We start from the raw sequence: 288,358 nt of genomic DNA on the forward strand, positions 1-288,358 counted from the left end.
GAAGGGCAATATCAGAGGACCACAGCTATGAGATACATCGATGTTGCCAACATGGTCCATTGCAGCAAATGACACACAACTGAGACAGCATCAATCATAAGGCAAAAAAGTGTCTCATACATGAGGCAGTGGATGTGCTATTGTATTGGTAACAGGAATGTATGACCAGAGCCTTGACAGCAGTAAGTGTCGCATCAGCTATCTCTGCAAGGAGCATGTGTGACAAGAAGTCCATCTAAGCTGAAAATGGATAGCACGTGTGCCCCAAGTAAGACAAGCATTGCTCACAAAACATGCCCTGTGCAGTAAATCCCAGGTCATAAGTCCTACTACTGCCATGTTTTGAGTCTCTCCCCACACTTTACTAGGGAGCCCTGTAAGTGGACTATCTTTAGCCTGAGATTCCTCAGCTACACACACCCAGACCCCCATTCTGACTCATGTGTGCTATAGTCATAGTTCATCAGTCTGCATGGACTTTAAGTCAAATAATGCACTGCCTGGTAGTCGGTAAGATCTGTAATCAGCTGTCCATTGCTTCCCATGTGAAAGGTCTACTTGGCCCTTTAAACTTGATTCTCAATGCTACAACTTGTGAGAGACTGAAGCTGCACACACCTGTGAGCACTACCGTGCAGACCAGGCATTTGACTCTGCCCTGACCTTGCTGCTTCCTGGAACTGCTTAGAAGCTGCCATTTTCTGAATCTCTTTGTTGTGCATTGGCATAAAAATCACTTGTGTACCAGAACCCTTGGGAGATTGTGTAACAGTGCAGACCACAGCAGAAACTTTTTTTTTCCCACAGTGCTGTTCCTGCTTGTCCCAGTCAGAGTCTGCTCACTGTGTAGTTGCCTTGTTCATGTTTGTACCTGACAGAGCCTGCATCCTGTTAGCCAGACTGGTTCCAGTCTTTGCGTTAACCGTAGAGGTTCCCTGTGGCTACGTGTGTCTCATAGTTGCTTTTCATGCCCTCTGTTTCCTCCTGGGGTATTGTGTCTGGTAGGTCTAGAATGAATCCTCAAATGTACAGTATAGTTTACTCATTGTACTTATCGTATTCTGTTCTGGGACATGTATTCAAATGGCCTACTCCAGCCCCCATCCCTTGTCTGGTTTTGCATGTATTCATTAGTGCCAAACAGTGACAGTGTGCTATGGCTGTATGCATGGATTTGATACAGTGCCTACAGCACAACAAACAAGGGTTGCTAATGTGTATGTAAGGACAAAACATGTGTGTGCCCTGACGGTCCAGACACAGATTCACTTCTGCCGCCACCTTCTGATGGGGCTTGCATGGTGACTAGCTGTGAGATTAATCAGCACAGAGGCATTGATGTTCCCTGTTGCAGTGGGAATTTTAGAGCCCACCCTGTGTACAAATGTTGTGAAGAAACCTGCTTGTTTCATATTACTGATCTTAACATATTGGAGCACACCAAGGTTGCTCTGTCGTCAGCCTTCTGAAAGTCCTGCTGTGCCCTAGCTTGGCTATCACCATGTGTGTCATTAGTTTAGCTTTGGTTTAAGGGCAAATCTGCTTTGAAGGATACTCTGTTAAATGAGGGAATGGCTCCACAGACTCATGACTAGACCGGCGCATAACTATGACAACATGGATGCCAATACAGACACAGGGTACACATGACCACACACTTGAACTGGACTCCTTTGTGCAATGAACCACTGGAAATATGTGAACACATGCAGCATGGTCTGCTGGTCCTCCACAGCCACAGGAGAAACATAGGTCATTTACGTGACTCAAACTGTGGTGTACCAAAACATGTTTAGATTGGAGTTGGGACTCTGTGTCACAAACACTGTACCTACCTAGCATGTTCAAAGGCCTGACTCATGGGTAGTATACACACAAGTGACCATGAAGTGGTATCCAACATTCCATTACATGTGATGGCTTACATTTTTGACATTGCGATTATCAACCGTCCTCTATCTATCCCGTGTATAGATTGTCAAAGGAGACGTTTTGTCCCCAAAGTCATGGAAGTTCACACAGCATAAGACGTAACAGATATGATAAAGTCATATCATGACTGATGTACCTCAATGAATGGCATCTGATGGTTATCCACAATTACAACACATGTATACAAGCACATTATGCAAAACAAGTGACGTTCACACAGAGGCACAACAGCAAATGAAATAGCCAATTCACAGACATAAATGTACAGGCCATGAGTGAATTCTCTAAGTTACGTAGCCTTGCTATCCTCTATTGATACAACACCTGCTCAAACCAGGAAATACCAATTTTAATTCAGAAAGTTTGTGTTGCTGTTGCGTCAGTTAACCTGTTGGGTGCCTTGGGCGAGGTCACCTCGTCCGAGGCACAGGAACTGGGGGGAGCGCTAGCGCTCCCTCCCTGTGCTCCCTACCCACCACCCCAAGGCAGGGATGGAAGGGGAAGCCCTTCCCCTTCAACCCCCGAACCCTCCAACCCACCCTGTGACGCTTGCAATCCGGCTTTTGAAACGCCCACCAGACACCAGGGATTTTTTTTTTTGTTGAAACTGGCATAAGGGAGCGACCCCTTGGGCAAGGGTCGCTCCCAATGGGGGGCATTTTTTAGGAAGGCCTTTTCTGCCCCCAGGGGCCTATTATTAGGCCGATCTGCCCCCAGGGCGGGCAGAAACCTCTAGGCACCAGGGCTAAAAAAAAAATTCTTTTTGTTTTGTTATTTTTTTAGGCGGGCGAGCGACCCCTTAGGCAAGGGTCGCTCCCCTAGGGGACAAATTATATTTAGGCCATTTCTGCCCCCCTTGGGGGCAGATTGGCCTATTTTGATGAGGCCAATCTGCCCCCAATGGGGGCAGAAACCACTAGCCACCAGGGAGTTTTTTTTATTTTCTTGAATTTCACGCAAGGGGAGCGACCCTTTAGGCAAGGGTCACTCCCCTGGGGGGGGGGAATTATTTAGGCCATTTCTGTCCCCCTGGGGGGGTAGATCAGCCTATTTTGATTAGGCCGATCTGCCCCCAAGGGGGGCAGAAACCACTATGCACCGGGGATTTTTTTTTTTTTTTACAGATGGGGAGTGACCCCTTGGACAAGGGTCGCTCCCCTGGAGGGGAAAATTGTAGTTAGGCCATTTCTGCCCCCTTTGGGGGCAGATCGGCTGATTTTTGCTACGCCAGTCTGCCCCCAAGGGGTGCAAAAACCACTAGGCACCAGGGATTTTTTTTTTGGTGCCAAAGTCACGCAGGGGGAGCGACCCCGTAGGCAAGGGTCGCTCCCGGGAGGGGGCTGGGGGGCAAATTTATTTTAGGCCATTTTTATTTTTTTTGTTTGTTTGTATTTTTAGAGATGGGGAGCGACCCATTAGGCAAGGGTCGCTCCCCTCTGGGGGCAAATTGTATTTAGACCATTTCTGCCTCCCTTGGGGGCAGATTGGCCAATTTTAGGTTTTAGGTTTCCCCAGGTGCCAGCTGAGCTAGAGGCCAAAATCCACAGGTAGGCACTGTTTTCTATGAAAAAATGTGATGTGTCCACGTTGCGTTTTGGGGCGTTTCCTGTCGCGGACGCTAGGCCTACCCACTCTAGTGAGGTATCATTTTAACGGAAGACTTGGGGGAACGCTGGGTGGAAGGAAATTTGTGGCTCCTCTCTGATTCCAGAAGTTTCTGTCCCCAAAATGTGAGGAAAATGTGTTTTTTTAGCCAAATTTTGAGGTTTGCAAAGAATTCTGGGTAACAGAACCTGGTCAGAGCCCCACAAGTCACCCCATCTCGGATTCCCCTATGTCTCTAGTTTAAAAAAATGAACAGGTTTGGTAGGTTTCACCTAGGTGCCGACTGAGCTAGAGGCCAAAATCTACAGGTAGGCACTTTGCAAAAAACACCTCTGTTTTCTTTCAAAAAATGTGATGTGTCCACGTTGCGTTTTGGGGCGTTTCCTGTCACGGGCGCTCGGCCTACCCACACAAGTGAGGTATCATTTTTATCGGGAGACTTGGGGGAACGCTGGGTGGAAGGAAATTTGTGGTTCCTCTCTGATTCCAGAACTTTCTGTCACCAAAATGTGAGGAAAATGTGTTTTTTTAGCCAAATTTTGAGGTTTGCAAAGGATTCTGGGTAACAGAACCTGGTCAGAGCCCCACAAGTCACCCCATCTTGGATTTCCCTAGGTCTCTAGTTTTCAAAAATGCACAGGTTTGGCAGGCTTTCCTAGGTGCCGGCTGAGCTAGAGGCCAAAATCTACGGGTAGGCACTTAGCAAAAAACACCTCTGTTTTCTTTAAAAAAATGTGATGTGTCCACGTTGTGTTTTGGGGCGTTTTCTGTTGCGGGCGCTAGGCCTACCCACACAATTGAGGTATCATTTTTATCGGGAGACTTGGGGGAACATAGAATAGCAAACAAGTGTTATTGCCCCTTGTCTTTCTCTACATTTTTTCCTTCCAAATATAAGAGAGTGTGTAAAAAAGACATCTATTTGAGAAATGCCCTGTAATTCACATGCTAGTATGGTCACCCCGGAATTCAGAGATGTGCAAATAACCACTGCTCCTCAACACCTTATCTTGTGCCCATTTTGGAAATACAAAGGTTTTCTTGATAGCTACTTTACTCTCTTTATATTTCAGCAAATGAATTGCTGTATGCCCATTATAGAATGAAAACGCACTGCAGGGTGCAGCTCATTTATTGGCTCTGGGTACCTCGGGTTCTTGATCAACCTACAAGCCCTATATATCCCCGTAACCAGAGGAGTCAAGCAGATGTAACGGTATATTGCTTTCGAAAATCTGACACTGCAGGAAAAAGTTACAGAGTAAAACGTAGAGAACATTTGCTGTTTTTTTCACCTCAAATTCAATATTTTTCTTTTTCAGTTGTTATTTTCTGTAGGAAACCCTTATAGGGTCTACACAAATGACCCCTTGCTGAATTCAGAATTTTGTCTACTTTTCAGAAATGTTTAGGTTTCTGGGATCCAGCATTGGTTTCACGCCCATTTCTGTCACTGACTGGAAGGAGGCTGAAAGCACAAAAAATTGTAAAAATGGGGTATGTCCCAGTAAAATGCCAGATTTGTGTTGAAAAATTGGGTTTTCTGATTCACGTCTGCCTGTTCCCGAAAGCTGGAAACCTGGTGATTTTAGCACCACAAACCCTTTGTTGATGCCATTTTCAGGGAAAAAAACACAAGCCTTCTTCTGCAGCCACTTTTTCCATTTTTTTTTTAAAAAAATAGCTTTTCACTGTATTTTGGCAAATTTCTTGGCCTCCTTCAGGGTAACCCACAAAGTCTGGGTACCTCTAGAATCCCTAGGATGTTGGGAAAAAAGGACGCAAATTTGGCTTGGCTAGCTTATGTGGACAAAAAGTTATGAGGGCCTAAGCGTGAACTGCCCCAAATAGCCAAAAAAAGGCCTGGCATAGGAGGGGGAAAAGGCCTGGCAGCGAAGGGGTTAAGAGTGCTAATCTGGCACAACAACATGAGTATTATGGTCCGCAGTAATGTGGTCTGCCACATGTGCCCAAACTCTAGAACACACACAGCAGGCCATAATATTCCATCTTTTTGTAGTTATAGCCTTCATTTATGTTAAAAAAGAGAAAAATGACACAAACACAGTTATAGACAGATATTTTGACGCAAAAGCGTCAAAAAGACACATATGCATCAAAATATGATGCATATGCGTTAAAAAATTACGCTCACATCCATTATACATCGATTGGTCCCTAGGGTTAATTCCAACACTGCACCCCATGAAATCAGTTATCCATGAAAAAAATATTGATACATGAATGCAGGGGAATTTTTAAGCATATGCGTCAAAAAATATGAATACAAAGCCCATAAGCTTCATAAAATTCCATGCATTATAATAAAAATGCACCACTTTTGAGACAGAAAGTGATGTAATAGGATATCCTGTTTACAGAAATGGTACAGTGGGTGTACTTTCACTTTGCAGTCTGTGATTCTTCTAGACTGTGTGGCTGTGTAGAGAGTTGTGTCTGTCAATATTGTGCTTTTGTCTCCGGTGTGCCATTTCCATTCTCATCTTTTGTTTTTGTAAGTGTCTGTGTAAATCAGCGTAAGTATGTTTTTGTCATTTTTTGTGTTTAAATTTGTCTTAGTACTGTTGGGAGTTTGTTGTGGGTATTGTTAGTTGGGGTATTGTTGGGCTGTTTGTGGTTTCTTCAAGTTTCATTTCCATACCTCCTTTTCCTGTATTTCCCTATTTTCCCTTTCCTATCCCTATTATTTTTTAGATGTTGGGAAGGCCACGTCTGGGAGAAATGGGTGAGGAGGAGCTGGGGGCTTTTATTTGGCTGGTGTGCCACTTCCTCCCCCTGATGTTAGAGGCTGGTGGCAGGGTGATACCGGGGTATCACACCGAGTCTAGCAGGCTCAGGTGGTCAAAGGTGCTGTTCCACCTAAAGAGAGTGTTCAACAGCCAGCGCAACAACCACCAACTTAAACATCGCTGGGCTGACTTGGTTGCCAGAGAGCAAGACCTGCTGGACCATGTGGGTGTGGTGATTGGTGGCCCTGTTGGTGAGTACAAATTAGACTACTGTGTAAAGTAAAATGCTCTATAGTGACAGTAGCAGATTTTGTGACATGCTGCATGCAATGTTTGTGGACATGTGTAATGCAAGTTAAACAAACAGTGGCGCTGATTTATACAATTTTTGCTACGCATTACCGTCATTTGTTGACACAAAAGCTGCAGAAACTTACAAAAGACAACTTTATCTTGTAAATTAGTGCTGCTTTGATGTCAATAGATGAGGGTAATGTGGCAAAAAAAAAAGTATTATTCAGGGTCTGTGAGTGTACCAGGAATGAGATATATTTCACATGCTAACGCAAAGGAACCAATGTAGTCCCGAAATATTTTAATACATGTCTGAACAGTATTCATGGCCATACGTAAAAAGATCTTCCTAACCTCTGGTAATATCTTAGGCTGATATTTCGACTTGGTTTGTGCAGCATTTTAATTAATTATGGGTGCCAAAGTAATGCACACTTGATAATATCTAAATATTTTGTGCTACTTTCCATAGCTGTAGCGTAAACAAATTAAGTAAATGCTACACATAAAAAATAAAGAACATCTGGCCCTAAGTTCATTGTTTCTGTGTGTTTTTGTTGCCTTGGGCACAATTGCTGGTACAGAGGTGGTGCATTTGCCATCTGTGTCACTTTATAGCCAAACAATTTTCTAAAGTTAATGGGTCATCATGGGATCCTTGAACTTTGTGTAATGCATGGTCACAAATTATTTATTTGCATGATGTTGATCAAGGGACTCCCTGACTGCTTCCATAATATATTTAAAGTGACAAAATAGTTTGGTAGTTTATGTTTGGTACACCCCTGCTGATCTAGTGCAGCATATGTACAATTGTTAACTTCTCAGTATGAAGGCTATCATAGACATGGGTGTATGCTAAGATCATCAGGCCAGCATTCCTGTGAGTGCCGCCATTCCCAAGGTGCATGCAAATACAGACCTACGTCATCCAGATTTCCGAAGTAGGACATGTTGTGCTCCGTTCATCTGGCACTTGAGTAGAATGACATAGGTGTGCACGCAGCTCAAGCCTAGATGGTTGTTTGCATGTATGTGCTTGTTTTTGGAAAGGTATCAGTGAGATCAAATGATGTTGACGATTGTCCGCAATTAGGAACATAAATGTGGATGTGATTGTACAATGTTTGAGTCAATCCTAGTTGGCAGACCTCCTTACCTGTGGTGGACTGACTAAACCCATGGACAGCTGTCCAAAGCTTGCTGGATGTCCTTGATGTTTGAAAGTATGTGTTGCATGTCCTTCACCCCCTGATGCACAGGGTTAGGGTTCTGAAATATGCGTACCTAGGTGTGAGGATCCCAGTGTAGAAGACAGACATGTAATTCCAACATTCATTTGTTCCAACCTAGGATACCCCCTCATGATTAGCAACTGCATACCATCCAGGCAACTCCATTTACAAATCACAAGTCTTGTGGGCCTTGATCGTCATCCACAAGATAGTCATTAGTTGGCCTGTTACTTGTGCAGTACTTGCGGCATTTGTTATGTGACTAATAGCAGTACAAAGATGTACAGATCATTTAAGTAGATACACACCTTGTTGAGCGTTGCTGTGCTGTTAGATAGTAGATATGTAGGCTGCGTTGGCATGTCATTCCTCCGGGACATTCCATGATCTGTACTGTGATATGGACTGTGCTATTTTTGAGGAACTGTTAGAATATCATCCGCAGATGTATCACACAATGATGTCACTAATGTTTGGCTTTCTCTATTTTTATAGCTGCCAACATGAATGCCCATGAGATCAGGGAATTCCAGAGGTGGGCAATGCGTTACTGCCACATACTAGATGTGGAGTCTGGGTTCCGCAATATGGCACGGCGTTATCACCATGAGAGTGCGACAGTGGTCTAGAGGGCATTTGCCCAAGGGGGGGCCAGCCTTGCCCACAACAGCCACCACCACCAGCACTACAGCTCAGACCACAGTCGCCCACAGGATGACAGCCACTGTTGTAGGTCCGTCAACCTCATCGGCTCCAGGCCCACAGACAGCAGCTCCTGCACCTCCCTCTCCAAGCACAGCACTGGCATCAGCACCAGCAGTGCCATCAACTAGTGGAACACAGACAACCCCAGCTGCTGTGATAGACAATGCAGAATTTCAGTCCATGAGATGTGACATGAAACAGATGTTGTGCAGGATGGACAGCTGCAGCAGGAGGTGTCCTGTAATAGCAGGAGAGTGCGGGTATTAAAAAGATCCTGCAGAGGACCAATTTGTGACTTTTAGATCAGCAGACATGATTCCCTCTCCTCCCTCCTTTTTCCTGGTTCTTATGGGTTTAGGGGGCTTAGTGTTAGGTTAGAGTAGGCTGTTAGTTTAGTTAGTATAAGTGGGTTGGGGGTGGAGAGGGTTACATTATTACATGTGTTTTTTGTTTGTGTTGATGATGTTGGGGTTTATGTGTAAAAAATAATATATACATAAATATTAAAAAAACAAAATTCCCCCCAAAATATATATTTGTTTAGGATAAGATAGTGTTTAGGTTAGTATATGTTGTCCTACAGGTGTCCCATCATATAAGGAGGGTGGGGGGGTGGATGTTTAGAGTGTTTAGTTAAATCTGATAGGTAAGTTTAGATTAGGGTAGTTAGGGCCAGTTGTGGGTAATGTGTAGTTAGGATAGGTTAGGTTAGTTAAGGTGTTTTCCCTAGTTTTAGTATTCTTTGTTACTGTTAAATAAAGTTTTAGGTACTCCTTTACAGTATGTGTCATATGCTTGGGGTTCAGGGCCTTGGCATGGGGGAACAGTGTAAATTTAATATTTGCATGTGTGTTCCATCATGCATCTGAATCCCATTATTGACATGGTTATTTACAATTCCTAATGTGCAGTCCCATTGGCAGCTACACCAAAGCTACTTCTCTATGCATCTGCACTCCATTGCACCCGCCACTCAAGGTTACTATGGTTCCAAATGTGTTGTGACGTTTGGATGTGTTTTTAAATCTGTCATAGTTTGAGCCCTGATTTGGAATCTTGGGCACTGTAGTACGTCTGCCTGCAGCCTGATGTTCATATGAACCCTGATAAGTTGAGTGATGTTGTAATTGTATGTAGTATTGTACACAGAAATCACACCTATCATTTCTTACATTGTACTCCCAGGTTACATATTTGTCCATACACTCGTACACATCCATTCCTGCTGTATGGTATGTGTGTGATGAAAGTTTATAGTCAGATGTCACAAACATAAAGAGTGTCTAGAAGGGAATGTTGGCCACATTGATTTTCAGCTTATACATACCTTGAAGAGGACTTCTTCAGTTCAACACAGCATTATACTGTTTGTTTTCAATTTACTTCAGAAATAAGCCTCAGGAAGTGCAGATGATGATACAATCCAGACCCCAGTGCATTGTTATCAGCCCACAATCTTTCAACACAGTTGTATTGACATTCTATGGCCATTGACATGTGACATACATCACTAATCTCCTACACAGTTTATGTGTCACATTACACAGAGACAAAGTGGTTGTGTAAGTGCTATTTATTTTACAGTGCTGTAGTGCAATAATTACATAGTCCAGGATTGTGAGTCCATTAGTGTGACGCCTTCTATTGTGATGCAACAAAAGTGCAATGGGACTTGTCATTGGACATGCTGGGGTGAAGTGTCATACAGTGCAGAGGAACATGAATTGCCAATGAGTTAGTTAGAGGCAATTACAGTGCATAGTGTCAAGGTAAACAGTGTGCTGGAGAACAGTGCATGTGACCAACTGTAGCAAGACTGGCATGTTAACAAGCACAGGACCTAGGATATCAGTGCCCATGTGGCATGGACTGGTGGTACCGGGTACTCCTATGAGTGAAGTGATCTGTTCCACGTCTTCATCTTCTGATGTGTGTGTCATCTCTTCTGCCCTTGGTGGTGGTGGGTTTGAAGAGGCAACACACACTTCAGTGTTTGAAGACGTGGAGGTACCGTGGACGCCCGGGGGGCGGCAAGAAATGGCGTTAGACAGCGTTAAACTTTTTTACGCAAAACTGCGTCTGCGCAGTTTTGCGTCAAAAAGTTTAAATATGGCCCTGAAGGTATATATCTTCAGGTTCCATTTCCAATAAAAAGAGAAAACATCAACCGGCCATTCATGGCAGTTAAATGTAAATATTAAGGATGATCGTAAAAGAGGAGTGGCATTCGTAAAGAGGTTATTTGCGTAATTCTAAAACACCCGCCAAGTCTCATTTGAAATAAGAGTGTCATACCTACTCCTCGAGAGAAGGAACCCTCTCCGTCAGAGATGTTTGCAAACCCTCTTGATCTCTTCTAGAATGTTAACCCCTTCGCTTCCAGTCCTTTCCCCCCTCCTGTGCCGAGCCTTTTTTTGGCTATTTGGGGCAGTTCGCGCTTAGGCCCTCATAACTTTTTGTTCACATAAGCTACCCACGCCAAATTTGAGTCCTTTTTTTCCAACATCCTAGGGATTCTAGAGGTACCCAAACTTTGTGGGTTCCCCTGAAGGAGACCAAGAAATTAGCCAAAATACAGTGAAAATTTTGTTTTTTTTCAATAAAATTGGGAAAAAGGGCTGCAGAAGGCAGCTTGTGGTTTTTCCCTGAAAATGGCACCAACAAAGGGTTTGTGGTGGCAAGATCACCATCTTCCCAGCTTTCAGGAACAGGCAGACTTGAACTGGAAAATCCCATTTTTCAATACAATTTTGACATTTTACTGGGACATGCCCCATTTTTATTATTTTTTGTGCTTTCAGCCTCCTTCCAGTTAGTGACCAAAATGGGTGAGAAAACAATGTGGGATCCCAGAAAGCGAAATATTTCTGAAAAAGTAGACAAAATTCTGAATTCAGCAAGGGGTCATTTGTGTAGATCCTACTAGTGTTTCCTACAGAAAATAACAGCTGAAAGAAAAAAATATTGAAATTGAGGTGAAAAAAAACAGACATTTTTCTCCACGTTTTACTCTGTAACGTTTTCCTGCGATGTCAGATTTTTTAAAGCAATATACCGTTACGTCAGTTGGACTCTTCTGGTTGCAGGGATATATAGGGCTTGTAGGTTCATCAAGAACTCTAGGTACCCAGAGCCAATAAATGAGCTGCACCTTGCAATGGGTTTCTATTCTATACAGGGTATACAGCAATTCAGTTGCTGAAATATAAAAAGTGAAAAAATAGGTATCAAGAAAAACTTTGTATTTCCAAAATGGCCACAAGATAAGGTGTTGAGAAGCAGTGGTTATTTGCACATCTCTGAATTCTGGGGTGCCCATACTAGCATGTGAATTACAGGGCATTTCTCAAATAGACGTCTTTTTTACACATTGCCTTACATTTGGAAATAAATAATGTAGAGAAAGACAAGGGGAAATAACACTTGTTTTGCTATTCTGTGTTCCCCCAAGTCTCCCGATAAAAATGGTACCTCACTTGTGTGGGTAGGCCTAGCGCCCACGAAAGTAAATGGCTCAAAACACAACGTGTACACATCACATTTTTTCACAGAAAACAGAGGTGTTTTTTGCAAAGTGCCTACCTTTGGATTTTGGCCTCTAGCTCAGTCGGCACCTGCGGAAACCTAGCATACCAGCGCAAATTTTAAAACTAGACACCTAGGGGAATCCAAGATGGGGTGACTTGTGGGGATCTGACCAGGTTCTGTTACCCAGAATCCTTTGCAAACCTCAAAATTTGACCCAAAAAACACTTTTTCCTCTTATTTCGGTGACAGAAAGTTCTGGAATCAGAGAGGAGCCAAAAATGTCCTTCCACCCAGCGTTTCCACAAGTCTCCCGATAAAAATGGTACCTCACTTGTGTGGGTAGGCCTAGCGACCACGAAAGGATATGGCCCAAAACACAATGTGGACACATCACATTTTTTCAAAGAAAACAGATGTGTTTTTTACAAAGTGCCTACCTGTGGATCTTTGCCTCTAGCTCAGCTGGCACCTGGGGAAACCTAGCAAACCAGTGCATTTTTGAAAACTAGACACCTAGGGGAAGCCAAGATGGGGTGACTTGTGAGGATCTGACCAGGTTCTGTTACCCAGAATCCTTTGCAAACCTCAATATTTGACCAAAAAAACACTATTTCCTCTCATTTCGGAAACAGATTGTTCTGGAATCTGAGAGGAGCCACAAATTTCCTTCCACTCAGCGTTCCCCCAAGTCTCCCTATAAAAATGGTACCTCACTTGTGTGGGTAGGCCTAGCGCCCACGAAAGGAAATGGCCCAAAACACAACGTGGACACATCACATTTTGTTCACAGAAAACAGTGCCTACCTGTGGATTTTCGCCTCTAGCTCAGCCGGCACCTGGGGAAACCTAGCAAACCAGTGCATTTCTGAAAACTAGACACCTAGGGGAATCCACAATAGGGTGACTTGTGGGGCTCTGACCAGGTTCTGTTACCGAGAATCCTTTGCAAACCTCAAAATTTGGTCCCCAAAAAACTTTTTCCTCTCATTTCGGTGACAGAAAGTTCTGGAATCTGAGAGGAGCCACAAATGTCCTTCTACCCAGCGTTCCCCCAAGTCTCCCAATAAAAATGGTACCTCACTTGTGTGGGTAGGCCTAGCGCCCACGAAAGGAAATGGCCCAAATCACAACGTGGACACATCACATTTTTTCACAGAAAACAGTTGTTTTTTGCAAAGTGCCTACCTGTGGATTTTGGCCTCTAGATCAGCCGGCCCCAGGGGGGGCAGAAATGGCCTAATATAAATTTGCCCCCCCACACCCTCGGGGAGCGACCCTTGCCTACGGGATCGCTCCGCTTGTGTGATGGCGCAAAGTGGTTTCTGCCCTCGTTGGTGGCAGATTGACCTCAAATCGGCCGACTTGCCCCCAAGGTGGGCAGAAATGCTCTAAATACAATTTGCCCCCCAGGGGAGCGACCCTTGCCTAATGGGTCGCTCCTCATCTCTAAAAAAACAAACAAAGAAAAAAGAACACAAAAAAAAAATTGCCCTGGCGCCTAGAGGTTTCTGCCCCCCCAGGGGCAGATCGGCCTAATAACAATAGGCCGATCTGCCCCCAGGGGGGGCAGAAATGGCCTAAAATAAATTTGCCCCCCAACACCCCCAGGGAGCGACCCTTGCCTATGGGATTGCTCCCCTTGCGTGACGGCGCAAAAAAAAAGATCCCTGGTGCCTAGTGGTTCCTGCCCCCCTTGAAGGCAGATTGACCTAAAATCTGCCAATCTGCCCCGAAAGTGGGCAGAAATGGCCTAAATACAATTTGCCCCTCCAGGGGAGCGACCCTTGCCTAAGGGGTCGCTCCCCATCTGTAAAACAACAAAAAAAATCCCCAGTGCCTAGTGGTTTCTTCCCCCCTTTGGGGCAGATCAGCCTAATTAAAATAGGCTGATCTGCCCCCCAAGGGGGCAGAAATGGCCTAAAATAAATGTGCCCCCCAGGGGAACGACCCTTGCCTAAGGGGTCGCTCCCCTTGCGTGAAATTCACGAAAAAAAAAAAACTCCCTGGTGTCTAGTGGTTTCTGTCCCCCTTGGGGGCAGATTGGCCTCATAAAATTAGGTCAATCTGCCCCCAAGAGGGGCAGAAATAGCCTAATTATAATTTGCCCCCTATGGGAGCGACCCTTGCCTAAGGGGTCACTCCCCACCTCTAAATTCAAAAACAAAACAACAACAAAAAAATGATCCCTGGTGCCTAGAGGTTTCTGCCCCCGGGGGCAGAAAAGGCCTTAAAAAAAAATGCCCCCCCTGGGAGCGACCCTTGCCCAAGGGGTCGCTCCCTCATGCCAGTTTCATTTAGATAAATAAAATCCCTGGTGTCTAGTGGGCGTTTCAAAAGCCGGATTGCTTTGCAATCCGGCTTTTGAAACGCTGAGAGAGACTTCAAAGGGAAGGAAATTCCTTTCCAACCCTTTAAAGCCTCTCTTGCTTCCTCCACGTGATTGGAAGAGAAATACTTTGCATTTCTCTTCCGATCATCGCACTGGAAGCTGAGCTTCCAGCGCGAAGGAGGAGGCCCTGTGACAATCAGCGCGCGATCGCGCGCTGACATCACGGGGGGTGTAGGGGGTGGAAGGGGAAGGACTTCCCCTTCCATCCCTGCTTTGGGGGTTTGGGGGGCAACCCCACAGAGGGAGCGCCAGTGCTCCCTCTGGGCTCTGTGCCCAGGACGTAATGGTTTCGTCCTGGACAGACGAGCAATGTGCCTCAGGACGTAACCATTACGTCCTGGGCACAGAAGGGGTTAATGACTGGTGAGTAATATTGTACATGTGGGTAAGGGAACGTATGATATTAAATGTACTTTGAAACGCTATGCCCAAAATGGATTATTAAAATATATTTCAATCAAATTTTCTGCAATTATACATTACGTTGAGTAGTTGGCTTGTCCCCTTATTAACCTTTTTTCGTTTTTGATGACTCTCTATATCACACACGGATGATACATACCCATGAACTACTCGAACAGCATACTTCCGCGCTCGCCTAAATTGGATACAGTTGTTCCATACTACACATCTAGTTGGATATGTCTCTACTTCGTTTACAGTCTAGCCTTGAAAAAATCACTGTGTGACGAAACACGTGTTGGCTGAGTTTGAACATATTTATATTCCAACGGCCTATGATTGATCCAACTATATAAAGTATTTGTTGAACCAAATAAATTCTCTATTGGAACTCAAAGAAGATTACTTTACTTTTCACTGACGGACCTCTCACATCAGATTTTACATTTGTGTCTGTAACTATATGTGCTTTCGAGTGCTGTGGTCTTAGCTGTATTTCTGAATATTTGGTATACGTCCCATTGCATAGAATCCTGCCTTCACAGTGGCCAAATCTTCCACCTGGGGGAAAGCAATGTAGCTGCACATGTGTTTGACCAAGGCAGACAGAACCCTTGCCAGCACTAATGAGAACATTGGCTGTGACATTCCTGCTGCCAAGCCCACTCTCACTTGGAAAGAACCAGTTGTCATGAAATGGAGCACTGATAGGACTTGCACAAGAGGGGGGATCCCACTGGGATGACAGATAGCTGATATCGGATCAGGCCCAATTGGGCACACAGCTCTGTGATTGTGGCCTTGTCCAGTCTACAGGTGAGTATTATGTGCCTCTCATTCAGTGTAGCCAAGTCCAAAAGGGGTCTGTACATGGGGGCTTGTCTCTTCCTCCTATTCATCCGCAGTGGTAGGTATCTAAGGGACACAAGAGTGAGTAGGCTGTCACAATTTGTACATTGTAACCACAAGCTCACTGTACATAGAGCATTAATGTGATGGGATAGTGGGAATGGCAATGTACCTGCAGTCATCAGCAGTGACAAAGTTATTGATTATCTGAATGTTGTCCACCACCATTAAATGGTGACCGCATGTCCTGTATGCAGGGACAGGTGGAAGTGAGGTAACTCCGCTGACGTTGGACGCCATGGCTGAAGGAGGTCTCGTACTGCTGTGCAATTCCTCATTGGCTGATATGGGGCTCTATGGAGTACAGTGGCCAATGAGGATCAGCGTTGGCGGTGAAGATGCACCCCGCAGCGGATGTGACTGCCATTTTCTATCTAAATCCTCAATTGATTCCTGACTTTCCACAGGACAAAGCATACACTGCGTGTGCTGCTGTGACCTGTGTCTGGAACCTGCAATGGCCCGTGTGACCGGGGAAAGGGCCCCTGCCTTCATTTCGGAGGAGTTGGAGCGCTTGGTGGAAGAGGTCCTACCCCAGTTTGGACTGCTGTATAAGCCTCCAATCCAACAGGTGAGTACACTTTGGGCATGATGCATGTGCTAAGGTTGCATGGAGATGTGTGTGCAAGCATCATTTGAGGGGGAGGTATGTCTGTAGCCAGTGTACCTCGTGGGCGCCAGGTGATGTGTGTGCCAATGGAGATGGAAACGGGATTTGTGGGCCATATCTGTGACAGGCAGGATTGTATGTGTAATGGTATCCTTCTGTCTGTATTACCTCTGCAGGTCAGCGCCCATCAGAAGAAGGGATTGTGCATGCCATTGCCAAGGATGTGCGCAGCCTGGAGGTCAACAGCAGGCAGAGCACCCACTGTCAGAAAAGGTGGGAGGACATGAGACGCTGGGCATTGAAGACTGTGGAGGAGCAGCTGGGGATGGCCTCCCAACGAGGAAGCGGTGCCCGTTGGATCCTGACCCCCTGATGGCCTGCATACTGGCGGTGGCCTACCCAGAGCTCAATGGCTGCTTGAGGGCGTCACAGAAGCCACAAGGGGGTGAGTACAGTGGGCGTAACTACAGTCATTGGTAGGTGGCATGGGATCTGAGTGGTGGGTGAGTCATTGGGTGCCCCTTAATGCCAGGTCAGACATTGCAGCTTTACCCAGCTCAAGGGTTATTGGTGTAAAGCAAATTCAGGAAACATAGCTAGGTTGTATTCAATGTCAGAATGATTTAGTAGGTCCAAGGAGGGGTGCAGTTGGCAGTGTTTTGCCCATATCTTGCTGTGGCACCTAGCCAATTGATTGCCAGTGTGGTGCATAGTGCTCAATCCTGAACCCTGTGTGCGATGGTAATGTGTATGCCAACTGTGGTGTTGGTGTTGTAATTGACCCAGTGTTCCCTATCTCCCCCCCTTTTTTTCTTCTGTCATCCTGTCCATGTGTGCATTAGCTTCATCTGGCGGAGGAACAGGGGCACTGGCAACAGAGGGAGCTGCATCCCACAGGACCCAGGAGGCAGAGTCCACCGACACTGAGGGAACCAGTGGGACTGAGGGCGAGGGGAGGACCACTGCAGAGACAGGAGGTGACAACACTGACTCTGATTCCTCCTCCGATGGGAACTGCCTGGTGGTGGATGACACCTCTGGGACCACCCCAGCTCCAGGTACAGCTGCCACCACCATACCAGCACCTCCCTCCCAGTAGCCCCTCATCGAGTTGCCTGTGCCTGCTAACCCAGGAGGGTGGGCATCTCCGTGGCCCGAGACACCTCAGGCCCTACCCCAATGAGCCCTGCTGCCCTGAGTGAGGAGGCTATTGACTTCCTGAGAATCATCCCTGTAGGGCAGTCATCCATAGTGAATGCCATCCAGGGCCAGCACTGCAATGAATTCCTGAGCGGCATCCACAGTGGATTGGCGGTCCAACAAAGATCGTTCCAGGCTCTGGCCTTCTCTCTGATGGCAGCCACTGTCCCTGTTCCTTCTGACCCCACCTCCAGCTACCACTTCCCAGTCCCAGTCTCCTCTACTCCAACCCATCCCATGCACACATACAGGCAAGCATGCACACAAAACAGCACACAACAGTAGCACAGTCAAACACAGGGAGCACCCTTCAGGCCACAAGTACTCACACAAACAACAGACAGTTGCACACACACCAACTTCCACTGCCTCCACTGTCTCCCCATCCTCCTCCTCCCTCACAGTCACATCTGCACTCACACCTGCATGCACTGCTTGAACAGCCAGCACCACCATCACCATGCCATACAGCACACACCTCACTAGAAGACACCTCCACAACATCCATCCATGCGTCCCCCGTGTCCTCTCCTACCCTGTCTGCCCCCACCAAGGGACACAAACACAGGCACTCAGACTCCCAACAGCCATCCTCTGCACATCAGCACACTGCCCATGCACCTGCACCCAAGTCCAGCAGACTTACTCCTCCAACAACCATTCCTTCAACCTGCACTCCCATCCCTCATCCCGCCTCCCTGTCCATAAGAAGCTTTTCCTTGCCCAACTTGATCTCTTCCCTCCCCCTCCACTCCCTGTCCTGCCCGTAAGAGCAGGGTCCCAATGAACCAGCCCAACACCTCAGCCAAACAGTCCACGGGGAGAGGGTAGGCACCTCCTTGTCACGGAGGCAAGAAAGTGAAGGATCCCACTCCACCAGCCATTAAAGGGAAGGATCCCACACTACCAGCCAGGAAAGGGAAGGATCCTACTCCACCAGCCAGGAAAGTGAAGGATCCCACTCCACCAGCCAGGAAAGGGAAGGTTCCCACTCCACCAGCCAGGAAAGTGAAGGACCCCACTCCACCAGCCATTAAAGGGAAGGATCCTGCTCCACCAGCCAGAAAAGGGAAGGATCCCACTCCACCAGCCAGGATGGGTAAGGTTCCCACTCAACTACCAATGACAGTAATGGTTCCCACTCAACCACTAATTATAGAAGAGGTTACCACTCAACCACCAATGACAGTAATGGTTCCTATTCAACCACCAGTGAAAGGCAAGAAGCCCTCACCTCCAGCTGAGGCACAGCAGCCCTCACCTCCAGCAGAGGCTGCCCAGGAGACACCTCCACAGCAGAGACAGTGCAACACTCACCTCCAGCAGAAGCTGCCCAGTAGACCTCTCCCCCAGCAGAGACAATGCAGCCCTCACCTCCAGCAGAGGCTGCCCAGGAGACACCTCCCCCAGCAGAGACAATGCAGCCCTCACCTCTAGCACAGACTGCCCAGGAGGCACCTCCCACAGCAGTAACAATGCAGCCCTCACCTCCAGCAGAGGGCATGTAGGCCACGCTCCAGGGTCTGTTCGACAAAGAGACCCCTCCAGAAGCAGTGGGTGAGTTCCCCACTTCAGAGACTGTGACCTTGCACTCCCCAGCATTGGGAAATGGGCATGGAGCTCCCTCCAGAACCAGAGGGTGAGTTCCCCACTTCAGCTGAGGTGCCCCCCACCCCCTTCCCCCTGAGGTGCCTACCCACTTGCAACATGTTGCACCTGCACAGTTTGGTGCTCTAAATGTCGGAATCTAGTTGGGGCTTGGATGCTGCCCTGTGGTCATGTGGGCTGTTTGTACTTTGGACTGAGCATTGGCCCTTTCTGGACAATGGTTCATGTATAATATTTGTCACTTCACTACTAATGGTGGTTGATGCCATGCAAATACATTTCAATTCTGCCTTACTGTTGTCCTTGTATTATTATGACCTGTGTCCTGTGACATTGTTTTTCGTCTGCAGCTGGTTGTCTGTATGGTGTGTGTGTGAAATGTGTGTGTTGTGTGTGTGTGTGTGTCACTCTCCTTTTCCTCCCTCCCTCCCTTGTGTAAAGTAGGCGGCTGTACTCACTGTCATCATCTTCGTCAGCATTGGTGTTCCATGTGGAGCATGGCGCAGAAAAGCATCAGGAAGACCTGCAGTTACGGTTCCATGGCGGCATTGATCTTCTCTGTGTCTCTAATGTTGAGTCTTCGGTCTTCTGTGTTGTGTTTCTTCCAAGCTTTTGATGGCGTTGGTACCGCCCTGGAAATCGTGGCAGTGTGCTGTGTCATATTATGGTGGGTGGTACCTTGTCTTCCGCCTGGCTGTTGATGGCTACCGCCGTGGTCAGTGGTGTTTACGCCATAGCGGTTGGTGTGGTACATTGGCTGTCTATGGGAGTTGTCACCGCCATGGTCATAATTTGGCGGTTATTACCACCAGCCTGTTGGCGGTTTTACTTCCACTTTATCACTCACCGCCAATGTCATAATGACCACCTCAGTCCCTCCTCTGCAAGTGGCACTGAGACAATTGTTCTCTTGAGGCACATTTTCTCCATCCTTGACAACAGTACTTCTCATTTTTGAAGGACTTTTAATAATGGAGTAGCACAAATCTTGCCCATCAGATGAAGATCTAAAAAGGTAATCTGATAGCACTGGCTGATGATTGAGAGAACCCACTAATCTGATATCACTGGAGCAATGGATCCAGGATAAGCTGAAGTCTGGCCCTAACTTGAGGATAGTCATTTTTTACTTCCTCCCTGGGTCAGGATTTATTGGCAAACATGGCTCCCTGACCACAAGCTTTGGAATCTGGAGATACTGATCCTCAAATTGAGCAAAGGGATATGGTTTGTTCAAAAAACAGGAAATACCTTGCTTATCGACATCCTTTCATTCCTTTACATTGATTCTTTTTAATAATGTCATGCACAGCAAATTGTCCACAACAGATTAATTGTACTGAGAAAAAACCAACATCCTCTAGGGTTTTGGAAAAAAAACAAAGGACCTCACGAATATGTGCCAGTAGATCAGAAAAAACATTCCCCTGCACATATTAGCTCTTAGGTGAGTTGCCCCAATCCTCATCAACTTCACTCATCTGCTTTTTGGCTTGTGGTTTATGTAAAACATCCTGGACTGTATTATTAGTGAGATCCTGCAACAAATCCTCCTCCTCCAGTTTCTGTATATGCTTCCTTTTAGAAGCACCTTTTCCACTAGGAACAACTGCAGAATCATCTAATGGAGCTATACTTGTAAACCAAGCAGGAGCAAACCTGTCTCACAAACAACGAGGCTTTGAATGCTTAAAAATAGGATGCCACCTCTCCACAGCTGTGCATTAAATGAGACAGCTGTGGGGCATAAGTACTTAAACCCCAAACAGTACTCGATCAGCCTGCCCTCAGACCACTTGTTATGCTCTCCGCCCCAGCGAAGAACATGAACGTTAACACGGCTGCAGGTGGTGAGGAGACATATGTAGCTCTCAGTAACTGTACCAACAGACAATGGTGGTCATTACAACCCTGGCGGTCGGTGTTAAAGCGGCGGTAAAACCGTCAACAGGCCGGCGGAAGAAAAAATGGAATTACAACAGTGACGGAAACCGCCAACAAAGACAGACACTTTAACACTTCGACTGCCACGGCGGTACAAACAAACAGCTTGGCGGTCACCGCCAACAGACAGGAGGAGGACAATGTACCGCCCACAGTATCACAACCTAGCAATCCTCCACCTTTTCCGGGGCAGATTCACAGTGAACAAAAACACATGGCGGAAACAGGACTTCAAAGGGAAAACGCTCACCTCAACACACCCCACGAGGAATCCGGACGCCATGGAACCCGAACTCCACATCCTGCCAGCCCTTATCTTCTTGTTCCTCTACCAGGAGCACGAACGCCAGCGGCGAAGACCGCGGTGAGTACTGCACATACGACACAGGGGAGGGGGGAGGGAAAAAACAGGGACCCACACACGCAACATGCAACACCCCCACCCACACCCTCACCCACGAAGCACACACACTAATACAGCATGACACATAACAGTTACACCCCTCAACCCCCCGGGAAGAATGCAAGGACAAAAGGAAATGAGCGTAACCATTGTAATATATTAAAATCCAGTACGCAAAAAAAAAAAATATATATATATACACTATAAACAAAATATACACCAAGAATAGTAGTCCAGGTAGTGCTCCATTGAAGTCCGTGGAACACTGGGCCCACACGGTATGGGCGAGGCCCACACTCAATCCCCGAAATGACATAGAGAACACTGCAGGGGCATCATATAACAATAAAACAGGCACCTCAGGGGGAAGGGAAAGGGGGGCACCTCAGCCGGTTGAGTGCACAACGCCAAATTCACGAGGGGGCCAAATGCCCACTGTTCCATCCTGGTGAGTGCAAAGCCATAGTCTCTCAAGTCTCTACAGTGGGTGGTTTGCCCACTGTTCCATCCTGGGGAGTGCAAAGCCACAGTCTCTCAAGTCTCTACAGTGGGTGGTTTGCCCACTGTTCCATCCTGGGGAGTGCAAAGCCACAGTCTCTTAAGTCTCTACAGTGGGTGGTTTGCCCACTGTTCCATCTTGGGGAGTGCAAAGGTTCCAGTCTCTCAAGTCTCTACAGTGGGTGGTTTGCCCACTGCTCCATCCTGGGGAGTGCAAAGCCACAGTCTCTCAAGTCTCAACAGTGGGTGGTTTGCCCACTGTTCCATCCTGGGGAGTGCAAAGCCACAGTCTCTCAAGTGGATAACAGTCTCCACTGGTTCTGGAGGGGGCATTGTGCCCAGAGTGCTTCATCCTGCCAAGGACAGAGGTAGCGGATGTTTGTCTCCACTGGTTCTGGAGGGGGCTTTGTGCCCAGAGTGCTTCATCCTGCCAAGGACAGAGGTAGTGGATGTTTTTCTCAACTGGTTCTGGTGGGGGCTTTGTGCCCAGAGTGCTTCATCCTGCCAAGGGCAGAGGTAGTGGATGTGATACTCCACTGGTTCTGGAGGGGGCTTTGTGCCCAGAGTGCTTCATCCTGCTCGTGACGGACTCAGTAGCGTCAGTGCCCTTGGCAGTCATGGGCCAGCGGTGCTTGTTGCGGCAGTGTCATTGGCAGCGGTACTTGTTGCGGCGGTGCCCTTTTCAGCGGTGCCCTGTTCAGCGGTGCTTGTGGCGGCGATGCCCTGTTCAGAGATGCTTGTGGCGGCAGTGCCCTGTTCAGCGGTGCTTGTGGCGGCAGTGCCCTGTTCAGCTGTGCTTGTGGCAGCGGTGCCCTGTTCAGCGGTGCTTGTGGTGGAGGGGTCCTTGGCAGTGACTCAGCTGCTGGCAGTCCTGTCTGGCCCAGCGGGGCTGGTGCTGGCGGTCCTGTCTGGCCCAGCGGGGCTGGTGCTGGTGGTCCTGTCTGGCCCAGAAGGGCTGGTGCTGGCGGTCCTTCATGGCCCATTGGGGCTGGTGCTGGCGGTCCTGTCTGGCCCAGCGAGGCTGGTGCTGGCGGTCCTGTCTGGCCCAGCGGGGCTGGTGCTGGCGGTCCTTCATGGCCCAGCTGGGCTGGTGCTGGCATTCCTGTCTGGCCCAGCGGGGCTGGTGCTGGCGGTCCTTCATGGCCCAGCTGGGCTGGTGCTGGCATTCCTGTCAGGCCCAGCAGGGCTGGTGCTGGCCTCCTGGCCAGCAGGGCTGGTGCTGGCGGTGGCCTCCTGGCCAGCAGGGCAGGTGCTGGCGGTAGCCTCCTGGGCAGCTGGGCTGGTGCTGGCAGTGTCCTGTTCAGCTGTGCTTGGGGCAGCGGTGCCCTGTTCAGCGGTGCTTGTGGCGGAGGGGTCCTGTGCAGTGACTCAGCTGCTGTCAGTCCTGTCTGGCCCAGCGGGGCTGGTGCTGGCGGTCCTGTCTGGCCCAGCAGGGCTGGTGCTGGCGGTCCTGTCTGGTGCTGGCGGTCCTTCATGGCACAACGGGGCTGGTGCTGGCGGTCCTGTCTGGCCCAGCGAGGCTGGTGCTGGCGGTGTTGTCTGGCCCAGCAGGGCTGGTGCTGGCGGTGGCCTCCTGGGCAGCAGGGCAGATGCTGGCGGTAGCCTCCTGGGCAGCTGGGCTGATGCTGGCGGTGTCCTCCTGGGCAGCGGGGATGATGGCGGTGGCCTCCTGGGCAGCAGGGATGATGGCGGTGGCCTCCTGGGCAGCAGGGATGATGGTGGTGGCCTCCTGAGCAGCGGGGATGATGGCGGTGGCATCCTGGACAGCTGGGCTGGTGCTGGCCTCCTTGGCAGCGGGGATGATGGCGGAGGCCTCCTGGGCAGCGGGGATGATGGCGGTGGCCTCCTGGGCAGAGGGGCTGGTGCTGGCCTCCTGGGCAGCTGGGCTGGTGGCGGTGGCCTCCTGGGCAGCGGGGATGATGGCGGTCTTCTCCGCCGTGCTGCTCTCCCCAGACTTGCTGACTTTCTTGTGGCCCTCACCCACCTTGGAACTTGATGCTTGACAGGTGGGGGACTGTCCGTGCTGTGTCTCCGTGCCACACTGGCTGCCCTGGTGTCCGGTGCACTCCAGATTCCGGTGACTACAGGCACCACTGGTCCCGGAGATGTTGTAGCTGAGGTGCTAGTTGGGACCTGGAGAGTTAGGCCATAGGAGACAGACGGGGTGGGAGAAGTGAGGGAAAGAGATCAAGGTTGGACAGGAAAAAAATTTGGGAACACCGGGACGGGTAGCTGGAGGGGGTTTGGGAGTGGAGGAAGAGGTTGTGGTTGTAGGAGGTGTTCGTTTGGAGACTTTGGGTGAAGATGCATGCGCTGGAGGCTGTTGTGAGGTGGATGGCTGTTGGGTGGGTGTGTGCCGGTGTTTCTGTATCTTGGGAGGTGGCGTCACAGACACACTGGGAGAGGACACAGGGGATGTGTGAATGGCAGTGGGGGTGGTGACTGCACGTGAGCGGGTTGTGGTGGTGTGAGTGCTGGTGATGGAAGTAGCGGCTGTAGATGTATGCATGCAGGTGTGAGTGGAGACAAGACTGGGAGGGAGGAAGGAGATGAGGAGGAGGGGGACACAGTGGAGGCAGTGGATGTTGGTGTGTCTGCATGTGTCTGATTCTTGCGTGGGTGCCTGTGGGACGTGTGGTGCTTATGTTTGCATGAGCTTCCCTTGTGTGTTGACGTGTGTGCATAATAGTCTGAAGGTGTACATAGGATAGGCTGAGGTAGAGGGGATTGCACCTGTGAGACAAATAGACTGGACTCTGCCATGGACATTCCTCCGCCATCACCCCTCACCATTTCACTACCCCCTCCAATATTGAGCACTTAAATAAACACACTTAAAGCACAAAACAATCTGGAGTCTGTCTGTGATTTTGAAATAGTGTATTAGCAATTACAGTGACAAAATGCTCTTCCAATTGTAATGTCAACATACCTATGTCACACATATCTAGCCCATGAGGAATCTAAGCAGATGTCACACAGTGGGACCCACATCTATGAAATCGTAAGGGAAAGTGACAACTCAGTGACCATACTCTGGGTGAAAACGACAGACAGTAGAGAGGTAGCAGTGTTAAAGTACATTTAGTAGGCAGGTCTGTACTCTTACCTGTGACTCAGAGGAAATATTGCTGGATCACTGAGTCCCTGTTGTTCATGTCTTCTTCCTCTGCTTCCTCCTCTTCACTGTCCACAGGCTCCACAGCTGCCACAACACCGCCATCAGGACCATCCTCCAGCAGAAAAGGCATCTGTTGTCGCAAAGCCAAGTTGTGAAGCACACAGCAGGCCACGATGATCTGGCACACCTTCTTTGGTGAGTAGAATAGGGATCCACCTGTCATATGGAGGCACCGGAACCTGGCCTTCAGGAGGCCGAAGGTCCGCTCAATCACCCTCCTAGTTCGCCCATGGCCCTCATTGTAGCGTTCTTCTGCCCTTGTCCTGGGATTCCTCACTGGGGTCAGTAGCGTTGACAGGTTAGGGTAACCAGAGTCACCTGCAAATGGTGAGGGACATCTGTTAGACACACACTAACCTGGAGGGATATCCCCAGACCCACTGCTCACCTAATAGCCACACACGGTGCCTCTGGAGTTGACCCATGACATAAGGGATGCTGCTATTCCACAGGATGTAGGCTTCATGCACTGAGCCAGGGAACATGGCATTCACATGGGAGATGTACTGGTCTGCCAAACATACCATCTGTACATTCATGGAATGATAAGTCTTCCGGTTTCTCTACACCTGTTCACTCCTGTGGGGGGACCAAAGCCACATGTGTCCCATCAGTGGCACCTATGATGTTTGGGATGTGCCCCAGGGCATAGAAATCACCTTTCACTGTAGGAAAATCCTCCACCTGAGGAAAAACGATGTAGCTCTGCATGTGTTTCAGAAGGGCAGACAACACTCTGGACAATACGTTGGAAAACATAGGCTGGGACATCCCTGATGCAATGGCCACTGTTGTTTGAAAAGACCCACTTGCAAGGAAATGGAGCACTGACAGCATCTGCACTTGAGGGGGGGGATTCCTGTGGGATGGCGGATTGCTGACATCACGTCTGGTTCCAACTGGGTACACAGTTCCTGGATTGTGGCACGGTCAAGCCTGTATGTGATAATCACATGTCGCTCCTCCATTGTCGACAGGTCCACCAATGGTTGGTACACCGGAGGATGCCGCCATCTCCTCACATGTCCCAGCGGGCGGTGCCTATGAAGGACAACAGCGAGCACAGAGTCAAACAACTTAGAGGTACGTACACACAGCTTACACAGTACACGAATCATAATCCGAAAAGTGGCCTGTAAGTGTGTTCAGGCTAGGTCTAGGTATGTGTGACGCAGTTAAAAATTAAGCCATGTGGGCCCTTGAAATGGCGGCTGCCTGACCTCTAAAGTGGGACAATGGGATGGGAGGTAACTGCGCTGGCGTTGTACACCGTTGCGGTAGGCAGTCGAAGACCGCAGCGCAATGCTGCATTGGTTAACATTGGACCCTATGGGTCCCAGGAGCCAATGATGATGTACGCCGGCGGTGACGGTATGCACCGCCGTGGGCGTGACCGCCATTTTTTATCTGTTCAATCACTCGATACCTGATCTTCGACAGGAGAGGACATACACTGCAAGTGCTGCTGTGACCTCGGTCTGGAAGAGACAATGGCTCGAGTGTCTGGGGAAAGGGCCCCTGCCTTCACATCGGAGGAGTTGGAGAAATTCGTGGATGGGGTCCTCCCCCAGTACACGCTACTCTACGGTCCTCCAGACAAACAGGTAAGTACACAGGGAGCATGTTGTATGGGCTATGCCTGTGTGGAGAGGGCTGGATGTAAGAAGGAAGGGGGGAGAGTGCTGCTTGCATGAAAGACAGTGAATGCATGTGCCAGATGGCAAGGGTAGCGATGGGGGCCAATCAGTGTGACGGTGCACTTGGTAATAACTTCTCTTTTTCCCCTGTACATTTCATGTAGGTCAGCGCCCACCAGAAAAAAGATATTTGGCGTGCCATCGCCAAGGACGTCCGGACCCTGGGGGTCTATCACAGACGGAGCACCCACTGCCGGAAAAGATGGGAGGACATTCGCCGCTGGAGCAAGAAGACGGCGGAGGCTCAGCTGGGGATGGCCTCCCAACGTGGGAGGGGTGCCCGTCGCACCATGACCCCCCTGATGTTCAGGATCCTGGCGGTGGCCTACCCGGAGTTGGATGGGCGCTTGAGGGCATCACAGCAGACACAAGGGGGTGAGTACACTCTCATTCTGCTGACTTTGCGTGCAGTGGAGGTGTCTGGGTGGGGGATGTGGGCTGTGGGTTTCCCTAGGCCAGGGCGAGTTCCGTAGGCAAGGCCCCTCCGTAAGACAGGCCATGTGGCACCCCACCCCACCTCTGTAGAGTGCCATGTACACCTAGTCATGCCCCTGTGTCATCTATGTGTGCAGATGTCGTCCATAGCCTTGTAGGCCATTTCCCAGGAATTGAACAGTGGAGCCCAAGAGCGCGGCAGAGTGCACGGGGCTTCTGTGTCTGTTGTGTCCGCCAACGGTAGCGGTAATGCATGCACTCAACATGTCTTTCTTCTGTCGTCCCCCCCCTTTTTGTGTTTTCCCTGTTCTTGTGTGCATTAGCATCATCAGGCGGAGGAGCAGTGGCACCGGAGCACGAGGGAGCTGCATCCTGCATGGCCCTGGAGGGCGAGACTACGGACTCAGAGTTCACCAGTGGGACGGAGGGCGAGGGGGGCTCCACGGTGGGGACAGGAGCTGACACCAGTGAAACGGACTCGTCCTCTGATGAGAGCTCCCTTGTGGTGGCGGCAACATCTGTGCCCCCGCATCTACAGGTACAGCCGCCACCCCCCCTACCAGCACCGCCCTCCCAGCAGCCCCTCAGCCTTTGCGCCGTGCCCGCTCACCCAGGAGGGTGGGCATCACCTTCGCCCCAGGCAACTCAGGCCCTTCCCCATTCACCCCTGCAGCCCTCAGTGAGGAGGCCATTGACCTCCTCATGTCCCTCACTGTTGGGCAGTCTACCATTTTGAATGCCATCCAGGGTGTAGAGAGGCAGTTGCAACAAACAAATGCATTCCTTAAGGGCATTCATTCAGGTCAGGCGGCCCTTCAGCGAGCTTTTCAGACTCTGGCCTCAGCACTGATGGCAGACATTGTCCCTGTCTCTAGCTTCCCCCCTCCAACTTCCTCCACCCAGACCCAATCTCCTGTACCTTAGCCTATCCCAAGCACACCTACATACCAGCATGCACACACGTCAACACACAAGGAAAGCTCTGGCAAACATAAGCACCACACATCCTACAGGCACTCACGCAAGCATCACACACATGCAGACACACCAACATCCACTGCCTCCACTATGTCCCCCTCCACGTCGTCTCCCTCCTCCCTCCCAGTCTCGTCTACACTCACACCTGCATGCACTACCTCTACAGCCACTACGCCCCTCTCCAGCACACCCACCACCACACCCCGCTCACGTGCATTCAACACCCCCACTACCATTCACACATCCCCTGTGTCCCCTCCCAGTGTGTCTGTGATGCCCCCTCTCAAGGTACACAAACACAGGCACACAGCCACCCAACAGCCATCCACCTCACCACAGCCTCCAGCGCATGCACCTTCACCCAAAGTCACCAAACGTATACCTTCTACAACCACCACCTCTTCCTCCACTCCCAAACCCCCTCCAGCTACCCGTCTCAGTGTGTCCAAAAAACTTTTCCTGTCCACCCTTGACCTCTTTCCCACACCTCCCCCACCCCGTCCGTCTCCTAGGTCCCGAACTAGCACCTCAGCCACAACATCTCCAGGACCAGTGGTGTCTGTAGTCACCAGAATCTGGAGTGCACCGGCCACCAGGGCAGCCAGTGTGGCACGGAGCCACAGCGCAGACAGTCCCCCACCTGTGAAGCATCAGAAGTTGGCCAGTGCCCGGCAGGAGAGGGGGAAGACTACAGCCAACAAAGCTGCTCCCAGGGGTCCCGGTGGGAGTGTGGAGTCAGCTGTGACACCTTCCAAGGTAGGGAAGGGCCACAAGAAACCCAGCAAGTCTGGGAAGTGCAGCACGGCGGAGAAGACCGCCATCATCATCGATGCCCAGGAGGCCAGCACCAGCCCAGCTGCCTAGGAGGCCACTGCCAGCACCAGCCTAGCTGCCCAGGAGGCCACCGCCAGCACCAGCCCACCTGCCCAGAAGGCCACCGCCAGCACCAGCCCACCTGCCCACCTGCCCAGGAGGCCAGCACCAGCCCCGCTGGACCAGGAAGGACCGCCAGCAAAAGCCCCGCTGGGCCATGAAGGACCGCCAGCACAAGACCCGCTGGGCCATGAAGGACCGCCAGCACAAGCCCCGCTGGGCCATGAATGACCACCAACAAAAGCCCTGCTGGGCCATGAAGGACCGCCAGCAAAAGCCCTGCTGGGCCATGAAGGACCTCCAGCAAAAGCCCCGCTGGGCCATGAAGGACCGCTAGCACAAGCCCCGCTGGGCCTTGAAGGACTGTCAGCAGCTGAGACCCTGCAACGGAGACCGCCATCTCAAGCACCGCTGAACAGGGCACCGCCATCTCAAGCACCACTGAACAGGGCCCCACCGTCTCAAGCACCGCTGAACAGGGCACCGCAAACTCAAGCACCGCTGAACAGGGCATCGACGTCTCAAGCACCGCTGAACAGGGCACCGCCAACTCAAACACCGCTGGCCCATGAGCGGCAAGGGCACTGACGCAACTGAGTCCGTCACGGGGTGAATGATGCACTCTGCGCACCATGACCCCTCCAGAACCAGTGGAGACTGTCATCCACTACCTCTGTCCTTAGCAGGTTGAAGCACTCTGGGCACCATGCCCCCTCCAGAACCAGTGGAAAAATGCATCCACTACCTCTGTCCTTAGCAGGATGAAGCACTCTGGGCACCATGCCCCCTCCAGAACCAGTGGAGAAAAGCATCCACTACCTCTGTCCTTAGCAGGATGAAGCACTCTGGGCACCATGCCCCCTCCAGAACCAGTGGAAAAATGCATCCACTACCTCTGTCCTTAGCAGGATGAAGCACTCTGGGCACCATGCCCCCTCTAGAACCAGTGAAGAAAAGTATCCACTACCTCTGTCCTTAGCAGGATGAAGCACTCTGGGCACCATGCCCCCTCCAGAACCAGTGGAAAAATGCATCCACTACCTCTGTCCTTAGCAGGATGAAGCACTCTGGGCACCATGCCCCCTCCAGAACCAGTGGAGAAAAGCATCCACTACCTCTGTCTTTAGCAGGATGAAGCACTCTGGGCACAATGCCCCCTTCAGAACCTGTGGAGAAAAGCATCCACTACCTCTGTCCTTAGCAGGATGAAGCACTCTGGGCACCATGCCCCCTCCAGAACCAGTGGAGACTGTTATCCACTTGTGAGACTGTGGCTTTGCACTCCCCAGGATTGAACAGTGGGCAACCCACCCACTGTAGAGACTTGAGAGACTGTGGCTTTGCACTCCCCAGGATATGGCATTGTGGGCAACCCACCCACTGTATAGTCTTGAGAGACTGTGTCTTTGCACTCCCCAGGATGAAGCAGTGGGCAACCCACCCACTGTATAGACTTGAGAGACTGTGGCTTTGAACTCCCCAGGATGGAACAGTGGGCAAACCACCAACTTGTGAGACTTGAGAGACTGTGGCTTTGCACTCCCCAGGATTGAACAGTGGGCAAACCACCCACTTCTGAGACTTGAGAGACTGTGGCTTTGCACTCCCCAGGATGGAACAGTGGGCATGTGGCCCCCTCGTGGATTTGGTGTTGTGCACTCATCCGGCTGAGGTGCCCCCCCTTTCCCTCCACCTGAGGTGCCTGTTTAGTTGCTGTCTGATGCCCCTACAGTGTTCTCTCTGTCATGGTCAGGGATCTTGTGTGGGCCTCTCCCATACCGTGTGGTCCAAGTGTTCCACGGACTTTTTAGAGCACTACCTGGACTACTATGCTTGGTATATATTATGTACATGGTGTATATATATATTTCTGCCTACTTGCTTTTAATATATTACAATGGTTACACTCATTTTATATTGTCTTTGCATTCTTCCGGGGGGTTTGGTGGGTGTAACTTTGATGTATTGATATGCATTAGTGTGTGTGTTGTAGTGGGTGGGGGTGGGTGTGTTGCGTGTGTGTGTCACTGTTTCCCCCCCCTCCCCTGTGTCGTAGGTGCAGTACTCACCGTGGTCTTCGCCGCCGGCGTTTGTGCTCCTGGTAGAGGAGCAGGAAGACTATTGCAGGTAGAATTTGGAGTACCGGGTCCATGGCGTCCTCGTTCCTCATGGGGTGTGTAGAGGTAAGTGTTTTTCTTTCGGGATTCCTGTTTTTGCCGTGTTTTTATCTGCCGTGAATCCGCCCCGGAAAAAGTGGCGGATTGGCCTGTCATAATGGTGTGGGCGGTACATTGTCTCCCGCATGTCTGTTGGCGGTGACCGCCAAGCTGTTTGTTTGTAACGCCGTGGCGGTCTGAGTGTTAAAATGGCTGTCTTTGTTGGCGGTTTCCGCCACAGTCGTAATTGCAAAATTTTTACTGCCAGCCTCTTGGCGGTCTTACCGCCGCTTTAACACCGACCGCCAGGGTTGTAATGACCACCTTAATCTTTTCAAGAAGGACTCCTTGTGCGGCAAAATTCAATGCATAGCCTGCCAGAAACGACGCACAGCCTGCACGCAGTGAAAATTTCACCTCACGCCAAACCAGAACGACGTATTCCAACTTCGCTACGAGAATATCGACGCAGTGCCATTGTAGCGACCGCAAATTCGACACACGGCCCACTGGATCGATGCATAGCTGACCCAGAATGACACAGCCTGACTTCCAAAGAGGAATTGACGCAGCGCCTGCTGTACGGTAGAAAATTTGATGCAAAGGCCACCGGATCAATCAGCTCCTGTGAATTCGTCCTGCCAGTGCAGGAAATCCACGCACTGAGCCCAGGGCATCTGAAAACCCCGCAACCCGAAGAGGATCCACGACTGAGCGCCGGAAATCGATGCACAGCCATCCCTGCATGGAAACTAAATGACACATCGCTGTGTGAGGCCTGAGAAATCGACACACACCCCTTTGTTTCCACACATCTCCTCCTCTGCCGCCTTTAACGGAGACCAGGTACTTTGTGCTTGATAGAGACTTTGTTTACTTTTAAAAGACTTAAGACACTTTATATCAATTTTCAGTGATATCTCTACATTTACTTATTGCATCTTTGATCATTTTGACCTGCATTTAACCAGATAAATATTATATATTTTTCTAAACACTGAGCGGTGTATTTTTGTGGTGCTATATGGTGATATTGTATGATTTATTTCACAAATACTTTACACATTGCCTTCTAAGTTAAGCATGACTGCTCAGTGCCAAGCTACCTGAGGGTGAGCACAAGATAATTTGGATTGTGTGTGACTTACCCTGAGGGTCTTTGCTTGGACAGGGGGTAACCTGACTGCCAACCAAAGACCCCAATTTCTAACAGGCAACAAAAACCATATTCTAAACTAGTGGAATGCAAATCATGAATTCCCCCTAGGCAAGTGTAGTGTGTAGAGGGGTGCTGGGAGTTTAGGAAAATACCAGAGGTAAGTAAAGTACTCCACCCAGAGCCCAGGAAAGCAGGAGTAAGGTAAAGCAAGTTTCCTCAGGACACACTACAAGTCGTGATAAGAGATTTTGCAAGATCCAGTCAAGACTGCAATCAACAAATGATGGATTCCTGGACCTGAAGACCTCTGGAGAGAGGAGACCAAGTACAGAAGTCAAAGAAGAGTCAAGGAAGAACAGGATCTCCTGCCAACCTAGAAGAAGGTGCAAAAGTGAATTCCGTGGTAAGAAGAAGAGTACAGAAGAGCACCAAAGAAGATGGCTACGGGTTTCTGCTTTGTGCAAGTGATGTACCACGTCGAGTTGTTGGATGCAGGATGTTTGCATCACTGGATTCCGCCAACAAGCCTTGGTTCAAGCAAGTATGTGGTTTTCGTCACAATGGAGCTGCCTGGACCCAGGAGGGACCTCGGGGATCTCAACTCAGACTGAGGAGACTGAGTGGGCTCTCAGCACTTCAGAGAGCCCTCAGAAGACCAGGCAGCGCCCATGGGTGGCCCAGAACACTGGGACAAAGAAGATGCAAAGTACAGTCATTGAAGCACTACAAAGGAATGTCCCACACCACTGGAGAACAACTCAGCGAGTTGTGCGTCACAGGATAGAGTACTGGGGACCTGGGATACACTGTGCACAAAGGATTCTTAGAAGATGTACACAGAAGCCCAAGGAGCTGGAGAAGACATGTTGCACGGGGATACTGTTGCAGCACGGGGAGGTGAGCTCTTACCTCCACAAAATTTGGACAGCTGGACCTTATTACATGCTCATTGTCAGGAGAGGAGTCCCAGAGTACAGGTCGTTGTTGCAGAAGGGTGCCTGCAGAAGCAGGGAAGTGACTCTGCCACTCCACGGGAGATTCCTTTGGTTCTTCTGTTGCAGGATGAAGACAGGCAGTCCTCAGAGTGTACACACCTTGGAAACTGTAGCAAATGCTGGCTGAAGCTGAAGTTGCAGGTCACAAGTGTCATCCTGGATACTTTGTTGCAGTTACAGCAGTTCCTGGAGCAGTCTGCAGTTGATCCAATGGTCAAAAGCTGAAGCAGAGGATGCAGAGGATTCCTGGAGGAGTCTTGCAAGCTGAATCTGAGGAAACAAACAGAGGAGGGACCCTAAATAGCCCTGAGAGGGTGATTGGCTACCCAACGAGGTATGCACCTATCAGAAGAGTCTCTGACATCAGCTTCTGGCACTGGCCACTCAGAGGTCTCCAGAGGGTCCCCACACCTTGGAATCCAAGATGGCTAATGCCAGGGACACACTGGAGGAGCTCTGGGCACCACCCCTGGGGTGGTGATGGACATGGAAGTGGACACTCCCCTTTCCTTTGTCCAGTTTCATGCCAGAGCAGGGACTTGAGTTCCCTGAACCAGTGTAGACTGAATTATGCATAGTAGGGCACCAGCTGTGCCCTTCAAAGCATTTCCAGAGGCTCTGGGAGGCTTCCCCTCCCAGTCCTGTAACACCTATTTCCAAAGGGGGAGTGTTTAACACTGTCCTCCCAAAGGAAATGCATTGTTCTGCCTTTCTGGGATTGAACTGCTCAGTCCCCAGGAAGGCAGGAACCTGTCTGTCAGGTGGCAGCAGCTGGGGATCAGTGGAAACCTCAGGGAGCTGGTTTGGAAGTACGGGGTCCATGGTGGAGCCCCCAGGGTGCATGGATTGGCCCCCCAATACCAGATTTGGAATGGGGGACAATTCCATGATCTTAAACTCTTCACATGGCCACATTCAGAGTTACCATTGTGAAGCTACATATACGTATTTACGTATATGTATTTCACATGTGTAATGGTATCCCTGCACTCACGAAGTCCAGGGAACTGGCCCTGGACAACGTGGGGGCACCATTGTTAGTGCAAGGGTGCCCCCACTCACAGTACCTTTGCACCTAGCCTTCAATAAATGAAGGTTAGACATATAGGTTACTTAAGTGCAGTGAAAATGGCTGTGAAATAGTGTGAGCACTATACCACTCAGGCTGGACTGACAGTCCTGAAGAAAGGTTTCTCTGAGCTCCTTATGGGTGGCGAAAGATATGCTGCAGCCCATCAGGATCTCCTTGAACCCTAATGCCCTGGGTACCTAGGTACCATGTACTAGGAACTTATGAGGAGGGTCCAGTGTGCCAAAAAATGGTCAGCACATCGATCTTTCAGTCAGCTCTTTCAGCACTGCCTGATTGCCCTATTGGACAGTTTGACCCTAGTCGCTACTTCCTAACAAATCCAAATAAATAACAGAGAGAAAGCGAGATCCTAGTAAAGACCAGGACCAGGGTTGCATGGTGAGATGAGAATGGAGGGAGGTAGTGCGGAAGGGGTATGGATGAGATAACCAGAAGGAGCGTGAGAGCACTAGCACGATAAGGAGTGAGAGAGGGGATCTGAGATCACTAGAGAGAAACAGCTTTTGGGACAGAAAAGAGGAGAGTGAAATTTGGACCACAGAGAGAGAAGATGATGAAATGGAGTGCTTAACAATGACTTTAAAGGGAAAACACATAAAAGTAGTCCCTTGACTTCAGCACTGGAATTCTACACATGACTGCCAGAAAGAATGGGTAAAAGAACTATGCTCCAGGGGAAAGAGAAATGCAGAATAGGGAGGAAAAGCCATTGATAAGGGGCAGGGATCTGAGATTCACAGGAAAGAGTTTATTCTGTGGAGTTTTATAAGTAATGCAGGCTGCGAAAGACAGCTAGAGCTGTCTGTCGCAAGACTGCAAAAGTGAAACGACTAAGGCATTTGCTGCTAGAGGTTACCATTAGTTAAATTGTGCAATATAAACCTCTGTGCTATTACAACAGAGTAAACCATACAAGAAAGTATATAAAATAGAGTAGTCCAATAATCTATTAATTGAATGTTTCCACACTGTTGTATTCCTGAGGTCCTAGCCATCCTGCTGTCTGTCCTTCAAAGTCACCCTGATCCCATGGACCGCTGTCCATACATGATCTGCCTCTGGATATTTCTTTTCACTAATTTTCATGTTCTAAGCTCCAGATTCTCTCCTGTGCATCTGACTAGACCCATGTCTTCATGTATCTGTATCTATGTGAACCTGTAGTTTCAAACTGCCTTAAAACCTTTACACACTATGGACCTGATTTAGATTTTGGTAGTCTTACCACCAAGCCCCATCAGCAGCGACCCCTAAAACACTGTCAAGTCAATGGTGTTCCACGCACCGTATTTAGATGTTACAGCTCTGCAAGCGATGGACTGGTGATGGATTGCTGACAGGGGAGATGTCGGTGGAACCCAATGGATTTCATACAATGACAGGGGCTATGGAATAGAGGTAAGTGACACACACTAACTGTCCCTGAGCCATGTGTTCCCCCTGCATTACACACTACACAACACACCACACCACATTCACACCCTCATCCATTACAATTCTAACACAACACAACCTGTACATGCCAGAAACACACATTGGCATACATCAATGACAGAGCACCCCCAAATATCAACACTGCACCCACACACAACCTAACCACAACAATGAATACAACTATAAACCCATCTACACTAACAAGCTCACACACACGCACAACTACACACAGCACTACAACGTCTGCAGCACAACAGCACTCAACTGAATGTGTCATATGGCAACACAACATACACAACTACATCAATCACACATGCAAATGACACACATCTGGACCCAATCACACCACCCACTCCAGCTCCCTCCTCCTCCACCAGCCAATCCACACACACATATATACACACACACACACACACACACACTGATTCACAAACACAACAGAAAGCACCAACCTACCAGTACAGGTCACCTTGCAATGCACACGCATGGACACCATTGACACGTGTGAATGTGCCATCATTTTGGTGCCAGCATTCATTTGGCAATGAATACTGACACCACAATGACATGTGAATATGTGTGCTATATCGGTGTTGTGCCACTGTGTCCCATGCCATGTGTGACACAATAGTCTCCCTGACAAATGCATATCACAGTGAATTAAAAAAAAAAAAGTGTCTTGCATATGCTGCATTGTTACCGACCCCCAGTGCAGTGCCCATCCAATGGCCCCTGGCAAAGGGCTGTCCCTACCTTTGTGTCCTGCAGGGGGGGGGCTAATGTTTTCTCCCTGGGTTGGTGGCAGCAGTGACAGCAGGTGTTGTCCAGTTGTGTCCAGTCAGAACCAGAAGTGGAAGTGGTAAAAAATATGAGTTTTCACCCCCCCAGTCCGCCAATTCAGAAGAGGAGGTCAGACCCCCACTTTTTGCTTGATGGTAAGGCACATCTAAATCTGCATTGCGGAAAGGGTGGCTGGGGTCCTGCCAGCATTTACTTTTCCCTCTCCTGCTGTCTATGAGGGCAGAGTTTCTTGGCCAAGATAGCGGTTTGAATGCAGGCTTTTGGCTATGTGACTGCCAACCCCTAAACACGGCGGGCAGACCGTCACATCAGCGGACGGGTTTTCATTTGAAAACTCAATGGTGGGACCATACCGTCAAGATATAATTCAGGCCCGGTATCATTTTAAAATCGGTGACCTGATCCAATGTGAGCAGCCTCTTCTTTGCAGTGTGAGGGATGTTCGCAAAAAACTAACTCTGTACCCCCTCATGCTTATTAATGTGACAGGTATCAGATTGTGACTCCTTGTGGAAACAAAAATACTAAACTGATAGCCCTTTGCGTACGTTAACCATTCCATGCTTTGTTGCCACAAAAACAGTTACAGAGCAATAGTATATTTTCTTGCGTGTTTGATGGGGGAAGAATCATCCCTTGGCCAATCCTCTTACCTTGTGAGTCGCAAAGAATACCATAGCTAACATTGGAATTTGTAATGCACATTACAAATGCAATCCCGTTCCCTTCACTGAATTTCACATTTTTCATTGCCAAAGTCAGTCACAGTGAATTTGCGAAAGCAACGCATTTTTTTGACTCAGACCCATGATTTCTAGCAAGAGATGCAGCTGCCAGTTGATGCCCTTGGAAACCATCAGTGCTAGCAACAGCATTAGATTTAAATCCAGTCATTCGGGTAATTGAACTATATCGATGTTATCATCCTAACCTTCACTCGCCTCACCACCATGGCTGACAAACCATGATCCACACCGCAACATTTTCTGAATACTTCCGAGAACATTATGCACCCTAAACTACATTATTACCAATTATTTTACTTTAAAACATACAGTAAGTGAATCTTAAACCAGACCATTAAACATTAGTTTAAATTGAAATTTTAGGAGGCCATTCACATTTTATTATGACACTGAGGTCATAGGCTAAAAGATAATTGGGTATAGTGGGACATATTGGCCTTATCAACATTGACTATCGGCAGATGCTTTTTTGAAGCTGGTTTCTAGAAACACTGTATTCTCTTAGACAAACAACTGAAACAAGGAATATGTGTAACAAAAATAGCATGCGGAATATTATTTGCAGGATGCATTCGAGCGCATTTACTTTAAACAAGAACAACAAAGTAATTACTGTAGGAGCATTCTTCACTGCTATCAAGTGCACACTGAACTACGTCCTCATAGAGTACAGGATGTCCTCAATATCAGACAGGAGTCTCAGCTCTGTCTATCTTTCCTTTATGGCATGGTTGAACGCAGTACTACATGTGTTTGAAAAATGTTCTCTCCGGTCTGATTCCTTCAACAAACCTCAAATCAATTGCAATACAACACAATCACTATTTAACTTAACGCAATCAGTACACTTCCAGTTCATTAGAATATGGACTTGCACTCGTACCCGAACCAATATCAGCCCATCTGTGCGGCATGTTTTTTTTAAACAAACTATTTTCTCAGTATTCAAAGGGATCTTAGTGTAGCGGGCAGAACCTCTTGTTGCTTATTTAAACTTTATAGAGTACGAACTCGACCCGAAAGTATTGGAGTGCTTTACATGAGTATCAGTTACAGTGCAAAAGGGCAAATTCATCTTTTGTTAGGTGGGGGAGATTAAAGGACTGATTTAGATTTCGGTGGATGGGTTACTCCATCACAGTGTTGATGGATATCCCGAACTCTGAAATATAAATCCCATTATAATCCTATGAGATTGATATTTTAACAGATGGGATATCTGTCCCTGTTGTGAGGGTGTAACCCCTTCCCCAAACTCTAAAACAGGCCTTAAGTGATTTGCCCAGAATCATAGGGTGTTGAGCCACGGACAAAACCCAACCTAGTTCTCCAGCTCCAAAGGCTGCATCTGTCTGTTATAAACATTCTCTCTCCTAAAAGTGGAAGTTACCATCATTACTGATGACAATTCATGCAAAAGAATGTAAGACAGTACACCTTCTGAATGTTATCAGAGTATTACAAGTCATGAAGAAAGAGGATGCCTGAACACACACACACACACACACAAATACCCACACATACACACATGCAGAGTGAATATATATAGCTTGTGCCTTTTCCATGCACTGCTAATTACCCACAAAGTATGGCACCTATGACATCTTTGATTACATCATTGATGGTATCAATGTAATATTTGCAGTAAGATATTTGATGAAAAAACTGTGCATGGCGGGGACATGAGTTATAGTTACCTAAGTGTACGAGTTATAGTTAATTGTGATAACTTTAACTGGTGAATTTCAAAGGTTTTGCATGTTTAAAATGTGAGCCTAACTACAACGTCCCTGTAACCTTTGTTTTTTTTCAGTGAATTTCTTAGTTTTTTTTAACGTATAGTAATGTCATTACTATATGTTAATCCAACCCCCTATAACCACCCAACCTTACACCATGCACGAACTTCACCAATGTGAAGTGGAGTTTAAACAGTAATAAAGTTAAAATAACCACACAAAAGGATTCATCACCAAGTTAGAAAAATAGAATAAATCTTAATAAATACAAGACCAAAACAGCAAATTTTGAATCAGTCGAACCGGCAATATGCAAATTTAAAGGTTTCAGTGAAAATAGTGCCAAAAAGCACAAATTGTCAATTGTGGGTATCTGGTCACACTGGACCGGGACAAAGACACAAGTTCAGGCCGACCATGTTGGAGCACAGGCAAGGTACAGGGACCCTGTTAGGCCCTCTGAACAAAGTACATTAAATCCTGGTTTGCAGAGCTTAGCGAGGATTGAATTGAAAATACATCGCACAGCCGAAGCAATGCTTAATGAATGAACTGAATTTGGTTTGCTGGTTGACCGGGTGTGAGGCCTGGTCAAGCAGCAACCAACCCTAAATTAACCTGTGCTCAACCCTCTGGTAGCTTGACACAGAACAGTTAGGTTTAGATGTGATGTGTAAAGTATGTGTGCAAGCCCATTAAACAAAGTAACTTAAATCCTGGTTTGGCACAGTCGCGAAGATCCACTTTGAAGATGCATTGCACAGCTGAAGTGGTGCATTGGTTCTGAGATGCAGCGAGGCTGTGAGGCAAGGTACTGCATTGTTGTCAAGGATCCTCTCGATGAGGGTTTGTGTTGTGAAGTCCAGAGTAGGGCACACATCTCACAGTACGGAGTCTGTCATTGTCGCCCAGGCTGCAGTCAATAAGGAATGGGAGGGTCTGCACCGAGGCTGTATTGTGCAGCGGTGGTTCCAAAGAATCTGCAGAGGCAATGCCGGTCCTTGCATGCATTGGATGTGCTTGGGGTTGCACCTCACAGCAGAGGAGATGCATCTATTCTGCTGGATCTACAGAGGCTGGCAGAGTACCTCGGATCTTGGACCCACTTCCAGCAGTCCAGGACTGGGGTGGCACCACTTGGCAGCACAGACTCACAGATGGCAGAGTCCAGGTGCAGACGCAGCGTAATTGGAAGTCTGTTAAGTCCCTGAGACTTTAGATCAGAAGGCCAGAGAGCTTGCCCTAGGAGCCACTTTTTGGTCCTTAGTTCAACAAATGCACATCCAGTCCTTTCTAACTCAAGCTAGAGGACAGCAGGTCAGCATAACAGGGCAGCAGGTCAGTAGAGTGGCAGTCCTTTCAGCATCATAGCAGTCCTTTTTCCTGGCCCTGGCAGTGTATCCACAGGTCCAGAGGAATACTCAAGAGTTGGTGTCTGTAGTCCAGTATTTTTACACAGTTCTGCCTTTGAAGTGGGGAGAAACTTCTAGAGGCAGGCATTGAAAGCATATAGGTGTCTTGTCTTCCTGGCCCTTTCTCCAGACTAACTACAGAGGGTATGCAGCCCTTGTGTAGAGGCAGGATACAGCCTATTAAAGTGTAAGTGGGGCGGGGCCCACCTCCCCCTTACCATCCTACTAGTGATGGCCTATCCAGGAATATCAAGGCTCCCTATTGTTGTTTCTGTCTAGCAGGAATACACAAAGCCCAACTGTCAATTACTCCCAGTCAAGAGACCCAGAGGCAGGCTGCAGGCACCAAGTGGCTAAGGCAGGAAAATTACAACTTTCTAAATTGTAATTTTAAATCCGACTTCACCATATCTTAGGATTTTACAATTCCAAAGACACTTGGGCCCATATTTATACTTTTTTAGCGCCACATTTGCGCAGCTTTTTGACCCAAAAACAGCGCAAGCTTACAAAATACAATTGTATTTTGCAAGTTTGTGCCGCTTTTGCATCACAAAATGATGCAGATGCTTCGCAAAAAAAGTATAAATATGGGCCTTAATATGAGCTGGTTATCTACTCCCACTTGGAAATTACTGGTTATTAAACAAAGGTAACTCCAATGCGATCGTATGGGAGAGGTAGGCCTTGCCATAGTAAAAAACATATTAAAGAGTTTTTTTTAGGACCAGCTCATGTGAAACCTAAGAGTGCATGTCTTACTTTTAAAATACATTGCACCCTGCCTTCTGGGCTACCCAGGGCCTGCCCTAAGGGTGACATATGTATTATGAAGAACCCAATTTAATCATATTTTAAGATGAGAGCACAAGCACCTTAGTACTGGTTAGCAATGATAAAGTGTGCACATTCCTAAAGCTAGCAAAAGCGAAGTCAGCAAACAGGAGGGTTGAAGGCAAAAAGATAGAGGAAAAGCCACACTAAGGATGTCGTCTTAGAACCACCAATAAGAAAGCCAAGTTACAACAGCAGAAAAGATGCATGAGTGCGTTGTCTAAAAGGACCACAATCCTTATTGCTGCAGATTTCTGAGATGAAACAAGTGCAAACTGAAGAAAGGTTTAGCCCTTTGCCACAGCTTAAAAAACTGGAATATGTTACCGTTTTTTAGAGCAGGCAGTGATCTAGCTGGATGGATGAAGAACCCAAGAAGATTATTGAACCACATAACCTGGGAAATGTCTTAAATTATAATGAACTGTATCCTTGACTTATATATTTGTGTTAGAGTCACCAGATCCTCGGGGTCTGCGCACGTTCCCAACATGTCCACCACAAGACAGCTCCAGTACTCTGATTAGAATGTCACAGAGTCTAAGAGAGTCCAAGTGGGGAAAAGAGGATTAGGTAGTTAACAGCTGGGAAGGAGACCTGTGGGAAGCAAAAGGTTAAACAACGCAACATCAGAATAAAATCACATTGACTGTCACTAGATTCTGATTCTTAGTATTGTCTTACTGTTACCATGGATACTCTAAGGAGTGATTTTAACTAGGCCTCAAGAACTCTGGATACCTGGAATAAAATCAAGGATGATTAATGCAATGTTTCGTAAAAACATTTCATAACATGTCACGTAATATCTAGAAATACAAGAATCTTCTAGAATATAGTTTCAGAACAAACACTGCCTTATTTAACATGAGGACTAAAGGCTGTCTGAAAACCATCCCTGGAAAACAATTGGAATTATGCTAGGAACTTAATATGCACAAGAACGTCACACTTAGGATTTGTCATCTTCACAAAAGAAATGTGTGCACATTAAATAACATTACACTACAGAGTTTTTTGTATGGGCATGAAAAGATTGCACACACTGTTTCTGGGAATCAAGTTTTACATGAGGGAAATGAATCGTGCACTCTGCCGATTCCAATAGGAATATGTAAATGTCTTGAAATAATCGCGCAAGCCTTTGCCGATCTGAACACCAAGTCTAATATGTGGGAAATGAATCACACACACTGTCAATTCCAACAGGAATATGTAAATGCCATGAAATGATCATGCAAACCTTTGCCGGTCTGAACACCAAGTTTGTCATGCAGGAAATGAATCGCGCACACCGCCGATTCTAACCAGAATATGTAAATGTCATGAACTGATCGCACAAGCCTTTGCCGATCCGAACACCAAGGTTGTGTTGCAAGAAATGAATCGCTCACACAGCCGGTTCAACCCAGAATATGTAAATGCCATGAAATGATTGCGCAAGCCTTTGCCGATCCGAACACCAAGGTTGTCATGCAAGAAATGAACCGCGCGACCAGCCGATTCTAACCAGAATATGTAAATGCCATGAAATGATCGCGCAACCCTTTGCAGATCTGAACACCAAGGTTGTCATGCAAGAAATGAACCGCGGGACCAGCCGATTCTAAAAAGAACACGTAAATGTCATGAAATGATCGCGCAAGCCTTTGCCGATCCGAACACCAAGGTTGTCATGCAAGAAATGAATTGCGCACACAGCTGATTCTAACCAGAATATGTAAATGCCTTGAAATGATCGCGCAAGCCTTTGCCGATCTGAACACCAAGGTTGTCATGCAAGAAATGAATCGTGCGCACGGCCGATTCTAACAAAAGTATGGCAATGCCATGAAACGATCGCGCAAACCTTTGCCGATCTGAACACCAGGGTTGACATGCAAGAAATAAATCGCGCGCACAGCCGATTCTAACAAAGTATGCAAATGCCATGAAACGATTGCACAAACCTTTGCCGATCTGAACACCAAGATTAACATCAAAGCGATGCTTCGCGTACTCTTAAAGGTTTCAAGAATAGGCCCAAAAATTCAAGGATCACCATGATAATGCTGTGAAGGCCTGGAACTTCAAGGTAGGCCTCCAAACAGGATCTCAGGAAATTGCTGCTGCTCTGTACTGGGACCTCTGAATAGTGAGCACGTGGAGCTGGGATGGCTCCCTTATATAGAGTCTGGCCCAGCCCACAGACCACACCCAGTCATACTGCAGAGAAAACTTCTAGAAGGTCCTAGAAAGGGCCCACAGTCAATAAGTCTGCAGCAATACCTTGCAATTGAACAGTTATTGCAAACATCATTAATAGTGTTTTTCAAGGTTAAAGTCTGCAATGAAAAAGGTTAACAAACTGCATATAAACACAATGCATGAGTTATGCTCTTTCATAAAGGCTGAGTTTTTGCATTTTGGGAGCCCGTAGAGCGTGCACTGTCCTGATGTTGACAATTTGTAACAAAAAGACCTGTTGCAGCAGCTTCCCTCTGACATCTCCCCATATCGCAGCAAATTGTGATAAGTGAAGGTATCAGAGAGCAGCAAGGGCAACAATTCTAAGACCTTTATCGAAGATTGGATTAGGACACTACTGGGACCAGAGGGGGTGACACATATCTTCTCATATGAAAGATCCAACAGGCTATTGAGTCACCTGAAAGAAAAGGCTGACCCACTCAGAATCCTTGTAGCAAACCTGCTGCTCTTCAGAGTCCACGATGTTGTCCTGCAGAAGGCAATAGAAAAGAGTTCTATGCCCAACAGAAAATGATTTCCCTGGTTACACCGTGGTGATTCAACAGTAATGTAATGTCTTCAGGGTAATTAGGACCAAGCTTGACATTTTTATTTATGCCTAAACAATCAGAGTCATTTCAGAAACTAAGCAATACTCTTGCATGAGAAAGGGCCTCTTTTGACATGGTAGCCCCCCACTTTTTGCCTGGAAAGTGATGTGGTTTCCGACTAAAGTGCCATGGGCCCCTGCTAAATAGGTTCCCAGGGCCAGCTCTCTTTCTCCAAAACTTTACTACGTTTGGCACTTCAGCCACATTTTTAAGTCCCTAGTAAATGGTACCCCTGGTACATAGGGCATGGGCTGAGGAGCGACCCCCAGATCTGCAGCACCAATTGTGCCACTCTGAGAGGCCCCACACCAGCCTCATGCAGACTGCCATTGCAAGTGCATGACAAGGTGTATTGAAAAGTTGTAAACTCAACATGTCCCTCACCAAGAGTCCCATGTCCATTAACACTCCATGCAATATAGGTAAGTCCCCCCTATGTCAAACCCTCCAACCCTAAGGCAAGGTTCCCCATAATGCATGTGAAAACAAATGTGTGCATGAGAAAATATGCCGCTACTGTGTCCTCTCAAAACCTTAAGACATAGGCCCTCATTATAACCCTGGCGGTCGGTGTTAAAGCGGCGGTAAGACTGCCAACAGGCCTGCAGAAAAAAATGGAATCACAACCATGACGGAAACTGCCAACATAGACAGCCACTTTAACACTCCGACCACCACGGCGGTACAAACAAACAGCGCAGCGGTCACCGCCAATCACCCTATCACAACATGGCAATCCGCCACCTTTTCTGGGGCGGAACCAATGCGATCAAAAACACAGCAGACACAGGACTTGGAAGGGAAAACACTCACCTCACCACACTCCACGAGGAACCAGGACACCATGGAGCCAGAACTACAGATACTTCCTGCGATAGTCTTCCTGCTCCTCTATCAGGAGCACTAAAGACAATGGCAATGACCACGGTGAGTACTGCACCTACAACACAGGGGAGGGGGGGAGGGAAAAGAGAGTGACACACACATGCAACTCCCCCACCCTTACCCACACCACCATACACACAAATACATGCTGCAATATTACATATACGCCTCCCCCCCCACCCAGAAGAAAGCAAGGACAAAAGGAAATGATTTGAATGATTGTAATCAATAAAAATCCAGTACTCAAAAATCTAAATATAGTATATACAATTATGTATAACAAATACACAAATCCGGGTAGTGCACCAATTATTGTCCGTTGGCCACTGGGCCCAAAATGCATGGGCGAGGCCCACACATGACACCAGACTTCAAACGGAGAGAACACTGCAGGGGCATCAGATCGAAATGAAACAAGCACCTCAGGGGGAGCGGGGGCACCTCAGCCAGATGAATGCATGACACCACTGCTATACGAGGGGGCTCCATGCCCATTGATGTATCCTGGGGAGTGCAAAGCCATAGTCTCTCAAGTCTCTCAAGTGGATGCCTTTCTCCACTGGTTCTGGAGGGGGCTTTGTGCCCAGAGTGCTTCATCCTGCCAAGGACTGAAGTAGTGGATGCCTTTCTCTACTGGTTCTAGAGGGGGCTTTGTGCCCAGATTGTTTCATCCTGCCAAGGACAGAGGTAGTGGATGCCTTTCTCCACTGGTTCTGGAGGGGGCTTTGTGCCCAGAGTGCTTCATCCTGCCAAGGACAGAGGTTGTGAATGATTTACTCCACTGATTCTGGAGGGGGCTTTGTGCCCAGAGTGCTTCATCCTGCCAAGGACAGAGGTAGTGGATGCCTTTCTCCACTGGTTCTGGTTGGGGCTTTGTGCCCAGAGTGCTTTATCCTGCCAAGGACAGAGGTAGTGGATGCCATACTCCACTGGTTCTGGAGGGGGCAGTGTGTCCAGAGTTCTTCATCCTGCCAAGAACAGAGGTAGTTGATGCCTTTCTCCACAGAAAGTCGTGCATCATGGAAGCTGCCCAGTCTCCTGGAACTGACCACAAGCCTCTGATGACTGACCAATGGGGATGGCAGCCATGTCTGCAGTGGTGCCACTGGCTCAGGATGTCGCGGGGCCGCTGGCGGTGCTTGCAGCGGGGTCATTCGCGACTGTGCTGGCGGCGGCCTCTGTGGCATTGGTGCTGGCGGCAGCCTCTGTGGTGGCGTTGCTGGCGGCAGCCTCTGTGGCATTGGTGCTGGCGGTGGCCTCTGCGGCGGCGGTGCTGGCGTCGGCCTCTGTGGCATTGGTGCTGGTGGCGGCGTGTGTGACGGCAGTGCTTGCGGCGGCCTCTGTGGCGGCGGTGCTGGTGGCGTGCTCAGTGACTGCAGTGCTGGCAGCGGGCTCAGTGACTGCGATGCTGGTGGCGGGCTCCATGACTGTGGTGCTGGTGGTGGCCTCAATGACAGCAGTGCTGGTGGCGGTGCAGGTGGCGGTGCAGGTGGCGGTCTTCTCCGCCATACAGGTTGGTGTCGGTGTGGACTGAAGGTGTGACACCATGCCCTCTCCTGACCTGACCTTTATTTACTGGCCCTTCCCCACCTTGGACGGTGGCGTAACTGTCTTGCCACCATCCCCTTTCATTTTCCCTGAGCCCTTGGTGGCAGCTGTTTTATGCTTCTTCCTCTGGGATGTGGGCAACTTTTTGACTTTGCAGGTGGCGAAATGTCCTTGCCCTCGCTCCGTGGCCCACTGGCAGCCCTGTTGGTTGGCGCACTCCAATAGCCTGCAGTTGCTGGCACCACTGTGCCTGGTGATGTAATGGATGAGGTGCTGGGTTGGGACCTGCAAAGCCCTAGGTGAAGGATGGGGGGGAGGTGTAGGGAAGAGGTCAATATTAGCCAAGAAATGCTTGTGTGAGTGCCTGTGGAATATGTGGTGCTTATGTTTGCCTGAGCCACCCTTGTGTGTTGAGGTGTGTGCATGCTGGTCTGACGGTGTGCTTGGGATAGCCTGAGTTACAGGGGATTGGGTCTAGGTGGAGGAGGTTGGAGGGGGGAGGCTGGACACAGGGACAATGGCTGCCATCAGTGCTGAGGCCAGAGCCTGAAATGCTCTCTGTTGGGCTGACGCACCAGAATGAATGCCCTCCAGGTATCCATTTGTTTGTTGCAAATGCCTCTCGACACCCTGGATGGCATTCAGAATGGTTGATTGCCCAACAGTGAGGGATATCAGGAGGTCAATAGCCTCCTCATTGAGGGCAGCAGGGCTGACTGGGGCAGGGCCTGAAGTGCCTGGGGCGAAGGAGATGCCCACCCTCCTGGGTGAGCGGCCACGGGACACACGCTGAGGGGCTGCTGGGAGGGCGGTGCTGGTAGAGGGGGTGCGCGGCTGTACCTGTTGATGCAGGGGGCACAGAGGGGCCTGCCACCACAAGGGAGCTCCCATCAGAGGAGGAGTCGCTGTCTGTGCTGTCACCTCCTGTCCCCGTCGTGGAGCTCCCCTCACCCTCCGTCCCACTGGTGGCTTCTGACTCAGTTGTCTCGCCCTCCAGGGCCAAGTGGGATGCAGCTCCCTCCTGCTCTGGTGCCACTGCTCCTCCGCCTGAAAATGCTATTGCACACAAAAACAGGGAGACCACAAAAAGGGTGGGGGAAAGACAGAAGAAAGACATGTTCAGTGCATGCAATACCACTACCGTTGGCTGACACTACAGACACAGCAGCCCTCTGCACTACGCAAGCACTTAGAGTTCCTAGATTATTCACAGGGACATGGGGTACAAGGCCTATGCCCAATTGCTGCACACATGGAAGTCACAGGAGCCTGACTAGGTGTAGATGGCTCTTACCGCTGGTGGGGTTGGGGTGCCACATAGCCTGCCTCAAAAAGGGACCATGCCTACAAAGCGCGCCCTGGCCTAAGGTAACCCACTGCCCACCTCCCCACCCAGACACCTCGTAATGCGTGCAGAGTCAGATGGATGTGACTGTACTCACCCCCTTGTGGTTGCTGTGATGCCCTCAAGCGCCCATCCAACTCCGGATACTCCACCGCCAGGATCCGGTACATCAGGGGGGTCATGGTGCGACAGGCACCCCTCCCACGTTGTGAGGCCATCCCCAGCTGGAACTCTGCTGTCTTCTTGCTCCAGTGGCGAATGTCCTCCCATCTTTTCCGGCTGTGGGTGCTCTGTCAGTGGTGGACCCCCAGGGTCCGGACATCCTTGGAAATGGCACGCCAAAAATCCTTCCTATGGTGGGGCTGACCTACAGGAATAGTACAGGGGAAAAGGAAAATCTTTAACCGTCCGGACCGTCACATTCATTGGCCCACGTTCCCAGCCTTGCTCTGACCCACATACACTCACTGTCCGCTCATGAAGGGCTCAGTCCCCCCCTCTCTATCTTCCATCCACACCACTCCAAACAGGCATTGCCCTTAAAGCATGCTCACAGTGTACTCACCTGTTTGTCTGGAGGACCGTAGAGTGGCGTGTACTGGGGGAGGACCCCATCCACTAACTTCTCCAACTCCTCCGAAGTGAAGGCAGGGGCCCTTTCCCCAGACACATGAGCCATCGTTGCTTCCAGACTGAGGTCACAGCAGCACTTGCAGTGTAGGTCCTCTCCTGTCGAAGGTCAGGTATCAAGTGAGTGAACAGACAGAACATATCGGTCACGTCCGCGGTGGTGCGTACTGTCACCGCCGGCGTACATAGTCATTGGCTCCTGGGAACCATAGGGTCCAATGTTAACCAATGCAGGATTGTTCCACGGTCTTCGACTGCCTACTGTGAAGGTGTACAACGCCAGCGCAGTTACCTCATATCCCCTTGTCCCACCTTACAGGTCAGGCAGCCGCCATTTCATGGGGCCACATGGCATTAATAATAACTGCGTCACACCTATCTAGGCCTTGCATACACACAGTGACAGGCACATTGCGGATTAACAAATGTGTGCAAATTAAATTTTTGTAATACCTCAGTGTTGGTTGACTCTCTGCTCGCTGGCAGGTGAAGAGATGGCGGCATCCTCCGGTGTACAGACCGCTGGTGCACCTGTCGACAATGGGAGAGAGACACGTAATAGTCACCTACAGACTTGATCGTGCAACAATCCATGAACTGTGTGCCCAGTTGGAGCCAGACCTGATGTCAGCAATCCGCCATCCCACAGGGTTCCCCCCTCTAGCGCAGGTGCTGTCAGTACTTCATTTCCTGGCAAGTGGGTCTTTTCAAACTACATTGGCCATTGCATCAGGGATGTCCCAGCCTATGTTCTCAAACGTGTTGTCCAGAGTGTTGTCTGCCCTGCTGAAACACATGCGCAGCTACATCGTGTTCCCTCAGGTGGAGGATTTGCCTACAGTGAAAGGTGACTTCTATGCCCTGGGACATATCCCCAACATCATAGATGTCATTGATGGGACAAATGTGGCCTTGGTACCCCACCACAGGAGTGAACAGGTGTACAGACACCGGAAGAGCTACCATTCTATGAATGTGCAGATGGTGTGTTTGGCTGACAAGTACATCTCTCATGTGAATGCCAAGTTTCCTGGATCAGTGCATGACGCTTACATTCTGAGGAATAGCAGCATCCCTTATGTGATGGGGCAACTCCAGAGGCACAGTGTGTGGCTAATAGGTGAGAACAAGGACCCTATACCATGTGAATAGTTGTCTGGGTCTGGGGTTGTCCCTAAGGGTTAGTGTGTGTCTAACAATTGTCCCTCAACATTTGCAGGTGACTCTGGGTACCCCAACATGTCATGGCTACTGACCCCAGTGAGAAATCCACGGACAAGGACAGAGGAACGCTACAATGAGGCACATGGGTGAACTAGGAGAGTGATTGAAAGGACCTTCGGCCTCCTGAAGGCTAGGTTCCGTTGCCTCCATATGACAGGTGGTTCTCTCCACTACTCACCAAAGAAGGAGTGCCAGATCATCGTGGCCTGCTGTATGCTGCACAATCTGGCTTTGCAATGACAGGTGCCTTTTCTGCAGGAAGATGGTCCAGCTGGAGGTCTTATGGCAGCTGTGGAGCCTGTGGACAGTGAAGAAGAGGAGGCAGAAGAAGAGGATATCGACAACAGAAACAACGTTATCCAGAAATACTTCCAGTGAGACACAGGTAAGAAGATGTCACTGCCTCACACATCTCATACTATTGTTTGGGCTAGCATGAGTCTGTCAGTTTCACCCAGTGTATGGACCCTGACTTGTCACTTTACCTTTCCATTTCACAGATGTGGGTCCCACTGTGTGACCTCTGCTATCTTACCTCATGGACTAGAGTTTTGTTACATCGGTATGTTGACAATACAATTGACATTGCTATTTTCCATAGTTATTGCAAATACACATTTGTGAAAGGGCAGACTGACTCCAGATTGTTTTGTGATTCAAGGGTGTTTATTTCTGTGCAAATAAAGTGGAGGGGTTTCTAAAATGGTCAGGGGTGATGGTAGAGGAATGTCCATGGCAGAATCCAGTCAATTTGTTTTACAGGTGCATTGTCCAAAGGGGCATAGGAAGTGGAGCTAGATGGATGGACAGGGTGACAAAGTGGGGTAGAAGGATGACATTCAGGGGGGTCTCATTTCCTGGTGGGGGTCTTGGCATTGTTCTCTGTCCGTGTCCTAGATCTCAGGGACCATTTGTGGGGTGGTTCTCCATCTGCGGGGGGTGGGGTGCTGGTGTCATGGTCCTGTGGTGGTGCCTCCTGTCTACTAGCGCGGGACAGTTAATCATCCAGGCTAGTGTCAGGGGCCCCGTGTTGTGCCACAGTGTCCCTTCTGGTGTTCACAAGGTCCTTCAGCACCCCTACAATGGTGACCAGGGTGGTATTGATGGACTTAAGTTCCTCCCTGATCCCCAGATACTGTTCCTCCTGCAGCCGCTGGGTCTCCTGAAAGTTGGCCAGTACCGTTGCCATCGTCTCCTGGGAATGATGGTACGCTCCGATGATGTTGGAGAGGGCCTCATGGATAGTGGGTTCCCTGGGCCTGTCCACCCCCTGTCACACAGCAGTCTTCCCAGTTCCCCTGTTTTCAAGTGCCTCTGTCCCCTGAACCGTGTGGCCACTGTCCCCAGGTCCCTGATTTTCTTGGCGTGGTGGGTTTGCCTGGGTTCTCTGTAGTGGTGGACACACTGATGCTTGACGTGTCCTGGGGACAGAGGGATGGGCCGCTGGGTGGGTGCTGTGCTGTTGTTTCCTGAGGGGGGAGGCTCTGTGGTGGCATGTGCCAGTGTCAGGGGAACTGACTGTCCCAAGGTCCCAGATGAGCCGGGCTGGTCATCTTGATCCAGTTGGACAGAGCTGCTGTCATCACTGTGGGCCTCTTCTGTGGAGGGAGTTGACATGTCTGGAACCTCCTGTACGGTGACATTGGGTAGGGGTCCTGCAGGGGTGTAAAGGCATGATTATTGAATCTGTGTGTGCCATCGTGTGCAATGGGTGGGTGACCTTGTACTCCAGTGCTTGCATTCTTGTCTAGGACCTTGTGTGATAATTGGTTTAGGGTCTGTGTGGGTATCTGTAGTGGACATGCTTTGGTGATGGGTGTCCATGCTTTGGTGTTGCATGCAGGACTTGCTGTTGGGATGGGTGGGTTGTGATAGTGGGGGATATGTGAGGTGTTTGAGTGATGGGGGTGAGGGTGAGGGTGGGGTATGTGATGGCATGCAGCTAGGGTAATAGTTAAGATCTGACTTACCAGAGTCCATTCCTCCTGCCACTCCTGCGAGGTCCTCAGGATGCAGTATAGCCAAGACTTGACCCTCTCATGTTGTTAGTTGTGGGGGAGTTGTGGGGCAGGAGGTGGGGGTCTGCTGCCAGTCCTCTCTATGGCAATCTGGTGTTTTGAGACCACAGAATGCACCTTTCCCCATAGGTCGTTCCACTTCTTCCTGATGTCATCCTGTGTTCTTGGATGCTGTCCCACTGCGTTGACCCTGTCTACGCTTCTGCGCCATAGCTCCATCCTCCTAGCAATGGAGGTGTGCTGCACCTGTGATCCGAATAGCTGTGGCTCTACCCGGACGATTTCCTCCACCATGACCCTGAGCTCCTCCTCAGAGAACCTGGGCTGTCATTGAGGTGCCATGATGTGGTGTTGTGATGTGTGAGGGGATGTGTTTGTGTGTGTTGTCTGAGGTGCGTGGATGGTGTGTGTTTGATGGTGTTGTGTGCCTGTGGATGCTCGTGTTGTTTCTGGTGGTGTCTCTCTCTGGTCTTCTTTCTCAATTTTTGTCGTAAGGGTTTGTGGGTGATGTGGGTGTGTGTTTTATATTGTATTGGGTATGTGTGAGTGGTGTGTGTATGTGTATCAGGTGTGAGTATTTTGAATTGTCCAATGTGCTTGTGTTTTGTAAGTGGTTGTGTATTTTGAGAGCGGCGGTGTGTACCGCCAATGGTTTACCGCGGTTGAAAGACCGCCGCTTGGATTCGTGGGTCATGATAGTGTGGGCGTATTCCTGTTGGCGGTGGAGGTTTTGGTATCGCCAGTTTATCACTGACTTTTGGTGTGGCAGACTTGTGTGGGTGTCTGGATTTTGGCGGATTCCGGGCTGTGCATCGTAATAGCTGTAGCGGAATTCCACTGCCGCTTCGGTGTGTTGGAGGTCTTCTGCACGGCGTTAAGCGGGATTTACCACCAATGTTGTAATGAGGGCCATAGTATGTGTACAGGGAAGCCACAGCAACTACATGTGCTGGACACTGGTCCTTATGAGTTCCCCAGCTACATGATGGCCTCAATGAATGTTGGGTTGTTTCATATCAAACAGCTCAGAATAATAAACCTACACTGATGCCAGTGTTGGATTTATTATAAAATGTAGCCAGAGGGTACCTTAGAGGTGCCTCCTGTAAAACCTAACAGACTTGGGGGGTCATTCCGACCCCGGCGGTCAAGGACCGCCGGGGCCGGGGATGCGGGAGCACCGCCAACAGGCTGGCGGTGCCCCGCAGGGCATTCTGACCGCGGCGGTTCGGCCGCGGTCAGACCAGGAAAACCGGCGGTCTCCCGCCGGTTTTCCGCTGCCCTGGGAATCCCCCATGGCGGCGCAGCTTGCTGCGCCACCATGGGGGATTCCGACCCCCTCACCGCCATCCTGTTCCTGGCGGTTCCGACCGCCAGGAACAGGATGGCGGTGAGGGGTGTCGTGGGGCCCCTGGGGGCCCCTGCAGTGCCCATGCCAATGGCATGGGCACTGCAAGGGCCCCCGTAAGAGGGCCCCACTTTGAATTCCAGTGTCTGCTTTGCAGACACTGGAATTCGCGACAGGTGCCACTGCACCCGTCGCACATCCTCCACTCCACCGGCTCCATTCGGAGCCGGCTTCCTCGTGGGGAGGGGTTTCCCGCTGGGCTGGCGGGCGGCCTTCTGGCGGTCGCCCGCCAGCCCAGCGGGAAAGCCAGAATGGCCTCCGCGGTCTTTCAACCGCGGAGCGGCCATATGGCGGCTCCCTCCAGGCGGGCGGCTCCCGCCGCCCGCCGGGGTCAGAATGACCCCCTTGGTGTTGTTGCTGGTCTGGACCGGTCTTAGCCAGCTTACAACCACCAGACAGCAGTCTGGGCTCCTGGAGTGAGAGCCTCTCCTCTCAGGAGCCAGAACACAAAGCCTCTCCTGTGAGAAGTTGTTTCACCTTCCTAAGGCAGGCATCCTGAGCCAACAGTCAGCTTCAGAGGCTTTACTGCCTTTGAAATCTGAACCCCACCTCTGCTGCTAGCAGCAAATGGCCACCCAGTGTTTTTCTGCCACTTTGATTCGAAAAACTGGTAGGAAAATATAGCCAGAGTGAGAGGCATGTCCCCCTTCAGCCTCCAAGACACTTCAGGCATGGCAGGTGAGGTGGCCACTCTATATCATTTTCCTCCATTTTGGATGGCGAGAAAATAGCAAATCAGGGTTAGGGAAGTGACCCCTTCCCACAGGAAGTGGTCACATAGTAGGGATAGCTACCCTAAGGTAGGTGGCCAATTGGCCACTACAAGGTACAACCCCTAATGCCCACAAAATGCAATATTTAGTGGGCATCCCTAGACCTACAGATCAGATTCAATGGACACAGGAAGTCCAGGAACAAAGAAGACCCGAGGCACAAGAACAAAAGTCCTGCTGCAACAAGAAAAAGGCACCAAACAATGCCTGCTGCTCATAGTACTCGACAATCACTGCTGAGGTGTCACCTGAAAACGGACTCTAACAATGGGATGGGTTTGGGTTGAGGAGACTTGGACTGGGAAGTGGTAGTTGGAGGGGGGACGATAGGAACAGGAAATATGGCTGCCATCAGAGAGGAGGCCAGAGCCTGAATCGATATCTGTTGGGTCGCCATTCCACATGGATGTCCTCCAGGAATACATTGCATTGCTTCATCTGGGATGCCAGCCTTTGGATGGCATTCACAATGGTTGACTGCCCTACAGAAATGGGTCTGAGGAGGAGACCACCCCGTGTACAGACCCATTGTGGTCTTGGCTACACTGGAGGACAGGCACATTATACTCACCTATAGACTGGACAGGTCCACAATCACAGAGCTGTGTGCCCAATTGGAGCCTGACCTGATATTAGCCATCCATCACCCCACTGGGATCCCCCTCTTGTCCAAGTGATATAAGTGCTTCATTTTCTGGCAACTGGTTCTTTCCAAGTGACAGTAGGATTGGCAGCAGGAATGTCACATCCAATGTTCTCAATTGTGCTGGCAAGGGTTTTGTCTGCCTTGGTGAAACAAGGTGTCCAAGGAGCCACAGGAAGGGGAGCAAAGGAAATTCAAAGTGGACAAGGTGACAGGGTGGGACACAAGGGCGACAATCAGGAGAGTTTCATTTCCTGGTGGTGGTCTGGGTCTTGGCAAGTGTCTCTGTCTTCTGTCTGGGTTGCAGGGAATGTTTACGTGGTGGTTCACCTTCTGCTGGGGAAGGGGTGCTGGTGGCCTGTGGGTCCTGTGGCGGGGCCTCCTGCTGACTAGCTGCAGTGGAAGTGGTGGGCTGGTCAATAGACTGGCTAGTGGTGTGGGTCCTCTGGTGTGCTGTCGATTCCCTCATGATGTTGGCCATGTCTGCAAGCACCCCTGCTATGGAGATCATGGTGGTGTTGAGGGCCTGCAAGTCCTCCCTGATCTCCTGATGGTGTTCCTCCTGCGGCCGCTTGTTCTCCTGCATGTTGTCAAGGATCTGGCCCATCGTGTCCTGGGATTGTTGGTAGGCACCCAGGATCTTGGTGAGTGCCTCCTAGAGAGTCAGTTCCCTTGGCCTGTCCTCCCCCTGGCACAAAGCAGTCGTCCCTGTGTCCCTTTTCCCCTGTGCCTCTGTCCCCTGAACCGTGTGCCCACTGCCACACATCAGGTCCCTGATTGTCTTGGGTGTGAGGTGTGGACTGGGGTCCCTGTACAGATGGGCACACTGCTGATTGACGTGTCCTGGGAAAGAGGTGTGGGGACACTGGGTGGGTGCTGTGGTGTTGGATACTGATGGGGGAGGCTCCGTGGTGAACTGTGAGTGGGCTGGGGTGACTGACTGTCCAGTGGTCCCTGATGGACCAGGGGGTTAATCCAGATCCTGAAGTCCAGAGTTACTGTCATCACTGGGGACATCTTCTGTTGGGGGACTGGTTTGTCGTGGCACCTCCTCTCCGCTGACATTGGCTGGGGCACCTGCGGGGATGTAAGTGATGTATTATGCTTCATGCCTGTGACATTTTGTACATCCTTAGCTTCCCCTCTAACTTTGCTGTGGCCCTGCCACCTTGGTTTGTGTATGTTGATTTATTGTGCGATTGTGAGTTCCCCTATGCTGTATATGCTTTAGTTATTGGTGTCCATGCAGGGCTGGGAGGACTGTCCTTGCATTGGTATTACATGCAGGGCTGGGCATTGGGGTTAGTCATATGTGTAGGTGCAGTGTGTGGGATGGAGTGGAATGATTGGAGTGAGAGTGTGAGATGGCATGCAGGTATAGGGGTTGATGAGTAATAAATATTGACTCACTAGTGTCTAGTCCTCTGGCTACTCCAGTGAGTTCCTTAGAATGCAGTAATGCAAAGACTTGCTCCACCCATGCTGTGAGCTGTGGGGAAGGAGGTGGGGGTCCACCGCCAGTCCTCTGTATGGTGAGCTGGTGCCCTGCTGCCACATAACATACCTTCCCCGGTGGTTGTTCCACCTCTTCCTGATGTCCTCCCTTGTTCTTGGATGCTGTCCCACGGCATTAACCCTGTCCATGATTCTACACCATAGCTCCATCTTCCTGGCAATGGATATTTGCTGTACCTGTGCTCCAAACAGCTGTGGCTCTACCCTGATTATTTCCTCCACAACGACCCGCAACTCTGTGAAACGGGGGTGCCTTTGTGGGGCATGGGTATTGTGTGGTGTGTGTAAGTTTGTGGGTGTTGGGTACTGTGGTTGGGTGTGTGTAGTGAGATGCATGAGGGCTGTGTGTGTCTAGTTTTCGCAGTGCTCTTGATGTAAGTCTGGTGGCAATAATTTGTATTCGTAAAGGGTTTTGGGTGATGTGGTTGTGTGTTTCATAGTGCTGTGGGTGGGTGTGGTGTGTGTGAGAGTGTCAGGTGTGTGTTTTTGGTATTGGCCAATGTTGTGCTGTTTAGTATTTGGGTGCCCGTTCTGAGCGCGCCGGTGTGTACCGCCAATGTTTACCGCCGTTGAATGCCCCCCATGGTGATTCGTGGTCATGATGTAGTGGGCATTGTTTTGTTGGAGTAACGGTATGGGTGTTGGTACTGTCAGTTTAACACTGACCTTTGGGCTGGCGGATTTGTGTACATGACAGTATTCTGTCGTATTTGTGTGTGTGTCATAATATGCCGAGCGGATATTTGCCACTGCTGCGGTATGTTGACGGCCGTCACTGTGGCGGTAAGTGGAATTTACTGCCAATGTCATAATGAGGGCCAATGTGTTCAGTATTTGTGCAACACTTCAGAAAGTAACACCTCAAAAGGATCCCACAACAGAGTTATAACAATAGAGTAGATTATAACAAATAAAAGAAGACCAAAACAAAAAAAAAACAATTAGTAGAACACGAGATATTGATTTTTAAAGTTTTAAGTAAAAACTGCTTTAAAAAGCACAAATCACTATTGGCGATATATGGTCATGCTGGACTGGAAAAAAGTCACAAGTTCAGGCCGCACGCGCTTGAGTGCAGGCCAACGACAGGGATCCAGTTAGGCCCGCTGAACAAAGTACCTTAAATCCTGGTTGCAGAGTGTTGCGTGGATCTGCGTAGAAGATTTATCACACAACTGATATGATGCATTAGTTTCGAGATGAGAGAATGCAGTGTGAGATCCTGTTGCATCAACATTAAGGATCCCGTCAACGGTGCGTGCAATGTGGAGGCCAGTGTTGAGGATGCAATGCACAGTCAAGGCAATACATTGATTTCGATGAGCAGTGAATCTTTGAGGCTCCAGTTGATGAGATATGGCAGGTGATGCTCCAGGGAAGCCTTGCACAGTTGGAGTTCGGAAGGCGATACAGGATGCAGCGGCAATGCAAGCCTTTTTTGCTACAAGTCAAATCCATGCAGTAGCATGATGCGCTAGTGCTCCTCAGGGATGTGCCACTCAACCAAGCAGATGCATCGGGTCTGCTCGGGGATGCATCATTCAGCAGGGAGTATGCATCAATGCCACTGACAAGCACCTTAGGCCCACTTCCAACAGTCCAGGACTGAAGTTGCACTACTTGGCAGGGTAGACTCACAGATGGCAGAGTCCAGTTGCAGATTCAGCGTGGTTGGAAGTTTTTTCTGTCCTGGAGACATCAGATCAGGAGACCAGCCTACTAGCCCCTGCTGTCACTCTAGGTTCTGGCGTCAAGAGCTGGAGGTCTAGTCCTTTTCACACAGGCAAGAGGGCAGCATGCAGCATGTTAGCACAGCAAGGCACAAGTCCAGTGAGTGCAGTCCAGCAGAGTGAAATCCGTTCAGCAGCACAGCAGTCCTTCTTTCTGCAGAGAATCCACAGGTCTAAAACAGTACTGAAGTGGTGGTATTTGAGGCCCAGTATGTATACCTTGGTGCACTGGTTGTGGAACGTGGGAGAAACTTGTAGACGGTGAGCTTTGAAGTGCAAGGAATTTCCTGCCTCCCCTACCCTGGCTCCAAGATAGCTAGGGTGACAGTCCAGGGTCTTTGGGATCTTTTGTGTGTGGACAGGCCACAGCCTATTCAGGTGTAAGTGAAGCCCATCTTCCATGTGATGGGGCATCAAGTCAAACTTGCTCTTCTCTTATGTGTGGTTGCTTAGGAAGAATATTCAAAGCCCATGGTACGAACTGCACCGATTCAAGTGACCAAAAACTGACTACAGGCGCGAAATGGCTTAGGCAAAAAATGCCAACTTTCTAAAAGTGACATTTTTAGAATTGCAATTTAAAATCTGACTTCAACATAAGTTATGCATTTAAATTGTGATTCCCCCCCAAAACAATTTTGATTGGGTTCTCATTTCCCATTTTGAAATTACACTTATAACATTTAGTAAGGCACCACCTCCAATGTTATCCTATGGAAGAGCTAGGCCTTTGTAGGAAAGTACCATCTTTCTTGGCATGTTACCCCCAATTTTACATGTATGTCAGTATGTTTTTGCCTGTCTGACTGGGATCCTGCTAGCCAGGACCCCAGTGCTCATAGTTTGTGGCCTAAATGTGTATGCCTGTGTAGTGCCTAACTGTGCCACGGAGGCTCTGCTAATCAGACCTAAGTGGTCCTGCCATCTCTGCCTTTAAATTTGTCAATATAGGCTAGTGACTACATTTACCAATTCTGATTGGCATACTGGACCCCCCTTATAAGTCCCTAGTATATGGTACCTAGGTACCCAGGGCATTGGGGTTCCAGGAGATCCATATGGGCTGGAGCATTTCTGTTGCCACCCATTGGGAGCTCAGACAAACCTTTAGACAGGACTGCCAATTCAGCCTGCATGAAATAACGCACACGTTATTTCCCAGCCATTTTCACTACACTTAAGTAACTTATAAGTCACCTAGATGTCTAACCTTCACTTGCTGAAGGTTAGGTGCAAAGTTACTAAGTGTGAGGGCATCCTTGGACTAGCAAAGGTGCCCCCGCATAGTTCAGGGCCACTTCCCCAGACCTTGTGTGTGCGGGGACACCATTACACGTGTGCACTACATATAGGTCAATACCTATATGTAGCTTCACAATGGTAACTCCGAATATGGCCATGTAACTTGTCTAAGATCATGGAATTGTCCCCCCATTCCAAATCTGGTACTGAAGAGCCAATTCCATGCGTCCGGGGACTCCACTATGGACCCCTGTGCTGCCACACCAGCTCTCTGAGCCTTGCACTGCAGCTACAGCTCCTGCCACCTCACAGACAGGTTCCTGCCCCCCTGGGGTCTGGGCAGCCCAGTACCAGGAAGGCAGAACAAAGCATTTTCTCTGAGAGCAGGGTGTTACACCCTCTCCCTTTGGAAATAGGTGTCATAGGCTGGGGGGGAGCCTCCCCCAGCCTCTGGAAATGCTTTGAAGGGCACTGATGGTGCCCTCCTTGCATAAGCCAGTCTACACCGGTTTAGTGAACCCCAGTCCCTGCTCTGGCACGAAACTGGACAAAGGAAAGGGAAGTGACCACTCCCCTGTCCATCACCACCCCAGGGGTGGTGCCCGAAGCTCCTCCAGTGTGTCTTGGACCTCTGCCATCTTGATTTCAGAGGTGTGGGGACACTCTGGAGGCCTCTGAGTGGCCAGTGCCAACAGGTGACGTCAGAGACCCCTCCTGATAGGTGCATACCTGGCTAGGTAGCCAATCCTCCTCTGAAGGCTATTTAGGGTCTCTTCTGTGGGCTTCTCATCAGATTACGTCTTGCAAGAATCTACCAGGACTCCTCTGCACTTCTCTCTTCGACTTCTGTCAAGGATCGACCGCTGACGGCTTCAGGATGCCTGCAAAACTGCAACAAGGTAGGCAGAAAACTACCAGCGACATTGTAGCGCCTAATCCTGCCGGCTTTCTTGACTGTTTCCTGGTGGTGCATGCTCTGGGGGCTTTCAGTCTTCACCCTGCATTGTAAGCCATGAAGAAGTCTCCAGTGTGTCGACAGAATTTTACCCCTGCTCCAGCCGGCAACAAACTACAGCCTTACAGGTACTCTGGGTCCCCTCTCATCCTGATGAGTGTGGTCCCTGGAACACAGGTGGTGGACCCAAGTGACCCTGACTGTCCAGTGGTCCAACTGTCTGAATTTGGAGGAGGTAAGTCCTTGTCTCCACTCCCCAGACAGTAATGATTTTCACTGGTTGACCTGCAGCTACAATTTCCATGAAATCCTGCATGCGCAGCTGAGCCTAGGTCCCCAGCACTCTGTCCTGTGATGCACAGCTCCCTGAGTTGACCTTCGGTGTTGTGGGACCTCTCTTTGCAGTGTTGAGATGACTGCCATGTTCAGTCTACTTGAACCCTTGTTCAAGGATTCCTGTGCGTGCTTCCCTCCTTTCAGTGGGCTCTCTACATTGCTGAGGGCCCCCTCTGTCTCTCCACCTGAGTGGCAACATCCTGGTCCTTCCTGGGCCCAGGCAGCACCCTTTTTCTTCAAATGCGACTCTTGCAGGTAGCAAGTCATGTTTGCAGTATTTTGCCAAGGAAACAACTCTGCATCCTCCAGCATGCTGTGGGACATCTTCTGCACAAAGCAGAACCTCCTACCTCCTTTTGTTGGTGCAAAACCAGAATCTTCTTCCAACCAGAGGCAGTCATTTTGCACCTTCATCCAGGGTTTAGTGGGCTCCTGCCCCCCTGGACAGTTTAGCGACTCTTGGACTTGGTCCCCTTCCTTTACAGGTCTTCAGGTCCAGGAATCCGTCTTCAGTGCTCTGCAGTCTGTTGTGGTCCTTGCAAAATTGTTTATCATGACTTTAGTGTGTTTTGGGGGAAATATTAGTACTTTTCTCCTGCTTACTGGGTCCTGGGGTGGGGTCTCCTTTACACCCTTAGTGTTTTCTCACACTCACAGCGACCTTCTACACACTACACTTACCTAGGGTGCATTTGTGGTTCGCATTCCACTTACTTAGTATATGATTTGTGTTGCCCCTAGGCCTATTGCATTCTATTGTGATTTACAGTGTTTGCACTACTTTCTGACTGTTTTACTTACCTGATTTGGTTATTTGTGTATATTTTGCTTATGTTACTTACCTCGGAAGGGAGTATATCCTCTGAGTTATTTTTGGCACATTGTCACTAAAATAAAGTACCTTTATTCTTAGTAAGAATGAGTATTGTCTTTCTTATGATATAGTACCTATTTGATATAAGTGGTATTGCATGAGCTTTGCATGTCTCCTAGTTCAGCCTTGGCTGTTCTGCTATAGCTACCTCTATCAACCTAAGCTGCTAGAACACTACTACACTCTAATAATAAGGGATAACTGGACCTGGTATAAGGTGTAAGTACCATTGGTACCCACTACAAACAAGGCCAGCCTCCTACATTGGTGGTGCAGCGGTGGGATAAGTACTTGTAAGAATATACACAAGTAAACTTAACAGTCTTACTTTCACTCTAAAAACTTTTTGAAAAGTTTCTAAAAAGTTTGAGAAAGTTTTTCTCTCTGTTCTTGAAAGCTCAAACCTTGTTCTCTTACCCCTAACCTCTTTCTTTTCACCATGTCTATGGTAGAGGCTACTCCCAAAGTTGTGAAAACAACTTATGACAATCTTAACTTTAAAAGTTTGAGGTGTATCTTAAAAGGAAGAAGTTTGGGGATTGGTAAGAACCCTACCAAGGATCTCCTTCTTAACTTTCTCCTTGAAAGTGACCAGAATCAGAATAATCAAACCCAGGATCAGGAGGTAGAGGAGGGGAGTACCCAGATAGATTCAAGGGTGGGTCCTGAGAACTCTGGGGAGGGTACTTCCAAAGTCCTTTCACTTAACAGGCCACCTAGTGAAGCTGGTAGTGGGAGGAGGATAACACCCTAGACAGGTAACTCAGAAAGCTAAGGTTGGAAGAGGCCAGGGTGAGAAAATAATAGTTGCTACTGATGCCTGAGATAATTTCTCTGCGATGGCAAAATCCCCAGTCTTGATGATGACCCATTTCTGATTTAAGTCTTAATAAGGGTCGAAAAATGATCAATGTGGATTACTGTATAAATAATATAGTGACTTCAAAACTCCTGGATTGAAGGAATCCTTTTGAAGTTCACTGTTTGTCTTTTAACCACATTTTTGTATATATTGTACATAACACTAGCACTTTATTTATCACAATATTCACTTTCACTGTGTTGTTATTTTTAGAGCACCTAGAAATTATTTTCAAGTTTATCTATAATACAAGAGGTCATATTGGATGTTGTTATAAAGAAATAAAATGCATAGCAACTTAAAATACAATATTGAATAGAATCATAATTTGTTTAACGTGGGAGTCTAGGTTGATACTTCCCCCTTCTTGGCCAAAATTTGCACTTACTAGTTTTTATCTACCCAGGTCTAAGGGTTATTCAGTGATACTTTTTTTTCCTATATAATTGTTGTACGGTTGGTGGGCTGTGAAGGTTTTTTCATAGAAAGAAGAAAACAACAGAAACCGTCACGTTTTCTTTTTAAACTTTCTGTCAATAACATGACAGATAAAGACACGTTATCCTACACTGAGGACTATATAGATAGGATATTAAGTGTCTCTTCTTTCATTGATGCAACACCAAAAAGAGTGTTGGATGCTTTACAAGAGAAAATAAAATTAGAAAGAATTAAAAAGAGATTTGCGAGAACTCAACTACATGGACATCTCATGAAAGAGTATTTGCGTGCAAATGTCATTCCCATAGGATGAGCCAGCAATTTTTGTAGAGGATCCAAAATATAAGAACAAGTTCAGTTTTGTAGCCAACCAGTGCTCTTGACACTGGATGGTTTTAGGGATTGATACAGCACTAGAACATATAGCAAAGATTGAGAAGGAAATTGCTGAAATAACAAAAGAAATATTAGAAGATAGTTCATTATCTAATGCACAACAGGCCTTAGAGGCTCTTGAAAAAACATCAGTCAAGTTTATGATAATAACACAACAAAAGAATCTTGATAAACTAGCTAAGGATCTAGCTAAATACAAAAAACTGCTACATACCCGTACCTCCAGGAAGATTATTACAAACAAGACAGTTCCGGATGCTATATGAACAGAGGCAAAGGCGGATATAGGAGCTACACCACCTTCTCAGAAACATCGGCTTCAGACAGCTCAGACAGTGAGCCACAAGGGTCCAATGCAGAAGACAATTTAGAAAACTCTGAAACTTTTTTAGGGAGTAGCAGAAGAGAAGGGAACATACAGAGAGGGGGAGGGGGACAGGCAGGGGGAGAAACAAAGGACTAGTCTACTTTCAGGAATCTCACGGGGAACGACAAACAAGGCACCATCAATATTCTTGGTAGAAGACAACACAATTGCTAGGCCAAATAGGGGTCTCAAAACATCTTCAGACTCAACTGCCCAAACGATATCAGACCCCTCACCCGACCTGCCGAACAAATTACTTTTGGTTCAGTCATTGAGAATACAACTTTTCTAGGTCTTAAACCATCCTCTGAAGTAATTACTCAGCAGATACCAGACACCTCACCCCAACCCGGAGAACAAACCACTCTGTGCCCTGGAACTATGGCCCCTATCTTTAATCTTTCTAAATATAAACTCACACCTGATGAACTTTCTGTACTCAGCAGAGTTTTGTCATTTGTACCAACGGTACGTACAACTTTTTTTGAGGTAAAATTGGAAATGCAAAGATTCTTTAGGAGGTTACGACTGAGTAATTTTTTTAAAGAACATCCAAGTGAAGACCGAAAACATGTAACTGGTATGCGAGTAGCATCGTTCTTTATACCTCTGTCACACACCATGCCAATAGAAATACTGGCATTTGAAAAAATGGTTATAAAAGATATTGACATTTTGAGTAAGAAACGGAAATATGTAAAATATAATCTTACATATAATGAAAGCAAAGCCCTTAAAGGACTGAAAAGACAAACAGAACGTGGTAATAAAAGCAGCTGACAAAGGAGGTGGCAAGTCTTACAAGATACCATAGTCTAGCGCCAGGAAATTCTAAATCAATTGAGTGACATGAACTGTTACCAAAAAATCAGGGCAGATCCTACAAAAGAGCTTAAGATAAGGATCGCAGAGTTAACGTAACTGGGAATAGATCAAGGATTTTTGAGTAAAAATGAACATCAGTTTCTTAACAAAAAAGATCCTAGGATACCAGTATTGTATACTTTACCTAAAATACACAAAAGGTTGGAGAACCCACCAGGAAGGCCTATTGTGTCGGGATGTGGTTCTCTCTTAGAAACCTTTATGTCACTATCTAGACTTTTTTCTAAAACCCTTTGTGCCACTCACAAAAGCTTATGTAAGGGACAGTATGCATCAAATGACTATGTGTGAAGATGTGGAATTTTCAGTTGGCATGGATATATTAGTCACAATGGACATACAATCCTTGTACACTAGTATCCCCCAACAAGAGGCTCTTAGAATAACAACAGAAATACTGGACTCTCGTACCCAACCAATATTAGTACTGACTTGGTTTTTAATATCTTTGATGGAAATAGCCATGGGAAAGAACTATTTCCAATTTGATAATTGCTTTTACTATCAGGTAAAAGGTGTAGCCATGGGAACACGTTTCGCACCAGATCTAGCAAACCTCTTTATGGCCGATTATGAGACCCATAACATTTTGACCATCAAAAAAAATCCTTTTTCAGAAAATATAAGAAAATTACTGAGATACATTGATGATGTTTTTCTCATTTGGCGGGGATCCATTATGAATTTACAGGCATTCCACAATTGGCTTAATGAAAGGTCACCAGATATACAGTTTACAATCGATTACAGTAAAGAAAGCATCCCTTTTCTAGACCTTAAAATAGGAGTGGATGGAGAAAAACTGTCTTTTTTTATTAAAAACCAACAGAAAGGAATACCCTATTACATTACAACAGTAACCATCCGAGAAGTCTGAGGGATAATCTCCATTTGGGGAGTTTATACGTATTCGGAGGAACTGTACAAAAAAGTCTGATATTCTCATATTAAGGTTTATTGAGAGGGGATATCCTAAAAGACTAGTCAAAAAAGCAAGAAAGAGAGTGTGGTATAACCATAGGGAATGTCTTCTAGAACCAAAACCTACTAAGTAATCCAACAACAGATTAGCCTGTGTCACAACATTTAGCCCAGCCAGTAATGATATAAAAAAGCTGATCATGCATCATTGGGAATTAGTCAAAGAACAACTTACCACACAAGACTTACCTCTCTTTTCTTTTAAAAATGGCAAAAACATAGGAGACACATTGATAAGGGCATTATTACCACAAAAATCAATTATACAAAACAATACACTATGGGGGCTGCCGGCTGTATTGGGACATTATAAATGCGGGCAATATACGGCATGTAAATTCAGTTTTAATAGAACTGACTTTTGTTTTAGAGACAACACATTCCCGCTGAGTTAATTTACAAATTGTAATACAATGGATGTCATCTGCAATCTGGTGTCCTTGCAATCTGATGTATATAGGAAAAATTACACAAAAAGCACAATGCAGGATCTTGCAGCACAGAAGCAGAATTAAATGTAAAACTGTGGGGGCCCCTCTAGTGGAACATTATCAAAGGCTAGGACATACTAATGATGAGTTAAAATGGCAAATTGTTGAAAAGTTACCTTGGGTCCAAGAGGAGGTGACAAGAACAATCTCCTAATGAAACATGAACTTTATTGGATGGAAAGATGTGGAACTGTAAATAATGGCCTTAATACTCTAGAAGACTGGAGGCAAGCCTCAATATTGTGATCAACCTGTTTGTAGTCCATAGGTCGTGACTCATCTCCTTTAATTCACATTGGGGCCTCCTAGTTCCTGTATCTTGTTTCAAAGATTACTAAACACGGGAGCCCCTTTGGTCAGCTTTGTTAATATACCCCTCCTTTATTGAAAATCTATGAAATTTGAAAAGTAGAGAAAAATATATCAAATTAATAATTGAAATCATATGGTCATCACAAAATATTGGGGAAAAACATACTTATAATAGATACAATTAGTTTGGAATACCAACCAATACTGATTGAGCTTAATTCTTTTAAGCCTCCTCTCTATGACAATTGAATATTGAATTTTGGGCTGATCTGAATTGATTTTGCGGTTCTTTCTTGTTCTCAACTTAAAGAATTAACCACAAACAATCATTTGGCTATACAGACTAACATTGTAAATACCATCAGGCTTGTAAAATAAGTTTCACACAACAAAAGAATAAAAAAAGGATTGGCACGGTGCCATAATAATAACAGATACATTTTTGTAAATAAACTATAGGAAAAAGATACACAAACTGATGTGCAGTCATATAAATATGAACATAATTTGCCAAGCGGATTGTCTTAATAGCGGCACAAATGCCCAATAAGACCATTTCAATTCAAATTTGATAATTATAAATTTTAGGTGGGCCAGAGTGTAAACCGGCACAATAGTGGCCGAAACTGTAGTGAATCCTAGTTCATCTTAATGGGATAACATGAGTTAGCTTAGCCTCTGGCTTGCCGACTCGTGCCCCGTCACCTAATGACTTTTAACCTACTTAGCTTGCTCTGTCTTAGCCCATTTAATTATTTAATTATTCTATGATGGCTGCCTTGTTTATAGTTAGGCCACTTGTTATGCTTTGCATTATCAGTGTCACTGCGCTAAGGCGTCAAGATCAAGCAACAAAGACAAACAAACAGTTTGGCAACTGGCTCACCCCCCCCCCACACCAACGACCCCAACACAGGAGAACACAACCTCTCGAAATGGATCACTACCTGCGCAGACACACTAGCCCCCCTCAGAAAACACATCGCCACCAGCAACATCAAGAACGCCCCATGATCCACCCGAACTCCAAGACTCCAAGCGCAAATGCCGCCAAGCAGAGAAAATATGGTGACAAGAATCCTCTGCAACCAACTTCTCAACCCTCAAAGCCACCATTCGCACCCATCACCAGCTCATACGCATCGCCAAAGGAGATCACTACAAGACACGCCACGACAACAACTCTCAAAACAGCAAAGAACTCTTCACCATCATTAATGAACTAGCCAAACCCAAAGCCAGCAACATAGACCCCTCACACACACAGCCCCTATGTGACGCCCTCTCTAACCACTTCCACCACAAAATCCTGGACATCCACAACAGCTTCATACCACACACACCCACCACTTACACCCCTCACTCACCCAACTCAACCCCCACTCATGACCCCCCCACAACACTCTCCACCTGGGTCCCCACCACACACGAAGAAACTGAAAAAACATGAACTCCATCCACTCCGGATCCCCCTCCGACCCCTGTCCACATCGCATCTACAACAAAGACAGCCCAACCATCGCCCCTATACTCCGCGACATAATCAACTCCTCTTTCGACTTCGCCACCTACCCAGACCCCTGGAAGCACGCGGAAATCACCGCTCTCCTAAAAAAAACAAAGCCGACCCGGAGATCCTCTCCAACTATCGCCCCATCTCCCTCCTCCCTTTCCCCACCAAGGTTGCAGAGAAACTAGTCAACGCCCACCTATCCCACTTCCTCGAAGAAAACTACACTCTTGACCCTTCACAATCCGGGTTTCGCAGGAACCACAGCATGGAAACCGCCCTCATCGCATGCACTGATGACATAAGGACCAAAGTCAACAAAGGCAAGACCGTCGCACTCATCCTCCTAGACCTCTCCGCTGCCTTTGACACTGTCTGCCACCACACACTCCGCACACGCCTCCACAACATAGGAATTCGCCACAAAGCCTTAGACTGGCTCACCTCCTTCCTCACCGACCGGACCCAGAGAGTCCGCCTTCCACCTTTCCACTCCACCGCTACCAAGATCATGTGCGGAGTCCCCCAAGGGTCCTCCCTCAGGGCCACACTCTTCAACATTTACATGATCCCCCTAGCCAACATCCTCCGATCACACGGAATCACTATCCTCTCCTACGCAGATAACACCCAACTCATCTTCTACTTCACCTGTAACCCCACCACCGCCAAAACCAACCTACACGCTGCTCTCCTCGACACTGCCAACTGGATGACAACTAACCACCTCAAGCTTAACTCCAACAAAACTGAGATCATCATCTTCGGCCCCAACAAAACCCTATGGGACAACTCCTGGTGGCCCACGGCCCCGCATCCACACCCGCAAACCATGCACGCAACCTCAGCATCATCCTGGATCCCTCCCTCTCCATGACACAGCAAAATAATTCTCTAACCTCCTCCTGCTTCCACACACTCCGCACTCTAAAACAATCCTTCAAATGAATTCCCCCAGAGACTAGGAAGACAGTCACCAGTGCACTCATCAGCAGCAGACTAGACTACGGTAACGCCCTCTACGGCGGCACCACACTCAAATTCAAACGCAAACTCCAGAGAATCCAGAACACAGCCGCACGCCTCGTCCTTGGCCTCCCCGCCACAAACGAATCTCACCGCACCTCAAATCCCTTCACTGGCTCCCCATAGACAAGAGAATCACATTCAAGATCCTCATCCACACACACAAATGCCTCGACAACACCGGCCCAACCTACCTCAATGAAAGAGAGAACTCCCACCCGTAACCTCCGATCAGCCGACCTCACCCTAGCCACAGCCCCCCCATCCAACGCACCACCACAGGAGGCAAGTCCTTCTCCTACCTCGCCCCCAAAACCTGGAACTCCCTCCCCACCAACCTTCACAAAACCAAAGACCTCCTGCTCCTCAGAAAGAACCTCAAGACATGGTTGTTCGAACAGTGACCCTCCTTCCCCCCCTCACCCCTCTCAAGCGCCTTGAGACCCTCACGGGTGAGTAGCGCGCTCTATAAATTTTTTTGATTGATTTATTGTAGGTGTTCACACCTAGGGATTTTCCCTCTCTATACTTTCGAGGGATCGTTTATATTAATTGCTGTCCCAAGCATGTCTGTTATCTATTGTTTGGTAACACACCTACGTCAGGGGTCCTTGTAGATCTGTATAAATACATCGCACTTTAGTCAGATAATCAGAGGGATTCCGACCAGAGGGCATCACCACCATCGCTGATATCAATGCTGCACGTCGTCTTGACACTAGCCCAGTCTTCGTGTCCCTGCAGAGTCTGAGATAGAGACATCATTCCAAGGTAAAGAGGGTTGGGGGCTCCCTTCATGGACATGGCATTGGCAGATTAGGTTTAGCAAACCCAGCTCTCCTTTAGGTAGGACGTTAGGCCTCTCACATTAGGGTATTAGGGCATATTACATATTTTATGTCTTTCTTATGCATTGCAAGATGGTGGGGGTCTTTGTAATAATGACTCTCGTCTTCACAATTCTGTTTCTTGCATTATTCATTATCCTAATCATTGCAGCCCATGCAACTTATCACAAATTGCAGTTGTGTTAAATAAAAACTATTGAAACTTTACTGCATCTTTGTCATTGCCTGTTTTTATATGAGATATGATATATCTGTGAGAAAGAGGTAATCTCCGTTTAACCACAACACTCCCTGAGATGTCTTATTCTGGAGTCCATGCGTAAAGGCTGCCACAAATGACCTTATACTATTGTGTTTCTGGTGAGGTGCTGCTAGTGAGCCGGTAAGGTTGGGACAACAGTTGCGATTTGTTGTAGGATAGGCATAGTCGCCTACAGACAAAAGTACTGTCATCCTTTAACCAGCAGTCTTGCCCAGAGCAAGAGTCCAAACTACGACAAAACGCTAAAATAGAACCGCCTTCTACCCAAATCAGGTATGCGGAAAATGTAAGCGGACCAGAAGGGAAACGGCAGCAATCTTTTTAAAATATACTTGCCGTAAACTATGGCAATCTTTTTATAAAAGTTGTGGACCCAAAATAGATACATTTTAACAAATTAATTACCATACTTGATGTACACATCATTCAATCGCGGCTATATCATTATGCACTTTCTAAATACGGACCAGAAAGAGGACCGCGAGAGTGGCAACTTTAGCGCTATACACAACTGCCTTCTATTTCTATGGCAGCTCGTTCTGTGGACGAGAAAGGGAACCTTCAGAGTGGTGACGTAAACGCCACGTATGACTGCAGCTTATTTCAAAGGCCGGTTTACAGACCCCCTTTTAGAACACTAATCAGTGTCCTGCAGCGCGGCAGTCGTATACGAAAGGAAGTAAGTTAAAGATCAAATGTCCTTTTTTCAATCCGCTTTGTAGGTCATAGAGATACATTTTGGATTATATTTATTTTCTTACAGGGAATTTAAGCCTTAAAGTTACACTTCGTCACTGCAGCAAAGTGTAAGGCAGAAAATGTCATGCTAATCAGAACATCTCCCATTCTTTCATGGGCACCCCTAAGAAGAGAATAATATTTTGCTAATTTTGGATTGATGTAAGTCTACAATAAGATATTAACAATAATTAGACCTTCAGATATAGTTTCATTCTGTTGATTTCACTATAAATATTTATCTCCAAGAAGGTTAGCATTTGTTTAAAAGAAAATAATACTTGCTACCACTGCCTGAGATAATTTCTCAGCAATGGCAAAATATAGGACCCAATAGGCCTGTTTAATTATTTATTATTTTTTCCTTTTTCCTCTTATTAGGAAAAGGATAAATATTGCTGATAACCTCACATACGAAATATACTAGGATTATTGAACTAGATGACCTTGCACAATATAGGTGAGTGATCCATTGCCCCTCATATTTTATAAAGTCAAACAATTTAAATGATCCTGGCAGGATTATAATATAATTACCCTTGTGCTACTAATTCAGAGGAATCCCCAGTCCTGATGATGACCCATTTCTGATTTATGTCTTAATAATGGTCGAAACGTCGACACAAATGATCAATGTGGATTACTGTGAAAATAATATAGTGACTTCAAGTCTCCTGGATTGAAGGAATCCTTTTGAAGTTCACTGTTTGTCTTTTAACCACATTTTTGTATTTATTTTACATAACACTAGCACTTTATTTATCACAATATTCACTTTCACTGTGTTGTTATTTTTAGAGCACCTAGAAATTATTTTCAAGTTTATCTATAATACAAGAGGTCATATTGGATGTTGTGATAAAGAAATAAAATGCATAGCAACTTAAAATACGATATTGAAGAGAATCATAATTTGTTTAACGTTGGAGTCTAGGTTTATACTTCCCCCTTCTTGGCCAAAATTTGTACTTACTAGTATTTATCTATCCAGGTCTAAGGGTTATTCAGTGATACCACTTTTTTCCTATATAATAGGCTAAGGCTAAAGCAGCAACAGTTGGCCTTAGATAAGGAATCCTTAGATGTAGAGAGAGAAAGACAGAAGTTGGGGTTAGTTCCCCAAGGTGGCAGCAACAGCAGCAATCTTGATAGTCATCCTGTTAGAGAAACAGATTCAAGAAACCTGCATAAGATTGCCCCCCTTACAAGGAGGGGGATGACATTAACAAGTGGCTTTCTGCACTTGAGAGGGCCTGTATGGTACAGGTGGTCCCTCAAAGGCAGTGGGCTGCTCTTTTGTGGCAAAGGTGGGACAGACTCCTTTCTGTCAGGGAGAGTGATGCCAACAATTACAAAGTTTTGAAGGACGCACTCTTAGATGGACTTGGCTTAAGCACTGAACAATACAAGATAAAGTTCAGAGATACCAGAAAATAGTCTTCTCAAGACTGGACAGACTTTGTAGACTGTTCAGTGAAGGCCTTGGAGGGATGGTTACATAGTAGTAAGCTGACTGATTATGAAAGCCTATATAATCTACTTTTTAGAGAGCATATCTTGAACAATTGTGTGTCAGACTTGTTGCATCAATACTCGGTAGACTCAGATCTGACCTCTCCCCAAGAATTGGGAAAGAAGGCAGACAAATGGGTCAGAACAAGGTTGAGCAGAAAAGCTCATACAGGGGGTGACAATGATGGCAAGAAGAAGGATGATAAGTCTCATGACAAGGGTGAGGACAAAGACAAAAATAATTCTGAGTCTTTATCAGACCTACAGAAATCCTCTGGGGGGTGGTGGGTCTAAATCCTCTTCTCACAATCAAAAGAAGCCATGGTGTTATTTATGTAAAAGTAAAGGCCATTGGGCAAGTGATCCCACCTGCCCAAAGTCAAACACCAAGGCTCCCACCACCACATTCCCAACTGCATCCACTAGTGTCCCTAGTAATAGCAGTTGTGGTGGGAAGAACACTACAAATAGCCAGACAAAGGCGGTCATTCTGACCGCGGCGGGCGGCGGTAGCCGCCCGCCCTGCGGTCACCACCATTTGGCCGCTCCGCGGTCAAAAGACCGTGGAGGCCATTCTGGCTTTCTCGCTGGGCCGGCGGGCGCCTGCCAAAGGAGCGCGCGCCGGCCCAGCGGGAAAGGCCCGGCAACACAGAGGCCGGCTCCGAATGGAGCCGGCGATGTTGCAGGGGTGCGACGGGTGCAGTTGCACCCGTCAAGATTTTCACTGTCTGCTATGCAGACAGTGAAAATCATGCTGGGGCCCCCAGGGGCCCCACGACACCTGTTCCTGCCATCCTGTTCCTGGCGGTCAAAACCGCCAGAAACAGGCTGGCGGGAAGGGGGTCGGAATCCCCATGGCGGCGCTGCTTGCAGCGCCGCCATGGAGGTTCAGCCCTGCCAGGGGTATTCCGGCGGGAAAACGTCAGATCCCCTTTTCTGACCGCGGCCTTACCGCCGCGGTCAGAATGGGCACTGAAGCACCGCCAGCCTGTTGGCGGTGCTTCCGTTGCCCGTGGCCCTGGCGGTTTAGGACCGCCAGGGTCAGAATGAGGCCCAAAGTGTGTACCTGGGCTCACCATTGGTAATGTAGTGGGGGTTGTCTAGTTAGGGAGACCACAGAGGCTGTTTTAGTCTCTGATGATGGTATTGATTTTGCCACCTTAGTTGCTTGACCCCTTAATATGGGTAAGTACAAGCAACTACCCCTAATAAATGGTGTTGAGATTGAGGCCTACAGGGACACAGGAGCAAGTGTCGCCATGGTGATAGAGAAACTGGTTGCTCTGGTTGCTCCTGAATAACACCTACTTGGTCAGCAGTACCAAGTGACTGATGCTCATAACAACACTCTTAGCCACCCCATGGCTGTTGTGAATCTCAACTGGGGAGGGGGTTACTGGCCCAAAGAAAGTTGTGGTAGCCACTGATTTACCTGTAGTCTGCTTAATAGGAAATTATTTGGAAACAACAGCTTGGGCTGAAGTGGAGTTGGAGGCTCATGCAGCAATGATGGACATTCTAGGGCATATCTTTGCTCTCACAAGGGCTCAGACCCAGATGCAAAAAGGACAGGGAAACTTGGACCCTGGAAAAATGGACCAAGTACTCCCAAAAGCTAGGGGTAGAAAGGGTAAATCCTTGCCCACTATCCCTCCCTCTCCAGAAGATTCCCCTTTTGAGGAAGAAGAATCCTCTCCCTGTGCAGCACCTACACCAGAGGAGCTGGCAGCTGACACTGCTGAGCTTGTAGGTGCAGGGGGCCTGCTAGGGTGGAGCTGAGTGTGGCACAGCAGACCTGTCCCACACTAGAGGGTCTAAGACAGCCAGCTGTCAAACAGCAAAATGGGGATGTCACTGATACCCCCAAAGTCTATTGGGAAGACAACCTTCCCTATACTGAGGCAAGGAACCATAAACCTGGGGCTGCCAGGGGATTGGTCATCCCTTTGCAGTACAGGGAGTTTCTTCTGACTTTGGCGTATGACATTCCTTTGGCTGGCCATTTGGGTCAAAGTAAAACCTGTGACAGACTTGTTCCACTGTTTCACTGGCCTAATATGTCAGAGGACACAAAGGAGTTCTTTCACTCCTGTGTGACCTGCCAAGCATGTGGCAAGACTGGTGGCACACCCAAGCCCCCCTTAATTCCACTTCCAGTGGTTGGGGTACCCTTTGAAGGGGTAGGGGTTAACATTGTTGGGCTCCTTGACACTCCAACAGCTTCAGGAAACAGATTGATCCTAGTAGTAGTGGACCATGCCACTAAGTATCCTGAAGTTATACCCTTTAGGACCACTACAGCTCCGGCAAAAGACCATAGTGGGTTTCCCTAAGGAAGTGGTATCAGACAGAGGTAGTAACTTCATGTCTGCACACCTCAAAGCAATGTGGAAGGAGTGTGGTGTTACCTATAAGTTCACCACTCCTTATCATCCACAGACAATGGATTGATTCAGAGATTTAACAAAACTCTCAAAGGCATGCTTATGGGACTCCCTGAAAAACTCAGGAGGAGATGGGATGTCCTGTTACCATGCCTCCTTTTTGCCTATAGGGAGGTACCCCAGAAAGGAGTGGGCTTTAGCCCCTTTGAACTCCTCTTTGGACACACTGCTCTTGTGAGGGAGGGTTGGGAACAACCTTTAAAAGCTCCCCAACAAGCCATTGTGGACTATGTGATTGACCTCAGATCAAGGATGGTTGAGTACATGAAAAATGCCACTAAAAACCTTCAGGCCAGCCAAGAGCTCCAAAAGCAATGGCACGACCAGAAGGCTGTCCTGACACAGTACCAACCAGGACAGAAGGTGTGGGTATTGGAGCCTGTGGCACCAACAGCACTCCAGGACAAATGGAGTGTACCCCATCTAATTATGGAGAAGAAAGGTGAGGTCACCTACTGGGTAGACCTGGGCACTGCCAGAAGCCCCCTTAGGGTGCTTCATGTCAATCGCCTTAAACCTTACTATGACAGGACTGACTATCCCTGCTTATAGCCACAGATGAAGGTCAGGAAGAAGAGAATGACCCTCTCCCTGACCCATTCTCCACCACTGAAGCTGATGGCTTAGTGGAGAGAGATATACTGGCAGATTGCCTTACTCCTGAGCAGAAGGACAACTGCATAAATCTCCTTGGACCTCGTCTCACTAATTTCAGGAACAACTACCTGGTGTGAGCACACAATTGACACTAGAGACAGTTTACCTGTCAAAAGTAAAATTCATAGAAAACCTGACCCTGTTAGAGACTGTATCAAACAAGAGGTATAGAAAATGTTAGAACTTGGAGTGATTGAACCCTCTGAAAGCTCCTGGGCCAGCCCAGTGGTGCTTGTCCCCAAACCTCATAGTAAAAAAGGAAAGAAAGAAATGTGGTTTTCTGTGGACTATAGGGGTCTCAATCAAGTAACAAAAACAGATGCTCACCCTATACCCAGGGCAGATGAGCTAATAGATACATTGGCTTCTGCCAAGTATCTAAGCACTTTTGATTTAACTGCAGGGTATTGGCAGATTAAGTTATCAGAAGATGCAAAACCAAAGACAGCATTTAAAACCATTGGAGGGCATTATCAGTTCCCAGTTATGCCCTTTGGATTGAAAAATACACCTGCCACTTTTCAGAGGTTAGTGAATACAGTCCTCCAAGGATTGGAAGCCTTTAGTGCAGCATATCTAGATGATATTGCTGTCTTTGGCTCCACCTGGGATGATCACCTGGTCCACCTGTGGAAGGTTTTGGAGGCCCTGCAAATGGCAGGCCTCCCTATCAAGGACTCGAAGTGCCAGGTAGGGCAGAGGAAAGTGGTTTATCTGGGCCATTTGGTAAGTGGAGAACAGATTGCACCCCTGCAGGGGAAAGTCCAAACCATTATGGAGTGGACTCCCCCTGCAACTCAGACCCAGGTGAGAGCCTTCCTAGACCTCACTGGGTACTATGGGAGGTTCATCAAGAATTATGGTACCATAGCTGCCCCTCTTAATGATCTCACATCAAAGAAAATGCCTAAAAGGTATTATGGACAGCTAACTGTCAAAAGGCTTTTGATGAGCTCAAACAGGCCATGTGCTCTGCACCTGTCCTCAAAAGCCCTTCTTAATCCAAAAAAATCATAGTACAAACGGATGCTTCTGAAATAGGGGTAGGGGCAGTACTATCACAGCTAAACAAAGAGGGCCAGGATCAACCTGTTGCTTTCATAAGCTGGATGGTGACCCCTAGAGAAAAGCTTTGGTCTGCCATAGAGAGGGAGGACTTTGCTGTGGTTTGGGCCTTGAAAAGGTTAAGACCATAACTCTTTGGGCCTCACTTTATTGTTCAAACAGACCACAAACCTCTATTATGGCTTCAACAAATGAAAGTTGAAAATGCTAAATTGTTGAGGTGGTCCATCCCCCTACATGGAATGGAGTGCTCATGCTCTCTCTGGCTTAAGGCACCACCTCCAATGTTATCCTATGGGAGAGCTAGGCCTTTGTAGGAAAGTACCATCTTTCTTGGCATGTTACCCCCAATTTTACATGTATGTCAGTATGTTTTTGCCTGTCTCACTGGGATCCTGCTAGCCAGGACCCCAATACTCATAGTTTGTGGCTAGTGAGTACATTTACCAATTCTGATTGGCATCCTGGACCCCCCTTATAAGTCCCTGATGTATGGTACCTAGGTACCCAGGGCATTGGGGTTCCAGAAGATCCATATTGGCTGCAGAATTTATTTTGCCACCCATAGGGAGCTCAGACAAACCCACACGTTATTTCACATCCATTTTCGCTACACTTAAGTAACTAATAAGTCACCTATATGTCTAACCTTCACTTGCTGAAGGTTAGGTGCAAAGTTACTAAGTGTGAGGACACCCTTGCACTAGCAAATGTGCTCCCACATAGTTCAGGGCCACTTCCCTGGATTTTTTGAGTGCGGGGACACCATTACACGCGTGCACTACATATAAGTCAATACCTATATGTAGCTTCACAATGGTAACTCTGAAAATGACCATGTAACATGTCTAAGATCATGGAATTGTCCCCCTGATTCCAAATCTGGAATTGGGGAGTCAATTTCATGCATCCTGGGGGCTCCACTATGGACCCCCAGTACTGCCAAACCAGCTGTCTCAGGCTTGCACTTCTGCTACAGCTGATGCCACCTCACAGACAGGGTTTCGCCCTCCTGGGGTCTGGGCAGCACAGTCCCAGGAAGGCAGAACAAAGCATTTCCTATGAGAGCAGGGTGTTACACCCTCTCCCTTTGGAAATAGGTGTTACAGGCTGGGGAGGGGTAGCCTCCCCAGCTTCCGGAAATGCTTTGAAGGGCACAGATGGTGCCCTCCTTGATTAAGCCAGTCTACACAGGTTTAGGGAACCCCAGTCCCTGCTCTGGTGTGAAACTTGACAAAGGAAAGGGGAGTGACCACTCCCCTGTCCATCACCAACCCAGGGGTGGTGCCCAGAGATGTTCCAGTGTGTCTCAGACCTCTGCCATCTTGTTTTCAGAGGTGTGGGGACACTCTGGAGGGCTCTGAGTGGCTAGTGCCAACAGGTGACATCAGAGACCGCACCTGATAGGTGCATACCTGGCTAGGTAGCCAATCCTCCTCTGAGGTCTATTTAAGGTCTCTCTTGTGGGCTTCTCATCAGATTATGACTTGCAAGAATCCACCAGGACTTCTCTGCACTTCTCTCTTTGACTTCTGCCAAGGATCGACCGCTGACTGCTCCAGTACACCTGCAAAACTGCAACAAAGTAGCCAGAAGACTACCAGCGATATTGTAGCACCTAATCCTGCCGGCTTTTTCAACTGTCTCCTGGTGGCGCATGCTCAGGGGGCTGTCTGCCTTCACCCTGCACTGGAAGTCACAAAGAAATCTCCCATGGGTCAACAGAATCTTCCCCCTGCTCAAGCAGGGAACAAACTACAGCATCACCGGTACTCTGGGTCCCCTCTCATCCTGACGAGCGTGGTCCCTGGAACATAGGTGGTGGACCCAAGTTACCCCGACTGTCCAGTGGTCCAACTGTCTGAGTTTGGAGGAGGTACACCCTTGCCTCCCCTGCCCAGACAGTAATCCTGTGCACCATTTGATCTGCTGCTACAAGGGCTTCTGTGCACATTTTCAAGAAATCCTGCATGCACAGCTGAGCCTAGGTCCCCAGCACTCTGTCCTGTGATGCTCAGCTCCCTGAGTTGACCTCCGGTGTCGTGGGACCTCTCTTTGCAGTGTTGAGATGACCACCATGTTGAGTCTTCTTGAACCCATGTTTAAGGACTCCTGCGGGTGCTTCCCTCCTTTCAGTGGACTATCTATGTTGCAGAGGGCCCCCTCTGCCTCCCACCTGAGTGGCGACATCCTGGTCCTTCCTGGGCCCGGGCAGCACCCTTTTTCTTTAACTGTGACTCTTGCAGGTAGTAAGGCTTGTTTGTGGTATTTTGCCAAGGAAACAACTCTGCATCCTCCAACGTGCCGTGGGACATTTTCTGCACAAAGCAGAGACTCCTACCTCTTTTCGTTGGTGCAAAACTAGCATCTTCTTCCAACCAGAGGGAGCCATTTTGCACCTTCATTCAGGGTTTAGAGGGCTCCTTCCCCCCTCTGGACACTTTAGTGACTCTCTGACTTAGTCCCCTTCTTTACAGGTCTTCAGGGCCAGGAATCCATCTTCAGTGCTTTGCAGTCTGTTGTGGTCCTTGCAAAATCCTTTATCACGATTTTAGTGTGGTTTTGGGGAAATAGTAGTGCTTTACTCCTGCTTTCCTGGGACCTGGGGTGGGGTCGCCTTTACACCCTTAGCGCTTTCTCACAATCCCAGCGACCCTCTACACATTACACTTGCCTAGGGGTGCATTTGTGGTTCGCATTCCACTGTATATGGTTTGTATTGCCCCTAGGCCTATTGCATTTTACTTTCTGACTGTCTTACTTACCTGATTTGGTTATTTGTGTATATTTTGTGTATGTTACTTACCTCCCAAGGGAGTATATCCTCTGAGATATTTTTGGCACATTGTCACTAAAATAAAGTACCTTTATTTTTTGTAACTATGAGTATTGTCTTTCTTATGATATAGTACCTAGATGATATAAGTGGTATTGCATGAGCTTTGCATGTCTCCTAGTTCAGCCTTGGCTGCTCTGCTATAGCCTAAGCTGCTAGAACACTACTACACTCTACTAATAAGGGATAGCAGGACCTGGTATAAGGTATAAGTACCATTGGCACCCACTACAAACAAGACCAGGCTCCTACAGCCTTGCAGTATTGAACAACAAATTTAAGAGGTTTTTGCTATGAGGACTTGTAAAACTTAAAAGTACATGCCCTAATTTTTAAATCAATTGCACCCTGTCAACTCTGCTGTCCAGATCCTACCCTAGAGTTGTTTTATGCATATTAAAGGTCTGACAAGAAGGTTACTTGACTAGGTTGAAATGGGAATTTAAACTGTACACACAGGCTCTGCAATGGCAGGCGAAAAACATGTTTAGAGGGCTCCTTCAGTGGGTGGCACAATCAGTGCTGCAGGCCCACTGGTAGCATTTGATCTAGAGGTCCTGGGTACAAATAGCACTACTTTACTGGTGACTTATAAGTAAATGAAATATTCCAGTTTGGGATAAGCCAAAACTACTATGTTTGAAGTAGACAGCACATGCACTTTAGCACTGGTTAGCAGTGGTAAAGTGCTCAGAGTCCTAAGGCAATCAAAAACAAATTTAGCAGAGATATAAGGAAGAAGGCAAACAGTTTACAGATGACCTTGCACAAAGGGCCAGGCCCAACACATACTCAAACATACACAAATAGACACTCAAACTAGCACCACCTCATCTACCACCACAGACAGATCCAACACACACAGTGACTCGCATACACCAATGAATCCACCATTAAACACACAATCAGACTGATCCACACAACAAAACCCTCAATCACAACCACACCCTCACTGCAACTAGACCCTCAATTACATCTACATCCTGACAAAAAACCCACACCCTCAACTAGGTATTATCTACCAAACACACACGATCATTCAAATATACACCATCAAGCACAACCTCATCACACACCAAAACAGACACCCAGATCCACAATCAAACATGATCCAAACACAACAGTCTCACAATCAACCTCACAACAACATAAACACACACACACACTTCCTTAACCACTGCAGCCATCCCTGCACCTCATACTTCCTGAATATCCATTACACTCATCTCATCTACTCTTAAACCCCCCTCCTAAGCAACCACTCCTTTACTAAAGCCTCTCAGAAAGTGACCCTCTCCCCACTACCCAATATTTGAGGTGCCTGGCTTCCACCACCTAGAGGAGTGAAACAAGCCCTTTTATGATTTTTTACTAATTGCCATGGACATACCTAGCACAATAGTGGTTTTTATTGTTTTCATATTTTTGTTTGGTTAAAAATACAAATTATATTTATCATCATCATAAAATCTTTATTCAGTCATACCAAGGTTGATCATAAAAGATATACACATTACAAAAGACGCTTGTTAAAAGAAAAGAATAAACATATAAACTATTTAAAATATGCTAAAAATACATACCATAAATATAATGCCTTGTTTAAGAATTTTGCCAACAAAACATAAGATAGAATATCACATTGTGCAATTTATACAAGGGGCTATAAACAACAAGGTACAAAGTGCAGTTAGAATGAACGATCATTAGTTAGATTAACATAGTCTGCCTCTGACCAAAATAGTTCTCAAAAAGCAGTCAACTGAATAACAAGTGTCATAGTCATTAAGTTTCTTTAAAAAAGACCATGTAGCTTTACACTTTGTGAACTTCTGTCTACAAAGCAGTGGCAATAAAAATATTCTAGTAAGGAAGATAAAAATTACACAAGAAAATAAAGCACAATAAGGTTGGTATTTGTTGATTGTTCATCAATGGGCAAATACATATATCAACCAAGGAGTATTGTCCTAGTGGAAAACACGGCAGCCGGATTATCCTTCCTAGCTAAATCAAGTCAGTGAGGTACATTCATACATATTTTGTAACAAAGTAAATAAGGAGCCATCTGAATCAAACAGTATTAGCTTACAGCTAGCTTCACCACATCTACATCATCCCTGGTGGCCTGCTTATGCTGAAAAACAAAGCTGAACCCAGTTTTTTTTTGTGATGTATCTTGGTTCTCAAACTAATATGCACAGCCCAAAGCCAAAATCATGTCTCTTATATACTTTAACCACAGGATGTTCATCCCATGATCACTTCAAAGACAATCTCTTATAATGCCCTGATTAAGCTCTGCTTCCTTGTTCATCCAAATCAAACACCAGAAGCCCCATAGGGGCTTTGTTAATGAGATCTTGAACAATCTCTCGGCCTAGTTCTTGATGCAGAGAGAAATGAGTGGTCAAGGAAGGGGGGGCTCAGCAGGCATCAGCAGAATCTGTTCTTGTCCACTCAGATGGACCCAAAATCTCTGTAGTCCCATACCGGAATAGCATATGTCAAAATCGGGAGGCATTTCCTTTTATAGATTTCTAAATCTGGGGCAACAGATTTTCTATCAATAGTGGCAGCAAGAGAAAAGGTGGTACCGACACCACTAGAGAAACAGGTCAATCTGTTTCTAAGACATGCAGACCAGGTAAGGCATCATAGAAATCCAATCCAAGGTATGAAAAAGAGCTCATCCTATCCCGATATTTCCCTCCTATACTGAGGGTAAAGGTTTTTGTAAAGTTGGTCTCCAAATCTAGCCGCTTAATAAATGCCACAAAGCTGGACATCAAATTCTTCAGGTTGTGTGCCGTTCTAGCAAGAAGCACCACGTCATCCGTGTAGAAAACTGCAAGCGCGTTTTTCTTCTCAACACGCGGTACGTCAGCCACTGCAGACACCAATGTACTTTTCAAATCATTAATATAAAAAGAGTAAAGGAGATGAAAAACACAACCTTTGAGTACTCCAGGATTGACTTTAATTTACAAGGTTTGTACACTCACCAGCCTTCCCATATCTCACTGAGGCCATGAGATCCTGGTGGAGGAGTCTTAAAAAGGAAAGCAAACCTTAATCTAAGCCCATGGACACAAGAATAGCCGTAGATTAGACCTGTTGAGACAGTCGAATACACTCAATAAATCCTTGAATGCCAGATGATGGGAATGCCCTTTGCATATTTATAGTTGACCACAATAAGATGTCAATTCAAGCACTGTTCAGTTTTCCTAAGGCCATTCCTTAAACCATATATTACCGGAGAGAGGATATTATTCTCAATTACCAGAAAAGAAGCTGTTATAATATGACTCTACCAGTTATTTTGGTTGTGGAATAGAGCAGGCATATCAGATGGTAGCACCTCGGGTCTTGAGCATTAACCTTTTTAAAAATAGATATAAAAATTGACATACGCCAAGAAGTCAGAACCCTCTCCCGACAAGCTGAGTTCAAAACGCTAGTAAGCAAGGGGGTCAAAAACCTATGATCATCTTTAAATAAATCCAGAGGGACCCTGTCCAGACCCGGTGCTTTTTTGCATGGGCTATCATGGATGGCTTACTCTTCCCCAAAAGAAAGTCCATTGCATAAGAATCCCCCAATCAATCCTGAATCTAAAGTCACAGTATTGGAGGAGTAAACAGTGGAAAAATGCTCAATCCAAACTTTAGGGGTAATATGGATGGTAACTTTATCTGGAGGTAAGACCGGTAATAGGCCTGCCTGAACCACCTTCCATAATATCCAGGAGTCTTTATTCTGACAGGTGAGCAAAATAGCCTCCCAGTTTTCATCCTTAAAAGCCAGCTTCCTATTTCTCAGTGCCAAAGAATAAGCCTTTCTAGTGGCTGAAATTAAGCTCTATCTCTACAGATTTGCTTTAAGGCCCTACGAAGGGTGTTATTTGCCACCCTACAATCTTTGTCAAACTATGGTTTACCAAGGGAGGCAGCACTAGCCACGAGTCTGGTAAGCATACCTTTCACACAAAGCATAAATTCTACCCAACAGCTTAGCACTAGATTGGGATCTTGGTTAACCAAAGCACAAAAGTTCACCAAATCTATGCAGCTACTGTCCATGTTGTTCATAACCGGCTTCATGTCAACATGGTGCCAGACCTGCCTGCGCCCAGCATCCTTGGTGCTTAACACCTGACTACTCCCTACATTTACATATTGATGCTTCAGGGGACAGCGATCTGTCATACTAAGGGGTTGTGGCGCTATACACTAATGGGAGCACCTCTCCATGTAAAGTTTAGGCTTAACAACATTTTTAATTTGGCAAGTCTATTTTGCAGTTTTAAACTCCACGCAGCCTGGAATGACAGGTCTGAGATAAGGTTTCCAGAGTGTTTTAAGTGGGTGGCACAGTGGCTGCTACAAAACCATTTGCTGCATTTCATTTACAGGCATTGGGTACATGTAATTCCACTTCACTAGGAACTTATAAGTAAATGAAATGTGCCAATTGTGTGTAAGCCAGTGTTATTATGTTTGAAGGAGTTAGACCAATCACTTTACCACTAGTTAGCACTGGTGAAGTGCACAGAGTCCTAAAATACATAATTAACAGGTTCGGACGGGCAAAATTGGTTTGGCAGTAACCCTTCAGAGATGGCCAAGTCCAACAGGCTTAATAACCACGCGGACACACTGACATCATCACAGCATTACAGACTTGTTTTACTTTAACTGAATCTGGACATGTGGTATATCTCAGTTCCCGAGCACTGATAGTTTCAAAAGGGATATTGGTATAAATGGAAGAATCACCCTATTCTGATAATGCCTTTGTCAGGTAGATCTTTTCTTTGGGATTGCTACAGGAGATCGATCCTCAAACAGGGATAAACCACCTAAGCCCCAGGGACATTGGGAGTCATCCCTTAGGCAAGGGCTTGTGCTCCCCCACCACTCCAATACTCTCAGTCTTTCTGCCCAACCTGGGGCAGATGGGGTATTAACCCCTAATCTGCTTCCAAGGGGGGAGGGGTGAAAGCCCACTAGACCCCAAGGAAGAACAAAAAAAGAATGTTTTGCAAACCAAGGTCAATGGGAGCCCTTGTGAGGGGATTTCCATTGACCTTGATGTGATCTGTTTCTGTTGTAAACACTAGGTCCAGTCAGATAACTGTTGCAGCATTTTTATTAGTATAAGTGAGGTAACAGTGAGTGGTAGGACTTTTGTGGATTACAAAGGTTTCCATCACAGAAATGTCAGGAAAATGTGTGATTTCAGGCAAAGTTTGAGGTTTGAAGGGCATTGTGGATAAGAAAACCTCACTGGATCCTTGCAAGGAACACCACACTGGAATCCTTTGGTTTTCTAGTTTCCATAAATGTCAGGGGTTTGTAGGTTTGTATGGGTTACACCACATCACAGCCTCAAATACCGTAGCTACCCATACTGCTTACTTATCAACATAGTCCCAGATTTATACTCTGAGCGGAATTAGTGACATATATTTTATGCTACTTCAGCGCAAACCTATAAGTCCATATATATATTTTGACACTAGACTGGTCTAACATCAAAACATTGGAGTTAAAGTAATTTTTTGGATGCAGGAAACTACCTGGCGTCAATGAGATGCAAGGTAGGCTTTCCAGGACAAAAAATGGCTCCAAGGCCCAGGCGCATTATTTATCCTCCCATGCAAAAATGGTGCACGGGAGGGAGGTGGGCCTAAATAATGGTGCTAAGCCTGCTTAGAGCCATTATTTAACACCTGGTCATGGCAGGTGTTAGGGGACCTGTGAACCCATTTCCATGGTGGAACACCATGGAATAAGCCACAGCTGCCCTCCCCAGGCCCCAGGGATACCCTGACCCACACCAGAGGGACACCAGGGGATGGGGAACCCCATCCCAGGTAAGTATAGGTAAGTAGAGGTAAGTATTTGGTTTAAGTTTTAAAAGTGCCATTGGCTCTTACATGACACCAGGTGCAATGGCCATGCCCAGGGGATCCTTGTCCTCTTGGCTGGCCATTGCTTTGGTGGGCATGAATTCTGTCTTTTCTAGGAGAGGAGTCATGTGCTGTGGTAGGTTTTGGATTGAGAAATGACACTAGGCTGGTTAGAGTAATTTTTTTTGTAAACTCTAATCAGCCTAATTTCATTTTTCAGTGCAAAACCCAATTCCCCCATACCGCCACCCCCACCCAGCTAACATTATTTTCCTTGGCGTTAGCCCACCCTTAGCGCCGGCTTTCACCATTCCTTAAATATGGCACCCAGATTGCACTCTGAAATGGTGCAAGCTGGTGGTAAACTTTTTCACGCAAAACTGCGTTAGCGCAGTTTTGTATGAAAAAGTTTAAATATGGACCATAGTGCTTTAGGGCCTTCTGTGTTGTGGTTTCCTGGCTCTACCATCTAAGTGGGTTACTAGTCTTATTAAGGAACATGTGGGAACTCAGGGTGGTAGGCAAAATGTGGCTCCCCACAGATTCCAGAACTTTCTGTCACAGAAAGTTGAGGAAAATGTGTGTTTTTCCCCCAAGTTTGAGGTTCGCAATGGCTTCTGAATAAAACAACCTGTGAGGGCCATGTTAGTAAACCTAACCTGGATTTTTCCAGATGTCTGGTTTTCAAAATCATGCAAGTTTGTTTGGTTTACCTAGGTGCCAGATGAGTTATGGCTCAAAATCCAATGTATTTAGAATGGAAATGCAATGCATCCGTGACTTAGACTGTTTCCTATCACGGGCAGTAGGCCTACCAACACACGTGTGTTATAATTTTTACTGGGAAACTTGGAAGAATGCTGATGATAGGATGTTTGTGACTGTCTACATATTCCAGAAGTTTCCATTACAGAAATGCAAGGACAATGTGTTTTTTTTACTCAATGTTTGAACTTTGCAAGGGATTCTGGGTAAAAAAGCCTGGTGAAGGCCATTCAAGTCACCCCACCCTGGATTCCAACTGGTGTTTAGTTTTCAAAAATGTGCACATTTGCTAGGTTTCCCTAGGTGCCATCTGAGCTACAGCCTAATAGCCACTACTACCCACTTGGAAAAAGGAGCAGCTTTTATTAGAAAAATGTGATGTATTGGGGCGTTTCCTGTTGCAAGCATGAGATCTACTCACACAAGTGAGGTACCATTTTTATTGAGAGGCTTGGGGGAATGAAAGGTGGAAGGATGTTTGTGACTCCTCACAGATTTCAGAACCGTCAATCATGGAAATGTGATTACAATTTTTTTTTTGTCAAAGTTTGATGTTGCCTATGGTTCTGAGTAAAATAACCCGGGGAGAGCCACTCAAGTCACAAACCATAGATTCCCCCAGGTGTCTAGTTTAAAAAAATGTTCAAGTGTGCAAAATGCGTTTAGGAGCTGGTTCAGCTATGGGCCAAAGTCCACTGCTACCCACAATAGAAAAAAAGGGTCAGATTTCAGTGGAAAAATATGCTGTGCCCATGTTGCGCTTCGGGCCATTTGCTGCTGTTGGCAATAGGCACCTGTTTAAATGGAAGGCATGTGGGAGCATAGAATAGTAGAATATTTGTTATTACCAATTGAATTTCACTGCATTTGTGTGTTCCAAATGGAAGCCAATTTGTAAGAAAAAAGTTATTTTGAAAAATACCCTCTAAATCATATGCTACTACTGGCACCCACAAATTCAGAGATGTACAAATAACCATTGCTCCTAGACTCCATGTTTTGTTTCCATTTCAGAAGTTTCCTTGAAACTCCTTTTCTCTCTACACATTTCACCATAAGAAATGGTCTATACTGGGTACACAAAGAAAAAACATTCTACAGGGCATCTCAGTTGTTGTCTCAGGGTAACTTGGTTTCTTAGAAAACGTACAAACCATACATATCCCAGCACCAGAATGGCCTAGTAGACACAATGGTATATTGCTTTTGTTAAGCAGCCTTCATAACAAAAAGTTACAGATGAAAAAAACACTGTCACAAATGGCCATTTTTGCCTTCTCATTTTCCATATTTCTTTATTTCAACACTTAGGGTCTGATTAAGGCCTTGACGGTATTACTGCCAATCTGCTTCTGGGGTGTTCCAAGTACTCTGTCAACCTGACGGTGTTTTGACCGCCATATTTAGATCTATGGCTGTTCAACTGCCATCCGTGTTGATGGAGTGTACTTAGTCACGCTAGCTGTATCCTTCATCCAATGTGGCGTACTCCAATGCTGATGAGTATTACTCCTTTGCCATCAGGATGGTGGCATTGCACCAGCCATATTTAAATAACACAGTTGTGCTTGTGGTGTACCGTTTGTGATCCCATGATTGCAAAAGTCACTCGTGGGACATGTTCAGCTTTGTACTATCACTGTGGCTGTTGGATGGATGCTAGCAGCCCACCACCTGATGTATTTTGGAAAATGGTGAACACATGCTAAGCACACTTTAAAACACACTCCATTTCCGATCATGATCCTCTGCCATTCCACTGCTGTCCACCAATCTGAGAACGACCTTGCCACTAAACAGCTAGGTTATTTTCTTTTTTAAATTCTCCCTCTTTTTTTCACTTTTTTGTTTTGTCATTATTTTTCAAATAACATTAGGAGCACTAATTTATTTAGTTCTTAATCACAATGGCAGGGAGGAGCAACTTATGCTTTATAGAGGGCAAATTGATAGTCATGGTGGATGAAATTATTAGAGTAGATACTCAAACAAAAATAAATCCCTTTGGGAATTGTTCTAAAAACCAAGAAACTTAGAAAATATTGCTGAGGCACTTATATTATAAAAGATGACTGATGACTAACTTGTAGCTGTATCCAAACCCTATTTCAAATATAATACACTTAGTAGACCACAGTATGTTCTTACTTTTTCATTCCTTTTTGTTTTTATATCATTCTTTCAATAAATACACAATGCAGCCTCTGCAGTATATACTACTTCATATTCCTTTCACATATGACAAAAAGTAGTCATCTATTACATTAAAAACATTCTCATGAACACCTAAAAAGTCCTCCCTCATATCCCTAACACTCTAACAAACTGTCACTTTAAACTTTGGGCCAGATGTATCATCACGGCCCATTGCAATTCGGTAATAGCGATTTTTAAGAAATCGCTATTACCGACTCGCAAAGGGCCATGTATCACATTTGCGAATTGGTAATAGCGATTTCTTAAAAATCACAAATGCTATTACTGAATCGCAAATTACGATACCGGCCCCATTCGCAGCTATGGCCCATAGCTGCAAATTTTTTGCATTTCCAAAATTGCGATTACTGAACCAGAAATCGCAATTTGGGAAATGCAAAAGGCCAGGGTGCTGGGGGCCTAAGGCCCTCTCTCCTGCACCCCAAAATATATTTTTTTAAACATGTAAGGTACACACATGCCAAAAGGGCATGTGTGCTTTACATGTTCAATTTAAAAATGCAGTTTTACTGCATTTTTAAATTTAGCACCAGTTTACCACCTGGTTGCATATCATGGTATTTTGCAAGTGCAAAATGCCATTTTTGGAAAAATCGCAATTTGCCATTTTTGGAAAAATCGCAATTTGCGATTTTTTCCAGCATAGCCTTATGACCTGGAATTTGCGAATCGCAAATTGCGACTCGCAATTTCCAGGTCGCAACGCAAGAAATCGCAATTTTAGCGATTTCTTATTTGTGGTCTGTGGATGCATTTCATGCATCGCAGACCACTGTTTTGCACTCACAAACGGCCGAATTTACCGATTTGCACCGTTTGCGAGTGCAAAACGTTTTCATACATCTGGCCCTTTATCTCTCATATACACTCTAAGAAACTGTCAACACACCGTTTCGGTGGTTTTTCTGTTCGTTCACCTCATTTTCTTCAGGACACGTTCCTTAGTGTGCAGATTCTTTCTTTCATGAGATTTAACTAAAAATATACAAAAACAGTCTTTACACTTTCATAGTGTCTACAATTAGGAGTTTAACAACATCAATGCTTTATTCACCAGATAACTTTTACTCCTGTCTCTATACTTCTCATTCTTTTCTAAAAAGTATCATGATTGTCGCCATACTCAAACAACTCTAAAAAAATAATATTCAATCCATTTAATATCTTAAAACATTTCCACATTCTTTTGACAAACCATACTGTGTACCAGTCTATCTATTTTTATAATTCTATAGATTCAAAATGTATTCATTTGTCCAGTGATTACCTAATACTTCATTTGTTCACTATTATGCTTACTTGTTTCCTAATCTTTAAGATTTCCCCTTTTTCTTAACTGTCCAATTTTCTCTAGAGAGTCAATCATTAACTAGTAATTTTTTTAACATTAATTTAATCACTATCATGTGGCAGCCTTCTTTTTTGCTGACTTCATAAATTCAATACTTTATAATAACTATTTTAACTACTTCTTTGACTTTTAGTTGGTAGCCCTATATTATGGTGATTCTCACTATTTTCTCATTCTGAAATTATAAATACAATTATTCACCATTTACTTCCCAGTCTCGCTTGGAATGTTATTCAAGCTATTTGTCAACTCTTTGTCCAACAATTGATACCTTTTCATTCTTCTAACACGGTCTGATTCTCTCACACCCTGTTCTGTTATGATATTGAGTTACCCCCCAAAAAATGGGTCCAGTACCACCTTTCAGACTATCTTGCTTCAGTCTTTCAATTGGTCTATGCAGCGCTTATTATGTCATGGGGGAGGTCTGCTTCTACCCCGAACAAATTATATTATTAAACTCCATCAGCATAATCCAAGCTCCAAGTTGCTCCTTGAGGGTGCGGACTACAACTCCCAGAATGCAACGGGTGCAAACTCCAAATTGGCCATTAGACAGTGGTCAGCTGGTAGTTTCTTCAGGAGTTGGTGCAGGGCAGTCTGGCTAGCAATTCTTCATCTGTAGCAAACAGGAGTCTCTCTTTGAACCAGTTGAATCCAAGCAAAGTCCTTCTTGTGGTGAAGCTCAAGTGTGCAGCTGGTGCAGTCCTTCAGAGTGCAGTGTCCAGGTGCAGGTCAGGGGTCCAGCAGGGCAGTCCTTCTTCTCATGTTCTTGTTGTAGGGATCTGAGGTGTGGGTGCAGCTCTACCATAGTTATCATTGCTCCTGGGTGAAAAACAGGGAGATCCTGGTTCTCCAATCAGGGGCAGGGTCCTTCCCCCTGTGATGACCACTTCATGGGAAGTGTGGCAAAAATCAATCCCAGGGAGTATCATTCTTAAAAAATCCATCACAGCTGAAACCCATTTTCGGAGATTACATCTGTTTGAGCCCACCCACTGGTATGGCTAACAATCCTAAACAGACCCCTATCCTGTCCTAATCTAATCAAGGGGGCACCTAATTTTCGGAGGTTGCAGGATGTGAGGGTGGTGCTGCATTGCTCTAAATGTCCTTCCTTGCCTTTGAAGACCAGTTTGGCAGCCCACCCCACTTCCTGCTTCCCCATCTGCCGAGGGAGTTCTCCTCCCCCAGGCACATTCTTTATGTTCAGCCCAGGCTACTTCACACCTCATCAAGGCAGCCTGGTCAGGCTGCCAGAGGCTGGCCAATCAAAGAAGGCACTGCAGGGCTGAAGTTGGCAACTTTTTAGAGTTTTAGAGTTTCAAACTCTTTCCCCGGACTAGTTATGCTAAATTCAACAATTGTAAGTTGTGGGATTTATTATAACAATTAATTTGATACCAAACTTGAGGTATCTGACACTTAGGAGGACATTGTAAATTAAAATAAAGTCTCCTTATTTTAGCCTATGGAGGCCATTCACTACAGTGAGGGAAAAACACATTTGGCTATTTTACCTCAATAGGGCTTATAAAACAATTTTGTAAAGTCCATGCTTATAGTTAAATGCACCCAACCCTAGAGGCACATAGGGCACACCTTAGGGTGACTTACATGTAAAAATAAGGTAATTTAAGACTTTGGAAGCACTTTTAATTCCAAAGTTGAATTTGCATATAACTTTAATTTAAAAGGGAGTCCTGCCTTTAAAATGACACTGGGCACCTTAGCAGGGTGCACTACCTGTGCTGGGGTCCCTAAAACTACACCCCCTACCATATACTAGGGACCTGTAGGAAGTGTTAGAAATGGGGTCTTTGGTTGGCAGTCAGGTTACCCCCTGTCCAAGCAAGGACCCTCACTCTAGTCAGGGTAAATCACCCACAATCCAAATTATCCAGTGTCCCCCCCCTGATAGCTTGGCACTGAGCAGTCAGGCTTACCTTAGAAGGCAATGTGTAAAGTATTTGTGCAATAAATCATACACTAACACAGTAGAACACCACAAAAATACATCACAAAGTGTTTAGAAAAATACATAATATTTATTTGGTAAAAATGCAGGTCAAAACGATTAAGATGCAATAAGTATATTTTGGAATATCACTGTAAAAAGGATATAAAGTGTCTTTAGTCTCTAAAAACCAACAAATGTCTCTTACAAGCACAAAGTACCTGGTCTGTGTGCAAAATCTCCGCAAGGAGCCGCAGAGGATGAGATCTGTGGAAAACATGGAGGTGGGCGTCGATTTCTCGGGCCACACACGTCAATGTATCATTTGTTTTTTACGTAGGGAAGGCTTTGCCTTGAATTCCGGTGCTCGATCTTGGATCCTCTTCGGGTTGCGGGGTTTTCAGATGCCCCGGGGATGATATGTGGAATTCCGGCATTGACAAGACAAAGTCACAGGGGCTGTGTCAATTCGGTGGGCGTTGCGTGGAAATTTCTACCGCACAGCAGGCACTGCATCAATTACTCTCTGGAAGTCAGGCTGCGTCATTGCGGCTCGGCTGAGCGTCGATCCAGTGGGCTGTGCTTTGAATTTCCAGTTGCTACGCTGGTGCTGCGTCGATCTTCTAGTTGGGAAGTCAGGCTGAGTCGTTCCGGTTCGGCTTGCGGTGAATTTTTCGCCACGATGCAGGCTGTGCGTCATTCCTGCATGCTATGCGTCGCTTTTTGCCACTCAAGGAGTTCTTCTTTCAGAGATGAAGTCATTTTGGTCCTGAGACTTCAAGGAACAGGAGGTAAGCTCCATCCAAGCCCTTGGAGATCACTTCTCAGCACAGCCAGTGAGCAGCAAGGCAGCAGGGCAACAGCAAGGCAGCAGTCCTTCACAGAAAGCAGTCAGGTGAGTCCTCTGGGTGGCCAGTCAGTTATTCATGGCAGGTTGCAGGTTCTGGTTCACGTTTCTTCTCCAGGAAGTTTCTGAGTTGGTAGGGGCAGAGGCCCTGTTTAAATACTCAATAATGCCTTTGAAGTGGGGGAGACTTCGAAGAGTGGCTTAGAAGTGCACAAGGTCCCGTTTCAGTTCAATCCTGTCTGCCAGGGTCCCAGTAGGGGGTGTGGCAGTCCTTTGTGTGAGGGCAAGCTACTGTCCTTTCACATGTAAGTGTCAGGCCCTCCACCCTCTCAGCCCAGGAAGACCCATTCAAAATGCAGATGTACGCAAGTGAGGCTGAGCATCCTGTGTTTGGGGTTTGTCTGAGTGAATGCACAAGTGAGCTGTCAACTGAACCTAGCCAGATGTGGATTGTAAGGCACAGAAGGATTTAAGTGCAGAGAAATGCTCACTTTCTAAAAGTGGCATTTCTAAAATAGTAATATGAAATCCAACTTCGCCAGTCAGCAGGATTCTGTATTACCATTCTGGCCATACTAAATGTGACCTTCCTACTCCTTTCAGATCAGCAGCTACCACTCAAACAGTATATGAGGGTAGTCCTAATGTTAGCCTATGAAGGAGCAGGCCTCACAGCAGTGCAAAAACAAATTTAGGAGTTTTACACTACCAGGACAGGTAAACTACACAGGTACATGTCCTGCCTTTTGCCTACACAGCACCATGCCCTATGGATCACCTAGGGCCTACCTTAGGGGTGACGTATATGTAGAAAACGGGAGTGTTATGCTTGGCAAGTACTTTTAAATGCCAAGTCAAATTGGCAGTGAAACTGTACACACATGCCTTGCAATGGCAGGCCTGAGACATGGGTAAGGGACTACTCAAGTGGGTGGCACAATCAGTGCTGCAGGCCCACTAGTAGCATTTAATCTACAGGCCCTGGGCGTATATAGTGCACTTTACTAGGGACTTATAAATATATTAAATAATCCAATTGGGAATGATCCAATGTTATCATGTTTAAAGGGAGAGAGCATATGCACTATAGCACTGGGTAGCAGGGGTAAAGTGCACAGAGTCTGAAAAACTGTCAAAACAGCATCCAAAAAGTGGAGGGAGGCAGGCAAAAAGTTAGGGGTGACCACCCTTAGGCTGAGAGGTCTAACAGGTAGGTTGATACTGCCAATTTTAATTAGCTTAATTTGCAAATCCACTTTACACAGAGCACTGGCCCTGTGACTGGTAAGCAGTACCCAGGGCTCAAGAAAGAGTCAGTAACCACCAGAAAGAAAGGAGGATATTCTTACACAGAACCTAATTTCCTTGAGTATGTATCTACAATTCACTATGTGGAATATTTCATGTACGCATTTACCTCTGTTGAGGAGAGTTGTATTTTGTATATTGGACTTCAAAACATTTGTGCTCAACAAATGTAGTTTCATCCAACATTATGGACTTTAGTTTTTAATTCTTGTTCTGATTCATTCTGCTTTCAAGTACATTGAACTCATTTTCTGCTCAAAATAAATGTGCATTAAACAAAGTCAAAGACTGGTGTTGTATTTATTTTGGTAATTTCTTTTCTATGTCTTGCGTACACTATCATTTTTTAAACCTGTCAAACAATCTGATTCTAAAACAACTAATATATGACAACTTGGTAATGTGTTTCCCATTTAAAAAAAAGATGGATCAATAACATCAATAGTCTACATCATTGCAGTAACACAAATTGAGGCCACGTGACTATTTCAGGAAACTACGGTAGTATCTAGGGCAATGTCATGACCTCCATTCAGTGGTGTGCTAAACAAGTCCTTTAAACTATGAGGAGATACACCAACAGCTTCCTACACTGAACACAAACTGAAGATTTAACCTATGTGAAGGGAGATCAGTATGCTGTGGCATATTCATGTAGTTAGAGCACACTAAGCAACACATATTGCCTTAGTGGCAACATCCAACAGAAAACAAGTCTGATACAAAGTGAATAACTTCCATTCAATCACAGGGCAAGTTGTCTCTTTACAAGATCTGTACATCCAAAGCGGGTGTCTGTCCCAGGGTCAACCCATGTTCCCTTTGTACGTTTTAACAGCAACATATCACTGCAAATGTCACAACTTTGAACTGTCCAAATGAAGATGACTTTGTGAAGGAACCTAAACCAGAATAACAAGGGAAAATGAATGATTTCACACATTAAATTTGGCTCCAATAATAGGTTGAGAGGCTACACATTCTTAGCCCAAACAAAGTAAAACTATGTCAATAGGCACGGTAGTCAATGTAGGTAAACTTTGATTTATAAACATCTTTGCCTTGGGCTTTCCTGAACTGACAATTCCTACTAAATTACCATCACAGACTGATATGTTCAGTATGTCACAAATTGCTCCTACACTGGATGTTCCAATATGTAAAGTTACACCTACAAACAGGTGAAGAAGTGACCAATGACATCTAGACATCCTTTCTCTTCAACACTGTCATTTCATTGGGCATTGCAACATCCTCACCCTGTGGTTCTGTCCCATTGCAGGGTGATGTTGCGCAGCATACAGCAGGCAACTATGATTTGCCACACCTTATTGGGTGTGTATAAGAGGGCTCCACTGGTCTTTTCTAGACATCGAAATCCACTGGCCTACATGTTCTTCCATGCGTCTCATTGAAGCAGATTTTCTCTGGCGTTGTTGGAATCCTCAGCTGTGCCAACAACCATGGTTGGTTAGAATACACTGAGTCACCTACATAGAAGCAATAAATTGACAGATTAAAACCATGCCAAGCCACTGTTGATTCCTAAACTAGGATTAAAGTAAATGATCCTCAAGTAATATTGTATTTACCAACAAGCCAGGCCCTCTCAGGTCCAAGTCGTGACATTTGCAGGGGTATGGTGATGTTCCATAGTATGAAGGAATCATGTGTTGACACTGGAAAGTGGGCACAAATTTGAAATGTGAAAATTAGGTAAGCAGGCAACTTGCACATTATTGAAAAGATCCAGTGGCCACAAAATAAAGTACTGCCATGAGATTCACTATTGGTGATTACTGCTGTATTCCTATTGTGAGGCAGGAGATTAGGCTCCAGCTACTGACAGAAATCAGAAGAGTTTGTCTATTTAGTCTGAATTTTTTTATTAAGTCCCTTTCCTCCATGGTAGCAAGGTCTGGAAACGGTCTGAGGACTTGAGATTGTCTTCTTCTACCCATCCCTGGGTTCCTGTATCTGCTTGTAAGGGAAACAAACTATCACTTAAAAGTGTCACACAAGACTTTTACAATCAACCCACATCTTATGTCCTGGTTAGATTAGTGATGTTATTGTGTCATATGCCCATGTAATTTTACATGACATTTTTTATCAATAATGTGTACATAATACATTTCAAATGTATTATGTGCATACTTTTTTTTTTTTTTTTTAAATTACGATCAATGGAAGTATTACATACACCGTGGCACTATTGATTTCAAACACAGTAACAGTTAGCTTTTTAATGCGTCATATTTTGTCAAAAACAGTGTTGTACGTATTTGAGACTGGTATACAAAGTAGCCATCATTTTGAGTGCTGGTGATGCACAAACAGTTTACAAATACACAGCTTGAAGTCCTAAACTGTTGGGGGTCTGACCTTGCCATCAGGACAGAGGCTATCCAAGAGCTGTTGGCGGAAATTTACAGCGTAGTAGGTTAAACACTCCATGATGGGCACTGCCACAGGCTTCTATAGACTACGCGTGTTTGCACAAAAGCCAATGGCTGTATCCGTCTCCTTTGTGGAGCTTGTATGCTGTGTACTTGTACATAGCATCTGGAAAAAAAACACACTTGCCTCCTAACACTGCAGCCAACAACACCTCCTCAACTTTTGCTGCTGTTACCGACCTCTAAGAGCCAGGATGCTGGGCAAAGCAGGTAACAGAACCCGTGCCTTCTCCCCTGAGGAATAGTAATTACTCGCCATGGGAGATCCAGTCCCTGTACAGCCAGCTATAAGGGACCCCAGAGGAACAGGTATGTGTTTAAGCAGGAAATGTTTGTTACAGTTACTTGATCAACCTTTGTACACACGCTAATTTGTCACTTTTTGTTCATGAGTGAAGTGTTGTTATTGGAGTAAAGTGAAGTAATCCCTTGCCCCTGGTCTGGCACACTGCTCCCTGCCTCTGGCTTACCTCTGCAAGGCACTTCGGCTCGGCCTTGCTCTGAGCCCTGCAAGCACTGTGTTCGATTCTGTTGTTGGGGACCACAAGTCCTTTCCTGCATTGCATCCTGCTGCTTGTTCCTATTGTCTGTTGAATTCTGCCCTGTTTATTGTAATTGTAACTGTACTTGCATTTTGACTTATTTGGCCTTAGTTTTGGCCGCTTCTCGCACTGGTTATTTATTTTGTTAGTCATTTCAGTCACTTTTGGTTTCTCAGTATTTCTTCTTGTTTTTTCACCTCCTTAGCTCCCACCTTCTCCTGCCCCTGGCCTCCCATCTCCCTGCTAGCTACTCTCACCTCCCAGGACTACTTATGGAGGCCCAGCACCAGTGCCAGGATCCCTGGCTCTCCTGCCACCCACTCTATACCAGAGCAGAACTCACCAACAATAATGTCTGACCTCCCAAAGAGAACTGTTGCTGCCTCTTCCCACAGACCACAGCAGGCACCTGTAGTTGCTGCCACTGCCAGTTCATCTACCTCACCGACTCTCCTGCACACACAACCAAATGATTGCCCCTGGACACCTCAAACACCCAACAACTGGACTTTATACTGCTCAAAGTCTGCTCTCTAAGCAAACACTCAACCAAGATCTGGAAGACCATCAACACCCTCGCACCTGACTTCGTCTTCCTCACAGAGACCTCGCTCAGTGACTCCTCGGCACCCAACACCACTATGGCCACGTCCAGTAGATATAAGATCACTCACTGCACCCTCACCAACAAACCTGGAGGTGGCATTGCCATAATACACAAGGAATCTATACACTGCACTGTCTTGGTTGACAATGACACACCAATCATGGAACACCTCAACTTTCAACTCAGCATATACAATAAAAGGAGCCCTCACCTATAGACCAACCTGGACCCCACCCCAGCTTCTACCATGCCATTCCACAAATCATTGCCCCAAGCCATGGACACTAAATACTACATCCTCTACGGAGACCTTAACTTTCACTTGGACAACTGAAACAATACTATCACCCCCAACCTCATGGGCAGCATGGAAATCATTGGCCTCAGACAGAGAGTCGCCAACACCACTCACATTTCTGGCCACATACTAGACCCCATTTTCATCTCAAGCAAAAGTATCAAACACAGCTACACCTCCAAACTCACCTCGACCAACCACTCCATAGTCCACTTCAACTACCTATTCACAACCAATAGAGTACCTAGGCCACCCGCCACTGCACACTGCAGATGGAGCAAAATATATGAGACCAATGGACCAACACCCTTAACACCCACCTCCCGGACTCACCACACCAGGCACCCAGCACCACCCCATACATCAACAGAGATGTAAAAAATATCAGCTCCTGGATAGCCAACTGTGCCAACATAGTTGCCCCCATCAGACCCAAGCAAGCAAGCTTGTACATGCAAGATCTGAACACTGCTAAATGCAATTACAAACAACTAGGAAAGAAGTGTCACAGCTCCAAACACCCCAATAACTGAACAGCCTTTAAGAACACACTCAAGCAGTACCACAAACTCCAACAGGATTCCAGGAAACTTGCCTTTGCCAACCACATCTAAGCCAGTGCCAGCTGCAGCAAATAACTCTTCAACATCATCAAGGAGTTCACCAATCTAGCAGCACAAGAGAAGACAATACCCTCCACCCAGGAACTTTGAAACCCTTCACCACCTATGTTCATGACAAAATCTCTACCATCTATGAAACCTTTCCATTCCAGCCCACCACAGCAGCCACCATCAACCTCCTCATCTACTCAGATTCCTCCTCCAAGAACATACTCTGCAAATGGAGTCAGCTCAGTAACTTAAACTCCACAGGCATAATGAAGACCATTCTATCGGGATCACCCACTGACCCCTGTCTGCATCACTTGTTCAACCACGGCATCAACAGCATCAGTAGCAGACTCACAGACATCCTCAACTCATCCATCAACTCAGCCACCTATCCAAGCCACTGGGAAGATGTGAGAGTCAAACCCTTCCTCAAAATGCCCTCTGCCAATCCCATAATCTCAAAAACTTCCAGCCCACCTCCCTGCTCCCCTTCCTAGCAAAAGTAATGGAGAAAGCCATCAACCAGCAACTCAGAAAGAAATCACATAGAAGTCAACAAGCTCCTGGACACATCTCTGTCTGGATTCTACTCCAAACAGAGAATGGAAATTAGAATCTTCTTAGACCAAAGAGCCTTGGTTGCCCTCATCCTCCTAGACCTCTCAAGTGGCCATCAACAGAGTCTCCCACCACAAGCTGCTCAAAAGACTCCATCATATCACCATCGAGTCAATGCCCTGAAATAGATTGCATTGTTTCTCTCTGAATAAACCCAGAGAGCCCTATTGCCTTTAAACTTGCAACCCAAGCCCATCATTTGTGGAGTCCCACAAGGATCCTCCCTCAGCCCCCAACCTCTGAAACACTTACATGTCCTCCCTGGTTACCAATGTACAAGACCATGGACTGAACATCTTCTTCTATGCAGACCTCTGAAACACTTACATGTCCTCCCTGGCTACCAATGTACAAGACCATGGACTGAACATCTTCTTCTATGCAGACGACACACATCTCTCCATTTTCAAAGACCATTCCTCGGTTGAAACCAACTTTTACCTCTGCATGACCAACATCACCAAATGGATGAGGGGCAACTTACTCAAACTGAACATCAACAAAACAGAGGTTCTACTGCTTGACAACACTGCTTCTCTGTGGGACAACTCCTGGTGGCCCCAGGACCTAGGAGGCCCCTTCCCCTCCGCACTGCCAGAACATGCCCATAACCTGGGAGTCTTCATCGACAACAAAATATGCATGAAGAACCAAGTCAATACAGTGTCTTCCTACTGCTTCCACACCCTCATGTTGTTATTTAAGTGTTGCACATGACTTCCCACCAACACCAATTGCACCATCACAGAAGGCCTTGTCACTAGCCTACTTGACTACGTAAACGCACTCTACCCTAGACTAACAACACACCTCACAAAAAGATTCCAAATTGTCCTGAGCATAGCAGCCAGGCTCATGCTTGAGTGCCCAAGGCAGTCCAACAATTCTTTATGCCTCAGGAAACTACACTGGCTCCCCATAAACAAACAATGTCAATTCAAATTGCTGACTCTCACCTACAATACCCTACATAACAAAGGACCAGTCTGCCTCAACCACTGACTGAACTTTCACAAACCACCAGATTCCTGCAGTCCACCTTCCTATACCTCACCCAAACACACCTTTTTCACAGGAGTAACTACAGAGTATGTGTCTTTTCCTACCTGGCATCAAAATCCTGGAAAAACCTCCCCCTTTCACCTAAGGACATCTCCCTCCATCGAGGACTTCAAAAAGCAGCTTAAGACATGGCTTTTCGACTGAGCTCCACCTGAAACCTACGCAGTAGACATGGTGCCTGGATACACTTCAAGGTGATTAGTGCACCATACAAATGTTTGAGTAATTGATTGACTAAATGACTTAGCTGGGTACAGAATGTTGTTCGACAACACTAGAAATGTACATTGAAATAAAAAGTCACCTGAAAGAATAAGCTGAATTTTCAGTTTGTGTTACACACAATTGCATAATTCATTGGAAAAAGTGCAGGCCTTTTACTTCCATTGTTCAGTACACACTGTACCACTAATATAAGTGAAAACATAAAACTTATGTCGAAATGAGTGAAATGTAAAGTGCAAGAAGAATCTTCAAAGTTGTGGAGTTGTCTGATGCTGTTCTGTCAAGTGAAATGACATCCCATATTTTGAATAAAGAATATCTGTTTGTTTCAAGCATATAATGGTGTCACATATGGGGAAATGTATTCCCTGTTTTGCAAGTCTAAAGGACACAGGCTCACAATCATCCACACAACTATGTCACATTATTATACACATCTGTGCATGCATCACCACAAATCATGCTCTCACTAACACATGACAGTGTATGTAGTGCAGAGCATATTACCTGACTCTTAGAAGATTAGGTATGGAGTCAATATAGCTGCACATAGGGTTATGTGCAGATAATGTGCAGGTTGTTTGTCATTTAGTAGCTCACAATGATTTGGACTAATCAGGAGTGCCTCTCACTATAGGAAAAGTTTCACAGCCCTGGCATAGATAATGTTTGTGTCAGGGGTACTCAAAAGATCAGTGCAAATGAGTATTTCATAGGAAATTTTAAATGTTTGAAAAAACCTGCACTGACTGTTTTAGGAATGCATGTGAGAGATTATACAAAATTGTGTCACACCACTACAGACAAACAAAATCACTCAAGACCTCTTTTGTTGTTATGTTTTTTTTCATCCATACAGGTCAACGCCCATCAAAAGTGAGACTTCTGCAAGCCCATCCCCAAGATGATATATATATATATATATATTGTATTTGTATAGAGCTTACTACCCCTGATGAGGTATTGAAGTACTTTGTGGTGAGTAGCATGCTCCTCTGAGCCCTATTTAGTGTTTTAGTGGTGAGTCAATTGGTTATTGAGGTTCGCGTGCATGCTTTGTGGGGGCTTGTTTCAGTTGAAGTGATTATTAGAGGGGCTACATAAGGCACAATTACTAGCTGAATTATTATTATTATGGTTTCAAAAGAGCTTTAAGGCATATAGGCATAGGATTTTTAGAGTAACGTACACAGATGAGGGAAACAGAAGTTAGGCAGAAAGATACAGAGGTCCATTTAAAAAAACATAAGTGATTGAAAGGTCAGTTTTTCATGCAGGAGTTTAAGGGATACAACAGGTTGAGAATGTTTGTCTGTAATTTGTGGATGCAAACCTGTTGAAAGAAACAGTTTCATTTACATTCTACACCATATTAAATACTATACTTTAAAGTATAGGAGATTTTGCAAATTATGTTCACCATAAACACTATGGTGGTCATTCTGACCCTGGCGGTCTTTGACCGCCAGGGCGGAGGACCGCGGGAGCACCGCCGACAGGCCGGCGGTGCTCCAATGGGGATTCCGACCGCGGCGGTAAAGCCGCGGTCGGACCGGCACCACTGGCGGGGTCCCGCCAGTGTACCGCGGCCCCATTGAATCCTCCGCGGCGGCGCAGCTTGCTGCACCGCCGCGGGGATTCCGACCCCCCCTACCGCCATCCAGATCCCGGCGGTCGGACCGCCGAGATCCGGATGGCGGTAGGGGGGGTCGCGGGGCCCCTGGGGGCCCCTGCAGTGCCCATGCCACTGGCATGGGCATTGCAGGGGCCCCCGTAAGAGGGCCCCTACATGTATTTCACTGTCTGCTGCGCAGACAGTGAAATACGCGACGGGTGCAACTGCACCCGTCGCACAGCTTCCACTCCGCCGGCTCGATTCCGAGCCGGCTTCATCGTGGAAGCCTCTTTCCCGCTGGGCTGGCTGGCGGTCTGAAGGCGACCGCCCGCCAGCCCAGCGGGAAAGTCAGAATTACCGCCGCGGTCTTTCGACCGCGGAACGGTAACCTGACGGCGGGACTTTGGCGGGCGGCCTCCGCCGCCCGCCAAGGTCAGAATGAGGGCCTATATTATAAAAAATATTTGTAAACAGCAATCAACTTGAAAATATAACAAGGCAATTAATATAGACACATTGCAGTAAAAATTAGTATATTGAGTATCAGGTCTGTCACTCATTCAGTGCCTGGTTTGGAGGGCACCTGAACCTGAAGAGCACCCCATCAGAACTGACACCATGTCCAGCAGAATGGATGTGTCTGTAGTCACCTTCTTCTTCTAGTATCCACCTTGCCTTGTAGGGGTGCAGTTAGCATTGCAGGAAGAGATAGGCGGACCTTCGATGCTGGACCAGAAACTCAGCAGAAATCCAGTGCAGCCAATTCTCCCAATGAAGCAAGTCTGTGCACAGCACCCTGTCCACCCTAATGGCCTGCATGCTTGCGGTGGCCTACCCATAGCTTCAAGGGCAGTTCAGGGCCCAACAGCAGCATCAAGGGGGTGGGTTATTGTTTGTAGCTATTTGTTAGACCTGACAACCTTAGTGTGGTCATCCCCCACTTTTTTGCCTGCCCTCGCCATTTTTCTGACCCTGGTTTTGCTGGTTTTAGGACTCTGCTCATTTTACAACTGCTGACCAGTGCTAAAGTGCATATGCTCTCTCCCCTAAACAAGGTAATATTGGCATATTTAATTTATCTACAAATCCATAGTAAAGTGCACTTCATGTGCCCAGGGCCTGTAAATGAAACGCTATTAGTGGGCCTGCAGAACTGATTGTGTCACCCATATAAGAAGCTACGTAACCATGTCTCAGGCCTGCCATTGCAAGGCCTGTGTGTGCAATTTCATTGCAACTTCGATTTGGCATTTTAAACTACTTGCCAGGACTTACTCCCCTGTTTCTACATATAAGTCATGCTAAGGTAGGCCCTAGGTAACCCATAGGGCAGGGTGCTATGTAGGTAAACAGCAGGACATGTACTATGTGTTTTACATGTCTTGGTAGTGAAAAACTCCTAAAGTCGTTTTCCACTGCTGTGATGCCTGCTCCTTTCACAGACTAGCATTAGGACTACCCTCATCTGCTTTTGATTGGCAAAATCTGATCTGGAAGGAGTGGCCCTATCATGCTTAGTATTGCCAGAATGGGAATAAAAAATCATGCTTGCTGGTAAAGTTGGATTTAAAATTAGTATTTTAGAAATGACACTTCTAGAAAGTAGGCATTTATCTGCACCTACTGCCATCTGTGCCTTACGGCCTGTCTCCAAACCATGTCTGGTCTGTGCTGGTTGACAGCTCCCCTTGTGCATTCCACCTCGACAACCATAAACAGACGACATTCAGTCACATCTGCATTCCTCTGAATGCTGAATGGGTCTCCCTGGGCATGAAGGGTGGAGGGTGCCACAGGGATCCTGGCAGACAGGACTTGTGCACTTCATAACCACTCTTTGAAGTTTCCCCACTTCAAAGGCATTTTGGGTATATAAACTGGGTCTCTGACCCCACCAAATCAGACACTTTTGGATCTACACCTGCAATTTGTCAGAGGAACTTCCTGGCTGCCTAAAAGACTCATCTGGACTGCTTTTCTGGGAAGGACTGCTGCCCTGCTGGCCTCTGACTTTGCAGGAAGGACTCAAAAACGTGCTCTCCCAGGGCTTAGATTAAGCCTGCCTCCTGTTCTGAAGTCTCAGGGACAGCAAAGACTTAATCTATTGGCCTATAGCTAGTTTTCCTTTATTCAGCGATACCGGGAACAACTTCAGTGATGCCAGCAATGATGCGCAGCCTATTCCTGAAAAGCAAGTCCGATGTTGTTGCAACACCGCTGACATCACGCGAGGTCATCAGAACACTGCTAAGTCAACACATCATGTCTTTCCCAAGTGGATCCATCGACCAAGGAACCAACCCATTGGCAACAACGCCGCACCAGCTCCCTCTGCAACCAGACAGAACCAATGCCTCACCTCCACCTGCCTCACAGTGCAGAACCGACACTTCATCTCCCTGGATGCCGCAATGGACTGACACAGCACTGGCCCCAGCGATGTCTCATCTCCCTCACTCCACGCAATGTCTTTGTTTCTTCATTTTCCAAAAGGTACTGTTCCTGGGGGCCTGTGCGACTATGTGACTGGTGCTTGTGACATTGGATTATTATGAACAACCCTGTCAACAATGCTGTGATAGCCACAGTTGGAACTATTGTGTATCTAGGCGCTTTAGTGTGATATAATCTTTAAAAATGCATAACTTTGCTTGTGCATATTGAAATTTCATTGTTTCAACAGTATTTTATTCAGGTAAATGGTATCTATTCTTCTAAACCTGTGTGGTGTATTTTTGTGGTGTTTTCACTGTGTTACTATATGAGTTATTACAAAAATACATCACACATTGCCTTCTAAGGTAAGCTTGCCTGCTCTGTGCCAAGCTACCAGAGGGTGAGCACGGGATCATTTCGGATGTGTTGTGACTTACCCTTGCTAGAATTATGGTCCCTACTTGGACAAGGGTGTATACCTCTGTCAAATACAGACCCATTTTCTAACACTATTCTTGTTGTTGAACCTTCATAGTTAATGCAATATTGACGGTTGACACACACAAGGATTTCTGGAGGTGTAAGTTTATCAGACGGTGTCTAATGCGGTGTTTGGTGTATTGATGTTTGCTAAAGGTTGCCACTAGGGGCCAGATGTACGTATTTTCTGAATTGCGACGCAATTTGCGAGTCGCAATTCAGAATGCAGGATGGTGTCCCTGACTAAACACTTATGATGCAGTTGATGTTTCAGACTTTACAGCACATCCACACATCCACATCAAAAACACATACATATACAAACATACAGAGACCACATCGATTACCATCAGCACAAGCATATCTACAGATACCACATTCGTGTGCACAGCTACCACCACCATAACCACCTGTACAGATACCACCACCACCACACCCATAGACACCACACCCACCAGCACACAAACATGCACAACCAATATCACCACCACACCCTCAGATACCACACAAACATCCACAACCACCACAACACATACATGCAACAGCAGATCAACAGGCACCACAACCACACACAGCATTTCCATAGAACACCCACACAAATGCATACATTAGTCATTACAAACAATGTACACAAATGCCCACACTCACCCAGACATCCAGAAATAAACACAAACCTAAACTTGCACCACATACAACAGACCCAGAGGCAACTGTACCATCAACAGACACACACATATTGTCCACTGGCACTTCCTCTACCTCCCAACCCTAACTCCCGGCCAACCATCATACCAATTGTCCCATAGAAGACTTTCCATTTTCCATTTTCCATGGCCCTGACTCCTTTCACAACCCAAACCGCTCTTCCCAAATATAAATCCATCCCTCCAACACTCCAGCCCACCACTCCCACACCTCAACCCACCCCACCAAATCCAAAGCCACCTATACCAAATCCATTCCCACCTCTCCCCAAAACCAAGTCCACGCCTCTCAAACCTAAATACCCCTCCAATTAAGATCATTGAGATGCCTGCTTTCTACCCAGTAAATGCCCCTTACTGAGGAAGTCATAATTGGCAGTGCAAATAGGATGCAAGCTCTGAGCATGCAACCCCGAATTGGGACTTTTAAGACATATTTCTTTATTCTGAAATTTTTTGTTATCAATATATATATTGAGAGAGTTTTATGTATTTTTTACTTTTTTTATTTTCTTTCCAATACCTTTATTCTGGCATTATTTTGGTAATCATTACTAATTGTTTGCTGCTAATATAATTTCTGCTTATGTGTGCTCAATGCACTTACGGTCATTTCTGACAGTGACAAGTATAGGTTTTCATTTTTGAGATATATTTTATGATGCATACATTTGTGTTGCACATTTATGATGGACATGTTATTTTTGGTGCAAGCATTCATCATGCTGCCGGGCACTTATACCAAAACTGTAAATGTTTCTCTTATTCTGCCTGGAGAATGTTTGTGTGTTTATTTTAAAATGATGTGTTACTAATATGCACAAATCATTACACAGGGTAAATTACACTTTAGAGTTAAAACACATTTAGGGCCTCATTCTAAGTCTGGCGGGCGGCGGAGGCTGCCCGCCAGACTTCCACCCTCCAGAATACCGCACCGCGGTCGGAAGACCGCTGCGGCTATTCTGTGTTTTACACTGGGCTGGCGGGCGACCGCCAAAAGGCCGCCCGCCAGCCCAGTGTAAAACTCCCTTCCCACGAGGACGCCGGCTCAGAATTGAGCCGGCGGAGTGGGAAGGTGAATTTCACTTTCTGCAATGCAGACAGTGAAATTCTTTGTGGGGCCCTTGCAGTGCCCATGCCATTGGTATGGGCACTGCAGGGGCCCCCAGGGGCCCCACGACAACCCATACCGCCATCCTGTTCCTGGCGGGAGAACCGCCAGGAACAGGATGGCGGTATGGGCTGTCAGAATCCCCATGGCGGCACAGCGAGCTGCGCCGCCATGGAGGATTCTAATGGGCAGCGGAAAACCGGCGGGAGACCGCCGGTTTTCCACTTCTGACCGCGGCAAAACCGCCGCGGTTAGAATGCCCTGCGGGGCACCGCCAGCCTGTTGGCGGTGCTCCCGCCGACCCTGGCCCCGGCGGTTCCTTACCGCCGGGGTCAGAACCAGGCCCTTAATGTTTGACAGAAATTAAACATACCAAGGGGACTTGTGCCCTTCATACATCTCCGATACATTGGGAATTTAAAGCTTACATTAGTTGTACATTCTGTGTGCACTCCACTGTAGCATTGTGTAGTGCAATTGCTACTTTTTTGGGGGGTTATGTTGTTCAAATTAGGTTTCCTTTTTATGTATAGGTTATTGTAGATTTGGGTAGATTATTGTATACACCTGTATGGACACATTTTGATTTGGGATTGGTGTGACTTTTTGTGCAGATGGCCATTACCATCAAGGCATTTAGGGGCATATTTATACTCCGTTTGCGGCGAATTTGCGTCGTTTTTTCTACGCAAATTCGACGCAAAACTAACTCCATATTTATACTTTGGCGTTAGACGCGTCTAGCGCCAAAGTTCATGGAGTCAGCGTCATTTTTTGGCGTGAACACTTTCCCTGCGTTAATGAGATGCAAGGTAGGCGTTCCCGTCTTAAAAAATGACTCCCAGGCATGTGCGTGGTATTTATACTCCCGGGCAAAAATGACGCCCGGGAGTGGGCGGGGCAAAAAAGCCCGCATTTGCGCCTCTTTTTAACGCCTGGGTCAGGGCAGGCGTTAAGGGACCTGTGGGTTCAGAATGAGCCCAGAGGTGCCCTCCCCTGCCCCCAGGGACACCCCCTGCCATCCTTGCCCACCCCAGGAGGACACCCAAGGATGGAGGGACACATCCCAGGGAAGAAAAGGTAAGTTGTGGTAAGTATTTTTTTAATTTTTTTTGTGGCATGGGGGGCCTGATTTGTGCCCCCCTACATGCCACTATGCCCAATGACCATGCCCAGGGGACAGAAGTCACCTGGGCATGGCCATTGGGCAAGGGGGCATGACTTCTGTCTTTGCTAAGACAGGAGTCATGTTAATGGCGCCTGGGCGCCCCAAAAAAATGGCGCAAATCGGGTTAAGACGATTTTTTTGCCTCAGCCTGACTTGCCCCATTTTGGGACGCCCAAACGCCATTTTTCCCTACGCCGGCGCTGCCTGGTGTACGTCGTTTTTTTTCACGCGCACCTGACAGCGCCGGTCGGCTAACGCCGGCTAACGCCATTCAATAAATACGGCGCCCGCATGGCGCTTCAGAATGGCGTTAGCCGGCGCTAATTTTTTTGGCGCAAAACTGCGTTAGCGCAGTTTTGCGTCAAAAAGTATAAATATGGCCCTTAGTATCAGATTGGTGTATGTTACTGATATATTGAGGTGTGTTATTTTATTTGTATCAAACGACAGAATTACACACACATATGCATTGCACATCATTGTACTATTGCTTCCATTTATTTTAAACATGCACAAGCTCAGTGCCTGTGTACACTGACATTTCAGAGGATGACAGATAATACAGTGATATACCTTTGGTTCTGGCAACGACAGGGTTGATTTTCATCTTGGTCCAGAAGCAGCAGCAACAGCAGAACTTGTACGACTGGTTTCACAGTGGCAAGAAATGAGAAAACTCAGAATTTTTTTAGGTTTTCTGCTTTTATCTCTCCCAGTCCAACAAATGAAGTGTGGAGGTTTAGCTACCACAGTTGCATCGGTGGGAAGGCACATATTGATGGGATTGGTGGTAAAACTGGCTGGAGTCACACTGACAGTTGATTTTACCTACAGCACTATTGATGTGGGTGAAGCTTCATGGTGATGATGACAGTTCGCTGGGGGTCTTTTGTTTATGAGACCGCCAACATCTAAATTGAATGGGCATACCATCAAGGCAGCAGACAGTAAATTCCAAGGAAAATCAACAGCGGGAATTTCACTCCCAAGATCTAAATCAGGCCCTGTGTTTCTCTGGGAAAACCTTGTTGATCTACACATATGGCCGCTTGTTGAACAGAAATGTTATCTACTTTTCATAAATCTACAGCTTTCCTGTATCACCCTCGGGTTTCATAGTGGTTTCCACTACAAACTGGAAGTTTGTTGAGGGCACAAAAAATAGGAAAAATTGGCTACCTCTTTGAAATATACCAATCTGTGGAAAAAAATAGTTTGTTTATTCAGCTGTGCATGTTTCTGACAGCTGGGAAGAAGGTGACTTTAGCACAGTTAAATATTTGTGGATGCAATTTTTGGGAAAAAGACAGACAGCTTTATCCAGAGCACTTCTTTTCTACTTTTTCCCCAAAACTCAAAAGGTAGCTATTTGTCCTATTTTCCTGGTGCTCTCCAGGAGAATACACAAACCTTAGCTATCATTAGAATTTCCAGGATGTTGGAAAAAAAGGATGCAGATTTGATGTGGCTAGCTTATGTGGAAAACAAATGTGCAGCCCTAAGCACAAAAAGCCAAAAAAAAAATCAAAAGAAATTAGAAAAGGCCCAGCAATTGAGGGGTTACATGATACAGGAAAAAATTACATATGTATCAAAAATTATGTCAGCAACTTGTTGGCTCTTCATCCATATCAACTAGCATGTAAGCAAAACCTTTTAACATCAGATTCATATTGAAAAGTCAAGTTTGAGAGATGGGTAGGGTTTGTGAACCCTTTTTATAGTTCTGAATTCACCAGGTCAGATGTGGAGGCCTACCCGCCTTGGTTTACACCAACAGTCAGCAAAACAGAGGCGGCCCCCACATTAGGGCAGTGGATCGTTACCCCCTGCTGTCAGTGCAGCAATCATGAAAAATAAAATGGTAATAAAAGGAATTACCATTTTATTTTTCTCTGCTCCCAGCCCGAGCAGTGTTTGGGGGTGGGGCAGTGCTGCTGACTGGCAGCAGGAGAGTGATGCTCACTCCCCCAGTTTATACTAAGCATGTCAGTTTGGCTGGCTGTCTTGAGCCGGCCAAACTGCCATGCGCTGGATAAATCTCTCCACTCAGCTGTCTGAAACAGCTGGGTGCAGAGCAGGCCTTCTCGAGAGTCGAAGCAACCCACTCCAGCCAATCCTAGTGCTGATCCCATGCTGCTCTTCTGCAGCATTAAGCAGCATTGGGATTTGGAGCGGGGAGCTGCCTGAGGATCCATGAAGTGCTGACGTGCTGACTGTACAACAACGAGGATCAGAAGCAGAAGTAGGAGAGTGGGTAAGTATATTTTTCTTTTTTTTGGACCCACTGACAGGCACTGTGAGAAACTCACATTGTCTTCTGTTTTAATTCCAGAGCTCTCATTCACAGCATGTCATATTAAGGAACCATGGTTAAGAGCTTTGGAATTTGAGCCTAAAGGCACTGTGGCCCTCGTTACAACCATGGCAGTTGGTGTTAAAGTGGTGATATTACTGCCAAATTATGACCATGGCAGTAAGAACTCAGATAGTCTGCCATTTTACCACACTGACCTCCAGGGCAGAAACAACAGGCACCACGGCGGTAACAGCCTTCAGCCAGGCAGAAGCCAATGTTCTGCCCACCACATTAAGATCCTGGAAACCGCCACCTTTTCCGAGGCAGTACCAACGACATCAAAAGCCTGGCAAAAACACTGCACAGAAGAGAAAGGACTCACCATTGGAGATGCAGGAAACAACCATTCTGCCACTGAGCCCGAGCTGCATGTCTTCCCTGTCCTCTTCTACGTGCTGCTCCACAACGAGCACCAATGATGGTGAAGATAACAACAGTGAGTACAGCCGCCTAGCACACAAGGGAGAGGGGGAGGAAAAAGAGAGTGACACATACACGGAACACACACACACACCTACCCCCAACACCATACACACATACAGATGCAGTACTAAAACATATTTACCTGTACCGCAGATGAATAATGTAAGGACAACAGGAATTTACTAAAGTGAGTGTAATAAGTTCACACAGTATAAATAAGAAATGTCCAATGCAACAGATATATACAATTGTACACTTCAAGGGACACTGCCCAGTCCTCAGTTTGTTTGGGCCACAGGGCCACAGGCCAAATTCCAAGGCCCCACTTGTCACCTGCATCAACACGGAGAGAAAACTGCAGTGGCATCAGTTGGTAATCAGGTAGGCACCTCATGGGGATGGGGAGCACCTCAGCTGGGAGATGAAACAAGACCACTGGTCCTGGAGGGGGCAATATGCCCTGTGCGTGGTCCTGGGGAGTGCAAGGTCACAGTCTCTCAAGTGGTTGACTTGCCCACTTGCTCTGGAGGGAGCAACATGCCCTGTGCTTTGTCTTGTGGAGTGCAAGGCCACAGTCTGTCATGTGGGTGTCTTAACCACTGGTTCTGGAGGGTGCATCGTGCCCTGTGCTCTTGATCATGGAGAGACTGGTGTTGGTGCGTGTCTTCCCACTGGTTCTGGAAGGGGCATTGTGCCTTGTGCTCTTGATCCTGGGGAGGCTGGGGATGGTGGGTGTCTTACCCACTGGTTCTGGAGGGGGCATCGTGCCCTGTGCTCTTGATCCTGGGGATTGCTAGGTCATAGTCTCTCAGGTGGGTTTCATACTCACTGGATTTGCAGGGGGCAGGCCGCACAGAAGCCAATGGAGGCAGGACTACATACCATCCACCGGCAGTGACGGCTACTCAGTGGTGGTAGTGCTGCTGCTGCAGCTGTTAATGGAGGGAGGCTTCAGCCCATCTCCTGCAGCCTTTGGATGGCTACCCACTGGTGGTGGTGCTGCTGATGCTGGTGGGGGGAGGCTCCAGCCCATCCCCTGCAGCCTCAGATGGCTGCCCACTGGTGGTGGTGGTTCTGCTGCTGCTGGTGGGGGGAGTGTCCAGCCCATCCCCTGCAACCTCGGATGGCTGCACAACCATGGTTGGTTGTGGAGGCTCCGTCAGAGTCCCTGCCCCAGGCCCCTTGCCCTTACTGCCTGTTGGTGCTGGCTCCTTGCTCTTCCGGGAAGCAGCTGGGGCAGGCTCCTTGGTCCTCCTGGCAGCAGCTGGTGCAGGCTCCTTGCTCTTTCTGGCAGAAGCTAGGGCAGGCTCCTTACTCTTCCTGGCAGCAGCTGGAGCAGGCTCCTTGGTCTTCTTGGCAGCAGTTGTGGCAGGCTCCTTACCCTTGGGGCTGCCTGGTACAGGCTCCTTCACCCTCAGGACATGCGCCCTGGATCCTTTCCCACCACAGGTGGGTGTGGTGACTACTGGGCCCGTGGACTGGGTGGCTGACGTGCTTGCCTGGGTTTTTGCCACCCTGGCTCGACGTGCAGGATGGGGGGTAGGGAAGAGGTCAATGGTGGATAGGAAAATCTTTTTAGGGACATTGGGGTGGGAAGAGGGAGAAGGTATGGGAGTGGAGGAAGAGGGAGTGGTTGTAGGAGGTGTCTGTCTGCTGATGCTGGGTGCAAGTGATGGGCTGGATGCTGTTGTGAGGTAGATGGCTGTTGGCCGTCTGAGTGCTTGCGTTTGTGTACATTAGGAGAAGGGCTGACACAGTGGGAGAGGTCACAGGGGACGTGAGCATGGCTGTTGTGGAGGTGTCTGCCAGTGAGGTGTTTGTTCTGAAAGGTATGCTGGTGATGCTGGTAGTGGATGAGGATATAGGGCATGCAGGTGTGAGTGTAGATGGAACTGGGAGGGAGGTGGAGGAGGAGGCGGAGGCTGACACATTGGCAATTGTCTATGTTAGTGTGTCTGCATCTGGATGGTGTTTGTGTGAGTGAATGTGGGATGATGTGTGGTGCTTGTGTTTCCCTGTGCCACTCTTTGTGTTTTCTTGTGTGCATGCTCGTCTGCCTGTGTGCTTGGGATAGGTTAGGATTGAGGGGAATGGGATTGGGAAGAGGTAGTTGGAGGGGGGGGTGGGTGGAAACTGGGACAATGGCTGCCATCAGAGAGGAGGCCAGAGCCTGGATCGATCTCTGTTGGACCGACAATCCAGTGTGAATGCCCTCCAGGAATGCATTAGTCTGTTACATCTGGGCTTGCAGCCCCTAGATGGCATTCACAATGGTTGACTGCCCTACAGAGATGGATTTCAGGCGATCAATAGCCTCCTTACTCAGGGCAGCAGGGCTCACTGGGGCAGGGCTTGAGGTGCCTGGGGTGAAGGAAATGCCCACCCTCCTGGGTAAGTGGGCACAGGCAACTTGATGAGGGGCTGCTGGGAGGGCGGTGCTGGTACGGGGATGGCAGCTGTATCTGTAGCTGGGGTGGTCACAGAGGGATCCGCCACCACCAAGGAGCTTCCATCGGAGGAGGTATCTGTGTCAGAACTGTCCCCTCCAGTCAGGGTGACAAAACAAAAAGGGGGGAAGAGACAAAGGATACAATTGATCAATGGCTGCACCAACTCCACAGTTGTTGTACACGGCACCCACACACACAGGGAACAGGCCTACACATTATGCATTGCACTACCAGTGATATTGCTAGCCACCAAGGCATAGGGAGGGGCACACAACACCAAATGCTGCACACCAGGGACCCACGCAGCCTTGACCAGTAGTGGATGCCTCTGAGCTAGGTAGCAGGATTATCCCTTCAGGACCCTTGCCACCAGAGGACCTCCTCTGCAATGTCAGGCCTGGCCTAGGGCCACCCACTGACACATATCCCCCACCCAGATGGTGCCCTACCATGCGTAAGTTGTGGTGATGGGCACTGTACGCATCCCCTTGTGGCTGCTGAGTTGCCCTCAAGCACCCATCCAGCTCAGGATTAGCCACCACCAGTATGCAGGCCATCAGGGGGGTCAGGGTTCAACAGGCACCCCTTCCTCGTTGGGAGGCCATCCCCAGCTGGGACTTCGCCGTCTTCCATGCCCAGCGTCTCAGGTCCTCCCTCTGTTTCCAACAGTGGGTGCTCCGCTTGCAGTAGACCCCCAAGGTCGGCACCTCCTTGGCGACCTTCTTTTGATGGGCGCTGACCTGCAGATGGAATACACACAGGAAAATAGTATCAGTCAGGCCATCCTGCATGTTACACTTATGGCCCACCATAGCCCTTCACATCACATTTACACACACATCGCCCAGCACAAAACCTGAACATCCACCCAACCCCCTTACACGAAGCCTTCCCATACCACTCCATGCATTCATGCCACATGCATAGTGCCCACAGTGTACTCACCTTTTGGTCTGGAGGCCCGTACACTTGTCTATACTGGGATAGGACCCCATCCACCAGTCACTCCAACTCCGCTGAGGTGAAGGCAGGGGCCCTTTCCCCAGCCACACGGGCCATGGTAGGTTCCAGACACAGGTCACAGCAGCACATGCAGTGTAGGTCCTCTCCTGTGGAAGGTCTGGTAGAAAGTGAGGAATCAGATAGAAAATGGCGGTCACGTCCACGGTGGTGCATAGCATCACCACCGGTGTACATCACCCTTGGCCACTGTAACCCATACTGTCCAATGTTAACCAATGAGGAGTTGCACAGCGGTTCTCGACCGCCTCACTCAATGGCGCACAACGTCAGCAGAATTACCTCACTTCCACCTGTCCCTCCACACAGGACAGGCGGATGCCATTTCGGGGGGGGTGCAGGCCCAGTATAATTACTGCATCACTCTTTAAATTTAGACATACAGGGCAATTCTCACTTACCCATTGCAATTTGACAGCATGAATTGTACTGTTGTAGCCCCATTGTTCAGTTTGTGACCAGCTCCTCACTCTTTTGTCCCATAGATTACTACGGCAGCGGATGAATAGGAGATGGGGACAAACCCCCATGTACTGACCAATGGTGGACTTGGCAACAATGGAGGACAGGCACATACTACTCACATATAGACTTGACAGGGCCACAATATCTGAGCTATGTGCCCAATTGGAGCCTGAGCTGATATCTGCTATCCGTCACCCCACTGGGATCCCCCTCTTGTATAAGTTCTATCAGTGCTGCATTTCCTGGCAACTGGTTCTTTCCAAGTGGCAGTGGGCTTGGCAGCAGGAATGTCATACCCAATGTTCTCAATAGTGCTAACCAGAGTGCTGTCTGCCCTGATTAAACACATGTGCAGCTATATTGTAATTCCCCAGGTGGAGGATTTGGTAACAGTGAAGGCTGACTTCTATGCAATGGGACATATCCCCAACATAATTGGAGCGATTGATGGAACACATATTGCATTTGCCCCCCTGTCAAAATGAACAGGTGTACAGAAATCGTGAGAGTTTCCACTCAATGAATGTACAGATGGTATGCTTGGCGGATCAGTACATCTCCCATGTCAATGCTAAGTATCCTGGGTCGGTCCATTATGCCTTTATCCTGAGGAATAGCAGCATCCCAAATGTGATGGGCCAAATACAGAGGCACATGGTGTGGCTAATAGGTGAGCCCTGGTCCCAACCCAGTATATGTCGGTGTATGGTTATGGTGTGCGCCATATGGAATAGTGTGTGGCTTGTCCCTCTATATTTGCAGGTGACTCAGGTTACCCCAACCTATCATGGCTTCTGACCCATGTGAGGAAAGCCAGGACAAGGGCAGAAGAACGTTATAATGAGTCACACGGGTGAACCAGAAGGATCATAGAAAGAGCCTTTGGCCTCCTGAAAACCAGGTTTAGGTGCCTCCATCTAACAGCTAGATCCCTGTGCAACTCTCCCAAGGAGGTCTGCCAGATAATAGTGGCATGCTGCATGTTGCACAACCTTGCCCTGAGAAGCCATGTGCCTTTTCTGCGGGAGGAAGAGGCTGGAGATGGCCGTGTCACAGCAGTGGACCCTGTGGACAGTGAGGATGAGGAGGCAGAGGATGAGGAAGAGGATAACAGAACAGCAGTGATACGACAATATTTCCAATGACACACAGGTAAGACAGTGTTACTTCACATTTCACTGTCATTATTTTGAAATTCTTTGGCACTGGCATGCTGTTATTTCCCACTTCTATGCCCACTTGCTGTACCCTTTGGCAATTCATTTTACAGATATTGGTGCCTCACTATAGCTTCAGGTGTGATCACTGCAGCGAACGACCGGTCTTTCTTATATGCTCATTTACTGTACAGTTGAATTGCATTGTTTGTACCTGTTTGAATGAATACATACTTGAAAAATGTGACTCCATACTTGTATTTTTCCAAGGGTGTTTATTGAAGTGCTATGAAAAAGAGGGGCAAGTGCAATGGGATGGGGTGATGATGGAGGGAATTCCAGGGTATAGTTCCAGTTTGTAGCACAGGTGCATTGTCTATGGGGACATGGAAAGGGAAGCAATGGCAGTTCAAGGTGGACAGGGTGACAGAATGGTACACAATGGTGACAATCAGGAGAGTTTAATTTCCTGGTGGGGGTCTTGGCAATAGTCTCTGGCTTCTGCCTGGATCGCAGGAAACATTTGCGGGGTGGTTTTACTTCTGCAGGGGGAGGGGTGCTGGTGGCCTGTGAGTCCTGTGGCGGGGCCTCCTGGTCACTAGCGGCAGCAAAGGTTGAAGACAGTTCAGATGACTGACTAGTGGCAGGGGCCCGCTGGTGTGAGATTGCCTCCCTCATAAAGTCACCATGTCTGCCAGCACCCCTGCTATGGAGACCAGGGTGGTGTGGATGGTCTGCAAGTCTTCCCTGATCCCCTGGTACTGTCCCTCCTGCAGTCACCTGTTCTCCTGTACATTGTCCAGGATCTGACCCATTGTGTCCTGGGAATGTTGATATGCTCCCAGGATCGCAGTGAGTGCCTCCTGGAGAGTCCGTTCCCTGAGCCTGTCCCCCCCCCCCGGCGCACAGCAGTCCTCCCAGTGTCCCTGTTGTCCTGTGCCTCTGTCCCCTGAACTGTGTGCCCACTGCCACTGACCCCAGGTCCCTGATTCTCTTGGGTAAGAGGTGTGTCCTGGGGTCCCTCTAGAGGTGAACACACTGCTGATTGACGTGTCCTGGGGACAGAGGTATGGGTATGCTGGGTGGGTGCTGTGGTGGTGTTTCCAGATGAGGGAGGCTCTGTGGTGGTGTGTGACTATGCTTGGGTAACCGACTGTCCAGAGGTCCCTGATGGGCCAGGTTGGTCATCCAGATCCAGGGGACCAGAGTTGCTGTCATCACTGGGGGCCTCTTCTGTGGGAGGACTGGATATTGTATGCACCTCCTCTCCGGTGACATTGGCTGGGATATCTGTGAGGATGAAAATGATGTCTTATTGTTTCTGTGTGTGACATATTGTACATCGGTGGGTTGCCCTCTTTGGTTGTATTTGCACTGGCAACTTTAACTTGTGTAAGTTGGTATGTGGTGGGCTAGCTGATTCTCTGTAGTGTGCATGCTTTGGTGATAGGTGTCCATGCAGGGCTCTGAGTGATGTCTTGGTAGATCATGCAGGGCTTGGCATTAGGATGAGTGAGATGTGACGGTGGGGTGTGTGAGAGGTGGTGGAGTGATGGGAGTGAGGGTGAGGGTGGGGGTATATGTTGGCATGCAGGTAGAGTGGTGACAGTAGTAAAGAGTTGACTTACCAGAGTCCAGTCCTCCTCCTACTCCGGCCAGGCTCTCAGGATGCATGATTGCCAAGACTTGCTCCACCCATGTTGTTAGCTGTGGGGGAGAAGGTGGGGGTCCACCACCAGTCCTCTGTACAGCGAGTTGGTGTCTTGCTGCACTGGAACATACCTTCCCCTGTAGGTCATTCCACCTCATCCTGATGCCGTTCCTAGTGCTTGGGTGCTGTCTCACGGCATTGACCCTGTCCACGATCCTCCGCCATAGCTCCAACTTCCTTGCAATGGATATCTGCTGCACATGTGCTCCAAATAGCTGAGGTTGTACCCTGATGATTTCCTCTACCATGACCCGTAGCTCATCTTCTGAGAATCGGGGGTGTCTTTGTGGTGCCATGGGTATTGTGTGGGGTGTGACGGTGAGGGTGTGTTGGGTAATGTGTTGGGGTGTAGGATGTGGGGTAATTGAGTGGGGTATAGGTGTGAGTGGTGTGTGGCTCTGGTTTTGTCTGTGGTCATGGTGTCTGTCTCGTGCCAGTGGTTTGTAGTCGTAAAGGTCATGTGTAATGTGTTTTATAGTGGTGTGGGTATGTGGCTGTGGTGTGTGTAGGGGTGTCAGGAGTGTGTTGTTTCAATTGTCCAATGTGGTGTTGTTTTGTTTGTGTGTGTATTTTGAACATGGCAGTATGTACAGCCAATGGTTTACCAACACTGAATTTCCGCCATAGTGATTCGTGGGTCATAATGTGATGGGCGTTGTTCTGTTGGCCTAACAGTGTGGGTTTTGATACCACCAGCTTATCCCTGACCTTTGGTGTGGCGGACTTGTGTCTGCTGCTAAATACTGATGGATTGCTGTGTGTGTCACAATATGGTAAATGGATACCCACTGCAGCAGCGGTATGGTGGCTGCAGAATGTTGGTGGCAGTCTGCATGGCGTTAAGTGGGATTTACCGCCAATGTCATAATGAGGGCCTGTGTGTTTTTTTACAGTGCCTGCCACTGGACTGTGGCTAGACAACCCTCCACTGTAAAGGATCATCAACCGCTAGTGCAGCAAAATCCTAACTGGGTGGGTAAAGTTGTGACTGAAATACGTCTGTCAGACCGCTGTCAGCTATTACTTAATTGATGGAGGAGTCTGCACACAACATAGATAGCAAAGGTTTGACAGGATATTTATTGTTCAGTGTTGTACACGTATTACTGATTTGTACTGCATTCATACTGTAAACGTTACCTTCAGTTAAGCCTGTCTGCTGTGTGTCACAGCTTTCAGGGGTTTGAGCTCAGGTTAGTTTGGTGACTTGGGTTCACCTTGTGAAGTTATTACTATAATTTCTTGAAAGGGGTGACCGTCAACCCAATGATAAACCACTTCTTTACATGGCCCTCTTGGGACCCTTATTCTTTATGAATATATAAAATAAAAAGTTGTTGGGGAGTAGGCAGTGGACCAATTCTTTTTTTAAATGCATTCTTGTTTCCTTCAAGGAAAATGAGCTGCAATTAAAAATAGGTTAACTTTATTTAAAATTTAAATTCAATTACAGACATGGTGGTATGCTGACTAAAGCATTCCATCACCCCTGTGATGCGTATCTATCATATTGACTTGTAATTTGTGACCTACCTCTTGAATATTGATGGGGTAGGTTGAATTGGAACCCACTGCTGGTGTGCATTTTGCAACCACTTTTTGCAAATGGAAAAGTTATACATCTGGCCCTTAACTCCATTGAGTCTCAGTGCAATATAATGTTGCTGTTGTTGTTAATAACTCTATTTCGGCAAATTATGTCATAAAAGTTCAAAGATATGCAGTGTATGTTCATTAAAATGAATCTGATAAAATCATCACCAAGTCAGATGTCAGTCAAATGTGAAACAATTAATTAGTTAGGAATTAAAAGCATACCCTGAGAGAGTAAGAAATTAAACACTAGAGGATTAGACTTTTGCAACAACCAACATCATTTGTCTTTCAGAAGTAGGGCCTTTCTTCTTATATGCCAAAATTGCCCCAAACGTTAGCAACAGCGCAAGCCTACTAAGGGTGAAATCAGATCAGCACAATGTGATAGTTGCGTATGCCCACTTGTTTGCACAGGGGCTTAATCCATGTCTGACAAGGTTGAGCATATGCAGGGCAACCAAGGAAAACATGAGAAACTGTTTTAACCTAATTGTTTCAACCTGGGCTGAAAGCGGAGCGTTTGGGGGCCCATTTGCAAGCAAATGGTCTCCGGGGAAGCATGCCAACCGTAAATTGGAAATGTAATTTCCCATCCAATTGGACTGATATTTTGTCCCAGTAGGATTCAAGAACATTATTACATTTACAATCCAAAAATTCTCCCATCAATAAAGCACTTGCAGCTGTTTGGACATCAGTCTGGGTTATACAATTCCAATACTGCTTTTTTTGCTGCTATTTAGAAGGTACAGGATGACAAAATGGGGTCTACCAGAATTCCTTCAGACCTATTGAGAGCAGCAAGTTTTACTATGTGACAACCAGACAATTTTGTTAAACCTGTCTACTTGCATGACTTCAAGCAGAGGGGTGGCATGATGAGAAAGTTCTGGCTTGGACAAAATCCTCATCCAAAATAACAAAGTCTAAACTCTTGTCTTTTTCAGCTGTAGTCCCCCTACCCATGTCAAGCAAAATAGGGTATAATGGGGTGATGGGTGGGAAATGGACCAGGCTCCTTAAAAACCTGTTCTCCAAATTTGTTAAACCTTTTCAGATTGTGAACGCCCACAGTTCAGAGCAATGAAGGGCAGATCCCACAGCTTTATCTTCGTATATCTGGAGAACAGGGGCTACTCGTTTGTTTAAAGATGCACAATGTTCTTTATGAATTACTCTGGTGATCTGTCTGCGCTTCAGTGTCATTTTATCCACATGATGTTTCCAAAACATGTTTCATGATAAGTTAATACCCAGGTAATTAAAGGAGTTCACCCTTTTGAGTGCTGTTGTTCCCAAAGATAGTTCCTCTTTAAAAGATTTGTGTTGGTTGAATGACATGAACTTGATGTTATCCGCATTCATTTCCAAACCTCGGGCAGTACTCCTCAAACCGAAATAGCAGATTTTGAAGCTTGCTACGTGTTTTGGAAACTATGGGTGTCATCTGCAATGAGCAAAATGGGGTTTTTATTGTAACTAACGTGAGTACAACTATGTGATATTGAGTGAGGATGTGTATATTATCATTCAAATATAAAGAAAACAAAGTGAGAGCCAAGTCACATTTCTTTCAGACCCCTTTATCAATGGTAATCTTGTCAGTGAGCTGACACTGGCTATCCCAGCAGATGCCTTCATAATTACCCTCATGGAGACGGACAACTAAATCGAGTATGCCTCGAGACATAACCATGTCACTAAGAACCTGCTGTAGCTTGTGTCAGGGAACATGACAAATGCCAAATTGGGAACATACAGGCTCTCCTTGCCAATGACTACAGCAGAAATCAATCCATCAATCGTGCTGCTTGAGAAACCAGCTTTAACCCCTTTGTCGCCATGGATGTAATGGTTACGTCCATGGCAGCGCCGTGTGGCACCATGGACGTAACCATTACGTCCTGCGACCGGCCCTCGGGGGAAGCGCTAGCGCTCCCCCCGAGGGCCCTCCCCCACCCCCGCTGGCCAGGGCTGAAAGGGGAATCCCTTCCCCTTCCACCCCGGACCCCCCCCACCCCTCCGTGACGTCAGCGCGCGAGCGCATGCTGACAATCACAGAACCTCCCCCATCGCGCTGGAAGCTCAGCTTTCAGCGCGATCGGAAGAGAAATGCTTTACATTTCTCTTCCGATCACGTGGGGGAGGCCGAGAGAGGCTTCAAAAGGAAGGAAAGTTATTTCCTTCCCTTTGAAGTCTCTCTCTGATTTTTGGCAGCCGGATTGAAAGGGTCGCTCCCAGGGGGGGCATTTTTTTTAAGGCCGTTTCAGCCCCCCCCTCCCCGGGGGCAGAAACCTCTAGGCACCAGGGATAAAAAAAACTTGTTTGTTTTGTTTTTGTTTACTTTTTTTGTTTTAGAGGTGGGGAGTGACCCCTTGGGCAAGGGTTGCTCCCAGGGGGGGGCATTTTTCAGGCAGAAACCTCTAGGCACCAGGGATAAAAAAAAAATTCTTTTTTGTTTAGTTTTTTGTTTTAGAGGAGGGGAGCGACCCCTTAGGCAAGGGTCGCTCTCATAGGGGGCAAATTATATTTAGGCCATTTCTGCCCGCTTTGGGGGCAGATCGGCCGATTTTAGGTCAATCTGCCCCCAAGGGAGGCAGAAACCAGTAGGCACCGGGGATCTTTTTTTTTTGAGCCGTCATGCAAGGGGAGCGACCTTGTAGGCAAGGGTCGCTCCCCGAGGGGAGGGTGGGGGGGCACATTTATTTTAGGCCATTTCGGCCCCCCCTGGGGCCGGCTGAGCTAGAGGCCAAAATCCACAGGTAGGCACTTTGCAAAAAACACCTCTGTTTTCTGTGAAAAAATGTGATGTGTCCACGTTGTGTTTTGGGCCATTTCCTTTCATGGGTGCTAGGCCCACCCACACAAGTGAGGTACTATTTTTATCAGGAGACTTGGGGGAACATAGAATAGCAAAACAAGTGTTATTGCCCCTTGTCTTTCTCTACATTATTTCCTTCCAAATATAAGAGAGTGTGTAAAAAAGACGTCTATTTGAAAAATGCCCTGTAATTCACATACTGGTATGGGCACCACGGAATTCAGAGATGTGCAAATAACCACTGCTCCTCAACACCTTATCTTTTTCCCATTTTGGAAATACAAAGGTTTTCTTGATAGCTATTTTTTACTCTTTATATTTCAGCAAATGAATTGCTGTATACCTGGTGAAAACCCACTGCAGGGTGGGCTCTGGGTACCTAGAGTTCTTCATGAACCTACAAGCCTTATATATCCCCGCAACCAGAAGAGTCCTGCAGACGTAACGGTATATTGCTTTAAAAAATCTGACATTGCAGGAAAAAGTTACAGAGTAAAACGTAGAGAAAAATTTCAGATTTTTTCACCTCAATTTCAATATTTTTTTTTTTCAGTTGTTATTTTCTGTAGGAAACCCTTGTAGGATCTACACGAATTACCCCTTGCTGAATTCAGAATTTTGTCTACTTTGCAGAAATGTTTCGGTTTCTGGGATCCAGCATTGGTTTCATACCCATTTCTGTCACTGACTGGAAGTAGGCTGAAAGCTCAAAAAATCTTGAAAATGGGGTATGTCCCAGTAAAATGTCAAAATTGTGTTGAAAAATTGGGTTTTCTGATTTAAGTCTGCCTGTTCCTGAAAGCTGGGAAGCTGGTGATTTTAGCACCGCAAACCCTTTGTTGATGCCATATTCAGGGAAAAAACCACAAGCCTTCTTCTGCAGCCCCTTTTTCCCATTTTTTCGAAAAAAACCAAATTTTCACTGTATTTTGGCTAATTTCTTGGCCTCCTTCTGGGGATCTCACAAAGTCTGGGTACCTCTAGAATCCCTAGGATGTTGGAATAAAAGGACGCAAATTTGGCGTGGGTAGCTTATGTGGACAAAAAGTTATGAGGGCCTAAGCACAAACTCCCCCAAATAGCCAAAAAAAGGCTTGGCACCTGAGGGGGAAAAGGCCTGGCAGCGAAGGGGTTAAAGGGAGACAGTATATCATTGTTGTTGATCCAATCTTGGTTTTTATTCAGCACTAATCAGCATATGATTTTCTGTACACAATCTATCAAACTAATGTGGCGATAGTTTGCAGGATAACATCTATCGCCCTTCCTAAAAATGAGTGCTATTTCGGTATCCTTCCATGAAGCAGGAACGAGGTCACCCTTTGCAATAATATTCACCAGGGCATGTAAGTACATAATGTCATCTGGTCCTGCAGCTAGGCCACTAATAGTTAGGCCTGGGTGATAAACTTGACTCCGCTGGTGAAGTTTTAAAATTTTGGGCACACTGTTCTATTCAGAGTAGCTTGGAGTTCCTTAATCCCACCATCCAGCATGAAGCAGAGTTTTTAGTTTCCTTTCTCATGTGCACAAAATTTCCAGATATTCATAGACCCCTAGCGAGAATGCGCACATTTTCACCTCTGCTCGTGCAGCTTCCGGTCTCAGCAGGACATATATAGTGCAACTTGTGAGCGCACATGGGATAGATTTTCTACTCGAGAGGGAGCTGAATCTTCTCAAAACATGTTTCTGAGTGGCTTTTGTTCTTCTACAGAGTGTTCAAGTTGTTTTTTTAGTAAAAGAAGCTTTTTTTTTCCAACAAGAAGGAAGTACCCCAGAGACCACAACTTTCTGCTTCTGTCCAGGAGGCTTCTCGCACTGCTTTGTTCGAGGTGGAAGGATCACTTTCTTTGTCTGCTGGATATATACCTTTGGATATAAGGAATTTGTTTTTTTGTGATATCACACAAGTGAGACCATATACTATTGTATAAAGGTGTTGTTAATTTGATAAGGCATGCACCAATATTTCTTTGCACTTTTCTTTGTTCTTTTGCATTTGATTGTGGTAGGTGGCCTGGGGTTTATGCAGGGGCCTAGTTATTTCTTTTGCATTTTATTTTTCACCTTTTGTAAAGGGAAAAAGTTGCACAGTTCAATGCCTTTTCTCCATGTTTGTTACATTTGCAATACTCATTTATTTTACTATGTGGCCTAGTCTTCTAATGGGCTACCCAGCCAGCAGCCCCACTACTAGACATCATCAGTGCATGAAATAAATGTTTCTGTGGTATGTTTCTAAGACTTCATTTAGGGCAGGGAGATGGCATTGGATTAAAATAAAAATGTTGGCTATAGTTTGTATTTCATGCTTTTTTTTGAAAAAGGTGTATATGTGGGGTAATATTTGATGCCATGAAATTTGTATAGCTCAGCTAATTTTCATGTTTTGCATTGCTGAATTAATGATAGTGTTTTCTTCCATGTTACCGCCATGCCTCCTTTGTCTGGCCAGTGTGTGTGTATATGTGTGCATGTTTGTCATCGGCCAGCATTATTTTTATTTTTTTCCATGCCATGTGGCCAGGGGCCATTTTGTGTAGTTTGTGTCCATAGGATTGTATGTGTTCTTTGTCTCCAGTGCCTCCCTGCTCGATGTTGCTGTTTGACAATGTGGCTGGCAGCCATTTTGTGCATCCAGCCATCAAGCCTTTGCCATAGGCTTGCATGTGTTATTTCTTCCCTGTGCCTTCTTGCTTGACCATGTGACTGGTGGCCAGTGTGGCTTTGCCATAGGCTCGCATATGTTCTTTCTTCCCTATGCCTCCGTGCTCGATGTTGTTGTTTGACCACGAGGCTGGTGACCATTCTGTACATCTATCATTGTGCTTTTGCCACAGGCTTGCATGGATGGCTGTGATATCAGTTTAATAATATGGTTGAGGATCCTTTTAGTGTATTTATTATATGAATATGATTATAATGAACAGTGCTCATATTACATGTATTTTTTGCATTTTTAATTTGCACCTCCTTGCCACACAAGAGGTTTTTTCTCATACTCCCATATAAATACCAGCAATTGTTTATTTTATTTAATTCTTTATTTATTTATTAATTTTAATTGTTTAATTGTAATTTTTTATTTCAACAGTTTATTTTCTTTTTTCTTTTAATTTTTTTTGTTTTTTAATTTTGCTTTCTTTATTTTTCTTTATTTATGTTTCATTTTGCCTGGATCCATCCATCCCTCAAAAGTGCACAGCTGCACAAGAGCATTAATTTTTTAGGTATGATTCCATTTCCACCTTGACAACCTGCCTGCAGTGCACTGCAGACACCTCCACATCATAAATTCTTTTTAACGATCTTTTCATTGCCCCTTAGACAACCTTGCCTCCCATAGGTGCACACTAACCTTCATTTGTTTAAGGTTTATTCCATTTACCCATGCACCAACCTGACTGTCAGAGCTATATTTGTATGTTGTTTGGTCCTGATTGGAACTCGAGGAGCTCATTTACAAGCTCCTTGTGTCGCCATAATGTCATTTATTTTATGCTACAGTGGCACAAAACACCCCCCCACCCCACGCCATATTTACAAACTGGTGCAATGTCACTATTGCACCAGTTTGTGTGTCCATGTGCCACATTACATCTGCACCAGGTATAATATGCAAGGGAGGTCTTCCCCCACAGGGAGGCAGGTAAAAATGTCATAGTGAAACCTACAAGATTTCACCACACCACTCTAGCATATTTTTTTAATGCCTGCCCAGGGCAGGTGTTAAACCAACACTAGTTTCTATTCAGTGGGCCTCCTGAAGTTTTGCTGGACCAGCATCAACATTTTTGATGCTAGTCCAGCAAAGTACCACAAATGTGTCAATCATTTTGACACAGTTGTGCTAATGAGCACCATGGTAGCACTGACTTATAAATACAGTGCTACCATGGTGTCATTAGGGGGAGCAGGGTGACGCAAGGAAACTGGCGCTTCGGAGCCAATGCACTGGTTCCATGTAAATGAGGCTGTACATTTTATGTCATAGGGTGTGGTTCGACTTTATAATGGTTGATTTGCTCTTACCTAAGTAACCAATCTTGCACTAATATTGGATTTTTTTCTGTACTAATTTAACCGGCAACAATGCCACATTTCACTAAATGTTTTTCCTGCTTGTTTGCTTTTAGGTGCACATGAGAAGAAGAGACAAAACCAGCAGTACTACCAAACAGAAGGCCTGCACACTGACGTCAGTCCTCCAATCTTTTCCACTTGTGTAGCTTAGTGCCACTGCCAAGTGAGAGCTTTAAGATGGCCCCAAAGAAAGTTGCTCCCAAGAAAGTGGTTAATGGGAAGAAGCAGCTTTTCACCAGTGGATTGCCGACCACCACTTTTTTCTGGAGACATGTGCTTGTTGCTCCGGCCTTCAGGCAGGACCCTGGGAGCGCTCCAGCATCAATAGCACCACTCCAACATGAGCTCAAGACCATGTCTGTCAGTGAGGCAGCCACTGCAATCATGTCAACACCGACGACCAGAGATGTTGAGTTGGATTTGCCCCTTTTGCAAGGTACTACCCAGTTGTTGAGGAAACATAGCAAAGTGGACAGCAGCTGCAGTCAGCAATAGTAGGTCTTCCTGAAGTTGGAGCAGATTAGGAGGTCAAGCTTCCTGCTGAACAAAAACTTCCTCTTTTAGAATAATTTCTGAAAGCCTTAGAGTTGTGGAAGGGGATGATGAGGAGGATGACGATGTCAAGGCAGTCATTGTGGAAGCTAGCGCAGAGGAGTCTGACATTATTCCACCTATTCAACCTGCTCCAAGGGATGTGGCACAGGTAGCACTGCTGAGTTCCATATTTGTAAGGCCCAAACCGAAACCTGCATCAACCCCTACCTCAGTAGAATTATACACTTCAGAGAGGCAATTGATGACATACCAACCTAACTCCAGTTTTTCTTCAGGAATTGGCAGTGGAACACAAAGAAAGTACATTTACCCAGTTTGTAACTTTTTTACTCTTCGCAAATATGAGGAGAACATTGCAACATGCTTCAATTCCCCTTGGCTATGTAATTTTTTAGGTGCATCTTGATTGACACCAAATAGATTACACACTTGGGCCATATTTATACTTTTTTAGCGCTACATTTGTGTCATTTTTTTACGCAAAATCATCCCAAACTTACAAAATACAATTGTAATATGGGCCTTGGTGTGACACGTGTGATTAAATGCAACACCAGCTCATTGCAGAATATTCTATTAGCTGAGCAATAGCCCACACTAGCCCCACTAAGCCAACCACACATAAACAAAAACAACATTATCATTCGGGCCCATGTTATCCTTAAATAAACATTTAATTGTGTTGACTACACAGTACAGACTTTGAGTACATTTTTCCTCACTTAAGGATTTCATAAGTTTGGATTTCAAATTCCATGCTGACCATTGCTCAGAATAATTAACTATTGCTACTTTATGGTATAATATGTGGTAGTCTGTGATGTGTCACAGTGGATGTAGTCTGTCCTCTGTCTTTCTTAAGCTATAATATAAACGTATTTGTATAACCTACTAACTCTCAGTTTTTCTTTCAATTTAGTTGCCTATGAATCATTTTAATTAATCCTATAGCTGGAGATCACCTAGGTGGGAGTGCATCCTCGCTTGTGATATCTTCCCTGTTAGCGTGCTACCACTAACATAAAGAAGACACCTTGGGAAACCCACCAGTATTGTGTTGGGACATTGATGGAGGGAGCAGCCGCCAACCATCACTTCATCTATTCAGGTAAGAAAACTATGGGGTGAAGTGAACTACTTTAGTTTATACATGACTAACTTCAACTACAGATGAGGTAAAAAATGGTTTATCTAGGTTTCTGTAGGTAAGATAGGGAATGACAGCATATCCTCATAACTGGCATACACATTGAGAAGTAGATTTAATGGACAGGATTCGCGAATAGGCATCAGTGCAAAATTAAAGTAAAACACACAAAAAAAAAATCTTACGACATAAAGTAGATTAGAAAGATTTTCCCTTTAATAACATATTCAAAATAAACCCACCCTCTCTACCCACAACAGTCCCAACCCTCTCTCATATCTCTCCCCATCCCCACCCAATGTCCAAAATAAATACAAATGTCCAAATGTTCATAAAGAAAAATTCCCTGCCCAAATTCCCACCCTCTCCTCCATAACAAAGCTCCCTCTTACCAAAACAGAAAAATGGAAAACGTGCTAGTATAGAGTACTCAGTTGTTAGAGGTGGGCCTCAAGGCTTGTCATCTGTAGGAAAAGGCCCTTTTTGCAGGGTCATCCCTAAACTTTTTTCCTCCTTCCTCCTATTTTACCTGACCAGTTTTTGTTGGTCACTTTACCACTGCTATCCAGTGCTAAAGTGCATGTGGTCTCTGTGTAAATTGTATTGTTGATTAGTTTATCCCTGATTGGCATATTTGATTTACTAGTAAGTCCCTAGTAAAGTGCACTAGAGGTCCCTGGGCCTGTAAATCAAATGATACTAGTGGGCCTGCAGCACTGGTTGTGCTACCCACATTATTAGCCCTGTAAATATGTCTCAGACCTACCCCTGCAGTGTTTGTGTGTGCAGTTGTAAACTGCCAATTCGACTTGGCATGTGTATCCACTTTCCAGGCCTAAACCTTACCTTTTTGTACATGTAAGGCACCTCTAAGGTAGGTCGAATGTAGCCCCATGGGGACTGTGCAGTGTATGTTAAAGGGGGTACATGGACTGATGTGTGTTACATGCCCTAACAGTGAAATACTGCTAAATTCAGTCTTCACTGTTGCAAGGCCTTTCTCTCTCATAGGTTAACATAGGTGTTGCCTTCAAATAACTTTAACGTGTAGATTCCCTTTGGGAGCAAATAGAAATGTGGAGTTTGGAGTCTCTGAACTCACAATTTAAAATACATATTTTAGTGAAAGGGGTTTTTGGATGCTAGTTTGAAAATGCCACTTTTAGAAAGTAGGCTTTTTCTTGCCTAAACCATTCTGTGACTTTGTTTGTGGATTGCCTGACCGGATCAGTTTGACAGTTGGCCTGTTTGTGAATGCCCTCTAGACAGTGAGACAAAGGGAGCTGGGGTGTAGCCTGCATATGCTGATGAGCCATTTGTGCTAGAGAAAAGGGAGGAGTGGTCAATTACACCAGAATTGGCTGTGCCTGCCCTCTCACAATGCAGTCTCCAACCTCCTGGTGTGTGTCTGGGGTCCGGCCTGGGCAAGGGAGGATCTTGTGAAGAACAGAGACTTTCCTTTGAAATAGGCCTACTTCAAAGGCAGCAAGAGGTAAAAGTATTGAACCCAAAACCCCTAAAGATTAGATAACTTATGGAACCAAGAGGCACCTCTGCCACAGAGAAGAGCTGAAGAGCTGGGGAGGAGTGCTGCCCCTGTCTGTGACTGTGCTTTATTGGGCTATCCAGCAGTTGCTGCTTCTACCTGTGAAAAGGGGACAAAGACTGAACTTTGTTGTGCATTCCTGCTTGTGAAGAATCTCCAAGGGCTTAAGTTGAGCTTGCCTCCTGTTCTGAAGTCTCAAGGCCATCAAAGGCTTCCCCTGCTAACATCTAGACTCTCTGCTGAGACACCTGGCGCGCCAAGTGGTGTCCTATTCAGTCCTTTGGCCCTTAAAAGGTGAAGTTTGCAGACAAGAGCTGAAAATCCATGCACAGAACACCGTGCGGGGAAATTTAAGGTGCACCATCTGCAATGCAGCTGATAAACGCAGCTGATAAACGATGCGCTGCCTGCATTGCAGCTGAGAGATCGACGCATCGTGGCTGGAAAAATGACATGCAACACCCACTTGCAGCTGCTGATAATGACGCAAAGCCCATGCAGTGCGTTTTTTTAACACCATGCAACAGGATTTTCCATGCATCGTCCCTGGGTGTCAAAGTCAACCTGACTCTGTGCAGTTCCGAGATGCCCCATCCAGAAATCGGTGCATTGCTCTTTTGCGAGGAAGGAATCGACGCATCGCTGCCTTTTCCAATGCACGCTTGCCCGTTCATCTTTATTTTTTATGCTAACCCGGCACTTTGTGCAAAATCATCATTTCCATTGTTTTCTATGGAGTAAGGGTCTTATTTTTTCGAAAATTCATATTTTAACTTGTGTATGTTATATTTTTGTTGTTTTGGTCTTGTTTGATTTAGATGAATATTACCTATTTTTGTAAACTTTTGTGGTGTCCATTTTGTAGCATTTTCACTGTATTACTGTGTGTGTTGGTACAAATGCTTTACACATTGCTTCTTAGATAAGCCTAACTGCAAGCTACCAAGGGGGTAAGCAGGGGTTATCTAAGTGTTTTTCTCCATTACCCTGACTAGACTGAGGGTCCTTGCTTGGACAGAGGGTAACCTGACTGCCAACAAAAGACCCCATTTTTAACACCATCCTAGGGATTCCATAAGTGTGCCTTCCTATGCACCAGCTCACGCAGCTCTTGTTGACCATTTAGCCAGCCTGAAAGAGGGGCAGCAATGGTGGTTCAGGGGTCAAGAGGGCCTTCTACAAGCTTCCAGCAGCGCTGGCATGGCCTGGAGGCTGGAGGCACAGGCAGCTGGAATTTTAGATGTGATTAGCAAAGTCACGGGGACATGATGTTACAACACATGACTTACATAAAAGCACTGACTGGCTGAAAGGAGGCTGCATAATATTAAAAAAACATAGGTGGTCATTACAACCCTGGCGGACGGTGTTAAAGCAGCGGTAAAACCGCCAACAGGCCGGCGGTAAAAATATTGGAATTACGACAGTGGCGGAAACCGCAAACAAAGACAGCCACTTTAACACTCCGACCGCCACGGCGGTACAGACAAACAGCTTGGCGGTCACCACCAACAGACAGACGGAAGACAAAGAACCACCCACAGTATCACAACCTACCAATCCGCCACCTTTTCCGGGATGGATTCCCCACGGACAAAAACATGGCGGAAACAGGACTTCGAAGGGAAAATGCTCACCTCTACACACCCCACGAGGAATCCAGACGCAATGGAACCCGAGCTGCACATCCTGCCAGCCCTCATCTTCTTGCTCCTCTACCAGGAGCACGAATGCCAGCGGCGAAGACAACAGTGAGTACTGCACCTACGACACAGGGGAGGGGGGAGGGAAAAAACAGGGACACACACACGCAACATGCCCACCCACACCCTCACCCACTACAACACACACACTAATACATATTTATACATTATAGTTACACCCCCAACCCCCACGGAAGAATGCAAAGACTAAAGGAAATGAGTGTAACCATTGTAATATATTAAAATCAAGTAAGCAAAAAAATATATATATACACCATAAACAAAATATACACCAAGCGTAGTAGTCCAGGTAGTGCTCCAATGAAGTCCGTGGAACACTGGGCCCACACGGTATGGGCGAGGCCCACACAAGATCCCCGACCATGACGGAGAGAACACTGCAGGGGCATCAGAGAGCAAGAAAACAGGCACCTCAGGGATCGGGAAAGGGGGGGCACCTCAGCCGGTTGAGTGCAAAACCACAGTCTCTCAAGTCTATACAGTGGGTGGGTTGCCCACTGTTCCATTCTGGGGAGTGCAAAGCCACAGTCTCTCAAGTCTATACAGTGGGTGGGTTGCCCACTGTTCAATCCTGGGGAGTGCAAAGCCACAGTCTCTCAAGTCTCTACAGTGGGTGGGTTGCCCACTGTTCAATCCTGGGGAGTGCAAAGCCAGTCTCTCAAGTCTATACAGTGGGTGGGTTGCCCACTGTGCCATCCTGGGGAGTGCAAAGCTGCAGTCTCTCAAGTGGATGACAGTCTCTACTGGTTCTGGAGGGGGCATGGTGCCCAGAGTGCTTCATCCTGCTAAGGACAGAGGCAGTAGATGTATCTCTCCACTGGTTCTGGAGGGGGCATGGTGCCCAGAGTGCTTCATCCTGCTAAGAACAGAGGTAGTGGATGACAGTTTCCACTGGTTCTGGAGGGGGCATGGTGCCCAGAGTGCTTCATCCTGCTAAGGACAGAGGTAGTGGATGAATTTCTCCACTGGTTCTGGAGGGGGCATGGTGCCCAGAGTGCTTCATCCTGCTAAGGACAGAGGTAGTAGATGACAGCCTCCACTGGTTCTGGAGGGGGCATGGTGCCTAGAGTGCTTCATCCTGCTAAGGACAGAGGTAGTGGATGTATCTCTCCACTGGTTCTGGAGGGGGCTCTGTGCCCAGAGTGCTTCATCCTGCTAAGGACAGAGGTAGTGGATGTATCTCTCCACTGGTTCTGGAGGGGGCTCTGTGCCCAGAGTGCTTCATCCTGCTCAATAGCGTCAGTGCCCTTGGTGCTCATGGGCCAGCGGTGCTTGTGGCGGCGGTGCCCTGTTCACCGGTGCATGAGGCGGTGGTGCCCTGTTCAGTGCTAAATGAAGCGGCGGTGCCCTGTTCAACGGTGCTTGTAGCAGCGGTGCCCTGTTCAGCGGTGCTTGTAGCGGCGGTGCCCTGTTCAGCGGTGCATGAGGCGGGGTGCCCTGTTCAGCGGTGCATGAGGCGGCGGTGCCCTGTTCAGCGGTGCTTGAGGCGGCGTCCTCCTTTGCAGTGACTCAGCAGCTGGCGGTCCTCTCTGTCCCAGCAGGGCTTGTGCTGGCGGTCCGCTCTGTCCCAGGGGGGCTTGTGCTGGCGGTCCTCTCTGTCCCAGCTGGGCTTGTGCTGGTGGTCCTCTCTGTCCCAGCGGGATTGTGCTGGCAGTGGCCTTCTGGGCAGCAGGGCAGGTGATGTCGGTGGCTTCCTGGGCAGCAGGGCAGGTGCTGGCGGTGGCCTCCTGGGCAGCAGGGCAGGTGCTGGTGGTGGCCTCCTGGCCAGCGGGGATGATGCCGGTGGCCTCCTGGGCAGCGGGGATGATGGCAGAGGTCTCCTGGGCAGCGGGGATGATGCAGGTGGCCTCCTGGGCAGCGGGGATGATGGCGGAGGTCTCCTTGGCAGCGGGGAAGATGGCGGTGGCCTCCTGGGTAGCGGGATGATGGCGGTCTCCTCCGCCATGCTGCTCTTCCCAGACTTTCTGGGTTTCTTGTGGCCCTTCCCCACCTTGGAAGGTGTCACAGCTGACTCCACACTCCAACCGGGACCTCTGGAAGCGGCTTTGGTGGCTGGACTCTTCCTCCTCTCCCGGCGGGCACTGTCCAACTTTTGATGCTTGACAGGTGGGGGACTGTCCGTGCTGTCGCTCTGTGCTACACTGGCTGCCCTGGTGGCCGGTGCACCCCAGATTCCGGTGATTACAGGCACCACTGGTCCCCGAGATGTTGTGGCTGAGGTGCTAGGTTGGGACCTGGAGAGTCGGGCCGAAGGACACGGATGGAGTGGGGGAGGTGTGGAAAAGAGGTCAAGGTTGGACAGGAAAAGTTTTTTGGAGACACGCAGACGGGTAGCTGTAGGGGGTTTGAAAATGGAGGAAGAGGTTGTGGTTGTAGGAGGTGTTCGTTTGGTGACTTTTGGTGAAGGTGCATGTGCTGGAGGCTGTTGTGAGGTGGATGGCTGTTGGGTGGGTGTGTGCCTGCGTTTGTGTATCTTGGAAGGTGGCGTCACAGACACACTGGGAGAGGACACAGGGGACGTGTGAATGGTAGTGGGGGTGGTGACTTCACGTGAGCAGGGTATGGTGGTGGGTGTGCTGGTGATGGAGTATTGGCTGTAGATGTAGTGCATGCAGATGTGAGTGTAGACGAGACTGGGAGGGAGGAGGGAGACGAGGAGGAGGGGGACCCAGTGGAGGCAATGGATGTTGGTGTGTCTGCATGTGTGTGATGCTTGCGTGAGTGCCTGTGGGATGTGTTGTGCTTATGTTTGCCTGAGCTTCTGTGCATGCTGGTCTGAAGGTGTGCTTGGGATAGGCTGGGGTACAGGGGATTGGGTCTGGGTGGAGGAAGTTGGAGGGGGAGGCTAGAGACAGGGACAATGGCTGCCATCAGTGCTGAGGCCAGAGTATGAAAAGCTCGCTGAAGGGCCGCCTGACCAGAATGAATGCCCTCCAGGAATGCATTGGTTTGTTGTAACTGCCTTTCGACACCCTAGATGGCATTCAAAATGGTAGACTGCCCAACAGTGAGGGACCTGAGGAGGTCAATGGCCTCCTCACTGAGGGCAGCAGGGGTGACTGGGGCAGGGGCTGAGGTGCCTGGGGCGAAGGTGATGCCCACCCTCCTGGGTGAGCGGGCACGGGGTAAAGGCTGAGGGGCTGCTGGGAGGGCGGTGCTGGTAGGGTGGTGGCGGCTGTACCTGTAGATGCGGGGGGCACAGATGTTGCCGCCACCACAAGGGAGCTCCCATCAGAGGACGAGTCCGTGTCGCTGGTCTCAGCTCCTGTCCCTGCCGTGGAGCTCCCCTCACCCTCGGTCCCACTGGTGAATTCAGACTCGGTAGTGTCGCCCTCCAGGGCCATGTGGGACGCAGCTCCCTCGTGCTCCGGTGCCACTGCTCCTCCGCCTGATGATGCTAATGCACATAAGAACAGGGAGACCACAAAAAGGGGGGGGGACGACAGAAGAAAGACATGTTGAGTGCATGCATTACCGCTACCGTTGGCGGACACGACAGACACAGAAGCCCCCTGCACTACGCCGCGCTCTTGGACTCCACTGTTCAATCCCTGGGAAATGGCCTACTAGGCTATGGACGACATCTGCACACATGGATGACACAGGGGCATGACTAGGTGTACTTGGCACTCTACAGAGGTGGGGTGGGGTGCCACATGGCCTGCCTTACGGAGGGACCTTGCCTACTAAACTCGCCCTGGCCTAGGGAAACCCACAGCCCACCTCCCCCACCCAGACACCTCCACTGCATGCAAAATCAGCAGGATGAGAGTGCAGTCACCCCCTTGTGGCTGCTGTGATGCCCTCAAGCACCCATCCAACTCTGGGTACGCCACTGCCAGGATCCTGAACATCAGGGGGGTGTGGGTGATGTGTGGGGTGGTGTGTGTGGTGATAAGTGTGCTGATATGTATTGGGGTTTTGTGTGAGGTGTGTGGAAGTTATGTGGGTGATGGTCTGGTGTGCGTGTGGATGCTAGTATTGTTGATGGTGGTGTCTCTTTCTCTGCTTCTTTCTCAATTGTTGTCGTAGGGGTTTGTGGGTGATGTGGGTGTCTGTTTTATATTGTATTGGGTGTGTGGGAGTGTTGTGTGTATGTGTATCAGGTGTGTGTATTTCGAATTGTCCAATGTGGCTATGTTTTGTATGTGTGTGTGTATTTTGAGCGCGGTGGTGTGTACCGTCAATGGAATACCACGGTTGAAAGACCGCCGCATGGATTTGTGTGTCGTGATAGTGTGGGTGTATTTCTGTTGGCGTGACGGTGGAGGTTTTGTTTTCGCCAGTTTATCACTGACCTTTGGTGTGGCAGACTTGTGTGGGTGTCTGAATTTTGGTGGATTCCGAGCAGTGGGTCATAATAGCTGTGGTGGATTTCCGCGGCCGCGGTGGTGTGTTGGCGGTCTTCTGCACGGCGGTAAGCGGCTTTTAACGCCAATGTTGTAATGACCCCCATAGTGATTTGTTTTTTGTAGTAAATGATTTCTTTAAGAAAATAAACTACACAGACACTTTGGCCCTCATTCTGACCCTGGCGGTTTGTAACCGCCAGGGCAGAGGGCAGAGGAAGCACCGCCAACAGGCTGGCGGTGCTTCCGGGGCAATTCAAAAGGGGAACCGGCGGTTTCCCGCCGGTTTTCCCCTGCCCCAGGGAATCCTCCATGGCGGCGCTGCATGCAGCGCCGCCATGGGGATTCCGACCCCCTTCCCGCCAGCCTGTTCCTGGCGGTTTTACACCGCCAGGAAGAGGCTGGCCGGAACGGGTATCGTGGGGCCCCCGAACAGGGCCCCATTAAGATTTTCAGTGTCTGCACAGCAGACACTGAAAATTGCGACGGGTGCCACTGCACCCGTCGCACCCCAGCAAATCCGCCGGCTCCGTTCGGAGCCGACTTCATCTTTACTGGGGCGTTCCCGCTGGGCCGGCGGGCGATCTGCTTGAGATCGCCCGCCGGCCCAGCGGGAAAGTTGTGATAACCGCCGCGGTCATTTGACCGTGGTGCAGTGTTTGGGCGGTTTCCGCCCGGCGGGCAGTGCCCGCCACCCGCCGGGGTCGGAATGACCCCCTTTGTGTGGAAAAGAAGAAAAATAACTCTGAGTAACGAGTAATGGATTACCCCATTGGAGTACAAGTCTTCTATTCTTGTTGTGCTAAATTAATGGAAGTGACCTGGCTAGCGCATAGGGTACAAATGTTCTACTTTCTTCAGTCTGCAGATGGGGCCCTTCCCCAAATGCCTTTCAGTTTTATCCTGACTCCAAAGAGTCAGATGATTAATGTCACACATGTCTTGTATAACCTGTGGACAATAGATACCTTTCTGCCTTAAGTAGACTGTGGAAAAATGATACAGTGCAGTTCAGGGAAAGGAACTCGATATCAATTATGTATTGGGCATGTTTATCACAGAGTATCCCATCCACAAAACACAAAATCACAGACACTTAAATCTCACTTTACTTTCTGGCCTCACCCTCAATCACAAATTAATTAGGGTATGGTCGAGATGTTGGAAGTAACAATCCCGTCATCAATTTTCTGACTGAAAACTCACCCCCACTATGATGGTCTACCCACCATATTTAGATGTTGACAGTCCCATAGACTTTAACCCGCCTGAGCCCTCCGACTCCACCAAGGAATCCCATCCACCACCATACTGTCCTAGGAAAAAGGGGCTGATGGCAGGACTTCAGGACTTACTGCCAAGCAGATTTAGATGTGCTATACCACCAAGCATAAAGTGATGGTCCGACCTCTACTTCTGACTTGGCAGATTGGAGGTGAAAGAGGGTGAAAACTCACTTTTTCTCCTGATTCAACTTCTGCTTTTGGCTTGACACGGCTGAACTGGACCCTCTGTTGCTGCTGCCACAGGACCCTAGAGAATACATGACTCCCCGTCACTGGACATGAAGGTTTGGCTTTGTACTTTGGGAGGTCACTGTACATGGGTACGGCACCACTGCAGACATATACACGTTTCAGTAATTTTTACAAATCACTGTGACATGCATATGTCAGGGACACGGGTGGGCCAGAATGGGTGGAGACACACTGGTGTACACAACACATACACAACTGTCTTTATGGTGCCAGTATTCATTGCCAAATGAATGCTGGCACAGGAATAACGGTACACTCACACTTGTCAACTATACCAATGTGTGCACATTGCAAGGGGACCTGTACATATCATGTTGTGCTTAAATTGTGTGTGTGAGTCAATTCAATTCAATTCAAAGAAGCTTTATTGCGGCTACAAGAGTGTGTGTGAGTCAGTACGTGTATATGTGTGTGTGATGCGATTAGCTGGGTGAGATGAGTCAGGTGTAGTGGGTGATGCGGTGTGTGCCACGTGCATATGGTGTGGATGTTGTTGTGTGTGTTGTGTGTTGTGTTGCTGTGTGCAGAACGCAGGTTTATGCTGTTGTATTGTGTGGTGGTAGCTGTTGTGATATGTGTAGTTGTGTTTGTGTGTGCGTGTATTTGTGTAGTTGTGTGAGGGTGCAGTGTCATTAGGGTGTGCATGTTGTTTGATGGATACATGTGTATGTGTGTTTGAAGCATGTAAGTGTTGTGTTGTGGTGTAATGGAAATGGATGATGGGGTGTTTGTGGGGTGATGTGTCGTATGTGATACAGGGGGGTGCATATGTGAAGGGTAGAGTGTGTGTGTGTGTGTGCGTGTGTGAGACTTACCTCTATTCCACGGCCACTGGCATTGTCCGATGTCCGTTGTGTCTAGTGTATCCTCCCTTCATGAGCAAACCGCCAACAGTACACTGCCTGTCCAATTGTAACATCTAAATATGCTTGGCTGGAAACCGCCTGCCTGACGTCTAGGAAGAGCATGCCATCATGGTGGTCTTTAGCTCAGCTGCAATGCATCTAAATACGGCAGGTGGAAGACTGTTGACTTGGCGGTCTTTTTGAGCTCGCCACCAACGGGGCTTGGCAGTGCAACCGTCAACATCAAAATCAACCCTGAGTCTTAGGCAGGGTATGGTGCAGGGAAAAGGCGTGGTAAGTATAGTATAAGTTTTACTATAGAATAGTGGAGAGTCACTGATCATGTGGCTAAGCTTAGGCTTAGTCAGTCACTGTAGTTGAAACTGAAAGTTGATGAATCTCAAAAGGGAAAAATGTGAACAGGCATAAATCCATTACAGAAGCTATATGAACCACTTGTCCTGTAACATGTAGCACATGCCCAAAAAGTTTTTTTTTCACTTTTTTTGGTAAACTAAGGCAGAACTTAGGAGTGAAGAAAGGAGAGTGGTACTAGGAGGTGATTGAGTGGGATTTTAGAGAGAGGGGAAAGATACCTTGTTTTCGTTTCGGTTCTCAATCAATTGAAAGTTTTATAAATACCACATTTACAGAAGCAGACGCACATTGGACTGTCAACACTACAGGGCCAGACTGAACCATGCTGCACTTAGTTGGGGTCATGGCCCATGGGTCACAGAGTGCTGTGGGCAGACAGGTCATAGTTGCTGATGGGTGCGATCCGCCTCACTTCACAAATCCAGTGGGTATACTAGTAATTGTCAGTAACCAAACAATGTGACTTATCATTGCCCATCCCTCCTGCTGCAGAGACTCCCCCTTCAGCTGCTGTGTCGTCTGACGCACTGGAGCTGGCCCCAGCACTGGTGGTCTGTGCGGCTGGAAAAAACACTACATATTTTAGATGCCATGTACACCTCCCCCTTTTAATATTTTTAAGCAAAATGCAGGCACAATAAATTACTACAGTTCAGTTTACAATATCTTCTCTCCCTTCTAAAATATCACTTTGGACATTTTGTTGGCAGACAATGCTGGAGAACCCACGATTCAAGGCAACCTTAATGGAGAGGCACAGATATGATGATGACTGTGAGTCATTTGAAGTGCACTGAAGGGGTAGAATAAATTGGTCAATTAAGTACATATAGTTGTGGTTGTCAAATGCAATGGGTCTACTTTCCTGCCATGCTGCACTGTTATTGAAACTGCAGGGATACTGAATAATAATACTTACAACACAGCATTTGGTGGGGGGGTCACCATTACCATGGCCACTCTCTCATCATTTGAGCATAAGCAGGAAATAGAAAGGCTTCTCAAAAACAAGGGTAGAAGAGCTCGCTTGGGTCAGCAAACCCTGCAATCTTCCCAGTAGACTACCAAATCGATTGTTTTAGTCTTGCAGTACCATTCCACAGGGCATACAAGTTAGGGGAGGGTGGCAGCATAATAACCAAACAGAAGAAAGCTTAAGCTACAGATTAATACAGGCAGGAGGAAGCCAGCTACAGAAACAAGAAATATAGAAAAATGGATAAAACAGAGAGGGATAACAAGAATAAACATAAAATAGAATGAAGAGGAATTGAAAAGAAAGTCACAGTATAAGAGAAAGGAGGAACAATTATTTTAATGGGAAGAGGTAAAAGATAGAGAAATAAATAATATTAATGAGATCTTACTGAGGCCAGCAGAGCCATCAGCCGTGGCAGCAACACTTGTGGTAGAACTTCTGCCTGACATAACACTGGTGGTAGCACCTTCCATGGCCCGATCCTCTGATGCCCTCTTCTTACTCTTGGGTGTTGCTGTAAGAAATAAAACAGATAACAAAATAGATTAGGGGTACAGTAATCTCCTACAAAATATTTTGACAGGCAAAGGCAAACATATTGATCTTGTACTTTTGTAAATCAGATTGCCTATATTATCAAGTTGACCTATTCCTCATTTCTGAAACATTACCTAAGCCCTATTCCAAATTTGATAAACTACATTGGAAAATAATAATGCATCGCAACAAATTATCTTAACTTCAATAGTTGTAACAGCTCCTTTGATGGACCAACACAGTTAATTTCCCTTTAAAATGTATACATACATACTACACATCACCGGAAGATCACTTGGGACTGTACGAGCTACATAAAAAGAAAGACTTGGAGGACGCTAACTCACTGATATTATATTACCACTACTACAAGAGTACCATTCTCTTAGTGACAGGAGGACAGAGGAGACCGCATAACTTCTCTGAATCAGGCCTAGCGACACCTACAGCAACAAGCAGAACTGGGTAGCACTGGGCACCTGGCACGCTCAAATTGGACCAAATAATATTATATAATATTCATAATGTTACATGAACTTAACTTACCTCTGAGTGTGAGCAGCATTCTATTTGAAAAAAAATAGCATTTCAGGAAACAACAGAATTAGTAATAATTACTAGTACTCATCAAGCCCTGCAATCTGGACTCCCAGCATGTGGGGCAGGTCCTGCTCCCGGGACAGGATATTGGCATAGCAGTGCATCAACCTCTACTGATTGTGCAGGTATGTTGGTGAACTCTGCAGCGCACCCTCCCCCACAGCAGCCGACATTCCCACAGGCCGTACCCACGCCCAGGCCTCCCGCCTGCTGCCAGCATGGAGAGCAGGTGGCACTGTACAAAACAAAGTGCTGCCACCTCCTCCTTGCTAAAAATGGTGCTAGGCTGAATCCCCTGGTGGGGCCAATGCATCGCTTGTACTGACGCCGCCTCTCCCACTCTTTGCCATGATGATTGATGAGAAGAAAAAAAAGGCAGGAGGAAAGAGAAGGAATAGAGAGGAAGAAATTGGTAAGTAATGGGCAGACAAAAAAAGTCACAGAAAACAAAAAAAGGGAAAACATAAAATACACCAACACAAATACACACACTAAGGAAATAAATGTAATATTGGTAGGATAAGCAGTATAAAGTAAGGATGGCAAAGATATAGTATGGATTGAAAAGTAAGTCCAGCACCATGCACAGAATAGGAAAAACAAGAGAGAAGTGTGTGCGGGTGTCCATATGGTGCTGTTTGAGCTAGCTTTGTAACGCGGAGTTTGCAACTCACACAAATCAGTGTGAACAAGCGGGCGAGCACAACTCTTCCTGTTCGCACAGAGTTCCTGGAGTTTTTTGGGCACCCCACAGAATTCCGCATAGCAGAACTCCACAAACTTTGCCCACCCCTACTAGTAGTGGCATCCAGAGCAGTAATAATGTCACCTATGTCTAAAGGAAGGACTAGAGAGGAAAGTAATTGTATATTACTAGGCTCTCTCTTGATGGAATGTAAGCTTCCTTCAGAGTATAATTTTGAGAGTTGCACTAACCAGTCCAATGGGGATATATAGGCCCAGATTTAAGAGGAAATGAAGGAGCGCAACACTGTGCCACATTTGGCTATACTGCACTCCGTCAACACAAGGATGCACTGCATTTAATAGAATAGGGCGCACCCCTGTGTTACCCCCTGTGCCGGCACTAAATTTGCTGGTGAGCACCAATGCAGCCACCTTTGCACCATGGTTCAAGGATGGTGGCGCTGTGGAAGAGATTGGTTTTGTGCAGGAAGGGACTTCTTCCTACAAAAAAACAATCTTCAATGGTGATTTGTTCTTTTTATGTTTGTTGCAGAATGCAGCACACATGGAAAGAGCAAAAAACATGGAGAAATGTAACCATTTCTCCTCGTTGTGCCATTCTAATGTTACCCCTGGGGTGGCGTTAGATTTTGGTGAAGCCTTAGGTTTACGAAAACACGTAAATCTGGGGCTGCATCAATTTGCAATGGTTGTTGCTGTGACACGCCCACAGCAACACCCATGGCACGCCCCTTCCACGGAAAGGGCTGCATGTGAAGGGGCCATATTTTCAAGGTGGTGTTAAACCACAAAAACTGGCTTAACACCACTTTGTATATAAGGTGCAGTGAATAGAGTCACATGAGCACCAATAAATGTGAAGCTCCTGTGGCGATAGAGCCTTCTAAACCTGGCCCATTGTTTGTAGGAAGAGTGGTAGATCTGTTTTCCCCAATGTTACTAGGGACCAAAATTTAGTGGAGTCATATGCAAGAGTAGCCTCTTTTAGATTTTGCCATCTCAGGTCATACCATTCCCTTTTTTGCTTTTTACTGGGCCTTCTTGGGTGCTTTTCTCTGGAGGAAAATATAAACTGGATCCTTCTTTCTTATAGCGACAGCTAAATAATTAGGCACCCGCCTACATTCATTGTTGATCCAGGATCTAGTTCTGTGAAAGTTACTACTCTGTGAGGCATAGGAACAAAACAGTAAGAAAAAATGTGCTTAAAAAAATATGTCACTCAGTAAAAGTGTTGATGTTTACTTTCTAATGAGAGTCCCCACTAAGTTTAGATAAAGATGTTTTCAAACCTTGTCTAATAGCCAGTAGGATATCGGGATGATCAATTACTTGACATCATTTTAGCATGTCGTTCACAGGCACAACAGTTTTAGTGGAAGAATGTATAAGAGAATTATGTATAGACCAGCCACATAAGTCAGACATAATAAGACACAAGGGATTATGGTCACATTCAAACCTCGCAACTACAGCCATATCCTCTACCTGAGCCCATGATCTCAAGTCCACTAAGATGTAGTTTATGCAGCTTGTATAGAATGGTTTCTACTAAGTATATGCCCCCATCAAATCAGACCTAGTCTGCCCACTAGTGGCCCTGGCCCCATATTCTAAGGATAGAGCCTTGAGCTGTAAGGCAGCTTCTATCCACCTTTTTATTGGAGGTTAATTGAGTGCTGGAGCATCCCATTTCTCATTTTTGTTGGAGAAAGGGCTATCGCATTTGCTCTCCAAGGGCTCAATGGTCGTGTTAGAATCACTACGAGAATCAACAATGGTTGACTCCGATTGGTGTCCAGGTGTTTCTCAAAATGATGAACTGTCTTTGATGCCCATCCACCCCCTGTCCCCACTTGAGTAAACATTCTAGATGTCAATACAGGGAAACCCTTCAGACACCAGCTGAATGGCAAGAATATCTGGACAATCTATGTCGATTCTTGTGATTTTGTAATGTGTGGGTGGCCTGAACCAGATTTTAGCCCTCCCGAAGGTCTCCCAACTGAACTAGGTATAGCTTGGATGAAAACATTTAAGTAGCCTGGTTTGAAAATAGGCCTAACTCTCCAGGTTTCCTGAAACAAACACAAGTCATATGTTTTGATGACGTTATTCCAGTCAGGTGTGGTGAACTTGGACCTAAGAGGAGGCACGTTCCATGAAATTAGTGCAGCCATGGGCTTAATAAAGCTAGGCATGGGCATTGGAGAAAGGTTTACACAACCCCAGGAACGCAGATGGGTAGGTGAGATGAAGAACCAGGCACCATTAAAGAAGCAAAAGGAGAGTGTTTGCATATTGACAAAATAATCTCCTGTGGAGCAGAGTCACTAGAATCATCATTAACTAAATTGCTACTTAGGGAATGTCTATCCAGTCCTTCCACTTGTGTGATTGTGTTTGACTGAACTTTAGTTGCATTAGTGCCATGCAGTAGTAGTCAGTCACTATCACGTAAAGGGACCATTCTAAAGCCACGTTTAAAGAGTTGCACAATACCCTAGAAAAAGTCAAATTGATCTACTGATATTTGAGATGGATGTTTGTCTTAAAGAGAGATGATGTTCTGAGATCAAAGGCAATCAAACTATACGCCAAGTTCCTCAATTTAAAAAGTAATCAATGCTATCGAACTTCGCATGTCTCAGAGAGTGTCTTGTAGTTCCTGCGATGTCCGTGCGAATGACTGAGCAACAACCTGACAAAGCCAATAGATAGCTTTGTTTCTTAGAGTCTTCTCTATTAGCATTAGCAAAGGAAACTTTGGAACGATATCCATAAAAACAGATGTTATGTGCTGGGAATGCCTATTTTGAGTACTAGTGGAAACCCGTTGATTAGCAATTGACAAAGAATCATTGAGGTCCCAGTTGGCAAACAGTTCCCCCTGTTTACTAAACTGCCTGCAGTATCGAGTGGGGGAATTGGGGGTCTGATGGACTTCTGGACATTACCAGGAATTGGCCTTTCAATGCCCCCAATAGAAGCATTAGCCCAACTTGCACAACTGGCTTAAGGGAAGCCAATGGTTAATTTACCTGAAGCGGACCCTGCCACCCGAGGCCAGGACTGTGTATCCCGAATTGCTGTTGAATGTTGGCCGTTTGATTCAATGTGAATCTTTCCCGTAGTTAAGAGATTAAAGGGCAGATTTATGAAAAGTAGCGATGCACCTAGTGCAGCGCTCTTTTCCTGCATCCCTTAGTACCCACTAATGCCACCATGGTAACGCCGTAGTTGGGCAGTAGTTAGGGGACTAGCGTGATCATTCTTGATGCTAGTCCAGCGCTTTGCAGGATTAGCGTCAATAATTATGACACTAATCTTGCAAAGCTACCATAAGCTCATTGTAATCAATGGGAGCCTCTTTTTAACTCCTGCACTTGGCAAGTGTTAAAAATTACGATAACAAATGGATTTCATAGATTCCTTTGCACCATTTTTACGGCCTCCCCAGTACCGGAATGCCTCCCTTGCATATATTCTGCCTTGCGCAGTCATAATGTGGCACAAGGGGTTCCAAAGTTGAGCAATGCAAGCATTGCGCCACTTTGTAAATATGGCATGGCGTTTCTCCCTTCCAATGCCACATAAGCATCAAGAAAATTGTGCTAATGTGGCATTGGAAAGGCGCAAGGCCAGCATAAATCTGGCCTGAGGGTACTAGTGAGGCGACTGATCAATAATTTAAGTTTCCCCACTTCAACCATTAATGTCTTCACTTGCAATTGGAGATGGACAATATCACTCTGAGGGGATGATGGTGTGGGTTGTGTGTTTCCCAGCACATGTGGCCTACCCCTGATATTTTGCTCCCTAGCCATGTCCACCACGAGCAAACATTTCTTGCTACAGGGTATGGAGTAAACAGGAGGGGATTCACTAGATGACACACCCAAGCGAATGTGTGTTATGAAGTACAGGTTTTTTTTAATGTATTTTCATGAAACACTTCAAGAACCCTCACAGCCTACATCCTGCAAAAAGATTCATGTTTTCAATGGTGGCATGCAACATAGCAGTGGCTTAGGCTTGGTTTAAACTGTATGCTCTGGAAACCCTACTTTTTAAAATTACTTTGTAGACTGTTCTCTCCTGTTAGGAGAAGAAAAAAGGCTTGCTTCACTCGGAAAAAAATTGAAAAATGTGTTAATTAATTATACGAAATAATGTATGGAATAATTTAAAAGTGATTTATTTATAATTTAGGAACTTTTTTGCATTCATTTGTAAATTCAAAATCACAAATGAAGAGATGTCTCGTCAAGAAGTTTGGTCTAACCCCAGAGCAGTATAGGATGAAGTTTAGGGACACCCAGAAATTCAGTACCCAGTCCTGGGTTGACTTTGTAGACACCTCAGTTAAGGCATTAGAAGCTAGATACAGCGTATCAAAGTAAGTACTTATGAGGGGTGATACAATTTAATCATAAATGAGCACATTTTGAATAAGTGTACCTCAGAGAAATTGCACATGTATCTGGATGACTTTAAGCTGTCTAGTGCCAAGGCACTAGAAGAAACAGCTGAGAACCAGGGCTTCCAACTAACACCAGGGGTGATCAGAAGAAGGGAGGACAGGTCCCCAAAGGGAAAAGCCCAGGCGAAAGGTCATAAAAAAATCAAAGGGTCCACTCAAGATAAAAAAAAAAAACCTGCACAAGGAGGTGGGCCCAAGCCATTCCACTTCCCAGAGGAGGAGGATATCAGGGGAAGTACTTTAATTCTACTAATTCGAGGAAGTTCTTTGACCCTTCATTGGAAGGGAAGTGTTTTGACTGCTTGAATCCAGGACACAAAAGAGGAGATGCTGTCTGCAACAAGAATCCTTCCACTGTTGGGTAGTTCCAGGGGATTGCTAGTATAGGTGTGGGTTGGAGATTGGCCCAGGGATGAGGCCAGGATATACAGAGGTTACATTAGTGTCCTTGGGTGTAATGGACTTTTCAGCCCTGGTCACATTACCTCCAAGTATGAAGAGGTACAGACAGAGGCGTAAAATCAACAGGACTGAGGTTAAGGCTCAAGGAGACACAGGTGTCCGTGAGACTATTGTCATGGACGTACGGGTTTCTCCAGAGCAGATCCTACCTGGTATATCCCACCAGGTGATTTATGCAGACAGAAGAGCCATGCTTCATCCCTCAGCCATGATAAGCTTGGAATAGGAAGGTGTGACAGGCACTAAGAAGGCAGCTGTGTCTCCCTGCCCTTGTAGTAGAGTGTCTACTGGAAAATGATCTTGAAGCATCTGAATGGTCAGAGGTTTTGAGAAAGGTCCATGCACAGTTGCTGGATTTCCCTGAGTGGGTATGTGCTGTGACCTGGTCACGGGCTGCATAACAGAGAATAGCTGGACACTGGAACAATTAGCCAAGACTCCAGAAATAAGAAAAAGTGCACAGGGTCTGATGAGCCAGCACAAGGAACTCCTGAGGTACAAGAGGAATCCAATTTTGAGGGGGAGGATTGGACCTCTTAGGAAGGGACTCCACATCTGCAAGCTCTGCCTGATTTGTCAGTTGCAAGGAGTTTGTGGACCCACCAGGGAAAAATTGTGCCAAGATGTGAGGCAGACTTCCTCCAGGCAAGAGCAGAGTGATGTCAGCAGATTCCATGTGTTCTTCTGGGAGGACAATGTCCTCTACACTTAAGCAAGGGACCCCAAAACAGGAGCAACCAGGAGAGTGATGGTCCTCCAGAAGTATAGGTAATTCCTCCTCACCTTAAGAAATTACATCTCCTCTGCTAGACATTTGGGACAGACCACTACCTGGATTGGGCTGATAAACCATTTCTATTGACCTAACATGTCTGCCAAAGTGAAGGAGTTCTGTAGCTCCTGTGTCACCTGTCAGACCAGTGGAAAGACAGGGGGTAAATTAAAGGCCCCTTTAATACCACTGCCGTGACTAGGACTCTCTTTGAAAGGGTAGGGATTGATATTATTGGTCCCCTAGACCCAGCAACTGCCTCGGGTAACAGATATATTTTGGTAGTAGTGCCCCATTTTACCAGTTATCCAGAGGCAATACTCCTCAGAACAGTCACCACTCCTAAAGTGGCTAGGGCCCTACTTGGTGTGTTCACCAGAGTGGGTTTCCCAATGGAGGAGGTCTCAGATCAGGGCACAGATTTTATGTCTGCCTATCTGATGTTGATGTGGGACAAATGTGGTGCTGCTTACAAGTTCACCACCCATTTTCAACCCGAGACCAATGTTCTGGTGGAAACTTTTAATAAGACCCTGAAGGGCATGATCATGGGTTTGTGTGAGAAACTCAGGAGGAGATGGGATGTCCTCCTCCCATGCCTGCTGTTTCCTTACAGGAAGGTGCCACAAAAGGGGGTTTGATTCAAACCCTTTGAGTAATTGCTTGGGCACCCTGTAAGAGGCCCATTGTGTTTGGTGAGAGAGGCTTGGGAGAAGCCTCTCATGAAGTTCAAGTACAATGTGCTTGACTATGTGCTAGGCCTGCAATCTCACATAGCAGAGCACATGAGCAAGGCAAGCTGCAACCTGGGGGTCAGCCAAGAGCTCATGAATCTTTGACATGACCAGAAGGCTACAATGCCTGAGCACCATCCAGGTAAGTTGGTGTAGGTGTTGGAGCCTGTGGCTCCCACAGCCCTCCAGGAGAAATGGACTGGGCTCTACCCCTTTCTGGAGAAAAAGAGTGAAGTCAACTATGTGGTGGACCTTGGCACCCCCAGAAAACCTCACTGGATCCTGCAAGTTAACAGACTTAAACACACCCAAAACAGGGCAGACATGACCATGTTGATGGTCACAAATGTGGGAAGAGAGGAGGAGATTGAACCTCAGCCAGATTTAATCTGAACCAATGTGAAATATAGGTCAGTGGATGGAGTGGTACTTTCACACACAGTGATAAACCAGCAGCAGAAAGACTGCAAACAATTGTGGGAGAAGTTTGCTGGGATGTTCTCCCTATACTCAACACTTGGTGTGTCCACGACATTGATACTCATGACAGCTCACCTGTCAAAAACAAGTTGTAAAGGTTGTGTGACCTGTTTAGAGCCAGCATCAAAGTTTAGGTAGCTAAGATGTTGGAGCTGGGGTAATTAAGCCTTCTGATAGTCCCTAGGCCAGTCCAGTGGTACTGGTACCCAAACTTAATACCCAAAGTGGGAAGAAGGAGTTAAGATTCTTTGCGAGCTACAGAGGTGTGAATGCAGTCACCAAGACTAACACTCACTCCATACCTACAGCTGATGAGCTCATAGACCCGTTGGAGGTTGCCAATTATCTGATCACATGTGACCTGATCTCATGGTACTGGCAGATTGCCCTAAATCCAGGATCAAAGGAAAAGTCAGCATTTTTCACTCCAGAGGGACACTTTCAATTCAATGTGATGCCCTTTGGTTTGAAGACTGCCTTTGCCACCTTCGTAATGTTGGCGAACAGAATCCTGTTGGGGTTGGAATAGTTTAGTACAGCTTATCTTGATAATATAGCTATATTCAATTCCACCTGGGAGGATCATCTGGTCCTCCTGAGGGAAGTGTTTAGGGATCTGCAAAAAGCAGGCCTGACCATCAAGGTGAGCAAATGCCTGATAGGACAGAGTTTAGTGGTGTATCTGGGCCACCTTGTAGGTGAATCCCATATAGAGCTTCCCCACTCCAATATCTAGACCATCCTGTATCAGGTGGCTCCTAAAACCCAGACTCAGGTCAGGGCCTTTTTTGGCCTGACTGGGTATTACAGGAGATTCGTCAAGAATATGGGACCATGGTGGCTCCCCTGAAGGAACTCACATCTACACAGCAGCACAGAAATGTAATTTGATCCTCAGAGTGTCAAAAGGCTTTTGGCACTATGAAGGAGGCTATGCGTTCAGCACCAGTGTCATTAGCCCCTGACTACAATAAGGAGTTTATTGAACAAACAAATGCTTCAAAGCAAAGCATCAGGGCAGCGTTGTCACTAGTAAATAATGAGGGCAAGACCCACCAGTTGCCTTCATTAGCAGGAGACTATTCTCCAGAGAACAAAGATGGAGCGTCACTGAAGAAACCAAGACCATACCTGTTTGGTACTCACCTCCGTGTTCAAACTGACCAAAGACCTTTCAGATGACTCATGCAGATGAGGAGAAACAATCCAAAACTGTTGAAGTGGTCCATTTCCCTATAGAGGATGGCCTTTACAGTGGAACACATACCTGGGAGAGCCCATGCCAATGCAGTTAGACTTTCCATTTTTGTCCACTTAGCTGATGAGGACTAACAGAGACTAGGTTAAATGCCCATCAACTTTCGCCTAGTGGGCAGTGTGAGAAAGTCATCCTTTTGGCCCTGATCGCTCCAATTTTTTGACTGATGCTGGTAGTTATGAATGGGTCCATTTTAATTTGCCTGGGTATAGGAGTTTAGCTTAGCTGCGGCTTGCAGACCTGTGCCCTTTTATCTAGATAACATACTCTGTTTTCTTCTTCTTTTTTTTCATTTTAGCATTGCTTGCATTTTTAAATAAATGTTTTTATTTCATTATCAGTTCTTTGCTTCATTGTGGACAAGAACAGAATGTGAACATGTCAGGCATTTGTTATGATATTGCCGATACTAGTTTAAACACACAATCTAACGTTTAGATACATTCCCACATCAGGATACCTGCACAAACAGTAATATGTGCCTTATAAAAACACCTTGTGAAACCAAGGCCATTAGAGGGGGTTCTACCCAGGATATTCCATCTATACTGCACGTCACTTTGCAGCAGACCTCAGGCTTTGTGTCTCTATGAAGCCTTATTTGGAGACTGGAGGCCAACCTTGTCCTAAAGTAATGGGTGTTGGGGTGCTTCTCATGGACACGTCATGGGCAGATTATGCTCTCTTTAGGTTAGAAAATACGCTTTAGGGAGGAACGCTCATATTCATGTTTATTGCAATATGTTGGGGTTCATATTTACCGCGCTTATTTTCATAATTCTGATTTTGTTGCTTGTCATTATCCTAATCATTGCAGCTCATGCATTTTATCATAGATTTCAGTCTTTTCAATAAATGTATTGAAAACTATCCTGCATCTTCTTTCTTGCCAATATGTGTGTAAGAGACTCATTGCTAATGAGAGAAAAGGGTAAGATTTGTTCCACCACGATTTCCCTGAGAGGTTTTCAAAGTCCATGCACTAGGCTGGCCGAAATCACCTTTACTATTTGGATCTTGGTGAGGTGCTTCTAGAGAGCCAGAAGGATTGGACCGACAGCTGCCAATTGGTGTAGGAGTGACTCAGTCACCTGCAAGCAGAGGTGCTGCTGTCCCTATTCCAGAAGTCTCATAGAGATACGAGAGTCCTTGCAACAGTAACTGACTCTGACTGTGCCCAGGGGCTCTGCTAACCAGGGCCAGTGCTCTGTTTGAAAGATATATGCAAATTAGGTGTAATTATAATTGGATCTGACAACCTACTTGCAAGTCTCTAGTATATGGTAGGAAATGTAGGTTTCAGGACCCCAGCGGACTTAGGGCACCCTTGGGTGCACTGTTGTATGTCTGTGTCATTTTCAAGGCAAGCCTGATTAAATGTAAAAAGATGCTTTCTAGTGCCTAAAAGCAGAAAGCGCCAACTGTGGACATCTAATTGTGCTGAACTGTGTCAAAATCAAAGTTTGAAGCCAACCGCAATGGAGCCCAAGTCCTTCGGATTTTAGGGCCTGGTTTAGAATTCAGCAGACAGGTTATTATGTTACAATAGTGTCAGATGTCCCATCAGCTCAAATCTAAATCCCATTATGTCCTATGGGATTAGGATTTTGGCGGACGGGATATTCGTCACCATTGTGGTGGAATGACCCATCAGCCAAGTTCTAAACCAGTCCATTAGTCTTCTATGTGGAGTTTTTTCTCTCATCGTCGGATGAGGCTCCTCTTCAGGATGACTTGCAATGCAATCTCACCGGTTTGGCTCAGCAAGAGGTCCCGGTCAACTCCTGGAAGTCTTGACAACAGGGAAAAGCTCTGGAGGTTCAGTGAGATGAACCCAAAATTCAGGCTGTTGAACGGTTCAACGTCATCACCTCTACTCCCTTCGATCGTTCGGTCACCTTATGGAGCTTTTTTACAAAGTTGCTCAAAACTTCTAAAAACTTCTAGATCTCCTGCCAAAAGTCCTTTTGGGATCTTGCAGTGTCCAAAAAGTGGCCCCAGGTCCAGAAGCTTTGAGGTGCTCTTTTGGAGTTGAGACTACAATTCCTAGAATGCATCTGGTCAGAATACTCAAAAGGCCACTGGGGTATGATCAGCTGGGTTCTTCTTGCAGGGCTTGATGCAGGGAACTCTTGGTAGCTCATTTTTACCTGTTGCCTACTGGACGTCCACTCCTGGATATTGAGAAGCAAGGCAAAGTCCTTTTTGTGGTAAAACCCAGAGTTGACAAGCAGTGAGGTACCCCTGACTAATGGGGTGCAGGATGCCACCCTTTGGGATGACCACTTCCTACGAAGTGTGGCAAAAATCAATTCCAGAAAGCACTATTCTTTCAAAATCCAAGATGGAGAAAATCTTTACTAGAATGTTAGAACTGCCTGAGCCTACCCACAGGTGTGGCTATGTTTCCCTATCACGCTTCTTTCAGCCCCTCTCCTGATCTAATTACTGGGGCTCCAATCTGGCTGGAGGTGCAGGAAATGGGGGAGGTTCGGTTTCTGTCCCAAGTGGCTTCCCTCCTTTGAAGACCTGTTTGACCACCCTACTCCCTTCCTGATCTGCCATCTGCGACAGCTGTTCTCCACCCACCAGATGCTTCTTTTTTTCCATCTAGGCCACTATAAACCTCATAAATATAGCTTGCCTCAGGCTACTAGAGGCTGACCAATCAGGAAAAGGCACTACAGGGCTGATTTAGGTAACTTTTAGTAAGAGCTAATGTACTACAATGAGGGCAACAAAGTTAGCAGTTTTTCTCTCACCAGGGCTTATAAAACATATTTTATAATGTACTTGCCTATTTCTACATTACATCCAACCCTTGCGGCACCTAAGGCAGACTTGTGAGAAAGCAGTGGATGTAGTACCATGCAACTGTCCACACCATTTTTAATTCAGTTTGGGCAGCTTGTGTGCACCCAGGCATGCTATTTGTAAGTAGGCAAATAGTACGCTCAGTATTCAATATCTTTGAATCTATCTACCATAGCACCCAATGTTCATTGTAATACAATTGTAGCTGCCATAAATGAATGTCAATATAGGTGTATATTTCACTTGAGAATAGATTATAACGTATAGAGGATAGTGTAGGCAAATAGTCATAGAGTTTCAGTTTCCTTCTATTAGTGGTCATGACTGTCTCAGGCGCTCTATTAGGAAACACAGATGTCTGTGTGTATATGCTGCAATGATGTCACCAATATCAATGAGCCCAACAGAACTTCCCAACCTGGCAAAGATTTCTGGTTTTGATGGGCCAAAAATTAACAATTATATTAATGAGAAAGCATTATATAGCCACTGGGATCAATAGGGCACAGAAAGCAAAAGGGCAACTTCTGGTCAAATCTACAACCATGTGCCCAACATTAGTCCTACTTCATTATGACACATTATGGTGGCCTGGTTTAGGTCTCCCTCTCGCCATGTAAGGCTAAGACTGAGATGCAGAGGGAACCCAATTAACTCATCCCACCAAATTGTAACAAAAAAAAATCATCTCCTTGCACGAAAATCATTTTTATTCAATGAGAAAAGAAAATGAGAAACAAAATGTATCTTCAACAGTCACAGGAGTGATATCGGCCCACGGTCCAGGCAATTGCCTTCCATTTATGACAAGTACTCCCCTTCACTGAAGAAGGGAGATCTACCCAACCATGAGGAATATCCAGAGGAGTATTGCTGAGACATCTACATGATTGTCTGGGCATGCTTATTTGATACCTGTTGTTTAGCGGGTCCATCTGGATTTTCTCTTCCTGTGCTGCATTTTTCCATCTTTTATGGATGGGGTCTATTGTTAGCTTGGATTTATTATGACTTCAGTAATTTCCACACCTTCTCTGGTGTACTGTAAAAGTGTTTGTCATTGTCTCATACTACCCGCAAGTTTGAAGAGCAGGTTGCAGCTCCAATTGACGTAGCTTCAATTTGACACAGAGAAAGGAATTCTTCTACCTTTGGACTTCTGTAGTATAGTCAAGAAAAATTGGTAAATTGCTCCCCTTGTCTCTCCAAGGTCCATTCTTCCAGGAAGCCTGAAATATTCTGACCCTATTTTTATAGTTGAGCAGGAGGGCAAATATGAACCTAGGCTTCTCAAGGGCATCACAACCCGGGACTCTGGGAGCCTGTTGTACTAATGAGAGCTTTGAAGGGTTTCCATCATATCTGTTGGGAGTTCTGGGCATGGTATCTCTGCTCCCTCTTGAAGGCCCACGACGCAGAAATTTTTGCAGCGTGATCAGCTTTCAGCATCTTATATGTGGACTTTAAGATATAGGATCTCTTTATGTTGATCTGTCACTGTCTTTTGTAGACTTGCAAGAGTCAGGAAAACATCCAACAATGTTGCTTCATTATCCACCACCTTTGCTCTCACTTTCTTGCGGCTCTCCCTCAGAAGGTTAGTATCAATGATCACTGTGTCAGTTTTTTTCTTTAACGTGCCTTTTATGTAAAATATCACTTGCAGATTTTAGTCAAATTTGGTATAGTGTTCGTCCAAATTGAACTCAACTTGTTGCTGAGGAACCAGGCAGCGGTCTATCTATGCCAACAAAGGCCCAGATTTACAAGGTGGTGCAGGCTGCTGACCCATATCTACAAGACCACGCAAAGCCACTTTGCGTGGCTTTACATGGCCGTGTAGATATGGAGTAAGGCAACGCATCACAAGTCCTGCATTGCCTTACTTTGGGTCAGGGGGGTGTTTCCATGGGAGTTGCATGGATGTTCCTACACAACACCGCTGGATTGTGACACAGTCCAAGATTTATAAGGTTTTGTAAACCTGGGAATGCGTCAAAACCCTACACCACCACAGGGGTGGCATAGAAGTATTGCAACGGGGAGAAATATATCCATTCTCCCCATTTTTCCTCTTTCTATGTGAGCTGCAAAATGCAGCACACATAGAAAGAGGGAAACACCTCTTGGCATTGGTTTTATTCCCCTTCCTGCACAAAAACAATCATCCTGGCAATGCAGGCACCCTTTCAATATGGTGCACAGCAGCAATTTGTGTGCCAGCGCAGGAGAAGAAAGCCAGGAATGCACTGTATCTGATAGATACAGCACATTCCTGCCATTTTGTTTTAGAGCCAAAACATTGTAAATATGGGCCCAAAGTAATTTTATGGTATTAAGCGGCATATGATTTGACACCCTTAGGCTTTATCATTGCACAGTAGTGCTATATCAGTTCTGGAAAGTGTTTTGTTGCATAAGCAGCAGTCGCTGAAGCAACATGATCAAAATGGGGGAATGCCACTACTTATCTATTAGCTCAAGTATCATGTAATCTTAGCTTTGGGCCAATACCTAGGCAAGGAACATATGATGATATTTCCACATTGAACTAAATTGTTAGCATTTGTGAAACAACCTACACCCAGTATTGCAGAGGGGCGTTCTAATGCTCTCAACTAATCAATTTGTACATGCAAGTCATTGGGATCAAATGTATGTCTCAGTTGGCCCAGTGTTTCAGTTGTGACCATTGTGGCTAGGTATTCTTCTCATGTTAGCCTGCATCTCCGAATTCCATTTCTATGTGTGCTCTTCTAAATGCAGCACAGGCTCAACACTGATACATAGGGGCTCATTTCCTCTTTGATATATGAGAAATCTGCCCAGCTAATGTTTCACAAAATTTTTTTATTTGTAGGCATGAAGGGAGACTAACACTAAAGGTAGGAGTGAGATGCAGGTAAATCCTAGATGTTGTGCAGCAGCTATGCATCTTCATAGAGGGCCCCCTGCTTTCCACACGGGCTCAAGCATAGCCATCGATCCACAACCCTCCCCAAAGGCAGGTCTAGGCTGCTTTCAGGGCTGGGCCTCCGCTGACGGGCAGCAGTGGTGCTCTCTCACAAGAGGCTTCACACTTTGTTTAGGCTAGTGCAATGCTGCCAGTCCAAGTTACACCTCAGTGGTAAGTGTGGGGAAGGGCCTCTTTTGAAATGGTAACCCCCCCTACATTTTGCCTGGAAAATAATGTGATTTCAAACTGCAAGTGCAGGGCCAGATCTCTTTCAGCAAAACTGTGCTATGTTTGGCACTTCAGCCACCTTTGCAAGTTCCTAGTTAATGTAACTCCTTGTACCTGGGGCATGGTAAGTGTGCAGAGAAGCCATAGTAAATGCAAGTGCTGGACACTGGTCACTACAAGTTCACCAGCTACATGATGGCCTCTCTGACCCCTGGGTGTTTAGTATCAAACAACTCAGAATGATAAGCCCACACTGATTCTGGTGTTGGATTTATTATAGAATGTACCCAGAAGGCACCATAGAGGTGCCCCCTGCAAAGCGTAACAGCCCAGGCATGGTTGTTGACTGGTCCTAACCAGCCTGACACCACCAGACACGATTCAGGACTCCTGGGTTACAGCCTTTTGTTCTCAGGAAGCAGAACACAAAGCCTTTCCAGGGCAGAGGTGTTACACCTCCTCCCCTGAGCAGGCACACTGCACCAGTGGTCAGCCTCGAAGGATTTACCGCCTTTGAAATCTGAGCTCCGCCTCTGCTGCAGATGGTCACCCAATGGTTTTGCCCCCACTTTAAGTGGGAAAACTAGGAGGAGTTGCCATCCATAGCCTCCACCACCCTCAGGGGTACCATCTTGGATTGCAGGAAAATAGCCAATCAGTGTTAGAGATTTGACCCCTTCTAACAGCAGTATAGCCACCCTAAGGTAGGTGAGCCATTGGCCACTAGCACGTATTCCCCTAATGTCCCTTAAATGCAGTATTTAGAGGGCATCCCTAGACCAAGAGATTAGATTTGATTGTCACAAGAAGACCAGGAACAAAGAAGACCCAAGGCAAGAGAACTGAAGTAAGGCTGCACAAGGAAAAAGGCAACAACCCCTACCTAGTGCTCCAAGGATTCAACCATCTCAGTTGAGGAGTTGCCTGGAAACCTTGGGGACTATAAAAAACCCCAGAGCATCTCCAGTCTTCTAAAAATTGCCTAGAACCTTCCTTTGAATGAAGGCATCACTCCCTGCATCCTGCAGATAAAGAACCCATAAACTAGGGTAACGGGGACAGCTGTTCACCAATGACCTGGACCCAGCAGCTCAATCAAAATGTGTACAGCAGCCCTTAAGGACAGGACCTGTCACTGTTCCAAGTTTGGTGACACTACAACTCTCTAGGGGTGTGGTGTACTACTAGTTGGTGTACCAGACCCTCAACTTCAGACACCCAAAACGAAAGTCCACTCTCGAATCTCAAAAGCCCATAAGCAAGCACTAGTTGAGTGACTTTAGGACACCCAAGAACCACCCCCAGAGTGTCCCTGCTGACCCGCAATCCACCCTCAAATGTGTCTGCCCCTGACTCAAGGACTCCAATACACACGATTCCTTGCTGACCTATCTGCACTGCACCCGGCCTCCCTGACCCCTGAATTGACAAATCAGCTGTGCTCTAGGGGTCCCTAACTCCTTGCAACCTCCACTCTCCAAGGGGACCTACTGGATTTACCTTTAAGTCCAATTTTGCAGTGTGTTTCCAAGTAGTCCCCTTCTCCTTTTGGGACCAGCTCCAAAACCTTCAGCCGCTGTTCCCGCTTGAACTGCCCAATGTTCTCCGGCAGGCCCATTGGACACTTTGATGGCCTCAACCTGAAAGTAGAAGATGACATTTTTGAAAGCATTGTCTGATTTTATATGCATTTTTAAAGTTGTTTTTCCTTTGATTACTATTGTGTGTAATTATGCAAAAAAACTGAACATTTTCTAAACTTTGAAATATCATAACTAAAAAAAGCACTTTTTAGTATTTATATAAATTGGTCTCAAGTTATTCCTCCGAGTGTGTCTCCACATTTATTTATACTGTGAGTACAACAAATACAAAAAACATTTCCAAGATAAGCCTATCTGCTCACCCACCCTACCACAAAAACTGAGCATTAGGTGGTCTGCTTTTTACCTCTGGATACCAAACTAGGGTTGCTTGAACTCTCTCCACAGCGCACCCAATATTCATACACTATATAGAGAGCCAGCCTCCTACAGCGGGTCTCTGTCTACTTAACAACCATGCTTGAGGTTGCACAGCCCCTGCGGGAATCATGTTGAGTCCGTGCAGTGTGCCCTATGGGATGGAGCAAGCCACCGCAGCCTTGTGATAGCCTCCCGTAATCACAGATTAGACAACTGCAGTCCTTGCAATGTCAGTTGGGGTTCCCCTAAATGCCACCTGTTGAGCGCCGGATGCAGGATAATTGGGAAAATGGGACTGCGAGGCTGGGAGCAACACAACAAAACAGTCTATTCATTTCCCTACTTAGCCACGCCCCTAATATTGTTTTCAATTGCATATTGAGAGGCAATTATTCTGATCTACACAGCTTGGCATTTATCAAACTAAATATTTGTATGTGCGAATGAGTGCATGACTATTAAAACTTAACTACTGAGTACAGTCAGTATGTCTCTGTTTTCCAAAACACAAACTATAGCCCTCATTACAACCCTGGCGGTCGGTGTTAAAGTGGCGGTAATACCGCCAACAGACCGCCAGTAATAAAAATGGAATCACGACCATGGTGGAAACCGCCAACACATACAGCCACTTTAACACTCCAAACGCCATGGCGGTAGCAACAAACACCACAGCGGTAACCGCCAACAGACAGGCGGAAGACAATGTACTGCCCACCCCATTACAACACCCCCATCCGCCAGGTTTTCCGGGGTGGTACCAACGCCAACAAAAGCACGGCGGAAACAGTACTAGGAAGGGAAACCACTTACCTCCCCACACTCAACGAAGAAACAGGACACCATGGTGCCCGAGCTGCAGGTCCTGCCCATGCTGGTCTACCTTCTCATACATCAGGAGTACCAACGGTGGTGACGACAACCACGGTGAGTAGAGCACCTAGTAGACAGGGGGGGAGGAAAAAGAGAGTGACACACATACGCAACATCCCCATCCCCACCCTCACCCCCAACACCATACACACAAACACATGCAGCAACATTACATGTATACCCCTTAGCCTTCTGGAATAACGCAAGGACAAAAGGAAGTGAATCAAATTAGTGTAATATTAGAATTCTAGAAAAATGTGTTCATAAATAAATAAATAAACAGTATGTACAATATATACAATATATAAAAAATAAGGGACAATGTCCACACAAAAATAGTCTGTGGCCCACTGGGCCAAAACACATAGGCCAAGCCCACACTTGACTCCTGCCTCAAAATGGAGAGAACACTGCAGGGGCATCAGGTCAAAAACACACAGGCACCTCAAGGAGATAGGGAAGGGGGGGCACCTCAGCCAGAAGATGGTACTACGCCACTGCTCCTGAAGGGGGCTCCATGCCCACAGCGATGTCCTGGGGAGTGCAAAGCCACAGTCTCTCAAGTCTCACCAGTGGGTGGGTTGCTGACTGCTTGGTCCTGGGGAGTGCAAAGCCACAGTCTCTCAAGTGGGTGGTTTGCCCACTGCCTGGTCCTGGGGAGTGCAAGGCCACAGTCTCTCAAGTGGGTGGGTTGCCCACTGCTTGGTCCTGGGGAGTGCAAAGCCACAGTCTCTCAAGTGGGTGGGTTGCCCACTGCTTGGTCCTGGGGAGTGCAAGGTACAGTCTCTCAAGTGGGTGGTTTGCCCACTGCTTGGTTCTGGGGAGTGCAAAGCCACAGTCTCTCAAGTGGGTGATTTGCCCACTGCTTGGTCCTGGGGAGTGCAAGGCCACAGTCTCTAAAGTGGATGGCTTCTTCACTGGTCCTGGAGGGGGCTTTGTGCTCAGAGTGCTTCATCCTGCCAAGGATAGGGTGAGTGGATGCCTTTCTCCACTGGTTCTGGAGGGGGCTTTGTGCCCAGTGTGCTTCATCCTGCCAAGGATAGGGTGAGTGGATGGCTTCTTCCACTGGTCCTGGAGGGGGCTTTGTGCCCAGTGATGCAGCAATTGGGAGGTGTGAGGTTACAGTCCCTCACCTGGGTGTCAGAGCCACGGGATTTGCAGTGGTCAGGATGCATGATAGTCCATGGAGGCCATGGAGTCCATCTGCTGGTGGCTATGGCTGCACAGTGGTGGTAGTGCCGGTGGTGGTGTGGATGCTGCCAGTGGTGGAGGGAGGCTCCAGCCCTTCTCCTGCAGCCTTGGGCGGCTGCCCACTGGGGATGTGCTGCTGCCAGTGGTGCTACTGTCAGTGGTGCGTGCATGCGGTGGTACAGGTGGCAGTGCTGGCCGCAGTGGAGGTGCTGGTGCTGCCAGTGGTGGGGGGAGGCTCCAGCCCTTTCCCTGCAGCATCGGACTGCTGCCCACTGGGGCTGCTAACAGTAGTGGTGCTTGCGGCGGTGCAGGTGGCGACGCAGGTGGCAGTGCTTTCGGCGGTGCTTGCGGCGGTGCAGGTGGCGGTTCTGCCAGCGGTGCTGGCTGTTGTGCTGGTACCCACCAGGCCTTCACTTGCAGGCTCGGACAGCTGAAGTGCCTTGGCTGGTGTTTTCTGCCCCTTCCTGCCTTTGGCAGATGGTGGTGTCATCTTGGGTCTGGCAGCTGGAGTTTTTGACGTGGCCTTGCTGGGTGGTTGTGGCTCCTTCTCCTTACTGGAGGCTGTCCCCTTCTTCACCTTGCCAGGTGGTGGAATGTTCTTTGCCTTGGCAGGTGTTGGTGGCACATTGGCTGGCCTGAAAGTTCCCCCTTTGAGCCTATGGCAGCTGCAGGAACCACAGCGGACGTGGACTTGATGCCTGAAGTGCTGGGCTGGGTTCTGGCCACCCTGGCCCGAGGGGAAGGATGGGGAGAGGGGTAGGGAACAAGTCAATGTTGGTTAGGAAAAGCTTCTTAGGGACATTGGGGTGAGAAGAGGGTGAAGGTTTGGGAGTGGAGGGAGAGGTAGTGGTTGTAGGAGGTGTCCGTCTGCTGTGTTTGGGTGCAGGTGCATGAGATGGATGCTGTTGGGAAATGGATGGCTGTTGGTTGGGTGTGTGCTTGCGTTTGTGTACTTTGGGAGGAGGGGTCACAGACACAGTGGGAGAGGACACAGGGGACGTGTGCATGGATGTTGGGGTGGTGACTGCCAGTGAGGGGTGTCTAGTGACGGGCATGCTGGTGATGGAGATAGTGTATGAGGATGTAGTGCATACAGGTGTGAGTGGAGACGCTACTGGGAGGGAGGTGGAAGAGGAGGAGTGGGGACACAGTGGAGGCAGTGTATGTTGGCATGTCTGCATGGGGATCGTGCTTGTGTGAGTGCCTGTGAGATGAAGCGTGGTGCTTGTGCTTGCCTGAGCCACTTTTGTGTGTTGATTTGGGTGAATGCTGGTCTGAAGGTGTGCTTGGGATAGGTTGGGGTTGAGGGGATTGGGACTGGGAAGAGGAAGTTGGAGGTGGGAGGCTAGAGACAGGGACAATGGCTGACATCAGTGTGGAGGCCAGAGCCTGAAATGCTCTCTGTTGGGCTGCCATGCCAGAGTGAATATCCTCCAGGTATGCATTTGTTTGTTGGAAATGCCTCTCGACACACTGGATGGCATTCAGTATGGTTGACTGCCCAACAGTGAGGGATCTCAGGAGGTCAATAGCCTCCTCACTGAGGGCAGCAGGGTTGACTGGGGCAGGGTCTGAGGTGCCTGGGGCGAAGGAGATGCCCACCCTCCTGGGTGAGCGGGCACGAAAAACACTCTGCGGGGCTGCTGGGAGGGCGGTGCTGGTAAGGGGTGTGGCGGCTGTACCTGTTGTTGGAGTGGGCTCAGAGGTGTCCGCCACCGCAGCTTCCATCGGAGTAGGAGTCGCTGTCTGTAGTGTCCCCTCCTGTCTCTGTCGTGGTGCTCCACTCACCCTCCGTCCCACTGACACCCTCACCATTGGTGGATTCGGCATCCAGGCCCATGTGGGATGCAGCCCCCTCCGCCGCCGATGCCTCTGCTCCTCCACCAGATGATGCTAATGCACACAAGGACTGGGTGGCAAAACAAATAGGAGTGGAAAGACAGAGGATACACTTGGTCAATGCCAGCAACACCACTACAGTTGGCGTACACAACACGCAGGGAGCTGCCCTATGCACTAGGCCATGCACTACCAGTTACAATGGTAGTCACCAGCCCATGGGGTACACGACATAACGCCATAAGCTGCACACTTGAAACCCACAGGACCCTGCCAGTAGTAGATGCCCACTAACACCATTGGGTTTGGAGTGCTTCAGAGCCTGCCCAAAAAGGGACCTATCCTGCCATCTTCACCCTGGCCGAGGGGCACCCACAGTCCACATCCCCCACCCAGGTAAAACCTTAATGCGTGCCAAAACATGATTCTGAATTTGTACTCACCCCTTGTGGCTGCTGTGATGCCCTCAAGTGCCTATCCAACTCCCGATAGGCCACCGCCAGGATGCGGATCATCAGGGGGGTCAGGGTACGATGGGCACCCCTTCCTCATTGGAGGCCAGCCCCAGCTGGGCCTCCGCCATCTTCCTTGTCTAGTGGCACAGGTCCTGCCACCATTTGCGGCAGTGGGTGCTCCACCTGTCAAAGACCCCCAGGGTCCGCACCTCCTTGGCGATGGCACACCAAATACCCTTTTTCTGATGGGCGCTGACCTGCAGGAGCAATAAAGCAGAGAAGGGATTAGTAATGCTGTCTGTACCATCACACTCATGGCCCACCATATCCCTCCCATCCACTATCGCACATACATTGACCACCATACATGCAGCACTCTGGCCAGGACCCCTCAGACCTACCCCTACACGGGTCTTACACACACAGCAATTCATACATTCATGGCCCATGCATCATGCTTATAGTGTACTCACCTGTTTGTCTGGAGGACCATAGAGTAAAGTTTACTGAGGTAGGACCCCATCCACAAGTCTCTCCAACTCCTCTGCAGTGAGGGCAGGGTCCCTTTCCCCAGACACATGAGCCATTGTCGCTTCTAGACACTGGTCACAGCAGCACTTGCAGTGTAGGTCCTCTCCTGTTGAAGGTCAGGTAGCAAGTGAGTGAACAGATAGAAAATGATGGTCACGTCCACGGCGGTGCGTACTGTCACCGCCAGCGTACATCGCCATTGGCTCCTGGAACCCATAGGGCCCAACGATTACCAATGCAAAGTTGTGCGGCGGTCTTCCACCGCCTACCGCAACGGCGCACAATGCCAGTGGACTTACCTCATTTCCTCTTGTCCCTCCACACAGGTCAGGCAACCGCCATTTCAGGGGGGCACAGGCGATGGCACCTAACCGCGTCACAGCAGACATTGGCACATCAACTGAATCTCGTATTCACATACTGTTTCTATAAATGAAGAGATGGATCATTATTGCAGAAGATGTGTGAATATGACCCTCTGCTCACTGTTTTCCTACCAAGGCTTCAACCGCTGAGGATGAAAATGAGATGGAGACATCCTCCAGTGTACAGACCCCTGGTGGACCTTGCGACAATGGAGGACAGACACACTATCCTAACCTACAGACTTGATTGGGCCACAATCCAAGAACTGTGAGCCCACTTGGAGCCAGAGCTGATGTCAGCTATCTGCCAGCCCACTGGTATCCCCCCTCTAGTGCAGGTCCTGTCAGTGCTCCATTTCCTAGCAAGTGGTTCCTTCCAAACAACGGTGGCCATGGCATCAGGGATGTCTCAGCCAATTTTCTCAAACGTGTTGACCAGAGTGTTGTCTGCCCTGCTGAAACACATGCTCAGCTACATCGTATTCCCCCAGGTGGAGGTATTCCCCTTTATCTTGAGGAATAGCAGCATCCCATATGTGATGGCTCAACTCCAGAGTCACCAGGTATGGCTAATAGGTGAGCCCAAGATCCCCACCCAGTATATGTTGGTGTTTGGGTATGGGGTTGTCCCTAAGGGTTAGTGTGTGTCTAACAGTTGTCCCTCGATATTTTCATGTGACGTTGGTTACCCCAACCTTTCGTGGCTACTGACCCCAGTGAGGAATGCCAGGACAAGGGCAGAGGAACATTACCATGCAGCACATGCACGAACAAGGAGGATAATTGAGCGAACCTTTGGCCTCCATCTGACAGGTGGTTCCCTTTACTACTCACTCCTGGCTTAGAGACGCCGGGTGCTTTTTCTGCAGGAGGATGAGCCTGGAGATGGTCCTGTGGCAGCGGTGGAGCCTGTGGACAGTGAGGAAGAGGAGGCAGAGGAAGAGGATGTGGACAACAGAAGTAAAATAATACAGCAGTACTTCCAGTGACACACAGGTAAGACACTGTAACTTCACTTTACTTTTCTGATTTCCCTATGTCTATGGCCACTTACTGTACCGTTTGGCGTCTCTATTTTCAGATCTCTGTGGCCCACTCTGGCTCCTGGTATATTTACTCCTACCCACTAAAGGTCATGCCAATGTATTAATTACTGTACATATGAATTGCAATGTTTTCAGAATATTGTTCTAATACATGTTTCAATCAATTGACAGACTCCAGTATTTGTTCCAAGGGTGATTATTTAAGTGCGAATAAGTAGAGGGGGATGTGCAATGGGCTGGGGTGATGGTTGAGGAATGTCCAGTTAGAGTCCAGTCTCTTGGTATCACAGGTGCATTGTCCAATGGGGCATGGGAAGGGGAGTAATGGCAGTTTAAGGTGGACCGAGTGACAGAGTGGGACTCAAGGTTGACAATCAGGAGAGTCTTATTTCCTGGCAGGGGCCTTGGCAATGTTCTCTGGCTTCTGCCTTGATCGCAGGGACCGTTTCTGGGATGGTTCTCCTTCTGCAGGGGGTGGGGTGCTAGTGGCCTGTTGGTCCTGTGGCGGGGCCTCCTGTCCACTAGTGACAGCAGAGGTGGAGGGCTGATCATCAGTGTGGCTAGTGTCAGGGGCCTGTTGGTGTGCCACTGCCTCCCTCATGGTGTTGGCCATGTCAGCCAGCAGCCCTGCAATGGTGACCAGGATGGTGTAGATGTGTTTGAGGTCCTCCTGATCCCCAGGTAAGGTTCCTCCTGCAGCCGCTGGTTCTCCTGCAACTTGGCCGGTATCCGGCCCATTGTCTCCTGGGAATGGTGGTATGCTCCCAGGATGTTTGTGAGTGCCTCCTGGAGAGTGGGTTCTGTGGGCCTGTCTTCCCCTTGTCGCAGAGCAGTCCTCCCAGCTTCCCTGTTGTCCTGTGCCTCTGTCCCCTGAACCGTGTGTCTACTGACCTTGGGTCCCTGATTTTCTTGGGTTTGTGGGGTTGCCTGGGGTCCCTGTATTGGTGGACACACTGCTGATTGATGTGTTCAGGGGACAGTGGCATGGGCCCGCTGAGTGGGTGCTGTGCTGGTGTTTCCTGAGGGGGAGGCTCTGTGTTGATATGGGACTGTGGCTGGGTAACCAACTGTCCAGAGGTCCCTGATGGGCCAGGTTGGTCATAGTGATCCAGGCATGCAGAGCATCTGTTATCTCTGTGGGCCTCTTCCGGGGGGGACTGGATGTAGCTGTCAACTCCTCTCCGGTGACGTTGAGTAGGAGTCCTATGGAGATGCAAATGTAGTGTTATTGAATCTGCGTGCACCATCTTGTGCATGGGTGTGTTTCCCAGTAAGGTTGTGATTGCCATGTCTGCATTGCCTTGTGTGAGTGGTGATTTTGTGGGATAGGTGATTCTCTCTAAAGGGCATGCTGTGGTGATGGGTGTCCATGCAGGTCTGTAATGGGGGTCCAGGGATTGGTGTGGCATGCAGAGCTTGGTATTGGGATGGGTGGGTTGTGATAGTGGGGTATATTTTAGGTGGTGGAGTGATGGGGTGAGGGTAGGGGTAGGAGTTTGTGATGGCATGCAGGTAGGGTGGTGGATATAATAGTAAAGATTTGACTTACCAGAGTCCAGTCCTCCTGCTATTCCTGCGAGGCCCGCAGGATGCATGATCGCCAAGACATGCTCCTCCCATGTTGTGAGTTGTGGGGGAAGAGGTCGGGGTCCACCGCCAGTCCTCTGTACAGCTCCCTAGTGTCTTGGAACCACGGAATGCACGTTCCCTCGTAGGTCATTCCACCTCCTCCTGATGTCATCCCTTGCTCTGGGGTGCTGTCCCACGGCGTTGACCCTGTCCACGATTCTCCGCCATAGCTCCATCTTCCTTGCAATGGACGTTTGCTGCACCTGTGATCCGAATTGCTGTGGCTCCACCCGGATGATTTCCTCCACCATGACCCTTAGCTCCTCCTCTGAAAACCTGGGGTGTCTTTGGGGTGCCATGGATGTGGTGTGACTGATACGTGTGAGGATGTGTGGGGTGATGTGTTGTGGTGTGTGCTATGAGGTGTGTGGATTGTGTATGGGTGATGGTGTTTTGTGGCTCAGATTGGGTGGGTGCCCCTGGCTTGTCTCTCTCTCTCTCTCTGTTAGCAATCTTTTTTTTCATTGAAAGAGTTGTGGGTAATGTGGGTGTGTGTTTTATGGTGGTCTGAGTTTGTGGGTGTGGTGTGTGTATGTGTGCCAGGTGTGTGTAGTTTGAATTGCCCAATGTGGTGTAGTTTTGTTAGTGTGTGTGTATTTTGAGCGCAGCGGTGTGTACCGCCAATGGTTTACCGTGGTTGAAGGACCACCGCGGTGATTCGTGGGTCCTGATACTGTGGGCGTATTCCTGTTGGCGTAACCGTGTGGGTTTTGGTACTGCCAATTTATCACTGACCTTTGGTCTGGCGGACTTGTGTGGGTGTCTATATAGTGGTGGATTTCTCTGTGTGGGTCATAATACCTGTAGTGGTATACCACCGCGGTCAAGGTATGTTGGCGGCAGTCAGCATGGCGGTAGGCAGCATTTACCGCCAGGGTTGTAATGAGGGCCAATGTGAAGGGTATTATTGTGGGTGCATAGATCATGTACTATGGTGGGTACCCAATCAAGTGCAAATTTCAATAACTTGTGTAATCTTATAAATAGCAGGCTATAAAAGTAGGCCATCTGTTAAATGAATACTGTTGGACATTATAAAAAGGAATAATGAAGAAATTTGTTTTATCGTTTCAGAATCAACAATCAACAATTCAGATTTAGCAAGTAACATTTAAATTTGGATCCCAAACTTTTTTTGAGCAGCAGTTTTTCTTTTTATCTAAATACCAAATAAAATATAGATTTAAGTGCAACTCTTTTTATCAAACTATTGGCAATCAGTATATAGCAGATGGCGTGTAAATATGAAATAAATCAACCTGACATATATGGATTATACCTGCTATCGATATGTATCTTTCGAAGCACACAATTTTGTTACTCAGTTTTGGTAAGCTTTATGTTTGCAGCTTGTAGTGAAAGCTGAACCTAAACAAGTTAATTTTAATCACTGTCCATAGTGATGTGGAATAGAGGGTTATGTTAGCCATTAGTTGAGATTTTGTTAGTGGTTTTTTGTAGGCTTTGGTTTGTAACCACCCAATTGATGTTGTTAACAATTTGTTGTCATCAGGACTGTGGGAAAGTACCATCTTGCCTGGCATGTTACCCCCATTTTTACATGTATGTCAGTTTGTATTTGCCTGTCTCACTGGGATCCTGCTAGCCAGGACCCCAGTGCTCATAGTTTGTGCCCTGAATGTGTGTCCCTGTGTAGTGACTAACTGTGTCACTGAGGATCTGCTAATCAGAACCTCAGTGCCTATGATCTCTCTGCCTTTAAAATTGTCACTATAGGCTAGTGACCATTTTCACCAATTCTAATTGGCACACTGGAACACCCTTATAATTCCCTAGTATATGGTACCTAGGTACCCAGGGTATTGAGGTTCCAGGGGATCCCTATGGGCTGCAGCATTTCTTTTGCAACCCATATGGAGCTCAGACAAATCTTACACAGGACTGCCACTGCAGCCTGAGTGAAATAACGTCCACGTTATTTCACAGCCATTTTACACTGCACTTAAGTAACTTATAAGTCACCTATATGTCTAACCCTCACTTGATGACGGTTAGGTGCAAAGTTACTAAGTGTGAGGGCACCCTGGCACTAGCCAAGGTGCCCCCACATAGTTCAGGGCAATTTCCCCGGACTTTGTGAGTGCGGGGACACCATTACACGTGTGCACTACATATAGGTCAATACCTATATGTAGCTTCACAACAGTAACTCCGAATATGGCCATGTAACATGTCTAAGATCATGGAATTGTCCCCCCATGCCAAATCTGGTATTGGGGTGCCAATCCCATGCATCCCCGGGGCTCCACTATCGAGCCCGGGTACTGCTAAATCAGCTCTCTGGGGTTTTCTCTGCAGCTACCGCTGCTGCCAACCCACAGACAGGGTTCTGCCCTCCTTGGGTCTGGGCAGCCCAGTCCTAGGAAGGCAGAATAAAGAATTTCCTCTGAGACCCTCTCCCTTTGGAAATAGGTGTAAAGGGCTGGGGAGGAGTAGCCTCCCTCAGACTCTGGAAATGCTTTGAAGGGCACAGATGGTGCCCTGCTTGCATAAGCCAGTCTACACCTGTTCAGGGAACCCCCAGCCCCTGCTCTAGTGCGAAACTGGACAAAGGAAAGGGGAGTGACCACTCCCCTGTCCATCACCACCCTAGGCGGGGGTGCCCACAGCTCCTCCAGTGTGTCCCAGACCTCTGCCATCTTGAAGTAGAGGTGTGAGGGCACAATGGAGGCCTCTGAGTGGCCAGTGCCAGCAGGTGAAGTCAGAGACCCCTCCTGACAGGAGCTGACCTCTCTAGGTGGCCAATCCTCCTCTGAGGGCTATTTAGGATCTGTCCTATGGGCTTTTCCTCAGATAACGATTTGCAAGAATTCACCAGAGTTCCTCTACATCTCCCTCTTTGACTTCTGCCAAGGATCGACTGCTGACTGCTTCAGGACGCCTGCAAAACTGCAGCAAAGTAGCAAGAAGACTACCAGTGACATTGCAGCGCCTAATCCTGACGGCTTTCTCGACTGTTTCCTGGTGGTGCATGCCTTCACCCTGCACTGGAAGCCACAAAGAAATCTCCTGTGGGTTGACAGAATCTTCCCTCTGCTCCAGCAGGCACCAAACTATAGCATCACTGGTACTCTGGGACCCCGCTCATCCTGATGAACGTGGCCCCAAGAACACAGGTGGTGGACCCAAGTGACCCAGACGGTCCAAATCTGGAGGAGGCAAGTCCTTGCCTACCCTCTCCAGCCAGTAATCCTGTGTACTGCGTGAACTGCAACTGCTAGGTCTTCTGGGCACTTTTGCAAGGAATCCTTTGTGCACACCCTAGCCCAGGTCCCCAGCACTCCATCCTGCATTGCTCAACCTGCTGAGTTGACCACCGGCTTCGTGGGACCCTCTTTTGTAGTGTTGAGATGACTGCTGTGCTCAGTTTTCTTGAACCCATGTACAAGTAGTTCTGTGGGTGCTGCCTTCTTGTGCATTGGCTCTCTGTGTTGCTGAGGGCCTCCTCTGTCTCCTCCTCCAAGTGACGACCTCCTGGTCCTTCCTGGGCCCGGGCAGTACCCTTTTTCTTCAACCACAACCTTTGCAGCTAACAAGGCTTGTTTGCAGTATTTTTCCAGAGAAACAGCTCTGCATCCTCCAGCACTCGGTGGGACATCTTCTGCACAAAGGACACTTTTGTGACTGTTGGACTTGGTCTCCTTCCTTTACAGGTCCTCAGGTCCAGGAATCCGTCTTAAGTGCTTTGTAGTCTGTTGTGGTCTTTGCAGAATCTCCCATCACGACTTTAGTGTGTTTCTGGGGAAGTAGTATCACTTTACTCCTACTTTTCAGGGTCTTGGGGTGGGGTATCTTGGACACCCTTAGTGTTTTCCTACACTCCCAGAGACCCTCTACACACTACACTAGGTCAGGGGTCCCTAAGTGGTTCGCATTCCACTTAGTATATGGTTTGTGTTGCCCCTAGGCCTATTGCATCCTATTGTATTCTACAGTGTTTGCACTACTTTTCTGTATACTTACCTGATTTTGGTTTGTGTGTATATTTTGTGTATTTTACTTAACTCCTAAGGGAGTATATCCTCTGAGATATTTTTGGCACATTGTCACTAAAATAAAGTACCTTTATTTTTAGTAACTCAGTATTGTGATTCTTATGATATAGTGCTATATGAAATAAGTGGTATAGTAGGTGCTTTGCATGTCTCCTAGTTCAGCCTAAGCTGCTCTGCTATAGCTACCTCTATCGGCCTAAGCCGCTAGAACACTACTAATCTACTAATAAGGGATAACTGGACCAGGCACAAGGTGTAAGTACCATCAAGTACCCACTTTAAGCCAGGCCACTCTCCTACAAGGACTCACCCACCTATCCCAGTTGAAAAAGTGAAAATGGCTGCAGTACACCATTGAGGTTGGGCAACACATATGTTGCGGTGTTCAAAGGCGCTACTCCAATCAAAAGGTAGCCTTATTTGTGACAGAAGTGTCCTTTAAACAGTATCACAACATGTTTAAGTGATTGCATCAGAGCCTTTTCTTTGAACAGGGACTGATGCACTACATGATATTGAGTGTGGCTAGTGGTCTACCACAGGCAGGGTGCCTTTGCCACACACAAATACAGCTTCACTAAATGGTAAGCAATGTCCTGCATAGACGGCCAAGTTACCTAGCTACTTAGAGATCATATTTTGATACCAGGGTACAATATGAAGATTTAAGGATTTCCAGAAGGAGAGGCCCTCCTGCTCTAAATGCGATAAATGTGATTTGAAAGAGTACATTCCAATGGAGTGTGGGTAAAGCCAGCAACACTTTATACTTTTTCCACAGCACTATACTTTATCATAGGAATGCTCTGCAGTCGGGGCAGACATCTCTGTATGGTAAGGTGGAAGGAGAATTAAAAAAATCATGTAACTCGAAAATAAATATTACAAATATAGTTATATTAATTATTAATGTGAGTTAATGTTATACTTATCCTAAATATAAAACAAAATATATAATGCTACAACATTATTACTTTCATTTTGAAATAGCTCTTTAAAAAATGGAAATATATTAAATAAAACCATTTTCAGAAGTTTGAATTAAAAATATATTACCCTCTAAAGAAATTAATATTATTAAATGTTAAAAGTGGTGTACAGAATTAATTAATTTAATGTAGTTACATTTCATTAAAAATAGTTACATTATTTTTTACATACAAAATAGGTTACTAAATATGTTATAACTAAACAATAACTGTATTCTGGTTTTATACATTTTCTAACATTAAATGTTATTTATTTATATTTTTGAGTGCTTTAAATATTAAAAATAGTTAACAGAATTCCCTATGAGGTTTACTTTAATTGCCTACTTCCATTATTTTGGGAGGGTCTTGCAGTACCACTGCTGGGCTCTGTGTGGTACTGGACTTACTAGTGCTTTTTTAGTAGGAACTTGCAATCAGATTTTGTGAGTAAGCAACAAGTACCAAACTTTCTCAAAAGTGTAAAGTATTAAAAAGTGTAAGTTAGCTTTGTGAATCAGGCCCACAATGTCTAACCCTATTGGTGTTATTAAAATACATGTCACTCGTCTTGGAGGTGAGTTGTAGAGGAAAGGATTTGGAACTGGAAAGACAAGGGGTCATATTTATTCTCTGTTTGCGCCGGATTTGCGTCGTTTTTTTTTACGCAAATTCGACGCAAAACTAACTCCATATTCATACTCTGGCGTTAGACGCGTCTAGCGCCAAAGTCCATGGAGTTTGCGTAACTTTTTAGCGTGGACACCTACTTTGCGTTAATGATATGCAAGGTAGGCGTTCCCGTAGACTGCCCATCCCAGGGGCCCCGCGACTCCCCGTACCGCCAGCCTTTTCCTGGCAGTTCAAACCACCAGGAAAAGGCTGGTGATAGGGGGACTCGTAATCCCCTGGGCAGCGCTGCAAAAAATGGACTCCGAGGCATGTGCGCCGTATTTACACTCCCGGGCAAAAATCACGCCCGGGAGTGGGCGGGTCAAAAAAAATGGCGTCCAGCCGCTTTTGCGTCGTTTTTTAGCGCCTGGTCAGAGCAGGCGTTAAGGGACCTGTGGGCTCGGAAGGAGCCCAGAGGTGCCCTCCCATGCCCCCAGGGACCCCCCTGTCACCCTTGCCCACCCCAGGAGGACGCCTAAGGATGGAGGGACCCATCCCACGGAACATAAGGTAAGTTCAGGTAAGTATTTTTTTTTTTTTTTTTGTGGCATAGGGGGGCCTGATTTGTGCCCCCCTACATGCCACTATGCCCAATGACCATGCCCAGGGGACAGAAGTCCCCTGGGCATGGCCATTGGGCAAGGGGGCATGACTCCTGTCTTTGCTAAGACAGGAGTCATTTCAATGGGGATTGGGAGTCGAAAAAAATGGCGCAAATCGGGTTGAGGCGATAATTTTGCCTCAGCCTGACTTGCCCCATTTTTTGGCACCCAAGCTCCATATACCCCTACGCCGGCGCTGCCTGGTGTACGTCATTTTTTTTCACGCACACCAGGCAGCGCCGCCGGCTAACGCCGGCTAACGCCGGCTAACGTCATTGTATAAATACGGCGCCCGCATGGCGCTTCAGAATGGCGTTAGCCGGCGTTAACTTTTTCGACGCACAACTGCGTTGGCGCAGTTGTGCGTCAAAAAGTATAAATATGGCCCTAGGTTTTAGGAATATCAAGATGGAGCCAAGGCAGAACACTGGTGTTGAAGAGTGGATTGCAGCGCTAACATGATGTCAAACACCTACATCAATGTGTTTCAAGTTTTGAAGAAGAGGAGCAACAACGAGGTAAGGGAACAAAAAGTACAGCAGGCTGTATGAATAAGAAACCCAAGCGGTCAGAAGAAAGAATAGAAGACCAATCTGATTCAACGGTCAGGGAACCAAAAGGGTAAAAATCAATGAAGGAGATGTGGATGTCGAGTGTCAAACTATCAAATGCAGAGAGCGCCGAAACAGCTGGGAGATGTTGCCGGGCACTTATCCAGTGAGTCTCTGTTGCCTTCTGACAAGGCACCTGAAGTCCTGCTCTCATCCTGGAAGTGAGGTACTTGCAGTCCTAACCTGCCCTCCATTCTCTCCATGCCTGAACTATTCAAATCGTAATGAGGGTTTGAAACCCATGCGCCACGTCACAGGTCGTGTGGTCATGTGCTCTTTCACAACTTTCCAGACAATACCTATACATCTCACAATTTCTTTTGTCACGTTGCATAAGAAAGTGTTTACCCTTCCTGTGTGTATTAGCAATCACCAGTTTCAAAGGTATAGCCAATTGTATATTATTTTCTGATCGTAAGTGTCATTCACTTCAAATGAAACTTCACTAGATTCACGAACACAGGTTATCCAGAGGCCATGAAAGCAGCTCAGTTTCTTCTTTATATCACCCTAAAGAACATGGCTACTTTGGGCTACATCTGCAAATTATGAATAGACTCACACATTTACACACCATTTGGGAGGGTGCTTTAGAGTCTGGCAGGGTGGAAGCACCACTGTAAATCAGTTGTGGTCCCGCCCTGCCCAAATCCCAGTTCATCCACTCTATTTACAGGTGCAGGAACCAAAAGATTTCAGATTGCCTTGTTTTAGAGGGCTGTACCGTTGGCAACATCTAACCTGACAGCCTATTCGCCATTCAGCGCAGACAGTCAGCAAGTAGAGGCGGTTCTATATAACAGTACAGTCAGCATTTTAAATTTCAGTTGGCATGTTTGAAGGTGCGATCATCAGTGTGGCTCATAACCCCTCTCAGGCCATTTGACTTATTAGATGATCAAATCCAAGAAACGCTTTTTTGGTGGTGATAAACACTTGCTCAAAACAGAAGATTAACTGTAATTCATATAAAGCACTTCATCAGGCTCTTTATTCTTGAAAACGGTTTTGATGTGTGTTTAAATGAAAATCCACTTCCCAACGCGTTTCGGGGAAAAAAACATTGTTTCTGGAAAAAAAAATGTCATTCAGTAGTTTCCTATGTGTATCAAATAAGCAACCAGATGTACAACTAATGACAAGTGCTAATGCTTCTAATTCTAATAATTAATTGCCCATTTGTTTCACGCAACAATTGTAGTCCTCTTCTGGTACCAAATGAAATACCTGTAAATGAGAATATATACAAATTTACGTGACGTTTTTACAGTGTGCGATTTTGTTTCCAGGTATTCTGTGCACTTTTATGTGTTTATAAACAGATCTAATTTTCCTTTCAAGAATGGTTTCGAACTACATGATATCTACTATTTTGATATTTCCTAGTGTTGTTTGCTCTACTAATTGTTGTTAAAGTGAAAATTGATCAAATCTTGAAACATTTTTTATGCACTGTAGTTTTTATGTAAATTCATGCTCACAAAATATTTTGATATTCTAATACTGGTTGTATGGAAGTGAATTGGTGATTCCTTTTTTACTCATAAAGATATTTGTTATTGTAGGCTATTGGAGATGTGCTTAAAACATTTTTCAACATTCATTTGGCCTTCTTGAAGTGTATTTTGGGGAATGAAGTATCATATGGCTAGAATTACAAACGGAAATTTGCAATTTAATAAGTGCTCCTCCAAATACTTGCACCCAAGCATTCGTCATGCTTAATGGTAGGAACGTGGATTATTATTTGCTGTGGGCAGTCACTCACCTAACAGAAAAATAACATGAACTTGTCAGGATGAACCCAAAAGTCACTATATTAAACTGAGGTCAACTACCTTGCAGCTATGGAACACAGCAAGAAGCATTGTATCCTATGGGATTTAAATTTTGTCAGACGAACTATCTGTCAACGTTGTGATTGAGTAACTCATCCAGCAATAGCTAAATCAGGCCCTATGACAGAGATTTTTAGCCAACTATGTTGAAGTGCAGGTCCGATACAACAAGTGGGTTTGTCCTGGTCATAAAATGTCCCTACTGACTTAGGGCCTGATTTAGATCTTGACTGTAATGGTCCCGCTTTTGAGTTTTGACTGAAAACCCGTCCTCCGCCATGACAGTCTACGCCACCATATTTAGATGTTGGCAGTCCCTTAGCTGAAAGCCTTTATTCGTACTGCCTTCTCCACCAACAAACATCGCCGCGTTGATGGTAGGAGAGGGAAAAGTGGATGTTGGTGCACCCCAGCCACCCTTTCCGCTGTGCAGATTAGGATATGCCTCACCTGCAAGCAAAAAGTGGAGATTCAACCTCCAATTCTGAGTCGGCAGATTGGGGGGAAAAGGGGTGAAAACTCTCCTTTTCCCCGATTCCACTTGTTCTCCACTGGACAACACCATTGCCAGGTTACATTGGGTGGGCACTCCACAGGAGGCCAGGAACACTGCAGGCATAAACATGTCAGTATTTGTTTTATTACTGTGACATGCATATGTCAGAAAGACAATTGTATCATTCATGGCTGGGGACACACTGACACAACATGCATATCACATACATACACATCTTTGTAGTGCTAGTATTCATTGGCAAATGAATGCTGGCACCACAATGGTGGTACATACACACTTGTCAATGGTGTCCATGTGTGTGCATTCCAAGAGGCCCTGCACTGGTAGGTTTGTGCTGTTTGATGTGTATGTGAGCCAGTACATATAGGTGTGTGTGTATGTGTGTGTGTGTGGATTGGCTGGTTGAGGTGGAAGGAGTTAGAGTGCGTGGTGTGCTTGTGACCATATGTGTGTCACTTCATGTGAGATCGATGTTGTTGTGTATGTTATGTTGCCATGTGACACATTCAGGTGAATGTTGTTGTGTGGCGGATGTTATTGTGCTGTGTGTAGTTGTGCTTGTTTGTGAGTTTGTTTGTGTAGATAAGTGTGTAGTTGTACTGGTTGTTTGTGGTGAGTGGTGTGTGGGTGCAGTATCAATGGGGTTTGTATATTGTGTCAGAGAAGAATCTCAATGAGCGTTTTCTGAATGTATAAGTTGTGTTATGTTGGAATTGTAAGGGGTGATAGTGTGAATGTGGTGTGTTGTGTAGTGTATAGTGCAGGGGGCACGTATGGCTAACGGACAGTGTGTGTGTGTGTCACTTACCTCTATTTCATAGCCCCTGCCATTGTATGAAGTCCATTATGTTCCACAGTCTTCTCGTTCTATAAGCAATCCATCTCCAGTCCAGCTCTTGCAGAGCTGTAAAATCTAAATATGGCAGATAGAACACAGTTGACTTGGTCGTCTTTTTCGGTCTGCCACCAATGTGGCTTAGTGGTAACACCGGTAATATATAAATTAAGCCCTTAGTCTTTTTTATGGAGGTGAATCTTCTCCAGCAGAGCAAGCCTGAAGTTGTAATAGACAAAGTGACTTTGAAATCAATTTTGACTCTAGGTCCCCCTGATACTGTGGAAGTCTTGGAAGTCCCAACCTTTTTTGGTTTTCTGGGGCAACTGATCTGGGTCACTTCTAAGACTCCCAGGAACTCAGGGACAGAACCTAGGGGCAATGATTCACTCCCGCGTAGACGAAGGGGAGGGCACAGTCTAGGTTTAGATGTTGCTGGTCAACTGGTAATTTCAGAAAAACGGCCTCTTGTAGCTTGTCGTGCCCTGCAGCCACATAGGAGGACACCTAAGTGACCCTTGGCCTCCACCTTTTTCCCCTTGTTACAAGGGGGAAAATGCCCACTCTAATGATGACACATTAGTTGCTGCAGTCCGCAGGTGACATTTAACTTCAGGGCCAAGGTGCATTTTCTATACTATATACTAGGATTTTGTAGGTGAGTGAAATATGTTAATCAGAGATAAGCTAGTTGAACCAGTTTTAAAATAGGGGTGCACAGCTACGTTATCTCTGTTTAGCAGGGGTAACGTGCACAGAGTTCAAATTCCAGAAAAAAAACACATAGGGCAAAAGTTAGGGAAAATCACAACAAAGGTGGTCATTTTCTCAACCATCATAAAAACATAAAAGGTGTTCCCATTCATTTAGGCCATATTGCTTCTAAGAATCTTAAAGTTCAGTTCAGTATATTTCTTGTGGGAGTAGTTTTCTTACCATATTACTGACACTTAATGGTTTTAGAATATTCTCACACACTGGCACCTCATTGGCAGTATTTGGTGGCTCATAATGCAGGAGTGTCACACAACACATTGAAATGTATATATTTCAATTTTGTACACTCTACTTATATGACTGCGACACGGTTCTACAGATTTTTGGGGACAACCTTGGGATCTGCCATAGAAGGAGGGCTAGAATTACTGTTTTCATCCACATAATAGGGATATGTTTGCAGATCATGCGCTGCTGCGAACTGGTAATGAAACGGCTTTTGGTACACAATGGGTGGGACATATTTACTCTGCCCAGAGGCATACCTGCTAGGATTGCTTACTCTCCATGTAGTGTCCTCTCCAATCAATCAATCAGGATTTACAAAGCATGGCTAATCGCCCGAAAAGGTATACAGGTGCTAGCAGGTCCCAGAACCTTATTCGAACAGCCAGGTCTTGAGGGCCATTTAGAAATCCAGTGAGGTGATGGTCCAGAGGTGCATGGGAAGGCTGTTCCAGGTTTTAGCTGTGATGTGAGAGAAGGAGCTTCTTCCACTTCTGCTTTGGTTGATGAAGGTAGTATGGGCAAGTGAAAGGGAGGCAGGGCATAGTCTTCTCAACGGTTGGTGGAAACTGAGGCAGTGGTTAATGTACACAGGTACTTGGTTGTGTAGCGCCTTGTGTAGAAGCTGACTGATCAGGCATTTTTGCTCACATAGGGGATACAGGACCGCCAAGGCTGAAATGACGGAAACACCACCGCCAGGCCCGGCGGTTTCCCGCCACAATGGCCCCGGCGGTAGTAATCCACCAGGTCAGCGCTGCTAGCAGCGCTGCCCATGGGATTACGAGTCCCCCTATCACCAGCCTTTTCCTGGTGGTTTGAACTGCCAGGAAAAGGCTGGCGGTACGGGGAGTCGCGGGGCCCCTGGGATGGGCAGTGCAGGGGCCCCCTGACAGGGCCCCATGTGGCCTTTCACTGTCTGCTCTGCAGACAGTGAAAAGCGCGACAGGTGCAACTGCCCCCTTCGCACGGCCGCAACACCGCCGGCTCCCATGTTGCGGTCCACATCCCTGCTGGGCCAGTGTGCGGAAACTCATATGCGGCCGCACAGCGGTTACAACTTGGCAGGCGGCGGTTGCCACCCGCCAATGTTGTAATGAGGGTCATAGTGTTAAATCACCATGCCTCCTACACTAGTCACAAAAATAGCAGACTTAGAGAATTATCCATACTTGAAGACTATGACTGAGTGTATTGCCCTGAGGGTTGAGAGCAGCTCACTAAAAATAGCAATCCAGTGGTGATTTGGGGGCCTAGACACATTTTAACGAACCTCTTACCGCAATGGCTGAACACTCATCCATGCTGAAAATGTATAGACTGCAGTAGCACTCTCTAAATTGCTTGCTGCATGGGCGGATGATGTACCAAGGACCTAAAGAAAATGACGTATACAGAACGTGGCATTATGTCTATAGTCAAATGACAAGGAAGAGTAACTTTAAAGAGATGGTGGGACTTGTTTATCTTCAAAGTAATTTGTCATCAAGAATATTAAGTGCTTGCTAGTTAAATATGTTTCCCTCTTTTGTTGAGCCCTTTTTTGATACTTAGGGCAGTTCAAGCCTTCATAACTCTTTTTTCACAAAAGGTATCCAGGCTGAATTTTCATTCTTTTTCTCACATGTTGGAAATCTTTAAGGTTCAGAGGAATTGAGGATTTCCCCGGAAAAAATTAAGAAAATAGCCAAAATATAGCACAAATGTGCTTTGTTTTTTTAAATGGGAAAAGTGCTGTGGAAGAAAGCATATGATTTTCTTAAAATGACATCAACAAAAGGATGTGAAAAAAATAATACACCATTACCCCGGCAGACTATTCAGGTCACAGGGATGTATAGTGTCTGTTGGTTGTCCATAAACAGGAGATACCCAGAGCCAAAAGCTGAACTGCAGCTTCAAACAATTTGTCATTGTGTACCAGCTATGCAACAACTCAGATGGTAAGATATCATGAATGAAGAATAAATATGAAGAACACCTACGGATTTTTTTAAATTTGCAGAGGATACTAATTATTTTGTACAACTCTGAATTTTGGGTTATCCATGTTATCATGTGATTCAGAGGACATTTTTCAACTGTGTTCCTTCTTGCAACACTTACAGTTTGAAGTAAAACATAGAGGTGAATAATAACAAATGCTTTACTGTTCTTGGTTTAAACACTTCTCCTGATGCAAATGTATCCTCACTTGTGTGGGTGGGCCTGTTGTCTATGACAGCAGAAGTGTTCAAAATGCAACATGGACACATCAAATGCTCACCATGTCAATTGGCATATTTTGGTGATGTGGTTAGCAATGTTATTTGGGCCCAGGTTCGACTGAAAGCCACAGAACCTACTAAACCCATGTATCTCTGAAAAATGATACTGTCTTGTTATTACCTTGAACAAGAAAATACCACCTCAGGTACTTATATGGTCACAAGTTTCAATCATTCCTTTTGTAGGTAATTGGCCCTGTCACACCAGTAGGTACCATTTTTTGTAACAAGTGTAGATATGCTGGGTGGTTAGAATGTTGTTGATCCTTTCAGCTTCCAGAAGCTTCCCTCGGAAATATGTGTAAACATTCTTGATTTTAGCCAACATTTAGAATTTGATTGAATTCTGGGCAAGAAACAGAGGTGCATATTTATGAGCCCCTAGCGCCACCTTGCGTCACATTAGCATCATTATGTTTTACACTAATGTGGCCCAATGAGGCCAAAATCCCTGTCCCATATTACAGTGTTTGTAACTCTGTGTGCTACATTATTCCATATGTGCTACTTAAACCAATCAGCTTTTCACTCTATAAACATGGTGTAAACTGTTACCACTGACTGAGACTTCACAACCAAGTTTATAAAATATACTATTAAATAATATAGCTTGAAGCACAACTCAAACAGAATTTCTTTGTCTCCAAAGCACCAAGAATAAACTGAACTATCTCTGGTTTTGCAGCCAATCACATCACAGCATTTCGTTACCCATGTAATAAGAATGATAACTAGTGATTTAGCTTTGGAACTTTTTTTTGCTTATCCACATATAATATTGTGAGACTCTCATAGGATCATAAAACACCTTGTGGCAAACACAGCAGTTTTCCTTGTGGGTCTCGTAAGAGGCTTGCAGGATCCTAACACATCTCTTGGCAGGGTCAATAATTTTCCATGTGAATGAACCACATATGGCAAGTTTTAATCCCTGAAGCTTGCACACTACTCTTGTTTGTTTCTTGCAGGATAGCAACACAATTGTAGGACAATAGTGGTGTATGGGAGGGATTAACCTCTCCACTTAGAAACCTTTCTTAGATAATAGGAAGGGATGACTCTTTCCTTTCAAAGCTCTCTCTTGAATTAAAAGTATGCCTAGTAGGATGTGTCAGGAGGTACTGCCCTTTCCCGTCAGACCTCTCTCTCAAATATGGGATATGTTGCTGATTTTCTAAACAGACCGGCTTCTGCTTTAAGACCTCTTTCTTAAATGATGGCCTAGAATAGTAGGGTGTGTAGATGGACTGGCCTCTCCTTTAAGAACTCTCTCACAGATGACAAGTGTGCATAGTAGTGTGTGCATGGACTGACCTCTCCTGTCAAAGCTCTCTCTCAGATGACAGGTGTGCGTAGTAGGTTGTGTGGAGAGAGACTGGCCTCTCCACTAAGACCTCTCTCTGAGATTACATATGGGCGTAGTCCTGAGTGGAGTGGGACTGCCCTTTCCACTCAGACCTCTCTTTGCCATGATGGTGTCTGTATTACAATGTGTACATGGACTGGCCTCTCCTGTTAAGACTTCTCTCTCAGATCATGCTTCCTTTTCAGAACTCTCTCTCCGATGACAGGTGTGCATTTTAGGATGTCAGAACAGATACTGGCCTCTCTGCTGAGACATCTCTCACCGATGATAACTGTCAATAGTAGTGAGTGGAGAGGGTCTGTCCTTTTCTCTCAGACCTCTCTCCGAGATGGCAAATGTGCACAGTAAAGAGTTGAGAGGTTCTGCCCTTTCCTCTCAGATCTCGATCCGAGATAACAGGTGTGCATATTTGAGTGTGTACATGAACTGGCCTCTCCTGTCGGACCTGTGTCACAGATGATAGGTGTGCACAGTAGTGTGTATCGAAGGAGACTGGCTTTTTCATTGACACCTCTGTCTCAGATGACAGGTGTGCATACTAGGATGTGTGGAGGGACTGGTCTCTGCTATCAGACCACTCTTTCAGATGACAGGTGGGTGTGGGAGGGTTTGTGGAGAGAGACTGGCCTCTCCTCTGAGACCTCTCTTTTGCATGTGTAAGTAGTAGTAGGGTGTATGGTGAGGAACTAGGCTCTCCTTTGAGGCTTCTTTCTCTCAGATGATGGATGTGTGTAGCACATAGTGTGGATTGACTAGCCTCTCAGCTGAGACCCCTCTCTTTGATAATAGATATGCATAGTAGGATGTGGGAAGAGCCTTACTCTACCCACAACTCTTCCCCAGCCAATGGGTATAAATAGTAGACTCTGATAAACACCATCTCCACTAAGATTCCTTTCCAGAGTAACAAGTGTGCATGCCAGTGTTTATTCAAAGATCACCTACTACTTTCTACTTTTCATGATTCGAAGGTCTTGCAAGATTGCAACATTTTTAAAAGTAAAAATTAACCATATGTTCATCACAGTGTTTATCTTTTAAACACTTTCTCTCGGTAACAATATGCATTTCTACTACTAGAGTGTATTGACAACTCACATACACTTTTTTACTATTCACAATCCCGCAAGAGTCCTGCTAGACTGTGAAAAATAGTTAAAAACAACACACATTTATAATCTTCACAGTAGTTATCCCTTAGATATCTCACTAAATCTAAGAGGATAGCATGCCCTACTGCTACCCCCTTATATAGCATTTTACTTAATTTCACAAGACCTCCAATTTTTTCACACCAAACAGGAATGGCTTCCACTTCATTTCTAACATTCCACTAGCCAGGAAATTAGAGTGCCCATGGGACTCATGAAAACTTCTTCAGAGTGTGAAGGCTCACAGGAAAATGGACCTCTCTTTCAATGCCAAGGCTCAATTTTAGATTTTGCGCTCTCGCTGGAGGCTAGGGACACACTTGCAAGCCCAACAGCCAAAATATACAATTAATTTTCACACTTAATTTATCAAAAACTCTTTAACGTATTTACACAAAATCACAAATAGGCACAATCTGCATAGCAAGATCTAGCTTCCTGACGAATTTGGTGTAATTCCGTTAAGCAGTTTTTGCTAAAACTGGTCTAGAATACATTTACGGAAAATGGATGAAGATTTTATGTTTTGGGACCCACTTTTTTCTTGACCCATGCTTGACAGATTATCCTAGAGCTGCTCTAGACATAAACTTGGGAATTACTCAAATTACTCCTTTCTCTTTTGCATAATGTATGCATCACTCTAAGGCTGAAACAGTATTGTTTTGACTAATACTGGGTGCTTCATTGTGTCTGGCCAAAGCTAACCCTCTCTGAGAAGCTATAACAATAGCGAAACACATGTCAGGGGTTGATTTCGTTCATTCCAGGTTAGCTTGGATGGTATTTTACCAATTGAAAGCTTTGATAATGTGCCTGGAGTGGTGAAATTATTTTATAATTTACAGCTTGCGAAGTATGGCACTGTGCTACTCCTCGGTTTGAAGATTTTCCTGTATAAATGGCAAAAGACTTTGGCTCAGATTTACAAGAACTGATGCACAACTGTGCTAGCACAGTTGTGAGTCAAAAACGTTAATGCCAGCTAACATATCTTCTTACAGCCATGCTTGTGCCATATTTACAAAATGGTGCAACATGGCAGTAAGAAATTGTTAGCATTAAAAAATGATGCTAACCCTTGTGACATGTCACAAACAAATGACGCTAGTGCCGGAATTTTGGTGCTAGCACGTTTATTTACTCTAATCGTGCTACCGTCACTTTTTCCTCAAAACGTAAAAAAACAGCAAAAAGTCAAACAGAAGCCACACAGTAGAACAATTGAGAAATCAGGACAAGAGAGACCCCAGAGAGACCACAATCAGCCCAGAACAAGCCAAGATGGACGGACAGACTCACAGGATAAAGGGGACAGAATGAGGAAGTGTAGGTTCATTGAGGAGGACAACAACATCTTGGTTAGAGAGGTGAGTGAGCCAACCAGCAGCATCCACCAGCAGAACACAACCAGGCTGAATTGTGGGTCATAATACGTCTGGCAACGGTCTACTGGTGCGGCACTGCTGGTGGCAGCAGGTCCACCTTAGCGCCATCCACCGGCATGGCCACAGCTGGATTTCCGCCATCTTTCTGGCGGAAATCCGGCTGTGGTAATGACATGGCGGAAGGCTGGTAGCCACTGTGACAGTCTTCTGGGGCCATCGCTGCGGCAGTTGGCGTTTTTTACCACTAGTATCAAAATGAGGGCCAATGTGTCCCAAACCATGCTCAGAGTGTTGCATTACAGCACTCAGCACCACCACCACCTCATATGTGGGTGAATGCATGTCCCAGGCTGAATGCGAATGCATGTCCCAGGTTGAATGCATGTACCGCACCACTTCTGCAGAGGGATCTCGAAACAGCACTGGATAATGGTATACATTGTGTGGCTGTTGTATTAACAGCACAACATGGACAATATTACAATTATTAATATCATGTGACAAATATCACAATATTTAGATGATGCAGTGGTTCATGGCTTGCCATTTGGCAATGCAGTATGGATCTCACGCACGCCAAAAATACATCATGAGACATGTGAGGATGACATGCAATTTAAATGTTTAAAACTATGTCTTAGGTGATGGGGCATGACACCACAATGGTATGGGTCAATTGGCCAGATGGAGGGACAAATAGACAAGACCCTTGAGCCACTGGTGCATCACTTTGTTCCCATATGGAAACTGATGCACTGGTGGCGCTAGTGGCTTGTAACTAAGCCCCCAAATGTAAAATGTTGACCACTGACCTGCTGATATTAGATTCCAATGGACATAGTAATGCATCAGACCATTAGCTGAGTTACTTGGTGCTACAAGTGAAACACAGATCAGTTACAAGTGTTGGCAAACAAATGTTGCTAATCTGCACACATGTGTTGAACCCTCTACTTCTACCACATGACAATAATATCATCATTGATTTGGAACTCATGTACCATGTCCATCATTTGTATAGTCTTTGCTACATATGTTGCCAGCAGTGCAATCAGTTCATGGGAAGCACAGGCCAGACACATCATCAACCATACTGCACTCATCCTGCTTTAGCCTTCTCTCATCCTGATTATCAAGCCAATGTGGTGCAGGGTGGGACAGCAAGTGTCTAGCTGCACCGCCCTGCCCGACTGTGAAAGTATAGGAATGGCCCATATCTAATAGATATGGCACATTTCTGTCCTCTCCCCATGCACTACTGTTGTGTAGCCATTTTAGCTATAGCTCCATGCATGTTAGTTTAATACATTAGGCCACTGTGCACCTTGACCTAGATATATTTTATTCAGCTTTGCATTGTTATTTTTACAATAACCAGTTTTACATTCTTGTTTTAATTTCTTCTATCTAACTGTTTTTGCTTAGCCCAGCACTGTGTTCTCAAACAACACATTCTTGATCACTCAAGTCGAGTGCTTCAGTCAAGGCTACAGTTTGGTACATTGCCGGTGAATGCATAGAAGTTTAGTCTCCAACATTCGTAGAAAATACACATCCTTACGTAGGGACATTTTCTTAGAATATCAGCTATGTTATTATAAAAACACTTCCTAGTCCCATTACATGTCAAGAGGGAGATTCCAGCCAGGGAACCACAACTGTACCCTGAATGCTTCGCTGCAGAAGCTAACGCAGTCTACAGGCCTTTGCTCAGGTATGAGGATTGATGTCCTCCCGGGGGGGACCTGAAAGGCAGGATTAGAGCTTAACATGCCATGCTCAAAATATGATTTTGATAAAAAATAGTCCATCGATTCTAGTGGAAATATGATAGCATTATTCTTATGCTCAACTCTCATTGTCACCATTTTAATATTGTTGTGTTGTGTTGTTCTGGTTATTGCAGCTCACGCTTTGCTATCTAAAATGCAGTCGTTTTATTAAAATTATACTGCTTTTTTGTCATTTATATATGAGACCGAATTGTGAATGAGAGAACCGGATGCGACCTGAGTGACCACGACTTCCCTGAGAATTTCGATATGTCATGCACTTGGCCACCCAATCATCTCTACCTTTCGGGAGAGTTGAGGCACTGCTAGTTAGCTGGAGCAAAACCCAGATTTGGAGCGACAGGTGTCACCCACCGTGGTCAGACTCAGTCTCCCACACTGTGGACGATCTTGCTGCTCAAAATCCAGTAGTCTCATTAGAATAATGAGAGCCTACAGGACACTACAACACAAATATCTGCCTAGCCCCACAGAGGCACCCTAGCACCATGGTGCAAGCATGCCTGCATTGTAGGGATGATTGTCTTCTATGCTGGATGTGACACATTTCTGGCCACAAATATTCACAAGAGACATTTACCTCTTTCTAGTTGTGCTGTAGAATGCATACATGCAATTGGTACATGCCATTACATTCAACATACAACTGTACACACATCACTTGCACAACACTACACATACAGATTGTTACTTACTGGTTGCCTCAGGGTCTTTAAAGATTTCCACCTCTACAATTGTGTATGGTTGGACTCCACCTGTGAGACAGACCATGAAACATAGCAGTGTGAATGTTGCAAAATTAACACTATGGACATGTATTACATATTAGACTTCATTTGCCATTGTCAATAGTATACCTATGTTGATGAGTACTTAGGATTGGCATCATACGTGTAGCAGTGACATACAGTCGAAAGGCCTGGCTGACAGGTACACATATGTAGTTGATCCTGACATAAGTGTCACTGCTAAATGGTTATGTCATAGCTGATGATTGCAGTATGCAAACTTTTTCATACGTTGATGATTGCAATGCAGCCTGCAGGTACATGGCTCACAGAGCACACTCTGACATGACTGCCTTTTACTCCTGCCCGAATTTTGCCATCAAATAAACAAGACTATGCAACTTAACACAGTTTTTTGGCACTTGGTGTCAGATTTACAAATCATGTACTAAGCCTTTTGTTTTCGTAATGTTGCAGTGCTGCCAATGTCATGGTTGCACTTTTTTCCACCAACACCATACTTAGAAGCATGTCCTTTGCCTTCATTTGCTAAATGAGGCTCTATGGCCAACAATTGTGAAGCTAAAAGTCAATCTAAAAGTTTGTTTACTCAACAGCAATTCCTCCAATCTCAATGCCAAGGTGGTCCAGAAGGTCCTGCTCCCTGCTGACAACATCATCCTGCTCCCTGCTGACAACGTCTGCCCAGCAATGTTTCAATTGCCCATCAGTCTGATCCACCTCAAAGATAGAGGGCATATCAGAGAAGATCTTACCCCTACACAGCTTCCTCGTCTGGGTCCTATCATTGTGTATCACCTGCCCACCATTGGCCACCAGTTTGGGTAGATAATGGAGCACCAGCCATAAAAACCCACCTAACTCTTCTGCGCTGAGGTGATGTGCTCTTTCCCCTCCCAACAAGTATTTTGTGTACGTGTACATGTGTGATGGTACATGCCTTACAAGGAACAGACATTACATAGTTCCGATTTCACATGAGTCATGTCAATGTTAGCTTCATATGGTTGCCTTATGTGGTTACTTTGTGGTACATATAACTGTCTTTGCACACATTTGTGCCTATGTTTTGTCACACAGTTTTACATAACTGTGGCACTAAACAGGGCCACACCATGCATCATATAAGTTTGAAGTGGCTCAAAGCTAGCATTGTGCCACTATGTAAACCCATTGTGACACATCATACCTGTGCAAGGTATGGTTTGTGGAAGATGGGCATACCTCAGCAATAGCTATAGCAGTGGGAAAGTAACTAGCTGTCTTTGCAACAATCTTTACCACATTTTCAAAAGAATGCACACAGCAGCTACTGCTACTGACTATGGGTTGTCCTTACAAATTATAGGCTAGTGGAACAGATTTGTTTGCCAGTCCAGCCAAGAGCCACAACTCCATCTGTTGTATTTGTCACAGCTGTGCTATGATATGCCATGCTACCATGGTGTGGTTTGGGGTCCATGGACAATCCGATGAAAGTTAGATATCATAACCAATGCATTCATTATATTGGGATTATGGCCCTATGTGTGGTGACCCTAGACCATTGATTAGTTCAAACCCAGGGTTTGCATGGACTCACCATGGGATGTGGCCCATACAACAACATGTAGGACTGGACAAATGTCTGATGAAATGTGTTTGATCACAATGTACAAAAAGCAAGATGTACTTACAAAAACATGAAGGGTGGTATTTTTGTATTGTATTGTCTTAGCAAGTGTGGTCATCAAATCGTCTACCCACTTGCAGGACTACAGCTTCACTATTTCACACCTACCTGTCTTCCCACGTCTTTATCATATTTTCTGTAAGTGTCTGTAAGTAAAGGTACACACATTTTTGGGATTTGACAACACAGATAGGACATTTATACTGTTGATGTAGTCACAAAGCTTATGATAGATAGTCCATATGTTCAACATGTTCATTCACAGGATACCCTTGGTACACGTTCATCCTGGGATGCATTTGACTTTATCTAGATCTTGGGCACCTAACCCACACCTATGACAGTGCCTTTGCGTGTTACTCTGATGTGTATCCAAAGCAGGAGACATCAGCCTGTCATGCAGGATGGATAATATACAGTTCCACATGCAGGTAAATGCGGTGATGATTACAGCAGACGTGCCATGGATGTCTTAGTCATACCATGCATGTGCTTGGTTTGTGTTCTTCATGTGTGATGTCTTCCACCTAATGCAGTCGTATGTCAAAAATAACAGTGCTACAATCTTCATGATGCATTCATGACTCATACTGCTTCTTCAGGACAATATATTTGCTCATTGCTATTGTTTGTCAGTGTTATAGGTGGTTCCCACACACACCATAAGCTATGATGTATCATTGATTTTGACCATGCTCACAATTGTGGGCCACAAGTCCTCTTAGTCCTGCTTAGTATTATTTACTTTTTGTCATGCTTGTGTGTGTCACTGACGGATATATTTATGATGTTTCTCATGTAATTGGGAAGTAAAGAAATTGAATCGTCACATTTGTGACAATGACCAACTATTGTGGCCAGTGACTGTTCTTTTCCTACCAGGGGGTAACATCTGGATGACATTCATCACAAGAAGTACCATTGTGACTGCTATCATATTTCAAGCCAACTGACCTGTGTAACATATATGTTTCAATGCAATATGCATGTGAAAATGGCATAGCAAACATGACACACCATATAGATTCACATTGCTTTGTGTGTATATGAACGGTCTTCCTGAGTATGTCCCTACATCTTTTCAAACTGTTTAGGCGTAGTCTCACTTTCCACAATGTGTATGCTTAGCTTTTGCATTTGCATGTGACAGATAATCCAAGGTATTTTTGTGATTAAGGGCCAGATGTAGGTACGTTGCAAATTGCGACTTGCAATTTGCGAGTCCGGGCGACTGGAAAATTGCAACTCGCAATTTGCTATGCAGAAAGGTGTCTCAGACACCTTCTGTGACTCGCAATGGGGTCGCAAAGACCCACCTCATTAATATTAATGAGGTGGGTTGCAGTTTGCGACCCCATTGCGAGTCTAGGCACTCACGGGGATGGTGGCCTGCTGGAGACAGCAGACCACCATGTCCGTGACTGCTTTTCAATACCGTTTGCGAATGAGTTACCATCCACTTCAAGTGGATGGTAACTGCGAGTTGATTTGCGACCGCTTTCGCGGTCACAAATCAACTTACATCGCGTTGCGAGTCGCAAATAGGAAGGGAACACCCCTTCCTATTTGCGAGTCGGAAACGCATTTTGCTAGTCGGTTCCGACTCGCAAAATGCGTTTCTTCATCGCGAGAGGGCTTTTGCATCTCACAAACAGCATTTTTCACCATTTGCGAGGCGCAAAAGCCTTGCTACATCTGTCCCTAGGTCATTTATTCACAAGTAGGTGGAAGACGGTGTGCATGCCTGCGTGTCCCATCACTGGTATGAGATTCATCCCCATCCTGAGCTGGATCATGATGGTCATCATCCTCCTCCCTGGGGCACTCCAACTGTTTCTCCAAGGGGACATTAGTCCGCACACATATATTGTGCACAATTTCACAGACAACAATCATCTTACACACTAGTGGAGGAGAGTACAGCAGCCTCCCCCGTGACATCTAGACATCTGAATCTTGCTTTGAGCATGTCGAATGTTTGCTTAACTACATTCCTGGTGTGGACATGTGCCATATTGTAGGTCTTCTCCCTGTCACTCAGTGGACTGAACTAGGGTGTCACCACCCATGACTGAATGGCATAACCTCGGTCAGCTGCAATGAAAGAGGATAGACAATGTCAGAATTGGCCTTATACAGACTGTCTTTGCTTAGTATGTGTTTGTGAAGTAGAGTTACAAACTTGTATCTCCCATTGCGTAGTTTGCTATTTCCAAGCATGATTTTAGTTGTGTGTGATAGTTCATCATCACAGACAGAGGCTTAGGGGCTTGCAGATAGTGTGAATAGTGTGTCATGATAGATTACCTATGCAGGGTGTGTGTGATGTTGCAGATACTCGTAAATGTGTCTTATGACATGGGATCTGCCAATGAGCGATGCTGTGTAACTTAACTCCTAGTTTGTGTTATGTGTGTCACGAGAAAGGTGTTGTGCCCTTTGTGCTCCATCCCCCACCCCTGGGGATATTGTAACCTTGTTTGCACACAGAGCTGTTATCCACATTTTCTGTCAGATATGCATGTGTATTTGTGGACATCAAGTAAAGTGTGGCGTAGTATAGGGCAGGAAATGCATTGATGTGCCACCCAGAACCACCATGACAAACCAGCAATACACCATGACCACAGTATATTTCAGTTATCTGCCCCGCCGCTGACACAGAGTCTGGTACCAAGTTGCTACATGGACACCATTGCACCATGGTGCTCATATGTTTATGTTGTGGCTGTGATTAATTATGTGATGGTCCTTTCTGCACATGACCAAGGGATGATGGATTTTTAGTCTTCCTATGTGTGCTTCGGAATGCATTTGACATAGGAAGATGGTATTAGTTTAGTGACTTCAGGTATTTATGTTGGTTGCACCATGATAATGCCACCCATAGGGTTGAGTAAACATTTTAGGTGCAGAATTGTTTTACCAGTTCTCCATTAATGTGGGGCTGTGCAAAAGATATGACTGCAAGGGATGTTGTAAATGGAAGACCCACAGCAACACCCACAGCAGACACCTTCCACTCTAAGGGCCACAATCTTGGAACGTTGTGCATTTTTACCAATGTTCCTGTTTTGATCCGTACAACTTGCCCCTCCAAACAGCACCAGTGTTGTGCAGTATTCACTATCTGGCACTACGTGGATGTCATTACCAAACACAGGGCCAGATTTACAAGAAACTGACACATCAGTACTGATGCACTTGTTTTGTTGTGCCCCTCCATCATCACCCAACAACACCATGGGTGCGTTGTATTTACAATACTGTGCACCATGGCCCACGTTAGGCTGATAGCGTCAACTTTTTTGATGCTCTTGTGACATTTTGCTCCACTAGCGCCAAAATTAGAGACACTAGTGCAGCAACGTGCAAAGTGGCCCATCGAAAGCAGCGGGTGCATCCTTTTAAAGGCTGCTTTGAGCAGCCGTTAAAAATGATGCTAAAACATGGACCAGTGAAATCTTGTAGATTTCACTGCACCGTTCTTGCGGGCCTCCTAATGCAGGAAAATCCCCCTTGCATACATTATACCTGGCACAGGCAAAATGCGGTTCAAGGGAGGCAAAGTGGTGCAATGCATGCACCACTTTGTAAATGTAGCATGGCAAACATTGTCTTGTAGAGACAGATTAGCATAAATAAATTACACTATATTGGCTCAATGAGACGCCAAGGCCTTGTTAATCTAGCTCACAGTGTCAATTTGTTTGACACAGTTATGGTGCCTCAGCTGGACTTGTGTATATTATTATTCATAGGCTAGTGCAGGTATGGTCAGGGAGACCCATAGATTTAGGTTGGGTCTTTACTTTTACGCCTGCCCTGAGCCAGCATTTGTACTGAGGTTAAACAAAACTACATTGAGATGTAGTGCTTTTCCCTGTGCCAATTTGTTCTGTAATCCCTGCATGGGAATGAGACCCTTGCATTCACTATGCGTGACGCAGACATGATAAGGTGCAATCGTTTGCTAAGTGGCACAATGCATGCATGTTGCTACTTTGTTATGTGACACAAGTGTATGGGAACCTTACCAGCAACTTTGCGTCATAGACATGACACTAAGGTGACAGTAAGACAGCACCAGGGGTATTACAAAACGCCCCTATCTGTTGTTTGTGAAGGTGTGGCATTGAAAAGACAGTTTTAAGCAACAAAAATGCTTTAAACCACCTTGTAAATGCATAGTGTACATTGTGCCACCAGAGCATCCGTACAAGTGATGCCCCAGTGGTGAAAGGGTCTTGTACATAGGGCCCTATCTGTGGATGATTTTCATTAGAGGTGTGGAGTGATGCATCTTGCATATGTGTTGATGTTCAGTAGTGTACGTGTGACAATAAATATGTGTAGAGTGTGTATTGTACATTATTTGGCCCATGGGTCTTATGTGTTGCATGTATTATGTAGTGTCTGCTGGCTTACCTACGAGCAAGCCATTTCCATATGGTCCATCCTGGAAACATGAGGATAGAGTGCCTAAAGATGAAGGCATCATGAACACTTTCAGAATATTTTTCTAGGACATTTGTGAAGAGTCCCAATGGTCCACTATGGCCTGCAAGTTTATTGAATGTGTATGCTTCCTGTTGCGGTACAGGTGTCCATAACAGCAGGAGGTACACGTTTCACATATGTGCAGTCCATGGCACCTAAAACATGAGGAAATCTAGCAATGGCATGGAAGCCTTCTTTAATATCCTGCTGGAGCTGTTGGGTTTTGGGAGAGAGGATATGGTGGGCAGATAGGCTGAAGATGGCATCCAGCACAGTCAGCAAGAAATGTGAAACAGAGGACTGGGAAATTTCATCCACTCGTCTTGCAGGTGTCTGGAAGGAACCAGAGGCCAACAGGTGAAGCAAAGTCAGGAGCTTTGTGAAGGGTGAAATATTAGTTTGTCTTCCTGCTTTTTCTGTAATGGCGGGTGCAATTTACTGGAGCAGCCAAATAATTGACTCCCACTTCAATCAGTGATATCTTGTGGTGTCTTCTTCTTGCACACCAATGATTGTTGCCCTTTATCAATATATTCGCTCTGTTCTGTTGAGCTGGTTTTCTCGTTGCTGTGGTTGGGATGGTGAGTGATATGGTGGTGCTGGTGGTGCCTTGTGCCGTTGCTGGCATGGTCTGCGGGTTCCAAAGGGGAGCATTGTCAAGGTGTTTTGGGGAGTTCTCCTTTATAGCTGTGCATCATTTTAAACCCTGGCCTGACCCAGTGTTAACATTTTGAATCAAATGCTGGTTGCGTAATTTTTCCTTCCATCTTTTTTCTTGAGGCTTGTAAATATGACTATAGATGGTTAGCGTCATTTTTTATGAGGTAGCACCTACTGTGCATATCATTGTAAGTAAATGGCACAAGGTGAGCCGGCACTCTTAAAAAAATCACACAAGCCTTGAAAAACTGATGCTAGAGATGTCTAGCACTACTTAGTAAATATAGCGCTCAGTTAGCACCACCTTTGCACCAAAAACAATTACTCAATTGCAGCACAAAGTCCTTGTAAATCTGAGCCTTTGTCCTTTTCTAGCTCAGTCTGGATGGCACTGTGCTAATCCTATGCTTAAAACTTTACCAGAAAAGCAGACATTTGCTGTGAGGAAATTGAGGGAGTTGCTGGTATTATAGGGCGCACCATACTGGAGCTGCTATCCACCTAAACTTGAGAACTACCCAGAGTTCTCTCATGTATTTTGTATCTATACGTGGTTGCCAGTAAGTAGTTACAGTTAGGACCTAGTTTCCATAGGAAAAGCATATTTTGTTTTGCCAATAACTTTGGTGGCATTTGACAACTCATCACAGAATTTTGAAAGTGAATGAAACAATCAGTTTAGCTGCTTTCCTGAACATTTCAGTGTGATCCATCAAGCACAGGCCAAGAAAAAAGGGGAGGATCTAAAACACATTCTCCCCATGCATTTTCCCATAGGGATTTTGAACCTGACTACAGCCGGAACTGCTAGTAACATTTGGCCAAAAGCTAGCTTTTGGGTGAGAAAGTGTGCTTTTTGTTATTTGGTGTAAATCTGTCCAGTAGTTTTAGAGATATTAAAGGGAAAATAAATATAGCTATCTATGGAAAAAGGGACTCTATTTATCCCATAGATCTTGTGCTGCAATCTGATTGACTGCCAACAGTTTAACCAGAAAGTGTTGGCAACCATTATGGGACCCAGCTTCAGCCGAGTTAAATAAGAAAACATAAAAAAACAAAAGGGGGCAGGGTAGAAAAAACCAAAACCCCTAGCCTCGGTGCTGGGGTCCCTCTGGAACCCTTCCAGGGCAAAAAAGCTAGTTTTTCCAATGTTTGGCAAATTTACTGAGGATCCGCCAGTTGACTACAAAAACATCCCAGTTCCCACTTCCCACTCATACCATTCCTTTATCTCGTAGGGAGCCTCCACCCATGTCCACTGCAGTAGTGCCTAGAGCCACTTAGCAGTATCCAGTGTTGTTGGTGTTTTCCAGTGCATCACGATTTGCTTTGGGAATTGAAAGAATACCTCATCAATGAACCTGTGCAAGTGTTTATCCTTTTGGCCATAGGGCAGATTCCAGTGAGACAAGATTCAGGAGTGGGGGTCATCAGGAGGCCTGACAGTTCAGCCATAGCGGCAATAATCTCCGACCAAGTGCGGTATAGTGGGGGCAGTCCACATCTTACAGTAGAACTGCGCTTTAGGTGTAGATAGAGACAACGTTCGCTTGATGTGTTGGGGGATAAATATGCCTGCTGTAGGTAATTGATTTAGCTAAAATGGAATCTAGTATTGTGTGATAGCTCTTTCACCTGTTGAAGGGCTCATTTCCACATCTTTGGTGTTAATGGGTATAGGAGGTCCATGTTCCAGTGACCGAGCACTCCCTCCAAGTGGGTAAGTGTATTTGTGAATAGCGTGTCATACAGTATTGAGATAGCTCATTTTTGGCTAGCCCCTGACAGCAGAACATGGAAGATGGGCAATTGTGGTGGTACTGCATCGCCAGCTCCCCAGATGTCTCTTACCAGTTGTTTGATGACATAATAAGTTAGGAAATGTCCCAGACCACTCTTGTAGGTGTCCATAGTGTCTGGGCAGGACATAAGAAACTACTCATTGCAAAAGTCCCCCACAGTCACCAATTCCACTGCAGTCCATGGGGTCAAGTCATGGAACACAGTCAAGGTATGTTTGCCTGGCACATGGACTACAGAATCAGGGCAGAATGAGGTAGATTGGAGGATTAGCCCTGTACAAATTGGCACCTGCATGCTCTAGTCATTGTCATCAAGTTAGAACCCATCAATGGGGATCACATGGAGGCGGAAACCCAATTGTACAGACTGATCGTGCCTAGTATCATTAGTGCTGTGCTTTCCACATTGGGAAACCCACTAACCCATCGTAGCAGCCACTGTAACTGTGCGACAGCATAGTATAGCTCAAAATTAGGCTCCTGTGAGAATCTAGCATTGTGTTATGGCCAGGACCAAATGGTGCCAGTATTTCCCCTGCAGCAGTTTCAGTAGCAGACCATTCAGTTCATGGAAGAAAAGTCTGGGAAGCACTATTGGCAGTGCGGCAGAGAAGTACAGCAGTCTGGGTAGCATAAACATCTTAGCTACCAACACACATCCCAGTGGGGAGAGTGGCGGGAAACACCAGAAGGGGAGCGATCCACATATGGAGCATAGAGCTCCATCCAGGTTGTACTCCCTAAGGGCCCCATCAGAGTGATACATTTGTATCCCCAGGTATTTAAAGATGTTGTAGCACCATTGTAGGTGATGGATTGAGAGTACAGCCCTGCGAGGTGTATGAACCGGGGCTTGGAGAAACAGATTACTTGGAAACCGGAGATGTCCTCAAATGCTTCACGGAGAATCATCAGTTCAGACAGTGAGGTTTCTCCATGGTGTAGAAAAATCAGTACATTGTCTGCTTAAAGGGACATGATGTAGGAAGTGTCTAGTTGCCAGATCCCCCAACACAATGCATGGAGACACAGATTGCAGGCAGTGGCCTCCACAGCAATCAGAAAAAGTAATGGCGAGACCTGACACCCCTTTGCGTGTACTCCTGTTTATCAGAAAGCTGTCAGATATTAGCTGTTCGGTTTTTACTCTAGCCAACGGGTTGGAGGACAAGGTAAGGATCTACTTAAAAAAACCTGGGCCAAATCCCATGTAGTGCAGGGCCATTATTAGGAACTCAAAGCTGAGAGTATGGAAAGACTTTATAATGTCTAGGAAGCCTGCAACCTGAGGGGTATCATGGATGATTTGCAGAAGATGCCTGATGTTTAAGAAGGTGCTAGGACCTGGAATAAATCCAGATTGGTCTTCAAGTCTTTGTGCCGCAATCAGTGGGAGAAGTCTGTTCACAATGATCTTACCTAACACCTCACAGTCAAGATTGAGGAGGGATAGCGGCCTATAGGAACGCACATTTAGTTGATCACATTGTGGGTTGGGAAGGACTACTATCAGCAACTTGCGCTGCAAGTCGGAAAGTTGGCTGTGAGCTTGTGCCTCATTGAACACATCCAACAAGTGTTGAGTGAAAAGCGCAGAGGTTGTGGTGTAATACTCAACCGGTAGTCCATGCTTGCCTGCATTTTGTTCCAAGCTATCTGGACTACAGCAGCCCTTAGTTCCGCAAGTCAGATGGGCTTGTTAAGTACAGCCTTTTGAAGTAGACAGAGACAATTCAGAGGGAGGACACCCAGAAAAGCCTCCAACTGGATGGGGTTAGCAACTGGAATTATAACATACAGCATCAGATAATAGTAATGAAAGCACTGGGAATAGTGGCTTGCATAGTATCCAAGGGGCTGTCACTTAGTGTAATAGCCCCAGTCGGGGTGTGTTGGTGTTCTTCCTGGATGAGCCATGCCATTAGTCTCTCTAAGCAATTGCCCATGGCCATGTTTATAGTCATGCCTGCTTAACCGCGTTTGTGCCTACCTATGTTACTTTCTGAGGTTTCCAGAGATGATCAGGTTTGACCGTCTGGGCCACCACTGCCCGCTCCAATGGGCCTAGCTTTCTCTCCAATGTCACCAGTTCATTGCTATAAGCGACAGCAGTACATGGGACACGGACTATGATTAAGGTTTTCTATGTGATCTTTTTTTTTTAGTACGTTTTCAGAAACAAGATGGATATGACATCCTAATGTCCTTATTACGTGTCTTTCTTCTCGCTCCTAGAAGGGATCTCCACCCCTCTGGAGTCGAATCCTGTTGTGGACCGGCGTGCCTCAGGAGGAAGATATGAAGCCAGATATCAGGTGGGTGATATTGTTATAATAAATCCTATGCCAGGTTCACCAGGGGAAGGGATTGAGTGGGAATGTAAGGTGTGAAGTACTAAAATGTCCAAACGTGCATGTCATGCATAGGTGCTGGTGTAACAGGTGTTTCCCTTTACCCCACCTCTGTCACCTTTTCTATAAATGAATAGTTCCCTTAGTCTTCCCTTCCCCCTCTCCTCATCCCCCTAGTCTAAAAGGGAGTTCCCTTAAAGAAGTAGGATCGTACCTTGTGCAGCCATGTCCCTCCAGGAACGTGGCTGGGTGTTCAGGTGACAGGTCCTCATCTTGCTGTTCCTGGGGCCCCTCTCTGCTTCCTCCCATCACACTTGCATCCTCTCCTCGCTCTTCAGCGTCCTCTCCCCTCCATGCCCCCGACCCCTGAAGTTCCCTGAGATTGCTGGATATCCTCTATTTGAAGTGCCCCCGGGGCACTTCCTGATGATGCCATCTGAGGTTGCCCCGGCAGCCTGCTCTGCCAGCAGAAATGTTGAAACAGCACTCCTGTTACACAACTCCCCCTCCCAGGATGGCCGATTGGGCCATGACGCTCCAGGTGTGCGGGACAGAAAGTCAGCCATGATCAGCAAGTTCCCAGGGAGATGGATTGCCTGAAATTAAAAAGGTTGAAGAGCTAAGAACCACCGTTGGATCCGAGGATTCGTGTCCTTGTGGCGGGTAAGCCAGGTCAGCAAGGCGTGGTCAGTGAGGATGGAAAAATTATGACCCAATAAGTAATATTGAAGGGACTCAACAGCCCATTTATTGGCCAAGCATTCCTTTTCATTGGTAGGTTAATTTTGCTCATGGGGTAACAGTTTCCTACTGATCACTGGGTGCAGTTCATTGTGAACATCAGGTTGCATTAATACCGTGCCTAACCTTTGAGTAGAAGCATCATTCTGAAGCACAAAGGGCTTGGTGAAATCCGGACAACATAATACTGGATCGGTGCGGAAGCATTGTCGAAGGGTATCAAAACTAGCTGTCTGTTGGACCATCAGGGTATGGATGAGATTTGGCCTTTTCCCTTGTAACAAGTTGGTCAATGGGGCAGCCTTCTCTGCAAAGTGAGGTGTAAACCTCCTGTAGTACCCAACCAACCCCAAAAGGGAAGGTATTTGTTTGTTTGTAGTGGGGTATGTTATCTCCTGTATTGCCAGTATTTTTTATATTTGTGGACGAATAGTGCCTTTCCCATGGCATACCCTAGATTTTGTATTGAACCTTGGGCTAGCTTGCATTTACTGGGATCCCCTGTGAGTTTTGCCTCCATCAGGGTCTTCAAGACCTGGTCTAGATGTAACAGATGGGTGTTCCATGAAGGGCTGACTATTACATTGTCATCAAGATAGGCAACGGCATGGTCTTGGTGTTTTAATAGAAGTTTATATATAAGCCTTTGGAAAGTGGCATAAGCACCATGTAATCCAAATGGCATTACTTTGAATTGATATAAACCCAATGGCATGGAAAAAACTGCTTTACATCTGTATTCTGGTGCAAGGGGAATCTGCCAATAGCCTTTGGTGAGCTCTAGAGTAGACAATTATTTGGCAGCGCGCAGTTGTTCATTTAATTTACTCTAGACATGTGGTATGAATTAAAGGTTGACATGGCGTTTAATTGGCGGAAATCTACACAGAACTGAAGTATGATTCAGGTTTTCTATGTGATCTTTTATTTCTTGAGTAAGTTTTCAGAAACAAGATGGGTATGGCATCCTAATGTCCTTGTTACGTGTCTTTCTTCTCTCTCCTAGATTGGTTCTCCACCCCTCTGAAGTTAAATCCTGCTGTGGACCGGCGTGCCTCAGGAGAAAGATATGAACGAAGATATCAGGTAGGTGATAATGTTATAACAAGCCCTATGCCAGGTTCACCAGGGGGAGGAAGTGAGTGGGAATGTGAGGTGCAAAGTACTAAAATGTCCAAACGTGCATGGCATGCATAGGTGCTGGTGTAACAGGCATTTCCCTTTACCCCACCTCAGTCACCTTTTCTATAAAGGAATAGTTCCCTTGGTCTTCCATTCCCCCTCTTCTCGTCCCCCTAGTCTCAAAGGGAGTTCCCTTAAAGAAGTAGGATCGTACCTTGTGCAGCCACGTCCCTGCAGGAATGTGGCTAGGTGTTCCGGTGACAGGTCCTCCTCTCGCTGCTCCTGGGGTCCCTCTCTGCTTCCTCCCGTCACCTCTTGTGTAGTCTCTTCCTTCTTGCTTCATCCTCTCCATGTCGCTCTTAACCCCCTCAGCGTCTTCTTTCTTATTCAGGTCTGTTGACTCTTCTCGTCTTTACTCTCCTCCTCGTTCTTTCTCACACTCACGTCCTTGCTCATTTCCTCCACGTCTCCTGATGTGCTCGGCCCTCCTCTTTCCACCTGCTGTGATTTCCCCATGTCTGTTCTTCCTTCATTGCCTCCGACCACACTCATGTCCTTTCCTTGCTCTTCCGTGTCCTCTCCCCTCCGTGCCCCCTCCTGACCCCGAAGGTTCCCCAAGGTCGCCGGATCTCCTCTATTTGAAATGCCCCCAGGGCACTTCCTGATGATGCTGTCTGAGGTTGCCCCGTCAACCTGCTCTGCCACCGTCAATGTTGTAACAGCACTCCCGTTACACAACTCCCCCTCCCAGGATGGCCCATCGGGCCATGATGCGCCAGACCTGCGGGACGGGAAGTAACTCCTGTTACAATTGTGCAACAAGCGCCTCACTCCCCACGTAGTGGCGAGGCAGAGGCACCCTCACCAACACCTTGTGAGCATCCCACTCTGTGGCAAGGAGTGGGGTAGATTCCTTGTTGTGTTCGAAGCAGTGTGTCATACACGTTGAAAGCTTCTCCCGAAATGGGGCGTTAAGAAGAGCCTCGGTCTGCAGGTGCCATGTTGGAATGCTTCGGCATGGTCTGTTTCTTTGCATTTCGACCTGCATTGGGCAGTGGTGTGGACAAAGTATTCTGAATGTGCAAGCATTTGCCCCAGGCAGGCAGAACCCAGGATCAAATCAATAAAGGTATGTAGATCATGAACCGGAGAATAAAAGGAACACTTGCAGTCCAAAGGATGGCTAATGCACTACAAGTCATGGAACCATCTATTCATGAGCCAGATGTCAAAATAACTAGATATCCTTCTACTTGGCATGCCCTGCAGCAGGGGGATAGATATATCATGATTTACATCTAGTATGCACTGCCCCACAAGCAGGGTGCTGTCGGGTTGTGAAAGAGTACAGGGGTAAGCGCATCAAGGAATTCTCTGTGGTCATATTTTGATGTGTACATTAGTACTAGCGTTAGGAGTAATCCAACGGTATCCCTTGTGCCCACGTTGTGTCGCTCCATCACATATGGGACCCCCGGCAGGATCCATATCAGAACTCCCTGGGAAAACGCCGATGTGGACATGCTGTATTTTTGTCTGTGCCACTTGGATTTGAGCTTCTGGAGCTCTGTGTCAGTGAGGTGAGTTTCCTGTAAAATAGCGATGTGTGTGTGTCAGCACTTGATATATTGCATGAATGCGGGAGCGCTTGGAGTATGAAAATAAAACAAGTACCTCTCCTTTGTGGACCATCTTCCCTCCCCTCCCAGCAGCACCCCATAACCTTGTGTAAACAAACATGAAATAGCAAACATATCAATGCTGATAATACCTCCAAGGCAGGGACATTGAAATCTCACGCAAAAGAAACCCCTAAATAACAAGGCATGCAACAAAAACTATGCAAAAGGTAGAACGTGTCCATGGGGAAGGTTTCTTACCTTGCGGCTTCGGCCCTAATTAATTAGTTCTGCATCCATTCCTCAGTAATACTCAATAGCTTGCCCACAAAGAGCCCCAGTGTCACAGCAGCCCAGGAACACCTAGCTGCACGCCCTGAGGCCCATTTGCACTGTGGCATGACAGGATTGCAGTGCCCAGTAGGCGTTGATCAGCTATATCATACAGCTCTTATGGTCAAGGCAGGAGCCAGTTGTGCTTCGTACAATGAGTAGTTAAGAGTGTTTTTTCACTGGGCCATTATCAGCAAGGGATGATGATGAGCAGTTTGACAGCCACTTCTCTCAGATCATCAGCTGGTCATGGGGTGATCTCTGGGCCATGAGTTAAATCCACAGATCAAGTTCAGGTGCCCTCTGTGTCAGAGCCAGATTCTGAGGGGCATTCCTCATGAAGCACTGTAAAGGAATTCATGGTATACTAAGTGGTCTCCTACAATGCTCTAGCCCACTTCTCTGCTGCTTGCCCTTTGGTGGGTTTAATCCTTATCACTTTGCATTGATTGAGGTGTTAGCCATTCACCAGCATTGAATGCCTCCAGTGAGGGCTGGACCATTCCTTTGGCATGCATCCAAGTCTAGATATCCTCAGGTGTGGAAAAAAACATAGGACTGCTTGCCATCCACAACCTGGAGTTTGGCAGGAAATAGCAGAGTATATTTGATTTTCTGGACTAAAAGGTGCTGTTTAACTTTGGCATTTGAGCCCATGTGGCGCTGCACCTCCGACGTGAAGTCTGAATACTTGATGATGGAAGTACCCTCGTACCTCTAGTGTTGCTGAGCTCAGAAGCACTGAAGTATCAAATCTTGATTTCTAAAATTAAGGAGACGGGCAATGATTGTTTGTGTTGGGCCCCCAGGAAGAGGTGGTTTGCCAGGTATTCTATTCCACCTTTTGATAGAGACAAATGTTGGCAGCTTATCAGCAAGCACAGTGCCCATCAACCACTTTTCAATGAAGAGCTCTACACTTGGACCCTACACTCATTCAGGAAAATGCAAGAAATTGATATTGTTGCATAAGGAGCACCCCTCTGTGTCCTCTGCCCTGCGATATAGTCATTACCACCAAGCTCAAGAGTTGGATTTGTACCTACAGTTCCTGGATGGTGGGACTCAAGACAACAAGGGAGGATTCACTTTCGTCCAGCATGTCACACTCAGTCAGCTTATATTGGTTGGCTCGGAGAAAATTAACATCATGTGAGACTGTGGGGGTCATTCTGACCCTGGCGGTCACCGACGGCCAGGGCCAACGACCGCGGAAGCACCGCCAACAGGCTGGCGGTGCTTCCATGGGCATCCCGCCGATTTCCCGCTGCCCCAGGGAATCCTCCACGGCGCGCTGCTTGCAGCGCCGCCATGGGGATTCCGACCCCCTTACTGCCATCCTGTTCCTGGCGGTTTTCATTGCCAGGAACAGGATGGCGGTAATGGGTGTCGTGGGGCCCCCTAACAGGGCCCCACTATGATTTTCAGTGTCTGCCAAGCAGACACTGAAAATCGCAACGGGTGCAACTGCACCCGTCTTACCCCTTCCACTCCGCTGGCTCCATTCGGAGCCAGCATCCTCATGGAAGAGGGTTTCGCGCTGGGCTGGCGGGCGGCCTTCTGGTGGTCGCCCGCCAGCCCAGCGGGAAACTCAGAATGACTGCCGCGGTCTTTTGACCGCGGTACAGTCTTCTGGCGGCTCCCGCCGGGCGTGCGGTTACCACCACCGGCGGGAGTCGGAATGACCCCCTGTGTCAGTCTTGGCCTCTAGTGATATTTTGGTGTCCAGGATAGCCTGCAGGAACTTCTCCAACTGGGTGGAGTATATATGGAGGGTTGCTTCCAATTGGTATAGGGCAGTCAAGGTGCAATCTGTGGGGACAGGGGAGATGATTGAGTCTGAGTGCTTCTATAATGAAGGATTGGTGGCTTTATGCTTCACCATCATGCTGTGGCATGGCACTGTTTGCCGTGGCAAGTGATGCAGGAGATAGCAGATATCACTGCTATGCATCCCATGCCTAAGGAGTGGAAGGAGACCACTGCTCAGGATATCCTGCATCCGTCTCCATGCAGTGATGTTGTGTGATGATCCTCAGAGTGACGCAAACTCCAGGGACGGCCACTGTGGGTCCAATCAGAGCAAGAGTTTGCTAGTTCATAGCAGCAAAGGAGCAGGTGTCAATAGCAGGTTCAGATCTCAGGAAAGAGAAGGGAGATCGGCCCAGACCCTGCCTGAGGAGCATGGATGCTACACTGCTGTTAAGATGTGTAGTGTCAAAATGAGTCTGTATCTAGGTGTGACCCCTCGCAGCGTTACCAGGCCTAGGCTGAACTGCAACACATCAGATGTTTAGTAGGTAGTAGAGTTAGCTCTCACCCCAGGGCCATGCCAGTTCACAAATTCTGGAAGCCTTCAATGTAACCTGGATCATAGCTGCAGGCAAGAACTTTGTACTTGCACGTGCTAGTGCCTTGCAGACCTACAATGAGGAAGTGGGCAATTGATGATTCCCACAGCACCCCACAATGTAGCTGGTTGATAGTGTGAGAGGGGCCCACTAGGCAAGGGAAGGAAGAACTGCCGCAGGCGTGAATCCCAAACCACAGGGCAAGAGAGAGCTGAAACCACCTTAGAATCACCCCAGAGTGTGTAGGAGCAGGGCTATGTCCCCTGGTAAAGGTGGACCCTGTCCTGCCCTGCTGCCACTCGATAACGAATATGAGCATTCCCCATATGCAATTGTTTTACGGGTGCCACTGTTTACAGGGGAGCAATGGCCAACAGCCAATGGGATAAAGATGAGTGTCCAGCTGATAGTGAGTGGGGGGCCAGCAGTCCGTATCTCTCGGTCGGGCTCAGTGCAACATCTTGAACATAAATCGGGCCCAGCCAGGCCCCACACTCACTGCAATAGTCACCCTCTGGGTGGCAGTGTCAGGGTTGAATCTGCAGTGGCTGGGAGGAGGGATTCCCTCATCGGTGCACAAGAGGAGCTTTACCTGGTTTCAGGGCTATAGGTCAAGCGTACTCACATGGCTTCTCCGCCGAATTTCTGGCAGGGTCTGCGGATGAGGGCACTGGCAACACCACCAGCAAGAGGCCATCTTCGATGGGTCCAAACCCATCAATAACTGGAGAGACAGAGGTTGCCTGTTCATCAGAGCCAGAGAGAAAGGCGGGAGGGGTGTGGCTGCCTGGATGCTCAGAACGCCTTGTGGGTGAATGTAGGCTGCAACAGGAGAAGGGAGGTTGCCGGGCAGTCAGGGCCTCCCCTCCTGCCACCAAGGCTCCCAAACTATGGAGCCCTTGTCTCTCAATGTGTTCAGGCTGAGGGTAGTGGCGTTCTCGCCTCAGGTGCAGGCACATAGAGATAGGAAAGGCCACAACACCAGGCCACCTACTCCTCTCCAGTCCTCTATGTCACCATGTCCCCGTCCAGTGGCAATGTCAGTTGTAAGGTGCCCACATTCCTTGGATGCACCTAAACAGTGTTCTTGTCAAGATGACAGCTGGATGGGCAGGATTCAGGAGGATTTTTAATGGGCCTGAAGCAGAGCTTTCCATGAAGTGCCTGATTTGGATGCCATCTTGGCCACACCCTGTCTCCTGCGATTGTTGTTATCTTAGCCACTAGGTTGGCCAGGTCCCGGGGGCATGTATATTTATTTTAAAAATGGAGGCAGAACATGGGGGACCTCTTCAAGGGCTTACTAAAGCCATAGGAGTCGCTTTCTCCCTGAGGCTAAACTGTAGATTATGCAGGGGCCGTATGGACCTCCAAGATCCTGGGGCCACCACCTCCCTGGGGCAAATACAACGTTATTGTGGTGGGGTGCACAGACCCTCCACACCCCTGGGACCACCACCTTCCTGGGGCCTTTTAAACATTTTCATTAGGGGAGATGGGGCTGTGCTTTTTTTAAAATTTTGGAACAATCTTCAGATCTGGATTTTTCTGAGATTTTAAAAAAATGCTTTTTAGCTCTGGCAGGGTGCATGAGGAATCCCTAGACCGAGACTAGGGGCTGAGCATGACCCCCCCACCATGGCACCTTTTTTTAACTGTTTTATGTTGGAATCAGATGAAGCCAAGCACCAAGGTGGCTGCCAATACTTCCTTGTTGAAGTGCTGGCAGACAGTCAGATATCACAGGGACAATTGGATCTGTGGAGGATCTGCGTCCCTAGATATCTATATTTTGTGATATCTAATATATCAAAATCTAATAAATGAACTTACACCAAATCACAAAAAGCATGCTTTAGTGACAAAGAGATAGCTGTCTGCCATATGTGGTGTGATTCCATTCAGCAGTTTCAGCTGTAGTCATGTTCAAAATCCCCATGAAAAAATGCATGGGGAAAATATGTTTTATACCCCCCCTTTTTCTCGGCCCCCCCTTGACAGATCACCCCAAAACGTTCAAGACAGCAGCTGAACCCACTGAAGTATGAGTTTTGAACATTTCATTAAGAGTTGTCAGGCAAACTCTCTTCCTATGGAAACTAGGTCCGAACTATTACATCTCACTATAACTACTAATGTATATATATTTGAAGGAAAGTCCTCCTTTTTGCCCTGGTCATTCCCAAACCTTTTTGGCAGGTACTGGTGGTTACTGACTCTTGGTTGTGCCCTGGGTACTGCTTACCAGTCCCAGGGCCAGTGCTCTGTGTAAAGTAAATATGCAAATTAGGCTAATTATAATTGTCAAAATTAACCTACTTATAAGTCCCTAGTATGTGGTAGGGCATGGAGGTTTAGGGACCCCAGCATAGGTTGTGCCTCATAGGTGCCCTGCTGAGGTGCCCAGTGTCAGTTGAAAGGCAGGCCTGCCTTGCTGTCTGCTTTTAAATTAAAGTTACATGCAAATTTGACTTTGAAATTAAAAGTAGTTCCAAAGTCTTAAACTACCTTATTTTTACATATAGGTCACATCGAAGGTGTGCCCTATGTGCCCCTAGGGCTGGGTGCCATGCAACTATAAGCAGGGACCTTATCAAAATAGATTTATAAGCCGTGGTGAGGTAAAACAGCCAAATGTGTTTTTCCCTCATTATAGTGAATGGCCTCCATAGGCCAGAATGGAGAGACCTTATTTTAATTTTAAAAATCCACGAAGTTTGGTATCGAATGAATTGTTATAATAAATCCCACAACTTCCAGTTGTTGGATTCAATATAACTTGTTCAGGTGAAAAGTTTTAAACTTTACCTGAAAAGTTGCCAACTCCAGCCCTGCAGTGTTTTTGCTGCTGTGCTCCGATTGGCCAGCCTCTGGCAGCCTGGCGAGGCAGCCTTAAAGAGGTGTGAAGGGCCGTGGCTCAGCACAAAGAGATGTACCTGGGGGAGGAGATCTCCCCTCAGCAGATGGGAAAGCAGGAAGGGGGAGGGCTGCCAAACTGGTCTTCAAAGGCAGAGAAGGACATTTGGAGCAAACCAGCAACACCCTCACATCCTGCAAACCCAGACAATTAGGTGCCGTCTTGATTAGATGAGGAGAGGGCAGAAGAGGGGTGTGTTTAGGATTTTTAGCCACACCAGTGGGTGGGCTCAGCCAAATGTAACCTCTAAAAATCACTTTCAGACATGATGGATTTTTGAGGAATGTTGCTCCCTGGGATTTATTTTTGTCACACTTCCCAGGAAGTGGTCGTCACAGGGGGAAGGACCCTGCCCCTGATTGGAAAACCAGGACCCCCCTGTTTTTCATCCAGGAGCAGGGATAAAACTGGCAGACCTGCACCCACCCCTCAGATCCACAGCCCTGCCGGACCCCGGGCCTGCACCTGGACCCTGCACTCTGGCGGACTGCACCAGCTTCACACTTGGGCATCACAAGAAGGACTTTGCCTGGCTTCAACTGGCTCAAGGAGGGACTCCCTGCATGCTACAGGTGAACACTTGCTAAGCAGAGTCCCCTGCAGCAACTCCTGAAGAAACCAACCAGCTGACCACTGTACAGTGGCCAAAAAGTAGTTTGCACCAGGTGCATTCTGGGAGTTGTAGTCCACATCCCCAAGGACCATCTCAGAGCTTCTGGAACCTTGGGTTTAACTGTGGACCTCAAAAGAACCTTAAAAGAACATCTGGAAGAATATCTAGAAGTTTGGAGAACTTTGGAGAACTTTTTTAAACAAGCTCCATATAGGGACCGACCCGCCGCAGCAACTCTAGCCGGTTTGCCTCAATCGCGACCAGGCCTGACTTGCAGGTTCATCCCGGTGAAGAAAATCTCCCAAAATGAGACTAAGTCCGAACGTAAGAAGTTGACCAGGACCACCCAGCCAGCGTATCCGAGGAGGGCTCCAAGGATGTCGTATCAAGGTTCAGGTTTGCCCCAGTCAAGGGATTTTCACTGCGAAAAAACAACTAAGTCCAAAGGTAACAATCTCCACTGAGTGCTCCCGCGATGCGTATCCGAGGAAGAGCTCCAGGAGGTCGGATTGGACTGGCAGGTTTGTCCCGCTGAAGAAAATCTGCAGAAAAACGACTAAGACCTAAGGTAAACTTTTGACCGAGGCCTCCTGTGGGCTGTAGCCGAGCCAGGTTCAATCGCGGTCGGCCTTAAACTTTTACTTTGTCCCGGTCGAGGTGCGACCACGTTACCAGATTGGCGCTTTGTGTTTCTATGCGCTAGAAAACAATAATTCTTTAAAAATTCACATTTCCGGTTCCCCTTATCCAATTTCATTTGTTTTGGTGTCATTTTAAAGCTATAAATATTTCCTATTTTTATAAATTGATTTTTGATTTTTAAACTGTTTCCTGTGTTTTATTTAATTACTGTTTTGTGATATTTGAATGCTTTACGCTTTGTCTCCTAAGTTAAGCCTTACCGCTCGTTGCCAAGCTACCAAGGGTTGAGCTAGGTTTAATTTACTGAGACCTGACTGGACCTAAGTGGAGGTTAGTGGCCTACTGCTAAGTGCCCTTACCAATATCCCATTTTCCAACAATATTCCTACACTAACGTCACTCAGCAGGAAGACTAGCAGCAGGAATTTTTAATCCAGCACATAGGTTTCTCCTATATTGTCCAACAAACATCATGGAAACACCTGTAAGGGGCAGAAACTAACCTTATAGGATAGACCTATCTTTTTATATGTGGAGTTCTCCACCACACTCCAGGGTCTCTGCAGTTGCAAACTTACTATTAACTGGTAGTTTGTGATACCTTTGTTAATCAGGCCCACAATGAATTGATTAATTACACTGCAGTTGTTTAATGAATCTGTTGCTTCCATGCTGAAATTCTTTTGTTGACAGAGGAGTAAAGTATACATATTTTTTAACCGCATTAAAATATAATTAATAAGAACAAAAATAACATGTTGGCTAATGTCTGAGCGCCTCTTTCGTTTAGATAATAGACAGGAGGGCGAATATACGAAAGGATTGTATTTTCATGTATTAGTAAAACCAGCTTTGATAAGATTCAGAGTGGAAATATTTGTTCACGTCAAATGGTCGTCTTTTCGATCCGGTCAAACGGTGCATCGATATAGCTTCCTAGGGGCGCATATATTTTGCTGGTATTGTATCTGGTACATATTTTTTGCTCTTAGTGAGGACTCAAGCCATCTTACATTGTTCTCTTAGATATTGTACGGGATGGCGCAGTTGTCAGCAGGCTTGGTGCATATTGGGTTCTTTGCCGTTCGTCTATAGAGTTACATGCATTAGATGCACTTTCATCATAATTGCAGGTGTACTTAGTGGACTTTGTTGTCCAATGCTCAATGGGCAGATAGGCATATTTAATGTGATCAAAGACAGACAATGAAAATACAGCAGCGGAAAACAAAGTGCTCTATGATAGCCAAAGTGCATGTGACACAACGAGAGACAGCTGTTAAATTGCTCTCTGCAGAGATCAAACACAGGAGCTGATAAAAGGCACAGTGAAGAAATGTACGCTGCAAAAACATGGTTGTGCCTGTTCAGAATAAAAAATAAAGGGCCATATTTATACTTTTTGACGCAAAACTGTGCTAACGCAGCTTTGCGACCAAAAAATTAGTGCCAGCTAACGCCATTCTGAAGCGCCATGCGGGCGCCGTATTTATTAAATGGCGTTAGCCGGCGTTAGCCGACCGGCGTTGCTAAGTGTGCGTGAAAAAAAAACGACGTACACCAGGCAGCGCCGGCGTAGGGAAAAATTACGTTTGGGCGTCCCAAAATGGGGCAAGTCAGGCTGAGGCAAAAAAATCGTCTTAACCCGATTTGCGCCATTTTTGTGGGGCACCCAGACGCCATTAACATGACTCCTGTCTTAGCAAAGACAGGAGTCATGCCCCCTTGCCCAATGGCCATGCCCAGGTGACTTCTGTCCCCTGGGCATGGTCATTGGGCATAGTGGCATGTAGGGGGGCACAAATCAGGCCCCCCTATGCCACAAAAAAAAATAAAAAAAATACTTACCACAACTTACCTTTTCTTCCCTGGGATGGGTCCCTCCATCCTTGGGTGTCCTCCTGGGGTGGGCAAGGGTGGCAGGGGGTGTCCCTGGGGGCAGGGGAGGGCACCTCTGGGCTCATTCTTTGCCCACAGGTCCCTTAACGCCTGCCCTGACCCAGGCGTTAAAAAGAGGCGCAAATGCGGGGATTTTTGCCCCGCCCACTCCCGGGCGTCATTTTTGCCCGGGAGTATAAATACCACGCACATGCCTGGGAGTCATTTTTTAAGACGGGAACGCCTACCTTGCATCTCATTAACGCAAGGAAGGTGTTCTCGCCAAAAAATGACGCTGACTCCATGAACTTTGGCGCTAGACGCGTCTAACGTCAAAGTATAAATATGGAGTTAGTTTTGCTTCGAATTTGCGTCGAAAAAAATGACACAAATTCGGCGCAAACGGAGTATAAATATGCCCCAAAGTTATCTATCTATCTATCTATCTATCTATCTATCTATCTATCTATCTATCTATCTATCTGTCTATCTATCTATCTGTCTATCTGTCTAGCCATTTGTCTACGTGATGGCCTTTCTATCAATCATGGGTGGATCTTTTGACCTATCAATCTGTGTATCCATCCACCTTGTAATCATCTCTCATTCCACCAATCCGTCCATCTATCCTTGGCTCTCCATTCTATCTATCCATATACACATATATCTCTATACCCATAACAATCTGTTTGCCCACCTGCTATTATCTTTTAACGTATTTTTAAAGGTTTCTGCTTGCTTTGTTTTTCAACTTTTAACAGACAATTTAGTGTAATTTCTATGTCAATATTTTACATTTCCTTTTTATTTTGCAAGTGAGATCTTTCTATGCGTCAACACTATGCATTTACTTATTTTTATTAAAGTCTATTTATTAGATTCTATTTTTTAATCTTCAAAATATATTGTAGATGCAATCCTTCCTCAATCTACTAATGGAAAGACAAACGCATTTTTGCCTGTGAAATGTTTTAGGCCCCGATTCACAAAGGTAAAGTTGGAGAACTAGATTTTGTATGTGCCATGGCTCTGCAGTCTCAAACTTACTATTAACTCGTAGCTTGTGAGTGCAAAACAATATACACAAGTATTCAAGTTCACATTTGTAAATCAGACCCATTGGGCATAATCATTTTTTTTTCTCTTCACTCTTTAGGGTGAGGGTGGGGGTGAGGATGGGGGTGGGGGTGAGGGTGGGGTTCGAGGATGGGGGTGAGGGTTGGGGTATGATTTGGCATGCAGGTGGCGGGGAAGCAGTATTGAAGCTTCAACTTACCAGTATCCATTCCTCCGCCGACTCCTGCGAGGCCGTCAGGATGCAGGATGTTCAAGACTTCCTCCTCCCATGTTGTAAATTGTGGGGGTTGAGGTGGGGGTCCTCCGCCAGTCTTCTGCACGGCGATGTTGTGCCTGGATACCATGGAACGCACCTTCCCCCGTAGGTCGTTCCATCGCTTCCTGATGTCTTCCCGATTTCTGGGGTGCTGTCCCACAGCGTTGACCCTGTCGACAATCCTCTGCCATAGCTCCGTCCTCCGGGCAATGCTGGTGTATTGGATCTGTGTGCCGAACAGCTGGGGCTCTACCCGAACGATTTCCTCCACCATGACCCTGAGTTCTTCGTCTGTGAAGCGGGGGTGTCTTTGGGGTGCCATGGGGTGGTGTGTATGATGTGTGGGGTGGAGTATGTGTAGTTAAGTGTGTTGGGTGTGGTGGTGTGTGTTGTTTTGTGTGTGGATAGTGTGTGGGTGATGGTGTGGAGTTGCTGTGGCTGCTATTTTGTGGATGGTGGTGTCTCGCTCTGGCCTTCTTTCAGAATTTTTGGTCGTAGGGGTTTGTGGGGTTTGTGGGTGATGTGGGTGTGTGTTTTATATTGTATTGTGTGTGTGGGAGTGGTGTGTGTATGTGTATCAGGTGTGTGGTATTCAAATCGGCCAATGTGGCTGAGTTTTGTTCGTTTGTGTGTATTCTGACCGCGGCGGTGTGTCCCGCCAATGGAATACCGCGTTTGAAAGACCGCCGCGTGGATTCGTGGGTCGTAATGGCATGGGCGTATTTCTGTTGGCGTGACGGTGGAGGTTTTGTCACCTCCACTTTTCCGCCGACCGCTGGTCTGGCGGTCTGTTGTGGCTGTCGGATTTTCGGAGGTTTGCCTTCTGCGGGTCAGAATGACCGTGGCGGGTTTCCGCGACCGCGGCGGGATTATGGAGGATTTCTGACCGGCGGTAGGCGCCTTTTACCGCCGAGGTCAGAATGACCACCAATGTGTTTAAATGTCGACGCCGCTAATTCTATTTGTAAATGAGTTATATTATTGCATTGTAGTTAGATTCCACATGGAGATGATACATTTTGCAGGGGTAATAATAATGACGTCCCTAAAAATGTTGTTTGTTAGAATAACAATTAAAATGCTGCTGGTGGAACCACAAAAATATTCTGACTAATGCTAAGTCAGGTCATTGGTGGTAAGAGTGTAGGGTGCGCTAAAATTATATTTTTGGAGCTGATAATGTATGATAAGAATATCTTTGCATAATTGTTACGATCCATTTTGTCATAGTGGTGATATGCTCTGGTGTTTCAGTCATATACATGGTTATTAGTGACCAAAATGCACAATGAGGAGTTTCGACTTGTGGCTTTGATCACCTGTCAGATGTTATCAGTGGGGATATCATCAATGATGTATTTTACCATGCCATGTGTGATGTAATATGTGAGGTGATGAGCAGTGCATGATAAGGGAAGGGTAAATTAGTTCAGTAAGATATAAATGGGGATTGTCAGATGTTATCAAAATAAACTTGCTTCTTGTTCAAACTGATCAAACATAACTAGAGGCATGGCAACGTGTGTTTCTGCGCAGTAGAAGCCCTCAAACAAGTTTACCAGTCATCTTTCAATAGCTTATTGCTGCATTTAGGTGTTAAACAGATACCAATGAGGTGAAATATTTGCCCACACTATTATCATGCGTACAAATGTCAAAATAATGTAGTATTACAGTCACAAAATGGTGACTCTGCTGAGCATGCATTATAACCATGTGCAGAAGTGAGATGGCCAACCCCCCACTAAGCATGGCATTTGGCACCAAAACTCCTAAAGCTCCTTCCCCCTATGGACGACCAGGCCCCTCTGTGCTTGGCTTTTGGTCTTCACAGCATAGGGTAAGCTCAGGTGCCTGCTCTCCAGCTAGGCACTACTCTTGGGCCTGTTGTTCATACCCAGGTGCCCCTTGATTAGATTAGGAAAGTGCTGGAAAGGAAATGTGCCAAGGGAAACCTAGCCACAGCAGTGGGTGAGCTCAGCCAGACCTAACCTCTGAGACTGAATTTTTGCCATCTTGGATTTTACGAGAATGTTGCTCCCTGGGATTGATTTTTGCCACACTTTCCAGGAAGTGGTCACTCAGTATGGTAGTGGCCTGCACATGACTGGTCAAGAGTCCTCCTGCTTTCCATCCCAGTAGTAAATATAAAAATGTTAGAGCTGCACCCCACCTCAGATCCCTACAAGGAAGAAGACAAAGAAGAAGAAGGACTGCCCTGCTGGACCACTGACCTGCACCTGCACACTCTAAAGGACTGCACCAACTGCACACTTGGGCTTCACCACTACAATGACTTTGCCTGTCTCCAGCTGCATCAAGAACGGAATCCTTCTGTGCTACAGGTAGAAAATAGCTGACTATGGTCCTCTGCATCATGCCCTGAACAAACTGACCTGCTGACCAGTGGTCATTTTTTTATTTGAACCAGATGCATTCTGCGGGTTGGAGTCCCAACCCTCAAGAAGCAACTCAGAACTACTGGAGCATTAGGGCGAGTTGTGGACTCCTAAAGGACCTTGAATGACCTTCTGGAAGAAGATCCAGAATTCTGGAGAAGTTTAGAGCAACTTTGGAAAAAACTCCATAAGTGGACCAACCCATTGTGGTGAGTCAAGCCTGCTTACGTCGATTGCGACCCGGCCTGACTTGCAGGTTCATCCCACTGAAACCTCAGGAGAGCCAGACTTCCAGGATTTCACCGGGGGCTTGTGGAAATGCAATCTGATGACAACAACTAGAAAGTGACTTGTTGTGGAGGGTCGTCCAACGTCAGAGAGAAAAAGCTCCATAAAAGTTTCTAAGTCCAAACTTAAAAAGTTGACCGACGCCTTCTGAACATTGTATTCGAAGAGGGCTCTGCGGAGGTCGGTTTCAATTTCAAGTTGTCCCAGATGAAGATTTTCATCACAAAAAATCATTTTAGTCCAAATGTAGGATCCTTCACTGAGTTATTCTGCAACGCGTATCTGAAGAGGGTTCCAGGGAAGTCAAATCTGACTTGTGACTTCATCAGGGTGAAGAAAATCTTGAAGAAAAAGACTATGGCCCTCATTGCAACCCTGGCGGTAAATGCCGCCTACCGCCGTGCTGACGGCCACCAACATACCGTGACCGCGGCAGTAATCCGCTATGGGTATTATGACCCACACATAGAAATCTGCGACTATACAGACACCCACACAAGTCCGCCCGACCAAAGGTCAGTGATAAACTGGCGATAGCAAAACCACACCATAACGCCAACAGGAATACGCCCACAGTATCACAACCCATGAATCACCGTGGCGGTCTTTCAATTTGCAGTAAACCATTGGCGGTACATACCGCTGCACTCAAAATACACACACTTACAAAACCACACCACATTGGACAATTAAAACTACACACACCTGATAGACATACACACACCACACCCACACACGCACACCACTATAAGATACTCACCCACATTACCCACAACCCCTTCCACAAAAAAAAAAGATTGCGAACAGAGAGAGACAAACAAGGATCACCCACTCAGAGGCACAGAACACCAGCACCCATACACCATTCATGCACATTACAGCATACACCACAACACATCACCCCACACATCCTCACACATATCACTCGCACCACATCCATGGCACCCCAAAGACACCCCAGGTTTTCTGAGAAAGAACTAAGGGTCATAGTGGAGGAAATCATCCAGGTAGAGCCACAGCATTCGGTTCACAGGTGCAGCAGACGTCCATTGCAAGGAAGAGGGAGCTATGGCAGAGAATAGTGGATAGGGTCAACGTTGTGGGACAGCACCCAAGAACCAGGGATGACATCAGGAAAAGGTGGAATGACCTACGGGGGAAGGTGCATTCCGTGGTTGCAAGACACCAGATTGCTGGACAGAGGACTGGCGGTGGACCACCACCCATTCCCCCACAACTAACAACATGGGAGGAGCAAGTATTGGCGATCATGCATCCTGAGGGCCTTGCAGGAGGACTGGACTCTGGTAAGTCAAATCTGAACTTCTTCATCCCCCCACCCTACCTGCATGCCATCACTAACTCCTATCTCTACCCTCACCCCATCACTCCAACACCTCACATATACCCCACTATCACAACCCACCCATCCCAATACCAAGCCCTGCATGCCACACCAATGCATGGACCCCCATCACAGACCTGCATGGACACCCATCACCCCAACATGCACAGTAGAGAGACTCACCCAGCCCACAAAATCATCACTCACACAAGTCCAAGCTGACTGGGAAATCACAATCATAGATTGAAACATACCCATGCACAATATGGTCCACACAGAAACATGAACAATGCATTTGCATCTCCACAGGACCCCTACTCAACTTCACTGGAAAGGAGGTGCCAGCTACATCCAGTCCCCCCCAAAGAGGCCGACAGTGACGACAGCAGCTCTGCACGCCTGGATCCGGATGACCAAATTGGCCCATCATGGGCCTCTGGACAGTCGGTTCCCCTGCCACAGTCCCAACCCACCACAGAGCCTCCCCCTCTGGAAACACCACCAGAGCACCCACCCAGTGGGCCCATGCCACTGTCCCCAAGACACGTCAATCAGCAGTGTGTCCACTACTACAGAGACCCCAGGCAACCCCACAAACCCAGGACGATCAGGGACCTGGGGTCAGTGGCAGTGGGCACACGGTTCAGGGGACAGAGGCACAGGACAACAGGGAAGCTGGGAGGACTGCTGTGTGACAGGGGGAGGACAGGCCCAGGGAACCCATTTTCCACAAGGCACTCTCAAACATCCTGGGAGCATATTACCATTCCCAGGAGACCATGGGCCAGATACTCACCAAGCTGCAGGAGACCCAGCGGCTGCAGGATGGACAGCACCTGGGGATCAGGGAGGACCTAACAAAAATATACACCATCCTGGTCACCATTGCAGGGGTGCTGGCTGACATTGGCAAGACCATGAGGGAGGCAGTGGCATAACAAAGGGTGCCTGACAGTAGCCAAACCGAGAAACAGCCTTCCATCTCTGCCGGCGCTAGTGGACAGGAGGCCCCGCCACAGGACCAACAGGCCACCAGCACCTCACCCCCTGCAGAAAGAGAACCATCCCGCAAACGCTCCCTGTGATCCAGGCAGAAGACGGAGAACATTGCCAAGACCCCCACCAGGAAATATGACTCTCCTTATAGTCACCCTTCTGTCCCACTCTGTTACCCTGTCCACCTTGAACTGCCATTGCTCTCCTTCCTATGCCCCCTTGGACATGATACCAAGAGACTGGACACTACCCTGGAATTTCCTCCACCATCACCCCAGCCCCTTGCACATACCCCTATACTTATTAGCACCTAAATAAACACCCCTGAAACAAGTCTCAATCTGGATTCAGTCTAATGATTCCCAAATGTATTAGTACAACATTATCAAAGCATTACAACGTATACGTACAGTGAAATATACTACAGGATGACCTTTGGTGGGCAGCAGCACATATAGCAGGAGCCAGAATGGGGCACAGAAATCTTAAAATAGAGAATCCAAAGGGAACAGTCAGTGGCCATAGACATAGCGTAAGAGGCTGCAATGTCCAACAGATTACTGAAATGTTAAGGGCAGTTACAGTGTCTTACCTGTGTGTCACTGGAAGTACTGCTGTATTATATTTGTTCTGTTATCAAAATCTTCTTCCTCTGCCTCCTCTTTCTCACTGTCCACAGGCTCCAACGCTGCCACAAGACCATCTCCAGGCACATCCTCCTGCAGGAAAGGCACCTGGCGTGTCAAGGCCAGGTTGTGTAACATGCAGCATGCAACGATGATCTGGCACACCTTTTTGGGTGAGTAGTACATGGATCCACCTGTCAGATGGAGGCACCGTAACCTAGCCATCAGGAGGCCGAAGGTCCGCTCAATTATCCTCCTTGTTTGTCCATGTGCCTAATTGTAACGTTCCTCTGCCCTTGTCCTGGGATTCCTCACTGGGGTCAGTAGCCATGAGAGGTTGGGGTAACCAGAGTCACCTGTAAATATAGGGTGACAACTATTAGACCACACTAACCGTTAGGGGCAATCCCATACCCAGACATCAACATATACTGTGAGTGGACCATTGGCTCACCTCAACCTACTATCCAGGTGCCTCTGGAGTTGGTCCATCACATATGGGATGCGGCTTTTCTTCAAGATAAAGGCATCATGCACAGAGCCAGGATATTTGGCATTCACATGTGAGTTCATTTCACCGGGAGGGGGGGACAAATGCTACATGTGTACAAACAATGGCACCAATGATGTTGGGGATATGTCCCAGAGCATAAAAGTCAGCCTTCAATGTGGCCAAATCATCCACCTGGGGGAACACGATGTAGCTGTGCATGTGTTTCAGCAGGGCAGACAACACTCTGGTCAACATGTTAGAGAGCATTGGCTGAGACATCCCTGGTGCCATGGCCACTGTTGTTTGGAAGGAACCAGGAAATGGAGCACTGACAGGACCTGCACTAGAGGGGGGATTCCTGTGGGGTGGCGGATAGCTGACATCAGGTCTGTCTCAAATTGGGCACACAGTTCTTGGATTGTGGCACGATCAAGTCTGTATGTGATGATAATGTGTCTGTCCTCCATTGTCGCCAGGTCCACCAGGGGTCTGTACACCGGAAGATGCTGCCATCTCACATGCTGCCTCAGCGGTTGAAGCCTATGGAAGAGAATGGTGAGCAGAGGGTCATAGTTCCACATCTTTTGCACTAATGTTGAATAATTTACTTTACAGAAGCAGTATGTGAACTCGAGAGTCAGCTGATGTGCCAATGTCTGCTGTGACGCAGTTAGGTGCCATGCCCTGTGCCCCCCTGAAATGGCGGCTGCCTGACCTGTGCGGAGGGACAAGTGGAAATGAGGTTATTGCGCTGGCATTGTGCGCCATCGCGGTAGGCGGTCGATGACCGCCATGCATCTTTGCGGTTATCATTGGGCCCTATGGGTTCCAGGAGCCAGTGGCGATCTACGCCGGCGGTGACAGTACGCACCAACACAGACGTGGCCGCCATTTTCTAATTATTCACTCACTTGCTACCTGACCTTCAACAGGAAAGGGCCTACACTGCAAGTGCTGCTGTGACTTGTGTCAGGAAGGGACAATGGCTCATGTGTCTGGGGAAAGAGCCCCTGCCTTCTCTGCAGAGGAGTTAGAGAAACTGGTGGATAGGGTCCCACCCCAGTATACATTACTCTACGGTCCTCCAGACAAACAGGTGAGTACACTGTGAGCATGATGTGTGGGCCATGAATGTTTGGAGTGCTGTGGATGTAAGCCACATGTTGGGAGTGCTGAGGCATCCTGGCCAGAGTGCAGCATGTAAGGTGGTTGGTGTATGTGTGTCAGGGCATGGGTGGGAACAGGTGGGCAATGAGTATGACGGTCCAGACGGGTGAGTGATTTCCTTTTCTGCTGTCTTTTCCCTCCAGGTCAGCGCCCACCAGAAAAAGGGTATTTGGCGTGCCATTGCCAAGTAGATGCATACCCTAGGGGTCTATCACAGGCAGAGCACCCACTGCCGCAAGAGATGGGAGGACCTGCGCTACTGGTCAAAGAAGATGGCGGAGGCCCAAATGGGGCTGGCCTCCCATCGTGGATGGGGTGCACATCGCACCATGACCCCCCTAATGTTCCGCATCCTGGCGGTGGCCTATCCGGAGTAGGATGGGTGCTTGAGGGCATCACAGCAGCCACAAGGTGGTGAGTACAGATTCCGAATCATGACTTTGTGCGCGTTAAGGTGTTACCAGGGTGGGGGATATGGGCTGTGGGTGCCCCTAGGCCAGGGCGAACATGGCAGGGTAGGTCTCTTGTTGGGCAGGCTCCGGAGCACTCCAATCCCAATAGTGTAAGTGGCCATCTACTACTGGGTAGGGTCCTGTGGGTTTCTGGTGTGCAGATGCTGGGGTCTAGACAGAGTCCCCCTTGGGCATGTGCTTTTCCCGTGCACTGTTAGTGTATAGCTTAGTGCATAGGGCTTCTCCCTGCGTGTTGTGTCCGCCAACGGTAGTGGAGTTGCATGCATTGACCATGTGTCTCTTCCATCTCTCCCCCCCTTTTTGTTTTGTCACCCTGTCCTTGTGTGCATTAGCATCATCTGGCGGAGGAGCAGAGAGCACCAGTGACAGAGGGCGCTGCAGCCCACATGGGCCTGGAGGCCGAATCCGCCAAGGGTGAAGGCACCAGTGGACGGAGGGCGAGGGGAGCACCACGATGGGGAAGGGAGGGGAGACCACAGACAGCGGCTCCTCCCCTGATGGAAGTTCCCTGGTGGTGGTGAACAGCCTGTGCCCACCCCAACAACAGGTACAGCTGCCACCCCCCCTACCACCACTGCCCTCCCCGCAGATTCTCAGTGTGTTTCCCGTGCCCGCTCACCCAGGAGGGTGGGCATCTCCTTCGCCCCAGGCAACTCAGGCCCTGCCGCAGTCAGCCCTCCTACCTTCAGTGAGGAGGCTATTGACCTCCTGAGATCCCTCTCTGTTGGGCAGTCAACTATTCTGAATACCATCCATGGTGTCGAGAGGCATTTGCAACAAACAAATGCATACCTTGAGGGTATTCACTCTGGCGTGGCAGCCCAACAGAGAGCATTTCAGGCTCTGGCCTCAGCACTGATAGCAACCATTGTCCCTGTGTCTAGCCTCCCCCTCCAACTTCCTCTACCCAGTCCCAATCCCCTCAACCTCAGCCTATCCCAGACACACCTTAAGACCAGCATTCACCCAAATCAACACACAAAAGTGGCTCAGGCAAACACAAGCACCACACTTCATCTCACAAGCACTCACACAAGCACCATACACACACACCAACATCCACTGCCTCCACTGTGTCCCCCTCATCCTCATCATCCACCTCCCTCCCAGTATCGTCTCCACTCACACCTGCATGCACTACATCCTCATCCACTACCTCCATCACCAGCATGCCCGTCACAGCACACCCCTCACTGGCAGTCACCACCCCCACAACCATGCACACCCCCCGGTGTCCTCTCCCAGTGCGTCTGTGACCCCTCCTCCCAAAGTACCAAAATGCAAGCACCCACCCACCTCACAACAGCATTCAGCCCATGCACCTTCACCCAAACTCAGCAGACAGACACCTCCTACAACCACTCCCTCTTCCTCCACTCCCAAACCCTCTCCAACTTCCCATCCCAGTGTGTCTAAAAAACATTTCTTGGCTAACGTTGACCTCTTCCATACCCCTCCCCCATCCTTCCCCTCAAGCCAGATGTGTCCAGATCCCAGGCCAGCACCTCAGCCACCAAGTCGGCGTTCGCTGTGGTCACTGCAACTCCCAGAGGATCAAAGGGGGCACCCATCAGGCCAGGCAGTGTGCCACCGACCCCTGCAAAGGACTAACCCATTCCGCCACCTGCCAACGTGAAGAAGGCCAGCATGCAGCACGGCCATGGAGCACAACCCATCCAGCAAGGCCTCCTCCAAAACTGCAGCTTCCAGTGCCAAGGTCCCAGCAGCATCTGCCAAGGTGAGGAAGGGGCAGAAAAGCCAAGGCAAGGCACTTCAGGCCTCAGGGGCTCCAGGTGAGGGCTTGGTGGCCACCATAAGAACCGACAACCCCACCACCTGTGCCGCGGCAAGCACCGCCACAAGCACCGCCACCTGCACTGCCACCTGCCCCACCGCTGCCACAACAACTGTCAGCAGCAGCATCCCGAGTGGGCAGCCATCCGAGGCTGCAGGAGACGGGCTGGTGCCTCCCTCCACCACTACCAGCACATGCACTAAGGACAGCACCACTAGCATCCCCGCTGCAGGCACCGCCACCTGCACCGTCACCTGCACTGCCACCTGCCCCCGCCGCTGCCACAATAACTGTCAGCAGCAGCATCCACAGTGGACGGCCGTCCGGGGCTGCAGGAGATGGACTGGAGCCTCCCACCACCACTGGAAGCATTCCCATCAGCACCAGCACTACCAGCAGTATGCAGCCTTAGTCGCCGCAGGATGTTTGGCCCTGCCTCCATGGAGTATCATCCTACCTGTTCCCTGCAAATCTCGTGCCTCAGACACACAGGTGAGGGAATGTGAACTGCCACACCACAAGTTCAGCATCACTGGGCACCAAGCCCCTCCAGAACCAGTGGAGAAATGTATCCACTCCCCCTATCCTTGGCAAGATAAAGCACACTGGGCACCCAGCCCCCTCCAGAACTAGTGGAGAAATGCATCCACTCACCCTATCCTTGGCAGGATGAAGCACACTGGGCACAAAGCCCCCTCCAGAACCATTGGAGATGCCACCCCATTGAGAGACTGTGGCTTTGCACTCCCAACGAGCAAGCAGTGGGCAACCCACCCACTTGAGAGACTTGAGAGACTGTGGCTTTGCACTCCCCAGGACAAAGCTGTGGGCAACTCATCAACTTGAGAGACTGTGGGTTTGCACTCCCCAGGACATTGCTGTGGGCATGGAGCCCCCTCGAGGAGCAGTGATGTAGTACCATCTTCCGGCTGAGGTGTGCCCCTCTTCCCTGTTCCACTGAGGTGCCTGTGTGTTTTTGACCTCATGCCCCTGTAGCGTTCTCTCTGTATTGAGGCAGGAATCAAGAGTGGGCTTCTCCCATGATTTTTGGCCCAGTGGGCCACAGACATTTGCAAAGGACAGTGTACGGCCTTCTGTACATATTGTAAATAATTATACATACTGGTTTTCAATTTGTTACTGCCTATTTCTAAACTATCACTGATTTAACTAAATTCCTTTTGTCCTTGCATTCTTCCATGGGGTAACGGGGTGTACATGTAATGTTGAGGCATGTGTTTGTGTGTATGGTGTTGTGGGTGGGGGTTTTGCATGTTGAGTGTGTGTGTCACTCTCTTTTTCCTCCCCCCCTCCCCTGTGTGCTAGGTGCAGTACTCACTGTGGTCGTTGCCACCGCCTCGTGTGATATTCCTAGTGTATGAGGAGATAGACCTGCATGGAGAGGACCTGCAGCTCAGGCTCCATGGCGTCCTGGTTCTTCGTTGATTTTCGAAAGGTGAGTGGTTTCCCTTCCAAAGACTGTTTCCGCTGTGCTTTTGATGGCGTTGGTACCACCCCAGAAAAGCTGGCGGATTGTCGGGTTGTAATGTTGTGGGTGGGTCATTGTCTTCCGCCTGTCTGTTTGTGGTGACCGCCTTAGTGTTTGTTGCTACCGCCATGGTGGTCAGTGTGTTAAAGTGGCTGTCTGTGTTGGCAGTTTCCGCTGTGGTCGTGATCCCATTTTTGTTACCACCAGCCTGTTGGTGGTATTACCGCTGCTTTCACACCAACCGCCAGGGTTGTAATGAGGGCATAAGTACAAAGGTAAAACTTTCACCCAGGCCTCCTGCTCACTGTAGCCGAGCAATACTCACGGTTGGCCTCAAATTTTTACTTTGCCCCAGTCGAGTGTGACCAGTTGTCCACATTGGCGCTTTTAGTTTCTGTGCGCTAAAAACATTTATTTTTTACAAATTCATATCTCCGGTTCTCTTTATTGAATTTTTGTGTCATTTTAAAGATAGAAATATAATCTATTTTTGTAAATTGGTGTTTAATTTTTTATGTGTTTTGTGTTTTACTTATGTGGTGTTTTGTGATTATTAAATGCTTTACACATCTGTCTTCTAAGTTAAGCCTAACTGCTCATTACCAAGCCACAGAGGGTTTATCTGGGATCAATTTATTGAGTCCTAACTGAACCTGGTGGGGATTAGTTGCCTATTGCTAAGTGTAGGTACTTACCTGCCCTTAGCAATAGTCCACTTTTCAATACCTTATATGTACACCACACATACTTACTTTTTATACTACAACAAGTCATTGTATTAAGCAAGATCAAGTACATCATTGTTTTCCTAGTTTTAAGGTTACAATACCACACCCCAGAAAACACAAGTGTATAGGAGCACCAAACGAATTAAAAGGGATACATTCAGATACTAAGACCTTTTGGATGGATACGCTAAATATTTGTAAGAGACAAGAGAATGGGATAACAAATAATGAGATTGTTTTTTTCCTCACAGATGGAACAAGAATGTTGGTTTGTCCCGAAAGTGAGAAGGGAGACATCCCGTAAATGGAGAACATTTTGTTTACCACTCTCTCACTTTTTTATCCCATTCCCCTTTCCCCATGTGGGCTTCAGTCATGGTTGAGTTCTTTTTGCATCACAGCATCGGTGCAGAAGAGCTATTGAGAGCTAGCCTCTTGACACACATTTCACCTCTGAAGGAAAAAAAGTTAGTGAGTGACATTAAGTTTGATAGAATAGTAAGCCCACATTTACTTTCCTGCCTGGGCAAGATGGAGTCCTGAGATGTCACGTGGGCTGACGTAGCCAACGTGTTAGGTCATCTTCAGAGGGAAACACAAGGTCTGGCTCTGAGAGTGGATCATCGCCAGGGTCAAATTTAGGATGAGGCAAGAGCCTAATCAGGTGAAATCAAAGAAGGGTTTAGGACTGAAGCAGTCATGAGACCACCTACTTTTTCTATCCCATTTCTAGTTCACCCAGAAACACTTTGTTTAACCCAATGATTCATGTGATCACTCTCCTAGCTGTTCCTTATCCCCTCCCAAGAGATTCATAAGAGAAACATCTACATTTGCCTTGTTTCTCAACCAATGTCAGCTGCACTGTCTGTGAAGGCCTCCTTTTCTCCCAGACGAACAGTCTAAAGTAGCCTTCGTATGCTACCTAGCAAGCACAGCTGTACCCTTGGCGATGCCCTTGTGGAATGAATCAATCCACTGTTATATGATTAGAATGGTTTAAAAAAAGAGATGTAAAAATTGTTTGACAAGCATACGTTTATGTAGTCTGTTGACACCTGACCCTTGACCTTAAGGCAATGGTCCAAAGACATACTGATTTACATAACCTCATCTAATGACCTGTATAGGAAATCAGACTGGCCCAAAAATAGGAGGAGTTCCTTGTTTAACTGAGGGCTAAGGTACAAATTAAAAGATTTACTTGTTCAAGAAGTTAATCCACCGATGTCTTGTTAGAAGTGAATATATTTAGCTGTCACATAGAATCATAGACTCACAGAATGATGAACTGACAGAGAACAATCTAAGAATAAGGTCATTGTGGTCCGGAAAAAAAAGTCAGATATTGCTAAACCTATTGAATCAGAACCAATGTAAATAGAGAGATTGAGAGGCCCCTTAACTAAAGAAGAGCAACAACATCATAGAGACCAAATGTTATGCCTATACTGTGACAAAAAATGACATTTTTGTAAAGTCTGTGTCCTACAACCCAAACTTAAAGACAAGGAAGGTAAAACAGAGAAAAATCATTCGGGAAACTAATAAGCTGGTAGATTGGTTGACTTCTGTGGGGTTCCCAAGTCCATGAAGGTTCCAAGACTCTAGCTCAAACAACCACTAAAAGAGGATTTAGACATTTCTATGTTCTTGTCCAGTTACACTGGAGGAACAGACTAGCTAAGCTAAACAGTGAAATGCTTTTAAACTATAGGGCTTGGGGTAATTTACTCTATAGGAACTTAGCCAAAGAATTGGGAATTCCCACAGTACCCCAAAAAAATCCAGAAGCAGTGCAAACTATAGATGGAAGTCAGCTGTCATCAGGACCCTTTGTATATACCACTCAGGAGATAAGAGTGGTCATACAAGATTTACATTATGAACATGTGCAATTTGGCCCAATCAATGTTCCTTATTTCAAAGCCATATTAGGGATACCATGGTTAAAAAAGAACAACCTTGACATCAATTGGTCCACTCAACCATTATACTTTCCTATTACCTATTCAGAACATGTGGCACTTGTTCGACATATTCTTATGACAATGTTAGAAAACAACCTGTATGCTAAGCTTGAAAAGTGTATTTTTACATACACGAAGTTGAATTCCTGAGATACATTCTATCACCAACTGGAATATATTTGGGTTCCAAAACGTAGAAGCCATTGCACAGTGGAAATACCCTCAGACCATCAAGGAAGTCCAAAGCTTCCTGTGGTTCACAAAACTTTATCTGAGATTCATAAATCATTTATCCACTCTTGTGGATCCCATTAGCAATCTCCTTCCAAAAAAGTAAAGTTTCAATGGGGCGGAAAACAACCAAGCCTTTCTGAAGTTAAAATATACTTTTATTAGAACCCTAGTATTACAGCATCCAAGGCCTACTCAACCATTCTTGGTTGAAGCTGATCATTTTCAAGAAGATGTAGGAGCAACCCTTTCAAAGAGAGAACCTTGGAGTGGGGGTTACATTGGGGGCCATATTATTCTCATAAACTAAGTCCCGAAGATAGTCGTTACTCAGTAGCTGATCAATAACTTTAAGTCATCAAAGAGGCCTTTAAAGAATGTTTATCTTCTAGAGGGCCACTGCACCATCATTATTCTGCCCAATCAATGAAACCTCCACTTTTTTAGATCTGCATGAGCCTTATAAACTCGCCAGCTATGCTGGACCCAGTTTTTTCATGATTATGACTTTGTAATCTAGTAAGAAATAATGGGAAGGCAGAAGCACTTTCCAGGTATGGTTATGTTGCCACAGGGCTAATAAACAAACTACCTTTGATAAATCCAGCAGATAAAATCAAAGGGGCACTACCGCATACCATTGACATCTCAGTGCAGGAACAAAAAACACTAGAGGCTCAACAGACATTACAAAAATACTCAACAAACATAAGCAGGGTTTATCTTATGTAAACCACTGTCTTTACTTACCTTCACTGAGTTCTCAGCAACAGCAACAGCAACAGCAACAGGCTTTAGAGTGGTGTCATAACAATGCCCTTGCAGGACATCCCGCAGAAAACAAAACCACAGAGTTGTTACAGTGCTGCTTGTGGTGGCCATCCATTTCCATAGACGCCAAGAGATTTGTGGAAAATTGTGCCATTTTGCTGAAGGTAAAGGTTATCATCAACTACCTGCTGGTTCATTAGTATCCCTACAAGTGTCACCAAAAGTGTCACCGAAACCATGCTGTTTCTTTAGAATTTATAGTGGGACTACTGAGGTCATTGGAAGGGTACACTATGGTTATGGTAAAGGTGGGCAGTTTTACCAAAATAGCAAATTTCATACCTTTCAAAGGTTTAACTACCTCCAGAACATTACCTAGCATTTACTTTAAAATCTGTAGTATGATTACATAGAGGGTCATTCTGACCCTGGCGGCCGGTGGCCGCCAGGGCCACCGACCACGGGAGCACCGCCAACAGGCTGGCGGTGCTCCAATGAGCATTCTGACCGCGGCGGTTCAGCCGCGGTCAGAAGCGGAAAGTCAGCGGTCTCCCGCTGACTTTCCACTGCTCATTGGAATCCTCCATGGCTGCGGAGCGCGCTCCGCAGCCATGAGGATTCTGACCCCCCCTACCGCCATCCAGTTCATGGCGGGAAAGCCGCCATGAACAGGATGGCGGTAGGGGGGGTCGCGGGGCACCTGGGGGCCCCTGCCGTGCCCATGCCAATGGCATGGGCACGGCAGGGGCCCCCGTAAGAGGGCCCCAAAATGTATTTCACTGTCTGCCTTGCAGACAGTGAAATACGCGATGGGTGCAGTAGCACCCGTCGCACCTTCCCACTCGAGCCGGCATCCTCGTGGGAAGGTAGTTTTCCCCTGGGCTGGCGGGCGGTTTAACTGGAACCGCCCGCCAGCCCAGGGGAAAACTCGTAATACCCGGCGCGGTAATTTGGAGGGCGGGATCCTGGCGGGCGGCCTCCACCGCCCGCCAGGGTCATAATGAGGCCCATAGTGTCCTAGCTGTTCTGATTTCGGACCGAGGTCTGCAATCTATTTCCAAATCTTTGCAAATTCATAGAAATTGATGTGTGTTTGTCCCCCCAAACAGATTGACAAATAAAAGAGTAAACCAGTGTATGGAGCAATACATAAGTTGCCAACTCTGGCAAACCGATCAAGATCAGGATTGAGCTGAATGGTTATGGGCAGCTGAGTTGACTATAATAAAGCAGTAAATGTTTAATCCTGATTTTCTCCCTTTTAGTGTAATTATGGCTACCATTCCCCGATGATCATAGATAGCTAACATCTTCACACCTCTTGCAAGGTACTTCCCTTAGTAATTGAGGAATGTACATTGACATGTGTGATGTCTCATCAGAGTTGTCAATACGCATTTTGTATACCATCGTGCATATGCTACATTTCTACTGGGACACATAAGTTGGTATCAGATGTGAGAATGTGACTGCCTTGCTAATGTCCTGATAGTAGAGACTAGTCATATATTTTGTACATGGTATACTTTTGTAGGTATGATACATAGGCAATGGTTGTCCACTCACAGCTATGGCCTAGACATCATGTGTATTCTGAAAAACAAAATTCATGCCTCGCTATTGGAAGTCATCATGTGTACCTGCTTTAGCTATGAAGGATATGACACATGAGGCCAGGATGTTTGGGAAGTTCATGTTTGATGATAAACGTATTTGGTGAATTTGTGGTAGTTCATAAACACCTCTGTTAAAGTTGGTAAGTGTGACCTGGCTGTTGGCTTTCATCATTGTTGGTTGGCTTGCATCGTGGTTGGTGTACCAGTTATGTTAGTATCACTTGCTTCAACACCCTCCTTATGTTCCAAAATATCTACAAATGGATCCCCACTGAAATCAGAAGAACCGTCACCCAAGCCCTCGTAAGCAGCAAACTGGACTACAGCAATGTCCTCATCCAGAATGCCTCTCCACACCTCATTTTGGACATCCTCCACCACTGCCACATCACAGGCCATCTGAGAGACCTGCACCGGCTCCCCATCAACAAGAGAATCACCTTCAAACTCCTCACCCACACTCACAAAGCACTGCACAACACCAGATCAGAATACCTAAAAAGACATCTCTCCTTCTACACCCCGACCCGGCAACTCCACTCCACCGACCTCGCACCTCACAACCGTCGAACGCATTTGCAGAACTACAACCGGTGGCAGATCATTCTCGCACCTCGCCGCCAAGACGTGGAACACTTTTCCCACCTACCTGCTTCAGACCAAAGACCTCCTTACCTTCAGGAGACTTCTCAAGACCTCGCTTCGAGCAGTAGCAGTGCCCCCCCCAGCACCTTGAGACCCTCACTGATGAGTAGTGGCTTTACAAATTCCTTGAGTGATTGATTGACTTATGCTTTGCCTCTGGGAATCCTCCACCGTCAGATGCCATGTCTGTTGCTTCTCATTCTGTGACAAATGTTTACTCATGTTCAATCAGTCAATCAATCATGAGCTTGTAGAGCGCACTGCTCACCCATAGGGTCTCAAGGCTTTGGGGGGAGTGACCTCAGAGATCAGTCGAAGAGCCAGGTCTTGAGGTCCTTCCTGAACTGGGTCAGCGATGGTGACTGTCTGAAGTGCAGGGGTAAGGTATTCCAGCCTTTTGTCGCTAACTAAGATTATTTTTTTCCTCCAGTCGAGGACTCCTTTATGTGGAGTATGCTAGCGGGTGACTGTTGGGATTTGCGGAGAGGTCTGGAGGGTGAGTACCAGTTGTTGCGGCTGTTGAGGTAGTTGGGTCCGTTGTTGTGGAGGGCCCTGTAGGCATGTATGAGGAGTTTGAAGTTGATCCGCTTCTCAATGGTGAGCCAGTGGAAGTTCTTCAGGTGTTCTGTGATGTGTTCTCTGTGGGGGATGTCCATGATGAGTCTGGCAGTGGTGTTCTGAATCTGTTGAAGCTTATTCAGGTTCTTTTTGGAGCTTCCAGCATAGAGGGCATTGCCATAGTCCAATCTGCTTGTGATAACGGCATGTGGCATGGTTTCTGGCAGTCAGTTGGTATCCATCTGGTGATCTTTCATAGGAGTCAGAGGGTGTGGAAGCAGGTGGAGGCGATGGAGTTGACCTGCCTGGTCATGGTGAGCATTGAGTCGAGGATTATGATAATTTTGCATGCTTCGTCTGTAGGGGTAGGGGGTTTGCTGATTGTTGAGGGCCACCATGAGTCATCCCAGGCTGATGGTGAGGGTCCCAGGATGAGCATCTTGGTTTTGTCGGACTTCAGCTTGAGGCAGCTTTCCCTCATCCAGATGGCTACTGCTTCCATCCCATCTCTGAAATTCTTCCTGGCTGTTGATTGGTTTTCAGACAAGGCGATGATCAGTTGGGTGTCATCCGCATAGGATACGATATTCATCCGCTAGTTACTGATAATGGGGGCCAGTGGGGTCATGTAGACATTGAACAGCGTGGGGCTTAGCGATGATCCTTGGGGTACTCCACAGTTGATGTGGGTGGGTTCTGACCGGAAAGGTGGGAGGCTGACTTTCTGTGTTCTGTCTGTCAGGAAGGAGTGAATCCATTGAAGTGCTTTGCCTCGTAAGCCTGCTGTGTGGTACAATACAGTATCTCACCATACACTCATAAGAGTGAATGGTGAGCTACTGTATCCAAGAGGGCAGTGAGATCGAGAAGGATGAGGGCTGCTGTATGACCTTGGTCAAGGAGGGAGTGAATGTCATCTGTGACTGCGAGCAGGGAGATTTTGGTACTGTGGTTGGTTCTGAATCCTGATTGGGAGAACTACTAAGATGTCATTGTCCTTTGAAGCAGAAAGACATATAGAGTTTGGGGTCTCTGAAATCACAATTTAAAAATACACCTTTTAGTATAGTTGGATTTTAGACTGTTTGAAAATTTTACTTTTGGAAAGTGGGCATTTTATTGCTTAACCATTCTGTGCGTCTGTCTGCCTGTGAAATCCCTGTTTGAATCAGATTGAGACTGAGTTGGGCTGGTCGTGAATTCCCTCTAGACAAGGGGAGCTGACACCTGCACCTAAAAGGACTATGTTTGTCCTCACACAATGCAGTCTGCAGCACCCCAGAGTGTGCTTGGGGCCAGGCCTGAGGAAGGTAGGATCTTGTGAAGAACAGAGTCTTTCCTCTGAAGTTTGCCTACATCATAGGCAGAAATTAGCATAAGTATTAAACCTAAAACCCCAGATTGTTAGAACACTTCTGGATCAAGAGAAACCTCTGGCAAGGAGCAGAGCTGAAAAACTGTAGGAGGAATACTGCTCCTTTGCTGTGTGTGCTTTGCTGGGTTGGAATGCAGTTGCCGCTTCTGCCCTAACTAAGAGAAACACTTAACTTTGCTGTGTATCCTGCTTGTGGAGTTTCTCCAAGGGCTTGGACTGAGCTTGCCTCCTCTTAGGAAGTCTCAAGGACATCAAAGGCATGTACTTTCTACACTGCCTCTGAGATAAGCCTAACTGCTTGTGCCAAGCAACCAAGGTGGTGAACAGTGGTTACCTGAGCTGTGTATCTCTCTTACCCTGACATGAGTAAGGGTCCCTGTTTGGACAGAGTGTAAACTAACTGCCAACCAGAGACCCCATTTCTAACATCTACCAATTCTCTTTCTCCTGCTCCGGCTCCAGTTTTGGCACAAATTGTTTCAGGTTATTTTGCTGGCATAGATGATTTTTCCTCAAATTCTCCAGCACAGACCTTTGCATCAGGACATGCTATACATTTGTTTTTTAATTGGCGTAAACACACTTATTTGATTCATCCATGGTACTACCTGTGGATTACATTGGCATTGCTTGCTTTCCTTCTATAAACTGGATTTGTCATTTCTTCCTTCTGCTAACACTTGGGCATTATCTTCCTGAACTCTCTGCTTTTGAACTGAGGTTTCAAAGCCTTATTTGTCTTCCCACAAAGCGCAAAGAGACTTGTCCCTTGTGAACATTTCTGCAGCTCCAATTTCTGATAGTTTTGCTTGGGGTAAAGATCTGTATGATATATTTGGCCCTACTGAAATGATACTGATATCTTTTTAAAATTTCCATGAATGGTGTTATTACATCTTTGGTTGTTTTTGATTACTAGGATGTTAGAACATTTGACCCTATGCTTTCTGAGCTTGAATATTATACTCTGTTTGAAAGTGAACATATACATGAACAGGTCACATAATGGGGACATGTTCTGTTACCAATATTATGGACATCATTATTTACATACAGCTAGGACTTCCACAATAGTTTTTAATTATGCACAATGGGAACCTTGTCCGACTCCACCTGTAGGGAGTTCCCAAAAATATGTAGAAAAGTTCATAGATTTTTCTGGGCATGATGCTACAATTGCTAAGTCATATTGGGCCAGATGTAGGTAGCCTTTTGCACGTCACAAACTGCGAAAAACGCAGTTTGCGACGTACAAAAGGCCAAACGCGATGCACAACCTCAAATTGCGAGTCTGTACCGTCTCGCAATTTGAGGCTGTGACTCGCAAATAGGAAGGGGTGTTCCCTTCCTATTTGCGACCGCATCACCATGCTGAGTTGCCTTGTGACCGCGAATGCGGTCGCAAACCAACTCGCAGTTACCATCCACTTGAAGTGGGTGGTAACTCATTCGCAAAAGGGAAAAGGTCCCCATGGGACCCCTTCCCCTTTGTGAATGTCGAAAAAAAAAAAAAATCAGAGCAGGCAGTGGTCCTATGGACCACTGCCTACTCTGAAAAAAACAAAACCAAATGGTTTCGGAAGTTTTTCGTTTTGCAGCTTGTTTTCCTTTAAGGAAAACGGGCTGCAAAAGGAAAAAAAAAACTGCTTTATTAAAAAAGCAGTCACAGACATGGAGGTCTGCTGTCTCCAGCAGGCCACCATCCCTGTGGGTGCATGGACTTGCTATGGGGTCGCAAACTGCGACCCACCTCATAAATATTCATGAGGTGGGTCTTTGCGACCTCATAGCAAGTCGCAGAAGGTGTCTGAGACACCTTTCTACATTTGGTTTTGCGAGTTTCAATTTGCGAGTCGCTATGACTCGCAAATTGCAAGTCGCAAAATTATACCTACCTACATCTGGCCCATTATTCCAAATTACCCACAGCAAAATCAAGGACCACATTGCTAATCAATGCTAAAATAATGTACTCAGATTCATTTATTTCCCTGTTGGCCATACAACGCTACGATTATTGGAAAATAACAGTTGATTTAAAAATGGGGAATTAAAGATTAACAGCTACATGGCATGGAAGCCTTATTTAGAGCAACTTTAAGACCCTTACCAATTATTTTCTTTCATGAAACTGTTCAGCCAACAACTTGCCTTGGATTAGCAAAAATGAAAGAAATTCATGTGCACAGTATTCCCTCCATAGCTACATTTGACAGTTGGCAAAAGGTTGTGAATTTCTTAGAAGACCAGCTCAGTAGTATGGTTCATAACAATACATTTAATGCATCACCTGCAGGTCCCAACAAGTTGTTATTGTGGCCAGTGGGCACAAATGGTTGTTGTTAGAAATGGGGTCTTTGGTTGGCAGTCATGTTACCCCCCTGTCCAAGCAAGGACCCTCACTCTAGTCAGGGTAAGTCACACACAATCCAACTTATCCTGTGCCCACCCTCTGGTAGCTTGGCACTAAGCAGTCAGGCTTAACTTAGAAGGCAATGTGTAAAGTATTTGTGCAATAAATCATACAATACCACAATAAAGCACCACAAAAATACACCACACAGTGTTTAGAAAAATGTATAATATTTATCTAGATATTTGCAGGTCAAAATGATCAAAGATGCAACAAGTAAATATAGGGATGTCACTGAAAAGTGATATAAAGTGTCTTAAGTATTTTTAAAGCAAACAAAGTCTCTTTTAGGCACAAAGTACCTGGTTCGCATGAAAAATCTCCACAATGGGCCGCAGAGGAGTAGAAGCATGGAAACAAAGGTGGTGTGCGTCGATTTCTCGGGCCGCACACGGTGATGCATCATTTGGTTTTCACACAGGGATGGCTGTGTGTCGATTTCCGGTGCTCGGTCGTGGATCCTCTTCGGGTTACGGGGTTTTCAGACGCCCGGGGTCTGTGCGTGGAATCCTGGGCTTGTGGAGCAAAGTCACAAGCGCTGCAGGGAAGTTTATTCTGCACGTCAGGGGCTGCGTTGATTTCCCCTCTGGAAGTCAGGCTGCGTCATCCCAGGTTGGCTGTGCGTTGATCCGGTGGGCCGTGCGTCGAAGTACCGGAAGCAATGCAGGCGCCACGTCGATCTTCTCCTTGCGAAGTCGCACTGCGTTGTTCCAGTTTGACGTGCAGTGAATTTCTCACCGCGGGGCAGGCTGTGCGTCGGTTTTAGCAAGCTGTGCATCGAATTTTTGCCACACAAGGATTCCAGTTGCAGGAGAGAAGTCTTTTTGGTCCTGAGACTACAGGGAAAAGGAGGCAACCTCTATCCAAGCCCTTGGAGAGCACTTCTTCACCAGAGCCAGGGAGCAGCAAGGCAGCAGGGCAACAGCAAGGCAGCAGTCCTTCACAGAAAGCAGTCAGGTGAGTCCTTCAGGCAGCCAGGCAGTTCTTCTTGGTAGGGTGCAGGTTCTGGTTACAAGTTTCTTCTCCAGGAAGTGTCTGAGTTGAAAGGGGCAGAGGCCCTGTTTATATACCCAAATGTGCCTTTGAAGTAGGGGAGACTTCAAAGACTGGCATAGAAGTGCACCAAGTCCCCTTTAAGTTCAATCCTGTCTGCCAGGGTCCCAGTAGGGGGTGTGGTTGCCCTTTGTTGGAGAGCAGGCCCTCCACCCTCGCAGCCCAGGAAGACCCATTCAAAATGCAGATGTATGCAAGTGAGGCTAAGTATCCTGTGTTTGGGGTGTGTCTGAGTGAATGCATGATTTGCTGTCAACTAAACCCAGCCAGACATGGATTGTAAGGCTCCGAAAGATTTAAGTGCACAGAAATGCTCACTTTTTAAAAGTGGCATTTCTAAAATAGTAATATTAAATCCAACTTCACCAGTCAGCAGGATTTTATATCACCATTCTGGCCATACTAAATATGACCTTCCTACTCCCTTCAGATCAGCAGCTACCACTCAAACACTGTATGAGGGCAGCCCCAGTGTTAGCCTATGAAGTGAGCAGGCCTCACAGCAGTGTAAAGACAAATTTAGGAGTTTTACACTACCAGGGCATGTAACTACTTGGTACATGTCCTGCCTTTTCCATACACAGCAACCTGCCCTATTGGTTACCTAAGGCATACCTTAGGGGTGTCATAAATAGAAAAAGGGGTGTTTTAGGCTTGGCAAGTACTTTTAAATGCCAAGTCGAATTGGAAGTGAAACTGCACACAGAGGCCTTGCAATGGCAGGCCTGAGACAAGGTTAAGGGGCTACTTAAGTGGGTGGCGCAACCAGTGCTGCAGGCCCACTAGTAGCATTTAATCTACATCCCTGGACACATATAGTGCACACTACTAGGGACTTATAAGTAAATTAAATAGTCCAATTGGGTATGATCCAATGTTACCATGTTTAAAGGGAGAGAGCATATGCACTTTAGCACTGGTTAGCAGTGGTAAAGGGTGCAGAGTCTAAAAACCAGCATAAACAATGTCCAAAAAGTGGAGGGAGGCAGGCAAAAAGTTTGGGGTGACCACGCTAAGGCTGTCAGTTCTAACAGTTGACATGAACATTTCATTAACTCCATGTGGAGTATTAGAGGAAGCAGACCAAACCGTTATTACATCACAACGCTCAGGCAGTCACCACATCGAAGGTGGATAAATTATGTCAGCAATAGTTGCAGCAATCCATGATAACAGCTGTAAAAAACCTCTCTTTCTCCTTTCTGAAGTGTAGACTTCCAAGACTTCTTGTTACATAGCAGAAAACCATGCTCTTAAAGATTTCTATAAACAATGTATAATGAAATATGGAAGCTTTCACAAATGGAAGCTGATGCTCATTTAAGGCAAGTAGATAAAGAGAATTTAGTGAAAGCTTTCACCGTTGTCTATAATGATTTGAACACATTGGGGGTCATTCCGACCCCGGCGGTCAAGGACCGCCAGGGCCGGGGTCGGCGGGAGCACCGCCAACAGGCTGGCGGTGCTCCGCAGGGCATTCTGACCACGGCGGTATGGCCGCGGTCAGAACAGGAAAACCGGCGGTGTCCCGCCGGTTTTCCGCTGCCCTGAGGAATCCACCATGGCGGCGCAGCTTGCTGCGCCGCCATGGGGGATTCCGACCCCCTCACCGCCATCCTGTTCCTGGCGGTTCCGACCACCAGGAACAGGATGGCGGTGAGGGGTGTCGTGGGGCCCCTGGGGGCCCCTGCAGTGCCCATGCCAATGGCATGGGCACTGCAGGGGCCCCCGTAAGAGGGCCCCACTTTGAATTTCAGTGTCTGCTTAGCAGACACTGAAATTCGCGACGGGTGCTACTGCACCCGTCGCACCCTTCCCACTCCGCCGGCTCCATTCGGAGCCGCCTTCCTCGTGGGAAGGGGTTTCCCGCTGGGCTGGCGGGCGGCCTTCTGGCGGTCGCCCGCCAGCCCAGCGGGAAGGCCAGAATGGCCTCCGCGGTCTTTCGACCGCGGAGCGGCCATATGGCGGTTCCCGCCAGGCGGGCGGCGACCGCCGCCGGCCGCCTCAGAATGAGGCCCATTGTCTCTTGCATATACACATTAAACAACATTGTAACTTCTGCAATTGAAATTATTCAAAATGATATGTAATTTTTACAATGTGGACAAAGTCATCTTAGGTCCATTATGCAGTTGAGTTTGTACTTTACAAGTTCTTAAATCAATCTGCTTGCCCTGGAAGCATGCAGAATCTAAAGATTTATTTGCCACATTCAACGTAATGCAGAAACAACAGATAATGGTGAAAAAGGAAGCCAGTTACACCGTGCTTAGTATGGAAAAGCTTGTAAAATTGCCTTTTAAGTAGCTCAACTACCATCATCAGTATGGTTAATATATGGAGTGATAACCCGGCCGATATTCACATTTCAATTTATCTCATGTTAGAAACATTTTCCTATTGGCAGGTATGAATATCTAAAAGGAAGTTATATTCATGAGGTATGGGAATTACCCTACAATTTTAATCACTTGAATAGGGAAAAATAGGTTTTTCTTAGCGGAAGCAAATGTGAGACTTCTGTAAGCCACTCAAAGTTTTATAAACAGGTGGCATTGCACAGCACTTGCAATGTGTCAGCGGCTAACTTAGCTTGATACTTAAAGGGCATGTCTCTGTGATCCTCCCAGTATTTCAGTTACTCTCAAATGGGAGTTACTTGATGCTGAGTGATCAAGATGTTGTAGGATGAGAGCAGGTGTCCCATATGGGATTTCTGTTTTTCAAATAGTGACCTGCTGTGGAAATGTACTTTTCTCTCCCAAGCAAATCAGATAAAAGTAGCTACTTCTAATGTCAATTACAACAATATGATTAGACATAATAGTTCCAAAAACCTGTGGCACTCACATCTGCAGGTGAAACCTATGACCTGCAAGTGGCAAGGTCATCAGTCTAGATACAGACCCTTTTAAATAAAAACTTCCTGATTCACTCTAGTGGATTGGTGAGTCACATTTTCAGTGCACTAATACCAGAGAGATTGTACAGTTTTTTAAAGGTGATTAGGTCCGGATTTGTAAATACATTTCAGACTTTATTTGGAATAATTAGGCATGCACTAATTTTTTTGAGTTTTGGGAGGTTTCCTGATTGTTTTGCCATTAATTGGCTGAATATTGCTGTTGCTATTTTTGATTCACAATGGCTGTTCCATCTTGACCAGGAGGAGTGATGGAGCTCCCACCAGCTCAACTATGTTGTGAATGCATGATGCAATACTTTGGAGTTGCAATGTTAGGAGATCTTGATAAAGACCGGTTATTGTCATTTCAACTAGTATTCTGCTCTGTGCAGCCTGTCGTCCATTGCTTATTGTGCTCTTTCATGAACACTATGGATGTGTGTCTTGTTCAGCAACATGTACATTCTATGGAGAGGAATCTGATGATGTTCCTGATAAGGACTGATTCCCAGAGATTTCTTTGAGATTGTGGTTGCTCCGTGAAACCTTCTATGAGCCTTCCTTTAAGGACATGGTATTTGGCATAGCACTGAATGCTGCACCCTCAGCTGTGGCTGAGGCTACAGATCATGTGTGCTTCTTTGACCTTTTGAGTGAGGCTCTGGTGGTTATATTGTCTTCCGAAAGTGGTCTCTTTCCTGCTTTCCTTCTCAATGGATGTGTTTAATAACCTCATGCAGTACTCCAATGATTTTTACTTTGGCATTATTTTTCAAAAAGACCTATGTTGAGTAAATTTGGCCGTGTTCCTCTGGATTGCTCTTCTTGCTGTTCTTGTTATAAGTTTTATGCTAGTTTTCTATGTTTTTTTTTTATATGGATCCTAAAATCTGCACTGGTCCAGTAAGGGGAGGGTGTTGTAGGGACCCTTTAGTGCCTGGATTAGACATGCTTATTTTAGTGTAGATCCATGTTTTTTTTAACTTTTACACTGGTACACATTTTATTTGTGTTTTATTCATATTTTTAGCAAGCCTATTTTTAGTTTTACATATTTTATCAGCTGCCTCCTCCAGGAAGGCAAAGTTCCCGCTGCACATTTTATCAGCCATTGTACACATAATCTGTATCATTGTCCAAGGCTGACATAAACGGTTCATGACATGCCACTTTGTATTGCCAGCCCACAAGCCAGTTCTATCATCAAGACATGTAGCCCCATATTTATACTTTTTGACACAAAACTGTGCAAATGCAGTATAGTGCCAGCATGCGTGATTCCAGAGTGCCATCAGGGCACCAAATTTATGGAATCCCGCAAGCCGGTGCAAAGAAATTATGCTATGCAGGTGGAGGTGGCAGTATGGGAAAAGGGGGTTTTGCACCAAAAAATAACGTTAGGCTGGCTAGAGGCAAAAAAGAATGTCTTTTTGCCCAGCCTAGCATCATTTTCTGATGCAAAACCATCCATACCACATGACTCCTATCTTATAAAAGACAGGAGTCATGCCCACTACCCCAGTGGCCAGCACAGGGGACAAGGGTCCCCTGGGCATGGCCATTGCACCCTGTGCCATGTAGGGAGACCCATTTCAGGGCCACCAATGGCACTTTAAAAAAGTTTTAAAGATATTTACCTCTGCTTACCCTACTTACCTGGGATGGGGTCACCCATCCTCCGGTGTCCCTCTGGTGGGGGTGTTCCTGGGGCTTGGGGAGGGCACTTGTGGACTCATTCCAGGGTATCTGACCATGGAAATGGGCCCCAGGTCGCCTAACTCCTGGTCTGACCCAGGTATTAAACAGTGGTGTAAAGCAAGCTTTGCACCATTATTTGGCCCCTCCTTCCACCTATGCGTCATTTTAGCACGGGGATAAATATGGGGCTATGGAGCACCATTTTTTAGATGGGAACTCATTGATGTAAGGTAGGTTCACACATCTAAAAGTTGGTGCAAATTTCATTATTTTGAACTTAGACGAGGCTAACATCAAAAATATATATATGGAGTTAAGTTTGCACTGCATTTGCGTAAACAAAAAGTACACAAATGCGGCGTGTTGGACCTGGCTCTTTTTGCAGGGTCATCCCCAAACCTTTTGCCTCCTTCTTCCTATTTTCCCTTACCTGTTTTTGTTGGCTTTAGGACTCTGAGCACTTTACCACTGCTAACCAGTGCTAAAGTGCATATGCTCTCTGTGTAAATGGTACTGTTAATTGGTTTATCCATGATTGCCATATTTGATTTACTAGTAAGTCCGTAGTAAAGTGCACTAGAGGTACCCATAGCCTGTAAATCAAATGCTACTATTGGACCTGCACCACTGGGTGTACCACCCACATAAGTAGCCATATAATCATTTCTCAGACCTGCCACTGCAGTGTCTGTATGTGCAGTTTTAAAATTTAAATTTGACTTTGCAAGTGTACCTACTTGCAAGGCCTAACCCTTCCCTTTTCCTACAAGGAAGACACTCCTAAGGTAGGGCCTAGGTAGTCCCATGGGCAGGGTGCAGTGTATGGTTAAGGTAGGACATATACTAATTTGCTTTATATGTGCTGACAGTTAAATACTGCCAAATTCAGTTTTCACTGTTGCAAGCCCTATCTCTCTCAAAGGTTAACCTGGGGGCTGCCTTTAAACAAGATTAAAGCGTAGAATCCCTTTGGGAGCAGATAGACATGTGGAGTGTGGGACCTCTGAAATCACAATTTAAAAATGCATATTTTATTAAAGTTGGTTTTAAGATTGTGTATTTGAAAATGTCACTTTTAGAAAGTGGGTATTTTCTTGCTTAAACCATTTTTGTGACTGCAAGTTTGTGGATTCCCTGTATGGGTTAGTTTGACAGTTGGGCTGTTTGCACCTCTCTCCAGACAGTGACACAAGGGGGCTGGGGTGTAGCCTGCATATTCTGATGAGCCATCTGTGCTAGGAGGGAAGGGAGGAGTGGTCACTGACGCCTGGAAGGGCTGTGCCTGCCCTCACACAATGTAGTCTCCAACACCCTGATGTGTGTCTGAGGCCTTGCCTGGGCAAGACAGGATTTCACAAACAAGTGAGACTTTCCTTTGAAGTAAGCCTACTTCTTGGGGTAAACACTCACAGACACTTTTGGACAAGAAACCTGCTGGTGAAGAATCCCTGAAGCTGACCTGCCAAAAGGAATTGCCTAGCTGCCCAAAGGACTCACCTGGACTGCTTTATGTGAAGGACTGCTGCCTTGCAGGAGAAATTTCCATGCAACGCCCACTGAATCGATGCAGCGCTTGTGACTTCACTCCGCAAGCCCAGGATTCCATGCACCGTCCCTGGGGGGGCCAGAAAACCCTGCAACCCAAAGAGGAACACAGTCCGCGTGCTGGAAAACATTGCAAGGTCTTCCCCTGCGTGGAAAGTAACAGCACAAGTTGGTGTGCTAAGGGACGAAACCGACGCACACCTCCCCATTTTCCACGCATCGCCTCCTCTGTGGTCCCTTGCAGCGATTTTAAATGTGAACCAGGTACTTTGTGCTTGCAAGAGACATGTATTGTTTTAAAGAGACATTTATTTATTTTTCAAAAACTTAAGACACTTTGGCCCTCATTACAACCCTGGCGGTTGGTTTTAAAGCGGCGGTAACACCGCCAGCAGGCCGACAGTAAAAAAATATGGGATCACGACCACGGCGGAAACCGCCAACATAGACAGCCGTTAACACTCCGACCGCCAGGGCGGTAGCAACAAATACCGCGGCGGTCACTGCCAACAGGCAGGCGGAAGACAATGTACTGCCCACAGTATTATGACAGGCCAATCCGCCAGCTTTTCCGGGGCGGTACCAACGACGTCAAAAGCAGAGCAGAAACAGTACACTGAAGGGGAAACACTCACCATTCAACACTCAACGAAGAACCAGGATGCCATGGAGCCTGAGCTGTAGGTCCTCCCCATGCTAGTTTACCTCCTCATCTGCCAGGAATACCAAAGACGGGGGTGACGACTACTGTGAGTACTGCACCTAGCACAAAGGGGAGGTAAAAGAGAGTGACACACACATGTGACACGCAACTCTCCCACCCCCACCCTCACCCACAACACCATACACAACAGCACATCCAACGACATTACAGATACACCCCTAACCTCCTGGAAGAACGCAAGGACAAAGGGAATTGAGTTTAATCAGTGATATTTTGGAACATGCAAATATAGTAAACGAGTATAAAAAATTCAGTATATACAAATATTTACATTATGAACAGAAGGCCATACACCCTCCCTTGTAAATGTCCATGGACCAGTGGACCCAAAAACCATGGGCGAAGCCCACACTTGACTCCTGCCTCAAAACAGAGAGAACACTGCAGGGGCATCAGGTCGAAAACACAGAGGCACCTCAAGGGGAAGGGGAGGGGGCACCTCAGCCGGAAGTTGGTACTATGCCACTGCTCCTCAAGGGGGCAACATTCCCAAAACGTTGTCCTCGGGAGTGCAAAGCCACAGTCTCTCTAGTGGGTGGTTTGCCCACTGCTTGATCCTGGGAGTGCAAAGCCACAGTCTCTGTAGTGGGTGGTTTGTCCACTGCTTGGTCCTGGGGAGTGAAAAGCCACAGTCCCTCTAGTGGGTGGTTTGCCCACTGCTTGGTCCTGGGGAGTGTAAGGCTACAGTCTCTCGAGTGGATGCATCTCTCCACTGGTTCTGGAGGGGGCTTTGTGCTCAGTCTGCTTCATCTTGCCAATGATTAGGTGAGTGGATGCCTTTCTCCACTGGTTCTGGAGGGGGCTTTCTGCCCAGTGTGCTTCATCCTGCTAAGGATTGGGTGAGTGGAAGCCTTTCTCCACTGGTTCTGGAGGAGGCTTTGTGCCCAGTGTGCTTCATCCTGCCAAGGATTGGGTGAGTGGATGCCTTTCTCCACTGGTTCTGCAGGAGGCTTTGTGCCAAGTGTGCTTCATCCTGCCAAGGATTAGGTGGGTGGATGCATCTCTCCACTGGTTCTGGAGGGGGCTTTGTGCCCAGTGATGCTGAACCTGGGGTGTGGCAGTTCCCATCCCCTCACCTGGGTGTCTGAGGCACGAGAGTTTTAGGGAACAGGTAGCATGATACTCCATGGAGGCAGAGCCACACTCCACCCTGTGGCGACTTAGGCTGAAAACTGCTGATAGTGCCAGTGCTGGTGGTGGTGTCTCATTTGGTGTGTGCAGGGTCCAGGACGTCTCCTGCAGCCTCGGACGGCTGCCCACTGGGGATGCGGCTGATGTCCGATGTAGTGGCACTGGCTGGGCACATGGCAGTCCGAATGGTGGTGCAGGTCTGCAGCGGAGATGCTGCAGTTACTGCCAGTGGTGCAGATGTCTGTAGTAGTGGAGGGAGACACCAGGCCGTCTCCAGCAGCCTCAGGCGGCTTCCCACTGGGGATGATGCTGGTGACTGTAGTTGTGGTCGGTGCTGACCGTGGTACAGGTTGCTGGCCTGGCAGGAGAAATGGTGGTCACCAGTCTCTCACCAGGAGTCTCCGTGCCCTGAGGTGACTTTCCCATGCTTTTTTGTCCCTTCCCCACCTTGGTAGTTACTGCTGGAAGCTTGGCACTGTACTCTTTGATTTTGGAAGAGACCTTGCTGGGTGGGTGGTGCGTCTTTGCCCTGCTGCATGCCGGCCCCTTCTTTACCTTGGCAGGTGGCGGAATCGGGTGGTACTTAGTTTTGGCAAGTGGCACACTGGCAGCCCTGACGGGTGCCCCCTTCGATCCTCTCGGACTTGCAGGGACCACAGCGGATACCAATTTGGTGGCTGAGGTGCTGCCCTGGGATCTAGACATCCTGGCCCTAGGGGAAGGACGGGGGGATGTGTAGGAAAGAGGTCAATGTTAGCTAGGAAAAGTTTCTTTGACACACTGGGACGGGAAGATGGAGGGGTGTGGGAGTGGAGGAAGAGATAGTAGTCGTAGGAGGTGTACGTCTGTTGAGTTTGGGTGAAGGTGCATGTGCTGGAGGCTGTTGTGAGGTGGATGGCTGTTGAGTGGGTGTGTGGCTGCGTTTGTGTACTTTGGGAGGAGGGCTCACAGACACACTGGGAGAGGACACAGGGGATGTGTTTATGGGCGTGGGGGTGGTGATTGTTCATGAGGGTTGTGCTGTGATGGTATGCTGGTGATGGAGGCAGTGGCTGATGATGTAGTGCATGCAAGTGTGAGTGGAGATGCTACAGGGATGGAGGTGGACGGAGAGGAGGAGGGGGAGACAGTGGAGGAAGTGGATATTGGTATGTGTACATCGGTATGGTGCTTGTGTGAGTGCCTGTGTGAAGATGTTTTCAAGAGCCACTTTTGTGTGTTGATGCGTGTGCATGCTGGTCTGAAGGTGTGTATGGGATAGGCTCAGGTAGAGGGGATTGGTTCTGGGTAGTAGAAGCTGGAGGGGGGAGGCTGGACACAGGGACAATGGCTGCCATCAGTGCTGAGGCCATAGCCTGAAATGCTCTCTGTTGGGCCGCCACACCAGAATGAATGCCCTCCTGATATGCATTTGTTTGTTGCAAATGCCTCTCAACACCCTGGGTGGCATTCAGAATGGTTGACTGTCCAACAGTGAGGGATCTCAGGAGGTCAACAGCCTCCTCACTGAGGGCAGTAGGGCTAACTAGGGCAGGGCCTGAGGTGCCTGGGGCGAAGGAAAGGCCCACCCTCGTGGGTGAGCGGGCACAGGAAAAACGCTGAGGGGCAATGGGAGGGCGGTGCTGGTAGGGGGGTGGTGGCTGTACCTGTTGTTGGATTGGGCACAGAGGTGTCCACCACCACCAAAGAGCTTCCATCAGAGGAGGAGTCACTGTCACTGGTATCCCCTCCTGTCCCTGTCGTGGAGCTCCCCTCGCCCTCCGTCCCACTGGTGCTTTCACCGTTAGTGGATTAGCCCTAATGGGCCATGTGGGATGCAGCTCCCTCTGTTGCCGGTGCCTCTGCTCCTCCGCCAAATGATGCACACAAGGACAGGGCCACAAAACAAGAAGGGGGGAATAGACAAAGGATACACATGGTCAATGCCAGCAACACCACTACTGTTGGCGTACACAACACACACTGAGCTGTCCTATGCACTAGGCCATGCCCAACCAGTCACTAAAGTAGGCACAGCCCATGGTGTACAATGCCTAATGCCAGCACCTGCACATCTGACACCCACAGGACCCTGCCCAGTAGTAGTTGGACACTTGTACCATTGGTGTAGGGGTGCTTCAGAGCCTGCAGACAAAGAACCTATCCTGGCATGATCACCATAGCCTAGGGACACCAACAGCCCACATCCCCCACTCATCTGGTTCCTAAAGCGTGCAAAGTCAGCTTTCTGAAAAGGTACTCACCAACTTGTGGCTGCTGTGATGCCGTCAAGCGCCCATCCAACTCCGGATAGGCCACCGCCAGGATGCAAAGCATCGGGGGGTCATGATGTGTCGGGCACCCCTTCCACGCTAGGAAGCCAGCCCCAGCTGGGCCTCCGCCGTCTTCTTGGTCCAGCGGCCCAGGCTTCCCATCTCTTGTGGCAGTGGGTGCTCCGCCTGTGATAGACCCCCAGGGTCCGCACCTCCTTGGCGATGGCATACCAAATACCCTTCTTCTGGTGGGTGCTGACCTAGAAGGAAAAGACAGCGGAAAATGTATTTACTAACCCGTCCGAACCATCATACTCATTGCCCACCAGTTCCCACCCATGTCCTGACGCACATACACTGACCACCTCTCATGCAACATTCAGGCCAGGGTGCCTCAGCCCCCCCCCAAATGTGGCTTAAATACACAACATTCCCTACATTCATGGCCCACGCATCATGCTCACAGTGTACTCACCTGTTTGTCTGAAGGACCGTAAAGTAACGTGTACTGTTGGAGGACCCCATCCACCAGTTTCTCCAACTCCTCTGCAGTGAAGGCAGGGGCCCTTTCCCCAGACACTCTAGCCATTGTTGCTTCCAGTCACAGCAGAACTTGCAGTGGAGGTCCTCTCCTGTTGATGGTCAGGTAGCAAGTGAAGAATAGGTAGAAAATGGCTGTGACGTCCACGGCGGTGCGTACTGTCACTGCCAGCGTACATCGGCATTGGCTCCTAGAATCCATAGTTCCCAATGATAACCAATGCAGAGTTGCGCAGTGATCTTTGACCGCCTACCACGACGCTGCACAATGCCAACGCAGTTACCTCATTTCCCCTTGTCCCTCCTAACAGGTCAGGCAGGCGCCATTTCAGGGGTGCACATGGCATGGCACCTAACTGCGTCACAGCACATACTGGCACATATACTGACTCGAGTTCCCACACACTGCTTCTGTGACATTAATGCAAACACAGTTGTACTACCTCTGTCGGAAATGACCTTCTGCTCACCGTTCTCTTCCATAGGCTACAACCGCTGAGGCAGATGATGAGATGGCGGCATCCTGCGGTATACAGACCCCTGGTGGACCTGTCGACAATGGAGGACAGATGCATTATAATCACAAACAGACTTGATCGTGCCACAATCAAGAACTGTGTGCCCAATTGGAGCCAGACCTGATGTCAGCTATCCGCCACCCCACAGGAATACCCCATCTAGTGAAGGTTCTGTCAGTCCTCTATTTCCTGGCAAGTGGCTCCCTTCAAACTACAGTGGCCATGGCATCAGGAATGTCTAAGCCAATGTTCTCTAACGTGTTGACCAGAGTGTTGTCTGCCCTGCTGAAACACATGGAGAGCTACATCGTGTTCCCCCCCTAGTGGAGGATTTAGCCACAGTGAAAGCTGACTTCTATGCCCTGGAACATATCCCCAACATCATTGTTGCCATTGATGATACACGTTTCATTTGTGCCCCTGCAGAAATGAACAGGTCTACAGGAATAGAAAAAGCTATAATTCGATGAATGTGCAAATTGTGTGTTTGGCGGACTAGTACATCTCCCATGTGAATGCCAAATATCCTGGCTCTGTGCATGAAGCCTATATCTTGAGAAATAGCAGCATCCCTTATGTGATGGCCCAACTCCAGAGACACCGGGTGTGACTAATAGGTGAGGCCAAGGTCCCCACACAGTATATGTAGGTGTCTGTGTATGGAGTTGTCCCTAAGGGTTAGGGGTGTCTCACTATTGTCCCTCAATATTTATAGGTGACTCTGGTTACCCCAACCTCTCATGGCTACTGACCCCAGTGAGGAATCCCAAGACAAGGGCAGAGGAACTTTACAATGAGGCACATGGGCGAACAAGGAGGATAATTGAGCTGATCTTCGGCCTCCTGAAGGCCAGGTTCCGGTGCCTCCATCTGACAGGTGGATCCATGTACTACTCACCGAAGAAGGTGTGCCAGATCATGGTGGCATGCTGTAGGTTGCACAACTTGGCAATGACATGCCAGGTTCCTTTCCTGCTGGAGGATGAGCCTGGTGATGGTCTTGTGGCAGCGGTGGAGCCTGTGGACAGTGAGGAAGATATGGACAACAGAAGAAACATTATCCAGCAATACTTCCAGTGACACACAGGTAAGAAACTGTAACTCCTCTTCACATTTCAGTATACTTTAAGACTTTGTACATGGCATCCTCTTACTCTCTGTGTATGGCCACTGACTGTTCCCGTTGGGTTTCCTTTTTTCAGATCTGTGTACCCCATTCTGGCTTCTGCTATAGGTACTGCTACCCACCAACTGTCATACATTGCTATGATTCAATGAACATGGACTTTGCAATGCTTTGAGAATGTTGTAAAAATATATCTTTCCAATCATTACACTGACTCCAGTATGGTATATATTTCAATGGTGTTTATTTTTGTGTGCAAAATAGTATGGGGATATGGGCAGGGGGCTGGTGTGATGGTGGAGGACGATCCAGGGTAGAGTCCAGTCTCTTGGTATCACAGGTGCATTGTCCAATGGGGCATAGGAAGGGGAGGAATGGCAGTTAAAGGTGGACAGGGGAATAGAGTGAGACGGAAGGGTGATAATCAGGAGAGTCCTATTTCCTGGCGGGGGTCTTGCCAATGTTCTCTGTCTTCTGCCTGGATCGCAGGGACTCCTGTCCACTAGCGCCAGCGGAGGTGGAAGGCTGTTCCTCGGTTTGGCTAGTGTCAGGGGCCCTTTGTTGTGCCACTGCCTCCCTCATGGTCTTGCCCATGTCAGCCAGCACCCCTGCTATGGTGACCAGGATTGTGTAGATGTTTTTTAGGTCATCCCTGATCCCCAGGTACTGTCCCTCCTGCAGCCGCTGGGTCTCCTGCAACTTGGCCAGTACCGTGCCCATGGTCTCCTGGGAATGGTGGTATGCTCCCATGATGTTTGCGAGTACCTCATGGAGGGTCGGTTCCCTTGGCCTGTCCTCCCCCTCTCGCAGAGCAGTCCTCCCAGCTTCCCTGTTGTCCTGTGCCTCTGTCCCCTGAACCGTGTGCCCACTGCCACTGACCCAAGGTCCCTGCTAGTCCTGGGTTTGTGGGGTTGCCTGGGGTCCCTGTAGTGGTAGACACACTGCTTATTGACGTGTCTTGGGGACAGTGGCATGGGCCCGCTGGGTGGGTGCTGCGGTGGTGTTTCCTGAGGGGGGAGGATCTGTGGTGGGTTGGGACTGTGGCAGGGGAACCGACTGTCCAGAGGTCCCAGATGGGCCAGATTGGTCATTGTGATCCAGGTGTGCAGAGCTGCTGTCATCACTGTGGGCTTCTTCTGTGGGGAGACTGGATGTAGCTGGCACCTCCTCTCTAGTGACGTTTGGTAGGGGTCCTTTTGGGATACAAATGTATTGTTATTGTACATGTGCGTGCCATCTTGTGTGCTGGGTGTGTTTCCCTTATATAATAGTGGTTTCCCTGTCGTATTGCCCTTGTGTGATTGCTGACTCTGTGGGTTGGATGAGTCTCTCTACTGGGCATACTGGGGGATGGGTGTCCATGCATTGGTGTTGCATGCAGGGCTTGTTATTGGGATCTGTGGGTTGTGATGGTGAGGTGAATGTGAGGTGATGGAGTGGTGGGAGTGAGGGTGAGGGATATGTGATGGCATGCAGGTAGGGTAGGGGGATATAGTACTATGGATTTGACTTACCAGAGTCCAGTCCTCTTGCTACTCCTGCAAGGCCCTCAGGATGCATGATCGCCAAGACTTGCTCCTCCCATGTTGTTAGTTATGGGGAAGGAGGTGAGGGTCCACCCCCAGTCCTCTGTACAGCAATCTGGGGTCTTGAAACCACGGAACGCACCTTCCCCCGTAGGTCGTTCCACCTCTTCCTGATGTCATCCCTAAGCAGCACAGTTATCCTATAGATCATTGAATTGCTGAAACCTCAGCTAGAATACCAGACAATGCGCAGCTGCTCCATCCCCACACATGTGCAAGTGCTCTGCTCAATGCACCTCTTGGCCTTGGTTAGCTATCAGGGGGTGATTAATGTGGCAGGTGGGGTATCCCAAAGTGCCCTCTCACGATTCTTCAGACATTTCCTAGATGCCATACTGGCACACTTGTCCAGATATATATACCTTTCCAGGAATGAGGCGGAAATTACCAGCACCAAGTTGGACTTCTACAGAATTGCCAACTTTCCCCATGTAATAGGGTGTGTGGACGGGACATATATACCAATTTGCCCCCCAGCAAATCTGGAATATGTGTTCCGCAATAGGAAATGTACCCACTCACTAAACATCCAGGTGGTATGTGATGCCCATAATGTCATTACTGACGTTGTGGCTAAATATCCAGGAAGTAAACATTATGCATACATGTTCAGGCTCAGTGGGATACACCAACGCCTAGAACGTGGGGATATTGGCGAAGGATATTTATTATATACTGTCTAGTACACTGTGATGTCTTAAATACATGTCACTGTGTAACTCTCTAATGCCCTGTTAATGTTGGCTCTTTTGTCACACAGGTGACAGTGCATATGCCCTGAGATCATGGATACTCACCCCATACCTAACACGTGGCAATCAAAATGAGAGACTTTACAACGTAGGACATCGGCGGACCAGAGCTGTCATTGAGAGGACATTCAGCTTGTTAAAGTCACGTTTCCGATGCCTGCACAAAAGTGGAGGGGCACTCTAGCATGCCCCCGAAACTGCATGCAAAATCGTTGCAACTTGTGCCATCCTCCACAACATTGCCACCAGACGTGGGCTATATCTCACCCTCGACGACACAGATTCAGAGGATGATGAGCAAGAGCTACCACACCGACAGCCTGGGGATGGTAGCATCACAATGGAGGGCAGACAGAGACGGAACTACATCGCAACCCACTACTTTGGCAGGTACGTGGCAACCGTGACAACACTCACCAATGTAAGACACACATAGCCAGGTTGTGTAGTACAACAAATAATCCCTTTAATGTCAGGAATATAATGAAGACATTTTTGTCTACTCAACTGCACGAAAAAATGCAAAATGTGATGTCTGACACATTAAGTTCATGTGACTCATTCAAAACACAGATTAGGTAGCTCACAGCCTCCTGCGACTACGGCCACTATGGCCCAATCCAGGTTGGTCGTCTAATACTTGCCGGGCACTGCTACTCCGCAGGATCCGTGCATCTGAGGCAGATACACTGCTGACGCTGGAGATCTCCTCGCTATCCTGAGGGGTATCGCCAATGCCCCTTGCTGCCTTGGTGGTCTCTATTAGGTCCACTGCATGGCTGATGCGCCCTTGTCCCCTTGCCACATCACCAGCAAAATGGCCAAGTTCTACCTGCAGCTTTACGGTGCGCCTTGACAGTCAGGTAGTTGTGGTTGCAAGGATTGACTCAGTCGGTCCAAACGAGCAGCAGTGAGGCGCTCTCTGGGCCTTGCATGGGCCCTATCTGCCACCATTTCCCTGACCAAGTCGTTGATGGAGCTTGTGAGGTTTGCCATGTTGTTGTTCATGGCAGTGAATTGGTTGTCCACATTGGCAAAACCCTTGCAGAGGGTCTGTTGCAGTCTGTGCAGGTTCCTATTCATAAACCGTCCATGGTGAGGGTGTTCCAGTAGTGCAGGATCTGTGAAGTTTCAGACGATCGGAGCTGGAGAGTTGTTGATGGGCTCGGATGTCTTGGGGTACAAAGCTATCATAGATTTCCTTTATTTTGCAATGGAAGAAGGTAACAAGTCTGTTACAGAGGTCCTGAGATGGAGGGATGTTTGCTGTTTCCAATTGTGGTTTGGAAAACTCTGTCACCACACCAGAAATCTCTTTGGTGTAGTGTGCAGTGGCGTTGATACGGTTCTGCGGGTTGCCTTTCCTAGTGGATCTGATGAGGTGGTGGGATTTGACATGGACTTTGAAGACTGCGAGGTCTTCTGAGGAAATGCTATTTCTCCATCTTTTTTCTGGGCATCTGCAGGTACACCTGGAGTCCTGGAATGTGGGGAAGAACCAGGTCGCTTTTCTGAGGTTTTGTTTGGATGAGGTCATTCGCAGCAATGCTAGGGTGTTGGTGCAATTGCAGATCCATAGGTGGAAGTTCTGTGCTGAGATATTTGTGTCTGTGGCGAGGGGAAGAGGTGACTTGCTGAGGGTGTTGGTGAGCTGTTCCTTAGTGATCTGGTTCCATTTTGTATGTGGGAGCATAGGGTGCGGAGGTGGATGGTAGGTGTGATGATAAGGAAATGAATGCAGTGGTGGTCGGTCCAGTGTAGCATGGAGGTTTTGTCAATGGTGATGTTGTTGTGGCAGAAAAAATGGGGTATAATGTATGTCTAGCTATGTGTGTTGGCGAGATGATCAGTTGCTTGAGGCCTATTGTGGCAAGGTTCTCAAGCAGGGAAGTAGTGCTGTGGTCATTGCAGTTGTCAATGTGGTAGTTGCGGTTGCCAAGGAGAAAGTATTTTGTGGAGGTGAGTGTGTGGGGAAGTATGATGTCGACAATGGAGTCGCTAAAGGCTGGGCAGGGGCCAGGTGGCCTGTAGATGAGGGTGCCACAGAAGGTAGGCTTAGGGGTGACATAGATCTGGAAATGGAGATTCTCCATGAGGGGGCAGTATTCTTCTACATTGGTTGTCAGGCCGAGGGTGGATTTGGGGATGATGGTCAGGCTGTCACCTGGCCGAGGGGGCCGGTCTTTGCAGAGCAGTTTCTAGTCACTAGGTTCATCCATGTTTTGTAGAGAAAGGCAATGTCCAGATAGGTGGAGTCTAGCAGGTCACAGAGTTCAACTGTGTTTGTGGAGAAAGCGCACATTGAGAAGGATGCAATTGGGGTACTCAAGGTGGGTGGTCAATGATCCAATGGCAGGAGGGTTGGGTGTTTGGTGGAGGGTGAGGGTGTGGTGGCAGCAGAAGCAGGAGAAATATCCATGGGTGTCTCTGGGTGATGCGTATTGGCAGGCAGTGGAGTGTCCTGTGTTAGCACATGGAGGGTCTCCGTGCAGTAGTGATGAATGGTCAGAGGACTAGGATCTCGGGCACTGGGCGCGGTCCAGTTACAGACAAGCACAGATGGACTTGCCGGTGCACCCGCTCCACGCAGCCACTCAGCGGCCACCATTAAGAAGGAGAGGGAGGGAGGTAGGAGGGTCTGGTGAGCTGGGAGGTGGAAGGGCAGGAAAGTGATTTGCAAGGTGGGGGTGGGGCCACAGCGGCAGCAGCGACAAGGATGGAGTGTGGGGAGAGGGAAAGGCGCAAAAGTAAAAAGGTGACAAACGAGAAAAACTAGGTAGAATAAGAAAAAGAGACAGGGAGAAATATAGATGACAGAAAGCAAACGACACACACAGACAGATGACCACTAGGCCACCGTGGATGAGGTGCAGGCAGGTGCCTTCGGGCGGAGGTAGGCCTCTAACTGAGAGGCAGGCAGGCTCTCAGTTCGATTCACAGCAGAGGCAGCAGCTGCTTAGACCCTGAGTTCGGGCCAACGCCTGAGAAGTAGCAACTGGGAAGAGTAGTAGAACATAAAAGATGGAGCAAAATACGGCCAAAACCACTAGCACACTACACCCCCTTTGCTCAATTGAGGCAGAAGCCCCATTGGGAGACTGTAGTAGAATTGTGGACAGAAGCAGGATTGTGCTAAATCTCAACAACAAAAATCCACAGACCTTGAATACACTTTGCAGCCCCTCCTCTTAGTTCAAATAGGCTAGGCTAGGTAACATCCATCCATCTCCATTAGGATGCCGTGCATAGAATAAGGGCAAAAATGAAAAAGAAGGTGCCTCACAAACTGTGAGAGTCCAAGGGCTCCATGCACAGCTGCATATACCTAGGAGACCCCTCTTTTCTGTTCAAACATGCAAGTCCCTCTCGGCTGGTGAGAAAGGAGATTCAGAAAGAGGTGCAGGCATGTACTGGGTGGTTATTAGATGATCTTACCAAAGATTACAGAGGGTGCCCAGCAACAGGGCACGGTGGGGTGGCTCTGCCCTGGCTCTTCCTGGTTCTGATAGATACAGGACAGGCCTGTCATTGTCCCGGTCTTCCCACAAGCATGGCCGACAAGGTGGTATGTGCTTTGTGAAGTGAGAGGCACAGGAGAATAGTGTTTGCCTCTCTGTTCCTGAGGCAATGTTGTATGGGATAGCAAGTCCCAAGGCAAAAGTGTACCAAAGCATCGTACGCCACAGGAGGTGTAAAGTGCTTTAAAAAGCACATGACACGGGACACCAGCAGCAGCCCCTCCTCTCTGGGCTGATTTAGTATGGGGCAGCGAGTCCCAAGGCAAAATTCTCCTCAAAACATGCATCTATACCTTTGTGTTGTGCTACTCAAAGATGCATGAGATAGTGTAAAACTCATAAATACCACTACGTTGGATTTTGTGGGGGTACACCTACATTGCATATATTAATTCCTGCACGACACAGTTGGATTTAGCTCAGCTTTTGTGCCATGAATTTGTGTCTTTTTTAAATATGGCACTGCTTGCTCCTGACTTGTGTCACACTACATAATGCAAGGCCAGTGCAACTCTCTCATAAATATGCCCCAGACTGTTTACCTGGAAATAGAAATATTTTAGTGCAGTCTGTTCAAAGATACATTATTCCAGGATAAAGTTGAAGAAGATTTATAAATGACATTACAATCATTCTAGAAGGAAATGTGATTTCTTCAATACCGTTTGGCTTTGAAAACAAAGGTATAGAAAAGGGTATTTGTCTGAGGAGAAATATTGTCACGTGTAGATAAATGCTAGAGTCTATCAAAATGTCTGGGGGCATGGATGTGATTTAAAATTGTTTCTAAGATCAATGACAAGTTCAAGGGGTTAATATTCTGTCAGATACTTGGCTTGATTGTTACCTGCAGAAGTTTAGCTCAAGCAGTTTGCAGTTGATAAACACTTCATGTGCCAAGGATAGCTTAAGGGAAAATGCTGTCTGCAACATTCCAAAAATAATAAAATATTTTAAGTGTATTGTCTCAGCGTTGGAATTGAACTGTTACAATGGGAGGTGATGGAAGCAATGTTACAAATATTCAATAAAGATGAGAGTAGAAATTCTATGACATGCAAATTAGAAATTGAGAAGTGCTTTCATAAGCTGTGGACAAAATGATGAATTAACAGTTAAAGGACGACAGGGAAAATATATTCCTGCACAGCTTAAGCTCAGATAAAGTTGGAAGTAGGCAGATCTGAAAACATTCCGATTCAGAGTTTGTGACCACAAAAATGCTTTTTTAAATACTCTAGTCCCATTTTAGAAACTGTCAAACATTTACTGACTCTTAAAATGGGATTGCGACCTCAAACCAATTTGGTGTTCGCAAGGGAAGGTGTCCCTTCCAAATACCAAATCGGTGTGTGATGTATCAATATTTTGTGACTAAATCCAGATGCAAAACATTGAAAAAATGCCACCTCCTTAGTTGGAGTGGTAAGCCATATGCAAAGGAGAGAAGAGGGACTCTTAAAAATGACCTTTGTTGAGGAGTAGACTGTGGCCTAAGGAATCACTACTACCTTTCAAACACATTTAAAAATTAAACTTAAGAAAACATTGGCAAAGGCAATAGGTCTCTCCTTTGCAAGATCCAAATGGCTTTGTCAATATTTAGTCATGGTTTACAGCAGTTCAGCATGACTAAAAAAAAGAGAGCTACTGCGCGGATATGCTGGCCGCTTTATAGCACAGTGTTATCTTTCAACCATGCTGCACAGCAGTCAGGCAACTGTACAAAGTGGCAAAGTAAACATTGACAAACCTAAATAGCTTTACTATTTGGCTTTTCAATGTTTTTCAGCTATATTTTACAACTACGTGGCTGCTTATAGGCCATGACTGAAAGTGGAAAAAAAGCGCTATGATGCGATCAAAGCTTTTTTCTGCTTTAAGTTACTTTACTTTTAGCCTTGCTGCACGGCACCTGTGCTGCTGTCCAACATGGCTAAAATAAAAAAATAAAAAGTACAGTTAATAGATTGAAAATAGACGAGACCCTTCAGCATGTTTCACATGGGGAGCTGTTGTTTACTGTGCCTTTTTCTGAACGTATGTTTAAGATATTTTGTAATGTTAACTAGTGACTGACACTTTTACCGTGATATAGCTGGAAGGAGAAAGTCATGGGATTCCAGAGGTTTTTTAATATGTATTCAAAAGTGCCTGCTTTACAAAGTAAAATACAAATGTCAATAAAGTAAATTAAATTGGGTGATGTTGACCATCTAAAAATGGTTACGGCACTGATGACTGTAAATGAATCAAGTGTGGGAAAATTGAACATATGGAATAAAAGGCTTTTCGAGGCTAAAAGAGAGTGTCTTAAATCCACAGTGTTATGGGCAGTGCCGCTCAAACCATGCAGCTAGGGAGGGAATTTGTGCAGCATGGTTGAGTAAATTATGTGGCAAATAAAGGCAAATCGTATGGTGTAATGTGGCACATTTTCTGATAATATTAATTATTTTCACACTTGATAACATATATGGGCATTGGTTTTATCATATTAGTACCAGCGTAACTTCCAAATATAGCAATAAGTAACAGAAATCTGCCCAGTCTACCTTTGCAAAGGGCATTCCACTGCACAGTAACACATGTTGCTGCGTTTTTAGTAGATTTTGAACTGTTTGAGCGGGAAATAATTTGTTTGTTAAAATCAGCAGAATATCTAGCTGATGGTGGATTATGCGGCAAATCTACAAATATGAAACAAGAACAGGGAAAGGAAATAACTTAGTCAGGCTAGAATATAATCTGCTATCTTTTCTATAACAACTCGTTTTTAGTCAGTGCTGTGTACTTTAGAGTTGCAAATCACTGCATGTTTCAGAGGTGAGCATTTAACTCAGTGGGTCATCCTGCTGACCCATAGCTTGACAAGCCTCAGTGCCAAAGTTTATAAGAAATATATAGGCTTTTTTGATGCATGGGGCAGCTCACTGGAAGTGTCCACAGAGAAGTCATCCTTCTCTTTAGTGCCTCACAAAATTAACTGGGGTGGGTAGCTGCATGTGGCCCGTGGGGTCAATGGTGCTTTGTAGTGAATCCTAGTTTGTTTTAATGGGATACAGAAGTTAGCTTAGCCTTTGGCTTGCAGACTTGTGCTCTCATCACCTAGTGACTTTTACCCTACTTAGCTTGCTTTGTTTTAGTGCATTTCTTTAATTACATCTAATTAAATCTTTTAAGATGGCTGCCTTGTTTTTAGTTAGGACCATGTTTTAGTTTTGCGTCTTCAGTGCCACTGCGCTAAGGCATCAATATCAAGTGACAAAGATAAATAAACTGTAGGTGTTCATTTTTAGTACTTTCCCTCTTCACGCTTTACCCTTCCAAATTTGTCTTGTTGTTGTCTATTGTTTGGGAACAGACCGGCGTCAGGTGTCTAAGCAGATCTGTATAAATACTCCTCACTTAAACAGATAGAGGGATTCTGACCAGATGCGATCGCTGCTATCGATGTTGCACGTCGCCTTGATGCTGACCCAGTCTTCGTGTCCCTACGGAGTCTGAGCTAGAGACCTCATTCCAAGGTAACAAGGGTTGGGGGGCTCTTCTCATGGACATGGCACTGGCAGATTAGGTTTAACACACCTAGCTCTCTTTTAGGTTAGAGGTTAGGCTCATTATGCTAGGTTATTAGGACATATCTCATACTTTGTATCATTACATGTTATTGCAAGATGGTGGGGGTCTTTGTATTAATTAATCTTGTCTTTACCATTCTGTTTCTTGCACTTTTCATTATCCTAATCATTGCAGCCCATACAATTTATTGCAGATTGCAGTTTTGCTAAATAAAACCTATTGAAACTTTACTGCATCTTCTTCGTTGCCTGTGTTTGATTGAGGCATGGTATTTATGTGAGAAAGGGGTAATCTCTGTTTAACCACGACACTCCCGAGATGTCATACTCTTGAGTCCATGCATAAAGGCTGCCACAAATCACTTTTTACTGTTTGGATTTTTGGTGAGGTGCTGCTTGTGAGCCGGGAGGGTTGCGGCAACAGTTGTGACTTGTTGTAGGACTGGCATAGTTGCCTACAAACATTGGTACTGTCTTCCTTAAACCAGCAGTCTTGCCTAGAGCAAGAGTAAACTAAGACAGATTGTCCTTGCTTTTAGTAATAAAAACAGAGAATATATTTTTTTTTACTCTGAAGCTTTGTATACTAGAGCTGCTAACAGGGCCTTAATCATCTCCATATCAGTTTTCTTTACAGGCAGCAGTTTAGTAAAGCAATGCCCAGTCATTTACACAGTGGTAAGAACACCTGGAGGTGTGATTGAACTTGAAGTGGGTATGGCTGTCCTCGGTGTAAGTTTGTCCTGGTTGAGAAAGGCACACTGTTTCCTCACAGCCAAATGAAATACTGCAATTAATTTGTGCACATAACTGCTTGCACTCTCACAAGGTTTGAAGCAGGCTGAACGGTGGCCACCAAAATCTGTTAAGACACTGTCTCAGTAGCATTGCCATAGGCTATTCACTATAATATTTAAAAACATTGCAACCAAATCCATCTAGTCACGGATAAATAGGATCAGGTGAGCGGAGCGTGGTCACTGATTAATGGCATCTTGGCCAAGAGATGTGCCTATAAAAAAAGGAAAGTTAACTTGTGTACTGTGACTGGTGATAATGTAATGTGCTCCAATACCTTCAATCCTAACATGTGCTGCAATGACTTTGGATCACACTGAGGTATTAGGTGGCAATTTCTACATCACTATGCAGTACTCACCAAGTGTCAAGGTTTTAACTGAAAGCTTTGAAAAGGGGAGATATCCAACTGTGTAATGCAGATTGCAACTTATGGCACATCACTGAGTCCCAAAGAACAAGGTCTACTTAAGAAAAGAATCATATGAATCTCTACATGAGTGACAACACTACTTGTCATTATCATGATGCGATGTTATGACACAAGAACAATAACAAAAACAACTACATGGTGCAAATCCTTCAAAAGCAATCTCAGAGACTGGCTAAAAAAAACATTAACAAGAGTAAACAAACCAGATGATGGATAAAAGTGTTTTTCCCACCACCACCAGTTCTTATCCAATGGGAAAGCCATTGAAAGAGCTGTGACATGCCTACTCCATGGGGAGAGCAATCTGCATTCCTCTTTCCAACTCTCGCTTTGAAGACAGCCCAAAAAAAAAAAATAAGCACCAAAGACACAGCTTGACATTTGATCTCTGTCTTTGACTGCACAGCAAATGTGAGGAAATAAGACTGTTTACAGAAAGGGCGCTCTCAGAAGGATGCTGCAAATAAGGTTTTGGCATTGAGGGAGGAAATTAACCTGGATAGCCCTCAGCCAACAAATGAAAAGCAAGAAAACATGAGTTACAAACCACAAATTCAATGGCAAGCAGTGGGCAGAATGCATTTCCAGGTTAACTTTCTGGGATCTGAAACTCCCCAAGATGTCCTATGCATACCTAGATAGCTGCACTGTCTGATAGGCTGTGACATAAAAAGGAAGCAGACCCATTTCCTTTGAAGAACGTTGGTCTGCATTAAAAAAAAAAAAGATATTTAATTGATGGAAAGGTGACTTGAAAGTGATTTTTTATCTTTAAGTTGACAAGCAACTTTAGCATAATCGTCTTATTCTGTTTCTACCATCATGCCTTTCATTGATATATCTCAAAATCCACTACTGCTATAATTCATTTGTTAATTCTATTAAAATTAGACTGAATATGTTCGTATATTTTGAGAGAGGTAGCCAAATGATAGGCGGCTTTCGGCAAGTGGTTGTCAGCAAGTGAAAAGTGGAAAAATGCAATATTTGATCATACTGAAAAAAACAAAGTCAATGTTTAATTGTATTTATGGCACGGATTTAACAAACACATATAATATATTAATTTACAGTATATGCTAACAGTACGCCAAGCCCTAAATGAGTCATTCACATCACAAAGGCAAGTTTTCCATATCAGTAAATGTTCATATCTAATGGGGATTTGCATTGACACATCTGTTTGAAATGTGGAAGCATTTACGCACTAACCAGAAAACTCTGCAGAAGCCGAGAAGAGCAGCCATTTTGCCCTGAAAATATGAGGCGATATGAAAATGAAATTCAAATGGCTTAGACCTTCTGTGTCTTTTAATGTTAATTGTTCAGATGTTTTAAATGCACTCACTTTGCACTGTCGCGTTAACACATCCAGTGTACTACACCACCCTTGTAAATGACATCTCATTTGTGTCTATTGCGGGAATTGAGGTAGGCTGCCATAGTTGTAAGAAAATTCCGAATATAGCATTTAAGGCTTCTAGAGCAGTTTCATGGATCATTAACAATTTGCTAATATTGTTTTAACTTGCAAATTAGTGCAGCCCAGTGACTATAGAAAGGTTCCATAGCTGTCATCAATCAGCCTAAAATTATTCATGCATGAGATGAAAAACGATTTTTAGCCTTTGAGGTTCAGGCAGCAATTGCAACAGCAGAAAGTAAAGAGGCTCTTTCAGTGTGAAATGCTCTTAGCTGCACCATTAAGTTTACTTCTTGCTGTACAGAGAAGATAAGTATCCTATGCAGCTTTAGTCCAGATTTCTGTTAAATTATTCTAGTAGGCTGTTAACTGTAAAAATCATAACTTAGGGCCAGATGTAGCAAAGGTTTTTCCCCATTCTGTGTCTATGGGAAAAAGTGTTTGTACATATGGCCCTTACTTCTTCATTATGCAATCATTTTTATAATTGTTAAAACTCTGTGGTTTATTCAAAGTGAAAACTCTGCACCAAGTTTCCCAGTATACTTTTGCACTATTTGTACCCATTGACCATTTTAGAATAGACATTTCAGTGACTGGCAGGCGAGCAGTGCCAATAAAATATTTTGGAATCTGGCACTATCTTGGAGGGCGTCTCCAAGTTACTCTTGCCTATAGCTAGGAAATAAAAAGGTCATAATCATCAATCTTGTTCAGTAAATCATATATGCACAGTTGTATTGTGAGTTTTCCCAGCCATAATGGTAAGTAACAGAGATCTGCTGGGCCCAATTCCAGCAGTGTTTAGTGGACAGATTTCTCTTTCCTTCAAGAGGAGAGCCTGTGAAGAGAAACATTGAGGGTGACATCAGGCGTGGAGTCAGACCTGCTGCAACCTAGAATCAAGTGGTCAGAGCCCTGAGAACATCACTCCGCCACTGATGAGTGAGGCAATGGAATTGCTGTATCAGTTAGAAAGAGAATGCAAACACTGTAGAACACAATAGAATGCAATAGGAGACAATAGGCCTAGGGGCAACACAAACCATATACTCCAAAAGTGGAATGTGAACCGCAAATGGACCCCAGGCCTAGTGTGTAGAGGGTCGCTGAGAGTGTAAAAAAACACTAAGGGTGTCCAAGATACCCCACCACAAGACCCTGAAAGGTAGGAGTAAAGTTACCCTTCTACCTCAGAAAGACAGTAAAGACAAGATAGGGGATTCTGCAAAGACAACAACTGACTGCAAAGCACTGAAGACGGATTCCTGGACCTGGGGACCTGCAAAGGAAGGGGACTAAGTCCAAGAGTCATGCAAGTGTCCAGGGGGGCAGGAGCCCACTAAACCCCGGATGAAGGTGCACAAGGGCTGCCTCTGGGTCGAGAAGCCAAAGATTCTGCAACAACGGAAAGTGCCAGGAACTTCTCCTTTGGTCATAAGATGTCCTACGGCATGCTGGAGAATGCAGAGTTGTTTCCACGCAGAAAGACTGCAAACAAGTCTTGCTAGCTGCAAGAATTGCGGTTGAAGGTTTTGGGAGCTGCCAGGGCCCAGGAAGGACCAGAAGGTCACCCCTTGGAGGAGGAGGCAGAGGGGGTGCTCAGCAACACAGCGAGCCCAAGCAGAAGCAGGCAGCACCCGCAGAAGCACCTGAACAGGCATTCAGAAGATCTGAGCATGATGGTCAACTCAGCACAACAAAAGAGGGTCCCACGAAGTCGGAGTCCAACTCAGCGAGTTGGGCAATGCAGGACAGAGTGCAGGAGACCTGGGCTAGGCTGTGCATAAAGGAAGTCTTGCAAAAGAGCACAGAAGCCCGAGCAGCTGCAGTTCATGCAGTACACAGGATTACTGTCTGGCGTGGGGAGGCAAGGACTTACCTTCACCAAATTTGAACAGAAGGGCCACTGGACTGTCAGGGACACTTGGATCTAGCTCCTGTGTTCCAGGGACCACGCTCGTCAAGATGAGAGGGGACCCAGAGGACAGGTGATGCAGAAGTTTGGTGCCTGCGTAGGCAGGGGGAAGATTCTGTCGACCCACAGGAGATTTTTTCTTGGCTTCCAGTGCAGGGTGAAGGCAGACAGCCCTCAGAGCATGCACCACCAGGAAACAGTCGAGAAAGCCGGCAGAATGAGGCGCTACAATGTTGCTTGTAATCTTCTTGCTACTTTGTTGCGGTTTTGCAGGCGTCCTGGAGCAGTCAGCGGTTGATCCTTGGCAGAAGTTGAAGAGGGAAGTGCAGAGAAACTCTGGTGAGATCTTGCATTCGTTATCTGGTGAGATACCCACAGGAGAGACCCTAAATAGCCCTCAGAAGAGGATTGGCTACAGAGGAAGGTAAGCACCTATCAGGAGGGGTCTCTGACGTCACCTGCTGGCACTGGCCACTCAGAGCTGTCCATTGTGCCCTCACACCTCTGCATCCAAGATGGCAGAGGTCTGGGACACACTGGAGGAGCTCTGGGCACCTCCCCTGGGAGGTGCTGGTCAGGGGAGTGGTCACTTCCCTTTCCTTTGTCCAATTCCGCACCAGATCAGGGCAGGCCTGAACTGGTGAAGACTGGCTTATGCAAGGAGGGCACCATCTGTGCCCTTCAAAGCATTTCCAGAGGCCAGGAGAGGCTACTCCTCTCAGGTCCTTCACACCTATTTCCAAAGGGAGAGAGTGTAACACCCTCTCTCAGAGGAAATCCTTTGTTCTGCCTTCCTGGGTCTGGGCTGCCCAGGGGGCAGGAACCTGTCTGAGGATTGGCAGCAGCGTTAGCTGCAGAGAAAACCCCAGAGAGTTAGTTTTGCAGTACCCAGGCTCTATGCTGGAGCCCCGGGGATGCATGGAATTGTCCCCCCAATGCCAGAATGGTTTTGGGGTGACAATTCCATGATCCTAGACATGTTAAATGTCCATGTTCGGAGTTACCATTGTGACACTAAATATAGGTATTGACCTATATGTAGTGCACATGTGTAATGGTATCCCCACATTCACAAAGTCTGGGGAAATTGCCCTGAACAATGTGGGGGCACCTTGGCTAGTGCCAGGGTGCTCACACACTTAGTAACTTTGCACCTAACCTTCACTAAGTGAGGGATAGACATATAGGTGACTTATAAGTTACTTAAGTGCAGTGTAAAATGGCTGTGAAATAACGTGGGCGTTATTTCACTCAGGCTGCAGTGGCAGTCCTGTGTAAGAATTGTCTGAACTCCCTCATGGGTCGCAAAATAAATGCTGCAGCCCATAGGGATATCCTGGAACCCCAATACCCTGGGTACCTAGGTACCATATACTAGGGAATTATAAGGGTGTTCCAGTGTGCCAATAAGAATTGGTAAAATTAGTCACTAGCCTGCAGTGACAATTTTAAAAGCAGAGAGAGCATAAACACTGCCTACTCCTTTTTTAAAAATGTATGTACGTATAGTATATCATTTTAAAGCTAATATTTGTACTTTTTTGACTTTGTGATTTTTAATCATGTCTTGTATATTTATCTATGTATGTCAAGGGGTTTCAGATTGGATGCTCATGTGGTGTTTTCAGCAATGGTTTTAAGTTTTATTTTTTTGCTATTTATAGATCGGTAAATGTGTCTTGGTTGTACTTTTATGGCAATTGCCGAATAAAGTTATTTTTACTGACATAAACACTGAGGTTCCGATTAGCAGAGCCTCAGTGATACAGTTAGGCACCACACAGGAAACACATACAGGGCATACTTTATGAGCACTGGGGTCCTGGCTAGCAGGATCCCAGTGACACAGGCAAAAACAAACATACATACAGTAAAAAATGGGGGTAACATGCAAGGCAAGATGGTACTTTCCTACAAGGGTGTTACACCCTCTCCATTTGGAAATAGGTGTTACAGACTGGGGACAAGCAGGCATTCCTTGCGGGGGTTAGCAGCCACAATAGGTTTGGGTATCCAGAGTCACTTGCAAGTATTGAGCTTCGCATAATCCTATTGGGTTAACACCAGAAGGAATACACTAACATACAGTGGGTGGGGACTAAGGCTGACCTATTAGCCACACCCTGTGCTCTATAGTTGGGCCATCACATTTGGGATGCTGCTATTTCTCAGAAAAAATGCATCATGCACCGACCCAGGATACTTAGCATGGATGTGGGAGATGTACTGGTCCGCTAGGCACACCATCTGCACATTCAGTGAGTGGAAACTCTTACAATTCCTGAACACATGTTCATTCTGGCGAGGGGGGGACAAACGCAATATGTGTACCATCAATCTAGCCCAATAATATTGCGGATATGTCCCATTGCATAGAATCCGGCCTTTACAGTGGCCAATTCTTCCTCCTGGGGGAAATAAATGTAGCTGCACATGTGTTTTACCAGGGCAAACAACACTCTTGCCAGCACGATTGAGAACATTGGCTGTGACATTCCTGCTGTCAAGCCCACTGTCACTGGGAAGGAACCAGTTGCCAAGAAATGGAGCACTGATAGCACTTGCAAAAGAGGGGGTATCCCAGTTGGATGACGGATAGATGAGATGAGGTCTGGCTCAAATTGGGCACACAGCTCTGTGATTGTGGCCCTGTCCATTCTATAGGTGAGGATAATGTACCTGTCCTACAGTGTAGCTAAGTCGACCAGAGGTCTGTACACGGGGATGTGTCTCCACCTCATATTCATCCACAGTGGTAGGTATCTAAGGGACACAAGAGTGAGTAGGCTGCCACAATTGGAACGCAGTCTACTTGGTGCACTTATGTAATGGGACAGTGTTAATGGCGAGGTATGTGCCAATCTAATCTGTGACGCAGTTATTGTCAAAATTACTGTTCCCACCCCTGAAATGGTCTGTCTTGTATGTAGAGACAGGTGGAAGTGAGGTAATTCCGCCAATGTTGGGCATCGTGGCGGAAGGAGGTCTTGCACTGCCGTGCAATTCCTCATTGGATATATGGGGCTCTATGGGGGTCATTCTGACCCTGGCGGTAAAATCCGCCAGGGCCAACGACCGCGGGAGCACCGCCAACAGGCTGGCGGTGCTCCCTTCGGCATTCTGAGCGCGGCAGTACAGCCGCGGTCAGAAACGGAAAACCGGCGGGTTTTGGCCGCCAGGCAGAGGATGGCGGTATGGGGTGTCGTGGGGCCCCTGGGGGCTCCTGCAGTGCCCATGCCAATGGCATGGGCACTGCAGGGGCCCCCGTAACAGGGCCCCACCAAGATTTTCAGTGTCTGCCATGGAGACACTGAAAATCGCGACGGGTGCAACTGCACCCGCCGCACCCCTTCCACTCCGCCGGCTCCATTCGGAGCCGGCATCCTCATGGAAGGGTGTTTCCCGCTGGGCTGGCGGGCGGCCTTCTGGCGGTCGCCCGCCAGCCCAGCGGGAAACCCAGAATACCCGCGGCGGTCTTTTGACCGCGCAGCGGTATTCTGGCGGTCCCAGCCAGGCCGGCGGCTTCCACCGCCGGCCGGGGTCAGAATAACCCCCTATGTGTACAGTGGCCAATGGGGATCGGCCGTGACGGTGTACACTGCAGCGCACGTGACCGCCATTTTCTATCTGATTCCTCACTTGTTTCCTGACCTTCAACACGAGAACACCTACACTGTGTGTGCTGCTGTGACCTGTGTCTGAAACCTACCATGGCCCGTTTGACTGGGGAAAGGGACCCTGCATTCACTTTGGAGGAGTTGGAGCGACTGGTGGATAGTGTCCTACCTCAGTACGGACTGCTGTTTGGGCCCCAGACCAACAGGTGAGTACACTTTGGGCACGATGCATGTGGGAAGGATGCATGGAAATGTGTGTACAAGCATTGTGTAAGGGGGGTAGGGGAAATGTCATGTGGCGGTGTACATGGTGTGCGCTGGGCGATGTGTCTGCCAATGGTGATGGAAATGGGTATGGTGGGCCAATTGTGTGACAGGCTGGGCTATTTGTATAATGGTGTTCTCCTGTCTGTATTGCATCTGCAGGTCATCGCCCATCAAAAGAAGGGAATATGGTATGCCATCGCCAAGGACGTGCAGACCCTGGTGGTCTATGGCAGGCGGGGCACCCACTGTCAGAAACGGTGGGAGGACCTGAGATGCTGGGCACGGAAGACTGCGGAGGCACAGCTGGAGATGGGTTCCCAACGAGGAAGGGGTGCCCGTCAGACCCTGACTCCCCTGATGACCTGCATACTGGCGGTGGCCTACCCTAACCTGGATGGGCGCTTGAGGGAATCACAGTAGCCACAAGGGGGTGAGCACAGTGGGTATCATCATATATTTTGGCAGTTTGGGTGGTATCTGGGTGGTGGATGTGTGTTACTGGGTGCCCCTAAGGCCAGGCCAGACATTGCGGTGTTGGTCTTCTCAAGGGTAAAGGGTGTATGGCAAACACAGGTAACCTAGCTTGTTAGCAGTCCATTTCAGGCAGGGCATTGTGGGACCCAGGAGTGCTGCAGTTGGCCGTGTGTTGCCCTTATCTTGCCTTAGTAACTAGCCATATCACTGGTAGAGAATTGATAGCGCTTAAGTCTGTTCCCTGTGTGTGCTTTGATGTGTATGCCAACTGTGGTGTTGGTGCAATCATTGACCCAGTGTATCCTCTGTCTCTCTCCCCCCTTTTTTTGTTTTGTCATCCTGTCCTTGTGTGCGTTAGCATCATCTGGCAGAGGAGCAGGGGCACTGGCGACAGAGGGAGCTACATCCCACATGACCCTGGAGGCAGAGTCCACTGACGCAGAGGGAACCAGTGGGACCGAGGGGTATGGGAGCACCACGGCGGAGACAGGAGGTGACAACACAGACTCCTCCGATGGAAGCTCTCTGGTGGTGGCGGACACCTCTGGGACCACCCCAGCTGCAGGTATAGCTGCCACCCCTGAACCAGCACAGTCCTCCCAGTAGACCCTCAGCGAGTTGCCCGTGCCTGCTCACCCAGGAAGGTGGGCATCTCATTCGACCAAAGCACCTCAGGCCCTGCCCCAGTGAGCCCTACTGCCCTGAGTGAGGAGGCTATTGATCTCTTGAGATCCATCTCTGTAGGGCAGTCAACCATTGTGAATGGATTCCAGGGACTGGAATCCCAGAGGTAGCAATGCAAAGCATTCCTGGAGGGCATCCACAGTGGATTAGCGGTCCAACAGAGATCGATTCAGGCTCTGACCTCCTTTCTGATGGTAGCCATTGTCCCTGTTTCTTCTGTCCCCCATCCAACTACCACTTCCCAGTCCCATTCTCCTCAACCCCAACCCATTCCAGGCACACGTACAGACTTGCATGCACACAAGACAACACTCAAGAGTGGCGCAGGTAAACACAGGCACCACACTTCATCACATAAGCACTCACGCAAACACCATACAGTTGCAGACATGACAACATCCACTGCCTCCACTGTCTGCCCCTCCTCCTCCTCCTCCACCTCCCTCCCAGTCATGTGCACACTCACACCTGCATGAACTACATCGAGATCCACCACCAGCATCACCACACCAAGCAGCACACACACCTACGAGCAGACACCTCCACAGCATCCAGGCACGTGCCCCCTCTGTCTGACTTGGCACCCTCAATGTCCAGATATCCCTAGAGGTGAGACTATTGCAATTTATAAATGCTAACTGATTGTTTGATTGATGATGTCCAAGTCTTTATGGTAGGATGAACTAGTGTCATAGCTGAGACATTTGAAGACCTTCTAGTCCTGAGGCTCATGCAAAACTCTAACATGTTTAAACATTAAATATAACATTTTTATGACACTGCCATCTAAGCATTTGGCCAGTATGATCTCGGGACTTACTGATACATAGCAGCTCCACTTGATACCTGGATGCATCCTAGTGCACATTTTTTAATAGCGCACCATGTCCACTAGAGTAATACATGCACACCATCAGTGTGTCTCTTTCTCAAAGCAGAAAAAGCATTTGACCTGGTGAATTAGGCCTTTTGGAAGAAGTTTTAATAGAAATACATTTCCCTTCCCAGTTCCCCATCATAGCATACCAGTTTTAATAATAAAGCTTTTGTTAATAGAATAGACTATCTGTTGGATCAGTAAGAATAGAGAGGGTGACCGAATAAACTTGCATACTCTCCCGTATTATTCACCATATTTCTAGAGCCAGTCACTGCTCACAATCCAGGTACTTCAAAAATGTGACTCTCTGCAGACACAATTGCCCTATCCCTGTGGAGAACATTGAAAATGTGTGTACATTTTTAGACAATGTTTCCAGCATCTGAGAAAACCATATTAATAAAAGTAAAATGTAATTAATACTATCCATCATCTCTGCTGAAATACACCTCACTGAGTAGTGAAGTAGAAACAGCTTGCTTCCTATGAGATATTTAGCAATGCTAGTTACCTCTATGACTGAAGAACTATGCAAATGGCATTCTGGCTGACTTTTACTTAAGCTCAAGCAGGACTTTTTTGACATGATGCTTCATTCTCAGTGTGGCATCTTTGAAAAAGATGACCTTCTCCAGTACCATTTCCTCTTTCAGACAATTCTCTGTTTGCTTAGCACAGATTTATTTTCACTGCCATTTTTATATGAGTGGTAAAATCTTCCTACATCACCGGGATAAAGCATTATATGCCAAACTAGAAAAAGCAAGAATTGGCCCTTTTGAAATAGGGTGTTCCAGGCAATCGAAAAGGTTTGTTATCCCAGGGATGAGTCATGGATTCTCTGTGACAGTTCTGTCCCACATGACCAGTGTTTTAGGGTTCTTTGAGTTTGCTCCTGAAATGCACAGGCTCTGCTCAGATTTCTCAATAGCTCTTACTCCTTTTCCTCAGAATCAGGAAAATAAAGTTACTAGAAAGGTTTTGCAGCTTTGGGGACCCAAAGGCATGATTCCTTTTATAGGAGAAATATGAGCTCCCATTTGAGGGGTACATTCTTAAACATCTTCATTGGAGAAGCTTTGTAACCTAGACCTCCCCAAATGGTCCCACATCACACCTCACCTTAGGAGCCTCCACTGACTTTCCATCCAGAAGAGATGCCAGCTCAAGATCCTTACACATGCTTGCTTACCAGGGACCAACCTACATCAACCACCATGTGAACTTCCACAAACCCTCCAGACACCTTTGCTCTGCCTCCCTGGCCCTTCCACACTTCCCCTGCATCCACCTCAGCCACTGCAGAGGCCGCTCCTTCACCTATATCATGCCAAAATGACACAGATGACACAGCAGCAACAATTGTAGAGTCCTTGAAGCAGTGGGCAGGGTTTGGCACATTTTCTTGGTGCATCAGGGCTTCATTTCTCGTGCAATGGGTATTCTTTGTCCTGGTCTTCTTGTGTCTGTCAAATTTGAGGTCTTGGTCATGGGATACCACCTAGATACTGTATTAAGGGGGCATTAGAGGGAGTACCTGGTAGTGGCCAATGGGCAACCTACCTTAGGGTGGCTACACCCACTAACTGACCACTTCCTGTGGGAAAAGGGCACAACCCTGTCCCTAATTGGATATTATTCCTACCATCCAATATGGATGAAAATGAAATGGAGTGGTCACCTCACCTGCCACACCTCAGGGGTGGTGCAGGCTGAGGGTGGCCACCCCCCTATTCTTTATAGGTTTCCCACCAGTTTTTCCAGCTGGTAGAACCAGTGGGCTGCCTTCTGCTGCTAACAGCAGAGGCTGTGGTCAGATTATAAAGCTGGCAAAGCCTTTGAAGCTGACCCCTGGTGTGCAGTGCCTGCCTGCGGAAGGAGGTGTGACACCTTTGCCCAGGAAGGACGTTGTCTTCTGGCTCCTGAGAGCAAAAGCTCTTACCCCAGTAGACCAGAATCATGTCTGGTGGTGGCAAGCTGGCTAAGACCAATAAGCAACCATGCCAGGGATGTTAGGTTTTGCATGGGGCATCTCTAATGTGCCCTGTGGGTACATTTGATAATAAATCGGTGTGGATTTATTATTATGAGTTGTTTGTTACCAAACAACCCAGGGTACAGAGAGGCCATCATGTAGCTGAAGAACTCCTAGTGACCAGTCTCCAGCTCATGCATTTACTGTGACTTTCCCCGTCCACTTACTTTGTCTAAGTATTGATAAAGACAGAGTAGGGGCGTATGTACTCGTGCACATATGCCCTAACATATATTGTAGTGCACCCTGCCTTTAGGGCTGTAAGGCCTGCTAGAGGGGTGACAACCTATCTATATTGCATGTAGTGTTAGTGGACATGACACCTAGGGTGAGTGCCATGTTTCGTTTGCAATTTAGAGGACACCTTGTCATGCAATTTGCAATGGCAGTTTGTATGAGGCTGGTGTGGGGCCTCTCGCAGTGGCAAAATTGGTTCTGCAGCTCTGGGGGCCCTCTTCAGTATCCATGCCCTAGATACCAAGGGTACAATTTACCTGGGATTTTCAAGGGTGGCTGAAGTGCCAATCACAGTACAGCTTTGGGGAAAGAGAGCTGGCCCTGGGTACCTGTTTAGCTGGGGCCCAGGTCATTTACAGTTCAAAACCACATCATGTTCCAGGCAAAAAGTGGGGGGCTAACAATGTAAAAAGAGGCACACTACCCCTCCCCCAAACAAAAGGGGATTAAAGTACCCTTCCACTGGTGAGTGTTCATCCTCTAAGTGGAAGGGCCTGGAAAGGCACTGTTCAGTGACATGGGTATTCCTAGGTCTGTGTTTCACTGAAAAGTCCATTCCTTGTAGAGATATGGTCACCTAAGCAGGTTGGGATTTTCACCTTTCATTTGTTGTAGCCATCTGAGAGGTCTATTGTATGCCTGAATTATGAAGTGAGAGCCAAATAAGGATGGCCTCAACTTCTTCAGGGCCCAGACCACAGCAAAGGCTTCCCTATCTATGGCACCTCATTTTAGTTCTCTGGGGAGTAGTCTTCTGCTTATAAAAGCAACAGGCTGGTCATGTCCCTCATCATTTGTCTGGGCTAGGACTGCTCCTATCCCTTGCTCAGAGGCATCTTTTTGGACCATAAACTGCCTGTAGTAGTTTGCAACTTTCATGACTGGGGCAGGGAACATTGCATCCTTCAGAGTAGCAAAAGACTTTTGACAACTCACTGTCCAGTTGATCTTTTTAGGCATCTTTTTGGAAGTAAGTTCATTAAGGGGAGGGAGCCTAATCAAACCTGCAAATCTGTCACCTTTCTACCATGCAATAAAGGTGCCTACAGTGCACTTTGGCAGCTGAACTACTGCCTGCACACTGATAGATGTTGGAAATGCACAATATCAAGGAGACATGGCAGATTGCTGGTCTTCCCTGGCAATGCAGGGCAGTGCAGAAAAGCACCTTGTTGAACCTGACCCTTGTGGCAGGTTCATCCCCTGATTTTTTGCCTCCTTCCTCCTAATTTTTCAGACCTCTCGCTGTTGGTTCTTGAGCTCTACAGCAGGGTGTCCCTTCCTACATATGATCAATCATTAATGGTAATTCCCTATTTCAATTTGTGATGCACTATCCACCATATATAGGAAAAGTATACACAATGAAAGTATCATGTATTTGACTTGATAGGACAATGGTGATGCCATTTGATGGTTCTGACTCAGGTTTCAAGGTTGTAGTAAATTTGGGGCAGTGCCATTATGCAAGTTGTTTGCTGGTGGCATACCCAATGCAAAACCCATTGCTGACCACTTCTACTTTAAGTGACCTGCACTTTAGCACTGATCAGCAGTGATAAAGCGCTCAGAGCTTTGGTTAGACCTGGAAGCCTTAAGGAGGTCATGCTCCAACTTTCTGCCTTCCTCCTTTCACTTTTCTGACACTGTTTTTGTTGGTTATAGGACTTTGTGTACCTTACCACTTCTAACCAGTGCTAAAGTGTATATGCCCTCTCCCTTAAAACATGGTAACAATGGTTTATACCCAATTGGCGTATTTGATCTATTTGTAAGTCCCTAGTGAAGTGCACTACATGTGCCCAGGGCCTTTAGATTGAATGCTACTAGTGGGCCTGCAGCCCTGGTTGTGCCTCCCACATAAGTAGCTCCTTAACAATGTCTCAGGCCTGCCAGTGCAAGGCCCTGTGTGCTGTTTCACTGAAATTTTGACTTGGCATTTAAAAGTACTTGCCAAGCCTTAAACACCCCTTGTAGGCCCTAGGTAATCCCTAAGGGCAGGGTGGTATGTAGGTAAAAGGTAAAAGGCAGGACATATACCTGTGTGTTTTTATGTCCTGCTAGTGGAAAACTCCTAAATTTGTTGTCCACTGCTGTAAGGCATGCTCCTTTCACAGGATAACATTAGGGCTACCCTCATATACTGTTTCAGTGGTAGATTCTGAACAGAAAGGGTAAAAAGGTCATATTTAGTATGTTCAGAATGGTAATACAAAATACTGATTATTGGTGAGGTTGGATTTAATATTACTATTTCAGAAATGCCACTTTTAGAAAGTGAGCATTTCTCTGCACTTAAAATCCATCTGTGCCTTACAACCTGTCTCCAGTCCACATCTGTGATGGGCTGGTTGACAGCTCCCTTGTGCATTTCACCCAAACACAGGATGCTCAGCCACACCTACACACATCTGCATACTGAACGGGTATTCCTGGGCCAGGAGGGTGGAGGGCCTGACACTTATATGTCAAAGGACAGTGGCCTGCCCTCACACAATGGACTGCCAAACCTCCTACTGAGACCTTGGCAGACAGGATGGAACTGAAATGGGACCTTGTGCACTTCTACGCCTCTCTTTGACGTCTCCCCCACTTCAAAGGCACATTTGGGTACTTAAACCAGGTCTCTCACCCTACAACTGAGACAAGATACCTACTGGGAAAGGAACTCTGAACCAGAACCTGCAACCTGCTAAGAGGAGCTACCTGGCTGCCCAACCGACTCACCTAACTGCTTTTCTGAGAAGGACTGCTGCCTTGCTGTTGCCCTGCTACCTTGCTGCCCTCTGGCTCTGCTGAGAAGTGATCTCCAAGGGCTTGGATTGAGCTTGCCTCCTGTTTCCTGAATTCTCAGGGACAAAAGGACTCCTTCTCTACAAAGAACTCTTTGTGTGGCGAAAATCAACAGACAGCCTGCTGGAATAGACAGGGTCCCAGTATGGAGTTTAGCAGTCCATTGTGTGAGGGCAGGCCACTGTCCTTTGACATGTAAGTGTCAGGCCCTCCCAGCCGGGGAAGACCCATTCAGTATTCAGATGTGTGCTGGTGTCACTGAGCATCCTGTGTTTGGGGTTGTCTGAGTGAAATCCACAAGGGAGCTGTCAACTAACCCAGCCAGGCATGGATGGTAAGGCACAGAAGGATTGTAAGTGCAGAGAAATGCTCACTTTCTAAAAGTGGCATTTCTGAAATAGTAGTATTAAATCCAACTTTACCAGTCAGCAGGATTTTGTATTACCATTCTGGGCATACTAAATATGACCTTCTTACTCCTTTCAGTTCTGAATCTACAACTCAAACAGTATATGAGAGTAGCACTAATGTTAGCCTATAAAAGGAGCAGGCCTCACAGCAGTGTAAAACGAATTTAGGAGTTTTACACCACCAGGACCTATAAACTACACAGGTCCATGTCCTGCCTTTTCCCTACATAGCACCCTGCCCTATGGGTTATCAGGGCCTACCTTAGGGGTGACTTATATGTAGAAGAAGGGGGAGTTCAAGGCATGGCAAGCACTTTTAATGCCAAGTCGAATTGGTTGTGAAATTGCACACACAGGCCGTGCAATGGCAGGCTTGAGACATGATTAGGGGTCTACTTACGTGGGTGGCACAATCAGTGCTGCAGGTCCACTAGTAGCATTTAATCTACAGGCCCTGGGCACATGTAGTGCGCTTTTACTAGGGACTTATAAGTAAATTAAATAAGCCAATTGGGGATGAGCCAATATCACCATGTTTTAAGGTAGAGATCATATACACTTAAGTAATGGTTAGCAGTGGTAACGTGTGCAGTGTCCTAAAACCAGCAAAAACAGTGTCAAACATTGGAGGGAGGCAGGCAAGAAGTTAGAGGTGACCTCCTTAAGGCTGCCAGGTCTAACCAAAGCTCTGAGAACTTTATCACTGCTGATCAGTGCTAAAGTGCAGGTGCTCTCCCTCCTAAAGTTGGTATGATTAACTTATACCTAATCGGCATATTTAATTTACCTATAAGTCCCTTGTACAGTGGTATCCCTATACCCAGGGCCTGTAAATTAAAAGCTACTAGTGGACCTGCAGTGGTGCTTGCGCCACCCACTGAAGTAGCCATTCAAACCTGTCTCAAGGCTTCTAGCACAGGCCCTGTGTGTGCAGTTTTCTGCACAGGGACCTGGAGTCTTAATGTATTTTCCAGGTCTAGAACTTTCATTTTACTACGTGTAAGTCACCCCTAAGGTAGGCCCTAGCTAGCCCTATGGGAAGGGTGCTATGTATGGAGAAGGCCTGTCCTGGTAGTGACAAACAGCCTATTTGGTTTCTCACTGCTGAGAGTGCTGCCTTCTCATAGGATTGCATTGGAAATGTCTAGTGGGTATTGTCTGATTTATGAGGGGTGGTGTAGGCATGTTTGGTATGGTTGTAATGGTGGTGAGAAATGATGTTTTCTGGTGTAAGTGGATTTTTTATAACTATTACAGAAATGCCAATTCTAGAAAGTGAGCATTTATCTGTGCTTATGACTGCTGTATTGCAGCTTGACTCCAGTCCACGTCTGGGCAGAGTGACAGTTGGGCTTTGTGCATACTTTTCAGACAGCCTGTACACAGGTAGGGTGGAGGTGTCAGAGGTGCATTTTCATACTGAATATTCTTCCTGGGATGAGAGAAGCGAGAGGTGGGGCACACCTGCATTTGTAAAGGCTGTACCCTGGCCTCACAGAGTATGGTCATTTACCCCCCAACTGATGTTTGGAGCCTGTGCTAGAAGAGAGAAGGGGCACTCACAGAACCAGTTGTAACTGGTTAGAACCTCCTCTGCCCTTTCTTTGTAACACACTGTAAAACTGAGTATAAGCACTGGGGAGTTTTCCCCACAATTTAAAGACTTACTTGTAACTGGACACAGAATGCTGCTGGAGTGACTCACCAGGAACCGCCATGGACAGCTGCGGCTGTGCTGACCTGTGGCCCGCTTGGTCATGAGGAGGAACTGCCAACTCCCTGCAACCACCTGTGTGCCAGCTTGCTGCTGGTCCCTGCCACCCTGTGCTTCATTTTTGTGTCCCCCAGAGCCTGAGTGCTGTGACCCCTGCCCTCTGCAACCTGTACGCATCCACTGTTTAAGCGCACAAGGAACCCTTTTCTTCAAGGGGCATCGAGCCTGGAGAGCACTTTTCTTTATGCCCCAGCACCGGGTGAGAGCTGTTGTGTTATTTGTGTAGCGCTTTAAAAGCTCTCTTCTGCCATCATGGATCACTGTCCCAGCCCCAGCGGGCTGCTCTCATCAAGTGCAAGTGACGCGCTGTCCCCTGTGCCCCCGGGGCACCACTAAAAGAAAGTAAACGAGCGAGCACGCTCCTACCGTGCCCCTGGGGTGAAGCACGCTCCAAGGAGTGCCCCTGGGGCACAAGCAGGTTATAAAAACTGAAGGGGGGTCTGTTGGTAATTGGCTGTGAAATAACGTGGACGTTATTTCACTTAGGCTGCAGTGGCAGGCCTGTGTAAGAATTGTCAGAGCTCCCTATGGGTGGCAAAAGAAATGCTGCAGCCCATAGGGATCTCCTGGAACCCCAATACCCTGGGTACCTCAGTACCATATACTAGGGAATTATAAGGGTGTTCCAGTATGCCAATGTAAATTGGTGAAATTGGTCACTAGCCTGTTAGTGACAATTTGGAAAGAAATGAGAGAGCATAACCACTGAGGTTCTGGTTAGCAGAGCCTCAGTGAGACAGTTAGGCATCACACAGGGAACACATACATATAGGCCACAAACTTATGAGCACTGGGGTCCTGGCTAGCAGGGTCCCAGTGACACATAACAAACATACTGAAAACATAGGGTTTTCACTATGAGCACTGGGCCCTGGCTAGCAGGATCCCAGTAAGACAGTGAAAACACCCTGACATACACTCACAAACAGGCCAAAAGTAGGGGTAACAGGGCTAGAAAGAGGCTACTTTCTCACAGTTAGAAAGACACAAAAAAAGCTAATTTGACACTGTATCTCCCCTTCCATTGCAGTGGACCAAGGTTAAGACATCTAGCCATGGGTCATGACCCCATATGGAAAACCACAAACAGATGCCGAGAAGGCTTACAATGACCCACACAAAAGGACCAGAAATGTGGTGGAGAGGACATTTGCCATCCTGAAATTCAGCATCAGGTACCTAGATCTATCTAGTGGAAGACTATTATATGCCCCACACTTGCGTGCAAAATAATACTAGTCTGTGCAATTTGGCACAACATCTGTGTTTGCACCAATGTCCTCTGGGAGGAAGGTTGAGGTCCCCAAGGAGTAGGATGAGGACAATGATGCACGCCTGGAGGATGGGGAAGAACAAAAGGCTGTTGTTGGAGTAGACAGAAGGAACAATATTGTGTACAACTGCTTTACTTAGACACTGTGCTTTAACCATCACTGATATAAAATTTATAAATAAATCACTTGAACACATTTATCTTGGAGTACTTATTTTCACCTACACATTGTGTAGGAAAGTACTATCTTTCTTGGCATGTTACCCCCATTTTTACCTGTATGTCAGTATGTTTTTGCCTGTCTTACTGGGATCCTGCTGGTCAGGACCCAAGTGCTCATAGTTTGTGGCCTAATGTGTGTGTCTGTATAGTGCTTGACTGTGTCACTGAGGCTCTGCTAATCAGAACCTCAGTGCTTATGCTCTCTCTGCTCTTAAATTTGGCACTATAGGCTAGTGACTTCATTTACCAATTTCAATTGCCACACTGGACCCTAGACCTAGGGCATTGGGGTTCGAGGAGATCCTTATGGGCTGGAGCATTTCTTCTGCCACCCATAAGGAGATCGGACAAACACTTTCACAGGACAGCCACTGCAGTTTGAGGGCACCCTTGCATCAGCAAAGGTGCCCACACATAGTTCAGGGCCATTTCTCTGGACTTTGTGAGGGCGGGGATGCCATTACACGTGTGCACTACATATAGGTCAATACCTATATGTAGCTTCACAATGGTAACTCCGAATATGGCCATGTAAGGTGTCTACGATCATGGAATTGTACCCCCATTCCAAATCTGGTATTGGGGAGCCAATTCCATGCATCCTGGGGGCTCCACCATGGACCCCCAGTACTGCCAAACCAGCTCTCTGAGGCTTGCACTGCAGCCACAGCTGCTGCCACTTCACAGACAGGGTTCTGCCTTCCTGGGGTCTGGCCAGCTCAGTCCCAGGAAGGCAGAACAAAGCATTGTCTCTGATAGCAGGGTGTTACACCCTGTCCCTTATGGAAATAGGTGTTACAGGCTGGGGAGGGTTAGCCTCCACCAGCCTCTGGAAATGCTTTGAAGGACACAGATGGTGCCCTCCTTGCATATGCCAGTCTACACTGTTTCAGGCACCCCTTGTCCCCTGCTCTGGTGCAAAACTGGACAAAGGAAAGGGGAGTGACGACTCCCCTGTCAATCACCACCCTAGGGGTGGTGCCAAAGCTCCTCCAGTGTGTCCCAAACTTCAGCAATAGTGCTTTGCAAGTTGTGGGTCACTCTGGAGTGCTCTGAGTGGCCAGTGCCAGAGGGTGAAGTCAGAGACCCCTCCTGATAGGCCCTTACCTGATAAGGTAGCCAATCCCCTTCTCAGGGCTATTTAGGGTCTCTTCTGTGGGTTCTCTTCAGATTCTACTTGTAAGTTTCCAACAGGAATCCTCTGCAACTACTACTTCATCCTCGGATCAACCGCAGCCTGCTTAAGGAACCGCTGTAACAGTAACAAAGTATCCACAAGGGATACAGTTTCCACGGTGTGCACACTCTGAGGACTCCCTGTCTTCATCCTGCACTAGAAGGACCAAATAAATCTCCCATGGAGTGACAGAGTCACTCCCCTTCTCACGCAGGCACCTTCTAAGTCGACAAACAGTACTCTTGGACTCCTCTCACAGCGACGGGCATGCTCCTTGGAACACAGCAGGTGGACCCCATCGACACAGACGGTCCTGAGGTCCTGCTGACGCAATCTGGAGGAGGTAAGACCTTTCCTTCCCTGAGAGCGACAAAACCTCTGTGCACCGCTTCTTATTCACCTCCTGAGGCCTCTGTGCACTATTTGCAAAATTCCTTCATGCACAGCCTGGCCCAGGTCCCCAGCACTTTATCCTACAATGCTCAACTCACTGAGTTGGATCCGGCGGCGTGGGACCCTTCCTTACAGTGCTGCACCAACTGTGTTTTGCACCTCCTTTGTCCCTGTGTCTTGGGTGCTGTCTGGCATTGTGAGGGCTCTCTAAAGTGCTGAGAGCCTCCTCTTCCTCCTCACACCGAGGTGTGACCCCTGGTCCCTCCTGGGTCCAGCCAGCACCATTTTGATGCAAAATGCAACTTTGTCATAACCAAGGCTTGTCGGTGACATCCAACACGAAATCACGTCTGCATCCCACTTCACGTCATGGGAAATCCTTTGCATCATGCAGGAACCCACTGGAATCTTCCTAGGGTGCATTCCTGCAGACTTCGTCCAACTAGAGACTCTTCTTTTGCACCCTCTTCTGGGTTGGCAGGGGCTCCTGGCCATCCTGGAACTTCTTTCGACTTCTGAACTTGGTCCCCTTCTTTTGCAGGTCTTCAGGTCCAGAAATCCAGCAGTTGTTGTTTGCAAACTTGGTTGGTTTCTGCAATAATCTATATGACGAGGTGTTGTGTGTCCTAAGGAGACTTGCAGTACTTTACTCCGGCTTTCCTTAGCTCTGGGGTGGGGTAATTTACTCACCTTTACTGTATTCTTACTCTCCTAGTAATTCTGCACACACTATACTTGTCTAGGGGGGAATCTGTTATTTCCATTCTACTTTCTTAGTATATGGTGTGTGTTGCCCCTAGACCTATTTTCTCCCATTGCATTCTATAGCATTTCCCATTGTTTGCACCATCCTCTGTTTAATTACTTACCTTATTTTGGTGTCTAGTGTATATATTGTGTATAATACTTACCTCCAGAAGGAGTATTGCTTCTAATATATTTTTGGTACTTTGTCACCCAAATAAACTACCTTTTTTTGGCGAAACTGAGCATTGTATTTTCTTGTATATAAGTACTGTGTAACTATAAGTGGTATTGCATGAACTTTGCATGTTTTCAGTTCAGCCTAAGCTGTTCTGCTATAACTACTTCTATCAGCCTAAGCTGATAGAACACTCTACATTTCATAATAAGGGGGGACTGGACCTGGTACAAGGTGTAAGTACCCAAGGTACCCACTACAAACCAGGCCAGCCTCTTACATTGATGATGTAATGGTGGGATAAGTACTTGCTATTGCTTTGCACTTTGTTACTGGTGCTTTTCACAAGAAAAGCTTGCTCCAATACTTAGAGCATACATAGTATATACCTAGAAGTAATGTTCTAACTTTCTAAAAAGTTCTTTAAACTTTGAAAAAGGTTTTACAAAGTTCTAAAAGGTTTTCTTCTTTTCTCTAAAACATTAGCTCTGTTATTCTACTAACTTTTTACTCACTTTCCTGAACTTTTTCTCTTTCAATATGTCTTCTGTAGAAGCTACCCCTAGAGTTGTCAAGACTACCTATGAGAATCTAAACTTTAAAGGTTTGAGGGGTCTTTGCATTGAAAGAAGTTTAAGGATTGGGATGAACCCCAATAAGGAGTTCCTCTTCAATCTTCTCCTCCTAGATGACCAGGGACTCAGCACTGGTCCAGATCAGACAGGGGAAGAGGCAGAGGATGATTCCAACCAGGAAGGCTCAGAGGAGCAAAATGACAATCCTGGGGAGGGTACTTCCACAGATGTATCTGTTAACACGCCCCTTAGTACAACTGATATTGGGAAGGGTTCACACACTAGTAGGGCTCCCTTCACCCCCAGAGGCCAGGTCACTAGAGTGGTCCCTGTTAGAGATAGAACTACCTCTGCACATTCGCAGGTTACCTCTGTTTCAGAGGCATCCAACCCATCTAACCCTGAGGATCAGTCCCTAGATAGGAAACTCAGAAAGCTGAGGTTAGAGGAGGTCAGACTGAGGCTACTGCAGCAACAGTTGGCCTTAGACAAGGAATCCCTGGCTGTGGAAAAGGAAAGGCAGGGTTTGGGGTTAGTTCCCCATGGTGGCAGAAGCAGTTTTAGAAATTCAAATGTTAGGGAACCTTCATTTGACTCTAGGAATCTGCATAAAGTTATCCCTCCTTACATGGATGGTGATGACATATATAAGTGGTTTGCTGCACTTAAGAGGGCCTGTAAAGTTCAGAGGGTCCCTCATATTCAGTGGGCTGCTATCCCGTGGCTATCCTTCTCTGGTAAAGGGAGAGACAGACTCCTTATTGTGATGATAGGATGATGCAGATAATTATCCAATTTTTAAAAGTGCACTCTTGGATGGTCTGGGCTTAACCACTGAGCAATACATGATAAAGTTCAGAGAGACCAGAAAGGAGTCATCACAGGACTTGACAGACTTTGTAGTCTGTTCTGTGAAGGCCCGGAAGGTTGGTTAAATGGCAGTAAGGTGACTGATGATAAAAACCTATATAAATTGATTCTGTTAGAGCATATTTTGAATACCTGTGTGTCTGAATGGTTGCATCAGTATCTTGTGGACTCAGATTTGACCTCGCCCCAAGAATTGGGAAAGAAGGCAGACAAATGGGTCAGAACAAGGGTGAGCAGAAAAGCTCATAGAGGGGATGACAATGGCAGCAAGAAGAAGGATAGTAAGTCACATGACAAGGGTGGGGAGAAATATAAAAAATATTCAGAGTCTTAATCAGGCCCACAAAAATGGGGGTGGTGGGTCCAAATCCTCTTCTCACAAAGATACGAAACCTTGGTGTTATATGTGCAGAGCCAAAGGCCATTGGGCAACTGATCGTCATTGTCCAAAAAGAAACACCAAGCCTCTCACCACCACAACCCCCGCTGCAACCACTAGTGCCCCTAGTAATAGCAGTGGTGGTGGGAAGAGCACTACTAATAGCCAATCAAAGGGTGAAGCTGGGCTCAGCATTCGCAATTTATTTGGGGTTGGTCTAGTTAGGGAGATCACTGAGGCTGTTTTAGTCTCTGATGGTGGTATTGACCTAGCCACTTTAGTTGCTTGTCCACTTAACGTGGGTAAATACAAGCAGCTACCCCTTATTAATGGTGTTCAGGTTGAGGTCTACAGGGACACAGGTGCCAGTGTCACAATGGTGATAGACAAACTGGTTGCCCCTGAACAGCACCTACTTCGTCACCAGTACTAAGTGGCAGACACCTGTTGCACCACTGTTAGCCACCCCATGGCTGTTGTGAATCTCAACTGGGGGGGGGGGTTACTGATCCAAAGAAAGTTTTGGTAGCCACTGATTTACCTGTAGAATGTCTGCTAGGCAATGATTTGGAGACTTCAGCTTGGGCTAAAGCGGAGTTGGAGGCCCATGCAGCTGGGTATTCCTGGGCATATCTTTGCTCTTACCAGGGCTCAGGCCAAGAAGCAAAGAGGACAGGGAAACTTGGATCCTGGAACAATGGACCAAGTGCTCCCAAAAACTAGGGGTATGAAGGGTGAACACTTGTCCACTATCTTTCCCTCCATAGATGATCCCCCTTTTGAGGAAGATGTATTCTCTGCCTGTGCAGAATCTACACCAGAGGAGCTGGAAGCTGATACAGCTGAGCTTTTGGGTGGAGGGGAGCCTGCCAGGGAAGAGCTGAGTGTGGCACAACAAGGTCCCTGGTTGGACAAAGACTGCAGCAATGCACCCTAGGAAGATGCCAGTGGGTTATTGCATGAGCTTTGCATCTCTCCTAGATCAGCCTAAGCTGCTCTGCTATAGTTACCTCTATCAGCCTAAGCTGCTAGAACACTACAACATTTCACGAATAAGGGATAACTGGACCTGGTATAAGGAGTAAGTACCCAAGGTAGCCACTACAAACCAGGCCAGCCTGCTACACATACCTTAATAATTCACACACATTTTGGAAAGCATGACAAGGGCACAACAGTTGGAAAACAAATAGGAACACACTCAGGAACAACAAACAACTACACACAATGCCCTAATAAATGAATGAGTGGGTGAAATGTTTTCATAGCCTGTAGTACAAATATTTTACATTGCAACACACATATCACACAAGTGTGTCTAGTTGATATTTGACAGCACTCATACAGAAAAAAACATGCAAAGACTTCTGTTCAGCTGTATGGTGTTGGTAGGACAAAGGTAATCAATACCAACAACAGTAGGTCAGTGTCTGCTAAATAACAAATCAAAGTCTGAATGTCACAATCACAGGTAACAACTTAAAATATACCCCTTAGCAGCAACCACTATGCTGCTAGGTTTCACACAATTCAAACACACTTATGCGATGAAGAATGGTGAATGAAGCTGTGCGTAAGTGCCCATGTCAAACATACAAATTTGGAAGGACAGCCGAGACACTCCTCTACTTAACTTTGCCAGTCAATATGCGGAGGTGACTTAGACACTACACAATTGCTGTGACTAGTGTTAAGAGTTGTGTGGAGATCAGTTATTTCACCCTGCAAACATTGGAAATTGTATGGCAAATATTGCTTAGCCTGTAGAAGAACCAATGGCTGTTAGTAAAATTTACAAGTATTACTTACCATGATGTGCATGAACAGCGGGACAGTGAGGATAAGGACGATCAGTAACAAGGAAAATGTGCAGCAACAGTGCCAGCAACATTGTCCTAAAAGCCTATGTCACACAATTTGGCTTCAATGTGTGTTTATGATCACACATTGTAAAATGCTCAATGTTCAGAGCAACATTTTAGCCATGTAACTCAAGATACATATTCTGGAACAGGATGTGGTGTGGAATGAGGTAGATGCTGGTGTCCACTACCATAGGGAAGAAGGCAGAAAAGGATGGTTGTGAGATACCACCTACTTGTGCTGCAGTGGTCTGAAATGAGCCACAGGCCAGCAATGTGAAGGACAATAAATATCCCAATCACATTGCCATCAACTACACCTGTGTGCTTTGTCAGCACAAACAAGTGTGACTGATGAAAGTGGCAACTGACACTATCTGTACCTTGGGTGTGCAGACATGACCTTGACCCAAAACTATCAAATGACCTAGCAATACATAAGAAGAATAAATATCAAATAACAAAACATATTCATGTCAATCCCTAGTAAATGATAGGACAAGTCCAGCATAACCAACCTATACGTTCCTAGTACATAATAGGGCACGGCTGACATCAAAAACCTGTAAGTCCCTAGTACATAACAGGGCAAGGCTGACTTCAACAACCTGTAAGTCCCTAGTACATAATAGGGCAAGGCCAACATCGACAACCTGTAAGTCCCTAGTACATGATAGGGCAAGGCTGACATCAACAACCTATAAGCCCCCTGTACATAATTGGGCAGGGGACTTCAGTTGTGCAGTTGGATTTCTGCACTTGACTGTTCCCTGCAGTGCTAAAATTGAACTTGAAGATTCCACCTGTCCCAAATTTCCCAGAGGGGGTGCCATCCACTCTGTACATAGTCAGGGGCCTGCCACCCGTGCACAGTGAACAGTGCCGAGGGGGCCACCTTAATCTCAGGCCCATACAAGCACCAATGTGGTTGTGGGGGCATTTAAAATGCCACTGGTGCACTGAAGAGTGGCCTGCCATCCCTGTTTAACAGCAGCCCTGCCATGCAGATTCTAGGCTGAAAAGGAATTATTTGCAAAACTGCATGGTAAATAATTGTACAGTCAAAGCGTATGTGCTAATAAAATTGACACTAAATTATTTCCCACATGTTCCCCTTATGTGGGCCAGTCTTAGTGTGGCTTATAACTGTGCACATGGGCAGATGAAAACATGCAACATATGGCATGGTGTTTAGGAAAAAACAACTCTGAACATGTAGATACAGTACACATGTATCTACATGGGTGAACATTTTAAACACTGATATGAGCAAAGAGTTTTTCTATGATGGTGTCCACTTAACCGTGAAGGATTCCTAAGTTTGTAGAAGTTACATCCCTAAACACACCACTGTAGTTGGCAATACTGATCACACATGAAGAACATATTCCACTTCATTAGCATTTCACATAAACACCAACCATGACACATGTCAGTCCACCATATCCAAAAACTTGCATGCATGGGGAACTGTAATTTACACATGCTGCATTACATTATGATGTCAGGCCTTGGTACACAACATAGTTTGTCACACGCATCCACTTGCATAGGTCTGGGTTAGTGTGTCATATACCAGGCCAGGTCACCAGCATCCCTAGGTATACAGTTGTCTAGGGTATCATGTGCATGAACCTGTCTCACCCAGGGGCCAGCTATTAGAAGCTGTGTGGTGAAATAAACAGTGGAAATGTAAAACCTGTGTTGTGTAAGACCAACAATGCAAGGTTCCTCACATATGTACATTCACAGTACACACTTACACTTGTGAAGACATGCATGTGGGAAATTGTATCATGCAGATGTACACTCAGTATCACTCCTCCCATGCATCCCACAGACCAACATACTTAAAGAAACACATTTCACTGTTTGCATAAAATAATACAATGCATGCAGTCATTTTCATCCATTGTGTATAGAAAAAATGATGCATCGCACCTGTGCGTCAAAATTGAAATGTTGTGTCCTGTCAGTCATCCTTCAAAAAAACATGCATGGCTATCAGGCATCACAAAACACAAGGCATAACATCAAAGCATGACGCAAACACCCAGGAAGTGATGCAATTGAACTTCCTTGCTGCACACATGAAAAAGTTGTTACTTTCACTTTCCCTTTACAGTCTTTTTTTTGTGTGCTTGGGAGAGGTTTTGTGGTGCTGGTGTGAGGAGTGGTCTTCTGTGAATCTTTTGTGCTGTCTGCATTGTGTCCCTAAAGATTTTTCGTAGTGTTTTTGTCATTTTGTGCTTTATATTGTTGGGTGTTTGTTTCTTAGGTAAATAAGTTGGTTGGGGTAGTTAGGGGTAGTTTGGGTTATTTTTTGGGGGGGTTTTGTTTGCATTTGAGTTTTGGGTGCAACATGTCAGGGAAGGGCAAGGAGAATGATAGCAGATGAGCTGGGAGGGTTCATTTGGCCGGTCTGCAACTTCCTCCCCGTTATGGTGGCCATAGCTGGGTTTGTTATTCTGGGGTATAAGACAGAGGCATGGAAGCTGCTGTGGAGCAAGGTGCTATCCCAGTTGACATGCATCTTTGCTGTGGAGTGCACAGACTACCAGCTGAAGCACTGGTGGGCAGACCTAATTTCCCAAGAACAGGACCTCCTGTATCACATGGAAATAGAGGTTGGCAGAACTATCGGTAAGTACAACTTATATGTTGCTCATTCCTAGTTTGTAATTGCATGACTGGAGACCATAGTGGTTACTTTACCATGTCATGACAAAGGGAAGGACTGTGAGTAGTGTGTTTGTGCCAACCTGCATCATGAGAAGGGCAGCAATGCAGCGTCAGTCAGGCAAATGGCATATTACTGTCTTCGTTTACTGTGTTTAGCTAGAAGATTTTGAAGTGCACCAAAGCTAACACATGTGTCATGGTGCAAAGGTACATGGTTACCAGGCACAATTGTCCAAGTCTATCACGGGCCTGGCCACTGTAGTATGTTACATGGTCATGTACATGTGATGACAAACATGATGCAGGAGTATAGGTGGTCATGGATGAGTGTGTTCCATGACTTATGTATTCTCATAGTGACACAACAATGTGCTATGCTTGTGAAAATTGTCAGAGGATGTCCTCTGCAAAATGTTACCAATGTAGCTGAGACATGTATGTATGGTTCAAGCACATATCTGTACATGCTAGCTGGGCCTACCAATGGCTGTCAAATAGACATGCTGGAGGGCTCACTTGAATTTTCCCTAAACTAACTCACCTATGTCCATCCCAAAAAATTGTAATATGTAACATTTGCCCATTGTGTTCATTGTTCAACATTCAGAGTGCTATGTCTCGTGTCATTTCTTGCAGGTGGACCTGCCCCATAAACCATTGGTGAGGTTGCAAGTTTTTTGTCATCCTGTATGTCTAATGTGTAGTGCAAGGTTTGTGTTGTATGATGTGTTCAATGCCATGTAAAAATTGACTGTGTGTCCTTTTGGACAGCTTTATCTTTTCTTGGCTATTGACAGTATGTCAGATGTTATGTTGAGGGTGTGGAGTACAACAAAGTGATGCACTGTTGGCAAACGTGTGCAGCAGGGGCCTTCTGGTTGTTGGAAAAGGTATACATGCAGACAAACCCAGCGATGACAGTCAAGACATGTGCCAGAAGTACTCGGTTGAAAACGTTCATGGAAGGTGGCAATATGTTGGTCACAGTAGGTGTTACTGCTTTCTGTGCTACACATAGGGGGTTATTCCAACTTTGGAGGAAGTGGTAATCCATCCCAAAAGTGACGGTAAAGTGACGGATATACCACCAGCCATATTACAAGTCCATTGTTGGAAAATGGGTTATTGGTAGGGCAGGTAGGTACCTACACCTAGCAACAAGCCACAAACCTCCACAAAAGTACAGTTAGGTCTCAGTAAATTAATCCCAGCTCTACCCTTGGTAGCTTGGCATCGAGCGTCAAGGCTTAACTTAGGAGACAAAGTGTAAAGCATTCAAATATCACAAAACAGTAATTAAATAAAACACAGGAAACAGTTTAAAAATCCAAAACCAATTTATAAAAATAGCTTATATTTTTATCTTTAAAATGACACAAAAACGATTAAAATCGGTTCAGGGGAACCGGAGATATGAATTTTTAAAGTATTATTATTTTCTAGCGCATAGAAACAAAAAGCGCCAATCGGGTCATCTGGTTGCACCAGGACCGGGACAAAGTCAAACTTTCAGGCCGACCGCGATGGAGCCCTGCTCGGCTACAGGTCGCGGGAGGCCTCGGTTAAAAAGTTACCTTCTGACTTAGTCTTTATTTTGAAGTTTTTCTTCACCGGGACGAACCTGCCAGTTGGATCCGACCTCCTGGAGCCCTTGTCCGGATACGCGAAGTCGGTTTCCTCGGTGGTGATTTCTACCTTCGGACTTAGTCGTTTTTTCGAGATGAAAATCCTTCGACCGGGGTAAACCTGGATCTTGATCCGACGTCCGTGGAGCCCTTCTCGGATACGATGGCTGGAAGGTCCCGGTCAACTTTTTACGTTCGGACTTAGTCTCTTTTTCGGATGTTTTTCTTGACCGGGACGAACCACGAAGTCAGGCCGGGTCGCGGTTGAGGCAAGCCGGCTAGAATTTCCGCGTCGAGTCGGTCACTTTATGGAGCTTTTTTCTAAAATTTCTCCAATCTTTTCCAAACTTCTGGGGCTTCACCCAGATGTTCTTTTAAGGTTCTTTTGGGGTCCACAGCTCACCCCAAGGGTCCAGAAGTTCTGTGATGGTCCTTGGGAAGTGCGGACTTCAACTCCCAGAGTGCACCTGGCGCAAACTCCTTTTTGGCCACTGGGCAGTGGTCAGCTGGTCACTTTTTCAGGAGTTGGTGCAGGGGACTCTGGTTAGCAATTTTTCACCTGTAGCAAACAGGGAGTCCCTCCTTGAACCAGTGGAAGCCAGGCAAAGTCCTTCTTGTGGTGAAGCCCAAGTGTGCAGCTGGTGCAGTCTTTCTGAGTGCAGGGTCCAGGTGCAGGCCAGGGGTCCAGCAGGGCAGTCCTTCTTCTCCTTGTAGTTCTTTCTTCTTGAAATTTGGTGGGGATCTGAGGCGTGGGTGCAGGTCTGCCAGTTTTATCCTTGCTCCTGGGTGAAAAGCAGGGGGGCCCTGGTTCTCCAATCAGGGACAGGGTCGTCCCCCTGTGATGACCACTTCCTGGGAAGTGTGGCAAAAATCCATCCCAGAAGGCAACAGTCTCTAAAAATCCAAAATGGATGAATCTGATTTTTGGAGGAGAGATCTGGCTGAGCCCACCCACTGGTGTGGCTAAAAATCATAAACACACCCCTCTCCTGCCCTCTCCTAATCTAATCAAGGGGGCACCTAGCTGTCTGGGGTTGCAGGATGTGGGGGTGTTGCTGGGTGCTCCAGATGTCCTTCTCTGCCTTTGAAGACCAGTTTGGCAGCCCTCCCCCTTCCTGCCTCACCATCTGCTGAGGGGAGATTCTCTCCCCCAAGCACATTCCTTTGTGTGAAGTCAGGCCACTTCACACCTCATTAAAGTAGCCTGGCAGAAGCTGCTGCAGGCTGGCCAATCAGAGCACAGCAGCAAAAACAATGCAGAGCTGAAATTGGCAACTTTTTAGGTAAAGTCTAAACTTTTTACCTGCACTAGTTATATTAAATCCAACAACTGGAAGTTGGGGGATTTATTATAACAATCAATTTGATACCACATTCTTGGTATGTAACATTTAAGGGGACTTTAAAATTTAAAATAAAGTCTGCCCATTCTAGCCTATGAAGGCCATTTACTTCAATGAGGGAAAAACGAATTTGGCTGTTTTTACCTCACCAGGGCTTATAAATCTATTTTTATAAAGTCCCTGCTTATAGTTACATGGCACCCAGCCCTAGGGGCACATAGGGCACACCTTAGGGGTGACTTATATGTAAAAATAAGGTAGTTGAAGACTTTGGAAGTACCTTTAATTCCAAAGTTGAATTTGCATATAACTTTAATTTAAAAGCAGCCAGCAAGGCAGGCTTGCTTTTAAAATGACACTGGGCACCTCAGCAATGCACCTAGGTGTGCACCACCTATGCTGTGGTCCCTAAACCTACATGCCCTACTATATACTAGGGACTTATAGGTAGGTTAACTTAGCCAATTATAATTAGCCTAATTTACATATCCATTTTACACAGAGCACAGGCCCTGGGACTGGTTAGCAGTACCCAGGGCACCATCAGAGTCAGGAAAACACCAGCATAAAGTGGAAAATGGGGGCAAAAAGTTAGGGGGCCTCTGCAATCAGCCCCAGTTTCTCACATCCATTATATCCTATGGAACTCGTAATACGGCTGGTGGTAAATCCGTCACATTTGGGACGGATTACCACCTCCTCCAAAGTTGGAATAACCCCCATAGTACCCAGTAGCTCAAGGCATTTAGGATTAAGGTCATTTGAATAGGGCATTAAGGGGCTTATCATTGAGCACCTTGCACCACCAGTGCTTCACGTTTTCCCCTACAAAAAGTGACACACCGAGGGTGCCAGTGGCTCGTAAATAAGCACATTGGATAGTTAGGACTAATCTCATCATACCACACATGAACACTGAATTTGATTTGCACACCCATGTTGTTTATACCCCATACTCCATTTTGGATGTGTAAACATTGGCAACCCATGTCATCCTCATAGATCTTGACATGTGTGTATGATATTAGGGATGTCCATACAACATTGTCATATGACATGCCATTACTCAGTACATTTTCAGAAGCTCAGGTCCTGGTAATGTCCAATGAAGTCATGCAAACAGCTCCACACAATGAACACTATCAGCTAGTACTGTTGCTAGATCACTGTGCAGATAAGATGTGGGGCATGCATGTACCCATATATCAGATGGTGTTGCTGAGTGTTGTGCAACACGCTGACCTGAGCTTATTGATACATATACAGGCGTTGGGAAGCATTGTGTGACACATTAAGTTGCATTAGGACTCTGCATGTTGTCATGGCACAGCCCATCATGTAGTGAGCTAAATGGATATTGGAGTGGATTCATACATCTCTGTATTACATTAGTGAGTAATCCACCCTACATTCTCACATACAATACACGTCACATATAGATTCAATGTAGCAGTGTGTCCAGACATCTGTCCTCACCATATCTGGCACATAGGGACTTCTTAACCAGCTCCTTGCACAGCCGGTGCATCAATTTTTATAAGGAAAAAAGTGATACTTCGGTGACCTAGGGGGCTTGTAGAGAAGCTCCATAGTTTGTTGATTCCACATTTAAGTTGCAGGCCTTGTTCAGATGAGTGTGGTACATGTTAATGGTTCTCAGGTAAGTGACATATGCAGAGGGACATTCATGAGCTATCCAGCATGATGACTTTGACCAACCATGGTCACATAACTGGTATATAGGATGATCATGGTAAATGTTTACCTGGTATCTAGGATATGTTAGAAGTTTGTGCACTAGTAGTGTGCAACACTAGTTAGCTTTGACACCTTGTGTAGGAGTCTGCCCTGGTTTGCAGTGGGTACTTTGGGTACTTACACCTTACACCAGGTATAGTTATCTCTTGTTAGTGAATGTAGTAGTGTTCTAGCAGCTTAGGCTCATAGAGGTAGCTACAGCAGAGCAGCCTAGGCTGAACTAGGAGACATGCAAAGCTCATTCAATACCATTTATAGTTACACAGTGCTTATACACAAGTAAAGACAATACTCAGTGTTACCAAAAATAAAGTTCTTTATTTGGGTGACACAGTACCAAAAATATCTTAGAAACAATACTCCTTCTGGAGGTAAGTAGTATACACAATGTATACACTAGACACCAAAATTAGACAAATAAATAGTCATAGAACAATGCAAACAGTAGGAAATCCTATAGAATGCAATAGAGAAAATGTGTCTGGGGCAACACAAACCATATAGTAAAAAAGTGGAATGTGAATCACGAATTCCCTCCTAGACAAGTGTAGTGTGTGCAGAATCGCTGGGAGAGTAAGAATACAGTAAATGTAAGTAAATTACTCCACCCCAGAGCCCAGAAAATCAGGAGTAAAGTACTGCAAGTTTCCTTAGGACACACTACACCTCGTTTTGGGGATTTTGCAGCAGCCAACCAAGACTACACAGATCAACTGCTCGATTATTGGACCTGAAGACCTGCAAATGAAGGGGACCAAGTCCAGAAGTCGAAAGAAGTTCCAGGAAGGACAGGAACCCCTGCCAACCCAGAAGAGGGTGCAAAAGAAGAGTCCCTGGTTAGTTGAAGCCTGCAGAAAGGCACCCTAAGAAGATGCGAGCGGGTTCCTACATGATGCAAAAGATGTTGCACGGTGTGAAGATCGTTGCAGATGATAGTTCGTGTTGGAAGGCGCCAACAAGCCTTGGCTTATGACAAAAGTGAATTTTTCATCAAAATGGCACTGGATAGACCCAGGAGAGACCTGAGAGCCTCAACTCTGTGTGAGGAGGAGGATGTGGCTCTCAGCACTTTAGAGAGCACTCAGGATTCCAGCCAGCACCCCCAGAAGCTGCAGGACCTAGGTTCAAAGGAGGTGCAAAACACAGCTGATGCAGCACAACAAAAGAAGGTCCCACGGTGCCGGAGAACAATTCAGCGAGTTGAGCATCACAGGGTGCAGTGCTGGGGACCTGGGCCAGGCTGGGCACAAAGGCACAAAGGAATTTTGCAAAGAGTACACAGAGGTCTCTGGACTGTTTCCATGAGGAACAGGGTCAAGACTGATCTGCATATGGCTGGGTCCAAACTGGGGTGACATGGTGAACAGCAGAACAATGGATTAAACCCAGATCTGTGACTGGGGGTGAGCGTTTGCATTGTTCAGCACTCTGTCCATCATTGTTTTGTGTTGCTTTCCATATGTTCATCCTCTGATGTGTTCAGTGCCTCCTGTGCCATTGGTGGTGCTGTTGTTGAAGTTGAAGGGGGAACACACACATCAGGGACTAGACATGTGGTTTCCAAGGTCTTGGCAGCTGTCATCTGTGGAAAGATAAAAAGCATCACTGCATCAAGGAGGAACTGCTGGTTTTCCAAAACAGCAGCCACATCATGGTGGTAGGCAGCAAGGTTGTCAATGAGGGAGTCCAGCATCCGCTGCATGGATTCCAGGACAGTTTGGATTGCCTCTAACCTGTCAATCTCACTGGTGCAACTTTGGGAGGGGATTTATTTGGCCCTCAGCCTCAGGACACCAAGGCCCATATTTATACTTTTTTAGCGTCACATTTGCGTAATTTGTTATTGCAAAAATTGCGCCAACTTGCAAAATGCAATTGTATTTTGTAAATTTGCACCATTTTTGTATCAATAAGCAGCTCAAATGTGGCGCTTAAAAAGTCCACATAGCAGAGAATGGGTGCCGCTGATGGCAGTGGAATTGTCCTTATTCAGACTGAGGCACCTATGGACTCCATCTAGGGTGCCTGCCATGGTCTCCATCCCCACCTGCACCTGCTGTGCCAACTCCCTCTGGACTCCTACCACTGTTTTATTGGAGGATAATGTCTGGGTCCTGGGAGTCCAAAGATGTGGGTGAGCTGGTCGGTGGTGTGTGTTGGGCGTTTGGTGGGTCACGTGGAGACTGTGCAATGCTGTTTGTCCTCCCTGTTACTGGAGCTGGTGTCCGAATGGCATCAAGGACGTCCTGGAGCGTTTTGGGATTGATGGTTTGCAGCTGGTCATTCAACCCATCAGAGAAATTCAGGAAGGCAGCTCAGGTAAGGCATCATCCTCAGCAATGGGATATTGAAATGTCAATCTTGGACTGTAGTAGCTGTGGACATAAGTCATC

This window comes from Pleurodeles waltl, chromosome 4_1 (genome assembly GCF_031143425.1).
Source record: "Pleurodeles waltl isolate 20211129_DDA chromosome 4_1, aPleWal1.hap1.20221129, whole genome shotgun sequence".
Classification (NCBI taxonomy): Eukaryota; Metazoa; Chordata; class Amphibia; order Caudata; family Salamandridae; genus Pleurodeles; species Pleurodeles waltl.